Here is a 275,262-nt window from a genome sequence, read left to right as displayed (position 1 = left end):
AATGTCATAGAAACATAGGGGTGGGCTCATTTCACTCGGGCTACCAATCAGTCTTTAAGTATCATCTTGGAAATGGCATTAGCAACCAACCCCATTCCATTCAAAATGGCTCAGAAGGGTATCTTCAGAACAGAATTTTGTAGACACTTGGCGATTGAATCTTTTGAGTCAAGTTAGTAATCAGCCAATAAGAATCTCTCTGGTCACTGGCTAGCCATGCCTTAGCAGCCATTTAGAGCACCCTAGCAACCAGCCCTATTGATTTCCATTAAAAATGGCTGAGAGTGATATCTTTGGATCAGAATGTCCTAGAGAAATGACAGTTGGCTTATTTTACTTGGGTGAGCAATTAGACTTCAGGTATCATCATAGAAACTACTTAGCCATGCCATAGCAATCATTTATTTCCATTAAATTCCCATTGACTTCCATTAAAAATGCTTAGATGGGCATCTGAGGATCAGAATGTCGTAGAGACTTCTGGTTTCATTCATTGGACTCAGGGTATGCAAGGAGTCTTTTGAGTATCACCTTGGTAACTGCCAAGCAACCAGATGGGGTTACCCTACCAACGAAGTAACTAATCACATTTCTCTGCACCAGAACATCATTACAACAACCAGTTTCATTCGTCTCAGGGTAGCAAGTAGGCTTTTGTCTATCACCTTGGTAACTGCCTAGCAACCAGATGGGGTTACCTTAGCAACCAAGTAACAAATCACATATCTATGCACCAGAAAATCATAGAGACTTCCGGTTTCAAACATTTGTCTCAGGGTAACAAGGAGCCTTTTGATTATCACTTTGGTAACTGCCTAGCAACCAGATGGGGTACCCTACCAACAAAACACATTTTTCCCAATTTTCAACAAATGTACTTTAGGCAGGATCTATTCTATCATTTTGTATTATTTGTCATCCACTGAATCATTTCTGTCAATTCTGATTATTTTGGTTATTTCTTCACATGTGCTTTTACCCCGATGATTGCCACTTGTGGCTATATTCGAAATTATTTTTAGAACAGTCAAAAAAAAACAAAAAAACAAAAAAATATATATATATATATATATATATATATATAAAATTCCAAAGTAAAATGGTGATCTGATGACAAAATAAGGTAACAAAATATCTGTACCGGCCTATAGTTTTTTTGTTAAAATCGGTATTATACGTTTTCATATCGGTGCATCCCTAGTAACCATTGTTGAACTATGGTAGGCTAGTTGTAGTAAAAACACAGTAAATCATAAAATGTACCATGGTTTTAAAACATAGTAACCATGTTAGAAACATGTATAAACTCCATCTGAAGTCTCACTTAATTTGCTTGCTTTCTACGGTTGATCATGCATTATTTTGTTGTCCTGCATCTTTAACAATACTTAAACACAAACAAGAAAGCATGGCATAAATAAAACAGACTGAAATATAAAAGTACAGATGGTATAAATTAAATAAAATGAGCTTTTATTCATGTTAAAGGGAACATGCGACGCAAAAATTATGACAATGTACACAGTCTTAATTTCATGTTATCAAGTATGTTCCTATTAGGTTTTATTGTGACAGCAAATTCTGAGAGACATTAGCTTAAATGGCTGTACAAAAACACCTTCCATCTTTAACAGCTTTATTGTGTGTAACTTTCACTTCTGTAGATCAACAAAAAAGCCAATTTTGATAAATTAAAAATAAATATACACAGGAACATTCAAAATATTTCTCTTTTTTTTTTTTTTTAAACTACCGGTAATAAATGCTTTACACAAGCAATAACCTCTCAAGTGAACTGCAAGTTACTTTGGATTAAAATAAAAACATCTGCTAAATGACAAGTAGCCAAGTGCATTGCGTTATATAATCATATAAATATCAGATGGTTATATCTACTAAAAGCAATTAATGGATTATACTGTATTATTGCTTGATCTGACGATGAGTAAATAATGTTCATTTGCCCTCAGTTCTCACAAACATAAAAATTGTAATAGGAATATGGCAATATATATATATATATATATATATATATATATATATATATATATATATATATATATATATATATATATATATATACAGGTGCATCTCAATAAATTAGAATGTCGTGGAAAAGTTCATTTATTTCAGTAATTCAACTCAAACTGTGAAACTCGTGTATTAAATAAATTCAGTGCACACAGACTGAAGTAGTTTAAGTCTTTGGTTCTTTTAATTGTGATGATTTTGGCTCACATTTAACAAAAACCCACCAATTCACTATCTCAAAAAATTAGAATATGGTGACATGCCAATCAGCTAATCAACTCAAAACACCTGCAAAGGTTTCCTGAGCCTTCAAAATGGTCTCTCAGTTTGGTTCACTAGGCTACACAATCATGGGGAAGACTGCTGATCTGACAGTTTGTCCAGAAGACAATAATTGACACACTTCACAAGGAGGGTAAGCCACAAACATTCATTGCCAAAGAAGCTGGCTGTTCACAGAGTGCTGTATCCAAGCATGTTAACAGAAAGTTGAGTGGAAGGAAAAAGTGTGGAAGAAAAAGATGCACAACCAACCGAGAGAACCGCAGCCTTATGAGGATTGTCAAGCAAAATTGATTCAAGAATTTGGGTGAACTTCACAAGGAATGGACTGAGGCTGGGGTCAAGGCATCAAGAGCCACCACACACAGATGTGTCAAGGAATTTGGCTACAGTTGTCGTATTCCTCTTGTTAAGCCACTCCTGAACCACAGACAACGTCAGAGGCGTCTTACCTGGGCTAAGGAGAAGAAGAACTGGACTGTTGCCCAGTGGTCCAAAGTCCTCTTTTCAGATGAGAGCAAGTTTTGTATTTCATTTGGAAACCAAGGTCCTAGAGTCTGGAGAAAGGGTGAAGAAGCTCATAGCCCAAGTTACTTGAAGTCCAGTGTTAAGTTTCCACAGTCTGTGATGATTTGGGGTGCAATGTCATCTGCTGGTGTTGGTCCATTGTGTTTTTTGAAAACCAAAGTCACTGCACCCATTTACCAAGAAATGTTGGAGCACTTCATGCTTCCTTCTGCTGACCAGCTTTTTAAAGATGCTGATTTCATTTTCCAGCAGGATTTGGCACCTGCCCACACTGCCAAAAGCACCAAAAGTTGGTTAAATGACCATGGTGTTGGTGTGCTTGACTGGCCAGCAAACTCACCAGACCTGAACCCCATAGAGAATCTATGGGGTATTGTCAAGAGGAAAATGAGAAACAAGAGACCAAAAAATGCAGATGAGCTGAAGGTCACTGTCAAAGAAACCTGGGCTTCCATACCACCTCGGCAGTGCCACAAACTGATCACCTCCATGCCATGCCAAATTGAGGCAGTAATTAAAGCAAAAGGAGCCCCTACCAAGTATTGAGTACATATACAGTAAATGAACATACTTTCCAGAAGGCCAACAATTCACTAAAAATGTTTTTTTTTTATTGGTCTTATGATGTATTCTAATTTTTTGAGATAGTGAATTGGTGGGTTTTTGTTAAATGTGAGCCAAAATCATCACAATTAAAAGAACCAAAGACTTAAACTACTTCAGTCTGTGTGCACTGAATTTATTTAATACACAAGTTTCACAATTTGAGTTGAATTACTGAAATAAATGAACTTTTCCACGACATTCTAATTTATTGAGATGCACCTGTATATATATATATATATATATATATATATATATATATATATATATATATATATATATATATATATATATATATCACTACCGGTCAAAAGTTTTGAAACACTTACTCATTCTTTATTATAATTTTTTTTTTTTTTCACGTTTTAGAATAATAGTAAAGTCATCAAAACTATGGAATAACATAAATGGAACTATGGGAATTATGTTGTGACTAAACAAAATCCAAAATAAATCAAAACTGTGTTATATTTTAGCATCTTCAAAGTAGTCACCCTTTGCCTAGAATTTGCAGACATGTACTCTTGACATTTTCTCAACCAACTTCTTGAGGTATCACCCTGGGATGCTTTTTAAACAGTATTGAAGGAGTTCCCATCTATGTTGGGCACTTATTGGCTGCTTTTCTTTATTATTTGGTCCAAGTCATCAATTTCAAAAAAGTTTTTTTAAAATGTTTTTTTATTAAATTTTAGTTTTATAATTAAATAAATTAATATGGTGGCAGAATTATATTTCTGTCTACAAAACTAATTTCAAACATTTAAGCATATGCCTTCAGATCAAAAAAATGTTTGATCATGAGAAACATTTCAGTCAAGTGTTTCAAAACTTTTGACCGGTAGTGTGTGTATATATATGGGAGAATGTCACAAACAAATTGTCACATTTCACACTGAAATCAATATCAAGGCATATGGAAAAGAATACGGAATTATATTTTTGCAGAAAAAAGATTAAGCCTATTCCAGGAACATTAAAAACGGTTGCACTGTGACTAATTTTATGACAATTAAGCACATTTGAGTTTTTTTTATTCTCAATGGAGATTCTCATTACTGTAATACAGTATTTTGTTACTCTGTTACACTTTAATACAACGATTTCTTTGTACTGTTTACTATGATGTATACGATACTTTACAATGATATTTTTTTCTTGCATAACACTAATAAAATATGGGTTGGAAAATGTGCTTAAATTGTCACAAAAAGAATCTTAATGGTTCTTAAAAAAATAGGCTTCATTTTGTGTAATAAATCTAAAAAAAAAAAATAAATAAAATAAAAATAAAAAAACATTTCAAGCTATTTTGTCAAATTCAATGAAACTGACACACACACACACACACACACACACACACACACACACACACACACACACATACACACACGACTTGCCTGAAGAGCTTCAAATGACTGTGAGGTCAATTACAGTGTGTACACTGTTTTTAACATTACAGTATATAGTCAGATTTGTGCTCCGTGCCATAAGATCAATCACACAGTTAAGCAGTCAACACTGATGTAATACAGTGCATTCAGTAATGAGGCTGTATTCTCTTCAATCATTCATCATGGATGATGAAGGTCAGGACTGACCTCAGTGCAGCTCATGCAGAAACAGCAGTGTGAAGCTCTTCCAGTGTGTACATGTGGTCTTCATCTCGGTCATAGAGCTGGAGAAGGCTGGAATCTGGAGTATCTGATCCAAACACTTCCTTCAACTCCTCATACGTCACACCATGCCACAAACGACCCTGCAGAGCTTGATAGAGGACCTTCTCTAGATCTGAGAGAAAAAAAATTAGCAAAGCATATGAAACAAAATGTATGCCAATAAGTTGGGCAAAGATTTCTTTACAGAAATGTACAGACTGCAATGGTCAGCATATCTTAGCTTCAAATCTTTGTATTTATAGTGCTTCCTTTTGCTTCTGATGACCAGTGTTGGGTGTAATGTGATTACTAAGTAATTAGTTACTGTACTCCAAATACAGTATATGTATATTGAATATCTGTATTATATCAGCATAACGCTGAATTATGCTCAGCATATGCTGATTGAAAATTCTGGTATTGACAGAAAAATTACGGTTAATGAAATATGATGCTTTTTACTCATCACTTGATTTTGTATGTCATGTTTCTTGTCTCAAACTGTATTGTGTCTGAATTTCCTGCTATATTTCTTATAACAAAAAAAAAAAAAAGAAAAGAGAGAAAGAAAGCCATAAGCACAGATGTTTTATTTTGGGAACAAATTTTATAATTTTGTAGAACCGTTTTTATCTATTTGTAGATAAAGCAGATCGATGACAAAATATTCTAAATTGGCCCACATTCCCTGACAAATTTTTCCATTCAGCCCACTTGATGAATAGCCCTGTCATACATCCACTAAAAATCAACTTGACACCAGTTCAGTTAAAGTCAGTCTCGCTTCGCAAGAATTTAACTGCGGCAAAAAGTCTGAGGAAATTTTTCCAAGAACCACTCACTTCGAAAATAAGTGCCATCAAACTAACATACTGTAAAGTGAACAGTCACCTTTCGTATTGGTTTGATGTTTACTTGTGAAATGCAAAGATATTCTTTACATATTTAAGAGTGATGCTAATGTCCAAATATTGTACAAAAAGGGTTACAAAGTAAAAGAGCACCTTTGACAGAGTTAACCCCAGGAAACACCACTTTCTTCAGAGTGGAAAACTGCCCTCGTTTATAACGTTTCTGAGACAGAAATCTGGGATGGCGAGATGGTGATGAACCTGCAAATTATACGCAACATTACAAAGAGCTTCAGGGACATATATTATCAATCCAAACACAACCATAAGAGTGACATTAACTAGGTAGCTACTAGTTACCCACCAGTGTTAACTGGTTCTTCACCAGTCTGAAGTTCCTATAAGAGATGAACAGAAGTCAGTTACCTGAGAAATGACTGCATCGTTCTTATTAAGCCTGAGTAAAGTGTGAAATATACTTTATGAGAAGCAGCAGTGGTGCTAGCAGAGCTCTGTTCAAGAGAAGACACCCATCTGCTGAGGTTGGACAGCACAAAATGAACGCTCTGGAGCTGCTCATTGGACCAGGATTGATGAAGAACTTGAGTGCTGTTCAATTCATTCAAGCCCTCCTGAAGATACTGGATTTCCTGTAATATCAGCATGGGACAAATAAAGTATTATGCTTAAAGATAGCAGAGGCTTAACTTTATACAATAGATTCAGCGGTTCTCATTCCTAATCCTGGTGGACACCACCACGGATTCAACTCATCAGCTATCACGTCACTCTATGAGGATTATTTCAACATCCATCCCCTGTGTTCCGTTGTTTTGTGTCTGGCTTTAATCGGGATCATTTGCTGTAAGTAACGATATGCAATTTTCTATATTTTATGTTTCATGAAGTAAAGCTGGCTCTACACTAGCAGGCTCAAAACAACTCATTTTGGCCGAGGGTGTTTTGCAGAGATCTCGCTCTCTTCAGTCAGAGGTATGACACACGTGCCGATTAAAAATGGTGGTGGGTGACACACATAATGACTCACCGCAACTCTCTTTCTCTGACAAAATAACAACATGAGTAAAATTGCAATTGCAATAGAGTGATTTGGGGCGTTTTCAGACCTGTAGCTTGTTTGATTGTTCCGAAACAGGAGCTAAAATAGTTACAATGTTGCATTTTCTTCATGGTTCGGTTGGCTTTCACAAGATTATATTTAAAAATGCACCAAAACTATAAAATGTCCATCAAGGTTATTTTTATCTGTCATTAGTTGCTATTGCATTATTTCTGCAGAGTGACAGAATCACTATGGATTTTAATCAGCGTTTGTGATGATATGCAGCTGAGTGTGATAAAAAGTTCAGATCAGCTTGCCATCTTGTCAGTTCTTCTCAGTGATAGAATGATTTTTTCAAACAAAACATATGCGTTTTTTTCAGTGCTTGAAGCCATTAACTCAGCAGGGAGTCCCGACAGTCAAGTGATTAACACCTCCCGCTGAGAGGTGCTAATGGGCGCTCTGTCTCCCTCTGCCTGGCCGGTGTTAATGAAGCTAACACCTTAAAATGATTGGAAAAATCAGCTAGTGTAGAGCCAGCTTTAAGGTGTTTTTGCTTAATTCTTCATGAAACATAAACAGAATATGGAAAATGGTATATGGTTACTTACAGCAGGACACAAACTACAATCCCATGAAGCATTGCAAATGATGTAATCGAATGAAAAACTATGGAAAAATATAAAAGATGTTGATAATAAGTATAGAAATCATACATTTTATTTCTAAATATTCCGATTTAAACAAATAGTTTGAGTTTCGAATGCATCATTCACAGTACCTCATAGGAGTAGGCGGTCACTGCAAAGCTATTTTGGTGCACTTTGCTGGCCGTGATTATCTGATTTGTGAATATTTCTCTTCAGGATCATGGGTAGAGTAGTTCTTTACCAGAAATTGCACTATTAAACACGATTCTTAAAAAATTAAGTTGATGAGATGTGGAAGCACATACCATCGATTCACATCTTACCTCATTGAAGGTCTGTCTTTAAAGGTTGATAAATAATCGTTAAAAATCGATTTGTCAATTGAGAAAATGAATGGAACTTTTTTACTTCCGGAACCAGACGCTTGGGCTCTATTGTTTGAAACTGCTGCATTGTGTGGCAGCTCTCAGGTATTACCTGCTTAAGTGTAAAACAGGTATTGTTGTTTTCAGGTATGCTGTTTGCGGTTTTCCCTCCATTCTTTGGTCCCACATAAGAAATGAAAGAAAAATTCAAAATAAGCCTCACTGTATGCATCACACATCACTTCTGTTATAAACTCAGCAAAAAAAGAAACGTCCCTTTTTCAGGACACTATATTTTAAAGATAATTTTGTAAAAATCCAAATAACTTTACAGATCTTTATTGTAAAGGGTTTAAACAATGTTTTCCATGCTTGTTCAATGAACCATAAACAATTAATGAACATGCACCTGTGGAACGGTCATTAAGACACTAACAGTTTACAGACGGTAGGCAATAAAGGTCACAGTTAAAAAATTTAGGACACTAAGGGTAAGACCTTAGTGTCCTAAGGGTAAGACCTTTCTACTGACTCCAAAAGAAAGATGCCCAGGGTCCCTGCTCATCTGCGTGAATGTGCTTTAGGCATGCTGCATGGAGGCATGAGGACTGCAGATGTGGCCAGGACAATAAATTGCAATGTCCGTACTGTGAGACGCCTAAGACAGCGCTACAGGGAGACAGGAAGGCTAGCTGATCGTCCTCGTAGTGGCAGACCACGTGTAACAACACCTGCACAGGATCGGTACATCCGAATCTCACACCTGCGGGACAGGTACAGGATGGCAACAACAACTGCCCGAATTACACCAGGAATGCACATTCCCTCTATCAGTGCTCAGACTGTCCACAACAGGCTGAGAGAGGCTGGACTGAGGGCTTGTAGGCCTGTTATAAGGCAGGTCCTTACCAGACATCACTGGCAACAATGTCGCCTATGGGCACAAACCCACCTTCGTTGGTCCAGACAGGACTGGCAAAAAATGCTTTTCACTGACAAGTCGCAGTTTTGTCTCACCAGGGGTGATGGTCGGACTCGCATTTATCATCGAAGGAATGAGCGTTACACCGAGGCCTGTACTCTGCAGCAGGATCGATTTGGAGGTAGAGGGTCCGTCATGGTCTGGGGCAGTTTGTCACAGCATCATCGGACTGAGCTTGTTGTCATTGCAGGCAATCACAACGCTGTGCGTTACAGGGAAGACATCCTCCTCCCTCATGTGGTATCCTTCCTGCAGGCTCATCCTGACATGACCCTCCAGCATGACAATGCCACCAGCCATACTGCTCGTTCTGTGCGTGATTTCCTGCAAGACAGGAATGTCAGTGTTCTACCATGGCCAGCGAAGAGCCCGGATCTCAATCCCATTGATCACGTCTGGGACCTGTTGGATCGGAGGGTGAGGGCTAGGGCCATTCCCCCCAGAAATGTCTGGGAACTTGCAAGTGCCTTGATGGAAGAATGGGGTAACACCTCACAGCATGAAATGGCAAATCTGGTGCAGTCCATGAGAAGGAGATACACCGCAGTACTTAATGCAGCTGGTGGCCACACCAGATACTGACTGTTACTTTTGATTTTGACCCCCCCTTTGTTCAGGAACACATTATTCCATTTCTGTTAGTCACATGTCTGTGAAACTTGTTCAGTTTATGTCTTAGTTGTTGCATCTTTTTTTGTTCATACAAATATTTACACATGTTAAGTTGCTGAAAATAAAAGCAGTTGAAAGTGAGAGGACGTTTCTTTTTTTTGCTGAGTTCATAAGAATCAAGAGACAGAGTTGATCTTTTACTTAATTCACATAATAAGAACAACAGGCAAGTTTTAGGAAAAATCAAAAGCATGTTTAAATGTTTCACACATCAGGACTAAAGGCACTAAATTATGAAAAATAAAAAAATACCATGTTTTCTTTTTGTTGATCTCCTTTTCTTTTCTCTTCCACAGCAGACTGTATCATTGAGACGTCGTGCTGGACACTGGTGACAGTGCTGCCAATAGTGGCCACACTCTAAAGAGAGACACAGATCACTGGATATCAGTCAACAACATCAGGAGAACACTACGATTAATTTATATGTGTGAGACATCCGAACAAATCAAACCTTTTGGAGTTCCTCGACTGTTCTTGGAAGAGCGATAAGATCTGATGCTGATTTTATGTTCGCTTTCAAGTGATTGACAGCAGAGTCAAGTGTACTGAGCTACGAGAAGAGAGAAACAAAAGAAAAAAAATCATCATTACACTAACACAAAATATGCTGCTTCTTTAAGGTGAAGTGAATCACTTCTGCACCACTAATTGCAAAAATAACGTTTTCAAACAAGTTTCCTGAACACTCCCCCCTTATTCCAATGGTCAATAAAACAGACAGTCCTGCTCCAAACTAACACCATAGGTTGAGTAAATGTTTAGGTGATTTTCTACTGCAAAAACTTTCTAAAATAGTTCCAGGAATGTTGTTTTTCCAACACAAGAACCTTTTTAGTATCTGCTCCAGAGGTAGTACTTTTAGGTAGTTAAAGCCGTCTCAGTATCTCTGCTCTTGCTCTCCTGTTGTTTTCCACCTTCTCTCACAAATCCAAGCACATCTTGTCCACATGAAGTTTTGCACAATAAAACAGCTTGATAAAAATTACGTGAAAATGTTTAACGGAGTCAACCATTGTTTTTGATTTGAAGTGAGTCTATTTGGATGTCGCATTTTTAAGATCAGGCGTCACAGTTATAACAGCATCACATGGTTATGTCAAAGCTTATTTAAATAAAGTTCTTGCTTTCTATGTGCCTGATGGAAAAATGACGATGGAATTTTATCCAGACAGGTACAGTTCCACAAGGAATTGATTTTAGTTCAAACACTAGTTCCACAATTGTGTGGAAAAACACTTTTTTTGTGTCAGGCTTGTTGGGTACACCTTTTTAAAGGAATCAACCGATGAATGCTTACATTTGTTGCTGCATGTTAGGCTGGGATAGGAGGAAGTATTTTAACATCTAAAGAAGCACACACCTCAACTTTAAGTTAATAAAATGATTTTGGTAAGAGCTATAGAAGTGTTTGATTTAGGGGAACCAATAGTCATAACACTTCAGTTTTCATTTACAGTGAGTGACAGACGTTGCAAAAGGGGAAACTCTAATTTGCAATTCTGAAATTAGCATACTCTAAAATTCAAATTCTCATATTATCATTTATATACTGATCATAACAAGCTTTGCTTATACTGTAGATGTAATGATATTATGTGGCACTGAGTGCAGTTCTGAAGAATCAAGACCGTGAATCAAACAGTACTGGTAAACTCACCTTTTGGTTGATTTCTGTTAGATTGGACCATAATTTAGCCAGGCCTTTGTCACCATTTTCAACGTCATCCAGTTTTCTCTGTTTGGCCTTCAGATCTTCACCGAGTTTCACAATCTCATGTGATGACAGTTTTTGACTGCTTTCCACTGTTCAACATCAATGAAAATCATGCAATCAAATGAAAACTGTGAACAAGGTTTCCAGTGTTCTTGTGAGAAATTATGATGCCAAAAATAGAAAGAAGCCTCCGGGTCAAATCAACCACATTACAAATATTTCCTTGGCTGAAATTGTCAATTTTTCTGAAGAAAAATGAGAAAAGCCAAAATATTAAATGTAATATTTACCAAGTCAGCCCTCTACATTGCTACTAAATCACTCACATATGTGACAAAATTTTGCTTTATGTGAGAAAAACATTTCTGTTAGTAGCCACTAGCTAAATATTCAGATTTCACTCACCAGCGATTGAGTTGTCTAGTGGAGAAGAACTGTAGCACCAAGATCCTTTCACTGCATGCTGTGTCCCATAAGCGCGCACACTAAGGAAATCTACTTTATTTGGCTGCAGTGGGTCCTGAGTTGTCATGGTGTCACCATCGCTTTAGTTGAGGCAAGATATGCCATTGTTAAATTTACACTGCATCTAACCACATCTAGTGGTCGACCGATATATCGTCGAGGCCATTAAATCAGCAGATATTCGGAAATGTTTAATTATACCATGTAACACAATTTTTGTTCCTGGGTAGTAAGTGTTATTTCCTAATTGCTTATGCCTCAAAAGTATAGAAAATGGCTATTATTCCCCACAAACTTTGCTTTTGTAACCAGGACAGTGATATTTTGAAATTTACCTATTTCCAATGAGAAAACGGGCAAATTTGTGTCTTTTCGTTCACAAAGTCAGAAAAAAACAACATATGAATCCAAATTAACATGTATTTATACTAAAGTAATACAAAAATGACTACAAAAGACTTAGAAGTGAGTAGTTTTTCGAGATTTACGATTATACTGTAAATCACTTTCACGAATCAGCCCCCAAATGTAGTCTCCCATCATGTTCTCGATTTACTGTCCTTGGTAGCGGCGCTCAAAGTCCAGTACATCCTGATGGAAGTGCTCGCCTTGCTCCTCCGAGTACACTCCCATGTTCTCCTTGAATTTATCAAGATAAGCATCAAGGATATGGACTTTGAGGAACATCCTACAGCCCATTGTGCTGTAGTTCTTCACCATAGTTTTCGGCCTTGTGATTGCCCAGGAAGCCCTGAACCACTGTGACAAAGTTGTTCCAAGCTGCTTTCTCCTTACTAGTGAGCTTCTTGGGGAATTCATTGCACTCCAGGATCTTCTTTATCTCTGGTCCGACGAAGACACCGGCTTTGACCTTTGCCTCAGACAGCATAGGGAAGAAGTCTTGAAGGTACTTGAAGGCTGCCAACTCCTTATCTAGAGCTCTGACAAATTGTTTCATAAGGCCCAATTTTATGTGCAGTGGTGGCATCAGCACCTTCCGGGGGTCCACCAGTGGCTGCCACTTGACATTGTTCCTCCCCACAGAGAACTCGGTCCGCTGTGGCCAGTTCCGCCTGTGGTAGTGCACCTTGGTGTCTCTGCTGTCCCAAAGGCAAAGACAGCAGGGAAACTTGGTAAAACCACTTTGGAGACCCATCAGGAATGCCACCATTTTGAAATCTCCTATGAACTCCCAGCCGTACTCATCATACTTCAAGGCGTCCAGCAAGGTCTTGATGCTGTTGTAAACCTCTCTGAGGTGCACTGAGTGAGCCAGGGAAAAAGACGGGTACTTGTTACCATTATGGAGCAGCACAGCTTTGAGGCTCCTGGATGAGCTGTCAATGAAGAGGCACCACTTATTCTGGTTACAGGCAATTCCGATTGCCTCGAACAGACTGGTCACACTGTGGCAGAAACAGAGCCCATCTTGACGGGTGAAGAAGCTGGAAAAATGTTGGTGAGGCTTCCTCTGATCTAGGGCTGGGACGATTCATCGACGTAATTGATTACAGAAATACATCGATTTGCATAACATGCGTTGGCGCGTCGCAATGGGGTAATTAAAATGGCAGTGCCCGGTTTAAGCATGGATTCCCCCAAAGAACAAGCTGCAGCTAAAAAAACTCGCCCACGGTCACCTAAAGCGTGGGAGTATTTTAGCCAGAGACCCAACAATGTGGTGCTGTGTAAGCTATGCAAATTGGAAATGGCTTATCACAGCAGTACAACCGCCATGAATGAACACTTGAAGCGAAAGCATCCCGGAGCGCTTTGTCAAGATGACAGCTAATGTAACTTTACACCATGCGTCACCTAATTTTGTTATTTGGCCGTTATATAAGTCCTGTTTACTTTTTGTCCCCACCCAAGCATGACATATTAGTATTACAACACATGTTTCTGTTAGTAGTAGTCACTTAAAAAAACATTTCTAAATGTTTCCTCATCGCCCCCATGTTAAAAGTAATTTCTGCACCGCTGCTAATATAACTTTACACCATGCGTCACCTAATTTTGTTATTTGGCCGTTATATATTTTCTGTTTACTTTAACGGCCATGTATGAGTGAGAAAATGGCGTAAACTGTGTGACTGTTACAGTCTGTAAATCGTTTCAATTATTTTCCTTGCCCCACACTGATGAAAAATTACATTTGCCAGTGATTATCTTAACTGCATATTACTCCAGTGATGAAATAAATCAATGTCATAACCATTTTAAGTTTTAAGTCAAGTACTTAAGTAAAAATACTGATTTTCCAGTTCAGGGAAAGGGTTGACATACAGTGATTAAATTAATCTATGTGTCACAGCATCCTTTTGAATCTGAGGTCTAGTAGCCTATTTTTCTGATCAGGTATTAAGAATACACAAGTTTTAGTTATTAAACATTTAAGTGTTACTCAAATTGCACTAATTTTACTGTAAAATGATTTTATGTTGGACTGCTAAACTTGGTTGATATTCCTCCTGAAAGTGACTTGAATTTTACATTTGTTTAATTTATTTTGTTGTTGGATTGCTAAATGTAGATTGCACTTTCCTTTTACTTGAATTGAACAAGTTCTTACTTTAATTTTATTTTGGAGAGATTTTATGTTGGACTGTAAAACGGAGATCACCAGTTAAGACAGGGCTATTTTTGTTGCAGAATAATGCCCTGCAGTGCACACTTTGTTTCTTGTACATTTGTTTGTGTTTAAGAGAAGATGATTTAATAAAATATTGAAATATTAATGAGACAAGTTTTTTATATTTATTTTGTGTTAATTAATTGTTATATTAATCAAGTAATAATAATAAAAAATCTTTAGAATAATCTGCATATTAGTCTTTAGATTAATCATCTAATTGGAAAAAGAATCGTTAGGTGCAGCCCTACTCTGATCTACAACTTGCACACTTTCATCCAACAAGTTTCACTGCTTGAGCCTAGATGTCAAATGCATGGCATTGGACTTGGTGAGACCAAGATCTCCAATCAAGTCGTTGAGGTCTTTTTGGTTGGGGTAGTATGGGTTTCTCTCCTCAGCTCCACCTCTGAAATCCCTGAAAGTTCATATCCTTGATGCTTATCTTGATAAATTCAAGGAGAACATGGGAGCGTACTCAGAGGAGCAAGGCGAGCGCTTCCATCAGGATATACTGGACTTTGAACGCCGCTACTAAAGGACAGTATAACGAGAACATGATGGGAGACTACATTTGGGGGCTGATTCGTGAAAGTGATTCACAGTATAAATTGTAAATCTCGAAAAACTACTCACTTCTAAATCTTTTGTAATCATTTTTGTATTACTTTAGTATAAATACGTTAATTTGGATTCATATGTTGTTTTTTTTCTGACTTTATGTGAACGAAAAGACCCAAATTTGCCCGTTTTCTCATTGGAAATAGGTACATTTCAAAATATCACTGTCCTGGTCACAAAAGCTAATTTTATGGGGTATAATAGCCATTTTCTATACTTTTGAGGCATAAGCAATTAGAAAATAACACGTACTACCCAGGAACCCAAAAAAAAAAAAAAAAAAAAAAAAGATTGTTACACAGTGATCGCATCGGCCAATACATTTTCCCGTTTGGCCAATTTGTTTCTTAAGGCCATCGAAAATTGCATGTGAAGCATCTGAGACATGTAAACGACCAATCACAGTAAGTTTTTTTGTTACGTGCCATCTTGTTACTACAATAATAGACCGCCGTGCAATACAGACTCATTTAAAGTAAAAGCCCTTCATGTGCACTGAGTAAATGTCATATTCACTGTGCACGGTGTGTACAAATAGTTTGATTCTGTCTAACTATGCAATTGCAATTGCTAATGCGCATATGCCATTCATGGTCGCTGGACTACTGTGTGCACTGTTATTTACTTCTTCCTAATATATTAACAATTTATTTATGTGCAAATACCATTTAAAAAATAATCTTATATAAGATTCTTATATTTTGAAATTTGAATGAATATATTGCTAAATAAAGAGTTTATAAATTTTTTATTTATTTATTTTTTTTTGCAATTTTATATATAGTTTATATTAAACTGTGCAATATATCAGCATTATATCGGCCACACTGCTTTCTATATATTGGCTCGGCCATTAAAAAACCCAAAATCAGTTGACCACTACTTCTTGATATGCCAGAGCAGCATATTGTTCCATTTCAGTGTGTGTTTCTCTATTTGTTTGAATAATAATAAAAGGGGGTAAAAATAAAGGTTTTTGGAAACTTTATTGTTTTGTTGCTTAACTGTGTTGCTAAGGATGTAAAGGCTATGCTTTGATATTATGGTTGAAATGTGCTTGAATTTCATGTACACTTTTATACATTTGGGCTGGTTTTGAACAATTATTAGGCTGAAAAATACATTTCCACCTGAGTTTGTGATCGGATTGGATCAGGTAGACTTGACAGAGTCGGTTAGAGCATGATCCCCAGTCGTTTGGTGTGTGATGCCCAGTTTTTGTCTGTAGCGAAGTCGTTATATTTAATATTTCATATTTAATATTTTTAAATCTGTTCGGTGTAATCCAGCCTTTTTATATATATATATATATATATATATATATATATGTTGATTGAGATTTTCAGTATTTACAAGATAATTTTTTATTATTTTAAACCAGAAGTGCCACTTATTCTTAAAAATAGTGTATTTTTGGATTCAAAAATCATGATTTTGAAATTATTTATGTGAATGAACACAGGTAAATTTCTGGTTTCATCAGAATTTGTACTTCAGACTTTTGTTTTGTTGGATAAGAAAAACTATCTACATACCATGTCATAGGGATGTCCCGATACCATTTTTTGGAGAACAAGTACGTGTACCGATACTTCCTTTTCGATACTCACCGATACCTATACCTGTTTTTTTCTCTCTCTGAATTCCATATTTATTTACATTTTATCATCAAAATGGGGTCTAAATAGACAAATTCATTAAAACTGTAATCAAATGAAAATAGATCATTTAATTTTTCAAGGTAATATTGTGTTTTTTTTATCAAATGAAGAGCTTTTATATAGAACCTCACAGCACAATCCAAAATACAGTTATTTTTATAAAAAAAAAAAAAAAAAAAATACATTCTCTGTGCTACACTACAGAGAATTACAGATGTGCGATATTGCTTAAATATAATAAAATTACTAATAATTTATAATTATTATTATTAATAGTAGTAATATCACAGTGAATATTACATAATTATACAGTAGTGATATATTTCTGTCTTAATTTTTTCCATTAAATTGAGCTTTTATTTTGGCAGATGCTTTTATGTTGGAGTGAAGCCTTTTCTGTTTCTGTGTATTGTTGACAGTAGCTTCTCACCTCCAGAAAAGCAGATTGCTTTTTTAATTTATGCGCTGAATGTTTATGCAACGACATTCATACATCAGATGGAATCGGTTTTTGGAATTGGAAATTTTTTACAAGCACGAGTACAAGTACATGAGTGCAGTCTCGGTATCAGGACATCCCTACCATGTCACCCACATTTGGTTTTCGACTTGAAAATGTGTTACATTTAAAAATGTATGCATGGAACCACATTTCAATTCCCACATTTCTGGGATTTAACCATATAGTAAAATTAAGATACCAAAAGGAAAGTTTGCTCTGAACCAGATTCTAAAAGGATATTAAGATATATTTAATGCTTCTAGAGTTATAGGCAATACAACTTTGGAAAAACAACACAAAATATTTTTTTGTTATTTGGTTGCCATTTTTGTACTCACACCATTGGCATATAATGCAACAGAGGGTGCTGAAGTCAACTGAATTTAGTTATAGACCTACCACCTCTGTGTAAAAATAAAATTTTGACCTGTAGTTTGCTCCCAAATCATAAGTGAAAACTGTCATTTTGGCCCCCCTTCTACAAATAATGGATTACTCAGTAAATATTGATCGTTGGAATTTAATATTTTGGCTTTCATCATCATTTATGTATTTCTTTTACAAGTAAAAAGAATGATCAAAAACAAAATATCTGAGCCAGGGACCTCTGGTTGAGTTGACACGGAATGACCCCTTTACTATTTATGCTCAGGCATTTGAAATGACATGATCACTGTTAAAATCAACATGAAATGGCAGGCGTAATCAATTTTACTTCAGTAATGTGACATATTTACAAGTGAAACAGGATACACGAGAACAAAATGTAGGCCAGGACTTGATTTTATCTATTGGAAATTGATTTGGATGTTTAGAAGTGGTCTCTATATATTATAGTTAACCCAAAAATGAAAGTTCTGCCATCATTTACTCACACTTGTTGTTTGAAACCAGCAGGGTTGGGAGGGTTACTTTTGAAATGTATTCCACTACAGATTACATGCTTTAAAATGTAATTTGTAATGTATTCCATTAGATTACTCAAGGTCAGTAACGCATTCTAAATACTTTGGATAACTTCTTCAGCACTGGTAGATTTTTTTCACTTGTTTTGACTATAAAAACTCTGCCAGTACAGTAAGACAAAATACACGTTAAAAACACATTCTCTGAAAAACCTAAATATCTTATGCAGTGTTGTTTCTAAAACAAGATAAATCTAATTGATTGATTTAAGGATTTTAAGATATTTTTACAGAAAAACAATACAAAAATTATTATCAAAAATATGATTTTTGCCCTAATATCAAAGGTCTTACTAGAAAAAAAGAAATTATGATCCAACGTGAATTTTCTTCATAAAAAAATATGATCGTGCCTGGACTAAATATTAAATGAAACAAATGACAATAAAATCAATGTAACTGTATTCTACTTACCAATTATTTTAATTGTAACTGTAGTGGAATACAGTTACTTATATTTTGTATTTTAAATACGTAATCCCGTTACATGTATTCTATTACTCCCCAACCCTGCAAACCAGTATGACTGACTGTCTTCCATCAGACAGAAAGAATGTGATGTAAGGCAGTAAGTTAGTAAGTATGCTTTTTGTACATACAATGAAAGTGAATGGTGACAAATGTTGTCATCTCCACAATTGATGACAGAATTTGTATTATTCAGTGGTATGATATGGACTCACTAATGTGGATCTTCTCTTTCATGGAGTCCAGGTCCTCTTTGAGGGCAATCTGCATCCATATGAGCCCTGCACAGGCCATGACACATGCCGCCAGAATGATGAACACACAGAGTGGGTAACACAGGGAGCAGCACTGCACTGAACTCCTGTCATCATACAGGGACAAAACAACACATGATTTACACCGCAAACACACAAAAACTCACATCTAGTTACTTTTTTCATTATATTTACTGTAATGTATGTACAGTAGTGCTCGGCAGTTTTAATAAATGTAAACATAAGTAAAAAGGGAGGAAATGTGTTTTCTGAAATAGTTTTCTGGTCACTCGCAATGGTTTGCGTTGTCTTGCAATTAGTTTTGCGTTTCCTCAAATGCAATAAATGAACCATGGTTTTACTATAGTGATACTGTAGTAAACAAGACTGTTGTGACCATGGTTAATCTTGTGGTTACTATCGTTTTACTACAAATACCATGGTTTAACTAGGATTACTGTAGTAAAACCATGGTTAATTTTCATAAGTTTAACCATGGTTTTACTAAAGAAACCATAGTTGAACTTTGGTGTTTGTAGAAAAACGATTCTAAAAATTATGTTTTTATTCACTATTGTTTTCGTTATTCTGTATTATTACTATGGTTTCACAACAAATACCATGGTTAAAATATTATTACTGTAGTAAATACATGCTTCATTTATTGCGAGTGAAGGCAAAACTTATTTCAGAAAATAAATTCCCTCCCTGCCCTAAGGGTCCCGTTCAAATGTCAGTGAAATTTTGTATTATCTATTGACAGGGTAGATTTGGACCGACATAGATGCCGATCATCTCAAAATAATAAGCATCTATGTTGTCTTTAACTATTTCCACACACTCTTGCATCAGTGTGTAAATGACGAAACTCACTTTTCGAACAGTCCGGTTCTGCTGCTGCTGAAGTCCGGCTCCTCTGAACTCGACTCGGATTCGGAGTTGGGTGGCTCGGTTCGCAGCAATTTGTGTCCACACGTCTGTTTGCTTTTCTTCCTGCTGCTGTCACTCAATCCAATGAGAGCATTCAGTTCCTTTCTTTTCTTCATCTTCTTCTGAGAGGTCATTGCTTTATATCATACCAAACCCGAGTACTGATCCACCTTTACCGATGTACTAGTTTAAATGACCACCGATGTGGTCAAAGTCTGTGTTCATGAGTCACATTAACCGGGTTAGCTTTAGCATCTGTTAACAAGCTAAATAACAAAAAAAGAAAAAACAAATAAATTCTCGATTTAAACGCTGGTTTACCTATTTAGTCCCGGAAGGGTCGCTGTTTAACACCTTTAAACTGAATAACGAGAGTGTTTAATCCAGCAGTAGCTTTTGCTTGTGTCCAGTATTAAAATGGCGTTCCGGGAGAGTTTAAACCTCCGCATTAACGCAGTTCAACCGATTAAGGGCCAAAATCTACAACTTTTCTGTTTTATTATTTATTAATAAAAATTAATCACGAAATACCTACATTTATAATGCTGACGGTGGAAACACTATGGAAGTAATTTACTACTTTCACTAAGCCGTTACACTCCCGTTTTAATCTAATGTAATCAAATAAACATGCAGATGAAAACAGCATGTACCCTACTGACATACATTATAGTTATACACATAGAATCAAAGCGAAACTGTCTTTTGTACAGCATGAACACGATCAAGCTTATCTCTGCAGGAAGGTTTTCTCATTGGAGGAACACAAGAGGGTGTTCTTCTCTTCTTCTTCTTCTTCTTCTTCTTCTTCTTCTTCTTTTATTTTAATGGCGGACTGGTATCATGCCGCCACCTACTGTTCAGTTTAATGCATCGTATTCCATGCCTCTCTTAATCCCTTATAATAAAATAAAATTAATAAAATAAATAAATAAATAAATAAAAACTCGTTTAAGTCTAGATCCATCAGGACCCAGGTGTCAGCTGGCGCTGCATGTTCAGCTCCTCCAGCTTCCACACTGAGTCCCTCTGGATCCAGACTGACGTATTACAACACAAATCTGATCTTTGATATATTTAAATTCTATCACTCAAACCTGTACTGTACATGTATTGTATTAAAACCCTGTATCCTAACCTATCTCTATTAACCTCTATTCCTAATAGATACTCAAACTCCCTATCTTTATGTCCATTATTGTTTAAATATTGTATTAATTCCCTTCTCTCCTGTATATACCTTCTACAATCAAATATGACATTCTCTGCAGTTTCTTTTTCACTACAATATTTGCATAAATAATTTCCTTGGATTCCTATTAAAGCCAATGAAGTGTTCAATCCTGTATGACCAAGCCTTAATCTAGTTATTATAACCTCTTCCTTCCTGTTTCTGCCACATATATTTTTTTATCATTTCTACCTGTTTATTTTATTTTATATAAATGTCTTCCCCTCTTGTCCTTATCCCATATTTCTTGCCACTCTTTCTTAATATTTTTCTTAATAATAGATTTTATTCCCCCCTTACCTAGTGGTACTCTAATATCCTCTTCATTTCTTTTTAAAGCCTTCTTCGCTAACTCATCAGCAGCTTCATTTCCATGAATCCCTTTATGTGCTGTTACCCAACAGAATCCGACTGACCCTCCTTTCCTTTGAATATGATACAAGAGCATAAATATTTCATTTATCAAATCTTCTCTGGATGATCTTCGGATAGCTAATGATGTTAATATTGACGCTGAATCAGAACATATAACTACTCTGTCAGGTCTTATTTCCTCTACCCATGTTAAACCTATTATGATGGCAGTTATCTCTACAGAACATACAGATAAATTAGCTGTTAATCTTTTTGACATTTCTACTACTGGAATATACACTCCTATTCCTGTAATTCCTGTGGTTGGATCTTTTTGTAGACTTTCATAAAATTTTCCCTGAACATGCTTTTTTACATTAGATGTTATCATGCCAATTTCCTCCCAATCCCTTATCTTTTCTAACATCTCCAGATCAATTTCGACCTCAGGAAAAGTCCATGGTACCTCTCCCAATATAGGTGACATATTACACTCAGTCTCTGCAATCTGATATTTTTCTGTTAAGGGGCTTATGCTCCTTCCAAATCCCCTTTCTTTTTTTGTTTACATATTCCCAGCAGTTATTTAATACCTCAGTAGCAATGTGATTTCCATCATAACTCTTCATATAATTCCAGTCTATCAGTGATAATTTTACTCTACGCAAATTCAGTGGCATTTCATTTGCCTAAACCAGTAGAGCCAAGAGGGTGTTTCATTGGACAGCAAGTGTCATCAGCTTACAACCGTGATAGTTATATGATAGGTGTGGGTTAGAAACAGATCAATATTTAAAGTCGCTATGAATTCAAAATGGACAATTCTTATTTTCTTATTGGATGTTGCCGTTTTTATTATAAACGATTTATTCGTGCATGTTATTTTTTATTTTTTTTAAATGATCTGCCCTCTTAATCTTTAATCAGAAACAACAATCAGCAAACAAAATGGCACAGTAGGGGTCAAATCCCATGGAGACCTGCCACCGCCACAGGCAGCTCTCACTCCACCTGCCAACGTTATTTTCCCCCAAACCATATTCAGGTTGGTCCTGCCTCCTGCGTTCGGATTGGCTACTAAGAGCTACTTACAAGTGGTCTGCGATTGGCCAGTTGAGAAGTTGTTCATATCACCTTAGTAGGCTAACCATAGTAAACAGAGGAATATCATATATCATAGAAAAACAACCAGCCACTAAATTCGAAGTTCAGTGCGAATTAGCGCTGAAACCCTATTGCAATTGTTAAGATTTTTATTATTAGGGGTTCAAGCGCTTAGCGCTGAAACACTATTGTATTTGTTAAGATTTTTATTAGGGGTTCAAGCACTTAGCACTGAAACCCTATTGTAATTGTTAAGATTTTTTTCATTATTATTATTATTCTGCCATAAAACTGATCGGGCAGAGCAAACCGTAAGGCCTAGAGACTTGAAACTTGGTCAGATGGTAGTAGTGTTGCTCACTACTTAGAAACACGGACTTGGCCAAATCGGTCAATTGGGGGCGCTACAGCGATCAAAAACGCGAAACTGCTCATAACTCCTAGACTGTTTGTCGTAGACTCAAGTGCTTTATACCATTGGAATCCTTGAACTAAACAAAACGCATATCTCCGATTTAATTTCCACCTATAAAAATGTTCCGCCATCTTGGATTTTTCATAAAACCTACTTTTGCGAACTAGTCCTCAGGTTTTTCGTCCGATCGGGACCAAACCAGTGCCAAACGATTCTATGGTGTCTCAATATCAAAAGTTATCAAAAAAAGTTTGAACTTTCATCTCGCTAGTTACGGTATGCGAAAACATCGGAAGTAGGAGTGGCCAATTTTACGTAAATGGCTATAACTCTTGAAAGAAATGAGATATCTTCACCGAACTTGGCATGCTTATGTAAGAGGTCAATCTTTGGTCGCCCAGAAAAGTTGGTACAGTTTTGCCACATGGTGGCGCTATAATACCAAAAAAAACATGAAATTGGCTGTAACTATGAAACCGCTAATCCTATTGACTTCAAAATTTGCATACATTGTCTTTGTCTCAGCTGCCATCATTGTCTATATGGACATTCACATATGTTGAAAAATATGGCTGACATCGGCCAATCAAATTTCAGCAGCTATTACACAAGGTTAACAATGACCGATCGGAACGAATCTTGGTGGACCTATTTGACTCTTGGTCTGAGAGGGCTGTGCAAAGTTTTTAAAATATCGGCCACTAGGTGGTGCTATCACGACTTTAGTAGGTGTTAATGGTTGTAAATAATGCAGTGTTGTGAAAAAACACAAGTAATATATATATCACCTGATAGCTCTTCTCATTCTAAACAACTTTGCCTCAAGAAGCATTACTGTTTGGTAAATATTTCAGATGATGTTAAAAATCTACTTTTGTGAACTAGTCCTAGGTTTTTCGCCCGATCGGAACCAAACCAGTGCAGAAATATACTCTGGAGTCTGATTATCAGTAATTATGAAAAAAAAAAGTTGAAATTTTGACTCACGGTCGCTAAGGGGTGCCAAAACGTTCGAAAAGGGTGGGCCATTTTTACTAAAATGGCTATAACGCCCGAACGAAATGAGATATTTTCACCAAACTCGGTACACGTGTATGAGCTCAATCTGAGGTCACAGTACGTGGAGTTTGGCCACTTGGTAGCACTATAACAGGAATCACAAACTGTCTAAATATTTTCACCATGGTCCATTTCTGTATATAATAAAGAGTATAAACTATATATAATCGCATCTTAGTAAGATATAAGTCAACATTTGAACCACTTTAAAGTTTTTTTTATTTTTTTTTTTACATTTGTATCATTAGATATTTGCGTAAGTTGAAACCCAATATTTACGTTTAAAAGTGTAATTCGGCAATTGCTCTAAAAAAAAAATCCTGTCGTCACTGGCGCACAATGAATTCTGGGGTAGGCAAGGCCACAAAGGATCCATCTATTGTATCCTTCATTTCACGGGAAATGAAGGACGCATTTGGAGGCCGCATTTGAAGGAGCTTTCGAATTGGGACAGCCTTTGTCGTGCAGCAGTGACGCAATCGGCCTTCGAATGCGACCTTTGAAGGATCCCTTTGAATTGGGACACAGCTATAATTCATATCATTTGTTAGATCTCCTCATACTGAACAACTTTGCCTCAAGAACCACTGCTGTCAATCAAATCGTTAATTAAATATTCACGATTATGTAAAAAACCTACTTTTGTGAACTAGTCCTAGGTTTTTCGCTCAGCCTCAATAAAACCAATGCAGTACAATTTCTGGACTCTCTAGGTCAATAATTATATAAAAAAAATGTTGAACTTTACCCTTTGGGTAGCTATAACAGTGTCATTCAGAAAATGGGCGTGGTCAAGTGTACAAATAAGCCCATATTTCCTAAACAAAAACTCAGAACTTCACGAAATTAGGTGAGCACATGCCACATATGATTCTAAACAAGCATGCAGACTTTTTTGGAGATCGGACCATAGGTGGCGCTATGAGCTTTAAAAAGCTTTAAAACCATGTATTTCCTTAGTAAATTGCCTGTATTGGCTGTAAATGGTCTATTCCATCTATGATCTAGGTGGTTACATGCTTGCGAAATAAAACATAATACCTTTTTATGCATGTGCTTAAAGGCCTTAAACCGCTTGAACCCCGTTAATTGCTGCTTGCAGCTATATTTTTAAATGGTTAACATTAGATTAGACAAAACTATCACATGCATTTAAATAAGTTGTATACAGCTTTGTCGATTAATATTATAATGGGGGCGATGTAACGTCGCAGCTTCCAGTGTATGAACGTGTGTTTGTTTTTACTCTCTTCTGTTCTATACAACTGATAGATCTTTTTGCTATACTGTACAGTATATTCTATACAGCTCAATATACGATATTTAACATAATTTGTCACTTTTTTATTAATTCTGCAATGTGTTTTAAAAAATTTAGAATGTTTAACTATAGGTAAAGTGTTTAAACTTAAATTAAATTATCAAGATGTGTAGCAAATTATCAAGATGTTTGTTTGTGTAGCAAACTAAAGGGATAGTTCACCCAAAATTGAAAACATCATTTCCTCACCCTCGTGCCATTCTAGATGTGTATGTCTTTCTTTCTTCTGCAGAACACAAATGAAGGTTTTTAGAAGAATATCTCAGCTCTGTAGGTCCATACAATGCAAGTGAATGTTGACTAAAACTCAAAAGGTCCAAAAAGCACATAAAGCTAGCATAAAAGTAATCCACAAGACTCCAGTGGTTTAATCCATGTCTTCAAAAGTAATATGATAGATGTGGGTGAGAATCAAATCAATATTTAAGTCCTTTCTTTCCCACTAAAGTGAAAGTGAACAGTAGAAAAAGGACTAAATATCTCTCTGTTTCTAGGAATATGGTAAGAAATAATTGGAGTTTTTATATTTCTTAGCTTACAGAAAAGTGTGAAATACACTGTCCACTATGAATTACATTTTTTGTTTTCCAGCCTTGCTGTTTTAAAATAATGCATCTGTCTCAATATATTATTCAATAAATTTAAGTTCTGCTTTAAATTGAATAAAATTACCTTGAAATATTTTCAGTTCCAAGGGTGGCTATGTGCTTACCATCAATTCACTGTACTTAACAATATTGCAGTCAGAACTTTGACAAAAATAAAAATATTTTACATTACTGCTGCCTGGCTTTAAATTTAAGCTTCCTCCCCAATGGAAATGAACAACTGTTTTATTTCACTATTACAAATACTTTTGTTTTGTTTTTTGTTGTTGTTTTTTTGCAGATAAATGGGTGATTCTGTAACTACAGGCCTACTTTTATTTATTTATTTATTTATTTATTTATTTATTTCAGTATAAAACTGAATTTCTTCACATTCCATCTCTACGTAATAATGTATTTCTTTTCTGCAGCATTCTCAGATAAGTCTGAAATAGTTAATTACAAAAAACACACATTCTTTCATGGGAAGTGGTGGTTACTCTGATATTTTATATTCTTATATTTGTCATACAGTGAAATATGTCACATATAACTAACTGTTTTCTTTCCAGTACATTTATTCAGCCATTTACTTTTAATAAAAAGAAGAAAACAAATAGTTTTTCTGCTGTCGGAACAACAAAGTGTCAGAAGTTGTAGAATTGATAACCATCCAGGCATCGTCAAGCTGGTGACGTATTGACAACTTTCATCCAATAATTTTATGTCTAAATGTATCATTCGCGGAAGGTTGCCGGTGTCAGGATAAATTGAGTCCATCCGGTAAATCGAGTCCCTATGGGTGTAACCGTTTGTAATGCTGAGCAAAAATCTATCATGTTATCGTGATAGCATGTCACTGAAGTCTAGGTAACTGAAAAACACAAACAACGACACATCTTTAATTTCACAATTTATAACTTCAGTTATATACTATTATGTGTAACTTATGGTTTCAGAATCATTAAATTGGGATTTTTGTGCATGCGTCAGGTACTTCGGCCAAAAAGTCTTCCGCATAGGAAGCTCCTGTGTTCCCTATCTGTCACTCACTCGATGTTGTGTCGATGTAGTGACACTAGGGGTCACTCTTGGGAGCCTGAAACACCTCTGGTCTTTGATAAAAGGCCAATGACAATTGGCAAGTGGTATTTGCATGCCACTCCCCCAGACATACGGGTATAAAAGGAGCTGGTATGCAACCACTCATTCAGATTTTCTCTTCAGAGCAGAACGGTCATGCTCACTGAGCTGAATTTCTACTGTTCATTCATATCTGCTGGATCTGACGGCACATTTCAGTGGCTTCTCCCTCCTCTGCACTGGTGCACTGCAGAGAACACCCCTGGGCGCTTCGGCAGAAAAAAGAGAGTATATTTTCTGAAAGAGCGGCACACACGGAACGTCTTTTTAAAAATGCCTTTCCGATTGTGTGTTATTCCTGGTTGCGGTCGTTATCTCTCAACTTCGGATGGTCATGATCGCTGTCTTTCGTGTCTTGGCACGACCCACACAGAGGCAGCGTTCGTGGATGGCAACGTTGCAGTCGTGCTCCCTACTGCTCCCTGCCTCGGTCCTTCTACCTACGGGTATGAGGCCAGCATGGCTAGCACTGGGGGTCGATTTGGGGACCCCAATTGGATCGCCTCCGCCGGGTATCCCCCCGCGGACCTCCCATTCCCCATGCTCGTCTGCCCCAGTCGGGTTTCCGGATGAGTCCGCTGGCTCGTCTCACGGCGAGTCTGGCCTCTTGTTCGGAGCCCGCGAAAATGATGAGCGCAGCATCGGAGAGCGGGTTTGTCCAGTCGGACGCAGAAGCCTCAGCTGGGCTCCCCCCCTCGGGGACGATTGCCCAGTCACAGGTTGATGCAGAAATGACGGACATGCTTTACCGGGCGGCCGCGGGCGTCGGGTTAGAGTGGAACCCTCCGCTCTCCCCTGAACCCTCGCAAAACGATGATTGATTCCTGGGCTCGCGGCGCTGCTCAAAGCAGCCGCGCCCCGCTCCAGTGCCTTTCTTCCCGGAAGTGCACAAGGAGCTGACGAAATCGTGGGAGGCACCTTTTACTGCCCGGCCCCGATTCCGCAGTTCCCCCGCCCTCACTACACTTGATGGCGGGGCAGCCAGGGGATATACAGCAATTCCCCTGGTGGATAAGGCACTCGCAGTGCACCTATGCCCGCAGAGCACTGCCACCTGGCGCGGACGCCCAAAGCTCCCGTCCAAGCCCTGTAGGTTTACGTCGTCCCTGACGGCTAACGTCTACAGCGCTGCTGGACAAGCTGCCTCTGCCCTGCATGCCATGGCTCTCCTACAGGTCCACCAAGCCAAGGCGTTGAAAGAACTGCATGAGGGTAGTTCCGCCCCAGATTTGATGCAGGAACTGCGCTCTGCGACCGACCTCGCTCTCTGAGCGACGCAGGTCACGGCGCGGACTGTTGGGTGGACGACGGCCACATTAGTGGCCCAGGAGCGCCACCTTTGGCTCAACCTGGTCGAGATGGGTGAGGCCGACAAGACACGGTTCCTTGCTGCCCCCATTTCCCAGGCTGGCCTGTTCGGCGACACCGTCGAGGACTTTGCCCAGCAATTCTTAGCGGTGAAGCAGCAGACGGAGGCTATCGCGGCTCAAGATCCCGCACCCCGTCTGCTCGTCGCCAAGGGCGTCCCCCTGCGGTGACTGCACCGGTTCCGCCGCAGCCCGCCCCTTCGGCCCGGCCCCGGCGTGGAGCCCACCGCAGGAAGCAGACGCCTCCCGTCTCACAGTCGGCCGCTAAGAACCCACAGAGGTCATCAAAGCGCCCCTGAGACGGGCGACCCAGGGACGACAAAACCCACTCACCTGGAGCTGGTAAGAAGACCACTCCATCCCCCGGTGGAGGGCCAGGTGGTAAATATTTTGTTGCCTTTTTGTTTGATTTCGCTGCATGCCCAAGTGGCTGCGGTACCCAACAGTTCAGCAAAAGAGCGGTTTCCTTCCTCCCTGGGTCACATACCCAGTGTGCACGGTCGTCATCATGACTACCATCCACGGATTTTTCCTTGCAGGATTGGCGCTCCAACGGTGGTCTTCCCGCCCCTGAGCGCCCAGCTGTGGCACACAGCCAACCCCAATGTGGCAGTCTCCACAGGTTATGAGGACAGGCCTCTTCCTCCCCCGCCCCAGGCTGTTCCGGGGGTGGTCACAAGGAGCCAGGAAAGTGCTTCGATGTCCCTAGACTCAGCACGGCCATGACGTGGTGTGGCACCTCGAGCTCCGCCCCGCCGCGAGGCCCCACCTGCCAGTACGAACGACAACGTTGTCCCCTTGGTCCCCCTTGCACGGAACATGGATGCGTGGCTTGCGCTTTCCAATCCGTCGCGATGGCTGATCCGGACCATCCGACTCGGCTACGTGATTCAGTTCACCAGGCGCCCGCCCAGGTTCAGCGGTATCCACTTCACCTTGGTTAAGGACGAAAACGCTGCTACCTTGCGTGCGGACATCGCTACCCTCCTACGGAAGGGCGCGAAAGAACCTGTCCCTCCGGCCGAGATGAAGAAGGGGTTTTACAGCCCCTACTTCATCGTACCGAAAAAAGGCAGTGGGTTGCGGCCAATCTTGGACCTGCGAGTACTGAACCGGGCCTTACACAGACTCCCATTCAAGATGCTGATGCGAAACACATTCTGGCGAGCATCCGGCATCAAGATTGGTTCGTGGCGGTAAACCTGAAGGACGCGTACTTCCACGTCTCGATCCTTCCTCGACACAGACCCTTCCTGCGGTTTGCATTCGAGGGTCAGGCGTATCAGTACAAATTCCTCCCTTTCGGCCTGTCCCTGTCTCCTCACGTCTTCACGAAGGTCGCAGAGGCAGCCCTTGCCCCGTTAAGGGAGGTGGGCATTCACATTCTCAACCATCTCGACGACTGGCTAATCCTAGCTCACTCTCGGGACATGTTGTGCGCACACAGGGACTTGGTGCTCTCACACCTCAGCCGACTAGGGCTTTGTCAACTGGGAAAAGAGCAAGCTCCTCTCGGTTCAGAGCATCTCTTTCCTCGGTTTGGAGCTGGACTCAGTCTCTTTGACAGCGCGCCTTACGAACGAGCGTGCCCAGTTGGTGCTGGCCTGTTTGAAGGCGTTCAAACAGAAAACAGCGGTTCCACAGAAACTTTTTCAGAGGCTCCTGGGGCATATGGCATCCTCAGCGGTAGCCATCCCACTCGGGTTGATGTATATGAGACCGCTTCAGCACTGGCTTCAGACTCGAGTCCCAAGATGGGCATAGTGCCATGGGACACATCGCGTGGTCATCACGCCGCTCTGTCATCGTCTTTTCAGCCCTTGGACCGACCTCTCATTTCTACGGGCAGGTGTTCCCCTAGAACTTGTCTCCAGGCGCATCGTGGTCATGACAGATGCCTCCAAAATGGGCTGGGGCACTGTTTGCAATGGGCATGTGGATGGGACTGCATTGGCACATCAACTGCCTCGAGTTGTTGGCAATTCTGCTCGACCTGCGGAGGTTTCGGCCGTTGATCCAGGGCATGCACGTGTTAGTTTGGACAGACAACACGGCAATGGTAGCATATGTCAACCGCCAAGGCGGTCTGCGCTCTCGTTGTATGTCACAACTCGCCCGCCGTCTCCTCCTCTGGAGTCAGCAGCACTTCAAGTTGCTGTGAGCCACCCACATCCCGGGCAACCTCAACACTACAGCGGACGTGCTGTCATGGCAGGTTACCCTCAGGGGAGAGTGGAGACTCCACCCTCAGATGGTCCAGCTGATTTGTAGTCGATTCGGATGGGCACAGGTGGACCTGTTCGCCTCCCAAGAATCCTCAGGCCCCCCTCAGCATAGACGCGCTGGCACACAGCTAGCCCGCTGGCCTGCACAAATATGCATTTCCCCCAGTGAGCCTATTTGCACAGACCCTGTGCAAGGTCAGGGAGGACGAGGAGCAGGTCGTCCTGGTAGCACCCTACTGGCCCACCCAGACGTGGTTCTCGGACCTCACGCTCCTTGCGACAGCCTCCCCCTGGCAAATTCCTCTGAGGAAGGACCTTCTTTCTCAGGGACGGGGCACCATCTGGCACCCGTGACCAGACCTCTGGAATCTCCATGTCTGGCCCCTGGATGGGACGTGGAAGACCTAAGCGGTGGTAGACACGATCACTCAGGCTAGGGCCCCCTCTACGAGGCACCTGTATGCCTTTAAGTGGCATCAGTTTGCTAAGTGGTGTTCTTCCCGACGGGAAGACCCCTAGAGATGCGCAGTCGGATCAGTACTTTCCTTCCTGCAGGAGAGGTTGGAAGGGAGGCTGTCCCCTTCCACCTTGAAGGTGTACGTTGCTGCCATAGCAGCACACCACGACACAGTCGACGGTAAGTCCTTAGCGAAGCACGACCTGATCATCAGGTTCCTAAGAGGCGCCAGGAGGCTGAATCCCTCCAGACCGCGCCTCATTCCCTCATGGGACCTCTCTGTAGTTCTTCAGGGTTTACAGAGAGCCCCCTTTGAGCCTTTGCAGTCAGCTGAGCTTAAGGCACTCTCCTTGAAGACTGCCCTCCTGACTGCGCTCACTTCCATCAAGAGGGTAGGAGACCTGCAAGTGTTCTCTGTCAGCGAAACGTGCCTAGAGTTCAGTCCGGGCTACTCTCACGTGATCCTGAGACCCCGACCGGGATGGCCCACATAGGTGCCCAAGGTTCCCACGACCCCTTTTAGGGACCAGGTGATGAACCTGCAAGCGCTGCCCCAGGAGGAGGCAGACCCAGCCCTGTCGTTGCTGTGTCCGGTGCACGCTTTATGCATCTATTTGGATCGCACGCAAAGCTTTAGGATCTCTGAGCAGCTCTTTGTCTGCTTTGGTGCACAGCGGAAATGAAGCGCTGTCTCCAAGCAGAGGATCGCCCACTGGCTCATTGACGCCATAACTATGGCATATCACGCCCAGGACATGCCGCCCCCGGTAGGGCTACGAGCCCATTCTACCAGGGGTGTAGCGGCCTCCTGGGCCCTGGCCAGGGGTGCCTCTCTAACAGACATTTGCAGAGCAGCAGGCTGGGCAACACCCAACACCTTTGCAAGGTTCTACAACCTCCGGGTGGAACCGGTTTCGTCCCAGGTAGTGGCACACAATACAAGCGGATAAGCCCGGGATAGCCGGCTGGGTGTATCGCTTGCACATAGCGCCTTCCACCTCCTTTTGAGCTGAAGACGTGCGCCATTAATTCCCAGTAGTGTTCACAAACTTCGTTCCCTGGTTGATTTCCTCCGAGCCCTGTAGCAGTCAAGTTTTCAGAGAGACTCGCTGCCGGCCCAGTACACATGCTAACTAAGAGTCCTGTTCTGGGGTAGGTGCTCCCAGTAAGGCTAACCCCATGCGATGTATATCTTCCGCTAATTCGTTTCCCTGTTGGCAAACTGCGTCTTCCTTGGGCAGAGCCCCTCTGCCCCAGTCTCCATGTTTGTAGTAACTCCTCCCCGTTGGGTAGGATCTACCTTGAAGACTCTCCACATGGTCGGAAAGACCATGTGACGTATTTTTCCACTTAAATATCCCCCCTCTCTTTGGGCGAGGTGTGGTATCCGCGGTGTCTTCCCCTTGGGAGGGACAACCCCCGACTAGACCTGGCGGCCCAGTTGGATAATCCCCCTTCTTTTTTAGGGAGTGGAAAAAAAGAAGGGGAAAAGAGGCCACGACTGGGTTAGACTGTCTCTATCTTTTGGGTAGTCGACTTGTCCCCAAAAGGCCGTTCGACACTCATAACTATGTTGGGGGAGGTTACATGTCAACCTGGTGTGCTGGCTACGGGGCACACAGTGGTCTGCCCGCCACACACCACCAGTTCATGTAACACAGTTCAGCCAGTTGTGGCGTTTCGTATAGGGACCCCTTGTGTCACTACATCGACACAACGTCGAGTGAGTTACAGATAGGGAATGTCACGGTTACTTGTGTAACCTCTGTTCCCTGATGGAGGGAACGAGACGTTGTGTCCCTCCTTCCACAACGTTGAACTACCCGCTGAAATTGCCGGACCTTGTCTTGGCTCCTCAGCATAAAACCTGAATGAGTGGTTGCATACCAGCTCCTTTTATACCCGTATGTCTGGGGGAGTGGCATGCAAATACCACTCGGCAATTTTCATTGGCCTTTTATCGAAGACCAGAGGTGTCTCGGGCTCCCAAGAGTGACCCCTAGTGTCACTACATTGACACAACGTCTCGTTCTCTCCATCAGGGAATGGCGGTTACACAAATAACCATGACATTTCCTCACACAAGCATCCTCGGTAAGCTTCCTCGATCCTAGATCCTTTTTTTTAAATTATTATTATTATTTATTTATTTTTTATTGCAACAACAATACCAATTCACAACATACAACAATGGGGATATACAGACAGCGTGCAGCACAATCACAGTGCATTACACAGCAGTACCACTCTTTTTATGAATCATAATTGTATTTTCTTTATGACAGTCTTAAGAATATCATATGTTTTAAATGCCTTGGTATTAAGGGGTTTAGATATACTCTCAAATGAGGCAAAAAGGGACTTAACATCAGCAGAAAACATTCTGAAATTAGGTTTGGAATATATTATTCTGGCTTTGTGGAGATGAAATTTACCCAGAAGACAAAGCAACATTAAAGTGTAATTAAAATCAACATAATTTGAATGAATGTCTGAAAGGAAAATGATAGATTCTGTAATCTTTACCAGTTTGTTAAAACATAGAAGTAATAATATAGTAGTCCAAAAGGATTTAGAGAAGGAACAATGATAATACAAATGTAAAACTGTTTCTTCTTCAGCATTACAAAAGGAGCACAAAGGAGATTCATTCTCAAAGTACCTGCTTAAATGCGTATCGCAAGGGTAATAACTATGAGCAATTTTGAAATGAAGTTCTCTTATTTTACTTGGGATAAGGAGTTTGTGAGGAGAAATCCATAAATTACTCATATTAGAGTCTGGGTAAAGAACACTCCATTTAGAGCGCACTCTAGAGGAGCTTGTGTAACTTGAGAGAAGAGCATTTCTGATCAAAAAGATTGTTACATTTCTTGTCTAGAATATTAACACCATTAATAGAGGGTATGGAATGTGATTAGACAAGATGCCATAGCTTAAGTGTGCTCTAAGCAAAGATTTTAAACTAAATAGGATACTTTTAACAACCTTATTAATGTATTTTCTGGATACCGTTGCACCCTTCAAAGTAATAAAATCAGCAAATGAGAGAAATTCCCCTTGCTCATTGAAAAGATCAGAAATAAAAAGGATATTTTGAGCCACCCACTCTTTCAAATATAGTGATCTGTTGCCAGATAGTACATTCACATTATTCCAGATGATACATCTGTGGGGGGAGAAATTATGTTTGAACGCAATCTTCCAGGAATCAAGAGCTTGTCTATGAAAATTTGAGAGTTTGATGGGTAGTTTACTGCATTTAAAATTACAAGCCAATAAGAATTTAAGGTCACCACATTGCTCAAAAGTCAGGTTAGGGATCCAAAACCAGAATAAATCACTGCCAGAAATACATTTCTTAATCCAATTAATTTTGAACACCTGGTTGATTGTTTGAAAATCTAAAGCATTAAGACCACCCTCCTTATAACTTCTTATCAAAGTTTTCCTTTGAACATGTTCCGTTTTAATTTTCCAAATAAAACGGAACAGCAGTCAATAGACTTGATTTTTTTACAATTTTTTTTATCAATATATAGTGAGAGAGCAGGGTATACTAAACATGATATACCCTGAGTTTTAGATAAGAGAACTCTCCCATTGACTTTTAAGTCTCTCTGCAACCAGCAATTTAGTATGTATTTGGTGTTATCCAATTTTAGTTTAACATTTTTGAGAAGCCGATCAGAGCCTGATTTACATATATCAATCCCAAGATATCTAACACACTGATAGAGGTTTTTACTGAATCGTGCACATACATAATTTCACTTTTCTTAGGATTCACTACCAACCCAGAAGCCTTCGAAAAAAGGTTGAAATTGTGTAAGACAATAAGAACTTGTGACTCATCTCTTAGATAGAGACGTTTTCGTAGTGTTTTCTCCAATATTTATACCTTCAATGGCTGAGTTTTTAATGTATAAGCTAAGAAGTTCAGCAGCTAAAAGGAATAGAAAGGGAGAAATGGGACATCCCTGACAGATACCTCTACCAACAATAAAGCGGGGAGAGGTGCCAGTAGCTAAGGAGACAGCTATTAATACCATTATAAAGAGTACGTATCATAACTGCCAAAACCAAATTTATGTAAAGCTTCAAAAATAAAAGAATGCTCAACAGTGTCAAAGGCTTTGTAAAAGTCAGTAAATAAAACTATAGCCTCTTTATTTATCAATTCAGAATAGTCTAAGATATCTAAAATTAGTCTAATGTTGTTGGAGATATGCCTACCTTTTAAAAAACCAGATTGGGTGTTAGATATAATATTATCTAAACAAGGTTTGAGTTTATTTGAATATAGAGATGCTAATAATTTATAATCTGAGTTCAAAAGCGTGATCGAGCACCAATTGTCTAAGTACTTACAATCTTTATTAGGTTTGGGAAGAAGTGAAATGAGACCCTGCTTCATTGATTCTGCCAGTTCACCATTCACAGCACATTCTTTGAGTGCTTCATAAAGAAGTTCCTTAATAGAGTCCCAGAAGACTTTAAAGAATTCAAAAGGTAGGCCACCGGGCACTGGAGATTTGTTATTTGGTGTTCTTTTCACTACATTATAAAGATCTTCCATAGTAAATGGTTTCTCACAGAGCTCCCTGTTGTAATCACTAATCGTGGGAATCACAGATTGATTCTTATTAAAGAAAAGGGTAGAAGCTTGAGGGTCAAATTAAGAGGTATATAGTTTTTGATAAAACTCGAAAACATGAGATGATATCAGACAAGAGTCATGAGACAAATTATTATTAATATATAGAGATGCAATTTTCTTATTGTTTCCACGTTTCTTCTCTAGGCCAAAGGAATATGCAGAACTTTTCTCTCCGAACTCAAGCCATTTCGCTCTCGATCTGATAAACGCACCCCTTGCTTTTTCTCGATATATGTCATCCAGTTTATCTTGTAAAACATAAAGGGATTCCTTGTCAAAATCATTAAGAATAGGATTCTTCAAGATCTTATTCATATTTTTTATTTGATTAGAAAATTCCTTATTTTTTTCAGCCATTTTAATTTTTCAAAATTTAATGGAGAATTTTTTGCACTCATATTTAAATTGCTCCCATTTAGCGATAGCCAAGATATCTGCGATCTTCTTTATTTCCTGACAATATGCTTCAGATAGTAGAAAGGAGCAGTTTAGTTTCCAGTAGCCAGTGTTTATCTTTTTCCTTTGCCCTCTAATATCAGACAAAACATACAAGTCAATGACTGTATGATCTGTTAAAGGTGAGGGTGAACTATCTAAATAAGCCAGATAAGGTATTAGGCAGTCTGAAATCAGCCATAGGTCTATTCTTGACTTTTGAGAGAAATCTGATTTAAACCAGGTGTACATGGAACTACCAGGGTATAAATATCTATGCGAATTGATCAAGTTCAAGCTATGACAGAATTTTCCTATGAGGGGGTTTCCACTATCAGAAACATTTCTAGGTGGATATCTGTCAGCAACAAAATCTGGTGCCTCATTAAAATCACAACCAATTAATAAAAAAACAGAGGGATATTTAGCCTTAATATTAATTATGCTAGAAATTATTTCATCATATAAAGTTACATTTAGCGATGACCTGTTATACCCATATATGTTAACCATTATGAGAACATTACTATCAGTATGGACAACTATAATTATCCATCTCCCTATCCCTGAAGAGAATGTTTCAGTGACCTTTCCTTGAAATCCACTATTAAGTAAAACAGAGACCCCCACTTGAAGAGCTAGACACATGACAGAACAAAACGGTGCTCCCCCACTGGTTACACGAGAGCTTTTCATCACCAAAACATTAATGTATTTCTTGTAGAAAATATATGTCCCTTTTTTTGGATTTACAAAACAAAAACAAGGCTTTTCATTTGGTTATGTCACGTAGTCCCCTAACATTCAATGAAAAACAAGAAAGATTTAAAGAGAACATGAGAATAGAACAGTGCATGACTACAATTAGTCTAAATCAAATACTCAAACTTAACCCTTCTTAGAGGATATGCAAAACTTACAATCCAAATTCCCCACCCAAGAGTATTTTGGCAGATCAATACCTTATCTTGGACCCAAACTAAAAGATTAATTATAAAGACTAAATAAAATAAATAAATAAAACAGCAATAATAATAAATAAAACAATAAAAGTCAAAATAACTAATGACTAAATCATGAATGCCCAGTTAAATATGACCTGAGAAAACTGGAGGAAAATATAATAAAAAAAAATTAAAAAAATTCACCCGCAACAACAGCCTTTTTAGTAAGTTTGCAATGCCAGTCTAAATATTGTGTACAGAGATTCTTTTCCCGTTAATGAATGAAATGGGGCCATTAAACCCAGCTTTCTTCCCTTCCTTCCTTGCCTTTTCAACCAGTGGCCAAAGCCTATTTCTTGCCTCCTTCTTGTGTCAAATCTTCCATGATCCAAATTCTTTTTTGCTTCAAATGATCGGCCGCTGTCCATAATATCTCTCGACATGTACAGGACAAAAATTTGACTATGATGCGTCGAGACTTTGGACCGAGCCGATGTGCGAAGTTGATCATGTCCTGGAGCTTCTCCGTGATGTTCAACCCCCGATCCTCGATCCTCACCTCCTCGTGGTACATTTAGTAAATTGATACATCCTTCATGATGGCGGACTTTGATCGGTTTCTGGGTTACGGGCTCGAGGACAGAGGAGCGAGGAAACATAATTTAGGAAATGAGAAGCACCCTATTTCTCACAATACCGGAATACGGGTGAGGAAAAAAATAACGTGACCTGTCACTCACGCGGTCACAGTCATAAGTGTCTCCCTCGTGATCCATCACGGTTAATATATATATATATATATATATATATATATATATATATATATATACACACACACACGCACACACACACATACATATATACAATAGTTACAATTTCTTTTTTTTTTTCTTTTTTTTTCTCCCCTTTTTCAACCCAATTTGGGATGCCCAATTCCCAATGTGCTCTAAGTCCTCATGGTGGCGTAGTGACTTGCCTCAATCCGGGTGGCAGAGGATGAATCTCAGTTGTCTCGCATCTGAGACTGTCAATCCACGCATCTTATCACGTGGCTTGTTGAGCGCGTTACTGCGGAGACATAGTGCGTGTGGAGGCTTCATGCTATACTCCGCAGCATCCACGCACAACTCACCACATGCCCGACCGAGAGCCAACCACATTATAGTGACCACGAGGAGGTTACCCCATGTGACACCACCCTCCCTAGCAACCGGACCGGATTGGTTGCTGGAGTCACTCAACATGCCCTGGATTCGAACTTGCGACTCCAGGGGTGGTAGTCAGCGTCTTTACTCGCTGAGCTACCCAGGCCCCCCAATAGTTACAATTTCATAATATTTCCAAATGCGCATGTGTATAATGTCTATACACTACTACTTAAAGGTGCAGTATGTAAGATTCAGAAACCCTTGTTATTAATGACACCTGTGGCCGTTAAGTGAACTGCAGCCAGCTATCTGTTGCTCGTGCTCGTGCACACACTCCATAGGGACGCGAGCGAGCGAGCATCGACCAAAACAATGATGTAATGAACAAAGAGGCTAAACATGATTCACCGGCATCATGCTGATAGATGAGGTAGCATAATTAAAATTACAGTTATGATTGTTTTACTACAAACTTTGAGACTAAACTAAAACTACTTGTCAGCTAACATAGCATACTGATACACACATAGGGCTACATACTACCGAACTATACCAGACAGTTTGCTGTTGCACTGCAGTTATGTTGCACTATTGTATGTTTTGTATGTCATATGTTGTACTATGAATAAGAAACCAGCGTATTTGCTTAAATTTATCCTGTATACCTGATTTTTAGTATTAAGAGAAGATTGTTGAAATTATTTGAAAGTTACGAAGCAAGGTAGCTTGCAATTCGTCAGCGTTAGCAGGCAAGATCAAGTTAGCTAAAATTACACAGATCAATCCTTATGGCATTATATTTCACATGCTTTGCAGTTATGTAAGCTTGCCTGTCCAATAAGGAGAACGCCAATTCAGGGTCGGTTTTGATCCCCAAAACCGAACGAAGGTCCCTCCAGGAATCAAATGCCCTGCCGATGTTCACTCTAGTTTTCGCTCGACCACGATCATGTTCCCGCTTAGACAGATGGGATTCAGTAGATAAGTGTTTTTTTGTTTGTTTGTTTTTTGGCTTACTCAGAGTTTGTTTAGGAGTCAGTGTTGTTCTGGGAGCTGGCCGTTTGCTGGATTCCATCTCTAAGATAACATTACCTAGTGTTGCAGTTTGTTGTCACTGTTGAATAGCGGAAGCACTGAGGCAAGGCTCTCGGGAGCGCGCATAAACATCACATCCTTTGGATTTTCCCGGCAAAACCGACCTGCTCCCTTCGCATGAAAATCAGTCTACAGTCTTTAATAGGCAACCTAGGAAGTCCGGGAAGGTCTCATTTTTCAAATTGCACTACAAGACGTTCACACATTGGCAAAAAAATATTACATGAAAATTGTTACATATTGCACCTTTAATACATATACAGTACATATATGCACTTCTTTATATGCACTTCTCTTGCCTGTACAATCCATATTTATTCTGCCTGTCTTTTGTACAAGAGAGCTTGCTGCAACCTCACAATGTAAAGCCTGCGTCACTGCAATATTTGCAGATGTGCAACTTGCACAACAGTAAGAGTAAGATGTGGGTACCACTTTCCCATATGTCTAGCTCACTGTAAATTACCCATAATTGTAAATGTTCTGTATTTATTGATTGTATTGTTTTTCTGTGAAGAGTTCCATTGTTATTCGTACTAATGCATGGGCCTATTGGTCATGTTATATGTCATCTATGCCAAGTGTTGGTCTTGTAAGATATGTCATTTTTGTTACTTTTGGTTCAAGAGACACTGTGTTACGTTTCATCCCCTGCAATACAGGAGAGAAATAACCAGTCACCCCAGGATTTTGTGATCTCAAGAATTCAAGAATTCTTGCAAATTCAGCCAATCTTATTTGCGGTAGCTTGCAATTTTTTATAATTTCCGCAAACTTTCCCGAAAAAAAAAAAAAAAAAAAACGTAAATCTGAGGGAATCCCATCGCTTTCCTTCATGTTTAACAGCAGCAAAACAAATGCTTGAAAAGCCTGAAATAGCCGCAACATATCCAAATGCACAGCTGCCATTGTACTGTATCATCTCCATAGTAACAGACAGTAATGCTGCGTTCCATTCAAATCAGAAAGTCGGATTTTCCAACTTCCTACTGGGAAAAGTGCAATGGAACGCCACTTGAAGTCGTAATTCCAACTTGGAAAGTGTTGCGGAAATTTTAAACTCTTGAACTTTTAAATTCGCCGAGATGCAGGTGCGTGACGTCACACAAACATGTCGGCACCCAGGAAGATATACAAAATAAGTAATAGACATTCACTTGTATTAAATAATATCGATAAATGAGTCAAAGTTCCTACATTACATGATATTAAAGTGTGTTTAACAAACGTTACCAGAGTAGCAGGTGTTCAAAACATGGTAAATGATACTCTTTTTTAATAATGGCACACCTGTATCACAAATGCTATCATTGCAAATTGTTTATGAATTGGGTTGCTAGGAGACATCTTTGTGGTGACAGTCAAACACCTGCTAAGCTAACTGGAGCATTGCAGTTTTGTTTCCATAAACGTCATCTTCTGAGCATCTGGCAATGGAATGCATGTGGGAGATTGGAGATATCAAGTAGGAATATCCCAAATCCGGCTTGAATGGAGCGCAATAGTGATGGGTTATTCATGAATGATTCGTTAATTTTGAACGAATCTTTTATATGACTTGGAAGAACGAGTAGTCTCAGAGAGTGATTCGTTCATTTGATGCAAGGACAGCTGCAGAGGCTTTGTACAGGAAACAGAATTGATTAGTTCACCTCCCGAGTCTTCGGGTGTGAGTCTTTCCTTCATTTGACACGTGACAGCTTCATAGGTACCCATAGGATCTGTACAGGAAACAGAATTGATTAGTTCACCTCCCAAATCGGTCTTTGGGTACAAATTGTTAATTGACAGCCGCATAGGCTGTATATTGCAAACAGAAGTTACTTAATACCTCCCAACTTAATACTCCCAACAAGCGAATTGTGATGCTTTATTTTTGCCCTTACATTTTCACCAAGTGTTTCTGGTCTCTAATTTTAGCTTCATTATTTCTTGCAATTCATAACTTTGTGAATATTTCTGTCATTATGTTTTCCTCCCATAACATTGAATCTGGTAATTAAGAGTAATGTTTTTTTATTTTTTTAAGGGGAAAAGGGGGGGATACTTTTTATTAAGTTTAATTCAGTAAAAAAATTCACAGCAAAAAATCCTATTATTATCAAGTGTTTTTGTCGTTTTCCTTTTAAAATTGTCTAAAAATCCTTAAAACAAGATACATTTACTTGAGAAGTAACATATACGATATTTAGACTTGCTTTAAGAGAATGTATCTTTTTTGTTATTAACAATTTTTTATTGATTCCATGCAGCAAACTGAACAGACACTACAGAAAATGCAAAATTAAACCACATGAAATCACAACTTTTCCCCCCGAACATTAACCTCCCCCCACCCGACACAAACAAGCACTCCAGTGGTCAAAAGCCAACTGACAAAGACACACAAATACAGTGCATCCGGAAGCGCTTCACTTGTTCCACATTTTATGTTACGGCCTTATTCCAAAATGGATTAAATTCATTATTTTCCTCAAAATTCTACAAACAATACCCCATAATGGCAACGTGAAAGAAGTTTGTTTGAAATCTTTGCAAATTTATTAAAAATAAAAAACAGAAAAAAACCACATGTACATAAGTATTCACAGCCTTTGCCATGACACTCAAAATTGAACTCAGGTGCATCCTGTTTCCACTGATCATCCTTGAGATGTTTCTACAACTTGATTGGAGTCCACCTGTGGTAAATTCAGTTTATTGGACATGATTTGGAAAGGCACACACCTGTCTATATAAGGTCCCACAGTTAACAGTGCATGTCAGAGCACAAACCAAGCCATGAAGTCCAAGGAATTGTCTGTAGACCTCCGAGACAGGATTGTATCGAGGCACAGATCTGGGGATGGGTACAAAAACATTTCTGCAGCATTGAAGGTCCCAATGAGCACAGTGGCCTCCATCATCCATAAATGGAAGAAGTTTGGAACCACCAGGACTCTTCCTAGAGCTGGCCGCCTGGCCAAACTGAGCAATCGGGGGAGAAGGGCCTTAGTCAGGGAGGTGACCAAGAACCTGATGGTCACTCTGACAGAGCTCCAGCGTTTCTCTGTGGAGAGAGGATAACCTTCCAGAAGAACAACCATCTCTGCAGCACTCCACCAATCAGGCCTGTATGGTAGAGTGGCCAGACGGAAGCCACTCCTCAGTAAAAGGCACATGACAGCCCACCTGGAGTTTGCCAAAAGGCACCTGAAGGACTCTCAGACCATGAGAAACAAAATTCTCTGGTCTGATGAAACAAAGATTGAACTCTTTGGCCTGAATGGCAAGCATCATGTCTGGAGGAAACCAGGCACCGCTCATCAACTGGCCAATACCATCCCTACAGTGAAGCATGGTGGTGGCAGCATCATGCTGTGGGGATGTTTTTCAGTGGCAGGAACTGGGAGACTAGTCAGGATCGAGGGAAAGATGAATGTAGCAATGTACAGAGACATCCTTGATGAAAACCTGCTCCAGAGCGCTCTGGACCTCAGACTGGGGCTTCCAACAGGACAACGACCCTAAGCACACAGCCAAGATAACAAAGGAGTGGCTACGGGACAACTCTGTGAATGTCCTTGAGTGGCCCAGCCAGAGCCCAGACTTGAACCCGATTGAACATCTCTGGAGAGATCTGAAAATGGCTGAGCACTGACGCTCCCCATCCAACCTGATGGAGCTTGAGAGGTACTGCAAAGAAGAATGGGAGAAACTGCCCAAAAATAGGTGTGCCAAGCTTGTAGCATCATACTCAAAAAGACTTGAGGCTGTAATTGGTGCCAAAGGTGCTTCAACAAAGTATTGAGCAAAGGCTGTGAATACTTATGTACATGTGATTTTTTTTTTTCTGTGTTTTATTTTTAATAAATTTGCAAAGATTTCAAACAAACTTCTTTCTCGTTTTCATTATGGGGTATTGTTTGTAGAATTTTGAGGAAAATAATGAATTTAATCCATTTTGGAATAAGGCTGTAACATAACAAAATGTGGAAAAAGTGAAGCACTGTGAATACTTTCCGGATGCACTGTAGAAAATAAAACAGCAGAAAATATTTAGAAACATTAAAAAAAAAAACACTAGTCTCTCTCCGCTGCCCCTCCCGGAGAGCATTCCAAAAAGGCTAGATAGCTGCCCCATTTCTTGATGTGTATATATATATATATCCAGGTTGCCTAGCCTTCTATATACCATCTCCTCAAACGCCGCCACCCTGCCCAACTCGACGCATCACTCATGAAATGAGGGCGCATCAGTCGACCTCCATCCCCTGAGGATTACCCGCCTGCCAATCGTCACGCCGGTCAGGACCCAGCTCTCCATTTACCAATCACCCATATTCAGGACCGTCCCATCACCCAAAATACACAGTCTGGGGCAAAATGAAAATTGAGTGTCCACTATGTCACACATGAAGCTCTGAATCCTCAACCAAAATTCTTGGATCTTAACACATCCCCAAAAAACATGGGTTGTCTCCCCGTCTTCTGATTGGTATCGACAGCAGGTGGGTGTGTCTTTAAGACCAAGCCTATACAATCTAGAGGGGGTCAAATAGAATCAATGCAAAATCTTATATTGCATCAGATGCAACCTTGCATCTCCAGATACAGACTTGATGTTTTTCAGAATCCTAGCCCACATTCCCTCCTCCAATACCAAGTTTAAATCTTTCTACCATAATCTCTTGAGAGAAGTTGAAGCTCCGTCCCCCAGACTCTGAATTAACAGAGAGTAATACACTGATGCCTCATGACCTTTTCCAAAAGCAGTAATCACCACTCCAGAGTATCTGCCGCTTTAGGGGGGTGTATGCTACTCCCAAAAATAGTACAGAGCAGGTGGCGCAGCTGTAAATACCTAAAGAACTGAGATCTGGGAATCCTAAAATGTTGAATCATATTTTCAAAAGATCTTAACACTCCACTTTCATATAGGCCACCGAGCGTAATAACCTCCTTCACAATCCACTCTGACCAACAGCAAGGGGATTTATTAATACGTAATTTTAGGTTCAGCCATATGCTCGATGCAACATTTAAATAAATGTCTGAATTAAACACTGAGTCTGGACACCTTTGTCCATACCACGTGCAAATTTGAGATAACGGGTGTGACTTAACTTCTCCGGTTAGTTTAATAGAAAGGCTTTGCAATGGCAAAATAGGGGCAAGAACTTCCTGTTCGATACAAAACCAGGGAGGGGCTCTCTCAGGTGGAAGCGACCAATGAGCCAAATGTCTGAGACCAAATGCATAATAATAAAACAAAATCTTGGGTAGGCCTAGCCCACAATTGTCAGTCGACCTATGTAACTTACTGAAATGTAATCTAGGACGCTTACCATTCCAAATTAAGGACTTCCCTATACTATCAAATTGCTTGAAATAAGAGAGGGGGACATCTACAGGGAGAGACTGTAGCAGGTAGTTGAATTCTGGAATACAATTAATTTTAATAACATTAACCTTCCCAATCATAGATAAATGTAATGAAGCCCACCTGCCCACATCGCTCGAAAACCTTTTTATTAAGGGGTCCAAATGAACTCACACAGATTTGCTGGGAATAAAATGCCCAAATACTTAATGCCCTGTTTGGGCGCCCGGCTGAAAAGCCGTTACTGGGCAGTATGCTGTCAGAGCCAAAGCTTCAGATATAGACCAATTGACTCTGTATCCTGAGAACTTAGAAAAGGAATTAATAATTCTGTGGAGGCAAGGCATAGATCTAGTGGGGTCGGAGACGAATAATAAAATATAATCTGTGTAAAGCAAAAGCTTATGTGCAATTCCCCCCGCCACCACTCCTGGAAAATCATCTTCCTTTCTTATTGCGGTTGCTAATGGTTCCAAGGCAAGACAGAACAATAAGGGGGAAAGAGGGCAACCCTACCGGGTGCCCCTATCCAGAGTAAAATAATCTGAAATTAATCCATTCGTTTGTACCGCCGCTATCGGGTGTCTATAAAGTAACTTAATCCATCCAATAAAAGTATTCCCGAACCCATATATTTCCAAAACCTTAAAAAGATAATCCCATTCTATCATATCGAATGCCTTTTCGGCGTCAAGTGAGATGGCAGCGACCGGAGTCTGATCATTTGCCACTGACCACATGATATTGATGAAACGCCTAATGTTATCAGAAGAGCTACGGCCCTGAATAAACCCCACCTGATCTATATGTATAAGAGATGTCATAACTTTACTTAATCGGTTAGCTAACATTTTTGACAATATTTTTACGTCTAGCTGGATCAGGAAAATTGGACGGTAACTCTTACTCTCGCTTGGATCTATGTCCTTTATAAGAATCAGACTGATCCAGGTTTGTGCCATGGTTGGCGGAAGCTTTCCATTCTTTAATGATTCCATATAAACTTCTATCAAAAAGTGGAGCCAGTTCTGTAGCATAAGATCTAAAAAATTCAGCGGCAAAGCCATCTGGCCCCGGAGACTTGCCTGTAGGCAGGGCCTTAATTACCTCGCCAAGCTCCTCCAAGTTTATCTCAGAATCAAGAGAATTTTTTTGCTCAGTCGTCAGTTTAGGGAGATCTAATGGTTCCACAAAGTTTCTAATATCTTCATCAGTAGACGAAGATGTGGAACTATAGAGATCAAGATAGAATTCTTTAAAAGCATTATTAATATCAATGGCCAAGGTAAATATTTCACCACCAGCAGATTTCAATGAGGGAATGGTTGAAAAAGACTCTCTCTGCTTTATATATCTAGCCAAAAGCTTCCCTGCCTTATCCCCTGACTCAAAGTGTGACTTTCTTGCCCTGAATAGCCAAAACTCCACCTTCTGTGACAAAATAGTATTATATCTGTATTTAAATCGGGTAAGTTATCTGAGGCCATCAGACGACATTCGGCACTTCAGCTCTGCCTCGGCACCTTTAATATCCCCTTCCAGTTCCACGAGTTTCTTTGTGCTTTGGATTTTTTGGTGAATGTGGCATACGGTATGATCTGACCCCTAAGAACTGCCTTAAGTGCCTCCCAAGCCATGCCCACAGAGGATACTGAGGACCAATTGGTTTCCATATAAACTTTGATTTCAGCCTTTAACATTTTTGGAATTCAGGATTTTGCAAAAGGGACATATTAAAGCGCCAACTATATGAGTTCTTTTTCTCCGTATGTGGCAACACCTCTAAACTCACCAGGGTGTGATCTGAGATTAAGATGTTTCTAATTGAGCAATCAACCACAGATGAAATGAGGGACTTAGATATATGAAACAATGTATTGTCCCTACCATATATTTTAGTAAGACCAAGATTTTTACACATCCTGTGAAGCGTCAATGTTGCTCTAGAAGGCTTACACACATTTGCTTCACTATGATCAAGGACTGAGTCCATCAAAAGATTAAAGTCTTCTCACAATATTATATCATGAGGGGTGCCAACAGCTTGCAACACCCCTTCAAGATCTATAAAATAGTTAGGTGCGTAAATATTAGCCAAAATCAACATTTGCCCCTGAATTTCTGCTAAACCAATAATGACTCTTCCTAATTTATCATTAATCTGTTTGAGACATTTGAATTGTAGATGTTTACTTATCAATGTAATGACACCCCTGCTCTTACTTGAGCCAGCACTAAAGAAAACACATCCACCCCATATCTTCCCAAATTTTCCAGCTTCCTGCAAGGAAAGATGCATTTCTTGAAGAAACACAATATCATATTTCTTATGTTTAAGAAAAGAAATAACCTTCCTTCTTTTTATGGGGTGCCCCAACCCATTCACATTCCATGTGGAAGAGACAATCCACTCATATTAACATTTGACATTTTGACATATTAGAAAAAATAGATTGTGTGTCAAAAATAAAATTATAACGACCACATTCCAACATTAGTGCAACAGTCAAACCACGAACTTCCCCCCGAACAAAAAACACAGAAAAAAGAAAAACATGCACATTAACCACATGCACAACATCGCCAACCGGCATCCATCCCTCTAAACTGAAACAGTCCATGTACGCCTATGAGATCCCCCGCGACAACTTTGCCATCGGATTGCTCATGTCCGGTGTTTCTATACAAATTTTGTGAGACAGAATTACACAACAGAAAATAATCTATAAAACAAACTCCAGCCAATAGGAGGCATAAGCACAAAGAACGTGTAGATTCATCCACATAATTGTTCCAAAGGTGTGTTCCTCCACAAAACAAACTCCAGGCGCTAGGCGGAACCAGCACAAAAAGAAACAAAAAATGCGCCCAGTTTCCTTGGACAGTCAAGTGAATGTTCAGTGAGTCAGGCCCACTTGGCTGTTACATGAGTGTAACAGATGCCCTAATCACTCCAATATTTAGCAAGAAATATTCCACAGAACAAACTCCAACCAGTAGGAGGCATAAGCACAAAGAATGTGCAGATTCATCCACAAACTGTCCCGAAGGAGTGTTATCCCACAAAACAAACTCCAGCCCCTAGGCGGAACCAGCACATAAAGAAACAAAGAAGGTGCTCAGTTTCCTCGGACAGTCAAGTGAATGTTCAGTGAGTCAGGCCCACTCAGCTGCATGGAGAGTATCACACAATGACTAACTCATTCCATTGACTTTATGAAGGACATTGCTTGCTGTAGCCATGTAAATATTTTGCGGCCATCCTTAGTATCTATTCTCAATTTGGCCGGGAACATTAGTGCAAAAGCGACCTTCCGTTAATGTAAGAGTTTCTTGCATTCCTTGAATCGATCACATTTCTCTCTTGTCGAATTCGCAAAGTCTGGGAACAAGAAAATGTTGTGGTTCTTCCAAGAAAGTCTTCCTTTACTCTTCGCCTCGCGTAACACGAGATCTTTATCGGATAATCTCAGAAATTTGGCCAGAATTGATCGGGGCCTGTCTCCCTCCGTGGATCTCAGAGCCGGAAAGCGACTGACCTGACCTGTTATGTTGAGCAGACTCGAGAAGAGCCCGTCTAGGAACTTCACCATATCTTGGCCTCTTTCGTCCTCAGGAATTCCAACAATTCGGACGTTGTTTCACCAGTTACGATTCTCAAGGTCTTCCAACTTTTCCCAAACACGCTCCAAGTCTTACTTGGTTGCTAACAGATTAGCAGCTAATTCCCTCTCCGATGACTCCAGATAATCGATCTGTTCCTCAACATCTGCCACTGTTGTAACCATCTCAGAGAATTTCATCGCCATGGCAGTGATCGTTTGCCGTATGACAGCAAGATCATCCAAGTCAGAAACGACCTTCATCAGCATCACCAACATGCTTGACATTGGACGCATAATCTCTTTCACCGCACTGGCCAAATTGAGTCCCGGGCTTTCGGCCTGTTACTCAGAGGCTTCAGCTTGAGTACGTAAGTGTCTTTTAATGTCTTCAGAGCCCGAGGATTATGAATTCTTTGACATATTGTCTTCCTAGAACAGTTAAGCATCAGAGTGTATCAAATCTCACAGGTTTATGAGATAAACATTATTAAAACTAGTAAAGTGCGCAGAGCTTGCCTTTCACACATCCGACCCTCGCATGGTGCCACGTGACTCTCTCAAAGAGTAATGTTTTCAACTTTGTATGACTTTTATCTTCTCATCAGAAAATATCATAGACTACAAGAGCTGGAAAAAAAACCCATATTATTTACTTGTTTATTGAGTTGATTTTTAATAAACTGTAATTTATTTTTCCTTCATGATGCATCCCCTCGTTGTATTATTTAATTATTTCTTCTTATGTTCTTGTTGGGAACTGTAGACCCAAATCAAATATGCCTTACAGAATTTCCCTTTGAATTTACTGATAGTTATCTAAGACCATTTTACTTTAATTTTACACTTGGGAGAAAATATTGTGTCAACACTTCCTGCATTAAATAGGCTACATGAAAATAATTAATCGTGACAATTCTTATGATTTTAAAATGTCATTTATTGCCATACTGACATGAACTGATCATGATACAAACAACTGCAACACACTGACTGTGAGCTATAAAGAAGAAAAAAGACCAGTAATTGTCACTCGTGAGTGAGTGCTGAGCCTAGTAGTGGTCACGTGACAAATGCACGAAGACTCAGATCCGAAGACCCATTCGGGTGGTGAACTAATCAATTCTGTTTCCTGTAGAGCCTATGCGGCTGTCACATGACAAATGAACGAAATGACTTGAATACAATTTCTTTCATTTTGCAGAACGAGACTCAAAGATCCAAGTCAGTAAAAAGATACAATCTTCCCATCACTAAAACGCAGCATAAGTGTCTACGCCTCGTCTCCTCCACGTTTTGCGTTCACTATAAAAATCCTTGTCTAAATATTCGCAGGACCGCAGACAGCACACATAGACTACATCACAACTAGCATTTAATCTTCACGCTGCGTGCTTTGAACCCTAACTGTGATGCATCGAGAGGGAGAGGCAAAGAATGGTGTCGAATCGAGTGAGAGCTGCCTGTGGCGGTGGCAGGTCTAGAGCTGCCACGGAAAGATTTTACCCCCTCTCCAAAATAGCGATGAGGCAGGGGCGTTAGATTCCAGGGGGATTGGGGGGGAGGTAACCCCCCACCACCACCAATATTTATACCATTATCAATGGAAAAATTTAAATTCTTCACACTGTAACCCCCTCAATGTTCAAGCAAAATCTGTGCACTTGCGATAAGGTATATTTTATGTTGCTCCCCTCCACAAACCCTTTTCTCTATCCCCAAATCCCCTATCCCCTTGTTGTGCGCGCTGGCTTGAATTTTTAAATTTCGAAGAAGGAGGACATTTTTGAGAATTCGTGTTTGTGTTGTGAGGACAAGTGGCTGGAGTTTTTTTTTTTTTTTTTTTTTTTTTTTGTGCAGCCAGAGATTTCTTGGATGCACAGTTTGAGTGAGTGTTCTTTATTTATTTTGGTGTATTGTGATTAAAAAAACTGATAAATTGTTTTTTACCCCTTTGTTTCTCATTCATCGGTATTGGCACAACTGCTACCGTCTCAACGGGCTGGTTATGTAGTAATGATGATAGTTTGATAGGGATAGGTGATACCACTTATTTTCTTTTCGATCCGATACCAATAATATCAAGTCAAATATTGTCGATACTGATACCACTACCGATACCTCTATGAAGTAGATTTTTGCGACTTCTTGGGATAACATGGTTAATTTAAAATATTGTTTTAGTTATAATTCAAGTCATTATTATTATAATTTGTCACACTTCGGACTTTTGCCCTATCTGCCACCAGAGGTCGCTAGGTGTTTAAGAGACTTTTAGTTTGAAGTTTTGTTTACCTTTTTGTGTCTCTGTTCCTGGTTCCTGCCCTGATTGTTCCCAGCTGTTTCTCATTTACCTTGTTTGCCCCAATGTATTTAATGTACTTGTGTTTGCTTGTGTCTTTGTCAGTTGTTTCCTGTTACCCCCATGGATGTGGTGTTTGTTCTGTTCCCGAGTTTTTGTTTTTGTTTTGTTCCAGTGTTTTCCAAGTTTTTGTATCTGGACTCATTTTCTTATTAAAGCAAAGCTGCACTTAGATCCTGCTCTCTTCACTCTTCCTGCATTCGTTACAGTTTACCCTTACAAAAATGTACAATGGTTTTAGTACAGTAGCCATAGTTTAACCATGGTATTTAATTAACTACAAAATTAACCATGATTATTGCTACAATATTACTGTTACTTTTTTTTTTTTAAACATTGTTACAACAGCCATGGTTATTACAGTCATGGTTTCTACAATATTACTTAAGTGAAACCATGGTTAATTTTAGTTTATTAACTGTATTAACAATTACAGAACATTATCAAAGTTTTAACATTTTAATTTAAATAAACTTGTAACAAACGTCACACAAACACATAATAAATGTCACCTTTTGATATGTTTTTATTTAGTGTGAATTTACTCCAGAAGCAGTATCTCAGTTTTTTCTCATTACCTTAGCATAGCACTGCTCCCCCAAGCTTTAACGAGTCTTATGACAGTGCAAGTGCTTGTCTGCTTGAGTCTTTCAGCGTGCATGTTAAGATGAGCGAAATAAATAGCTTCCATTCTGCACAAGTATTTGGTAATATAGCATAATTATTTTTATTTAACTTTGAAGCATATAATATATGTTCATGGTAACCAAATAATATTCCTAGTTAAAAACGTTAGAATCGATATTTTTGTGTGAGGATCGATATTTTTGAGACAACATCAGTATCGGAAGTATCTATACTTTAGGATAGATCCGCCCATCCCTATTGATAATTCACTTCTCAAAACTTTAGAAAACTTGGCCGGTATTGAGATCGCTTCTCAAGTTTTCCCGGTAAGCGATGACAATACAAACTACCAACTTTCTCAAACGCAACGAAGAGAAACGTTCCTGTGAGAATACTGACAGTGCACTAATTATTGCAGACACAGAACCAGGAAACATCTAGGATGTGCACACAGGGGCGGTTCTAGGATCAGTGGATATTCAGGGCTTAGCCCAGACCTCCGTGAATACATATGGGCCATACATATTACTGAAACTAAAACAAACCACTAACTTCTGTCTAAGCTTCAGATACACTCGAAGATCAGAAATTAAGTGCTTTAAATCATAGTTCGACGCACATTGTGTGCAATTTACAGTTTTAGGTCATTAATTCGTAGGGGGTTGCCACCCGTCCCGTAAAATATGGAGTCGTCCCGTATTTAAAGATACGTCACGGTGAAATCGTTCCAGATCGCCAATTTAACATTGATATAAGTTGAAAATTTTGCCTACGGTGGGTAAGGGACCGTCTGAAAAGTCTACACATTGTGTCAAAACGTGCTAATACTGTGGAGGTTGTGGTAAGGGACCGTCTGAAAAGTCCACAAATGGTGCTAAAACTGTGTGTTTTTTTTTTTTTTCTATATAAATGTTCAATAAGATCAGACAATGTATGAATACAATCATAAAGACAAGTACAAGTGAAGGAAAAAAAAGAAACAAAATAAAATATATAAAATTTTTAAAAAATATGTATAAACCATCCAAAATGTATACATAAATAAGATAAAGAAGACAAATAATCGAAAAAATTAAAATAAATATATTTTTAATATATAAATTGTTTTTTTTTTAATAAGTCATGGGCCAGGAAAGTTCTAATTTTAGCATATAAGAAAGGATATATATATTTTTTATTAATAACGCATATTACCTCAACGCATTTATTGCTAAAACTGTGGAGGATGTGGTTAGGGGCTGTGATTCATTAGCCTAGGGGTTTACATACTTTTTCCAACCTATACTGTGAATGTTTGAATGATTTATTCAGTATGTACAAGAAAAAACAATAATTAGTGTGTTATTAGGTAAAACAAACAGCTTTGTTCATTATTGCAACTAAAATGAAGATCAAACCAGATTTTAAGACAAATTTATACATAAATCAGGTACCAGTAATTCCAAAGGGTTCACATGCTTTTTCTTGCCACTGTATGTTGTATCTTTCTAGGGAGTTTCTCCTTTCCAGTGTCACCTTTAGCATGCTTACTTTGGGTTGTAAGGCAATGTTCTCTGTAAAGATGCTTTGGATCCATTTTTATTGTGAAAAGTGTTAGAAAAATAAATTTGAATTGTACCGAAAATGTTTCTTTTAAAGTTTATACATCTAATCGTGGGTAGAACAAGATATGCTGTCAACTTAATAAAAAGTAAACATTTTCCAAATAATATTTTAATAATTTCTCTGGATTTAGTACAATGACAATATAAAAGCCAATTTTTTATTTTGCAAACAACATGCCGTCTTTAAAATATAAATGTTACTATTTTTCTCATAGAGTATATATGGGTCTTTATACATGGAAATATATAGTTGGCTTTATATTTTATGAAGGGGGTCCTTCACAAGGAGGTTATCATATTTGTGGGCCCTTGGCATCAAAAAGTTAGAAAAACGCCTGGTCTAACATATAGAACAGTATGTATGCTTTCTGTATGATCAGCCGTTGTTCATTTCCATGGGTCTGAAATTCATGTGTTTAACAGGATCGGCGTCTTTACACTCTTTTCCCTTCATGTTTACTAAAAACATGAGAACAGATATATTATCAAATATGCTGATGACACGTTGATATTGAGTCTTCTCCAGGGGCAGGATCAGGAGGCAGAACTGTGTGTCATGGTGTATTCAATCTTTCCTTCACTTAAATGTGACCAAAACAATAGATATAGTAATTGACCTGTGGAGGTTGCCAAGTGGTCCTTCATTGACTATTGTAGGTCAGAAATTGAATTAGTTGATAAATATAAATATTTACAGTAGGTAGGTACTGTGACTGACAACAAAGTAACTGTGTATGCTATAAATAAGATGACAGAACTGCAATAATTAGACTATTTATGTGTCATTTGTGATTGTTTAAAGGTCAGAAGCATGTTGACAATACAAAGTTTAAACTAAAAATAATCCAAAACATCATAAGCCTGAAAGAACAGCTAGAACAAATTCAAGGGAGTTCAGTTCAGTTATGATTTGCTTCCAGTGTCTAGCTGTTGTGCCTCCAAAAAGTGACAGCAGCTCTAACAATTATAGGAATTACAAGCAATTACAAAAGGTGTCATAAAGGCTCAAAGAGAATTCTTTCATGGGTTTAATGTGGATCCAGCTGGTGGGCTACTGCAGAGTGGATACAGATGTCCTGTTGTGGTTCCAGCAGGTGTGTTCTTTACTGTCCAGTGTTTTAGTACAAGCAACACCTCACAGATACAAGCACAGGTAGCAATACCACAGAACATGGTCTCATCAGACTGTGAGGAACCCTCAGAGCTGCCGTCTGAAATCACATCTCTGGTGACCAGATAAGCTCCTGTCTCATTACTAAAAACTTTCAAGTCCAAACCTTGAGGGCCAATTGTGCACTGTGGAATCCCATTAGCTACTGATGAACTGCTGAATGAAGTTGACGTTAGTTTTTCTGCACTCTTGCTCAATTTCAGTTTGGATTTTTTCTGCAAGAAATAAACTGAAAGTGAGTTTTTTTCCCTCACTGCCAAACATTTCCAGCATATGAATATACATGTAAAGGTAATTGCATTAAAGGGGCATTCAGTAGTTCTCTAGATAGCGTTAGCATTACGCTTCTTCATGTACTTTAAGTACTGATGTTACAGTGGTGTTAGACACTATACTGCCATCTTTCGACGTGGATCAGCATGATCGTTGTGGAATATCATTTGCATCTGGAAAATGTTGCCATTTGAGGTAATTTCTAAAGTTATTTATTACTCCTCTAATATAATTGCTTTGCCTAAAAACAAATGTCAGAGTTGGCCTGGGTAGCTCAGCAAGTATTGACGCTGACTACCACCCCTGGAGTCGCAAGTTCGAATCCAGGGCGTGTTGAGTGACTCCAGCCAAGTCTCCTAAGCAACCAAATTGGCCCAGTTGCTAGGGAAGGTAGAGTCACATGGGGTAACCTCCTCGTGGTCGCTATAATGTGGTTCTCGCTCTCAGTGGGGCACATGGTGAGTTGTGCGTGGATGCTGCAGAGAATAGCGTGAAGCCTCCACATGCGCTAGGTCTCCGTGGTAACGCGCTCAACAAGCCACGAGATAAGATAAATAAAACTCAATTATCTAGCGATACAGAATGTTATGGTAAAGGAAAGATTAGAATTGTTTTTGATTATCAAATTTAACATGTCCATGAAAACTGTATTTGAAGAACTCGTTTTATTTTCAAGCAACCAGCGTCACGGTTTACACAAAATCCACAACAATCGCTGTACCAAACTACTTTGCACAAAACGAATGAAGACATAGATGCCTTACCGTTACCGATGTTTACTCTAATCTTCTTGCTTGAAGCAAGTTGCTTCAGACCTTTTTTTGCTTCTTCGGCAGTACAGCTACTGGATCTCCTTTTGTCTCCGCTGCTAAAGCATGGTAAATAAGTATGTTCCATTGAGTTCTGTCACCATGACAAATTCCTTGTGTATGTAGGCATACTTGGCAATAAAGCTCATTCTGATTCTTTTCGCTCTTCGCGTCACCAAACACTGTTCTAAGCATAACCAAGAGAATCTACACAGGCGGCAGCCAATGAGCGCAAGGATTCTCTTCTTCGACCTGCACCATGCAGAATAAAACATTTTTTATAGAAAACTATTATGAGTACAGTCTTCACCTCATGTGAGTGTACACCATTCGGATCAAACTTCACAAAAACACAATTCATTTGTTAATGTGTAAAACTTTTTAAATTGCCTACAAACTATTGAATGCACCTTTAACCTGCTGCCTGCAATTTTCACACCCAAATGTAAAAGTTTGCGTGTGTAGTTTGGGTCACCTTGCACACAAACAGTGGACTAATTGCAAAATATTGGTCTCATTTACAAAAAACAAACAAAAACAAAAAACAACAACCCAGATTTAAAAAAACAAACAAACAAACAAACAAACCAAGAAAGATTCCAATAATTAATCAATAAAAGTGTATGTGTTTACAATCTTATGATAAACATACAATTATCCTGTCTTTGAAAGCCTCTAATTCAGGCTCTGTTTACTTTATGTCCCTGCAAAAAATAAAAAAATGTATTCTACTTGAAGGCAGCAAGTACTAGGAAAAAAAAAATTTCCTCCATCACCTTCTATCACAATATACAGATCTGAAACACGGCTGAGGACTCACCCTGTGCTCGTCCATAGACATTCAGTCTATTTTGTGATTGCAGACACCTTCCCCACTGTTTCATAGAATATTTCGGCCTCTGAGTGGACTAGAAGCTTAATTTAGGTGTTGTTGGAAATCTGAGATACATAGCTTTGCGATGATGTACAAAAATTCATCATAGTCAAGAACATATTTTGCTAATTATTTGTTTGTTTGTCATTATTTGTTTTTCTGCTGTACAGCATATTTTACATTATTCTACTTGTTCAACTCATTATTCAAACATAAATGTGCTGAAGCAATATATGGTGTCCTTGCATTTTTCCACCACAAGACGGCACTCTTAGAACATAATGTTGATTTTAATATTCTAAATAAGAATGCTTTGTATTAGAATGCTGACCTAAGAAGATCGAAATCTATATCAAATGTTATTTTATAATGTTAATTGTTGTTGAAGAACCCCAGGAAATGGAGAGAAGCAGAACTATCTACATGCCATTTACACATTTCCACAGTACTAAAAAACTAAATGATAATAATAATAATAATGTTTTAAATCACAGTAACTTTAAAACAGAAAGTTTCAAGAGCCAAGGCTTTTTGACATACAATTTTTCATCATACAAAACATACAATGTCTTATCACCTACCCTTATTTTTTGATTTCCAAACTATTTTTTATGTCTGGCTTGTCAGGACCAAGTTGTTTGATGGCCAGTTTGTCTTGAAATTGCAATAGAAATGACATGCTGTTACACACACATAAATCTGTAGTGCTCTCCATGTTCACAATCTTTTACACTGATGGTGCGCACTAATACTAAGTTACCTTTGGTTTATCATTATGTATGGTCAGATTAATTTCTGCCCAAATGGTTATCAATGAGGGCTTGTTGCAGTACCATATTTGACCACAGATTTCCACTGGAAAAACTGAGGGGCGCTCAGGAGTTCAGGAGAGCAGCAGATTCTCTGCCCCACATGCTTTAATGTCTATATCAAACACTGTGTAACGGAGCTTTCAGCTACTTTACAACTTAAAAATAGGATCATAACTTATTCTAGGCCTACTTTTAAATACCTACTGAATGTCAGCAATTTTTAATACATTAACGGACAAACATATTACATACTGGTAGTATGTATGGATCCATGTTTTCAAGTGGATGAATATTTAGGTGGGGCTCTGCCCTACCTGCCCATATAGATGAAACCACACATGTAACATTGGAATATTTACCCAGGAAAGCTCACAGACAAGTTGAAAATTTTGAAGAGAACAGCCTAAGGTATGAGCTGATATAGAGTGGCAACTTGGGGCTTACAGAACAGTGATCGGAGCAGACTTGAGACACTTGTCTTTGTTGTCTAACAATGATCCTATTTCACTTCATGATTCTTTTGATAATCATTCAAACTGTGGTGTTACAGCAACAAAATCAATACATAGTCATATTCCAGAGAACAAGAGCTTTCATTGGATATATGTATATTTGAAAATCATTTATTATCTCTCATCATCACCACAGGGTGGTGCTTATTTGCAACTTATTTGCAATTTTTTCTGTGTTCTCCAATGAGCGGCTCCAATTTTGGAGGTAATCCACCAATGCTGAATAAAAGTTTCTCACTGCACAAAAGAAATCATCCGCTCGCATGTCACCAGCTTCAACCAGGGCACCCAACTGCTTTTTAATGTCAGAGGGTACGAATGATTCCTCCAGTCTGGCCTGCAAGATTTTTTTATGTCATGAATTTACAAAAAACAACTTCTGTGGCTGATATGTGGTCTTGCTCTACTATCTCCAGTGCACGGTTAAAAGTGGCTGTTTGCTTGAGTGCGAAGACAATCCAAAGTTTAGTGCAAGGATCGCTGAAAATGTCTTCACCCAAAAATGAAAATTATCTCCATATGCCATACCAGATGTGTAGGCGTGGATGAGAAACAGATCAATATTTAAGTCCTTTTTTACCATAAATTCTCCACTTTCTCTTTCAAAATGAGAAGACTGTGTAAGTGAAAGTGGTACAAAAGGACTTTATTATTGATCTGTTTCTCACTCACACCTATCATATCAATTCTGAAGACATGGATATGGATTAAACCACAGGAGTCTTATGGATTACTTTTATTTAGCCTTTATGTGATTTTTGGACCTGCAAGGGTATGGTCACAATTTACTTGTCTACAGAGCTGAGATATTCTTCTAAAAATCTTCAGTTGTGTTCTGCAGAAGAAAGAAAGTCATACATATTCCAGCAGCCATATCACCCCGTAGCTCGAAAATGGATGCCCACTGAAGCTAAGCAGGGTTGAGCCTGATCAGTACCTGGATGAGAGACCTCCTGAGGAAAACTACAGTCGTTGCTGGAAGAGGTTTTAGGGAGGCCAGAAAGGATTGCTCACTCTGTGGTCTGTGTGGGTCCTAATGCCCCAGTATAGTGACAGGGACACTATACTGAAAAAAGATGAGACCTTAAGATGAGACATTAAACACAAGGTCATGACTTTCTGTGGTTATTAAAAAGTCTTGGCCAAATTCCCCCCATGGGCCCTTATTAATCATGGCATTCTAATAATCCCCATCCATAAAATGCCTATATCATTCTACTATATCCCCTCCACCAATAGCTGGTGTGTGGTAAGTGTTCGGGTGCAGTATGGCTGCTGTTGCATCATCCAAACATTCATTCATACACATCTGGGATGACATGAGGGTGAGTAAATGATGAGAGAATTTTCATTTTTGGGTGAACTATCCCTTTTACGTGTTGTTACTGAAATAAACATTGTTATTATTATTATTATTTTAGATTTAGATTAGTGCTTCATAGGAATTGGTTAATTGTACCACCTTCCCCCCCAAAAAAAATAAAAAAAATAACTTGATCAAAGTTAGGGTTCTGGCTAGGGCCGGCACTACAGACGGCAGTGAAGTCTCGTCATAAAAATAAACACATTTGATTAATCGCATCTACATAACCCCTTTAACTCTCACCCAGCATGAACCAGGGCTTCATCCACAAACTCTTTTTTTTTTTTTTTTTTCATCACCTTCTCTACAAATAACAACACGCACAGTTTGCTTATTGCAAGAATGACCTTTAATGCGTTCAGCTCCTGCCTATTGAAATAGTATGGTTGTAGCGCCACTTAGCAGATTGGAGCAGCAAGTGTATATCTACTGTAGCAACTGCAGCTGGACTGGTAACATCTGCATGAGCAAAAGAAATAGTGATGCTTGAGCAAACACCACTAACTAGCTTATGTTATCTAACCTGAATATATTTCAGATAATGATAGGCCTCTTCTCAAAGAAGAAAATACACTCACTAAACACTTTATTAGGGACACCTGTACCCCTACTTACTCATGCGATTATCTAATCAGCCAATCATGTGGTAGAATGCAATGCATAAAATCATTCAGATATGGATCAGGAGTATCAGTTAATGTTAACATCAACCATCAGAATGGGGGAAAAAAATGTGGTCTCAGTGATTTCAGTCGTGGTATGATTGTTGGTGCCAGACGGGCTGGTTTGAGTATTTCTGTAACTGCTGATCTCCTGGGATTTTCACACACAACAGTCTCTAGAATTTACTCAGAATGGTGCCAAAAACAAAAAACATCCAGTGAGCGGCAGTTCTGTGGACGGAAACGCCTTGTTGATAAGAGAGGAGAACTGAGAATGGCCAAACGGGTTTCGAGCTGCAGAAAGGCTCTGGTAACTCAGATAACCACTCTGTACAATTGTAGTGAGCAGAATAGCACCTCAGAATGTACAACAATCAGATCTTGAGGTGGATGATCTACAATAAATTTGCGTGAGCTAGAGATTAAGATCTGATCTGATGTGTGTCAAATTATTATATTGTGCCCCTTTAAAGTGTGTTGTGTATATCAAATGGTAATAATACTGAATAATATTTATAATAAAAAAAACTGTTCACTGCAAACCCATAAACTCACCTTCTTCTGCTGGGATCTGGAATGATAATTGTGAAAGTGGGTTAGAGGCTCTGCATCTCAGAAGCAAATCCTCATAATCAAAGACATCTCTGAAAACAACAATTCATTTATATTTATTTTGGCTTACCAGTTAACATCATATGTACTTATACATACAGTGGCAAGAAAAAGTATGTAAACCCTTACCTGCATTTATTTATAATTTTTGTCCTAAAATCTGGTTTGATCATCTAAGTTACAATAATGAACAAACACAATCTGTTTTAACTAATAACTCACAAATTATTGTATTGTTCTTGGACATATTGAATACATCATTCAAACATTCACAGTGTAGGATGTAAAACACCGGTGCCAGAACAAGTTTTGAAGTGGGAGCAAACTGGGCTGGTTGTGACGTCATCATAACAACATTCCGCAGTGCCATTTTATAAAAAACATGCATTAAAAGAAATTTATATGGTCAATTAATACCAGACCAGCTTCCAACATTGTCAAAATTACAGTGACTGACTAGTTATTTATCAACATACACAGTTTGAATGTTGACGTAATCTAATTAAAGAGATTAAAATCTGTTTCCACGCCACCGGCACAGAGAGAGACAGGCATATACACACAGCAAAATCCCCGGTGTTAAATGTACGCTCCTGGAGTTAATATAATTCTTACTCGCTGGTGTTAAAAACTAACATTGAAGTAGGATTGAATCTATCGCAGATAATTAATTAAAGTAGATACACTCTCTGAGTGATGATTGATCATTAGTGATCACGCCTGATATTAAAAAGCAGAGTCTACTGAAGGAAAGAGGAACAACAAGAACAGGAAAACAATAGAATAGACCAGCAAACACCACAACAATTGAATCTGTCTTACAGTCACACAACATTAGATGTACATCAACTGCAAATAAAATATGCTCTTGGACAACAAATTAAATGTCTCAACATCTCTCGAGAGAAAGCTTGAAAATGCTCAAAATACAACATTGCCATGTTCTAATATTATAAGTAACTTTTGGGATTTATTTTCATGTGTGCAAAAGATAAAGCTTTAGCTTAATTTAGTGTTGCTGATTTTGTTATTTTTTTGATTTGAAGTCAACATTACGGTGATTAGTGTTATCTTTGGTTAGGCACTTGGACCTTATTCCATATTAAGTTCTCTTCCAACAGAACAAAAAAAATTTCATCAAAACAAGTGTAATTGTGCTGTGATGAGAAAGAATACAATTAGCTGAAAGCAGGTTTTACTTATTTTTAAAAGGATCAGTTAAAAGTGTGATGCAATGATTCAATTCCATTGTGTTAGATTTGCACCACGTATGTGTACAATTATTTTTGTATTATCTATGTCTAGCTGCTGTTTTTGTTTTGTTGAACTCTGGAAGCTCCTGTCACAAAGACAAATTCCTTGTATGTGTAAGCATACTTGGCAATAAAGCTGATACTGATTTGATGGATGCTCACTGTAAATAAAATTAAAACTACAGTATTCATACCAATAAATACAAAAGAGTTACTGCAACAGATATTTGTCAAGTTGAGCAGATACTGCCAGTGAAGGATGGAACAGCCAACTATGAAAAGAAAAAAAAAAAGAACTTTTACGCGATTAGACACACAGACATGAACACTCGGCATACAAAACTCATCAATGGTGACAATCAACAAACTCATTTTTAGATCCATGCCGCAATGCATGCTGGGTGCCATTGTTGAGTTGTGTACTATGCAAACACCCATAATGCATTGTGGCATGAATCTGAAATTGAATTTGTTGATTGTCACCATTAATGGGTTTTGTATGCTGAGTCTTGATGTCTGTGTGTATCATTGACAACTCATAAATTATCTTTCATAAGAGACAGTTTCTGGTCACCGTATCAAAGCATTGAATTCACCCTTTTTGCTAATTATTTTTCTGAAATTCATAAGATTTAAATGATAATTTCAAATACACCAGATAACATCCAGGTGGATCCTCTTGATCACAGTGTTCTGTATATGAACAGCACAACACGGCCCTTCTTATAGTCAAGTTTCAGTTATCTAGAGAAAAATAATCACCATAATGGTGACTTCAAATTAAACAAAATGACATCAGCAACACTAAATAGAGACAACCCTCTATTAATTACAGTAAATAACTTTTGCAAACATATGAAAACATCCTCACTCAACATATTGAAAGATTGTTGTCTAATAACATATTTTATTTGCAGTTGATGTACATCTAATGTTGTGTGGCTGTAAGACAGATGTAATTTTTGTGGTGTTTGCTGGTTCGTTCTCTTGTTTTCCTGTTCTTGTTGTTCCTCTTTCCTTCAGTAGACACTGCTTGTTAACATCAGGTGTCATCACTAATGATCAATCATCACTCAGAGAGTGTACCTACTTTATTTAATTATCAGCTGTAGATTCAACACTGCTCCAGTGTTAGTTTTTAACACCAGTGAGTGAGAACTATATAAACACCAGGAGTGTACATTTAACAGCAGGGATTTTTGCTGTGCACTTGTCATTGCACAGTTCATGCATAACTTTGATGAGGCAGCTGTCTTTCGTGTCAGATAAAACTGGAACACTGTTGGTTCAGCTGCGTGTTCTTGTGTATAGGTCTGTTTATTTGTCTATTAAATCGTTTGACAGTCTTTTATTTTTTGTGTCTACATTCAACAACGTTACACAAGCACAGTATGCCCTGTGCATTTGAAACTGTGTGACTTGAAATGTTAAGAGTTCAAGTTATTTCCTGATCCCCAATAATAGGATACAAAACAATATTTGTTCATTATCCTACTTTGTTGAATTATGCTGACTTTGGTATAAATCTTGTCTTACTGTGAATTGTCAAATTTTCCTCTTGAAAGAGAATGACACAAAACCCACATAGGTTTTAAAACCCATTATTTTACTCGATAAGCTTGATAACATTGTACAAACAGTTTAGCTTGATAACATTAACTATTATATAAGTCATATAATGCAAGTTATAACTACTTACATAACATCTGTACTTGTGTATACCAGAACATCTCCTTATGGTTCAACATGAGTCTACAACAACATAGTGACAACAAGCCAGCACGCCCTCATCCACTTTCATTAATTTCTGTTTTTTTTTTATTCAGGTTCTGAGGCTTTTGTAGATCAGTGGTTAGATGGATCGATCAGATGTCTGCATTTTTTAACTTTTCTTAAAAAATAATGGGCACTCAGGGCAAAATGGCACGTTTACCTATTAAAATGAATATCAGATACTAAAACTACTTTGAATTATAGTCCTTACCAGGAATATACTTTAACGTCTGTTGTTGTTTATGCTTGAGGACTTGCTATTGGCTGTTGTCAGTGCATAATTAATGAGGTACATTTGTGCAGGTTTTGGGGAGTGTTTGGGGGTGTTATTAATTAATATTTAAAAGTTATTGGGAGTTATAGTTATGTTTTAAGTTCCGTTTAATGTTAATTATGTAGTTTTATGTTATGAAATGGGTTTCTCTTATAGTTACCCTGAGTGAGATTAGTGTTCCTTTGAGTTAGGTGCAATTATTTTGAGATAAGGACATCAATTGTTAAGGTTTTTATTGTGCTTTTAATTCAATTATCCAATTGCTTTGATAAATGGTTAATCAGTTTGTAAGGCTTAAACTGTCACACACTACTAATACCTGTAGTTGAAATCACATATCTTGCCAGTGTGATGTGTGTTTACATGTGCTAGTTCAAATTAAATGATTCATTAAGACTTCGATCCTTGACAAAGTATGTCTATTAAGGGCCCATCACTTGCTTAGGTTTGCTGAAGCCTAACCTATTGATTGCTTGAGTTGGTTATTAGTTTGATCATCATTATCTATCAAGATCAGGATAACAATGACTCACAGCGGTTAGTAGTCACTCCTTATCATTAAATTCCCATGCTATAGTAATATAACTATTAATGCTTGCGCTGGAAGTGTGCATATTTTTATGTCAGCAGAAGTTCAGTTGAGGCGTAGGCTAAAAGTGTGGGGGGATCACTGGAACTGGTTAACAGCTCTGTTCATGAGTCTACTATATGGAAAACATTAAACGGGCATGATGTCCATGGCAGGACACCACGAAGGAAGCAGCTGCTTTCCAACAAAAACATTGCTGCCTGCATGAAATTTGCCAAAGACCACCTTGACACTCCACAATGCTACTGGGAAAATGTTTTGTGGACTGATGAAACTAAGGTTGAATTTTTTAGGAAGAACACAGCACTACGTAAAACGTAAAAAGGGCACAGCATACCAACATGAAAACATCATCCCAATGGTGAAGAACGGTGAAGGGAGCATCATAATTTGGGGCTGCTTCCAGGCCTGGACCAATTGCCATCATCGAGGGAAAAATAAATTACCAAGTTTATCATGATATCTAACAGGATAATGTAGGGATGGCTGTGTACCAGCTGAAGCTCAATAGAAGCTGGGTGATGCTGCAGGACAATGGCCCTAAACATCGAAGTTAATCCATTACAGAATGACTTAAAAAAAAGAAAATCCACGTTTTGTAGTGGCCCAGTCATAGCCCAGACCATAACCCAATAGAGATGCTATGGAATGACCTCAAGAAAGCCATTCACACCAGACATCCTATGAATATGGCTGAACTGAAGCAGTTCTGTAAGGAAGAATGGTCCAGAATTCCTTCTGAATGTTGTGCAGGTCTAATCCGCAGCTTTCGAAAAAGGCTTGGTTGAGCTTATTGCTGCCAAAGGAGGATCCAAGGGTTTACTTACTTTTTCCACAGCACTGTGAATGTTAATTGGATGTGCTCCATAAAGACATGAAAGATTATAAATGTTTGTGTGTTGTTAGCATAAGCACATTGTGTTTGTCTATACTTAAAACTTTGATGACGATGAGATCACATTTTATGACCAATTAATGCAGAAAACCAGCTAATTCCAAAAGGTTCACATATTTTTTCATGCCACTGTATGCTGTAGCCTTGTATGGTGTAAATAAATGGTGATTCACAGATCAGTTATTACTTCAAAATGCTTCATACTCTTGATTTAACATGTTAAAAGTCTGTGTGATATGCTCGCATTAACTTTTATGGAATACGATTAAGGCAAACTCAAATAAGTTTTCCAAAACAGTTTAAGAAATTTCATTTCTGGCTTTATCAGGGTCACTACAGTTTCTGGTTGTTGTTCTTTTGGATTATTGTCACCTCGTACACAGTTAACATTTGAGAGTTGTTGAGGCCCTTTGTTAGGCTCCTGTTTCACATTTTCACATGGTTTTGAAAAATCATCAAAATCAAATTTCTCATCTCCTTTTGCTGAAGAATGTAAATATTGAACAATGTTCCAAATGCAAATTGTATTACAGCAACTAGATAGTAAAGTTTGAAGCCAAACTTTATGTTGGCTTGACAAAGCCTTGTCTGAAAGTTTAAAATAGTTTGAAGAGTTGGACGTTTGAAGGTCTTACAATCAGACAGAAAGAAGAAACATAATACAGATAGACAGCCAGCTGCAAGAAGTCCTATGCAACCCTACCCCTTGCTTGTGTTTCTGAATGGCAAACCCCATTTGGTTGCTAGGCAGTTACCAAATTGATACTGAAAAGGCTCTTTGCTACCCTGAGTCAAATGAATGAAACCAGAAGTCTCTACGATGTTCTGGTGCAGAGATATATGATTTGTTACATGGTTGGTAGGGTAACCCCATCTGGTTGCTAGGAAGTTACCAAGGTGATACTCAAAACGATCCTTGCTACCATTAGTCAAATGAACAAAACCAGAAGTCTCTTCAATGTTCTGGTGCAGAGATATATGATTTGTTACTTGGTTGCTAGGGTAACCCCATCTGGTTGCTAGGCAGTTACCAAGGTGATACTGAAAATGCTCCTTGCTACCCTGAGTTAAATGAAAGAAACCCAAAGTCTCTACAATGTTCTGGTTCAGAGATATGTGATTTCTTACTTGATTGCTCGGGTAAACCCATATGGTTTCTAGGCAGTTACCAAGGTGGTAATCACAATGCTCATTGCTACCCTGAGTCCAATAAATGAAACCAGAAGTCTCTATAATGTTCTGGTGCAGAGATATGTCATTTGTTACTTGGTTGCTAAGGTAACCCCATCTGGTTGCTCGGCAGTTACAAAGGTGATACTCAAAAGGCTCCTTGCTATCCTGAGTCAAATGAACTAAACCAGAAGTCTTTACGATGTTCTGGTGCAGAGATATGTCATTTGTTACTTGGTTGCTAGGGTAACCCCATCTGGTTACTAGGCAGTTACAAAGGTGATACTCAAAAGGCTCCTTGCTATCCTGAGTCAAATGAATGAAACCAGAAGTCTCTACGATGTTCTGGTGCAGAGATATGTGACTTATTACTTGGTTGCTAGAGTAACCTCATCTGGTTGCTAGGCAGTTACCAAGGTGATAATCACAATGCTCCTTTCTATTCTGAGTCAAATGAACGAAACCAGAAGTCTGTATGATGTTCTGGTGCAGAATGATACTTATCAAGGCTCCTTACCATCCTGAGTGAAATAAGTCAAACCGGAAGTCTCTAAGATGCTCTGATGCAGAGATATGTGATTTGTTACTTGGTTGCTAGGGTAACCCCATCTTGTTGCTAGGGTAACCCCATCTGGTTGTTATGCAGTTACCAGTGTGATACTTATCAAGCCTCCTTGCTACCCTGAGTGAAATAAGTCAACCCAGAAGTCTCTACGATGTTCTGGTGCAGAGATATGTGATTTGTTACTTGGTTGCTAAGGTAACCCCATCTGGTTGCTAAGCAGCTACCAGGGTGATATGTGACATAGCTCCTTGCAATCCTGAGTGAAATAAGTCAACCCGGAAGTCTCTACGATGTTCTGGTGATATATAGGATTTGTTATCTTGTCATAGTAGGAAAAATAAAATTGTTTTCATGGGCGAGACCCTCACCATAGTATGTCAATGGGACATTTTCGGGATGTTTTTTGCCCCCCAGGGGTGCACCGTACCCCCAACCCCTTAGAAAAATCATAGCACAGGTGTCGTCAATAGGCCGGTCGATTTGACACCTCATTTGTGGGTCTACGACAAATGGTGCGGGACGAGTTAGGTGCCGAAGTTTGTATGGAATAAGAAGAAGAATAACAACTAGATAGGTACATTTCCTGAAGAAAATGTGAGTGGTGCTTGCCGTGGCAAAAATTTTCACCACAATGTCCCTCCAACTGCCCCAAGTTGAAAGAGGCAACCCCCATCACAGTAGGATGTTCTGGTGTAGAGATACTGGTGTTGTTCTATGGTTGCTAGGGTGTTCCATCTGGTTGCTAGGCAGTTACCACGGTGATACTTAAGAAGGATCCTTGCTCTCCTGAGTGAAATAAGTCAACCCGGAAGTGTCTACGATATTCTGGTGCAGAGATATGTGTTTTGTTACTTGGTTGCTAAGGTAAGCCCACGTGGTTGCTAGGCAGTTACCAAGGTGATACTTAACATGGCTCCTTGCTATCCTGAGTGAAATAAGTCAACCCGGAAGTCACAACGGCATTCTGATCCTGAGATACTCATCTTTGTGATTTTGAATGGAAGTCAATGGTTTTTGATTGCTAGGGTGGTCTAAATGGTTGCTAGGGTGTGGCTAAGTAGTTCCCATGATGATAGTTGTAGACTGATTGCTCACCCAATTAAAACAAGCCAACTGTCATGTCTCTAGGACATTCTGATCCGAAGATATCACACTCTAAATGAAAGCAATACTGTTGGTTGCTAGGGTGCTCTAAATGGTTGCCAGGGCGTGGCTAGCCAGTTCGAACACGGCTTGCTAGCCCGAATCAAATGAGAGCACCCACATGTGTCTAGGACATTCTGATCAGAAGATATCACACACAGCCATTTTGAATGGAAGTCAGTGGGGATGGTTGCTAGGGTGGTCAAAATGGTTGTTAGGGTGTGGCTAAGTAGTTTTTTAAATGGATACATGAAGACTGATTGCTCACCCACGTGAAATAAGCCAACTGCCATGTCTGTAGTATGTTCTGATCCAAAGATATCCCTCTCAGCCATTTTTAAAGGAAGTCAATAGGGCTGATGGCTAGGGTGCTCTAAATTGTTGCTAGGGTGTGGCTAGCCAGTAACCAGAGAATTTCTTATTGGCTGATTACTAATCTGACTGAAAAGAGACAATCCCCAAGTGTCTACGACATTCTGTTCTGAAGATATCCTTCTGAGCCATTTTGAATGGAAGTCTATGGGGGCGGTTGCTAGGGTGCCGTAAATGGTTGCTAGGGCATGGCTACACCATTTCCAAGATGATCCTTAAAGACTGATTGGTAGCCCGATTGAAATGAGCCCGCCCCCATGTCTCTATGTCATTATGATTGGGAGATATGATCTGACAACTTTCTTGCATTGACTGCCATAGTAGGGGGAAAAAAATGTTTTCATGGGCAAGACCCTTGCCATAGTATGCCTATGGGAAATTTTTGGGATGTTTTTTGCCCCCCAGGGGTGCACTGTACCCCCAATCCCTTAGAAAAGCCATAGCACAGGTGTCGTTAATAGGCCAGTCGATTTGACACCTAATTCATGGGTGTACTACAAACGGTGCGGGACAAGTTAGGTGCCGAAGTTTGTACGGAATAAGAATAATAATAATAAGTATGTGAGATTACAATAGTGATGCTTTGCTTGCAAGCACCGCTAATAATAATAAGTTTAAATAGAATATCAGTATGTTGGCTTTCTCAAGCCAACATAATAATAATAATAAGTTTAAATAGGATTTCAGTATGTTGGCTTTCTCAAGCCAACCTAATAATAATAATAATAATAATAATAATAATAGTAAGCTTATATAGTAGATCAGTATGTTGGCTTTGACAAGCCAATATAATAAGTTTAAATAGAATTTCAGTATGTTGGCTTTCTCAAGCCAACCTAATAATAATAATAATAATAAGCTTATGTAGTAGATCAGTATGTTGGCTTTGTCAAGCCAACATAATAATAACAAGCTTAAATAGTAGATCAGTATGTTGGCTTTGCCAAGCCAACATAATTAGTATTTTTGGTTGACACCTTCATTTGTAAGTGGTCCATTGTACTATATAAAGTTATTGTGTGAAAATGATTTCTAGCAATTTTTTAAAAATTACGACATGTCTTGCAATTGTGCCGTCATTTCCACCAAAACCAAAATTTGCCCCAAATAAAGTTTTTTCAAAAGTTAGTGTACTTGTTAACCAAGTGTAAAAAAGTGTCAATGAAGAGCATACTTGAGATTAAATATGAGACGAGTGATGTTTGAAGAAAATAGAAAAATCAAGGTACATTTTTATTTGTGAGTGGAGTTTTTTTTATTGGGCGTCATTTCCAATAAAGCTCTTATGTTACCAAATTATGCAAAAGTGTGAATATATTATTTAATTTTGAGTATTTAGGACACATAAATTGTTAGTTATGCAATTAGCCTTAGCAAGACAAAGGAGTCTGCCCTTTTATTTCAAAAACATTAAAAATGTCATTTCCATCAATGTAATTTCCAGCCCAGAATTCTATTAAACACTATTCAGAATTTGATATGTGCTGGAAACGACACTGTGGTGGGAATTTTCATGACAAAAAATGACAAATCTCCTGTAATGCATGGACATACACTGTTGGACATTGTTAGTAGACAAATTAAATAAAGTAATGAGAGTGTGAAATATATTTTAACAAGACTTTATACTTTAAAAAGAATATAAAAAATCTAAAAGTGCCTGAAGTTGAAGAAACACCCAATAATGCAATTAATTATTTTCTTATTTAGTAAGTAGAATATGTACATTATGTGTATTTACCAAATTTGTATCTTGTAAAAAAGAAATACGATAAAATTATAGTTTCTGGTGAATTGGTGATATATACAATATCTCTCTTTGTAGCTGACTCACACTGACTGACAGATTGAGAACGAGTTGAGTGATATTCTCCTGCTGTGTCTGCAGCATATGAATGGATTCTGTCTGTCTCTGGTCCTAAAATACACATATACATGACATAAACAAGGGTGATAGAGGATGAGAGGTCAGTTTAAAGGCCAAAAGGCACTTTGTCTCAACTCAAATTAGCATGCAACAGAGCTGTTCAGCCTTGATGTCAATTTGTAGGCGAACACTGAAGTCTAATTCACCATGGGTTCCCTTGTTATTTTACTATGGGTTTTTATAATGGGGTTTTTGAACTTATGTGTAAAATAAGATCTGTGGTAAACATTACTTGATGAAACATGGACAATTTTTTCTACAACATAAATTCCTCAAACGTGAATTTGAAGCCAAAGTGTGTTTTTAAAAAAAAAAGTATGTAATTCAATATGGCTTCAAAATTCACGTTTGACGTATGAAAGTGTGTAATTATGTTGTAGGACAAAATGTTCATGTATCGTCAAGTAATGTTTACCACAGACTTTATTTTACTCATAAGTTCAAAACCCCCATTATAAAAACCCATAGGAAAATCCATAGGGAACCTGTCAAATTATATTCTGGGTTTTTTTACTAAAAGCTGAACAGCTATATTCAGTATATATTGACAAGCTTGATTCCTTTCCTTGCTGTCAGATGAACCCACTTGACTGAGTAAAATTAATGTCATCAAATGTGGAATAAATGTGGAATAAATAATCTTCATACCATGAAATATAAACAGTAGGGATGAGCGATTTGGACCAAAAAATCGATGAGCAATTATTTTGAAAAATATTTCGATTGTGATTTTAACTGCAATATGATAATTAACATAAAAAAAAAAAAAAAAAGAAATAATAAAAAAAAAAGGTCTTTTGGACTGAAATTAAGCCATGGGCAAACCAATAGAAATACTGTTCAAGAAAGTGTGTTCACAATTGAGACCTCTTAAAAAGAACCAGATTAAATAAAAGAAAAAATACAGTGAAATGTAGAGGGAGAAAAAAATGATTTTTTTCTAGTATTTTCTTAACCTGCATGTGGCATAGCTACAATATGTGTGCCTTTATTTTTAGCTGAAGCTTTTATTTTGGTGGTAAAGGAAGACATTTCTGTTTGTAGTTGAGTTGACAATGGCCTTTTAATGCAGAGAAATGCTCTCATCCACTCTTCTGTCCACAATGAGGTTACTTTATATTTTGATAGTAACTTTTAGTGGCCAAGCATATTTGAAATTACACAAATGTGCATTTAGTGAATCAAGAGTGCTTTAAATGTAACGTGCTCAGCTCGTTTGGTTCACGCATGCTTTGAGTATGTGTAAAGCCCAAAGTATGCTTCGGTTAGACGTGAACGCTAAGCGCCTGCGTACAGGACACGTGACACAAATTTCATCATCAGCAGATTGCTTGCACATTGAACATATGTGGCCCGATTTTTCTAACCACATGTATTCCGAATGCGCAGTATGCGCATGAAATTATTTGCACTAATTAGTGGGTTCACAAGGTGGCAACACTCACAGTTGAGCCGTTGCTGTAACAAAATGATAGAGGAAGATGTAATCGCCACTAAACAACAGGACACGAAGGTGGAAACAACAACAGTGGATGTGCATGTGTGATTAGGTGAGGAGATACCTGCATTTGTAGGAATGAAGGAATATAAAGACATCTTTATGGGTCTAAACTCCTGAAGAGAAATAGTTCAGTATCTCATAGCAGTCGTAGCGTGCAGGTGCCAACTGCATATGTATGCGCACACTTTGAAAGGCTGAGCGACGATAAAAGTTTGCATCAAAATCAAAGTATATTTTGGGTGTTGCACTACAGAGAACAGTGCTGCACACATACAGTATTTAATTAATTTGCATACTTTGTGGTTTGGTTATCGCACTACATTATTTCACGATTTAAATTTATTTCGATTAACTGTTCAGCCCTAATAAACAGTATGACCTAAAACACTATTTAACATTTTGTCTCAAGGACTGTTTGTGTAAAGATGTGTCAAGTAAGTTTCAGCAGATTTTAGTCAACAAATCATATTATAAGTGAAGCTTCCCATTTGAAACCAAATCTCCAAAAAGTAACAAGGTTTAATCAGGTATAGAGTATAGCACCTTTAAAATAAAGGACTGCACTATGTCTGCACTATGTAAGAATTTGGATTAAGAAATGTAAGAATATACAGCAGTTTTTAACAGCACATGAGGTAATTCATTGATTCCGACCTGTTCCTCAGCAATTCTTTAAGTATTTTGAAGTTTGATGATTGTTTTGTTAAAAGCCTTCTGTATCTCCTCCACCTGTTTCCTGTACCTGGACAGGAGAAAAATAAGTGAATCTGAACAAATCAAAGTAACAATTTCACTAAAGGGCTAAGTCCTAGCAGTTCTAGCAAAATGTTCTCATAAATACTGGTTCCTCATTAAGCAAATTCATTACATGTGTTTACATGCACAACAATATACGAGTAATCAAAAAGCAGCTCATTCTAAAAACCCAACAATGCAAGAAAACGTTGTGGTTACTTGTGTAACCTCCGTTCCCTGATGGAGAGAACGAGACGTTGTGTCGATGTAGTGACACTAGGGGTCACTCTTGGGAGCCGGAGACACCTCTGGTCTTTGATAAAAGGCCAATGAAAATTGGCGAGTGGTATTTGCATGCCACTCCCCCGGACATACGGGTATAAAAGAAGCTGGTATGCAACCACTCATTCAGGTTTTATGCTGAGGAGCCAATATAAGGTCCGGCCATTTCAGCTGGTAGTTCAGCATTGTGGCAGGAGGGACACAACGTTTCATTCCCTCCATCAGGGAACGGAGGTTACACAAGTAACCACGACATTCCCTATCTGTCACTCACTCGACGTTGTGTCGATGTAGTGACACTAGGGGTCCCTATATGAAATGCCACAATTGGCTGAACTGTGTTACGTGAACTGGCAGTGTGTGGTGGGCAGACTACTGTGTGCCTCATAGCCAGCACACCAGGTTGACACGTATCCTCCCCAAACATAGTTATGAGTGTCGAACGGCCCTTTGGGGACAAGCCAACTACCCAAGAGATAGAGACAGGCTTAACCCAGTCGTGGCCTCTTTTCCCCTTCTCTTTTTTCCACTCCCTAAAAAAGAAGGGGGATTATCCGACAGGGCCGCCAGGTCTAGTCGGGGGGTGTCCCTCCCAAGGGGAAGACACTGCAGAGACCACACCTCGCCCAAAGAGAGGGGGGATATTTAAGTGGAAGAATACGTCACATGGTCTTTCCAACCATGTGGAGAGTCTTCAAGGTAGATCCTACCCAATGGGGGAGGAGTTACTACAAACATGGAGACTGGGGCAGAGGGGTTCTGCCCAAGGAAGACGCAGTTTGCCAACAGGGAAACAAATTAGCGGAAGATATATATCGCATGGGGTTAGCCTTACAGGAGCACCTACCCCAGAACAGGACTCTTAGTTAGCACGTGTACTGGGCCGGCAGCGAGTCTCTCCGAAAACTCGACTGCCACAGGGCTCGGAGGAAGTCAATCAGGGAAAAAACTTGTGAACACTACTGGGAATTAATGGCGCACGTCTTCAGCTCAAAAGGAAGTGGAAGGTGCTATGTGCAAGCGATACACCCGGCCGGCTATCCCGGGCTTATCCGCTTGTGTTGCGTGCCACTACCTGGGACGAAACCGGTTCCACCCGGAGGTTGTAGAACCTTGCAAAGGTGTTGGAACCTAAAAAGGGTCGTGGGAACCTTGGGCACATAGCCCGGTTGGGGTCTCAGGATCACGTGAGAGTAACCCAGACCGAACTCCAGGCACGTTTTGCTGACAGAGAACGCTTGCAGGTCTCCTACCCTCTTGATGGAAGTGAGTGCAGTCAGGAGGGCAGTCTTCAAGGAGAGTGCCTTAAGCTCGGCTGACTGCAAAGGCTCAAAGGAGGCTCTCTGTAGACCCTGAAGAACTACAGAGAGGTCCCATGAGGGAACGAGGTGCAGTCTGGAGGGATTCAGCCTCCTGGCACCTCTTAGGAACCTGATGATCAGGTCGTGCTTCCCTAAGGACTTACGTCGACTGCGTCGTGGTGTGCTGCTATGGCGGCAACGTACACCTTCAAGGTGGAAGGGGACAACCTCCCTTCCAACCTCTCCTGCAGGCAGGAAAGCACTGATCCGACTGCGCATCTCTGGGGGTCTTCCCGTCGGGAAGAACACCACTTAGGGGGCCAGCTGTGTGCCAGCGCGTCTATGCCGAGGGGAGCCTTGGAGGGCGTAACAGAGCGGACAGTGGGAGTATTCTTGGGAGGCGAACAGGTCCACCTGTGCCTATCCGAATTGACTCCAAATCAGCTGGACCACCTGAGGGTGGAGTCTCCACTCTCCCCTGAGGTTAACCTGCCGTGACAGCGCGTCCGCTGTAGTGTTGAGGTTGCCCGGGATATGAGTGGCTCGCAACGACTTGAAGTGCTGCTGACTCCAGAGGAGGAGATGGCGGGCGAGTTGTGATATACAACGAGCAGTTGACATATGCTACCGTTGCCGTGTTGTCTGTCCGAACTAACACGTGCTTGCCCTGGATCAAAGGCTGAAACCTCCGCAGGGCGAACAGAATTGCCAACAACTCCAGCCAGTTGATGTGCCAATGCAGTCGCGGACCCGTCCAGAGGCCGGTGGCTGTGTGCCCATTGCAAACAGTGCCCCAGCCCGTTTTGGAGGTGTCTGTCTTGACCACGACGCACCTGGAGACCAGTCCTAGAGGAACACCTGCCCGTAGAAACAAGAGGTCGGTCCAAGGGCTGAAAAGACAGTGACAGACCGGTGTGATGACCACGCGATGTGTCCCGTGGTGCCATGCCCATCTCGGGACTCAAGTCTGGAGCCAGTGCTGAAGCGGCCTCATATGCATCAACCCGAGCGGGGTGGCCACCGCCGAGGATGCCATATGCTCCAGGAGCCTCTGAAAAGTTTCAGTGGAACCGCTGTTTTCTGTTTGAACGCCTTCAAACAGGCCAGCACCGACTGGGCGTGCTCGTTCATAAGGCGTGCCGTCAAGGAGACTGAGTCCAACTCCAAACCAAGAAAAGAGATGCTCTGAACCGGGAGGAGCTTGCTCTTTTCCCAGTTGACCCGAAGCCCTAATCAGCTGAGGTGTGAGAGCACCAGGTCCCTGTGTGCGCACAACATGTCTCGAGAGTGAGCTAGGATTAACCAGTCATCAAGGTAGTTGAGAATGCGAATGCCCACCTCCCTTAACGGGGCAAGGGCAGCCTCTGCGACATTCGTGAAGATGCGAGGAGACAGGGACAGGCCAAAAGGGAGGACTTTGTACTGATATGCCTGACCCTCGAATGCAAACCGCAGGAAGGGTCTGTGTCGAGGAAGGATCGAGACGTGGAAGTACGCATCCTTCAGGTCTACCGCCGCGAACCAATCTTGATGCCGGATGCTCACCAGAATGCGTTTTTGCGTCAGCATCTTGAACGGGAGTCTGTGTAAGGCCCGGTTCAGTACTCGCAGGACTTTTTTCGGTACGATGAAGTAGGGGCTGTAAATCCCCTTCTTCATCTCGGCTGGAGGGACAGGTTCTATCGCGCCCTTCCGTAGGAGGGTAGCGATCTCCGCGTGCAAGGTAGCAGCGTTTTTGCTCTTGACCAAGGTGAAGTGAATACCACTGAACCTGGGCGGGCGCCTGGCGAACTGAATCACGTAGCCGTGTCGGACGGTCCGGATCAGCCATCGTGACGGATTGGAAAGCGCAAGCCACGTGTCCAAGTTCCGTGCAAGGGGAACCAAGGGGACGTCGTCGGACATACCGGCAGGTGGGGCCTCGCGGCGGGGTGGAGCTCGAGGTGCCACACCACGTTGTGGCCATGCTGAATCTAGGGACATCGAAGCACTTACCTGGCTCCCTGTGACCACCCCCGGAACAGCCTGGGATGGGGGAGGAAGAGGCCTGTCCTCGTAACCCGTGGAGACTGCCACATCGGGGGCGGCTGTGTTCCACAGCTGGGCACTCAGGGGTGGAAAGACCACCACTGTAGCGCCAATCCTGCAAGAAAAAACCCGTGGACGGTAGTCGTGATGACGACCGTGCACACCGGGTATGTGACCCAGGGAGGAAGGAAGCCGCTCTTTTGCTGAACTGTTGGGTACCACAGCCACTTGGAAATGCGGCGAAATCATACAAAAAGGCAACAAAATATTTTCCACCTGGCCCTCCACCGGGGGATGGAGTGGTCTTCTTACCAGCTCCAGGTGTGTGGGTTCCCTCGTCCCTGGGTCGCCCATCTCAGGGGCACTTTGACAACCTCTGTGGGTTCTTAGGCGCCGACTGTGAGACGGGTGGCATCAGCTTCCTGCGGTGGGCTACACGAAAGCAAGCCACGACCACAACATTGCCATGGTCATGTTCTTGCAATAAGAACATGAACCATCCACAAACGCTGCCTCCATGTGGGTCGCGCCCAGACATGAAAGACAGCAATCATGACCATCCATAGTTGAGAGATAACGACCACAACCAGGAATAACACACAATCGGAAAGGCATTTTTAAAAAGACGCGTCTTTAAAAAGACGTTCCGTGTGTGCTGCTCTTTTAGAGAAATATATACTCTTTTAGAGGAAAAAAGCTCTTTCAGAAAATATACTCTCTTGTTTTCTGCCGAAGCGCCCAGGGGCATTATCTGCAGTGCACCAGTGCAGAGGAGGGAGAAGTCACTGAAATGCGCCGTCAGATCTAGCAGAGGTGAATGAACAGTAGAATTCAGCTCAATGAGCAGACCGTTCAGTTCCGAAGAGAAAATCTGAATGAGTGGTTGCATACCAGCTCCTTTTATACCCATATGTCCGAGGGAGTGGCATGCAAATACCACTCGCCAATTTTCATTGGCCTTTTATCAAAGACCAGAGGTGTCTCGGGCTCCCAAGAGTGACCCCTAGTGTCACTACATCGACACAACATTGAGTGAGTGACAGATAGGGAACCATGTTTACATGAGATCTGAAATTGTTATTATTTTCTCCAGTTTTTACATAAAAATGTAAATAGAATGCACACACTGAATAACTCTTTTCAAACAAATAGTTAGCAACACTACAAGTTACTTACAAAAAGTAGCTAACTATGATAAACCATTTAAAGATAAATAACAATATTATATTATTTAAATTCTGCAATCAGTTCTTACTGCATATATTTAAGTGACATTAAACCATAAGGGTGACAACATTAAATTGAACATAAATGTATACTTAATATACATCAATTAAACTAGAAAACTGAATCGAAATATAGTGATAAACAGCAGCAATACACTAAATATTTCTCTTTAAAAAAGTGAAGAAAAAAAAGTCAATTTAAGGCTGTGCGGGGCTCAAATTAATCAGTGAATCATTTATGTGAACTAGTTCATTCAGTTCATTACCGGCTGAAAGAACCAACTCACTAAAATGAAGTGGAGTTCCCAATGCTAAATATATTATTTTAACCTGTTCATTTACATAAACAGGCTGAAAGAAACCCATTTACTTCAATGTTTTGGTTTTCCCATCACTTTATGAGAGAAAGAGGACGGTTGTTTGATTACTCCATTACGGCATACGCAACATAATGTGACAAACGTAGCATTACTCGTTAGAAATTGTCGCTTGTTACTGGTATTGTTTTTTTTGTTTTGTTTTTTCTTTCTCCCCTTTTCTCCCAATTTGGAATGCCCAATTCCCAATGCGCTCTAAGTCCTCGTGGTGGCGTAGTGACTCCATGTCTGAGACAATCAATCTGCGCATCTTATCACGTGGCTTGTTGAGCACGTTACCGTGGAGACCTAGCGCATGTGGAGGCTTCACGCTATTCTCTGCAGCATCCACGCCCAACTCACCACACGCCCCACCGAGAGCGAGAACCACATTATAGCGACCATGACCGCGACCATGTGACTCTACCCTCCCTAGCAACCGGGCCAATTTGGTTGCTTAGGAGACCTGGCTGGAGTCACTCAGCACGCCCTGGATTCGAACTCGCGACTCCAGGGGTGGTAGTCAGCGTCAATACTCGCTGAGCTACCCAGGCCCCCCTCACTACTGTATTGTTAAAATAGCTGAGCTACAATCTCACACTGAAAAATGTAATTAAGTTAGTAGCGACCCTACTTTTAGCTAACTATTCCCTTAACACTGGTAAGATCATGCATCTAAACACACTCAATGGTAAAAACTGTGTTCTCACCTTTGGCTCAGCTGCTCTAGATAGCGTCCACTGAGAGACATGTTCATCTCCAGGACCTTAATGCGATTGTTGAGCCTCATTAAAACTGACTCTTTCTGACTAGAGCCATGGACCGGTACATCCAGGGAGTTTTGCATTTCCGCATAGATCTCAGAGGATGGTTGTTCAATGTTAGGGTTGGTCTCCAGAACAACATCATCCAAGATTTCCTTGCTTTTTAGGTTAATTAACTCTACTGACCCAACTGTAGGATGAACAGACTGAGGAGGTGTCAGCTCTCCACCTGTGACCATCTTGCTTTTGGATGGTTTAGGCATTGTGGGATCCACAAGAGTAGATGAGGAAGCATGCTGTGACTGATCTACTGTATCTTTTGAAACCCTAATAGTTGAAAGGTCATTGTCAAGGTTGGACTTTTCCGTTGTTACTGATATCTGGCCACAACCTACCTGGCTTATAACAGCAGGGCTGGATGTTAAATCCGAGAGGTTGGTATGAAAAGGTTTCTCAAGGCTCTGTTGGGGGAACTTTGCTTTAAGGCACTCAGTGACAGATGGACATGCCAGTTCAATGGGGTGGATTGCTTTGAAGGAAAGAGAGTCAGCAGAAACTGGTTTAAGCAGATCTGAAGTCAGACTAGGCTCAAGATCCAAAGATTCAAGCCTTGATTGGGTTTCTGGAACAAACAGGATTTCAGTGTTTTCTGAAGATATTGGCACTTCTGTGATTGGGGTGTGAATGTGATGAGTTTGAGATGGGACTGTCATGGCTGAAATAGAGGGTTTCTTGTGTGGTAATGCTGTGAGAGGTTGCAAACGTAAGTTTGGCTTTTTCCTCTTTGGGATAATCGTTCAAGAGGAGCAGCACTGCAGAAGATACTCTTGAAGCGAGAAACCATGTGAACAGGAGTAATTCTGCTGAGCTGTTTTTGATTCAAAAAGTTTTCCTTCAGAGGACTGATCTGATTCGTCCTCATCATCATCGGGCAGCAAAGTGACGATCTGCTCTGTTTCAGTTGTAGTTTGGACAGGAACATCCCCAACAGTAAGTTGTGTGGTGGGATCTTCTGGCAGTGACACTGCTGGTGTTGGTGCTACATGGTCAACTGTAGTCTCGAGTAAAGATGGTTGTTTCCATGATCTCGTTCAGATTGGGCTGATCAAGCACCATTGTCACTGGCCTGAATGGAAGAAGGTGAAGTGTAAGACTATGGCGATGGTCTTTATAATCTGTGAGAAATGAGAGGTAGTATTTTGCTGTGGTACATAAGCTATGATTCAGCCAGGGTCCAAAATGAACACAAGGCAAGCTCTAAATACGAACAAGAACTGACTTTGATGACTAAATAAAACAGCAGTTGCTGGACACGTTATTGGAAACTGTGGCATAATACATGGTTAAAGTCCAACTGTAAGAATGATAGTCCGACCCTCAATGATGTAAGTGATGTGAGCAATTCAAATCTGCCGCAACTTGTGCATCTTCTAACAACTTTTACCTCAGAGGAAAATTTATCTTCAGAAGTTTGTCAGGTTTCTTTTTTTTTTTTTTTTTTTTTTTTTTTTTTACTGGCGACACAGATGTGAAATAGTGGAATATCCCTCATGTTAATTCACCAAAATTAGTAATTAGTAATCCCTATATCCATGGAAAGCACTTTTTACATTTATTCCTTAAAGCTTACTAGTATTTATTTGGTCTCACTTTAAATGTATTTAACTACTATGTACTAACATTAAGTTTCTATGTACTAACATTAAGAAATATTTATGGCCTGTAAATTTCCTCAAACAGTAAATTTTGGACCCTGGACACAGCGGTGCAGGTCATTTCATAGAGAGGGCTTTGATTGCATTATGCACTACATACTTTCCTAACTGCTTAAACAACAAGAGCACAGTTACATACACAGTGGAAGAGGTGGTGCGGATCGCTTGAGGAAGTAAAGACATTTCTTCCATCTTTAAATCTACAGTGGAGTTTCCTGAAAAACACCATAAACATTCTCATTTATCCAACTACTGTACAAATAGTCACCATTCTTGGCATGACATTTATTTAAAATGTGTTTTCTCCTAAAAGTGATTTTAGAACTGATCTCCTCCTGCAGCATTGTCTGGATTTGCACCCAGCACATTGGCAGCAATGTTGTTCACCATAGTGAGAAGAGCATCTGAAACACAAAATTAAATTACGTTGTGTTCAAGTGTTCTGCTAAGTAACCCATAGTTGGGAAAGTAGTGGCACAACTTTATCTACTCACAAAAATAACAGGGATGAAGCAGAGGGATCCAGCAACACTTGTGGGAAAAACTTTATTTTAATTTAAACGTAACCAAAATAACCAACGCATTTCGGCACAAAGCTCCTCATTAGGGTCTCAAATTAAAGTGCAAATATAGATGTTTTGCACATTAATTTGAACCCTGATCATGGTCTATGTGCCGAAAAGCAGTTATTTTTGGTTACTTTTAAATTATGAGTAAACCAGGCCATGAAAAACTTTGGACATCTGTGTAGGCAAGTATTATACAATAGTAAAGGCCTCCCCATTAATTCCCCTTGACTAAAATCAAGAACATATTTTAAGTGTCAATATCAGGAGAAATTGTAATAAAAACTGTGTAAAGTGTGTAAAAATTGTGTTTATCATGTTCCTCTGACACTCAGTTTAATGCTTCATGAATATCTACAGCAGAGTCCTGCAGGGTCGTATTTTATAAACCCGCACCTGCCCCACACCTGCATTACTTAACAGAACACCCGACCCGTTATCTGACAGCAGCACTAATTTAATTATGTACCTGACCCATTTAACATAAAGACTCGCACCTGCATTAAATAAATGTACTACATCAGGTAGACAAAAATGGTTTCACACAAGCAATCAAACTAACATTAGGCACTCTGAGTTGGAGCACTTAAGAAAAATAGACACGTAGCCTAACGTTGTGGTGACAATTAACAGAAAGAATATAAGATTTAAAAAAAATAGCCTTGGCAATTTGACTTGCAGTCTGCCCATGCCTATTGATTCCCAATCTGCACCCAAACCTCAAAGACAATGTAAATATTTTTCCACCCGTTACATCAAATATTAGCGGTTCACCTGTCAGGTACCCGCCCATATGCAGGACCGTTTTAAAAAAAGTTATGCAACAGGCTCTTAACGTGAATAGTTATGTTCCTGGATGTTGAATGGTAAATACAGTGTTACAGTCACGCTTTAATAAACAACAACAGGGTTTATTAAAACCCTTCCCACCTTCTCCAAGCCATCTGTCCGTCCATCCTACCTACACTTACATACATAATTAACACATCTAGTAGAGACTTACAGGCACTTTTCCCACTGCATTTAAGTAGGCTTGAGTAACTCCACTGCTTGAAAAATCTGCGCTTAACCCCACACAAGTAGAAAATTACAGACCAGTCTCTCTCCTCCCATTCATGGTGAAAACACTCATAAGGGTAGTTTCTGGGTAGAGTCGCTGAGACAGGTGAGAGCTGGATCCAGATCATTTGTCCTTATTCTACTGGACTTATCTGCAGCCTTTGACACAGTCAACCATCAGATCCCCCTGTCCAACCTCTCTACTCTGGGCATCACAGGATGTCTTTCAAGGTAGCCTGGAGAGGTGAGGTGTCCAAGTCACATCAGCTAATTAATGGGGTACCTCAGGGCTTAGTGCTTGGACCACTTCTTTTCTCTGTATACACAACATCACTGGGACCCATCATTCAAGCACATGGGTTCTCTTACCACTGCAACTCCGATGAAAAACAGCTCTACTTGTCTTTCCAGCCTTCACAGTGATGGCTCGAATCTCTGCCTGATCTTGGCCTGGGAAAAACGGAGCTCCTTGCCTTTCCAGCCAAACCTGCTGTTGAGGACAACATCACCATTCAGCTGGGTTCATCTACGATCACACTTTCTAAAACGGTCAGAAATCTAGGGGTAACCATTGACCACCAACTCAATTTCACCGACTACATCTCAAAGACAGGACAATCATGTAGATTTACACTCTACAACATCAGGAAAATAAGAACCTTCCTGTCTGAACATGCCACACAACTCCTTGTTCAGTCACTTGATATATCTAGACTGGATTATTGTTATGCTCTCATTACCGGCTTTCCTGAATGCGCAATTAGACCTCTGCAAATGATACAGAATGCAGCAGCAGGTCTTCAACGAACCAAAGAGAGTGCATATTAAACCACTCCTTGTCTCTCTACACTGGCTGCCGGTTGCTGCACGTATCAAGTTCAAGGCTCTATGATGACATACAGAACAGTCACTGAATCTGCTCCAGCTTACCTAAAATCATACCTGCAGAGCTACATTCCCACCAGAAGCCTGCATTCGGCAAATGAGCGGCGCCTTGTACCAACACAAAGAGGCACCAAATCACTTTCCCAGACTTTCGGCGGAATGACCTTCCCAACTCCATCTGTGAAGCAGACTTCAAAATTCTGTCTTCAAAAAATGGCTAAAGACACATCTTTTCCATGAGCACTTGACCATCCACTCATAAAAAAATATGATAAAAAAAATTAAATTATTCATGTAGCACTCTAATCTGTCTTGGATAGTATTTTTCTGATGAAACTGAAACTTTGTAATGCAGCACTTTTCATACTACTGTCTCCTTAAGATGAATAACTTATGTTGTATTATTCCTCTTTTGTAAGTCGCTTTGGATAAAAGCATCTGCCAAATGAATAAATGTAAATGTAAATGAATGGTGTAATTTAGAAATGTACAGGTAAACCTAAATAGCATAAAATTACAAAATAAGTGCAGTGTATTGTTATTACTTCAGGGAAGAAGAAATTTTATAATTTCTTTAAAAAAAAAGAAAAAAGTTACACCCGTTCTGTTTCCGGTCAAAACGACCACGTACAGCCAAGGCGTCAACCTTTATTGAACAGCCTAGGAGGGTTAACCTTAGTTTTTCTTTTGTAGTTACCGCTTTATAAAAGCAACAAGGCTCTCGAGGGCTAACAACACCCTTTAGCCATGAATATACACATAATATAGCATGACCTTATTGCTGAAATACAATCTTAGTCACTGTTCACCACACAACTTATAATCATGACTAATCTACACAAAACTGCGCATTTTAATACTGTATGTTACCTCTGAAAATTCAAACTGAACTATTGCCTTTGACAAATGACATTCCTCTCTAAATGTCCGCACTCCTTCATATCTAAATAACATAGGTGTATCTGATAATACTTACCTTTGGCAGATCCAATCAGATTTTTGGAGGATTTCTCACCTAATGGCACAAAGTCAGGAGGCTGATCTAAACATTTACAAAGACAAAAAAACCCAAAAAAAACAAGCTATTGTTTTTATATAATTTGTATGTAATTATTGTTGTTATAAACAGTCACATTTATTCCACTGTATTCAGATGCCAAACAGTATTCTGATATGTGTGTAAAAAACACCAGACACCAATAAACTGATGATAAACAGTCTGCAACATCACTGGAATTTTTTACTTTACACATATAAATGAGACTATGAATTTACCATAGTCATGGTCATCTTGTTGTCTGTCCGCTGGCTCTGAATTCATATCATACTCCTCCATCATACTGGTGCCAAAAACCCTTGAGAAACAGAACAAGAAAGTGACAAAAAGAGAGAGAGAGAGCTACTGAATGACTATAATAGCAATACAATTACTGTCAATGAATCAGACAAAAGCAAACAGCAAAGAGTAACTTAAAGTCGAAGTCTAGAAAGGCTCATTTCAATATTTGTTGAATTATTTTCAGCCGAGGGTACGTAAAACTGTGGCATAAGTTTCATATAATACCTGACTAGACTGAGAGGACAGAAATGTTCAGAGCCTAACTTAGACAGTAGCTCCACCTGCAAAAAAAAGGAAAAATGCCTGAAACTGGGAACAAACAAGATAAATATCTAAGAGAGAGATAGAGAGAGAGAGAGAGAGAGAGAATGAGAGAAATAAACACCTGAAAACTTCAATGGTTATAAAGTGTTTAAGAATCATTTGAAACTATCTGGATTTAGACCATGTTTAAACACATTTCGTTTCACCATTTTTAAATAGTTTTCTGTACTGTCTCTTTACTGTAAATCCAAGTGCAGTTAGATGGCAACAGTGATGCGTTAATTCACTAACGTGTACATACAAACACACTGAACCTTCAACAGATGATGCAATTCTCATTTGGTGTGGGTGTGGCCTAGTGGTTAATAATCTGCTGGGATAACCAAAACATTGTAAGTTCAGATCCTGACACCATAGTGCCCTTGATGAAATGCTGCTTAAATATTAGCATGAGGACTCAACTGCAGTTTGAAAACTACAAATCTCAAGAGATTTTTGAGTTTTTAGCTAAATGTTGAAGTGATGCCTTGAGAAAGGCAATTTTTTATGTTTCTCACAGGAGATCAGTTGAAGAGGATAAATATGATTTTAAACATGATCAACTGGTTTTGCTTCAGGACAAAGATTATGCAAGAGCAACACAGCAGATCTGAGAATTATACAAAATTAGGGATTCACCGACATGAAGATTTGTGGCCAATACCCATACTGATTTTAACAAAAAACAATAGCCCAATACCAACATTTTGCCACTTACCTTATTTTCTCATCAGATCATCAGATTTTGGTCAATAATTGTTTTTAAACATGTACAAAGTGGTACAAAAGCAATTTTATTGTTCTAACGATAAATAATTTCCATTGAACATGGACTGGATATGTTGAACACGTGACACCATTTTAATCAGCATTTTCATGCTTATGACCAATATGCCGATGGTTTCAGAACTGGAGAAAGAATCGCCATTGGCTGGTAATTTTTTGTTTTTAATCGCCAGACTTTTGACGACATGTAAGCGTAATGCAACTGAAAAAGCAAACTGGGAAGGGAGCATCTTCACATATAATATTCATGTACTCTATCTGAATTTACGTTCTATATAAATAACTATAACACACGCTATAGTATGTAAGTATATATTTTTATTTCATTTTTCAAATTTAGATATTTACACATTTATTATACTTAATACATTACTACATTTTGTTTCACATTTTTTTACGTTGATATGTATAACAAGCGCTACAATGGTAATGTCTCTTTAAGAGTACCGGCAGTAACACGAGCAAGTGTTTACCTGGAGAGAGAACTTGCACGGTTGTTTTTACCTCAGCCGTATACGTACAGTAGGTATAAGCTTTCTACCACCGCAATCACTGCTTGAATGAGTCATTGGCAGCTATAAACCACTAAGGAGCGTTTTTGACTTTGGATGTCAATAAGATATGGGAAGCATTTTTTCATCCCTTTAAAAAGTATTATTTTTCTCTCTGCCATCCACAACCCTATCAGGACAGACACATGATCCCAACCTTCCAGTTGAGAACTACTGCTATGTATAAACAGCAAACCCAACCAAACACTCAAGCCATTCATCCAAACTCAGCGTTAAGAAAGAAAAGCAAACCTTAATGTATTTGGTGAACATCTGATGCAGAAGAAATAGAAAAGAGATAAAGAATTCAAAAAACCACAGATGACAATATGACTCACTGTTTACTTGTCTATGGCAGGTGTGAAGATTCAGCTGACCAGTTAATATGGCTAATTCTTACTTACCTTGATGTATTTAGCAAACAAATGTTCATCCAATGGAAAACTCTGTACGGTCCGCTCGTCACACACATGAAATGTGCCGAGCTTTACCCATTTGTTGGTTGGATATCTGAAAAACAAAAACAGATAATAAAGTAAGCTAATAAAATCATTTAAACTCAAATCAATATTTTGTGTCAATTTATTTATTTATTTGTTAAGCAGCCATGTAAAGTGGGATAATATGCAGTCAGCTGGTTATTATCACAAAATAAACCCCTTCAGGATGATAAAAGAGTCTTTCATTCCAATTCAGGTCTGTAATTACCCTTTCAGAGTTTATTTTGCAATAATGATGTCTGACTGTACATTATCCCTCACATATCTACACGCTTGCACACGTGTACAGATTAAATATTTGTTAAACTAAAAAAGCCATTATAAATACTTTATATAAAGATATAAACAGGAAATATTAACACCATGGCAAGATTTCTCCAACATATGCATTAGTTGGTTAAGAGGACATTTGACCCAAAAATTAAAATACTGCCATCATTTTCTCACCCTCAATACGCTTCTGCATATTGAAGCTTGTCACATCGCGATTCTGAGACATGCAAGAACCAATGGCATTTGGCATCAATGACATGAAACCTGCAATGATGCATATGAGATTTGACTTTACTTATATTTCGGTCTGTTCCTCACATAAAGCTATCCTATGAAGACTTGCATTGCAGAAGACTTGGCATATAGCACATTAATCATAAGAACTAGCTTTATGGATTTTTTTCTCCCTCTTTTGAGTTTGATAGCCCTTGGTCACTATATTCTTTCATTGAAAGATTGTTCTTTTCTCACTGCGAGAACATGACCATGGCAACGTTGCGGTCGCGGCTTGCTTTTGTAAGCAAGATTCCGCCTCTTCGTAAGAAAGCACACCACCCCAGCAGCTCCCCGCCTCGGTCCTTCTACCTACGGGTTTGAGGCCAGCGCGGCTAGCACTGGGGGCGATTTGGGGACTCCAATGGGATCGCCTCCGCCGGGTATCCCCCCGTGGACCTCCCATTCCCCAGCGCGCTCGTCTGCCCCGATCGGGCTTCCGGATGAGTCCGCTGGCTCGTCTCATGGCGAGTTCGACCTCTTGTTTGGAGCACGCAAAGCTGATGAGCTCTCGAGCACAGCATCGGAGAGCGGGCTTGTCCAGTCAGATGCAGAAGCCTCAGCTGGACTCCCCCTTCGGGGTCAATTACACAGTCACAGGCTGATGCAGAGATGACGGACATGCTTTCCTGGGCGGCCGCGAGCGTCGGGCTAGAGTGGAACCCTCCGCTCTCCCCTGAACTCTCGCGATTCTCCCCACCCCTGCGTGCCCAGCTGTGGCACACATCCGCCCCCGATGTGATAGTCTCCACAGGTTGCGAGGACAGGCCTCTTCCTCCCCCATCCCAGGCTGTTCCGGGGTGGTCACAAGGAGCCAGATAAGTGCTTCGATGTCCCTAGACTCAGGACGGCCACGACATTGTGTGGCACCTCGAGCTCCGCCCCACCGCAAGGCCCCACCTGCCAGTACATCCGACGACGTTGTCCCTTTGGTCCCCCTTCCGCGGAACTTGGATGCGTGGCTTGCGCTTTCCAATCCGTCGCAATGGCTGGTCCAGACAATCCGACATGGCTATGCGATTCAGTTTGCCAGGCGTCCGCCCAGGTTCAGCAGTATCCACTTCACCTTGGTGAAGGACGAAAACGCTGCTACCTTGCGCGTGGAGATCGCTACCCTCCTACGGAAGGGTGCGATAGAACCTGTCCCTCCGGCTGAGATGAAGAAGGGGTTTTACAGCCTCTACTTCATCTTACCGAAAAAAGGCGGTGGGTTGCGCCCAATCTTGGACCTGCGAGTACTGAACCGGGCTTTACACAGACTCCCGTTCAAGATGCTGACGCATCAAGGCATCAAGATTGGTTCACGGCGGTAGACCTGAAGGACGCGTACTTTCACGTCTCGATTCTACCTCGACACAGACCCTTCCTGCGGTTTGCATTCGAGGGTCAGGCGTATCAGTACAAGGTCCTCCATTTCGGCCTTTTCTTGTCCCCTCGCTGTCTTCACGAAGGTCGCAGAGGCAGCCCTTGCCCCGTTAAGGGAAGTGGGCATTCGCATTCTCAACTATCTCGACAATTGGGTAATCCTAGCTCACTCTCGGGACATGTTGTGTGCACACAGGGACTTAGTGCTCTCGCACATCAGCAGATTAGGGCTTCGGGTCAACTGGGAAAAGAGCAAGCTCCTCCCGGTTCACAGCATCTCTTTTCTCGGTTTGGAGTTGGAGTCAGCCTCTTTGACAACGCGTGCAAGGTCGTTGTTGGCCTGTTTGCAGGCGTTCAAACAGAAAACAGCGGTTCCACTAAAACACTTTCAGAGGCTCCTGGGGCATATGGCATCCTCAGCGGTGGCCACCCCGCTCGGGTTGATGCATATGAGACCGCTTCAGCATGGGCTTCAGACTCGAGTCCCAAGATGGGCATGGTGCTGCGGGACACATCGCGTGGTCTTCACACCGGTCTGTCACCGTCTTTTCAGCCCTTGGACCGACCTCTCGTTTCTACGGGCAGGTGTTCCGCTACAGCAGGTCTCCAAGCACATCGTGGTCACGACAGACGCCTCCAAAACGGGCTGGGGCGCTGTTTGCAATAGGCACGCAGCCGCTGGCTTATGGACGGGCCCGCGACTGCATTGGCACATCAACTGCCTCGAGTTGTTGGCAATTCTGCTCGCCCTGCGGAGGTTTCGGCCATTGATCCAGGGCAAGCACGTGTTAGTTTGGACAGACAGCACGGCAACGGTAGCATATGTCAACCGGCAAGGCGGTCTGCGCTCTCGTTGTATGTCACAACTCGCCTGCCGTCTCCTCTGGAGTCAGCAGCACTTCAAGTCGCTGCGAGCCACTCACATCCCGGGCGACCTCAACACTACAGCGGACGCACTGTCACGGCAGGTTACCCTCAGGGGAGAGTGGAGACTCCACTCTCAGGTGGTCCAGCTGATTTGGAGTCGATTCGGATGGGCACAGGTGGACCTGTTCACCTCCCAAGAATCCTCCCACTGCCCGCTCTGGTACACCCTGACCGAGGCTCCCCTCGGCATAGATGCGCTGGCACACAGCTGGCCCCCTGGCCTGTGCAAATATGCGTTTCCCCTAGTGAGCTTACTTGCACAGACCCTGTGCAAGGTCAAGGAGGACGAGGAGCAGGTCGTCCTGGTAGCACCCTACTAGCCCACCCAGACGTGGTTCTCGGACCTCACGCTCCTCTCGACAGCCCCCCCAGTGAATTCCCCTGAGGAAGGACCTTCTTTCTCAGGGATGGGGCACCATCTGGCACCCGTGACCAGACCTCTGGAATCTCCATTTCTGGCCCCTGGATGGGACGCGGAAGACCTAAGCGGTCTACCACCCGCGGTCACTCAGGCTTGGGCCCCCTCTAAAGCCTGTATGCTTTTAAGTGGTGTCTGTTCACTAAGTGGTGTTCTTCCCGACGGGAAGACCCCCAGAGATGTGCAGTCAGATCAGTGCTTTCCTTCCTGCAGGAGAGGTTGGAAGGGAGGCTGTCCCCTTCCACCTTGAAGGTGTACGTTTCCGCCATAGCAGCACACCAAAACACAGTCCTTAGGGAAGCACGACCTGATCATCAGTTTCCTGAGAGGCGCCAGGAGGCTGAATCCCTCCAGACTGCGCCTCGTTCCCTCATGGGACCTCTCTGTAGTTCTTCGGGGTCTACAGAGAGCCCCCTTTGAGCCTTTGCAGTCAGCTGAGCTTAAAGCACTCTCCTTGAAGTCTGCCCTCCTGACTGCGCTCACTTCCATCAAGAGGGTAGGAGACCTGCAAGCGTTCTCTGTCAGCAAAACATGCCTGGAGTTCGGTCCGGGCTACTCTCATGTGATCCTGAGACCCCGACCGGGCTGTGTGCGCAAGGTTCCCACGACCCCTTTTAGGGACCAGATGGTGAACCTGCAAGCGCTGCCCCAGGAGGAGGCAGACCCAGCCCTGTCATTGCTGTGTCTGGTGCGCGCTTTACGCATCTATTTGGATCACACGCAGAGCTTTAGGATCTCTGAGCAGCTCTTTGTCAGCTTTGGTGCACAGCGGAAAGGAAGCACTGTCTCCAAGCAGAGGATCACCCACTGGCTCATTGACGCCATAACTATGGCATATCACGCCCAGGACGTGCCGCTCCCGGTAGGGCTACGAGCCCATTCTACCAGGGGTGAAACAGCCTCCTGGGCCCTGGCCAGGGGTGATTCTCTAACAGATATTTAAAGAGCAGCAGGCTGGGCAACACCCAACACAATTGCAAGGTTCTACAACCTCCGGGTGGAACCGGATTCGTCCCAGGTAGTGGCACACAATACAAGCAGATAAGCCCGGGATAGCCGGCCGGGTGTATCGCTTGCACATAGCGCCTTCCACCTCCTTTTGAGCTGAAGACGTGCGCCATTAATTCCCTGTAGTGTTCACAAACTTTGTTCCCTGGTTGACTTCCTCCGAGCCCTGTGGCAGCCGAGTTTTCGGAGAGACTCACTGCCGGCCCAGTACACATGCTAACTAAGAGTCCTGTTCTGGGGTAGGTGCTCCGCATGTGGCGGTTCCCTGTAAGGCTAACCCCATGCGATGTATATCTTCCGCTAATTCGTTTCCCTGTTGGCAAACTGCGTCTTCCTTGGGCAGAACCCCTCTGCCCCAGTCTCCATGTTTGTAATAATTCCTCCCCCGTTGGGTAGGATCTACCTTGAAGACTCTCCACATGGTTGGAAAGACCATGTGACGTATTTTTCCACTTAAATATCCCCCCCCCTCTCTTTGGGCGAGGTGTGGTCTCCACAGTGTCCTCTCCTTGGGAGGGACACCCCCCGACTAGACCTGGCGGCCCTGTCAGATAATCCCCCTTCTTTTTTAGAGAGTGGAAAAAGAGAAGGGGAAAAGAGGCCACGACTGGGTTAGACTGTCTCTATCTTTTGGGTAGTCGACTTGTCCCCAATGGGCCGTTCGACACTCATAACTATGTTGGGGGAGGTTACATGTCAACCTGGTGTGCTGGCTATGAGGCACACAGTTGTCTGCCCGCCACACACCGCCAGTTCACGTAACACAGTTCAGCCAGTTGTGGAGTTTCGTATAGGGACCCCTAGTGTCACTATATCGACACAACGTCGAGTGAGTGACAGACAGGGAACGTCATGGTTACTTGAGTAACCTCCGTTCCCTGATGGAAGGAACGAGATGTTGTGTCCCTCCTGCCACAACGCTGAACTACCCGCTGAAATGGCTGGACCTTGTCTCGGCTCCTCAGCATAAAACCTGAATGAGTGGCAGCTCCTTTTATACCTGTATGTCCGGGGGAGTGGCATGCAAATACCACTCGCCAATTTTCATTGGCCTTTTATCAAAGACCAGAGGTGTCTAGGGCTCCCAAGAGTGACCCCTAGTGTCACTACATCGACACAATGTCTCGTTCCCTCCATCTGGGAACGGAGGTTACACAAGTAACCATGACGTTATTTTGTGGTACTCATGTTGCAGCCGAGTGGGCCTGACTCACTGAACATTCACTTGACCGTCCGAGGAAACTGGGCACTTTTTTGTTTCTTTTTGTACTGGTTCAGCCTAGTGGCTGGAGTTTGTTTTGTGGAATAGCACGCTTTCAGGACAGTGTTGTGGATGAATCTGCACGTTCTTTGTGCTGATGCCTCCTATTGGTTGGAGTTTGTTTTGTGGAGTATTTCTTGCAGGACATTGGAGTGACTGGGTCATTTGTTGCTCTCGTAGCAGTCGAATAGACCGGCTCACTGAACATTCATTTGACTGCCCGAGGAAACTGAACGGCTTTTTTTTTTTTTTTTTTTTTTTTTATGTGCTGTTTCCGCTAGCGGTTGGAGCTTGATTTGTGGAGGAACACACCTTCGGGACAGTTATGTGGATGAATCTACACATTCTGTGTGTTTATTATGAAGTTAATTAACAGAAGTTCGGAAGGAGCATGTTAATTTTAATCTAACAAATCACAGCCCGCGAGCAGGAGTATATAAGCTGCTGCTTACCTGCTTCCTGTGACAACTCTTCTGACATCCCACCTCCACCTATTCTCTAGATTTATTATCTAAATAAGTAAAGTCCGGGGAGGGGGGGGGTAATCAGGACTTGAGTCGAGTCTTGAGCTCTGAGCCCTCCAGTATACGGACAGCAAGCCGTTTACTGCTTCAACAAATTAGATTACATTAATATACAAACTACTGAACCACCTACTGGCTGGAGTTTGTTTTATTATGTTATCTTCTGTTGTGTAATTCTGTCTCACAAAATTTGTATAGACACACTGGACTTGAGCAATCCGACGGCAAAGTTGTCCTCTCTCATAGGCGTACATGGACTGTTTGAGTTTAGAGGGATGGACGCCAGTTGGCGCTGTCGTGCGCGGGGATAATGCGCACGTTTTTCTTTTTTCTGTTTGTTTGGTTCGGGGGTACGTTTGTGGTTTGATTGTTGCACTAATGTTGGAATGTGGTCTTTATAATTTTATTTTTGACACACAATCTATTTTTTTCTAATATGTCAAAATGTCAAATGTAAATATGAGTGGATTGTTTCTTCCACATGGAATGTGAATGGGTTGGGGCACCCCATAAAAAGAAGGAAGGTTATTTCTTTTCTTAAACATAAGAAATATGATATAGTGTTTCTTCAAGAAATGCATCTTTCCCTGCAGGAAACTGAAAAATTTGGGAAAATATGGGGTGGACGTGTTTTCTTTAGTGCTGGCTCAAGTAAGAGCAGGGGAGTCATAACACTGATAAGTAAGCATCTACAATTCAAATGTCTCAAACAGATTAAAGATAAATTAGGAAGAGTCATTACTGTTTTATCAAAAAGGTTGATTTTGGCTAATATTTATGCACCTAACGCTGCTGATCAGGGCTTTTTTATAGATCTTGAAGGGATGTTGCAAGCCACTGACACCCCTCATGACATAATATTGGGAGGAGATTTAATCTATTGATGGACTCAATCCTTGATCATAGTGAAGCAAAAGTGTGTAAGCCCCCTAGAGCAACATTGACGCTTCACAGGATGTGTAACAATCTTGGTCTTACAGATATTTGGAGACTTTTGAACCCATCAGGTTGGGACTATACATTCTTTTCATCAGTCCATAAGATTTATTCTAGAATATATATGTCCCTCATTTCATCTGTTGTTGATTGCTCAATTGGAAACATCTTAGTCTCAGATCTATCCTTGTGAGTTTAGAGATGTTGCCACATACAGAGAAAAAGAAACCATATAGTTGGTGCTTTAATATATCCCTTTTGCAAAATCCTGAATTCCAACAAATGTTAAAGGCTGAAATCAATGTTTAAATGAAGACCAACTGGTCCTCAGTATACTCTGTGGGCGTGGCTTGGGAGGCACTTAAGGTGGTTCTTAAGGGTCGGATCATACAGTATGCCTCATTCACCAAAAAATCCAAAGCACGAGAACTCATGGAATTGGAAGGGAACATTAAAAGTGCTGAGGCAGAGCAACTGACCTGATTGAAATACAGATATAATACTATTTTGTCATGGAAGGTGGAGATTTGGCTGTTCAGGGCAAGACAGTCAGGGGACAAAGCAGGGAAGCTTTTGGCTAGATATATAAAGCAGAGAGAGTCTTTTTCTACCATTCCCTCAGTGAAATCTGCTGGAGGTAAAATATTTACCTCGGCCACTGATATTAATAATGCTTTTAAAGAATTCTATCTTGATCTCTATAGTTCCACATCTTCATCTACTGATGAAGATATTAGAAACTTTGTGGAACCATTAGACCTCCCTAAACTGACGACTGAGCAAAAAAAAAAAATTCTTGATTCTGAGAAAACCTTGGAAGAGGTTGGTGAGGTAATTAAGGCCTTGCCTACAGGCAAGACTCCGGGGCCAGACAGCTTTGCTGCTGAATTTTTTAGATCTTATGCTACAGAATTGGCTCCACTTTTGTTAGAAGTTTATAAGGAATCATTAAAGAATGGAAAGCTTCCGCCAACCATGACATAAACCCGGATCAGTCTGATTTTTAAAAAGGACAAAGATCCAAGCGAGTGTAAGAGTTACCGTCCAATTTCCCTGATCCAGCTAGATGTAAAAATATTGTCAAAGATTCTGGCTAACCGATTAAGTAAAATTATGACATCTCTTATACATATAGATCAGGTGGGGTTTATTTGGGGCCATAGCTCTTCTGATAACATTAGGCTTTTCATCAATATCATGTGGTCAGTGGCGAATGATCAGACTTCGGTCGCTGCCATCTCACTTGACGCCGAAAAGGCGTTTGATATGGTAGAATGGGATTATCTTTAAGATTTTGGAAATATACGGGTTTGGGAATACTTTTATTGGAAGGATTAAGTTACTTTATAGACACCGGATAGCAGCGGTACAAACAAATGGATTAATTTCAGATTATTTCACTCTAGATAGGGGCACCCGGCAGGGTTGCCCTCTTTCCCCATTAATGTTCTGTCTTGCCCTGGAACCATTAACAGCCACGATGAGAAAGGACGATGATTTTTCAGGGGTGGTGGCAGGAGGTATGGCGCATAAGATTTTGCTTTACACAGATTATATTTTATTATTCATCTCCAACCCCATTATCTCGCATTTGCACTCTGTATGGACAAAAGTGTCAAGAGTGTTTAATTTGGACATTTATTTAAATGTTGCCTCAAGCATATGGCTGAACTCAAAATTATGTATTAATAAGTCCCCTTTCTGCTGGTCAGAGTGGATTGTGAGGGAGGTTAATATGCTCAGAGACCAATATGAGAGTGGAGTGTTGAGATCCTTTGAAAATTTGGTTCAACATTTTGGGATCCCCAGATCTCTGTTCTTTAGGTATTTACAGCTGCGCCATCTGCTCTGTACTATTTTTGGGAGTAGCATACACCCCCCTAAAGTGGCAGATACTCTGGGAGTGGTGATTACTGCTTTTGGAAAAGGTCATGAAGCATTAGTGTACTACTCCCTGCTAATTCAGAGTCTGGGAGATGGAACTTTAACTACTATCGAGATTATGGTAGAAAGATTTAAACTTGGTATTGGAGGAGGGAGTGTGGGCTAGGATTCTAAAAAATGTCAAATCTGTATCTAGAGATGCAAGGGTGCACCTTATGCAATTCAAGATTTTACATAGATTCTATTGGACCCCCTCTAGATTGTATAGGCTTGGTCTTAAAGACACACCCACCTGCTGGCGATGCCAATCAGAAGATGGAGACACAACCCATGTTTTTTGTGGGTGTGTTAAGATCCAAGAATTTTAGTTGAACATCAGAGTTTTGTGTGTGACGTGTTGGGCACTCGGGTTTCGTTTTGCCTCAGACTCTGTATTTTAGGCGATGGGGCGGTCATCAAAATAGGGGATAAACACATAAAAAATTGGGTTCTGACCAGTGTTATGACAGGCAGACAGATTGTTTTAGCTGCATCTGGGTACATCATGTACCCTCAGAAAGTTCTGTTGTACCAAGTTTTGTTATGTTTGGATATCGTACTCACAAGATACAGGCCAATAAGTCATTATGGGCCACACCCACATACTGGCTCATATCTTTTTAATGACAAAATTAACTTTATTAACTTTTAGTTAGGAGCCTCTCTAGATGATCCATCTAATACATCTAGCAAATCATACAAACAGGCTAACGAGTTCGAAAAGGTAGGTTTTACAAAAAATCTAAGTGATAGAAAAGTGCTTGCGGAAATGGAAATCCACATGACCAGTTGATTTGGGGGCACTCTTCAGTGCGTGGACCCCTAACAACGTATAACAATAACAACAGAACATCACAACAGGTATAATTATCACAGTTAACCAATATTGACTAAAATATTAAAGTCATTTATTCCTTGGCCTTTGTAAGTCAGCTATATATTAGTCTAGAATTTAAAAACATTCTCGATTTTATTTTGATACTAAACCAGCTGCATGTTTGTTCAAGTGGTATGAGCTATTGAGTGTGTACTCATGGTGACCTTCACACTGAAAATGTTGCTTCTAGAAAGTTAAGATAAACAAATCTGTGCTTCAAAACCATCTAGAAATGTCTTGCCTCAAGTTATCCAAACTGACATTCAACTTCCTGTTGAAAAACTGTTGCTTTAACAATATATAAGAAACAATTTAAATACACACTCACCACATCTTGTTATTGCAGGGATTCAGCATGTACATATCCATGTTCTCCATCAGAATAGCTGAAGCACTCTGAAGAAAAATATAGAACAAATCTTTATAGAAGTGCCTTTACCAGACGCTTCACTTGTTTCACTGAACTACAGTGTTTTCTTAAGTATTTATGTCTGTGTGCTGAAACTCACAATTATTATTACAATTATTTTACTTGAAAATATCACAGATAACAAAATTTCAGTATAGAATCTATAATTCAGTAAAATATGGCTACATTCATACAGCTGAATGTGGCCCAAATCAGATTTTTCATTTATTTTTTTATTTTATTTTACTTTGCTCAAATCCTATTTTTTGTAAGGTTGTTACAGTAAAGAAATGGAGGCGATGGTAGCGCACCTGTTATGCGAAGAGATGAAAACATGTCTAAGTGCCATTCTATGGTGTCATACATACTGTATATTATAGTAATAAACATAATATCATTGGATAGGCCCCAACAACACTAATCATATTAAAAATGAACAGATTTCAATATTATTGAATTTGAAAAATATTAAATAATATTAAAAATAATTATGATTAACATGAATAAATATGAATAATATGAATATTATTATATATAAAATATGGTGGAACTTAATCATCAATGATGCTCAAAAATGTAACATGTATAACAAGTGAAACACAATCAAATTAAAGGGCAGCAGGTAAAAACAGCATTGTAGCATACATGTAAGGTAAGAGTTGTTTTTTATTTCAGATTTGATTTTTGCACATTTTATGTGAGTGCAATCCACATAAATTGCTGAACCTAACTCATAAACCACTTAACCCAACAGCCAATTCTTTTCTTTTCTTTAATGAATTCTTTAACTAGAAAAACAAGATAGAAATGTTTGAATGAATATAGGCCTAAATGGGTGACTCTTTCAAAACCTGTCAAGACAATGTCCTGGTCATATCAAACCATAAATCAATGCAAGAAAAAAAAAAAGCATGAAGAAAATGAAGCCCACATTTAGGACCATTGAATTTTTTTCTGTTGTGACATTATTTGGAGGACACTTTTTACCCCCCATTCTCACTAGGTACTGCATCTGGACTTTTACTATTCCCATTGTTTTCAATGATGATTCTCATAACCGTAAGAGTCATTGTTTTAATGTATTACAGTAAAAAAAAAAAAAAAAAAAAAAAAGATTCTGTTGTACAATGATTTTTTAAACTGAAATCAAAACAAAAGAAAGGCAGTACCAAGGGAGTACTAATATGATGTCTAAATACTTTACAATTTAAATAATAAAAAAATCACACTATGGAAATTAGAATATTATGATCTTTTTTCCATTGTGGTAATGAAAACTGGGGGGTAAAATGTGTGCAACTGTCATGAAAATTATTTTATTTCATTTCTTAATAGCCTAAAAATAGGTGTGACAAATGCTGAGTTAGACTGATGTAAAAATCCCATTAAATCCAACCGTGCTGTTCACACTGTAGGCAAAAGATTGGACTTATTTCCACATATGAAAGTGGCCCAGATCGGATTTGAAAAAGGCAGATTCAATGTGATTTTTGCTGATCACAGTTGTTTAAAAAACAAATAAACAAAAGCAGACTTGGGTTACATTCAGCTGCGGTGTGAATGTAGCCTATGTGAACTGGATAATGATGGTAGTAAATTATCTTGACATGGTTGTTAAAGCACCTTTGCCTCGGGGTTGGAGGATAGTATCTTTGCTCCACAATCCACTGAGGCGTAGTTGGTGAATGTCTGCTGAAGCTTCTTAACAGCAGCATGAAGACCATTAGAAACATGAGTGTGACCTGATGCACAAAAACAATCGTTATTGACAGTCTCCTGAAGAATAGGACCACTTTTCATAGTTGGATAAAATGACTTACTCTTTTCATTCTCCACCTCCATTATGATTTTTGTCCATTCATCAAAGGTGGGAATTTCTTCCTGGTCTTTGGAGGGCATAGATGGATCACTTTCTGGGGTGATATTAGCGCCCTTTTATAAGTAAACATTAAGAAGTCAAATTATCAAAAGATGTTGTTTGGATTCCCAAAACTGATAGGCTACACCTTCAGATTATTTTGAAGTTCTTTCGCTATCGTCAGTTTAACTCAATCCTCCCATGTTCATACTACTCAAAAAATTTATGTAAACAAGGGAACTTAAATTAACTGAGCTGATTCAACTAAAAAAGTGTCTTGTCAGCTTCACTTAATCCATTTGCTTTGGGACAACATGAATACTTTTTGTTTGGTTAACTGAAACTGGGCAGAGGATTTCTAGTTCCTAGCATGGTTTGCATGGAACTCGACAGGGAGAGTAACTGTTAAAATTAAGTGTTATTTTATGTGTCTTTGTGCAAGATGAATATAAAGGGGGAGACTTGCTAGTGTTTCATTTTTTGTTTTGTTGAGATTTAGAAGAATTTATATTTTGTAGTTTTGGGGGTTACCGTCATGTTGAAGAGTAGAGCTTATGCCTAAATTAAGGACCGATACAATTTGTGTTTTCTACATATTGCTTTATCCATTGAGCGAGTGTTATGTTAACCATAGTACAGTGACAAAGTTGCACTCAGTGATAAGAAGCGGTTGTCAAAAACAACAGCAGCTATATAGCACCCTTTTCTAATCTTTAACTTACCTTGAAATATCACTGATCACTGCTACTGGGCGGGCTACAGAAAGAAGTAATATTAGGCTTTGATGTGTTGTTGTGACATCACAATTTGGAGGAAATAGAGAAAGAGTCATTTTGGCAGCTTGGTTTCAACAAATAATTTTTTTGCAGTGGGGAGAAAATTTTGAGTTCTGAAACATACAGTATTTTTTTTATAGTAGAATGACCTCTTATATATCAAAATATTAAAGAAAATTGTATTCCTCATGTAATGACCCATTTAAAACAAACAGGTTCCAAAAGATTATTGGAGATTTGGACATCTTTACTTTCCATCAGGATTGGTGGATCAGGACAAACAATCATTGTGATCGCCTCTGATCTATTAGACCCAATTACCCCACAGTTGCTGTTGGTTGACTTGAACTAAGGAATCACACAAGCTCAGATTGCAAGCATTTTTTTTTAACTTCCAAAGTGCAACTGTTGTGACAGATATGAGGGCACATAAGATCTAACGATGATCGTTTATGGAAAAGACCACCATGTAAGATCAGACGGGATGAATGGCACCCCGTCATCACCACTGCAGTGTGTACTTGGTGTTTGTGAATGGATATGCGAATAAAAATAATGTACTATTTTCGAAAATTCTAAAATGTCTTTGCAATTTTTTTTTTTAATGCAGTAAGTAACTTGTTCAATCTAAATCAGCGGTTATTAAGTTTAAATAGCCTATTGAATAAGTCAAATATTATTATTTATTATTTATTATTTATTACTGCATGTGGGCTAATAATTTAAGCACTAAAGATGTATTTTTATATGCCACATTTGTCAGGCTTTAGAAGTGTGTTATACATGTGAGGAATATGGTAATATTTCCAGTTTTCCATGACCATCGGAACTCCGCCTCCAAAGTTCACTGCAGTTATCACAACACATACCCTATATTGCCAAAAGTATACGCTCACCCATCCAAATAATTGAATTCATGTTTTCCAATCACTTCCATGGCCACAGGTGTATAAAATGAAGCACCTTGGCATGCAGACTGCTTCTACAAACATTTGTGAAAGAATGGGCCGCTCTCAGGAGCTCAGTGAATTCCAGCATGGTACTGTGATAGGATGCCACCTGTGCAACAAGTCCAGTCGTGAAATTTCCTCGCTACTAAATATTCCACAGTCAACTGTCAGTGGTATTATAACAAAGTGGAAGCGATTGGGGATGACAGCAACTCAGCCACGAAGTGGTAGGCCACGTAAAATGACAGAGCGGGGTCAACGGATGCTGAGGCGCATAGTGCGCAGAGGTCGCCAACTTTCTGCAGAGTCAATCGCTACAGACCTCCAAAGTTCATGTGGCCTTCAGATTAGCTCAAGAACAGTGCGTAGAGAGCTTCATGGAATGGGTTTCCATGGCCGAGCAGCTGCATCCAAGCCATACATCACCAAGTGCAATGCAAAGCGTCGGATGCAGTGGTGTAAAGCACGCCGCCACTGGACTCTAGAGCAGTGGAGACGCGTTCTCTGGAGTGACGAATCACGCTTCTCCATCTGGCAATCTGATGGATGAGTCTGGGTTTGGCGGTTGCCAGGAGAACGGTACTTGTCTGACTGCATTGTGCCAACTGTGAAGTTTGGTGGAGGGGGGATTATGGTGTGGGGTTGTTTTTCAGGAGCTGGGCATGGCCCCTTAGTTCCAGTGAAAGGAACTCTGAATGCTTCAGCATACCAAGAGATTTTGGACAATTCCATGCTCCCAACTTTGTGGGAACAGTTTGGGGATGGCCCCTTCCTGTTCCAACATGACTGCGCACCAGTGCACAAAGCAAGGTCCATAAAGACATGGATGAGCGAGTTTGGTGTGGAAGAACTTGACTGGCCTGCACAGAGTCCTGACCTCAACCCGATAGAGCACCTTTGGGATGAATTAGAGCAAAGACTGTGAGCCAGGCCTTCTCGTCCAACATCAGTGTCTGACCTCACAAATGTGCTTCTGGAAGAATGGTCAAAAATTCCCATAAACACACTCCTAAACCTTGTGGAAAGCCTTCCCAGAAGAGTTGAAGCTGTTATAGCTGCAAAGGGTGGGCCGACATCATATTAAACCCTATGGATTAAGAATGGGATGTCACTTAAGTTCATATGCGTCTAAAGGCAGATGAGCGAATACTTTTGGCAATATAGTGTATATCTATGTTTAATCATATAGTTGTTAGTCTTTGCTTTGTACAGGAACATTGTGTGCATGCTCACCTTGTCTTTCAGGCTGTGGGAGATGTTGGTCCCTTTTCCAGTCTGATCTTTTTTGGTCTTAGTGTTTTTTCCTGCCTCACGCACACTGATGTTTTCTTGGACTCCAGGAAAACTTTCAGGACAAAAAGACAAAATATTGTTCATAACCTTTATCTTAATATATAAGAAATATAAGTCTATATGTACTGTATTAGTCATCATAGACTGTCAATCTTACTAGATTCAGTATCACTATTAATGACAACATTTTATCATTTTGAAAATGTTGTTCCAATAAAATTCACAGATATTTGATGCGTGATTTCAGCTGTTGAGATGAGTGTCATATTGCAAGATTTCTGCAGCGCCACATGCAGTTGCATCAGTGATGATGGTTTCAGCAGAGTAGGATTCAACGGCTGCACAATCACTGAAGAAACATCACACATCACATCTCTTGTCAGTACAACAGTACAGTTTCCAAGTACACAAATTAATTGAAAGCTTTCCTTTCATGTTAAAAACATCCAAACTGAAGCATTTGTTGAAAACATGAACATTCTGGATTGACTTCAAACTGATTTTAATATTAAAAACTAATTTGATATGTTTGATATGGAGTGGCAGCTTCCATAAAGGGTCCTTAATGTCAAGATATAAAAAGAATGTAACAAGTCTTGATTTAATGGACACCTGTCTGGTGAGTGAGAATGCAGTCAGTGATGAGTGTTACCACAGACTTGCACATTAGATGAAGGAAACCAGTCTAGCTCAGGAGAGATATGGTGCTGGATTTAGAACCACAATGACAGAGCAAAATAAGCATCAGATGTTCTTCAAGGACTGTGCCAAGTGCCCTGTTTTGTTAGAACAGCCTGGACCTTTTTACATTTACTGTCTGATGCACGCTGTCCATAGCTCAAGTATATGTGACTCTAGCTTTTATTTCAGGAGATCCATACTGGTTTAAAAAATATATATATAATATTATACAACAGTTAGTTCCAGTCCTCGAATCTGATTGGATGAGAGGCATGTCAAGAGTGCTGATAGCTCACACCATCAGCACTGGTTTACTGTTACAACACTTTACTGTTTGTATCACTCCGCTTGTGTTTGTGGCGTTTCAAACTAAAGTATAAAAGCAGTAAAAGCAGCTAGATGTGTGTCTTTTCATTTATCCCTGTGGCATTAAAGGTGACAAAAAAAGAAAAATGTTATGTCTTATGAGCCAGTTTTAGTCGTAGAGTCAGCGAGCAGGTTTCTTTTAAGTCATCTGCATTTTCTCTCAATCTATGATCGCTCGGATTACTACTAATCTACAGATGGGAAACAGAGTTAAATTTACAGCTTCAGCATTAAGGCTTATCACAGCTGAAAGACACAACAGATGGAGTAATCAAACACGCTCAGGGCGCTTAACTGATAGCTGACATAACATTCAACATGGCGGAGGAGAGAATGGTTTCTATAGAGAATGACTTCTGCGAACTGGCTACTACAAAATACTTTGCTCAGACGGCTATTTTTTCACAGAGAAAATAGGATATTTTTGACCAAAATTCCATTATCTTCAGCAAGTTGACTAACACTACACTACAGCTGAGTAATAGAATTAAAACTTTTTACAGTGGCGTACCTCTCCAAAGATTCAAAATACTTTTGTGTACCCCCTCTCTAACACATAGGTAACATTCACACAAGGTGTTTTGAAAATATGTATAATTAACACAGTAATTTTTGTTTATTTTATTTTTTTTCTCCCCTTTTTCTCCCCAACTTGGAATGCCCAATTCCCATTGCGCTCTAATTTTTTATGTTCTATACAGTACTGAGAACATACATGTAAAATGTGAGTTCTGTTGTTTTGAACTGCAAAAACAGAAGTGCAAAAATGTTTTAGATTTTTTTATTTTTTTCATATCAATCATCATGTTATCATAATTATTTCTTTTTTGTAGCTTTTTCATCTTTTATTTAACTTCCATTGTGGCTCTCTTTAAAATCTTAAATTGGTATCGGCCAAAAATTTTCATATCAGTGCATCCCTAAAAGAAACTTTATGATATTTTTATCTTTGGTGATTTCATAATTCTTGCATCAGAGGGTTACACTTGAAAACCATCTATGGAGAGCAACACTTACCACTAATGAATAACTAATGAGTAATATAAAGGAATCTGACTGACCTGCAGGAATCAGATTCATGTATATCAGAGGCATCAGACACCTGAACATCAGCTGTTACAGGAACGACATCAGAGAGCTGTGAGGAAACTTGCAGCCTCTGAGAGGAGGAGGACAAAGCAACATCACTGATGAATATATTCTGCTCCACCTGACGACAACAACACCACACACACAAGAGCAAAAGAAACATATCAGCTCTCATTCACTGATAACTACAAACCAAAAAAACACTGAACCAACAAAACACAACAACCATGCCTTTGGCCTAAATACAGATCTTCAGCTGAATAAAACAAATTTTCATATTTTAGGAGTGAATTTCTCATGAAACCTCTTTATTTCCTCTTGTCTTTAAGGGATACTCATGATGTTCCTGTATGTGTGCTCTAGACTTCTGCTCTGAACAACAGCCATACTGAACAGGGTACCTGCCCAGAGAAAACACTGAAACTCACAAAAAGAACATGTTTGCCTGGTATGTCACAATAAAATCAAAAGAAAGAATAAATAATAATAATATAAAAAACTTACTTGCATCAAGAAAATTCCAATTTTAGACCAGCATTTTACTTGTGCTAGATTTCCGTTAAAATGTCTATGTTCAGTATGAAGATATCAGGATTGTAATATAACCACAGTTTATAAACCCAATATACAGGGCATTCAGAAAGTATTCAGACCCCTTAAATTTTTTCACATTTTGTTATGTTGCAGCCTTGTGCTAAAATGCTTTAAATTATATATATTGCTATGACACTTGAAATTTAGATCAGGTGCATCCCATTTCTCTGGATCATCTTTGAGATGTTTCTTCACTTTGATTGGAGTCCACCTGTGGCAAATTCAATTGATTGGACATGATTTGGAAAGGCACACACCTGTCTGTATAAGGTCTCACAGATGAAAATGCATATCAGAGCAAAAACCAAGCCATGAGGTCAAAGGAACTGCCTGCAGAGCTCAGAGACAGGACTGTGTCAAGGCACAGATCTGGGGAAGGCTACAAAAACATTCCTCCTGCATTGAAGGTTCCCAAAAGCACAGTGGCCTCCATAATTCTTAAATGGAAGAAGTTTGGAACAACCAGGGTTCTTCCTAGAGCTGGCAGCCTGGCCAAACTGAGCAATTGGGGGAGAAGGGCCTTGGTAAGAGAGATGACCAATAACCTGATGGTCAACTTTGGTTGAGCTCCAGAGATCATGTGTGGAGATGGGAGAAACTTGCAGAAGGACAACCATCACTGCAACACTCCACTGATCTGGGCTTTATGGCAGAGTGGCCAGACAGAAGCCTCTCCTTAGTACAAGACACACAAAAAAGCACCTAAAGGACTTCTCAGACTGTGATGAAATGAAGATTGACCTCATTGTTTGGCCTCAATTCGAAGCATCATGTCTAGAGGAAACCAGGTACCGCTCATCACCTGCGCAATCCTATCCCGACAGTGAAGCATGGTAGTGGTAGCATCATGCTGTGGGGGTGTTTTTCAGTGGCAGGGACTGGGGACTGGTCAGGGTTGAAGAAAAGCTGAACACAGCAAAATACAGAGATATCCTTAATGAAAACCTGGTCCAGAGCACTCAGGACCTCAGACTGGGCTGAAGATTCACTTTCCAATAGGACAATGACCCCAAGCACACAGCCAAGACAATGCAACAGTGGCTTAGGGACAACTCTGTGAATCTTCTTGAGTGCCCCAGCCAGAGCCCAGACTTGAACCCAACTGAACATCTCTGGAGAGACCTGAAAATAGCTATCCACTGATGGTCCCCATCCAACATAACAGAACTTGAGAGTATCTGCAGAGAAGAATGGCAGAAAATCCCAAGTAGGTATAGCTGCAGGATGGAGATCTACAAATGGTGGCGGAATCTCCAAAAGAGGTCGGGTTACTCCAAAATAGGGCGGGGTTACTCCAAAGGGGGTTGCTGCAACTCCAAAAGAGGGCCTTCCACTCATGGTTAAGGTTAGTGAAAGGGTTAGGTTTGGGGCTCCCTATATCTTCAATGGCAATTTGGAGCTCACACCCCTTTTTGAAGCAATGCCTGCAGGTATACCCTTCTAGAAAACCTCAAATACAGGTGTGTAAAGCTTGTCACATCATACCCAAAAAGATTCGAGGCTGTAATAGCTGCCAAAGGTGCTTCAATTAAGTACTGAGTTAAGGATCTAAACACTTATGTCAATGTGAATTTTGTATTTTTTTTTTTTTTTTATACATTTGCAAAGTTATCAAAAATCTGGGTTTTGCTTTGTCATTATGGGGTATGGAGTGTAGGCTGATATGAAAAAATATATATAATTTAAAGCATTTTAGCATAAGGCTGCAACATAACAAAATGTGAAAAACATGAAGGGGTCTGAATACTTTCTGAATGCACTGCAATTCACTTCAGAACCAGATAAGATATTTATTTTGGTGGGACTCAAAAGTCTAAAACTGCCACAGATCACAATGTCTTCTGATATGATATCACCTCATGTATACTTTTATAAATATGCAAATATACTACAACGTTACATGTGGCTACAATGATGCATTAGAAGGCAATACCATGGTACTTTGATATATATTGTAGTACTGAATGATAACTATATTCATATACAGTATACCATAGTATTTATGTGGTATTCCAATGTACCTCAAAGAATACCATGGTACTAACATGGTACATGTCCAAATAAGCATGGCATTACCACGGTACGTTTTGATAACTTTCGTTAGTGAAATAGAATCATATAGACCTGTTATTATACACTTATTATGCTATACTGTTTGTTTAGGTGTGATGCTTTAAAATAAACATGCTGTTTATTAACAATAACAGGTTTATATAACTAGCAATGAAACTAGTCTCACGTGACCAGTTAAAGCGATCAATTCATAATAGACCACAGAATATAGACTCTTTAGAATTACAAATCAATATGAATTCGGAGTGACGCACCAATAACAGAGTCCAAACATTGAACAACGCAGCAATAATTCGAGCTTCTGCTTCATCATCCACCGGCAGCCGAAAGAAACATTATTACGTCTTAATCTGAACGGCATTTACATATTGAAACTGTTAGGAAAGATAAATAATCGCGATTCCAGCGGCGTGTTGTTCAATAGCGTTTGTGACAGTAGTAAGGAACTTTACACAGACAGCGCAACACTGACGGATGGTCGAGAGGCTAAACGCATTCATGTAGTTCCATAATATCATCGCTCGAGGTCGCTACTTTTCACAGGAACAAATGCACAACAACCATAGAAATACAATAAGCGCAAACCTTTTTCACACCCCGGGTTTTGGAACGCGGAAGTAAACGTTTACAGGGTAAAACTTCGACAGCAGTGAATGGGAGATCACAGCAAATATTATTTTCACTTATCCAGTTGCTCCAAGACCAAAAGAAAAAATCCACTATTACGTTTTAATGACTTTCCAGAAGAGTTAAAAATAGAGAGCGGTGGATTAAGACAGTAAAGTGGGAGAAGATGCCAAATTTACTGTCACTCTCGGCAGCTGCAATAGAAACCCTCTTACAGCTGTAGTAATTCAGTTTTAAAAACTAATTCCAGGGTAATATAACAATAAGCATAATGTTATACATTTACACTCAATATATATATATATATATATATATATATATATATATATATATATATATATATATATATATATATATATTGAGTATATATATATCATATAAAAAGTTTAATGCTGAATAATGCGGAAAACGCGTCATCACAGTCTGAAAAAGGTCGCAGTATAAATTGTCCGACCTCGGAATAGCTATAAACAAAAATCAGAAAATTAGATGTGATTTAAAATTTTTGCCAATTATAGAAAAAACAAAACAAAACAAAACAAACAACAACAAAAAAAAAAAAAAAAAAAAAACAGTAAAAAACTCAATCAATTGCTTCAAAGGGATTTGACTTTAAAGAGAAGGATTCTCCTTTCAAAAGCGGAGGGAATTTCAAGACGTGCATATGCTGCCATCTCTTTAGACCTTGATAAAACAATCTGTAAGGAAATCGACAAATTACTTTATAATTTTGTTTGAAAAAATAAGACGCATTATATACGAAAATCTGTATTAGCAAATAGCTACTGTAATTGAGGTCTTAACTTTGTAGATTTCACAACATTGAACTACATTTAAAATGAACTGGGTAAGAACAAGAAATTCATCATCTATTTGGAACATCATACCAGAACATATCTTTTCCAAGCTGGGAGGATTAAAATTACTGATGTTATGTAATTTCGACATAGACAAAATTCCCATTGCTCCTTCTAATTTTCACAAGCATTATTATTATTATCATTAGCATTATCTATTGTTTTCAAGCACAATTATTCTCTGACTAGTTATTTTATCTGGAATAATAAGGATATTTGTCACATTCGTAAGTCCTTGTTTTTTGAAAAGTGGTTTAGAAATGGTATTAATCTTGTGAGCCAATTATTCAATAAGGATAGTCATCTGTTCACATATCAAGAATTTCTATTTCAGTATAAAATCTCTATTACCCCCAAAGAGTATTCTATTGTGTTTGATGCTATTCCGACTGTGGTCATTATGTTATGTAAAGGTCATACGCCCTTTTATTCATCTTGTTCATATATAACTCCACCAGATCCCGCTGACACACCAGTAGGTAAAATTTGTTTTAAACCTCCTAATATGAAAAATAATAAACATATTCAAGATTTTTTTCCCAAAATGATTGTGTTTCCAGGCCACATGTAATTGTAACTTGGAACAGATCTGTAAAAAATATTGTGTGGAAAAAGGTTTGGACACTTCCTAACAAATATCTGTTAGTAAAGTAAAGTGAAAGAGGTTCTTTTTAAACTTCTTCATCGATAATATCCAGTTAAATCTTTTATTGTGTCAAGATTTTCAATGAACATTGATGTGAACTGCACTTTTTGTGATACACAACCTAAGACTCTTTTCTATCTCTTTTGGTACTGTGATGACACAAATAAATTTTGGCAAGGTGTATCTCAATTCATTATAGATTCTATCCATAAAGACTTTCAACTTTCTTTTTTTTTTTTTTTTTTTGAGAATGTATTGTTTGGGTTTATTATTTTTTGATAAACAATATGAAGAGGTCTGTTTTTTTATGTAACTTAATTATTTTTCTTGCTAAGTACTTCATTGTAAAAGTGTAAAGTATTGAAAATTAAACCTATTTTTTTCTCATTCCCAAAAAACATTTTACATTAAAACCCTGTCCACTTCTTCCAACAAAAAAGCCATCAAAATGTGGAATGTATGCTTGAATTTATGTATGTTTTCTTTTCTCTCTCCTCATGTAATCTTTTGCCATTTTCCCTCGGCGTTGTATGTTTCTTGTGTTTTTGTAATGTACATCCTTGTAAGCAATAAAAAATAAATAAAAAAACAGATTTAAAAAAAAAGAGAGAGAGAGAGAGAGAAAGCACATATCTTCCGTAAACTGACAACCTCCGCTCTTTTACCATAGGACAGAGCGGAATGGTCAACTTTTTTATTTCTTTTTTATGGGTTAATAACATGTTCAAATACAGAGCATAAAATAATCAATTACATTGTTTAACAGATCAGAGAGTGTGAAATACAATAAAGAACAAAAATAACAATAATAATACAAAACACATAAATAAAAATGAATGTTTGGGCAGTTAGAATTTGTTTCGTTTTCATAAGTGTCTGGTTTTGTGTTCTCATGTTTAAAAGTGTTTCAAAATACATCTAAAGATCAGTGTTACTGAAGGTAATATATGAGGGTTTTTTCTGAGTTACTCTTATATTGTGAATGTAAAACTTTGCTAAAATAATTAAAAGATTAATGATGTAATTTTGTTTTTCAGAAAAATTTGGGTTTTGTAAATTAATTCAAATATCATATGGTTTTAAATTAAAGATTTGTTACAGTTTATTGTCATGTCTATTTTAAAGTCAATCCAAAACGAAATAGAGAAAGGGCAATAAAAAAATAATGTTCAACATCTTCAACTGATGTGTTGCAAAAAGTAAATTTTTCACATACATTATGGATATATCTACTAATAGCTGCATTTACGGGATAACATCGATGAATAATTTTGTAAATCATTTCCTTTATTTTTTGAGAAATAACATATTTATAAGCTAATGTCCAAATGCTGTGCCATGATAGGTTTGGTCGTGAGGTTTAAGCCATTTGGATTTACATAGAATGGTCAACTAGCATGTTAGGATAAAGTTAAGGAAGTATAATTTAAACTTGGACACAGGATTTACCCAGCAAAACAATATCTTATCAAATTTAAAGATAATATTAATATAAGCTGTACCTTTTCTAACAGCTGCTCTGAAACTGTGGTTCATTTATTTTGGCACTGCACATTTGTAAAAAAAAATTTTGCCAAATTTATGTGATTTTATTGCCAGTGTACTGATATGCAGTTTGTTTTATTGTGGAAACATATATTGTTTGGTCTTCTAGAGAACCAAAAAGACAAACATAAGTCATGCATATATTATAAGCCTTATTCTTTTATTGGCAAATTTTCATATTCACAAATTGAAATTTTCCTGCAAAAACCCCTGATTTAAAGTTTTCAGAAAGGAAATGGAACACTATATTGACTAAATCTGATATTCTATTAAACAAAAGGCCATAAAACTGTTAAAATCTGTAACTTCTTTAACATTTTATGTAGATTTGTATTAAGCTCCCCCTAGTGTGTAAATGCTGTATTGTACTCATTTTATTGAATGTATCTGTAATCAGAATCAGAAACAGAATAATTTTATTGCCAGGTATGCTTACACATACAAGGAATTTGTCTTGGTGACAGGAGCTTCCAGTGTACAACAATACAAAAACAGCAGCAAGACATAGATAATAATAAAAAACAGTTATACACATACATACATACACACACAGACACACACATACATACATACACACATACACATACAGAGTGCAATCTAATACAAATCTGTTATGTACAGTGCAAATGTTTTTTTGTTTTTTTTTTTTCAGAGGAATGAAATGGCAGAAGAGGTTGGATGTGTTGGATAAATATAAAAAAAAAAAATCTGTGTATTGCACATAGTTATTGATCAATGGGGCAATTTAACTGTTCATGAGATGGATAGCCTGAGGGAAAAAACTGTTCCTGTGCCTGACGGTTCTGGTGTTCAGAGCTCTGAAGCGTCGGCCAGAAGGCAACAGTTCAAAAAGGTAGTGGGCAGGGTGAGTGGGATCCAGAGTGATTTTTCCAGCCTTTTTCCTCACTCTGGAAGTGTATAGTTCTTGAAGGGGGGGCAGGGGGCAACCAATAATCCTCTCAGCAGTCCGAACTGTCCTTTGTACTCTTCTGATGTCTGATTTCATAGCTGAACCAAACCAGAAGTCCACTTATTGAAGTGCAGAGGACAGACTTAATGACTGCTGAGTAGAACTGTATCAGCACCGCTTGACAATGGAGTCAATGTGTGTCTCCCACTTCAGGTCCTGTGAGTTGGTAGTGCCCAGGAACCTGAATGACTCCACTGCTGCCACAGTGCTGTTTAGAATACTGAGGGGGGTCAGTGTTGGGATGTTCCTCCTAAAGTCCACATTCATCTCCACCATTTTGAGTGTGTTCAGCTCAAGGTTGTTTTGACTGCACCAGATAGCCAGCTGTTTAACCTCACTTCTGTATGCAGACTCAATGTCATCTCGGATGAGGCCGATGACAGTGGTGTCGTCTGCAAACTTCAGGAGCTTGACAGAGGGGTCCTTGGCGATGCAGTCATTGGTGTAGAGGGAGAAGAGTAGTGGGGAGAGCACACATCCCTGGGGGGCACCAGTGCTGATTGTACAGGTGCTGGAAGTGAGTTTCCCCTGTCTCACAAGCTGCTGCCTGTCTGTCAGAAAGCTGGTAATCCACTGACAGATTGACATGGGAACAGAGAGTTGGTGTAATTTATTCTGGAGTATAGCTGGGATGATGGTGTTGAAAGCTGAACTGAAGTCCACAAAAAGGATCCTTGCATATGTCCCTGGTCTGTCTAGATGTTGCAGGATATGATGCAATCCCATGTTGACTGTATCATCCACAGACCCGTTTGCTCGATAAGCAAACTGAAGGGGATCTAGAAAGGGTCCAGTGATGTTCTTCAGGTGGACCAACACCAGTCTCTCAAATGATTTCATGACCACAGACGTCAGGGCGACAGGTCTGTAGTCATTAAGTCCTGTGATTTTTGGTTTCTGCACCGCACACTGATCCAGTGATCTATTGAAGATCTGTGTGAAGATGGGGGCCAGCTGGTTAGCACAGGATCGAAGACACGCTAGTGAGATGCCATCTGGGCCTGAAGCTTTCCTCATCTTTTGTTTCTGAAAGACACGGCTCACATAATCTTTACAGATCTTAAGTGCAGGTTGAGTAGCAGGAGGGCGAGGAGGGGGGTTGCAGGAGGTGTTGGTGTTTGTGTGAAGTGAAGGTCAGAGTGGGGTGTGAGATTGGGCCTTTCAAATCTGCAGTAGAACACATTCAGGTCGTCAGCCAGTTGTTGGTCCACCACAGGGTTGGGAGTAGGAGTCCTGTAATTTGTGCCACTCCACACCGATGCAGGGTCGTTAGCTGAAAACTTGTTTTTCAGCTTCTCAGAGTATCTTCTTTTAGCCACTCTGATTTCCTTGTTCAGTGTGTTCCTGGCCTGATTGTACAAGACTTTATCCCCACCTCTGTAAGCATCCTCTTTGGCCTGACGAAGCTGCCAGAGCTCTGCTGTAAACCACAGTTTGTCATTGTTGAACTTTAAATAAGTCCAAGTAGGAACGCACATATCCTCACAGAAACTGATATATGATGTAACAGTATCTGTGAGCTCGTCCAGGTCTGTGGCTGCAGCCTCAAAAACACTCCAATCCGTGCAATCGAAGCAGGCTTGTAGTTCCTGCTCTGCTTCATTGGTCCATCTCTTTACAGTCCTTATTACTGGCTTTGTTTATTTTAATTTCTGCCTGTAGGTTGGAAGAAGATGAACCAGACTGTGATCAGAGAGTCCCAAAGCTGCTCTAGGGACAGAGCGATATGCATCCTTTATTGTTGTGTAGCAATGATCCAGTATGTTCCTGTCTCTGGTGGGGCATGTAATGTGCTGTTTGTATTTGGGCAGTTCACGTGTGAGATTTGCTTTGTTAAAATCCACGAGCATTATAATAACTGAGTCCGGGTATTGTTGTTCCGTGTCTGTGATTTGATCAGCCAGCTGTTGCAGCGCTGTGTTCACACACGCGCTTGGCGTGATATACACACTCACCAGAATAAACGAGGAAAACTCCTGCAGCGAGTAGAAAGGCTTACAATTAATAAAGAGCACTTCCAAATTAGGACAGCACATCCTCTTTAACCAACTTTCATTGATGTAAAAGCATGTTCCACCACCTCTCATTTTCCCCATTAACTCCGCGATGCGATCCGCTCTGAACAGCTGAAAGCCCGGCAGATGTAACGCGCTGTCCGGAATGGCTTCACTCAGCCAGGTTTCTGTGAAGCTCAAGGCAGCAGAGGTTGAAAAGTCCTTGTTTGTGCGGGTGAGGAGATGTAGTTCGTCCGTTTTGTTAGGAAGAGAGCGGAGATTCGCAAGATGAATGGCTGTTCGAAAGCCACGCCGACGGAGTTTGACCAGCGCACCGGCTCGTCTCCCTCGCCTGCGTCTCCCGAACAACAAAGCCGCGCCTCCAACTAAAATGTCCAGCAAAACGTCTGAATATTCAAAAACTGGGAAAAGACTGTCTGGTATAAGCTGTCGAATGTTCAGCAGTTCGTCTCTGGTAAAACTGACTGGAAAAAGATTACTAAACACAGGACAAACAAACAAAAACAACAAAACAATAGGAGCGCTCCACACCGAGGCAGCCATCCGCGGCGCCATCATGATGAAATATAACGTTTTGATTGATTTTGGATTTTATTTAGTCACAACATAATTCCCATAGTTCCATTTATGTTATTCCATAGTTTTGATGACTTTACTATTATTCTAAAATGTGAAGAAAAAAAATTATAATAAACAAGAGTGTGTTTCAAAACTGTTGACCGGTAATGTGTGTGTGTGTGTGTGTATGTGTGTGTGTGTATATACACTATATTGCCAAAAGTATTCGCTCATCTGCCTTTAGACGCATATGAACTTAAGTGACATCCCATTCCTAATCCATAGGGTTTAGTATGACGTCGGCCCACCCTTTGCAGCTATAACAGCTTCAACTCTTCTGGGAAGGCTTTCCACAAGGTTTAGGAGTGTGTTTATGGGAATTTTTTACCATTCTTCCAGAAGCGCATTTGTGAGGTCAGACACTGATTTTGGACGAGAAGGCCTGGCTCGCAGTCTTCGCTCTAATTCATCCCAAAGGTGCTCTATCGGGTTGAGGTCAGGACTCTGTGCAGGCCAGTCAAGTTCTTCCACACCAAACTCGCTCATCCATGTCTTTATGGACCTTGCTTTGTGCACTGGTGCGCAGTCATGTTGGAACAGGAAGGGGCCATCCCCAAACTGTTCCCACAAAGTTGGGAGCATGGAATTGTCCAAAATCTCTTGGTATGCTGAAGCATTCAGAGTTCCTTTCACTGGAACTAAGGGGCCAAGCCCAGCTCCTGAAAAACAACCCCACACCATAATCCCCCCTCCACCAAACTTCACAGTTGGCACAATGCAGTCAGACAAGTACCGTTCTCCTGGCAACCGCCAAACCCAGACTCATCCAACAGATTGCCAGATGGAGAAGCGTGATTCGTCACTCCAGAGAACGCGTCTCCACAGCTCTAGAGTCCAGTGGCGGCGTGCTTTACACCACTGCATCCGACGCTTTGCATTGCACTTGGTGTATGGCTTGGATGCAGCTGCTCGGCCATGGAAACCCATTCCATGAAGCTCTCTACGCACTGTTCTTGAGCTAATCTGAAGGCCACATGAACTTTGGAGGTCTGTAGCGATTGACTCTGCAGAAAGTTGGCGACCTCTGCGCACTATGCGCCTCAGCATCCGCTGACCCCGCTCTGTCATTTTACGTGGCCTACCACTTCGTGGCTGAGTTGCTGTCATTCCCAATCGCTTCCACTTTGTTATAATACCACTGACAGTTGACTGTGGAATATTTAGTAGCGAGGAAATTTCACGACTGGACTTGTTGCACAGGTGGCATCCTATCACAGTACCACGCTGGAATTCACTGAGCTCCTGAGAGCGGCCCATTCTTTCACAAATGTTTGTAGAAGCAGTCTGCATGCCTAGGTGCTTCATTTTATACACCTGTGGCCATGGAAGTGATTGGAACACCTGAATTCAATTATTTGGATGGGTGAGCGAATACTTTTGGCAATATAGTGTATATATATATATATATATATATATATATATATATATATATATATATATATATATATATATATTGTCTTATTGTGTATTCTATATATACTTTATTTTCTATTCAGTTTTTATTTTGTTCAATTTTTATTTTATTTTTTTATTATTATTTTATTAATTAATTAATTAATTATTATTATTTATTAATGTGTTTTTGATAAGTGGATTTAATTAATAAAAAAAATATAATAAAACAAAAAACAATATCAGACATCGGTTGAAAACAGGGGGAAAAAACTAACACGTTACGACAGTAAGTGACCGTTTGCGGATACTACACAAAATTAATGGGGAGATAAAATAGTCCGTGTCTTGTCTTTTAAAATAGCGATTTTATCGTAGTAAACTCCACACATAGTTCATTACAAAAGGACTGTTTAGTGTAAAACATGTTTAAGATTAGTGGACAGGAGTTCGGTTCATCAAGTTATGAGCTGTTTCCTCACAAAAGCAGTTTCTCAGCACACTGAAGCATCTCCTCCATAGATATCCATTAAAAACAGCGTCTCGTCTCCTCTTCAGAGATTGTCTATTCTATGCATAGCTTTGCTTGCTTTATGGCAAAAGGGGTCTGGCATAAGGATGATTTCTGTGTAACTGTAGGCATTTGTAGGCAAGAAATTATAATATTTTTAATCTATAATTTCATATTAGTCTCTGACACTAATGGAAATCCAGCAGTCGCTCTATTATTTTTTATGATTAACTTAAAATCCTTATCCAGTAATCACAAACGGCTGTGATTGGTCCCTTCTTACCATCGCTGAGAAAAATCACAGATATCATGTGACAGCAATGACACGTCACGTTTATGAGCAACCTGGACAATACTTTACATCTGAATAATGACACTAACAAACTTGAATAGACATTGGCTTGAAAACACACAGTAAAGAGTTAAAATATGAGTATTATTTTAGACTGATTGACCGTAACCACCAGAGACAACGTCCGGGCCAATAAGCCACTCCCATTTTCACATTTTCAATCGTGATTTTCTGTTCTTTTTTTATTATAATTTTAAATTTTAAAGTACTTTATTGGCATGATTGTGTAAATAATAATGATTAAAAAAAATGGCGAAAGGCAATGATGTGGTCGATCAATCAGAACGAAAGGTCTGTGGTCACATGACTCGTACATAAAACAAATGCAAAAGAGGACAAAGGGAATTTTGTTTAAATAAATGTGGAATATCCTTTATTGTATATAAGCCAAACTGGAACATTTCGACTAAGTCTTTAAATTTAGAAATATAAAACTTAAAGAAATATTATTATATATACTGTAGCTCTGTTGGATACTATAGAAGATGGTTGCCAGAAAAGGTAGCCTACCAGAAAAATACACAGAAAAGACGACGACTACTATTCCTTTGTCATGACCTAAATATATAAAAATATTTATTTACTTTTAAATGTCTTTTTTATTGTTTATTCTTTATTAAACACTTGCATGATGTATATTTTTACACCTGAATGTTTTAGATTCCCAATTCGAAAATTAGTTGCATTGCTTCTTTGTAAAAACTGACCAATTTGATGAAATTCTGTCAACATGTATTTTGCTTTTAAAAGGAAAATTTATATCACCATCCACTTAAACATGAAAGTAATTAGACACTGCAGATGATGTTCTTTAGTTTTCTTTAATACATTTCATTTCATACACATGGAGGTACAGTACATCAAGCCATACTTAAACATACAAAGAGTGAAACATTGTTATCACTTCCTACTGTAAACACTCTCCAGTACAGACTCATCCCTCAATCACTTTCTTCAGGTGGTTTTTCAACAGTAAAAATATGCAATGTTTGTATGTCTGTTTAATTGGTGTTTATCTAAGAACACGAGGGCACATGTCTGAAGAGTAAGAGTGAGCTAAAGCATATTTTCCAGCATTCATTTTCAAATATTAAAGAATGATTTGACTGTAGACACTGACAAAGCATCAGCTCTGTTCCAAACATACATACTCTGTGCATAGAAACAGTCTCACTTAGAAAAATGATAAACATCCCTGTCTGTGCCACTGAACAAAAACTGGTGATTAGATAGAAAGATAGATAGATAGATAGATAGATAGATAGATAGATAGATAGATAGATAGATAGATAAAGACAGACAGACAGACAGACAGAGAATATTCAATTAAATACTGAGTGGAAATACTGTTACAACCCTTTGGAACAAGTACACACTTCAGTTGCTGAGTCACAAGCCTAGAGATAACATATCCATATATACAGGTTTTAAATAATTACCTTAATAAATAACCAGCTTTTCCCATGGGTTTCCCACATGTTTGTCTTACTTAAACTAGTCCTTTCTGTAAATGACATGAAATGTGAAATACTGTATAATGAATTATTATGATGTTTGCGTCATCGTTACTTAACATGAACATAGTAGCAAATAAAAAGCACATCAATGCTTAAATATCTTATGGACAGACCCACAAAGACATCAAATCTTACACTAACACTTACAAAACTATTTGGTACACAAATCGCTAGAGTTTTTTGCAAAGTTATAGAATACCTGTGTCGGATATTGAATAATTGTCTCTCATTTACGTTTTCTGAAACATACACTGTAGATATAATTGATTAACTCCATAGTAGAATAGGCATATAATTCAAGGGATTTTGTTTGTATGCTTTGATAAACTGAACTAGTATTGCAAGGCATGTGGCACTATCAAAGAAGAAGAGAGTTATATGTTCTGTTGCTGATTTAAGTATTTGCACATTATAACATCTAAATGTGACTACAGTATATTCTCTGTATTTGCTGTAAGCAAGACTGCAACAACAAAACAGGTGAATGGTCACAACTAAGTGAAATAAAGGTCTTGTTTAAGCATCTGTAATGATTGACAACATAAAAAAATGGGAAAAATCATCTCACAGTCAAAACAATAACTGCTATCAGACAAAATTCACACATATCACAATACCATTTTACACATTAATGTTTCGTACAGGCTTACTAAGATATATCACTCACACACTATTGTACAATGTTACACAAGCATGTTGAAACACATCTCAACACCCTAGAAAAACAAACAAACATGCATTGCAAGAAACTTCAATACTGTGCAGTGTGATTTAAGGAATGGATAGCACAGCACTGCCACAAATGATTTTACAATGGCAGAACAGAAGCTAAGAGCCTGCTGAGGTTAGGGTTAAGGTTAGGCAGATGAATAGTTGAGCATAGGATGGATAGACTCAAAAGTCTCAGTGGTAGTTCAACTGTACTAGACTGAATCACAGGCACTGACAAACACAAAACAAGCACTGCTATCAAAGACGCCACCACACTGCAGCATGAATATGTGTAATGAGACATCACAAGGATAGGTGAAGACTAGGACATGCAGGAGTTGGGCTGGGACCTCTGGGATAAGAAGTTAGTCTCACTTTGGTACTGGACAGATGTTGGTGTATTGTTCAAACAAGGATGATCTGCAATATCTTGTTCCAGTAGGAAAGGAAAAAGCCCCTTTAGCCACTTAAGGAGGGACTTGTCTGGTTGGGGAAGGTGGTGGCCGACGGCTACGTTATAAAAATGGGGAATAAGAAAATGTTGAGAAAGTGTTAAGAAAGAATGGAAGATTCGTTGGAATGGATGATGGGGTAAGAGTAAAAAAACAACAAAAAAGAATTAGTATCTGTAACAAATGTAGTACTTAGTTGTTAAAGTACAACAGATTTGTAAGGTAATGCTAGATTATCTTTGCATACAGTATATTAGTTACACTACAACAAAGCCAGTATGATTTTTACATTCAGTGAAAGGCCCGAAACATACACTACATATGTAAATGAACAGATGCCTCTAGCCATCCAAGCTTATTTTCATGCATCGTTGCATGTAGCAGTTTGACAGAATTTAATTTACACTGCCTGGCCAAATAATTGTTGCTGTTAGGATTTAAATAAGCAGATACTTAAGAGTCTATGATTGGATCATTATTGCAGTGATTAATATGTTTCAACTGGCAACAATTCTTTTAACCCTAACTGATGCAGAGGAGGACGTGATGCCATGCAAGGAGCAGACGTTTGAGCGACAAGCTCTGTGCACTTTGCTAAATTTTTAATTATTTTCATGTTATAATCTGGTGAATTTGATACACCCAGTTACACATTTGCTTTTTGATGCAAAACATGGCAAAGAAGTCAAAATCATCGGGCTCTGGAGACATTAAAAGACACTTACGTGTTCAGGATGAAAGCCCGACAGGCCTACAGACTGTGGACTTGATTTGGATGGCGCGGCGGGAGAGGTGATCCAGCGTCAGTTGTCCAACATGTCGGTGATGTTGACGAAGGTTCTTGCTGACTTGGAGGATCTCGCTGTAATACGTCGATCGATAACGGCGATGGAAATAAAATTCTCTGAGCTAGTCACAAGAGTGACTGATGTTGAAAAACGAATCGATTTTCTGGAATCTTCGGAGAGGGAATTAACCGCTAATCCACCTGCGACCAAAGTTGATTTGGAACATCTCCTTGAAAAGCTTGAAGATCTTGAGAATAGAAGCCGCAGGAATAATGTTTGAATTGTTGGAATTCCTGAGCATGAGGAGGGCAGAGATATGGTGAAATTCCTAGAGGAGCTTTTCCCGAGTCTGCTCGACATAACAGGCCACAAGTTGGAAATCAAGTGAGCTCACAGATCTGCTGAGGGAGACAGGCCCCGATCGATTCTGGCCAGATTTCTGAGATCATCCGATAAAGATCTTGTGTTGCGCCAGGCGAGGAGCAAAGGGAAGCTTTCTTGGAAGAACCATACTATTTTCTTGTTCCCGGACTTTGCGAGTTCGACGGGAGAAATGCAATCGGTTCAAGGAATGTAAGAAACTCTTACATCAGAAAAAGATCTCGTTTGCTCTGATGTTTCCTGCCAAACTGAGAATAGAAACGAAGGTCGTCGCAAAGTATTTACATGTCCAAAACAGGCAATGTCTTTTATTGAATCATTGTCTGAGTAAACCAGTGGATAGTACTCGCTGTACTTACTCTGAGGAAGCTGGGCGACATTTATTTTTTTTTTGTTGCGTTGGCTCCGCCTAGCGGCTGGAGCTTGTTTTGTGAATTACACTTTTCCTTAAAGAAACTTTTGCATTGAAGTTCCCGGACAGATTGAGGATAGACACTACGGATGACCGCAAAATATCTACATGCTCACACAACGGATGTCTTTTATAAAGTTGACAGATTGGAATATACTTTTATGCAGCCTCCGAGTGAATTGACTCGATCACCAGGGGAACCGGGATGCCGGTTTTGTTTCTTTTTGTATTGGTTCCGCCTAGCGGCTGGAGCTTGTTCTATTGAATAACACTCCTTTGGAACGGCTGTGGATTAATCTGTTCATTCTTCGTGCTTATTCCTCCTGCTGGCTGTAGTTTGTTTTGAGTTTTTTTACGGGACATTGAATGATTACGTCATCCGCTGAACTCATAACAGCTGGCTCACTGAACATTCCTTTGTCTGTCCGAGGAATCTGAACGGTTTTATATCAGCTGGAATTTGTTTTGTGCAAGATCACATCCTTGAGACAGTTCTGTGAATGAATCTACACGTTCTTTGTGTTCATTCTTCCTATTGACTGGGTTTATTTCACAAAGTATTTTCTGTTATGTAATTTTACCTCACAAATTTGTGAGGCAAAATTGAGCAAAACTGATGGCAAAGTTGTCGTGGGGACTCGTGGGCGTTCATGGACCTTTTGAGTTTAGAGGGATTGTCGCCGGTTGGCGCTGTTGTGCGCGGGGTTAATGCGCACGTTTTTCTTTTTTCTGTTTGTTTTGTTCGGGGGGAAGTTCGGGGTTTGATTGTTTCACTAATGGGGAATGTGGTCTGTATAATTTTGTTTTTAACACACAGTTAATTTTTTTTATTATATCAATATTTCAGTTGTTAATATGAGTGTACTATCTCTCTCCACATGGAATGTAAATGGGTTGGGGCACCCCATAAAAAGAAGGAAAGTTATTACTTTTCTTAAACGTAAGAAATACGATATTGTGTTTCTTCAAGAAACATATCTCTCCCCGCAGGAAGCTGAAAAATTTGGGAAGATATGGGGTGGACGTTTTTTTTAGTGCTGGCTCAAGTAAGAGCAAGGGAGTCATTATATTGGTAAATAAACATCTACAATTAAAATGTCTCAAACAGACTAAAGATAAATTAGGTCATTATTGTTTTAACTGAAATTCAAGGGCAAAGGTTGATTTTGGCTAATATTTACGCACCTAACGCTGATGATCAGGGCTTTTTTGTAGATCTTGAAGGGATGTTGCAAGCTGCTGGCACCCCTCATGATATAATGTTGGGAGGAGGCTTTAATCTTTTGATGGAAGCAGTCATTGATCACAGTGAAGCAAAAGTGTGTACCACTAGAGCAACAGTGACGCTTCACAGGATGTGTAAAAATCTTGGTCTTACAGATATTTGGAGACTTCTGGACCCATCTGGTAGGGACTATACATTTTTTTCATCAGTCCATAAGATTTATTCTAGAATAGATTTCTTTTTTATATCCTAATCCCTCATTTCATCTATTGTCGATTGCTCAATTGGAAACATTTTAGTCTCAGATCACGCCCTGGTGAGTTTAGCGGTGTTGCCATATACAGAGAGAAAGAAATCATATAGTTGGCACCTTAATGTGTCCCTTTTGCAAAATCCTGATTTCCAACAAATGTTAAAGACTGAAATCAATGTTTATATGGAGACCAACTGGGCCTCTGTATCCTCTGTGGGCGTGGCTTGGGAGGCACTTAAGGCGGTTCTTAGGGGTCGGATCATACAGTATGACTCATTCATCAAAAAATCCAAAGCACGAGAACTCGTGGAGTTGGAAGGGAATATTAAAAGTGCCGAGACAGAGCTGAAGCGCCGTATGTCATCTGATGGCCTCAGAGAATTGACCCGATTGAAATATAGGTATAATACTATTTTGTCACGGAAAGTGGAGTTTTGGTTATTCAGGGCAAGACAGTCATACTTTGAGTCGGGTGACAAAGCAGGGAAGCTTTTGGCTAGATATATAAAGCAGAGAGAGTCTCTTTCTATCATTCCCTCAGTGAAATCTGCTGGTGGTGAAATTTTTACCTCAGCCATTGATATTAATATTGCGTTTAAAGAATTCTATCTTGATCTTTATAGTTCCATGTCTTCGTCTACTGATGAAGATATTAGAAACTTTATGGAACCATTAGATCTTCCTAAATTGACGATTGAGCACAAAAACTCTCTTGATTCTGAGATAACCTTGGAGGAGCTTGACGAGGTAATTAAGTCCCTACCTACTGGCAAAGCTCCGAGGCCAGACGGTTTTGCCACAGAATTTTTCAGATCCTATGCTACAGAACTGGCTCCACTTTTGCTAGAAGTTTATACGGAATCATTAAAGAACGGAAAGCTTCCTCCAACCATGACGAAAGCCCGGATCAGTCTGATTCTTAAAAAGGACAAAGATCCAAGCGAGTGTAAAAGTTACCGTCCAATCTCCCTGATCCAACTAGATGTAAAAATATTGTCAAAAATTTTGGCTAACTGATTAAGTAAAGTTATGACATCTCTTATACATATAGATCAGGTGGGATTTATTCGGGGCCGTAGCTCTTCTGATAACATCAGGCATCTCATCAATATCATGTGGTCAGTGGCGAATGATCAGTCTCCGGTCGCTGCCATCTCACTTGACGCCGAAAAGGCGTTTGATATGGTAGAATGGGATTATCTTTTTAAGATTTTGGAAATGTATGGGTTCGGGAGTACATTTATTGGTTGGATTAAGTTACTTTATAAACACCCTGTAGCAGCGGTACAAACAAATGGATTAATTTCAATTTATTTTACTCTGAATAGGGGCACTCGGCAGGGCTGCCCTCTTTCCCCATTATTGTTCTGTCTTGCCCTGGAACCATTAGCAGCCACGATAAGAAAGGAGGATGATTTCCCAGGGGTGGTGGCGGGAGGTGTGGCGCATAAGCTTCTGCTTTATGCAGATGATATTTTATTATTTGTCTCTGAACCTACTAGATCTATGCCTTGCCTCCACAGAATTATTAATTCCTTTTCCAAATTCTCAGGATACAAAGTCAATTGGTCTAAATCCGAAGCTTTGGCTTTGACAGCGTACTGTCCAGTAACGGCTTTTCAGCCGGGCGCCTTCCAATGGCCCAAACAGGGCATTAAATATTTGGGGATTTTATTCCCAGCAAAATTGTCTGATTTAATTAGAGTTCATTTTGACCCTTTAATAAAAAGATTTTCGAGCGATGTGGGCAGGTGGGCTTCATTACATTTATCTATGATTGGGAAGGTTAATGTTATTAAAATGAACTGTATTCCAAAATTTAACTACCTGCTACAATCTCTCCCTGTAGATGTCCCTCTCTCTTATTTCAAGGAATTTCATAGCATAGCAAAGTCCTTCATTTGGAATGGTAAATGTCCCAGATTGCATTTTAATAAGTTACATAGGCCAATAGACAAAGGAGGGCTAGGCCTACCCAAGATTATTTTTTTTTTTTTGGGAGTAGCACACATCCCCCTATGGAGGCAGATGCTTTGGGTGAGGTGATTGCGGCTTTTGGAAAAGGTCATGAGGCATCAGTGTACTACTCCCTGTTAATTCAGAGTATGGGGACGGAGCCTTAACTTCTATTAAGAGATTATGGGAGAAAGATTTGGATTTGGTATTGGAGGATGGAGTGTGGACTAAGATTCTGAAAAATGTCAAGTCTGTATCTAGAGATGCAAGAGTTCGCCTTATTCAGTTCAAGATTTTACATAGGTTCTATTGGACCCCCTCTAAACTGTATAGGCTTGGTCTTAAAGAAACACCTACCTGCTGGCGATGCCAATCGGAGGATGGAGATATAACCCAAGTTTTTTGGAGGTGCGTTGAGATCCAGGGGTTTTGGTTGAGAGTTCAGAATTTTGTATGTAAGGTCTTGGGCACTCAGGTTTCATTTTGCCCCAGACTCTGTATTTTGGGAGATGGGGCAGAAATTAATGTGGAGAATAAACATGTGGAGGATTGGGTCCTGACCTGTGTTATGGTCGCCAGGCGGGTGATTTTGAGGGGTTGGAAGTCGGTTGGAGCACCCCCGTTTCAGGAATGGTGCTCGGAGATGGGGAGAGTGGCGGCCTTAGAGGAGGGGTCTTATAGAAGACTGGGGAATCCGGATCTGTTTGTGGGAAAATGGGGTGGATATTTAGCATTCTTGGAGGGTTCTCGGGTGGAATAGTGGAGAGAGAGGGGTAATTGTCAGTGTGTGTGATTTTTATATTTGTATATATATGTATTTTTATTATTATTTTTATTATTATTATTATTATTATCTTTTTTCCTCTTTTAGTTGTTTGGTTTTTGTTTTTGTATTCTTCTATATGTGTTCATCTAAGACCACAGAGATGTTTGTTGAGGTTTGGGGTGGGGTTGGGGAGGAGGAGGGGTGGTAGTGGATGTTAAAGTTGATTTTGTGTATTTATAATTATGTTTTGTTTTCCTGTGTTTAATAAATAAAAATGTTAATCGTAAAAAAACCCTAACTGATGCAGTGTGTAGCTTCTCATTTCTTAAACAACCATGTCAGAAGACATATCCCTTGGTCGTGGAAAAGATGTTACTGTATTTCAGAAGGGGCAAATTATTGGCCTGCATCAAGCAAAGGAGATTGCTGAAATAACTGGAATTGGGTTAAGAAATGTCCAATGCATTAAAACCTGGAAGGATAGTGGTGAACCGTCAGCTTTGTGGAAGAAATGTGGTCAGAAAAAAAATCTTGAATGATCATGAACGGAGATCACTAAAGCGCTTGAAGTCACATCGTAAAAATCGACAGTAGAACTCACGGCTATGCTTAATAGTGAAAGTAAGATCATTTCCAAGCGCACAATGTGACGAGAATTTACAGGATTGGGAATAAACAGCTGTGTGGCCACAAGAAAGCCAATTGTTAGTGAGGCTAATCGGAAAAAACGACTTCAAATATAAAGACTGGTCTATGGAGCAATGGAAAAAGGTCATGTGGTCTGACGAGTCCCGATTTACCCTATTCCAAAGCGATGGGCACGTCAGGGTAAGAAGGGAAGCGCATGAAGCGATGCACCCGTCATGCATAGTGCCCACTGAACAACCCTCTAGAGGCAGTGTTATGATCAGGGGTTGTTCAATTGGTCAGGTCTAGGCTCAGCAATGTTATGGGCAATAAAATGAAGTCAGCTGACTACCTGAATGTACTGAATGACCAGGTTATTCCATCAATGGATTTTTTCTTCCCTGATGGCACGGGCATATTCTAGGACGAAAATGCTAAGATTCATTGGGCTCAAATTGTGAAAGAGCGGTTCAGGGAGTATGAGGGATCATTTTCACACATGAATTGGCCACCACAGATTCCTAATCTTAATCCCACCGAAAGTCTTTGGGATGTGCTGGAGAAGACTTTACGGAGTGGTTCGACTCTCCTGTCATCAATACAAGATCTCATCCAAATTTTAATGTAACTCTGGACGGAAATAAATGTTGTGACGTTGCATAAGGTTGATGAATGCGTGCCATAATCAAAGATAAATGTGTTCTAACGAAATATTAGAGTATGCTACTTTTAGTTTTTGGCCAGACAGTGTATAAAGCAATGTAAATACAAACTGCATTATCAGCATTGCCACAGTGGGGGGGTCTTCTTCTACAGTAACTTTTCTCTTTTACGTCAACTGCTGTCATGGTGCGTACCTGCCTAGAGTATGTTTTTGGCCTAAAACAATACCATGGCATATAGAAAGAATACCTAATTCAACTTTGAAATATTTTTTCATAATGTAATGTAATTTTATTAAGAGACAGAAAGAATGTAGACAGTAAAGGGATCACTAGCTGGAGACAAAAGCACAAAAAAGGGCTTATCTAATAGAGCTGGTGGGTAAGGTCTCACCTGGGAATGCTAGGAGGCGCCCTGTTGGGCCGACTGGGAACTTGTGGACTGTCAGCATTGTTATTTAAGGGTCCTAACGGTCCTGGGCGAGATGGAGGTGGTGGGGCCCCCCTACCGGCAGGTCTCTGGCCAGCAGACATCCTGCGTGGAGCAGTAGGACTAGGCGGAGGAGACCTGCAAAGACAAGAAGAGATGCTCACAGCAAAGAATACAGAGGGGGAAAAACTGCAAAATGTAACTTTATAAAAAAAAAAATTAGATTATATTATTATGAGTTAGTATCAGTAATATATATACTGTATATATTTTATTTTGAGTTTTTTACGTTTTTTTAATATACAGTATATTGTATTAGTTATATTTTTGTAATATGTCCTTTTATGATGAGGCATTAAGAAACTGAAGAATAAGAACTTGAATATGAATTTGAACTTGAATAAAGTAAAGAACAATGAACCGTTAAAAAAAGAACAATAAATCAATTAAGGTGAATAATTATTTTGTATATGCTTAATTATATGCGTCTAGAAAGAAATGCAGTCAAATGTGGCCTATCAGTGAAGTATGAGCTTGCACTGTTCTGAAAAGAAGCACTGGCAAGGGACAGTCTGAAATTGTCTTCGAATTGCACGACTACCATATTTATTGTTCAGCACAGTCAACTTTGTAAATCCTGCTTCACACAACTATGTGGAGGTGAAAGGCAGAAGCAATTTTATAGCTGCGTCACAGCTGAGGATCCTTGCCCATTAATGACTACATTAACATGGACTCCAGAAAGAGGCTTATTGTGAGAAAGCAGCGTTCTGGTTTACATGCACTGTATAAGCAGCATACTCTTTAGTCTCGTATACATGCGGCACAGTCAGTAAGCAGCTTTCTCCACAGTAATGGAATTTCCCCGTAATGCTTGTGTAAAGAAAAAACATCCGAGGAAGACTTTGCAATATCTGTAAATAAAGAAAGCAATGGATAATAAAATAACAGATTTATTGCTGTTTTTGTTTACTTAGGTTTGCATGGGGACCTACAGCGGAACTGCGCTGCAATAGTGGGGTTTCCTTCTTACGTAAAACTCCGGGATTCCCCCAAGGTACGAGCGCATATACACCGATCAGCGATAACATTAAAACCATCTGCCTAATGGTCCCCTTCGTGCCGCCAAAGCACCGTAGACTTTGTCAGTTCGAACCAGTCTGGCTAATCTCTAGAATTTACTCAGAATTGTGCCAAAAACAAAATCCAGTGAGTGGCAGTTCTGAGGATGGAAATGCCTTGTTGATGAGAGAGATCAACAGAGAATGGCCAGACTGGTTTGAACTGACAAAATATACAGATAACCGCTCTGTACAATTGTGGTGAGAAAAACAGCATCTCAGAATGCTTTTCTGAGAAGCGGGTTAGCACTGTTTTGGCAGCACGAGGGGGACCTACACAATATTAGGCAGGTGGTTTTAATGTTGTGGCTGATCGGTGTATGCAAACGCGAGTGACAGTTGGTATTTTACAAAGCCATCAAGCTTTGTTTAAAAAAGTCAAGGGATCTATCTTTTAAGGCTATTATTAAATTATCAGCTAATCACTGGGGTGCCTCATAGAAATTGCCCTGCTATCTGTCACTCAAACCCAGATTCCGTACACATCTTGCTAGACCTCTCTTATCTGGGCATCACAGAAACTGCACTCCAATGACTTGAGTCCTACCTCATGGGCAGATCTTTCAAGGTACTTTTTAAAGAGGAAGAGTGTCTAAGTTATCAGTTAACCACTGGGGTGCCTCATAGAAATCGCCCTGCTGTCTTTCGCTGAAACCTTGCAAACGCTGAAAGCTACTTTCAAATCATCTGTCCTCATCTTGCTAGACCTGTCTACTGTCTTTGAAACAGTGAATCATCAGATCCTCCTGCCTACGCTCTCTGATCAGAATCAGCTTTATTGCCAAGTATGCTTACACATACAAGGAATTTGTCTTGGTGACAGGAGCTTCCAGTGTACAACAATACAAAAACAATACAAAAACAGCAGCAAGATATAGATAATAATAAAAAATAGAAAATAGTTATACACATACGTACATACACACACAGACACACACATATATACATACACACATACACATACGTAGTACAATCTAATACAAATCTGTTATCTGTTATGTACAGTACACAATTTTTTTTTCCCTCTCAGAGGAATGAAATGGCAGAAGAGGTTGGATGTGTTGGATAAATATAAAAAAAAGACTAAACTGTGTATTGCACATAGTTATTGCTCAATGGGGCAATTTATCAAATTTATCATGAGATGGATAGCCTGAGGGAAAAAAACTGTTCCTGTGCCTGACGGTTCTAGTTCTCAGAGCTCTGAAGCGTCGGCCAGAAGGCAACAGTTCAAAAAGGTAATGGGCAGGGTGAGTGGGGTCCAGAGTGATTTTTCCAGCCTTTTTCCTCACTCTGGAAGTGTATAGTTCTTGAAGGGGGGGCAGGGGGCAACCAATAATCCTCTCAGCAGTCCGAACTGTCCTTTGTAGTCTTCTGATGTCTGATTTCGTAGCTGAACCAGACCAGACAGTTATTGAAGTGCAGAGGACAGACTCAATGACTGCTGAGTGGAACTGTATCAGCAGCGCCTGTGGCAGGTTGAACTTCCTCAGCTGGCAAAGGAAGTACAACCTCTGCTGGGCCTTTTTCACAATGGAGTCAATGTGTGTCTCCCACTTCAGGTCCTGTGAGATGGTAGTGCCAGGAACCTGAATGACTCCACTGCTGCCACAGTGCTGTTTAGAATGGTGAGGGGGGTCAGTGTTGGAGTGTTCCTCCTAAAGTCCACAATCATCTCCACTGTTTTCAGCGTGTCCAGCTCAAGGTTGTTTTGACTGCACCAGACAGCCAGCTGTTCAACCTCCCTTCTGTATGCAGACTCATCGTAATCTCGGTTGAGGCCGATGACAGTGGTGTCATCTGCAAACTTCAGGAGCTTGACAGAGGGGTCCTTGTTGATGCAGTCATTGGTGTAGAGGGAGAAGAGTAGTGGGGAGAGCACACATCCCTGGGGGGCACCAGTGCTGAAAATCAGATCCGTACTAAATATGCTGCACAGCTACTGGTACATGCTCTTGTAGGAGAATGGGAGACTGATCTCTTGTAAAAGTGACACACTGTTTTTTTTATAGCAGTAGTGATGCTTTGCTTTTACAAAAATGTCAGATGTTCCTTAACTGAGCTTTGGTTGTGAGTTTGGCTCAGAGACAGGACAGGGAGAGTTGTGATATTCTATATTTTCTAGTTTTCTTTCATTACTTATTTGCTGCAGTTAAGAGGTGAAGGAGCATGAAAGGCACCAAAACATGCTGTATGTGAGTGTGACGCAGTGTATGTTAGAGGAGTGGCGAATCAACAATTTCTCCACTCTCTCAAAGCATTCTGAAATGAATTTGCTCCAACTCCACACAGAGTTTTCCATTTCCGGCTCCTCACTCACTCCCCGCTCACTGGTAAGAAAAACCTTACTCTGAGTTCTCTCCAATTCTAAACTTAGGTGCAGTCTGAGTATTAATGTCACTAGGAGCAAGTTGTTGTCTTGGTACCTTACAGTGTTTTTTTTTTCTTGATACCTAACAGCAATTATTATTATTATATATATTTTTTTTGGCATCTACTAGGTTGGAGCCATATACAATCACTGAAAAAGCAGTCCCTTTGATCTACTTAAAGACGGCAATGGAGTATTTCTGAACAAGTGAGCAGAGCCCACTCCACAGCACAATATATTGATATCTCAAGCCCTATCAAGTGGCCCTATTGAGGCTTGCCAACAGGCTATTGGGGAAACAGTACAATGGATGAATCAGAGTTATGGTTCAGTAGAACTGCAATGGTTTTGAAACCAGAAGCAGCCTACAGTTCTGTAATGACTTGGCACAATGTTTCCTGGCATAACAGGACTTCCACTTTATCATTCAACACCTTTTCAACATCACTACTTATTGGTGGTGGGAACTAAAGAAATGGTATGATCTCTAGTGAATAAACTGTCCTCTCTGTTCTAGGAAGTGACTGACTAGGAATGAAAATATTGCTGATCCGCTTAGCATACAGAACTGTGAACCCCAACACACCTTCTATCCTCCCTTTTTTCAATAGTAATACTTTGAGTAACCACCCTCTGGTATGAGTGATTTTGTTTTCACCCTATTCCATAAGTCCCCCAGTATAAAGGTCACACTTGAAGAGTTACCTGCGAGAGCCACCAGAGCCAGCATGTAGCCATGAGTTGTCTACAGGGGGAGGCAGTGGAGTTGAGATAGTGGTGGTGGAAATATCTCCAATGATAGCTAGCGCCTCCTTCAGGGCATGATGAGTGCGCAGAACTTCTTCCCTGCGTTGTACCTGATCCTGAGACTCATCCATCAGAGCATTCTGATCTCCAGCTGAATAAAGCTGAGCCAGAAGCTCCGCATTAATGAAGTCTTTAACCTTCAGAAAAAGAGCAGGATGTTTATTAGGTCATACTATCATGCAGATTATACTCAAATATACAGTATAATAACAGAGATGCAACAATTCGGTAGTCCTCGTATCAGGCCGATACTGGTGGGTAAATACTCGTACTTGGTATCAGTGTCATCATTTTATGTTTCTGAGTATGATTACATTTTCATAAGGATGTGGTTGCACATGTTGTGTATGGTGCTTCTTAGACCAGTTTGAAAACATAAACATTTTATCAGTTTATATCAGTTGCTATCAGAATATCTGTTTTCATTTTATCCATCTTTACCTGATATATAAGCAGCTTTTCTCACAAATGCACATACTCTCTTTCTCTCTCAGCACATGCTTGTGTGTGTGAGTGAGAGATCGCTTTCAAAAGCGCTTGTCAGTCATCCATTAATATTTTCCTGTCATTTTGACAGATAAAAAAAAAGAAAGAAAACCATTTGAAACCAGCACTTAATTAATGAATACCAGTGGCATACCTACAGGTAGTGCAGGGTGGGCAGCCAGTATTAGTTTGATCTATTGACATCCCTTAGGGCTGGGTATTGATAAAGATTTCCCGATTCGATTTTGAATCGCAAGCTCTCAGTTCGATTCTATTTGGATTGAATTTGATTAATTTGGGTGAATTTCAGTTATAATGACCATTTTGCTTACACATGAAAGAAATTGTCTTTCAGCTTATGTTGTTAAAGGGATAATAACAGCACAATGCGGTTTTTCAAATTTTACTCTTTTGACCACGAGTGAATATGAACGGATTCGACGCATGTGCACCACGACTGATTTGTGATACTCTTTTAGTACAGTCAAGGCAGGCTTATGTGTGCCTGCCTTGATGACACACACAGATGAGGTCTGTCCGTGTGTCCAGAAAATCAGACTGTGCTGATGACAAAATTTGCTTCACGTATACTGTGCGCAGAGCGATCAGCACTGCATACAACCCAAGTAGCCTTTGGCCTTTAGTGGTAGCCTTATTGGTAGCCTTGGTATGTAAAAAAACAATGCGATCAGATTACTGATTGTACATGATTCTCAGAGTGTACCAGTCATGCCAAGAAAAGGTTGTTTGTTATTGCTCTATTTCATTTCATTTTTATTTTCCCTCCTTCTCTACCAATTTAACAGTTCAGTTACATGTGTGACTGTTAAAGAGCTTGAAATATTGTTTCCTTCAACTATTGATCACAAATATCATCAGAGAAACTCAATGCATGTAGAGACCATGTGAGCCAGAACATACAGGGAACTGCTTAGACAACCTCCTTTTCATGGACAGCCTAAAGTATATGTTGTATTGGCAGACATGATTTTGGGTCTTACATTGTTGATCATGAGGTGCATAATGCTTTTGGGCATAAGGTCACGGATGCATTTGCTGACGATGGCCATGTAGGAGTCCACCAGGTTACGGATGGTCTCCACCTTCCTCTCCAGCTGAGGATCCATAGAGAAGTTCTCTGATGGACCAGAACTATCACTCTCCACCTGACGAAGGGTAGAGGAAAGAGTGAAGGAACAGAACTAGAAGTTGAAGTAGTAAGTTAAAAAGATGGTAAGTGGTGAAAGTTGTAAGGGAATCTGATGTATAGTAAGTGATATAAAAGGAGGATAAACAAAAAGATATTATATGATCACATCAGGGAGAACTTTTGAAAGGTAATATCTACAGGTTTCTTTAGGTTACAAAAAGTAACATTAGCAGTCACTTACTGCAGCCTTTTCGGGATACACCCCTGCACGCAGGAGCGATGCTCTCCAGCTGTCAACCTCCTCCAGAGTGTCACAGGCCAGCTCCAAAAAACGATTGTCCTTAAAGACGTTTCTGGGTGGCAGAGAAACCAGCAACATGCAATCACTCAAATTCAAATCACTTTGAAGTATGTAAAGAAACCTTCAATTCTTGTAACCCTCTTGGTACACTATTTGCAACTACCTCTTAAAATTTACATTTATGCATTTAGCAGATGCTTTTATCCAAAGTGACTTACAGTGCACTTATTACAGAGACAATCCCCCAGAGCAACATGGAATTAAGTGCCTTGTTCAAGGACATAATAGAGGTGGCTGTGGGGATTGAACAGTCAACCTTCTGCTTACCAGTTCTGTGCTTTGGCCCACTACACCACCACCACTAATGTGAAGTGTTTCTGAAAAATTTGGTGTTGAGAAAGAAACGCTTCAAATCTTCCTAGGAGAAAAACATTTATTTACTCTTATGTCACACACGCGCACGTATTTTTCCCATTTATTTTTTTGCATAGACTTTTTATAAAATCCTTACTAAAAGTGTTCTAAGACATGAACCACACCAACCAGCTCCACAGTGAATCATAACATTACAAACTTTGATTTGGAGAAAAAATAATACAAAAAATATAATAAAAAAAATAATCGGACAAAAGACAAAAGGTACAAGACTGTGTACTTCTTTTAATAAGGGAATAAACTACAATCCCATAGAGCAACACAAATGATGTAATCGAATTAAAAACTATGGAAAAATATAAAACTAATCCTTTAAAGTTGTTGATTATAAGTATAGAAACAATACATTTAAATTTTATTCCCAAAATAATCAGATATATACAAACAGACCAATCCACTGGCAACGTCACTGCTTATGTCACACACAGAAGTGGGGGCAAAAACCATGCACAAACCATACACTTTTATCAAATTCCGTTGTTGAAAAATGATTTCGAGGGTTCTCGTAGATGGCTGTGGCTTCAAGACATCAACAGAGCTGACTGAACTGAGGAGATCATTTCAACTCACGGCTTTGCAGCAAACATTTATATTGAACATTATTACAGGTATGTTATTAAATCATATCATTATAATAATTGTATAGCTAAGAATATGTCTGTATTTATGATTGTTTGTGTTGCACTTTCATCTAATCTGTCATATCTAACTACAACAGTTTGCCGGCTTTCTGTCACCATTTACTGCACATGCACTGAAATTCTCATCCTCCTTGACTTGTCGGCTGCATTCGTCACAGTGAACCACAAGATCCTCCTGTCCATGATCTATGACCTGGGCATCACAGGAACTGTGCTTGGATTGTTTGAGTTATACCTCATTGGCAGATCTTTCAAGGTCTCGTGGAGAGGAGAGGTGTCCAAGTTACACCTGCTGACCACTGGTGTTCTTCAAGGATCATTGCTTGGACCCCTCCTCTTCTCGATGAACACAACATCACTCGGACCGATCAATGAGGCACATGGCTTTTCCGACCACTGCTATGCAGATGATATGCAGCACTACCTGTCGTTCCAACCTGAAGACTCTACTGTCTCAGCTCGTATCTCTGCCTGCCTCTCGGACATTCCGGCCTGGATGAAGGAACGCCGCCTTCAGCTCAACCTTGCCAAGAAAGAACTCCTTGTGATCCCAGCCAACCCATCTGTTGACCACAACCTCACTATACATCTTGGTACAGCTACACTCACACAAACCTTGACAACTCCGAGACTGGGATTGGTGGTAGATGACCAGCTTAACTTTACCACCCACATCTCATCTACTGCCCGGTCTTGTCAATTCAAAAATTTTGACCTTTTATGTCTGAATACGCTGCACAGCTCCTGGTCCAAGTTCTGGTCATTTCAAGACTAAACTACTGTAATGCTTTATTGGCTGGCCTACCAACTAACACAAATAAGCCACTGCAGATGGTCCAGAATGCAGCAGTATGGTCTGGTCTTCAATCAGCCAAAAAGGGCTCATGTCACTCCACTCTTGATTTCACTTCACTGGCTACCTGTAGCTGCCAGCATCAAATTCAAGGCTTTGACTCTGGCATTCAGGACAGCCAATGGAACCGCAAACACTTATTCAGTTCACTTCTACAGGTCTACTGTATGCTTCAACTCGCTCTCTGTGGTCCATGAACTAATTCGTGGACCACCACAAAGAAGTGCAAAGTCTATTTCACGATTGTTCACTTTCTCTGTTCCTTTGTAGTTGAATGAGCTTCCAACATCCACACGAACTGCTGATACCAACTCAACATTCAGAACCAGCTGAAAACACATCTGTTCTGCGAGCACTTAACCAATCCACAATAATTGCACTTACTATTGAACTTGCACTTACTGTTCCACTCTTTCTTCTGGCTAGCACCTATACTACTTCAGCCACCTTGAAAACCTGGCAGTACAAACACTGCAGATGTTGTTGACCTTTGTATGACAAATTGCTTACTATGTTCCTCATTTATAAGTCGCTTTGGATAAAAGCACTAAATTTAAATGTAGTGTAGTTCTTCAACAGGAATTGCGCTATTAAACATGATTTCTGAAAATTTAAGTTGAAATAACAGACTGATAGCTTCAACTGAAGCATGTACCATCAATTTAACAACCTCAAAGCTCATGGTAGGTCTGTCTTCAAAGGTTTTAAAGTAATCGTTAGAAATTAATTTGCCTATGGAAAAAATAATTTATTTTTCTTGCAGAACCCAACTGTTGAGCTCTATAGTGCTAAAAAGTTTCTATCATACACATCTCTAACTTATTCACATTGTGTAGCTTACCACTTACCGTTGCTCTGTGTTGAAGATAGCAAACATGTGTTTGCTGGACATGAAGCTTTTCTCTACATCTCTGACCTTCAGGTTATCCAAGGGCAGCATGTACTTCTTCTCTTTCTCCTGCGAGATCGTGAATGCACAGAATAAGCAATAGTATATTAAGCAATAGCAGGGGCGTAGAGGGGGAGTCGCACTGACAGAGATTAAATTCAGCAGGCACTAGGACTAACAGCCGCCAGAGTCCCGACTTCCCTTCATCCGCTCAAAAGTCAGACATGCTCCTTTATGAAGTTTACTTCAGCAAATACACATCTCTATGCCTTGTGCCTCTATGCTGTATACAAATAAACAGCTTTTAGTCTGTGAGTAAAACAGTTTGCCTGTAGTATTCTATTCAGTCATGTTGGGCCTCATGTATTCAGATAGAAGACAAAGGCAGGCCTAACACAGTCGTAAAACCTAACTCAGGCCCCCACATAAGTCATAAATTATACTGATAAAAATCGCGCCAAAATCAAACAAAGGGAGTCCAAAACAGACTACAAATCCCATGAAGCCTTGCTCACTAAAGGATCGAACTCTCAACTCCTGTTGGATGAGGCACACAACAGAACGCACCTCAACCATGACATCATCAGGAGTCTAAATACCTCTGAAATGCTTCCGGAATTTGCTTCCAGCAACTTTGCTCGCCGTGTGTAGACACAGCTCATCGCTGCTCTCAGGTGCAGCCTCGTGGCACAAGGAAGTAACGTCCGACTTGAAACTGTGGCCATACAAACTCCATCTCGCTGGACGAGTTGAGATTACTCTGTGTTCCACCAAACACTCTAACGGATCCGAAGGAGACCGCCGAGCAATCCGCATCTTCATCCGTTTGCTTGCAGAAGTGAAGAGAAAAGATTTCTCTTCAGTCTTCAATCAAGTCAAAGTCGCTGATTTCTCCGCCAGCCCGCTGAGAATCAGCAGCCATACCGCCCGCCAACAGAGCGAGAAAATGGCCTCCCGTCATCACCTGAGCCTCGAGGAACCGAGTCTGAGTTAAAGGACGGATGAACACACATTCTGCATTCTCATGCGATTCAAGTAAGAGGTTTACGTCTGGGCAGAGATAGAATATTATAGTGTGTTATTCTTGTGTACCAAGGTTATTGCTTGTACAGTTTACAGACCGCCATGTCCGCTCATTATTAATACACAGGGTATTAATTATCACAAATTTGATTTGCTGTATTGTGGTCCAACCACATTGGGCTGTTGTGCATTTCCGCCATCGCGGGTGAGACCGGCAAACTGAGTTTATCCATTAAAGAATCAAAGAACGCGGGACGGTTTACGAGCCGTCCACCACATCTCTGAGTGATAAACTAACAGCTGCTTTCTCTCCCACGATCGCGAAATCGGCTTTGGGGGTGTCACTTAGTTCTCTCTCTCTTGTACTAACCACACACACGCGCGCGCGCGATCCCTCACAAACATTCTCGGACACATTTTTGGCTAGTAGATAAAGCTCAGCTTTGTCCCTAAGCTATTGTACAAGCGGATACACGTGGTAACTGGTAGACGCCATTGACTGGTTTCTCTCCGCCCACATTCACGGCCATATTCTCTGGCCGGAAATCTCGCGTGACATACTCTCCACGAGAGTCACGTCCGCCATTTTGTGCGCGTCCCTCCTTACGCACACACACACACACACACACCCTCATGTGTTATAGGATTATTTTGATTTCCATATCTAATCATATCACTGTTTAGTTTGTAGTTGTAAGTCGGAAGTTTATTGACTGCATTGTATTAATTATTAATTGATATTACTGCATAAATACTTTGTTATATTACAAAGAGAAGTGTTTTGGTTTGATTTGCATACACCTGTGTCATGCTGACGGGATGTCAGTGCTCGGATTCAAGCCTTCATTCATTGTTTTTTTCCCCCCGAAAATCGATATTCTTCGGATATCGATTTTCCTAAGAAAACAATCTAATATTGAGACTGTTATACTATCTGGTTATTAGTCCCTGATTCCAGGGTGGTGCCCCGTCAGTGTTAATCCTTATTAATATTCTATTGATTTTTGATAATTGATAATTATCTTTGACGATTGTTGATTTTGAAGGATCAATAAGCTAGTGTTAATATTAATGTATCATAGATGTTAATGATTGGTGATTATCTTTGATAATTGTTGATTTAAAGGATTAAAAAAGATAACATTGATTCTCATCAATTTTCTATTGATTTTATTAATTAATAATTATCTTTGATAATTATTAATTATTGCTAATAACCAAACCCGCTCCTAAACATAGCGCACTACATTTACTGGAGCCCCATATGAGGGTCTAATGAGTTAGATTCAATTAATTAATTTAAATATTAATTAATAACTTAAGAAATAATTATTAATTATTTCTGATAGTAACACTGATCTAAACAATCAGTAAAGCACTACAGTCATTAACGTTAGAGAATGTCTATCTGTGGATATTTCTGATATTAGCAAACTTTGCTCTGCACCAACAATCTTGGAGATGGCGCCGAGTATGGCTGCTGTGTTGCGAGCTCCAACACAACATTGTAGTGTTTTGTTTGTTTTGTTTACAATTCTTATGTTTTTTGTATTGGATGTTGTCTGCCTTATTGTCTACGACAGACAAACACTTTTGGACATTGGTTCAGCAATTACACACCATAAACCGGACTTCAAATTCCTCAATGCCGACCCGCTGTTTACAAACACACCAGTGGAGCCCTTTGTCTGGGCTGCCCGGCCGCGGAAACGCAGGAGGAAAAGGGGTAATAGAGCTGGCGTTCTCATCAGAGTAAGACGTCGCGCAAATTGACCCCTGCTACCCAGTATTCTACTGGCAAATGTTCAGTCTCTGGATAACAAGCTCTGCGAGCTGAAAGCGCGGATCTCTTTCCAACAAGAGACGAGGGACTGCTGCATTATCTGCCTAACAGAAACTTGGATGTCTGCTGAGATTCCAGATTCAGCCATTGAACCCGCAGGGTTCTCCGTGCACCGAGCGGACAGAGCGAAAGACCTCTCAGGTAAAAGCAGAGGTGGTGGTGTATGTTTTATGATCAACAAATCCTGGTGTGATCAAAGGAACGTACATTCTATCAAGCCTTTCTGCTCTCCTGATCTGGAATTTCTCATGCTTCTGTGTCGACCATTCTGGCTACCGAGGGAATTCACAGCGGTCATTATCACTGCTGTGTACATCCCACCACGAGCCGACACAGACCGGGCACTCAAGGAACTGTACGGGATTATAAGCAAGCAGGAAACCGCGCACCCTGTGACCGGGGACTTTAATAAAGCCAGTTTCAAATCAGTTGCACCAAAATACCACCAACACATTAGTTTTAACACGCGAGGGGACCGGGTTTTGGACCATTGCTACTCTCCCTTCCGGGACGGCTACAAATCCCTCCCCCACCCACCATTTGGCAAATCGGACCACTCTTCCATTCTGCTTCGGAACAGGCAGAAACTGAAACAGGAAGCACCCACCCTCAGAATGATCCAGAGCTGGTTGGACCAATCAGACTCTACGCTACAAGACTGTTTTGATCACGTGGACTGGGAGAATTTCCGGTCTGCCTCTGATGACGACATCGAGCTTTACGCTGATAGTGGAACGTGTTTCATCAGAAAGTGCGTAGAGGATGTTGTTCCGACCAGAACAATACGGATCTATCTGAACCAGAAACCTTGGATTAATAGCGATGTTCACGCGGCACTTGATGCGCGGACCTCCGCTTTTAATTCCGGGAATGCGGAGGAGCATAAACAAGCCAGTTATGCCCTCCAAAAAAATCAGATCAGCAAAACATCAGTACAGGAACAAGACTGAAGGACAGTTTAACACCACCAACTCTAGAAGCATGTGGCAGGGAATAAACATTATCGCGGACTTTAAAGGGAATAAAAACTCCGCCGTGAACACCACTGCCTCGCTCCCAGATGAGCTAAATACTTTTTATGCTTGTTTTGAGGGAAATAACACCGCCCTCGCGGAGAGAGCTCTTGTGGCCGAAGCTACAGAGGTTAGTTCACTCTCCGTCTCTGTAGCGGATGTAACCCGATCCTTCCGACGGGTGAATATCCACAAAGCCGAGGGTCCAGACGGCATTCCAGGCCGTGTCATCAGAGCGTGCGCAAACCAATTGGCTGGTGTTCTTATGGACATTTTCAACCTTTCCCTCTCTTTATCTGTAGTCCCCACATGCTTTAAAACATCCACCATTGTGCCTGTTCCAAAGCGATCCAAAGCGATCCAAAATAACTTGCTTAAATGACTGGCGTCCTGATGCTCTGACCCCCATCATCAGTAAATGCTTTGAGAGATTACATCTGCTCTCCATCACTAGACCCATTGCAGTTTGCTTACCGCAACAACCGCACCACTGATGATGCCATTGCATCTACAATACACACTGCTCTCTCCCACCTGGAAAAAAAGAACACTTATATGAGAATGTTATTTGTAGACTACAGCTCAGCTTTCAACACCATAGTGCCCTCCAAGCTTGATAAGAAGCTCTGGGCTTAAACAGCTCACTGTGCAGCTGGATCCTGGACTTCCTGTCAAGCAGACGCCAGGTGGTTAGAATAGGCAGTAACATCTCCTCATCACTGACCCTCAACACTGGAGCCCCGCAGGGCTGTGTTCTCAGCCCACTCCTGTATTCCCTGTACACACATGACTGTGTGGCAACACACAGCTCCAATGCCATCATTAAGTTTGCTGATGATATGATGGTGGTAGGTCTGATCACTGACAATGATGAAACAGCCTACAGAGAGGAGGTGCACACTCTGACACACTGGTGTCAGGAGCACAACCTCTCCCGCAATGTCAGTAAGACAAAGGAGCTTGTGGTGGACTTCAGGAGAAGAGATAGAGAACACAGTCCCATCACCATCAATGGAGCACCAGTGGAGAGAGTCAGCAGCTTCAAGTTCCTGGGTGTCCACATCACTGAGGAACTCACATGGTCCATCTACACTGAAGTCGTTGTGAAGAAGGCTCATCAGCGCCTCTTCTTCCTGAGACGGCTGAGGAAGTTTGGAATGAACAGCCACATCCTCACACGGTTCTACACCTGCACTGTAGGGAGCATCCTGACTGGCTGCATCTCCGCCTGGTACGGCAATAGCACCGCTCACAATCCATGGTAGCGCTGATCATTCCAGCTTGCTGCGAACAGCGGTACCTGATCGCTATTAGGTCCCTGGCTATATCTACCTCACTCTGTTTTGTGTTCATCGCTCGATTGTTTGTTTGAGTCCTGTATCGTACCACTCTCTCCCTCTGCCATAGTATCGTGTTCTGTTTATTGGTTACCAGTCTGCGCTGTGTGTGCCGGGATTGTGGTTACCATCCTACCCATTGCCTCGCCTCCTTTGACGCTTCTCCTAAGTTTCTCCTTAGCGATACCTCACTGCACACAAGCCGACTAACATACTACTCTCTCTGGATTCTTCGAGGATCTACACTACACGACCATTACGAACACACCATCCTTCTCCACGCTGCAGTCGGTGTCGTTGTTCCCCCATCGAAGCTTTACCTGCATTGCTGTCTTTGTTAAATAAATATCAGATCGTTGTCTCAGCACTTGGATCTTTTGTCTCATCCTTCCTGACAAATATGCATATGGTAATTATATGCAGATGAGGTTATGCATAGTAAAAACAAGCATTGTAAGCTCCATGTATGGTTATTTCGGAGTGAGGAATAAAGCATGTGCATGCATGCACAATCTCTCGCTAAATGGGATTTATAATTGGGAACTTTGCGCAGGTTCTGGCATACCAAGGTTTTATACATTTGAAAACTTTCAATCATACGCAATTTCATTCATCTGACTGTTGTGCCTACGCACACTTGTACACCAAGTTTTATATATAAAGCCTCAGGAAACAAGTATAGATTTGGATGCCATACTGTAAATTATCAAAAAAAAATAAGGGTTTAAATAGTTTTTTATTAATGACTGGGTAAATCTTATTAAGAAAATTCACCTCAAAATTAAAAAGAAAAAGAAAATAACATTTTTCATAAAGAAAATTAAACTGTAATACAATAATGAAAATCATCCTGTCTGGACACAATGATTTTTGTATTTAATTTGTTTTATTATTATTTAAATAAGCATAAATTCAGTACAACAAATACTACCATTATATATGTACACAGTACATTTAAATTATACTTTTTTTTTTTTTTTTTTTTTTTTTGGTGATATGTCCTGCAGTGGGACGTGCTGACCTCATGTACTTCAAACATCATTTGTCACTACATGATCTTTTACAATAAACCAGTGAAGGCAAAGACATGATAAAAATTTATGAAAAACTTGACCTGTTACAAGACCTAAGATATAAAGTACACTTTTCCTTATAAATTCATAAAATTTTACCCTCAAATCTTGATGTTGTTTAAAAAAAAAAAAAAAAAAAACGTCCAAGGGCATGTTCTACATCAACTATCCTTTAAAAAAATGTAATGCTCCTAAAATAGGCTTCCTTTTCTTCATGCAAAAATGTAATTTCTTATTTATTTATTTATTCAGTTTTGGAGTGAAATATGATCTGTACATGTTCTTAAAAATCTTTGTGAAATCACCATATAAAAACAGTATGTTTCAGTACGTGAAATATTGTGAACCTAAAAGGGATGGTGAAACGTTCTTCCTCTCTGTATTTCTTTCATAAATATTTTCCCCACATTGCAGAGGGGCCCATTTCCTGCCTCAGTTTAGCATAGGGAGAGCGAGAGCGAGATTAAATGGCAGTCTGGCATTCAGTCTAAACATCTGGTTGTACTTAACAGCACAGAAAGAGAGAGACTTAAAAAAAAGTAAAGGAAACTTCATGAGAGGACTTCTGGAAAACAGCGAAGACAAAATATGTTCATCGTGGTGGACGAAGGAACAACAATAAGCAGGAATCTGACTTCATCAAACATCAATCCGGCAGAACTGGGTTACTGGTGAAATGTAGCGGCATTGCAAAGACTGCTTTAGACGTCCTGTACCCCAATGGACCCTGAGAGTCCATCCCATGTACAGCTGCAGATGCCCCACCCCTATGACTTCTACTAGTTTAGAGCTTTTTTCTAGTCTTCCAGATTCCCTCGACTGTCTGAGCAAATGTGCCACGTCAAGACTGGATAGCGCGCGCTCGGCCTGCACAGTGACACAGGACTGCAAAATGAGGAAAACAACATTTATATGTTGAACAAACAAACGGGGCAGGAAAGTTGGGATGCAACTCCAAATATGTCTTCTTGAACTAAACTATGGGACTAATTACCTCTTCCTGCTCTTCAAAAGTGCGGAACAGTCGTGGACATAGAAGAAGAGGTGTCTACCAGTTTCACGCTCCGTCTGCCCAGTGTTCAGACTACCTGTTCATGATTATGCTAGTGTACAGTAGTCTGCACATTGGTTAGACTGGGTGAGAAAATACAACGCAAATTTGAGAATCTAAAATGTGTTCTTGGGTTCATTCAGGTTTTTCAGTACTGTATGCCAGTCAGTTTCTTTTTAAGTATCTTACATAATCTTTTTATTTATTTCTCTTTATCCTTTCATTTAAGATGGATTTCATTTCTATGCTTACAAACAAGATTTTAAGCCACTGAATCAATGTATACACAAGTCAAGTTCCAACACTAAACACTGAACAAGGTCCATCAAGACAAGCATTATTGTGACATATTTAATCCGAAATGCTTTGAAATAAAGGTAATAAAGAAACCCAACATCAAGCTTTTAACTTAATTACAAACTGACTTAGAAACAAGGCGCTCAAATGTTCATGCGAGCTCTGGAATGTTGTGGTTTTGACATGAGAGCAAATGCTTCATCTAACTTTAACAGAAGTGATTCAAGAAAAAAATGTAAGGCCCATATTTAATTGATGGTTGTGTAACAACTTACTATTAGTTTTAGGACATTAATGGCCTAATTTAAACAATTTAAATGATTCAAATTAAAATAAAATTGACCATTTCATCAGACGTTTAAAATAATATTAGTAAGTTTCTTTAATGTTTGACATACAAACAAAAAAAGGAGACAGTATTGGATAAGTTCTGGTTAGTATTTATTTTAAGAAACCTCACTTTAGCATTACAGGAACAATAGTACATCAATCAAATCTTAGCAAATAACAATTGCTACATCAATACCTTTAAACCATTTCAATCATTTATTTAAGATGTACACACATTCAGGCTTGTGTGCCTTTTTTACGTTTCTGCCTGTGGATGGCATCAGTTATGCATTTATTTATGGATAATTGTACTATTTTGGTATGATATCTGTGGTCAGTGTTTCATCTGCATAGAGATTGTGTATGCCTTTGTACATTTTAAAAGGATAGTTCACCCAACAATAAAAATTCTCTCATAATTTACTCACCATCATGCAATCCCAGATGTCTATGACTTTCTTTCTTCTGCTGAACACAAGTGAAGATTTTTAGAAGAATATCTCAGCTCTGTAGGTCCATATAATGCAAGTTAATGGTGACCAACATTTTGAAGGTCAAAAAAAGCATATAAAGGCAGAATAAATGTAATCCATATGACTCCAATATTTAAACCCATATTTTCAGTAGCGATATGATAGGTTTGGGTGAGGAACAGATCAATATTTAAGTCCTTTTTACTATAAATTCTCCTCCCTGCCCAGTAGATGGCGATATGCACAAAGAATGCGAATCACTAAAAACAAAAGAAGAAGTTTGTAAAGGTGAAGTGGAGATTTATAGTAAAGAAGGACTTTGTGCATATCTCCACCTACTGGGTAGGGTGGAGAATTTATAGTAAAAAGGACTTAAATATTGATCTGTTTCTCATCCACACCTATCATATCACTTCTGAAGACATGGATGTAACCACTGGAGTCTTATGGATTACTTTTATGCTGCCTTTATGTGCTTTTTGAGCTTCAAAGTTCTGGCAACCATTCACTTGCACTGTGAGGACCCACAGAGCTGAGATATTCTTCTAAAAAACTTAATTTGTGTTCAGAAGAAATAAAGTCATACAAATCTGGGATGGGATGAGGGTGAGTAAATGATTGGAGAATTTTCATATTTGGGTGAACTATCCCTTTAATTTCACACTTTGCAAATTACAGACTAAAACATCATGAGGATTTTGGTTCTTAATCTTCTTCATGTGTTGATGGATACTGTATGTCATTTTTACAGTTAGAAAGAAATTTGAAATTAGGATGTTCACTGTTTTTTTCAAACAATAAAATATAGCCGCAACCAGCAATTATCAGGGTCCAAGCAGTTTGGAAAAGTGTAGAAAATGACCAAAACTGCCAAATATGAAACAACACATCTGTCAGGGGCAAAGTCATTTCCTTACTAAGTACTCTAGTTACTGTAGATATGGTACATTTCCATCTGCTATTTAGAATTTTCTGAAAAAGCTTTGATTTGTCAAATAATTTAGAAGTAGGGATGTCCCGATACTGATACTGGTATCGGGTCCGATACTACACTAATGTACCCGTACTCGTGCTCATAAAATGCTCAGATACCAAAAACCTATATCATCTGATAAATTAATGTCATTACGTAAACAATCAGCGAAAATATTCTAATCATGTTATGTCCTAGTGAGAATATTTAACCGCAAAAGCTGCAATTTAATGAGATAAATATATATAGTTTACTTTGCATGTGCACTTCAAATGTGAGCAGCGTGTTAGTGAATGTGTGGAGACAGTGTTGTGCCGACGCCTGCTGCACCTCGAGTTCCTTTAAAACTCCTCCTTGGCTCAACACCATCATGAGCATTGGGCGCTCTGTTTGTTGCAGATGACAGAAATAGAGCGCAAATACTTTGTAGCATGAGGCACATAAAGAGTACATATTTAATTAAATAGCAGGCTTTTGCAGTTTAATAATCACTTTGAGTCACATAGCTCCTGGCTTTTTCAGACTGAAAAGCTACCATCATCACACAGAAACACTTCAAAATAAAAGCTCAGTCAAAAATAAAAGCTCAATTTAAATGAAACATAAAGTATGACAGAAATATATCACTATTGTAAGTTATTTAATATTTACTGTATTACTACTACTACTACTAATAATAATAATAAATCAGCGGTAATTGTATTATATTTAAGCAATAACTCACATCAGTGATGCTCTGTTATATAGCACTTTATTTGACAAAATATAACTCCACTGCTGTATTTTGGATTGTGCTGTGAGGTTCTATATATAAGCACTTCATTTGATAACAAAAAATAATACAACATTATGTAGAAAATGAATTGTTATATTTTCATTTGATTAAAGTTTTAATTAATTAATTTATTTAAACACCATTTTGATGATAAAATTGAAATAATCTTTTGATATGGAGTTCAGAAAAAAAAAAACAGGTATCGGACTCTGTGTTGGCGAGTATTAGAAAGAAAGCATCTGTACTTGTCCTCGAACTCGTTCTCAAAAAAATTGTATCAGGACATCCCAATTTAGAAGATATAAGCCCATACATTTTTGGTCGTGGCCCAAAATCACTTATCAAAACATATCTTCTGAATGATTTAACAAATTAAAATTATTTTGATAACTTTTTTGTCACAAGGGTCTCTAGATCATACATGCTAAATTTTGGGTGAATCGGACCGTCTGTCTAGAACGAGTTCTAAAAAGTAGGGTACAACGGGGCTAAAAGCACACCTTAAGGAAAAATTAGCTTTTTTCTGGTCACAAAATGTATCAAGATCAAATAAATGTATTTCTTTTTATTTAATATTGATGGAGCTACATAAATTGTGTAAAAAAATATATAATAGCAGAAGGTTGTTTTGATTAAAATTCAGTTAAAAAAAAAAGGTGGGGTAAAAGGCCCCAAGGGGGGGTTATAGTGATATAGTGTAGATACAGGGGCAATAGTTATAATGCAACATTGTTCAACTAATGCAAATAATTTTGAGACAGCAAGATGCTTTTTTGAGTAACAAATTAAGATAATGCTTACTCAAAATAACCAAAACAGAAAAGGGTGCACGATTTCCTGTTAATTTCAATCACATTTGACAAATCAATTCACCCCACGTAAGAAAAATAAAATGTTTTATGGGAACCTTTAGCCCTTTGGGGCTTTTTACCCCAAATACTATCCTTTCACTTATTGTACATTTATTAAAAAAGTTTTGATTTAATGACCTTGGACAAAACTGAAAATGATGAATAAGTATTTTGTCTCAAAATAAATGTGTTAATTTCAGCTTTATATATTAGCTACACTGTTAAACAATTTTTTAAAAAATGTTTTTTAAAAATTAATTTTTTTTCACAGATTTTCCCTTTTTTGAAGGGATGAAATGCCTGTTGTTTACATATATTTGCCATAATTTAAAGTTTTACCCTTTAAAATTACAGGTAATTAACCATAATTTGAGATTACATAAATATTATTTTTTAAATGGCAATTTATGGTTCTTTTAGATTCAAAAATGTAATTTTACATAAAATGTGAAGTAATATTTTACAGATGTTTCCTGGTCGTGATAACAAAGAAATTAATGTAAAATTACAGAAACTTGACTGTATGGATTTATGTAATATGTGGAAGGGGAACTAGCTGTCATGGTACCCTGTAAAAAAAATAGCACTTTGTTTTTTCATAACTTATTTTCTTAAATATTTGAATTATTTAATACAGTGACAAATTGTGAGAATTACCACAGACAGGGTTGTGCTGTGAATCAAAGGCTAATTCACAAATTTAGCTCTACAAATCTGCTTTGTAAAGGCCACAGATTGATGGAATAGTAATTAAGGTCATTTCATTTGATGTGCTGCATATATTTTGTGCATGCTGTAGGCTCTGTATTGATAAATATGGGAAGTTCCCTGGTTTCTATGTGCTAGATATTGGTTATTATGGAAGATCTTATGGTTATGGGATCTGCATTGTAATTATGGTCTATCACAGGATTGTTATGGGCAAGGTATTGCTTATTATGGTCTGCCCCCGATTGCCATAAACCTAAAAACCACTTACAAACACATTAGCAACCACTTGAAGTCATAGAGCAACCACTAAGTAACACCAAAACCACTAAATGATTAGCAATCACCTTGTAACAGCTTAGCAACCACTTCTACTTATAGCAAGCTTAAAATATTTCAGTGTCATTCAGCCCATTGCGTTATATAGTAAACTATGGTGTCCACTCAGTCATCACAGCTATACCCATTGGGACAAACACCCAAAAGAATCTTTACATGCAGTATTTTGCTAATTTTAACACATACACAGAAAAACAACAACAAATGCATGTAAAGCAGAATTAGGCAGATACCACTGATAATCAACATTCAAAAGAGAGCACTCAAATTTTGTAATCATCTTAAATCCAGCCCTCTAGACACCCTCCATTCCAAAGCTCTCCAAACCCAAGTGCTGAGCCCAGAAAAGAGTCCCTATGTCAGTGGGTCCTGAGACTAACTGCCCCCTCTCAGACACACTATGACCAGTCTCACAACAACATTGCTTTCCAAACCCTAATCTGAGTAACCAAATTATAATGCAATGTAAAGAAACCTATTTGGAACATTGGAAAGAAGAAATTAAAAGCCAAAGTAGATTAGAATGTTATCTGGCCCTAAAAACAGATTATGAATTGGCAGAATATATATCTACTGTCAGAGTTAAAAAGCAGAGACAGATCCTAACCATAGTTAGGGTTATTGGATCTCAATTTTGTTAAATAAAATTGCACTTGGGTTCTTCACGTCTTTGTCATTGCCAGCAGCCACTCATTACAATATCAAACACAGTTGAAAGCTATTTGGTTCATTAAATGAAGCTTAACAATGTCTTTGTGTTTGTTTTTTAGTTGCCACAGTATGCAATAGACTGGCATGTCTTCATTGAATTCTACCCGCTAAACACCAGTTTCATGTACAACAGTAAAGAGAAGACTCAGGGGTGCAGGCCTTTTGGGAAGAATTGCAAAGAAAAAGCCGCTTTTGAGACAGAAAAACAAAAAGAAAAGGTTAGAGTGGGCAAAGAAACACAGATATTGGACAATAGATAATTGGAAAAGAGTGTTATGGATCTTAACCCCATTGAGCTTTTGTGGGATCAGCTAGACTGTAAGGTGTGTGAGAAGTGCCCGACAAGACAGCCACATCTATGGCAAGTGCTACAGGAAGCGTGGGGTGAAATTTCACCTGAGTATCTGGATAAACTGACAGCTGGAATGCCAAGGATCTGCAAAGCTGTCATTGCTGCACGTGAAGGATTGTTTGATAAGAACTCTTTGAAGTAGTTTACGAAGTTCTGATTTTTTTTTTAAAATTGTAATGTCCTGACTGTACAATGTGATCAGTTGAATGCCACTTTAGTGAATAAAAGTACTAATTTCTTTCCATAAGAGCAAAATCTGTACATTATTCCAAACTTTTGGCCACCAGTGTATAACCGTAGTGCAAAGACAGTCCAACTGAACTTGCACTAGGCCACATAAAGGTTTGTCATCTTACAAAGTTTTATGGGGGTTTGCAACTTTATGGTGCAATACTGCCTTCTTCTGGACTAGAGTGCTGGCTGGGATATCTATTACCTACATGAACTAATTATTAATATTTGTCATTAAAAATATGGATATAACACATTTTGTAAAAGTGAAATACAGTATGAGCTTAAAGGAGCAATTAGCTATTTTTAGACAATATATAACAAACAATTATAAATGTTCTCCAATATGCTGACATGGGGATTCAAAGTGTTTTGTATGTTTGGAATGAGCTTTTTTATTCTATCTATTCTATTCTACTCTATTTAATTTTATTCTTTGTTCTAGTGTGTTAGAATACATTTGACTAGAAACCAACTAAATGCAGGGGCCGAAGGCTCATTGCATTATAAACATATAAAGAGATCATTTACAAAAAAAGAGATGACATAGTTGTTATTAACTGATATTTCTAATAATGTGTTTAGTGTTTTTCCAAGATTATTTTTCAGCAACGGTGCTGTTGTGACCGCCGTATGTCCACGAGCATGCAACGCCAGCCCGTATTCACGTGCGTAGGAATAGCTTAAAATGAATAAAACGACCTCATGGTCATTATAGATAAGATTATTCATGTTTGCCTTTTCTGTCTTAATTTACTTAATTTAGAGCTTTGTCTGTAGAAATTTATATCAAAGAATGAAATGCCACAACACAGAACATTATTTACACCATTTAATTAAAATGAAGTAAAATATTAACAATGACTTCTGCACTGAGATACAAATACTTTCTCAAGCTAAAACTTGGTGACATAGGCTACATCAAAATGACTCTTATTGCGCATAAACGGCAAAAGGCAGATTCTGCTAGTATATGTTACAAAGACTCATATAATCATGTCAAATTAGGCCACTTTTTGAATTGTGACATGCCCCCTGCTAGAGCAAAGACATTACTGACTCAGTACACAGACAGTAAAAAGGAAATGGTAGGCTAATCTTACCATTTATAGGTGAAAACGTTTGCAATGGGATACTTTTAACATAATCCACTCGGTCTGAGTGGATTTGAACAGAATCCAATCGGTTTCTGTTTCCAGTTTCGCCATGCAATGAATGTGTATGGAGGGCTATTCAAAGTAATCTACTTGTGGAGCACAGGAGCAGCTGCTGGAGAAGATCAATATTTTGGATTTACAGCATGGACAGTACAACGCAAAGTTCTACCAAGATTCAATATCACTTTAAAGGATAAAGCCGGTGTAATTTTGTATTTTACTTCTTGTAAACATGGCCTGTGAAAAGAGCAAAAACTGCATTGCTTTTCTGGTACTAACAACTATGGTCCATCTCGCCACCACCAGAAATACTTCATATCATGTAACTAATTGAACTCCATCGTATTCTAAAATTAAATCAAGTCATAAACTTGCAATTTTGCTTGGTCTGCATAATTTATTGTTACGATGACACTTCATGAAGTTGTTTCCCAGAAAGTGTAATGATGAATTATACTGATCAAAGAAAAAATATAGGTCTGTGACTTGTTTTCACAGGTTTTTGGAATACAGTGGAGTTCAATTAGTTACATAATATAAGGTGTTTCTGATGGTGGCTATATGGGCCATAGCTGAAATGCACTGTAGGTTTTGCTCTTTTCATAGGCCATGGTGACAATAAGTATAAACGTACAAACCCCATTTCCAGAAAAGTTGGGATATTGTGTAAAATGCAATAAAAACAAGAATCTGTGATTTGTTAATTCTCTTGAACCTTTATTTAACTGACAAAAGTACAAAGATTTCCAATGTTTTCACTGACCAACTTAACCGTATTTTGTAAATATAATTTTTTTTTTATTTGATGCCTGCAACACAATCAGTGGTGTGTTTACCACTGTGTTACATCACCTTTCCTTTTAATTACACTGTTTAATCTTTTGGGAACTGAGGATACTAATTGTTGAAGTTTTGCAAGTGGAATTTTTGCCCATTCTTGCTTGATACAAGACTTCAACTGCTCAACAGTCCGTGGTTGTCATTGTCTGATTCTCCTCTTCATGATGCACCATACATTTTCAATAGGAGACAGATCTGGACTACAGGCAGGCCAGTCAAGCACAAGCACTCTGTGTCTATGAAGCCATGCTTTTGTAGCACGTGCAGAATGAGGCCTGGCATTGTCTTGCTGTAATAACCATTGACTTCCTGGGAAAAGACGTCATCTTGATGGCAGCATATGTCTCTCTAAAATCCCAATATACACCTCCGCGTCAATGATACCTTCACACATATGCAAGTCACCCATGCCATGGGCACTGATGCACTCCCATACCATGACAGATGTTGGCTTTTGCATCTTTCGCTGATAAAAGTCAGGTTGTTCCCTTTCGTCTTCGGCACGGAGAACTCAATGTCCGTTTTTCCCAAAAACAAGCTGAAACGTGGACTCATCTGACCACAGCACACATTTCCACTGTCTTTCGGACCATATGAGATGACCTCAGGCCCAGAAAACTCGGCGGCGTTTCTGCATAGAATTGATGTATAGCTTTCTCCTTGCGTAATCGAGTTTCAAGTTGCATTTCTTAATGCAGTGGCGGACTGTGTTAAGTGACAACTGTTTTTTGAAGTACTCCCGAGCCCATGTGGTTATATTTAACACAGTAGCGTGATGATTTCTCATGCAGTGCTGTCTGAGGGCTCGAAGGTCACCCACATTCAACAGTGGTTTCCGGCTTTGCCCTACACGGACTGAGATCTCTCTAGATTCCCTGAATCTTTTCACAATATTATGTACGGTAGATGGTGAAAGACCTAAATTCTTTGTAGTCTTGCATTGAGAAATTACTGTTTAATGCCTTAAATTAAAAGTACATATTCTATGTTTATACATTGTGTTGTAGTTTTTTTACTAGGAGAAACAAAAATCTAACAGGAAATAACTGTAGGTAAATGGGGCAGTAGCATAAAGTAACTACTAAATACTCTTAATTTACAGCGATTGGCCTTAAATGTAGCTATTTTGATGTACTATGCTTGTTTTTCCATAGTCCAATCAACTTGCAAATATAATAGTTCTGTAAAATGACTGATTAATACTGTAAATGTGCAGACATTTGTCATTGGTTTTATGTACTTACAGCGTTTTTATACATTAGTTCTTAGTTATTGTACATGAAAAAACTATATTTTAATAGGAAATCACTGTAGATAGACTGGGCAGTTTCATAAAGTAACCAATAAAGCCCTAAATTTACAGAAATTAACCTGAAAGTTAGTTGTTTTTAATGTATTTTGACATAACCTACCTGTTTTTTCACTGTTTAATGAACATTTATCAACAAAAATATACTGTAATTTAATTAATGTTGACTGTAAAATCTGCTCTGTATTTTTACAGTTTATTGCATGTAATTTTGTGGTAAGGTTATTTGCTGTAATTTGACGGAATCCATCTGGAAAATTTGCTGCCAGACTTTTTACCACTTTTTTATTTATTTATTTTTTTAAGTGTACATATATTTGCAACATTTGAAAAATTATTAAATATTAGATTAAATGATCTCAAAATCAAACTTTAGACACCACAGGCAAAGATCTCATGGATCAGGAATATTTTACATTGTGAAGTTACAAACAGGTATTAAGGAAAGCGCTATGGCAGTTTTTGTTGCTATTTAGTGTTTTGGGAGAAAATACAATCAAAGAAGCCTTTTACATCGCAGGGCCTTTAGCCCCGTAATACCCTGTACTTGGAGCCGTAATTACACTACGCTGCAAGGCCACTACGCAGTACACAATTTGAGTTCCCTATCTGTCACTCACTCGACGTTGTGTCGATGTAGTGACACTAGGGGTCACTCTTGGGAGCCCCAAAACCTCTGCTTCTTGAAAAAAGGCCAATGGAAATTGGCGAGTGGAATTTGCATGCCACTCCCCCAGACATACGGGTATAAAAGGAGATTTTAGATTTCGATTTTTAGATTTCGATTTTCTCTTCGGAGCCGATCGATTCTATTCATTGAGCTGAATTCATTCAGCTCATCTGCTCATCTGCTGGATTTACGGCACATTTCAGCGGCTTCTCCCCCTCTGCACCGTGGACTGCAGAGAACGCCCCTGGGTGCTTCGGCAGAACAGCAAAAAGAGAGTATATTCTAAAAGAGTATATTTTCAACTCTAAAAGAACGGCACACACGGTACGTCTTTTTAAAGATGACTTTCCGTTTGTGTGTTATTCCTGGTTGCGGTCGTTATCTCTATAGCTTCTGACGGCCACGATCGCTGTCTTATGTGTCTGGGCACTGCCCACGTGGAGACTTCAATCGTGGATGGATCTTGTCCTCATTGCAAGAACATGACCATGGCAACGTTGCGGTCTCGGCTTGCCTTCGTAAGAAAGCAAGCCACCCCAGCGGCTCCCTGCCTCGGTCCTTCTACCTACGGGTATGAGGCCACGTCAGTTAGCACTGGGGGCGATTTGGGGACTCCAATGGGACCACCTCTGCCGGGTAACCCCCCATGGTCCTCCCATTCCTCAGCATGCTCGCTTGCCCCGATCGGGCTCTCGGATGAGAACGCCGGCTCGTCTCAGGGCGAGTTTGACCTCTTATTCGGGGCCGGGAAGACGATAAGTTATCGAGGGCAGCATTGGAGAGCGGGCTCGTCCATTCGGCTGGGCTTCCCCCTTTGGGCATGGTCGCCCAGTCTCAGGCCGATGAGGAGATGACGGACATGCTTTCCCGGGCAGCTGCGAGTCGAACCCTCCACTCTCCCCTGAACCCTCGCGGCTCGATAATTGGTTCCTGGGCCCAGAGTGCCCCTCATGGCCGCGCCCCGCCCCATTTACTTTCTTCCCGGAAGTGCATGAGGAACTGACAAGATCATGGGGGGCACCTTTTACCACCCGGTCCCGATCTTTCAGCTCCCCCGCTCTCACTACCCTCGATGGTGGGGCGGCCAAGGGGTATTCGGTGATCCCCCAGGTGGATAAGGTGCTTGCGGTGCACTTGTGTGGGTGCCCGAAGCTCCCGTCCAGGGCCTGTAGGTTTACGTAATCTCTGACGGCTAAGGCCTACGGTGCCGCTGGACAAGCATCATCCGCCCTGCACGGCATGGCTCTCCTGCAGGTACACCAAGCTAAGGCGCTAAAAGAGCTGCACAAGGGTAGTTCTAACCCGGGATTGATGCAGGAATTGCGCTCGGCGACCGAACTCGCTCTCTGGGCGATGAAGGTCACAGTGCGGTCTCTCGGGCAGGCGATGTCCACCATGGTGGTCCAGGAACGCCACCTTTGGCTCAACCTGGTCGACATGAGAGAGGCTGACAAGGCATGGTTCCTTGACGCCCCCATCTCCCAGGTTGGCCTGTTCGGAGACACCGTCGAGGATTTTTCCCAGCAGTTCTCTGCGGTGAAGCAGCAGACGGAGGCCATTCAACACATCCTGTGCCTCAAGACCCCGCACCCCATCTGCTCGTCGCCAAGGGCATCCTCCTTCAGCAACAGCACCGACTCCACCGCAGCCTGTCCCCGCGGCCAGGCCCGTGGAGCCCACCGCAGGAAGCAGATGCCACCCGTCTCACGGCCGGCCGCCAAGAACCCTAGGAAGGCTTCTTGAGACGGGCGACCCAGGGGCGAGGAGACCCACTTCCACGGAGCTGGTAGACAGACCACTCCATCCCCTGGTGGAGGGCCGGGAAGAGAATCTTTTGTTTAATTTTTCGCCGTATGCCCAAGAGGCTGCGGTACCCAAAACTTCAACAAAAGAGTGGTTTCCTTGTTCTCTGGGTCACATGTCAGGTGTGCACGGCCATCGTCATGACCACTGTCCACTGTCCCATTTTGGCAGGTTCGGCGCTCCAGCGGCAGACACCCCGCCCCTGCGCGCCCAGCTGTGGCACAAACATGCCCACACCGGGTTGGTTCCGATGGACTGCGGGGACGATATTCCTCCTCCCCCCCTCCCCGGCCAATCTTATGGTGGGTATAAGGAGCCAGGTCAGAGCCACTTCAGCACTGGCTTCACACTCAAGTCCCGAGATGGGCATGGCACCATGGGACACATCGCGTGGTCATCACGCCGATCTGTCGCCACCTCTTCAGCCCTTGTAACGACCTTGCATTTCTATGGGCAGGAGTTCCCCTAGAGCAGGTCTCCAGGTGCGTCATGGTTATGACAGATGCCTCCAAGACAGGCTGGGGTGCCGTATGCAATGGGCACACAGCCGCCGGCTCCTGGATTGGCCCGCGGCTGCGTTGGCACATCAACTGCCTCGAGTTATTGGCAGTACTGCTCACCCTGCGGAGGTTCCGGCCATTGATCCAGGGCAAGCACGTGTTGATCCGAACAGCCAACATGGCGACGGAAGCGTACATCAACTGCCAAGGCGGTCTACGCTCCTGTTGCATGTCACAACTCGCCCGCCATCTCCTCCTCTGGAGTCACCAGCGCCTCAAGACGCTACGAGCCACTCACATCCCAGGCGACCTCAACACCGCAGTGGATGCAATGTCACGACAAGTTATGCTCAGGGGAGAGTGGAGACTCAACTCGCAGGTGGTCCAGCTGATTTGAAGTCGATTCGGTCGAGCACAGGTAGACATGTTTGCTTCCCGGGAATCCTCCCACTGCCCGCATTGGTACGCCCTGACCGAGGCACCCCTCAGTATAGATGCGCTGGTACACAGCTGGCCCCCTGGACTACGCAAATACATGTTTCCCCCAGTGAGCCTAATTACACAGACCCTGTGCAAGGTCAGGGAGGACGAGGAGCAGATCGTCCTAGTAGCACCCTACTGGCCCACCCAGACGTGGTTCTCGGACCTCACGCTCCTCGCGACAGCCCCCCCCCCCCGGAAGGAAGGACCTTCTTTCTCAGGGACGGGGCACCATCTGGCACCCGCGACCAGACCTCTGGAATCTCCACGTCTGGCCCTTGGATGGGACGCAGAAGACCTAAGTGGCCTACCACCCGCGGTGGTAGACACGATCACTCAGGCTAGGGCTCCCTCTACGAGGCGCCTGTATGCCTTGAAGTGGCGTCTGTTCACTAAGTGGTGTTCTTCCTGACGCGAAGACCCCCAGAGATGTGCAGTCGGATCGGTGCTCTCCTTACTGCAGGAGAGGCTGGAGGGGTGGCTGTCCCCCTCCACCTTGAAGGCGTATGTAGCCGCCATTTCGGCGCATCACGAGGCAGTGGATGTTAAGTATTTGGGGAAGCACGACTTGGTCATCAGGTTCTTGAGAGGCGCTAGGAGGTGTGCTTTACACATCTATTTGGATCGCACACAGAGCTTTAGAAGCTCCAAGCAGCTCTTTGTCTGCTTTATTGGACAGTGGAAAGGAAATGCTGTCTCCAAACAGAGGATCGCCCACTGGATCGTTGACGCCATCGTGATGGCATATCACGCCCAGGACATGCCACCCCCCGTGGGACTTCAAGCCCACTCTACGAGGAGTGTAGGGGCCTCCTGGGCCCTGACCAGTGGTGCCTCTTTAGCAGACATCTGCAGAGCAGCGGGCTAGGCAACACCCGACACCTTTGCGAGGTTCTATAATCTCCAGGTTGAGCCGGTTTCGTCCCGTGTGTTGTCAGGTCCGAACAGGTAAATTCCGGGACAGCTGGCCGGGTGTACCACTTGCGCATAGCGCCCTTCCCCTCCCATGATGTGAAGACGTGCGCTTTTGACTCCCAGTCATGTTCACAAGTTGTGATCCCTGGATGGCTTTCCTCCTTAGCCCTGTGGCAGATGAGTTTGCGGAGAAACTCGCTGCTGGCCCAGTACGTGTGCTAACTAGGCCCTGTACTGAGGTAGGTGCTCCACATGTGGTGGTTCCCCGTAGGTGACCCCATGTGATATCTTCCGCTAAATCGTTTCACTGTCGGTAAACTGCGTCTTCCTTGGGCAGAGGCCCCTCTGCCCCCGGTCACCATGTTTGTAGAAACTCCTCCCCCTCGGGTAGGACCTACCATGAGACTTCCCCTCTCTGGGTGGGGTGTGGTCTTCGTGGTGTCTTCCCCTTCGGAGTGAGACCCCCCCCGATGTAGACATTTATGGCTGGGCTAGTCTGTCCCTATTTTTTGGGCAGTTGACTTGTTCCCGAAGGACCGTTCGACGCTCATAAGAGTGTTGGGGGAGGTTATGAGATGGCCTGGTGCGCTGGCTACGAGGCACACAGCAGTCTGTCTGTCTTGCAACGCCAGTCCACGTAACACAGTTCAGCTAGTTGTGGTGTTTTGTATAGGGACCCCTAGTGTCACTACATCGACACAACATTGAGTGAGTGACAGATAGGGAACGTCCTGGTTACTTTCGTAACCTCTGTTCCCTGATGGAGGGAATGAGACGTTGTGTCCCTCTTGCCACAACGCTGAACTACCCGCTGAAATGTCCGGGACCTTGTCTCGGCTCTTCAGCACAAAACCTGAATGAGTGGTTGCATACCAGCTCCTTTTATACCCATATGTCCGGGGGAGTGGCATGCAAATTCCACTCGCCAATTACCATTGGCCTTTTTACAAAAAGCAGAGGTGTTTGGGGCTCCCAAGTGTGACCTCTAGTGTCACTACATCAACACAATGTCTTGTTCCCTCCATCAGAGAACGGAGTTTACGAAAGTAACCAGGACGTTGTAACCAAAATCTGCCCTGTGTCAGATGGGTTTTGCTCAACTAATCTGAGATTCAGAGAAAATGGAGTAAGACTGTTTATTAATCCACAATTGTGGGCATTTACAAAACTCTGAAGCCATTTTTCTAAGTTTCAGGTTGGCAAAGTTACTGTGGTTCTGCTTTGTAGGAAAGTATAGTAAAAAATCCAAATGTTTAATAAGTTGGAGATCCTGTGAGGCATGCTGGTCATGCTGTTTTTTGTGTGTTATTTCAAAGTCTGTAGCTCATTTACAAAGAGTAACAGTAATGAGTGTCACAGCTGTTGTTAGGCATGTGTGACTGTTAGAAGAGTTTAAGCTCTTTTGGGTTACAGGCAAAGAGCAGTATACTTCAGTATGACTCCCTTCATGTTTCAAAGACAGCCTACCAACCCAATATTGTAAAAAATGATCACAAAATTGTATGAGTAAATGTCTGACAGGGGTATTAGTGTATATGCAGCTCACATTTACATGTCAGTGAACAATTATAACTGTGCAGAACTGAGAGTTCATTGGCTGCTTGTGTTTTTATTAAAAAGTTCTCCAGCCAAGAATGTGTACCAGCAATTGCTAGTTACACAAAGATTATTTGTTTAACTGTGTGCTGTCTTTGTGAATGTGTGTATGTATCTTCAGCAATATGAAAGGATAATTTTGTGCAAAGATAATGAATTATGTCTTTTTCAGATTAAAACGTCTCGGTTACGTATGTAACCTCGGTTCCCTGAGAAGAAGGGAATGAGACATTGTGTTTATTAATGCATATGTGGAGTGCCTTCTTACACGACCTAGTTGAAACCTCTCTTCAATAACGCTAATATTCTAATATTGGCTATGGTGTTTGAGCCCCGCCTGTTTTGGCACGAAGCTGTCTGTTATAAAAGCAGGTGCACAAACACCATTTCTTCAGAATTTCAGACTAAGAACAAGGAGTGCATAGCTCATACCTCAAGAACTCTGAGTCTTGTAGTGTTGTGGCTAGCGTTCGCAATGTCTCGTTCCCTACGTCTCAGGGAACCGAGGTTACGTACGTAACCGAGACGTTCCCTTATGACTCAGTACACTTGACTTTGCGTTTATTAATGCATACAGGGAACAGAATCCCATCACACCGCACTACACGACATAACCTCCCAGAAAGGAAACATGATGCCGCAGTCTCGTGGGACAGCGACCGACATGAGTATGCTGCAGTGAGTGGACCTCGTGTTGGGCCAGGAGGGGAGCACTCAGAATGAATATATGAACTATAGACATATAGTATGATTTAACTCCTTCACAAACTCAGTCGGGGAGGGCATTTATTTATAATGTAAGTGCTTGTGACTTATGGTAAATTACAATGGCCTGAATGCAGGTGGTTGTGTAAAAAGATGGGGAGCTTTTCCTTAAAGGGAGGAGCATAAGTATATATATTTGGCCAATGAAATAGCAAGTGCTCTAAACAGAGAGGATTGTGAAGAGAGAGACGTTGCGTCTGGGTTGTAAAACCATGCAAATGTGTTTTGAGAAGACCATCCTGCTGCAAAACATATGTCTTGTAAGGACACACCATTTGTCCATGCCCATGAGGAAGCCATGCTTCTAGTTGAGTGTGCTTTAACACCAATTGGGCAAATCTTACACTGAGACTCAAACCAGGGCAACTGCATCAACAATGCAGTGAGAAAGTCTTTGCTTGGAGACGGACATTCCTTTCGTGTGTCCTCCATAGCATACAAAGAGATGATCAGACAGTCTGAACTGGCATGTACGCTCAATGTATGTGTGTAGCGCCCACACATGGCATAACAAATGCAATGATTGTTCCTCATCCGAATTAAATGGAGGAGGGAAGAAGGTGAACCACCTGAGCTCTGATGGGCGTGGTTAGGACCTTAGGCACATAGCCTTTTCTGGGTTTGACAGTGGCTTTTGAAAGACCAGGGCCAAACTCCAGACATGAATTTTCAATTGATAGTGCATGCAGGTCACTGACCCATTTTACTGAGGCCAGAGCCAGCAGTAGTGCAATCTTAAGTCCAAAGGCTCGAAGGGGGGCCTTGCGAGAGCTTTTAGGACTAAAGTTAAGTTCCAAGTCGGGACTGTAGTCGGTCAAGGTGGGTTTAATCGTCTTGCTCCTGTCGATGCAAACCAATCATGTGGGTATATATGCGATAAGATCTGTTTCTGAGTAATCATTTTGAACTGTGAGTGCGCAATTTAAATGTCTCAGATCCAGGATCGGCCGAAGCCCACCGTCTTTCGTTGGGACAAGAAAATAATGGCAGTAAAACCATTTTTGGGCTTGACAATTTGGCACAATCTCTATTGCGCCTTTCATGAGGAGATTGTGTACTTTGTAACACTGGCGCGTCTTCGGACGAAACCGTGGAAGACAGAACGGCATTGAAACGGGGTGGCTGGCATGCAAATTGGATCGTATAACCATGTTCGATCGTTTTTTGCACCCATTCAGGCCACATGTCAGCATAAGGCAGAGGGCAATTTGGTTTGCTCACCGTATGATATTATGCGTCGCTCACTATAGGGAAGCGGTTGCGCATAATGTGTGTACTTTGAAGAGGAAAACGGCTCTTTATGGAGAATGTGTGAGCATCTCGTGCATTTCCAATGAGTGCTGTATTCTTTTTTGCATTTATTGAATTTTTTTATTGCATTTAATTGAGTGCAAGACACAGAAACAACATTTTGAATAACATTGTGAACAACAATATTCCTTTCCCGACAAACAGCATTGGGGAGATGGGGAACAATGTTCTGTGTCTCCAATCGAGCCTTCTTAAGAAAAGACCCAGAGGGAACCACGGGCTCTGCTTTCCACTTCAAAGGGTTGTGCCCATCAGGAGCGCTTTTGCTGCGCGGGGGTGTTTCTCCCATCGGTGCGGGGCGTGCACTGATATGGCTGCTTCCATTTGGGCCACGGCTTGCATGGTCTCACCGGTGGCTCATTGGCGGCAGGTTGCGGTGCTGAGGTAGCAGGCATGGGGCTTTTAGCTGGGCATTGGCTCAAAACAGAGCGAGGGCAAGCTGGCTGTGATGTACTCCATTTGGGCATGAAGTGTCTCATAGCTTGTGACTGCTGCTGAGTCGCGACGTAACACTCGATTTCAAATGTATTCACCGAGCCGCCAAAGAGGCCGGCTGGAGACACTGGAGCATCCAACAGAATGTCTTTTTCCCTATCACTCATTTCTGTGATGGTCAGCCATACATGTCGACCCAGAACGACCAGGTTGCCTATGGACTTGACGACAGCCTGAGCAGTCTGTAACGGTGCGGAGCGGAGCTCTTTGAAAGTCTCTGGATCGAAGCCTTGCTTATCCATTTGCTTGAGGAGCTTGGCTTGAAATACCTTTAGCACCGCCATTGCGTGGAGTGCTGATCCAGCTTGTCCTGCCACTGAGTAAGCTTTTCTAGCCAGTGCGGACGTTTGTCGACATGGCTTGGAATTGATTTCCACACCCTGCTACTCATTGGGCAGAGGTGTGGCGCTACTGCCTCCTCCACAGGGGGTAGTTTGGCACAGCCGTTCTCTTCCCTGTGATCCACATTAGAGAGGATTGCGTCACTGCGCGAGCGTGCTGAGAAGGGCACGCGCCAAGACTTCGTTATGAACTTCAGGGAAGAATGAGGCAGATTTGTGGGACGTGGCTGTTTGACGGCGTCCGGACTGCAGGAACCATTCATCGAAGCGAGACTGTTCATGTTCCTCTGGGGAAGACCATTCGAGGATGAGCTCTTTGACCACCCTTGTAAGGACGCAAAGCATCTTCCTCTCAGTGGCGCATGCATGTTCCTCGCCCTCACCGGGGGGGAGGGGTGGGAGAGCGCGTGAGGCTAAATCGTCCCTAAGAATGAGGGTGATTCGCAAGCAAAGCATCTTGAGACTCATGCCCTCGCAGTGAGGACAGTCTGTCTCCAAGACAGCTGACTCTGCATGGGCGTGGCCCAGACAGTGAATGCAGCTCTCATGCTGATCTGATGGTGGGATGTGTATCTCGCACAAGGAACACTTACGGAACGATATCTATAAAAAGACGCGAACACGTAAGCGACTCTTTTAGATATATATATATATATAAATAAATAAATATATATATATATATATATATATATATATATATATATATATATCACACAATATGCAATACACAATATGCAATTGCTTTGTAAGGATACACAACACCTGCCGAAGCGCTGCGGGGAATCAGGATGCTGAGGCCCGTTCACCAGTGAAGCATCAAGCGGCAAGGTGGAGTGATGTTCACCGAAGCACTGCAGGGCAGCGGAGAGTCTTCTCGTAGCCGTAAAGATTCCGTCCGCTGACTTGTGTTTATAGACGGCGAAGGTAGAGGGCTTCTAGACAAGAGGAAATGGTGTTTGTGCACCTGCTTTTATAGCAGACAGCTTCACGCCAAAACAGGCGGGGCTCAAACACCATAGCCAATATTAGAATATTGGTTTCAACTAGGTTGTGTAAGAAGGCACTCCCCATATGTGTTAATAAATGCAATGTCAAGTATACAGAGTCGTAAGGGAACTGATGTCATCAATATAGGAGATTAATTTCATTTTCATAATTTGATGTCTACATTTGTGATTTTACATTGACAACATTGATAGTATTAAGACAAACTAGATTTTTCCACTTTCTGAGGAAAATGTGGGTGGTGTTCATCCCTGAAAACCATGATGCTAGGATCTTGTGGTTGCCAGGGCATTGCTATGCAGATGCTAAGGTGTTTTGAGTAGTTTTTAGCACATTGCTACACTCAAAAAAGCTTGTTCAATTTACTTAATTTAAATGATTTGATGCAACACAATTACTAAACATTCTGCCACAACTTAATTTCATAGCATGCAATCAACAATTTGTTAAATGGAAGTTTACTTAATCCATTTGTGTTGGGACAACATAAATAATTTTTGTTCACCAAACTATGTGTACATTTGCTGTCCGTTTCCCAGCATGCATTGCAGCATGAGTAAAAATTGTGAATTAATGTTTTAATATTTACTATTTATTGTGGTATTTGTACTGGTGGTGTTGTGTTCTTGCTCCTTTGAGTTGTGTCATGACATATTTGCTTAAAGTTCATCTCCTTCGTTTATTGAGTGTCAACCAGGGTTGGAAAGTAATGGAGGCTTGGGGCAAAAATGCCACAGAAATGGACAAAAATGCAGCAGAAATTCAAAATAAGGGGGCAAAAAAATGCCCACGCAATGAGTTCCTGTTGTTTTATTAATAACATCTGATATAGTTACAAATACATACATCGCGATCTTCATTAAAATTTTTGCTGAACAGTATTTGCAGCTCACCTGTCCGTTGTGCAGATGTTGCGGAGTCTAGCGACAGATCATCGCACCATCGACCTGCACAGACAAGCACTCCCTTCTCTTGCTCCACATCAGTATGTTGTCAAGCTCCCGCACTAAATTCCGTGACCGTTCGCTCCTCTCATTCAAAATAAACTGTGCTAGTGAATAACACTAATAAGAGAATAAGCTCCTGTGTCATACTTCCATGTTCATCTCACTCATTCTGCTGTCTGTCTGTCTAACAAAATGTCGTCAAGCGCATGTTCTGCATGTTTAAGAGATGATCCAGGTATCTGAATTAAAGTGATGTTGAGTGAGACAGGGTGGGTCAAATACAGTGGTCTGCGGCATCCTTGGCAATATTGCGCTCAGAATCTAACAGCAAGATCAGAATTTGCGCGTGCAAATTACATTCAGCAGCAATTTGTTTGGGCGCGCTTGTGCCATTGCCTGATCAGCATAATTCCTTTACTGAATCGGGCGCTAAGCGAGCGCATGCATAAAACTGGTTTTTAGCGTGTGCAATTCATTTTTAGTGAATCTGCCCAGGTTGGGTTTCCCAAAGCACTAAGCAGAACATTAGCAGCACTTAAGTAGTACTTAATCTCGCCGCTTTTCCCAAAAGCAACGTTATCTAAGTAGCACGTAAGATTAACGAGAGCTTTGAACCACACTTACGTCCATGTCATGAGGAATCAAATCATTTCCTTGATATTTTGTCATATATGGAGGTCTTTCTACTATAAAATCATACTTAAAATTTCAGAACTCCAAACTTAATCCCCAATGCAATAAAAGCATTCATTGAAACCAAGCTGCAAAAACACATTGTTCTCTACTTTCACGACTACCCTAAGTTACTAGGGGTATATTAATTAATGACCGTCTCTACAGCTCAAAAACATCAACACCTACTTTTACATCAACACACTCTTGGCCCCACTGGTGCTTCAGTTCATAAACTGTGAGAGAAGGACAAACAAGGCCTACTGTGGCCTAACTATTCCTGAACACCAGTGGAGATCCAACTGTATCAAGTATATAAGTATCACTTATAAGATGGTGGCGCCCACAGTCGCAGCGTCTTTTGTCTCTCGTGGCGTTGCAAATTATTTATTATTTTTATTCTATTTCTCAGTTTAGTTACCTGCAAAAGTAAGGCGAACATATCTATGAGCAAAGAGCTCATAGACATCAGTTCGAAACACTTTCGGCTCGGTTTTAGCGAGTTTATCTTCACAAACGACACTTGTCTGACATCCCAGACAAGATCGCCAGAGCACCGGGACTAGAGTGTTTCACAGCGCCGAGTGGAAGTCAACACAGGAGGAGGAGCGAACGTAAACAAAAGAGGGGCAAGGGGGCTGGCGTGCGCAATAGGCTAAAGGCCTCTCCTTACAAAACTCCTCTGCCAAGTGTCTTCCTTGCAAATGTGCGATCACTGATTAATAAAGTGGACGATTTCAGACTACGATTCACTGCAGTGAAGGATTTAAAGAACTTCTGCGTCACTATTTTAACAGAAACTTGGCTAAACAGCACCATCCCCGATTCTGCCATCCAGCTATCAGGCCACTCCGTCTCTCACTCAGACAGAACAGCAGACTCTGGTAAGAGCAAAGGTGGCGGATTGTGCATTTATGTGAATGAAACATGTACAAACAAAGACACTGTTCATAAACACTGTTCTGTTGACTTGGAATGGTGTAGTGCAGACCCTTCCATCTATCAATGGAATTCACTGTAGTGGTGATCACTGCTGTGTTCCACCAGATGGTAATCTTAAGCAAGCACTTAAAGAGCCCTACTTGACCATTAGCAAACAACAATCTGCACACCCAGAGGGAGCTTTCGTTGTGGCAGGAGACTTCAACCAGTCAAACCTCAGGACTATTCTCCCCAAATTTGATCAGAACGTGTTCTGTCCCACCAAGGGTAAAAACAGGCTGGATCATGTCTACACCAACATAAAGAATGCATACAAAACCACCCCCTGCCCCCACCTCGGGTCTGACCACCTCTCTCTTCTCCTCTCCCCCTCATACAGACTACTAGTTAAAAAGACTATACCATCTATCAAAACTGTGAAAGTGTGGCCTGTAACAGCTACACAAGAACTCCAGGATTGTTTTAAAAACACAGATTGGAGCTTGTTTGCACATAAGGCTACTACAGACTTCCATACAAACATCGAAGAGTACACATCAGCTGTTCTGTCCTACATCAGCTGGTGTGTGGAAAATGCTACAGTCAATATTCGTGTCTTTCCAAATCAAAAATCATGGATGAACAAAGATGTCTGTCTCTTACTGAGAGCATGAGACACAGCTTTCAAATCAGGGGACAAAGAGGCCTACATTACTGCCAGATCCAACCTCAAGAAAGGCATTAAGGAAGTCACACATGCACATAAACTTGGCTTAACGCCATCCACCACGGCATCCGCGCTCAACTCACCACGCGCCCCACCAAGAACGAACCACATTATAGCAACCACGAGGAGGTTACCCCATGTGACTCTACCCTCCCTAGCAACCAGGCCAATTTGGTTGCTTAGGAGACCTGGCTGGAGTCACTCAGCATGCCCTGGGATTCGAACTAGCGAGCTCCAGGGGTGGTAGCCAGCGTATTTTATCACTGAGCTACCCAGGCCCCTGGATGGTATGTTTTGTTACGTTAACTCTATATTCTGCTTGAAGGCTTCACTTTATTTAGTTGACCAGCTACTGGAAAGCTTGCTTCTAAAACAACCAGGCCAATTGAACTGTTAAACTTGTGTAAAATCACCATGCAACAACTGCTTTATGCAGCAAAATGAGCTAGTAGCTAACAGCTAGCGGTCGTGTTATTGTTTATGGTCAGTAATGTTTGTGTTGTGTTTAAGATGATGTCACGGCAGTAGAGGCGGTGCAACTATGACGATCACCCTATAATCCCACCCACATTGAGGTGGCACTAAACTGCAGTGGAAAAGCAAGCTCAGAAAAGTAAAGCGAGCAGAGTCGAGTCGAGTCGAACCGTAACATGCAGTGGAAAATTGCCATATCACTGATCCATGGAGTATGTGCCAGGGCATTTAAACCCTAACTGACTACAAACACAGAAATACCAGCGACCCAACAAGTGATGCCTTTCAACCAGATGAACTCAACCAATTCTTTGCTCGCTTTGACACAGCAAGCAAAGAGCTAACGTACACTATCCTTACCAACAATAACAATGTCAGCGACAACGAACAGCCTCTCACACTCTCCACTCATGACGTAAGGCTTGCATTGCGTAGGATTAATGTCCGTAAAGCTGCAGGACCTGAAGGAATACCCGGGCATGCACTCAAGGCCTGTGCCGACAAGCTGGCAGAGAGCCTCACCAACATCTTCAACCTGTCCCAGGCACAAGCAGTAGTCCCCACATGCCTTAAATCTGCCACCATCATCCCAGTGCCAAAACAGTCTGCTGTGACCAGCCCTAACGACTACCACCCAGTAGCACTCACCGCCATTATTATGAAGTGCTTTGAGAGACTGGTGCTGGCTAACATCAAAACCAAGAACCCTGCCAGTCTTGACTACCACCAGTTTGCATATCATGCAAACAGGTCTATAGATGACGCTATTTCCACTGCCCTTCACACGACTCTGACTCACTTAGAAGGCAGAGACACATTTGTCAGAATGCTGTTCATTGACTACAGCTCTGCCTTCAACACCATTCTCCCCACCAAACTCTACTCAAAACTACAAGACATAGGTCTCAACAATGCACTATGCAAATGGACTCTAAATTTCCTCACCGGCAGACCACAGACTACAGGGAAGAGGTGCAAAATATCATGCAATGGCACGCTGAGAACAACCTGACCCTCAACATGAAGAAAACAAAAGAGCTCATTGTGGACTTCAGAAAGCTCAGAGCCACAGACCACTCCCCCATACATATCAGTGGGGCCGAATTGGAAAGGGTCAGAAGTTTCAAGTTCCTTAGCATCCACATCACAGAGGACCTTGCATGGACCCTCAACACCTCTACACTGGTTAAAAAGGCACATCAGCGCCTTTATTTTCTTAGAAGACTCAAAAAAACTCCACCTCCTTTGTCAACTGTTGGAAAACTTCTACAGGTGTACCATTGAAAACATCCTGACATACTGCATCACTGTCTGGTATGACAGTTGCACCTCAGTAGACCACAAAGCCCTTCAGCGTGTTGTCAAGACTGCACAACATATCATACGCACCCAGCTACCAGCAGCTGAAGACCTAAGCAACATGCGCTGCCAGACCAGAGCGCTGCGCATCATCAAAGACCCCACCCATCCAGGCTATGGTCTGTTCACCCTCTGCCTTCTGGAGGCTGGTACAGACTCATCCAGGCACACATAACCAGGCTAAGGAACAGCTTTTCCCCCAAAACTGTCTCCCAGTTGAACTGCATTCCTATAAATTTAGATATTTCCTAGATTCTATATTTTTCTATATTTTTATTTATGTCTTATTTATCTCTACTCTCTTTTCTAAATTTATGCAACAGCCAGTAGAACACAATAATTTCATTGTACTTGTACAATGACAATAAAGAGCTTGAACTTGAACTTCATCTGGACTATTTTTAAATTATTTTTATATTTAAACATGCACAGACAGACATCCTTGACCGCTTGATACATATCTCAGCCCGCTTTTAAAAGACGCAGTGTAAAGTACAACTCTGAAGAGGAGAAGACATTCTCTGTCATTCAGCTGCTACCTCTTGCTGTTTTGAACACAAACGCATCATGGACATGCTCTTTCACCCATCTGCGCTATTTTTAATTGTTGGTGTATGAAAATATGCACTGGATAGACGTCTTTGACTGCATCCGGCGATGTGCATTTCAGTGCTGGATGATACTGGAAACTGGATGTGGATATGTCTTCAGCGTATTTCAGCATGGACTGCATGTTTTTTCGGCTTTCAGTGTGGATTGCTTGTGAACTAGTCATAAAATGATTCAAGCTTTGCAAAGGAACGGTTATTGAAGGATGGGGCAGTTAAAAACACTTGGACCAGGGGGCCTGGGTAGCTCAACAAGTAGATGCTGACTACCACACCTGGAGTCACAAGTTGAATCCAGGGCGTGCTGAGTGACTCCAGTCAGGCTTCCTAAGCAACCAGTTGGTCCAGTTGCTAGGGTGGGTAGAGTCACGTTGGGTTAACGTCATTGTGGTCACTATAATGTGGTTCTCGCTCTCGGTGGGGCGCGTGAGTTGTGCGTGGATGCCGCAGATAATAGCGTGAAGCCTCCACATGCGCTAGGTTTCCGCGGTAAAGCGATCAACAAGCCACGTGATAATATGCCCGGATTGACTGTCTCAGACGTGGAGGCAACTGAGATTCGTCCTCCGCCACCCGGATAGAAGTGAGTCACTACGCCACCACGAGGACCTAGAGCGTATTGGGAATTGGTCATGCCAAATTGGGGAGAAAAGGGGATAAAATAAAATAAAATAAAAAACACTTGGACCTGATGTAAAACAGTAAGTAAACATTTTTTTTTTCATTCCATTCATGAATATTTCAAATGTCATAACCATTTGATAGTTTATGGCGCTGACACCGTTTACACCAGGTGCGTCCGCTGACACGACACAATGGCTTGAGGCTGTCTACATGGGCGCGTCGACACAAACCTTCTTTTTTTTTCTTTTTTTTTTCCTCCCTTTTTCTCCCCAATTTGTAATGCCCAATTCCCTATGCACTCTAGGTCTTCGTGGTGCTATAGTGACTTGCCTCAATCCGTGTGGCGGAGGACGAATCTCAGTTGCCTCCGCGTCTGAGACCGTCAACCCGTGCATCTTATCACTTGGCTTGTTGAGTGCGTTATCACGTAGACAACACGTGTGGAGGCTTCACGTTATCCTCCACGGCATCCACACACAACTCACCACGCGCCCCACCGAGAACGAACCACATTATAGTGACCACGAGGCGGTTAACCCATGTGACTCTACCCTCCCTAGCAACCGGGCCAATTCGGTTGCTTAGGAGACCTTACTGGAGTCATGACACAAACTTTCTAAAACGTTTGTGTTGTTGGCAGTAGCAGCACCAGCGCATGCAGTGCAAAATGTAACGGGACATCTGTTTACTGTCGGCGCAACAGGACGCACTGCAACAGACACTTCCATGGTAGACAGCATCATTGATTATAATGGGTTCTTTTGCTTTTGACACGATGCGACTCTCATGTCCGGTGTAGACAGTGTGTGAGTGTGAGATGAAAAGTTTCATATATTCAGCTACAATGTGATGGATGTGCGTTATGTGTAACCCTTGAAATTGACTTTTGTAATGTTGTGCAGCTTGTTCATTCTCTTCCATCTGAGTTTCAAACATGGCTGATTTCGAGGAGCTGCACGATGTTAGTCAGAGGGCCAAAGACAGGATGAAAAATGTTGAAATTTTCATGTTGAAAAGACAAACTCCTGGATATACTGGCCAAAGGGATAAGCACCTTTTGGACCAGACAGCTCCCTTAATGAAGCACTTAAGTTCTATATTATAACGAGCGATCTATGTGCTGGTTTGGGTGTTATTCCATCATAAAATAACGCACGTAAGATGCTCGTAAAAGCTTAAGTTGCAACGTTATCTGGAAACCCAGCCCCAGAGTTATTTTATTAGGTTAGAAAAAGTAGCCCTTACAAAGGAAAAAATACCCATGAAAATCAATCCCAGGGGAGCAAATAATGACCCTTAATGGAAAAGTTAATTTCTAACCCTGGTGTCAACGTCACTGTGGTTTGTGGGTTGAATGTTAAGGAACCTGTATGCCTGTAAAAACGCTTGGTTTAAATCTCTTGTGCAACATGTTGTAACTGATTGAGACTATGGGATCTGTGCACTCTTAGTGATTGGTCAAAAGCTAAGAACGGTAAAAGTTACATCGCCTCAACATAATTAAAATAATGACTTTCTACACACCATTCTACAAATGGCAGATATGACAAAATAAATGTACGTTCATTCAACAAGACTAGATAAAATCCATTCAAACTAATAATTTAAACTAATGCAATAATGTCATTTAATTGCGTGGAAAAGTTTTCCTCAATTTTATTAAGTTCATTCAACTTTTTATTTTTTATTTTTTACATTTTTTAATTTTTATTTAAACAATTTTCTCCCAATTTGGAATGCCCAATTCCCACTACTTAGTAGGTCCTCGTGGTGGCACGGTTACTCACCTCAATCCGGGAGGCGGAGGACAAGTCTCAGTTGCCTCTGCTTCTGAGACCACCAATCCGCGCATCTTATCACATGGCTCATTGTGCATGACACCGCGGAGACTCCGCATGTGGAGGCACATGCTACCCTCCGTGATCCACGCACAACTTACCACGTGCCCCACTGAGAGCGAGAACCACTAATCGCGACCACAAGGAGGTTACCCCATGTGACTCTACTCTCCCTAGCAAACGGGCCTATTTTGTTCCTTAGGAGACCTGGCTGGAGTCACTTAGCATGCCCTGGATTAGAACTCGTGACTCCAGGGGTGGAAGTCAGCATCAATATTCGCTGAGCTACCCAGGCACCCCCATTAAATTTTTTTTTTTTTGAGTGTATGCAGTTGCTAGGGTGTTGCTTGGTGGTTGCTTACTGGCCCAAGTCAAAAGAGTCCACCCTCAAGTCTCTATGATATTCTGGTCTCAAGATATGTCTGGAGTCCCTTTTTCAATGCAAGTCTATGGAATATTTTTGCAGTCTGATCACTTATAAAAGTAGTAACAACTCTCCTTAACAAGCTGCATGATTTGAGGTATTATTCATATCCACAGCACAAATGCAGGACAAGTAACACACTAAACACATTAACACTTCAATACTTTCTTACACTGCAAAAATCATTTTCTTAATCAGTATTTTTTGTCTTTTTTTCAATATAAATATCTAAACATCCTTAAAACAAGATACTTTTACCTGAGAAGCAAAATTACATACTGTAAGTAATCTTTCAGAGAAATCTAACAAAATTTAGTGAGCTTTAAGTTAGTTAAAAAAAAAAATTGCCAAAGGGGTAAGAAAAATATACTTAAAGTTAAAGTCATATTAACTCTCAATATGACGTAAAAACTGTCATATAATCACCCCCATGTTGTTCCAAATCCGTATGACTTTCTTCTGTGAAACACTAAAGGAGATATTAGGCAGAATGTGGCCTCATTCCCATTTACTTTCAATGAATGGAAAAAGATGCAACAAAAGTGAATGGTGGTTGAGACTAACATCCTGCCTAACATCTCCTTTAGTGTCCCACAGAAGAAAGAAAGTCATACAGCAACAGGAGGGTGAGTAAATGATGATCAAATTTGTATCAACCGTCAGACATGGAATACTTCACTGGACACTGCCTGAAACTTGGACTTAAGATAGACTTCACCGGAAATTAATCTGCCACAAGCTTACAGTCGAACTGCAGTGCACCTCACTGACCTCTGCCTGCATCACCTTTGTCAAAGGATGGACTACACTCTTAAAATGGAATACATAGATAATAAATTAATTGCAGCCATCATCAGACAAATAACAAAGGACAGAGCATCTGTGTGCACTTCTGCAGTTAATTCAGAATGTTAATTCTAAGACTTTAGCCTATTAAGACTATTAATCTTACAGTTAATACAAAATCTTAATACAAAATACACTTACTTAGTTTACTAATTTTAAATCATGACGTGCACTACACATAAATAACTAATATTGACATTATATACATGCTGTTTAGCCAGAGGGGAACTGGTTTCCCCCAAGGTTATTTTTTTCCATAAACCAACATCTTACGGAGGGTTGTGTTCCTTGCTACAGTCACCTTAAGCTTACTCACTAGGGGTCTAAATATAAATACAATTTACTTTTTTTTTTTCATTTATTTTAAGGCGCAATTTATAATCATGTTTTTTTTTTTATTAAACCGCACTATTATGACTCTAAGACATTACTATTTTACAGCTTTTTCTGTTAAAGCATAATTCTGTAAAGCTGCTTTGAAATGATGTGTTGTGAAAACCACTATACAAATAAAAATGACTTGACTTTTATTTTTGAACTATCCCTTTATTGCAAGATAACAAGTCTTGTTATCTTTTACAATTTTGCTTCCCAAGTAAATCTAACTTTATATATTTAATTTTTTTACTGTAATTTCAATGGAAAGGCAAACAAAACTATACATTTTTTGTTGGCAGGATTTCAAAAAGCCTGTTTGATTGAGGTTGTTCAGAATCCTTTTTTAAACGTCTATGTTATGCATAATTACAAAGACATTACTTGTATTGTCTTTGAAACAATGATAATCAAAGAACGTCTCTCAGGTTACTTTCAAGCAAGTTACATTTTATGAAATATTATGAAGACAAACTTGGAATAATGTGCACTGATAAATCATTTACAGTAAGACCAGAAACACATGGATTAGTTTGATTTCAACATTTTAAGTGTTGAATTTAAGGCTTTGTTCACACAGCCAGAAAATAAATATGATTTTTTTGGCCTATCTGACAGAAATCTGTTTAGGTTTTTGTAGTCTGAACAGGAAAAAAACACATGAAATCTTATTTTTATTTGAATTTAGCAAGCCAGCTGTCCTTATAAAAGTCTTGATCACCACTCGTTCCCTCATCTAACTGTGGCCCTGCAGTGACAGCAGCAACAAACTGTTGAGATTTGGAAACAGCACCTATGAAAACATAATCAATGGCGAAACATCCACTGCTAAAGTTTCAAGCACAGTGAATCTACACGAGTTTGCGACGTTACCATGACAACCAATGCGGACCTGCTATTAAAAAGCGATAACTTGCGGCTTAAACAGTCGGATTTAAGGAAAAATCTGATTTCTCCTGCTGTGTGAGCAAAGCTTAAGTGAATCTGATGTAAAATATAATACAAGCACATCTCACCTCATCATCTTTAAACCAAGAGAGACTCTCAGCGGTCAGAACAAACCAGTACTCCTTCGCTCCACCCTTCATGATACTGATGTTATTGATGGTCAACCAGCCCTTACGAATCACCTAAAAGACAAAATACAACAGAGGACATTGCTGTGGACAACAGTGACTCAAACAACACTGTAAATCCAAACTTGTAACAAAAAAACTGTGAATTTGGCACAAATTGATGCAGAATGTGGATAAACTCAAGGTGAAAAATCAAGGTAATGCACTGTGTGTTTAAAGGAATAGTTCACCCAAAAATGAAAATTCTCACAGCCATCACAGATGTGTACGACTTTCCTTCTTCAGCAGAACCGAAGTGAAGATGTTTATAAGCACATTTCAGCTCTTTTTGTCCATACAATTTAAGATAATGGGTGCCATTAGACTGCTGGCTATTTGACGGTTCAAAAGGCATATTTAGGCAGCGTAAAAGTAATCCACACAACTCCAGTCGATCAGTTAATGTCTTCTGAAGCAAATCGATAGGTTGGTGTAAGAAACCATTATTAATTCAAACGATGCTTCAGGCCAGCGCTGTTTTGCCGTTTGAGATGACCTAACTCTCGCGTGAAGTTCGTTCCTCTGTTGTACGCAAAGCACGCACTTCCGACTTCTCGCGTGAACATGCCATTGCGCTTACGTCACGCGACAGCTCAGGGATGGGTCGACTGGTAGCAGGAAGCATTTTTTAAAAGTTAATAAAGTTTTAATTATTAATTTATTATTTACACAAACCTATCAAATACATTAATTGATCGAGTGGAGTGGATTACTTTTATGCTGCCTAAATATGCCTTTTGGACCGCCAAACAGCCAGCAGCATCATGGCACCCATTCGCATTCATTGTATGGACAAACAGAGCTGAAATGTGCTTAGAAAAATCTTTACTTCAGTTCTGCTGAAGAAGGAAAGACATACACATCTGGGATGGCTTAAAGGTGAGAAACTCATGAGAGAATTATCATTTTTGGGTGAACTAATCCTTTAACTAACAGTAATTGTCCAGATGTCAACAGGACGTTGTCAAGTCTAAAGTTTAGTCAAGTCTAAACCTTTAACTAACAGTAATTGTCTAGATGTCAACAGGACGTTGTCAAGTCTAAAGTTTAGTCAAGTCTAAACCTTTGCGTTGCAAGTATAAAATCGAATTAGTTTTTTGGTCTGAAAGTAGTGTAACACATTATATTTTAAATTCTTGTAATATGATAGCAGCAACTGACTTTCAGTTAAGTTAATTACTTTTAAGTAGATTGCTTGGGTTACACATATTTCCAAAATAATATTATTTATGTTGAATATACGACAACGGTCCTATAATATGTCTAAAATAGACATTATTTTACATTTGTTCAGTGAAAAAACAAAAAGACTTCTGTAAGTGGTTTTTAGAAAGTAATTAAAAGTGTGATTGCTTTTTAGATGTAATAATCAGTAATGCAATCTGGTTACAATTTTATAAGAGTAATTAGTCATTTGTAAAGGATTTTAATAAATCAATCATATACACAGTGTATTTATTCAGTTTATTGAGTTGAAAGACTAAAAGAAACCTTAAATGTTAAAACAGAATAGTAAATATAATGACGAAATATCCATATACAGCAGTTCAAATGTTTAATGTATATATCAATCTAAAACTATAATTTCTCATTGTATATATTTCATCAGACTTGTACATTATGTAATTCCTATTATCTTAATAAAGTAACAGGGTTAATCCATACATGCCATACAATTAACATATTTATTTTGGAATATCCCTGGATTTACAAGGGCCCCAGCTTAGCAGCTTGCTACCTGCAAAAACTGTGAAAAAGTTGTGTTTGGCAGTTTCTAGCTAACATTAGTTAATGTTATAAGATTTCCCTCAGCTACCAGTCTTTTAATTTTTTTATAAACAAAGCTGACTATTATACAAATCAACATACTGCTCCATACATTACATCATTAACCCCATAAGCTCTGCTGCATATTTTGGCTGCTACCTGCATTTTTCACACACAAATTTAAAAGCGCACCATACACACATACAGTGGACTAAATGCAAAATATTGGTCTCATTTTATAGACAAAAATAAATAAATAAAAATAAATACATTCCAATAATTCATAAATAATATTGTAACTGTTTACAATCTTATGATGAACTCACTTTTTGTCTTGTCTTTAAAAGTCTGTAATTCAGGCTCTGTTTGCTCTATGTCCATGCTAACAGTATTATCCGAAAGATACATTTTCCTCTCACCGTCCATCACAATATACTGATCTGAAATGCAGGTGGCGCTCTAATGCAGCAGAGAACTGCCATGTGCTCATCCATAGATTTTTAATCTATTTTGTGATCCCAAACACCTTCCCCACTGTTTCGTCATATACTGCATCTCGGCCTCTGAGTGGACTAGAAGTCGACATGCTGACATATCAGCATGTCGTTGGAATGTTGATATCCTCAGCATTGCGATGAGGCATAATATTTCATCATCTATATAGTGGAACATATTTTGCAGATGATTTCTTTATCATGCTTTTTCTGCTTGACTGCATATATTTTTCTGGACATCAGAGACATAACATTGGATTATTTTACCAAGCAAGCTCACAGACAAGTAGAAAATGGCTAATTTTGAAGAAAACAGTCTAAGGCTGATATAGAGTGTCTTACTCTGGGCTTACAGAACAGTGATCGGAGCAGACATGAGACATTTGCCTTTGATGTCTTACAAAAATCATATTTCACTTTTTCTTGTTATTTTATGTAACATAAATGCAAAAGTGATGGAGTTCACTGAAAAGTTTGCCTTTAAATGGTACCACATGACGATTTATGTATTCAAGGACTTTAACATTTTAAGTGTAAACATTTTACACACTTTTGGCTCCGTTTGCAGAGTTTAAGGTGTTAAATCTTCTAGGGATACAGCATGTAAACTTTGCACACAATAGATGATAAACTATTTATAATTTTTCAATGAGTCAAAGTCAAGTCTGAGTATTTATTAGTATTCTAATATTTGCCAAGTAAAGTTATTTAACTTAGTGGTGTCTATCTTAAAGTCTCAAACGTTTGTCTCAGGTGGTGAGACACATTAGACATTACAAAAATACACAACTAAACACAAATCAATGTAGTGCTCTGTGTTCGTTATCAAAAAAAGTATTGAGACATAAAGCCTTAATTAAACTGCAGTCGAGACACATGCAGTGCAACTGTACTAGTTCATCCAAACTCAAATATGTTAAATGATCAAAGTGACCTCCAGTGCATTTAGATACAAGAACCTGAACGTCTTACAATTATACCAGAGGCTGGAGGAGATGACACCTGAGAGACAAAGAGACACAGACAGATACAGTAGATGCAGACTTTTTATGTTCAATGTCTCTTTTATCGAATTAAGGCAATAATAGTACTGAAGTATATAAACTGAGACTGGATTTTCCAACCTTATTGTTCCAAGGTTACATTTGCAACCACACCAAAACCACTCTAATTCAATTCTCCAGGTGCACAAAATCACCAACTTTGCCAAACTATACAAAAAGTACACCAACATCTGCCTGTCTTTTACTAAGAATATAAAACCACAAATAAACAGTACATGATTAAAATACCCTGTAAACTTCAGGCCTCATTACTTCACTTGTGTTCCAAGCAAAAACTCTCTGAATGACCTGAAAAAAATAAAAAAAATAAAAAAAAAAACAAGCGTACAGACGTTCAGATTTTACCATTCCATATTGTCCATATAAACAGCTGTGATAATAATCCAACTGTGGCCTGTTCACCTCCTGCCCTGGCAGGTAGAAGTCAGGATCTCTTCACCAATAAAAGGGTCCCACTTTATATTAGGTGACATTAACTACTATGTACTAACATTAAAATACATACAACACAATGTACTTATTATGTAACTACATCTTGTTCTGCAAAATTCTCACAAGACTTACATTTGCTGCTATTGCGGTATAGGTAGGTTTAGAGGTAGGGTTAGGGTTTACGGTAAGGATTGGGGTAGGGTTAGGTTTAGTTTCAGGGGTAATGGTAAGTGTAACTAAAGATGCAATTAAGTACTTTAAATGTAAGTACAATGCAAGAACATGTACATAATAAATAGACTGTATCAAATGCTTAAGTACATAGTAGTTAAAAACACCTAATATAAAGTGGGTCCAATAAAACATTCATAAAGAGTCCTCTGGTTTCCTCTGCGGGTGAATCTAATACATCTACATCTTATATACTAACGACCAAAACAGTAACTTATTCTAAATCGTGAAAGGCGATAAAATGGTTGCCAATCAGGACTTTCAATGGTTACTGTGCTAGAAACCTTTTCAACTGAGACAACCGAACACAAACTGTGTCCAACAGACCTATCAAATTCAAAATATTTTAGCTTTCCTTCCCATTTAAAGTTGCTGTAATGTGACAGCGCTAAACTCTGTGAACAACAAAAAAGCTCTGCACACTTTGCTAGTTTTAATACTTTTTATGATATAAACCAGTGAGATTCGATACACTCTGTTCCATAACTGTTCTAGGAGGACAATATGTCAAAGAATTCAAAATCCTCTGGCTTTGGAGACATTAAAAGACACTTACGTGCTCAGGCTTATATCCCTGAGAAGGACGTGGACCAGGGAGCCGATTAGGTTGGAGAGTTTCAGGAAATGTGGCGAGAAATGTTGAATATGTCGGCAATGCTGATGAAGGTCGTTGCTGGCTTGGAGGATCATGCTGTGATACGTCGATCAATCACTGTCATGGAGGCGAAATTTACTAATGTGGCCACAAGAGAGGGAAATGTCGAGAAACGGATTGATTATCTGGAGTCATCAGAGAGGGAATTATCTGCTAATCCGCTAGCAACCAAGGTGGATTTGAAGCGTGTCTGGGAGAAGTTGGAGGACATGGAAAACCGTAGCTGGTGGAATAACGTCTGTATCGTGGGAGTCCCGGAGGGTGTAGAGGGACAGAATATGGAGGAATTCCTAGATGGGCTCTTTCCGAGTCTGCTCGACATAGCAGGCCATAAGCTGGAAATCGAGGGAGCTCACAGGGTTCCGGCTCGGCGATCCGCTGAGGGAGACAGGCCCGATCAATTCTGGCCAAATTTCTGAGATCATCTGATAAAGATCGTGTGTTGCGTGAGGCGAGGAGTAAAAAAAGACTTTCTTGGAAGAACCACAGCATTTTCTTGTTTTCAGACTTTGCGATCTCGACAAGAGAGAAACGTGATTGATTCAAGAAATGCAAGAAACATATACATCAATGGAAGATCGCTTTTGCACTGATATTCCCGGCCAAATTGAGAATAGATGCTAACGATGGCCGTAAAACATTCACATGCCCACAGCAAGCGATGTCCTTCATAAAGTCAATGGAGTGAATGAGTCGTGTTGTTGTACTCACGTTGCCACCGGGTGGACCGACTCACTGAACATTCGCTTGACTGTTTGAAGATTCTGTCTGCTCTTTTTGTGCTGGTTCCACCAAGCAGCTGGAGTTTATTTTGTAGAACAACACCGTGTGGGCCAGCTCACTGAACATCCATTTGACAGTTTGAGGAACCTGCAAATTTTTTTTGTGCTGGTGCCGCCACCGATCGGCGGAGTTTATTTTGTGGAGTATTTCTTGCAAAGTCATCGGAGTATGTCATTTGCTTGTACTCATGTTGCAGCCAAATGGACCGGCTCACTGAACATTCATTTGACTGTCTGAAGAAACTGCGTGCTCTTTTTGTGCTGGTTCTGCCTATCGGCTGGAGTTTATTTTGTAGAATAATACACCTTTAGGACAGTTTTATGGATGAAGCTACATGTTCTTTGTGTTTATTCTACCTATTGGCTGGAGTTTGTTTTATAGATTATATTTGCTGTGTAATTCTGTCTCACAAAATTTGCATAGAATCACCGGATTTGAGCAATCTGATGGCAATGTTGTCACGGAGGTTCTCTTAGGCGTGCATGGACTGTTTGAGTTTGCAGGGATGGACGCCAGTTGGCGCTCTCGTGCATGGGGTTAATGCGCCCTTTTTTTCTGTTTGTTTGATTCTGGGGAATGTTCGGGGTTTGACTGTGGCACTAATGTTGGAATGTGGTCTTTATAATCCTGTTTTTGACACACAATTTATTTTTTCTTAAGTGTCAGAATGTCAAATGTTAATATGAGTGGATTGTCTCTCACCATGTGGAATGTGAATGGGTTGGGGCACCCCATAAAAAGAAGGAAGGTTATTTCTCTTCTTAACCATAAGAAATATGATAATAGTGTTTCTTCAAGAAATGCACCTTTCCCCGCAGGAAGCTGAAAAATTTAGAAAGATATGGGGTGGGTATTTTTTTTATAGTGCTGGCTCGAGTAAGAGCAGGGGAGTCATTACACTGATAAGTAAACATCTACAATTCAAATGTCTCAAACAGAGTAAAGATACATTAGGTAAGTCATTATTGTTTTAGCTGAAATTCAGGGACAAAGTCTTATTTTGTTGAATATTTATGCACCTAACGTTGATGATCAGGGCTTTTTTATAGATCTTGACGGGATGTCGCAAGCTGCTGGCACCCCTCATGATATAATATTGGGAGGAGATTTTAATCTCCTATAATTATTAATTTGGATGGACTCAGTCCTTGATCACAGTGAAGCAAAAGTGTGCAAGCCCCCAATAGCAACAGTGATGCTTCACAGGATGTGTAAAAATCTTGGTCTTACAGATATTTGGAGACTTTTGAACCCATCTGGTAAGGACTATAAATTTTTTTCATCAGTCTATAAGATTTACACTAGAATATATTTTTTTATATCTAAGTCCCTCATTTCATCAGAAATATTTTAGTCTCAGATCACGCCCTGGTGTGTTTAGAGGTGTTGCCAGATACGGAGAAAAATAAATCATATAATTGGCACTTTAATGTATTCCTTTTGCAAAATCCTGAATTCCAACTTATGCTAAAGGCTGAAATCAATCTCTATATGGAGACCAACTGGTCCTCAGTATCCTCTGTGGGTGTGGTTTGGGAAGCACTTAAGGTGGTTCTTAGGGACCGGATTATCCAGTATGCCTCATTCACCAAAAAAATCCAAAGCACAAGAACTCGTGGAACTGGAAGGGAATATTAAAAGTGCCGAGGCAGAGCTGAAGCACTGAATGTCGTCTAATGGTCTCAAAGAATTGACCCAATTGAAATACAGATATAATACAATTTTGTCACGGAAGGTGGAGTTTTGGCTATTCAGGGTAAGAAAGTCATACTTTAAGTCGGGGGACAAAGCAGGGAAGCTTTTGGCTAGATATATAAAACAGAGAGAGTCTTTTTCTACCACTCCCTCAGTGAAATCTGCTGGTGGTGAAATATTTACCTCGGCCATTGATATTAATAATGCTTTTAAAGAATTCTATCTTGATTTCTATAGTTCCATGTCTTCGTCTACTGATGAAGATATCAGAAACTTTGTGGAACCATAGAACTTCCTAAACTGACGACTGAGCAAAAAATTCCCTTGATTATGAGATAACCTTGGAGGAGCTTGGTGAGGTAATTAAGGCCTTGCCTACAGGCAAATCTCCGGGTCCAGATGGCTTTGCCGCTGAAATTTTTAGATCTTATGCTACAGAATTGGCTCCACTTTTGCTAGAAGATTATACAGAATTATTAAAGAATGGAAAGCTTTGCCAACCATGACACAAGCCCGGATCAGTCTGATTCTTAAAAAGGACAAAGATCCAAATGAGTGTAAGAGTTACCGTCCAATTTCCCTGATCCAGCTAGATGTTAAAATATTGTCAAAAATTTTGGCTAACTGATTAAGTAAAGTTATGACATCTCTTATACATATAGATCAGGTGGGGTTTATTTGGGGCCGTAGCTCTTCTGATAACACTAGGCGTTTCATCAATATCATGTGGTCAGTGGCGAATGATCAGACTCCGGTCGCTGCCATCTCACTTGACGGCGAAAAGGCATTTGATATGGTAGAATGGGATTATCTTTTTAAGATTTTGAAAATATATGGGTGTGTATACTTTTATTGGATGGATTAAGTTACTTTATAGACACCCGGTAGTGGTGGTACAAACAAATGGATTAATTTCAGATTATTTTACTCTGGATAGGGGCATCCAACAGGGATGCCCTCTTTCCCCATTAATGTTCTGTCTTACCCTGGAACCATTAGCAGCCGCGATAAGAGAGGAGGATGATTTTCCAGGGGTGACGGCGGGAGGTATGGCGCATAAGCTTTTGCTTTAGGTAGATGATATTTTATTATTCCTCTCTGACCCTACTAGATCTATGCCTTGCCTCCACAGAATTATTCATTCCTTTTCTAAGTTCTCAGAATACAGAGTCAATTGGTCTAAATCCAAAGCTTTGGCTCTGACAGCGTACTGCCCGGTAACGGCTTTTCAGTCAGGTGCATTCCAGTGGCCCAAACAGGGCATTAAGTATTTGGGTATTTTATTCCCAGCAAATTTGTGTGATTTAGTTAGAGTTAATTTTGACCCTTTAATAAAAAGATTTTCGAGCAATGTGAGCAGGTGGGCTTCATTACATTTATCTATGATTGGGAAGGTTAATGTTATTAAAATGAACTGAATTCCAAAATTCAACTACCTGCTACAATCTCTCCCTGTAGATATCCCCCTCTCTTATTTCAAGCAATCTGATAGCATAGCGAAGTCCTTCATTTGGAATGATAAAAGTCCCAGATTACATTTCAGTAAGTTGCATAGGCCGATTGACAGCCCCTATTTTGCCACTGCAAAGCATTTGTATCAAACTAATCGGAGAAGTTAAGTTACACCCCGTTATCTCGACCTTGTGAGGACAAAAATGTCCAAAGTGTTTAATTCAGACATTTATTTAAATGTTGCTTTGAGCATATGGCTGAACCCAAAGTTATGTATTAATAAGTCCCCTTTCTGTTGGACAGAGTGGATTGTGAGGGAGGTTAATACGCTCGGTGATATATATGAGAGTGGAGTGTTGATATCCTTTGAAAATATGGTTCCACATTTTGGGATTCCCAGGTCTCTATTCTTTAGGTATTTACAGCTGTGCCACCTGCTTTGTACTATTTTTGGGAATAGCATACACACCCCTAAAGCAGCAGATACTCTGGAAGTGATGATTACTGCTAATTCAGAGTCTGGGGGACGGAGCTTCGTCTTCTCTCAAGAGATTATGGGAGAAAGATCTAAACTTGGTATTGGAGGAGGGAGTGTGGGCTAGGATTTTAAAAAACATCAAGTCTACATCTAGAGATGCAAGGGTGCGCCTTATGCAATTTAAGATTTTACATCAATTCTATTGGACCCCCTCTAGATTGTATAGGCTTGGTCTTAAAGACACACCCACCTACTGGCAATGCCAATCAGAAGATGGGGACACAACCCATGTTTTTTGGTGGTGTGTTAAGAACCAAGAATTTTGGTTGAGGGTTCAGAGTTTTATTAGTGACGTATTGGGCACTCAAATTTAATTTTGCCCCAGACTCTGTATTTTAGGCGATGGGGCGGTCATTAATATAGGGATAAGCACATAAAAAATTGGGTCCTAGCCGGTGTTATGATTGGCAGACAGGTCATCCTTAGGGGATGGAAGTCAGCTGGTGCGCCCTCATTTCAGGAGTGGTGCACAGAGATGGGCAGGGTGGCGGCATTTGAAGAGGTGTCGCATAGAAGGCTAGGCAACCGGGAGTTGTTTGAAAAAAGTGGGGCAGTTATTGGTATTTTTGGAGGGCCCTCGGGGAGGGGCTGTGGAGAGGGACTTATAGTTTTAAATGTGTGTATTTATTTTATTTATATATATATATATATATATATATATATATATATATATATATATATATATATGTAATTTTATTTTATTTTTTTATCTTGGGCTTGGCCACAGGGAAGTTTGTTGGGGGTTGGGGTGGGGTCGGGGATTGGGAGGGGGAAGGGAAATAATGGGGTTTAAGGGGGATAAAGGTTGACTCTGTACATTAATGTTTTGTTGTGTTATGTGTCATGCTGAAGGAGCAACCAGTAAAAATGTTAATCTGGAAAAAATGTCTTTCTCAATCACTCTCTAGATCTAATGACTAATCAGAGATCAAATCTCTTTACACATGCAGATGGTTGAAGATCTCAACATACATTCACCTTTCTTCTCAGCAGCAAGCCACTGTCTCTCCATGCAGTCTGAGATGTCTGTTCCATTAGGTTTACAGATGGAGCACGGACATTAGTCTCATTACAAAACAAACTTGTGGGTGCATCAATATAAAAAATGCCAGGCAGATGCCCTCTATATAACCAATTCCTGCCTCTCAAAACTTAAATATGTCTGCAAATCTGTATTGTGATGCTTTCTAACAGCCTTGCTAATATGTGGTATCAGATGGGGAAAAGGGAGGTGTAACACAGATAGAATAAAGTCAGTTATGTCAGTTATGTTAAATAACATATATTAATATGAACAAGTGCAAACCTGATTTACCCTTAAATTCATATCTTGGGACTTTAGTTCCCTATCTGTCACTCACTCGACGTTGTGTCGATGTAGTGACACTAGGGGTCATTCTTGGGAGCCCAAGATACCTCTGGTCTTTGATAAAAGGCCTATGAAAATTGGTGAGTGGTATTTGCATGCCACTCCCCCGGACATACGGGTATAAAAGGAGCTGGTATGCAACCGCTCATTCAGATTTTGTCTTCGGAGCCGAACGGTCATGCTCACTGAGCTGAATTCCCACGACTGTTCATTCACCTCTGCTGGATCTGACGCCGCACTACCCTCGATGGTGGGGCGGCCAAGGGCTATTCGGCAATCCCCCCAGTGGATAAAGGCGCTCGTGGTTCACCTATGCCCGCAGAGCACTGCCACCTGGCGCGGGCGCCCAAAGCTCCCATCCAAGGCCTGTAGGTTAACGTCATCTCTGACGGCCAAGGCTTACGGTGCAGCTGGAAAAGCCGCCTCCGCCCTGCAAGCCATGGCTCTCCTGCAAGTCTGCCAAGGCGCTAAAGGAACTGCACGAGGGTAGTTCCGCCCCGGGATTGATGCAGGAGCTGCGCTCGGCGACTGACCTCACTCTCTGGGCGACAAAGGTCACGGCGCGGTCTCTCAGGTGGGCGATGTCCACTTTGGTGGTCCAGGAGCGCCACCTTTGGCTCAACCTGGTTGAGATGGGAGAGGCCACAAGGCACGGTTCCTTGCTGCCCCCATTTCCCAAGTTGGCCAGTCCGGCGACACTGAGGACTTTTCCCAGCAGTTCTCGGCGGTGAAGCAGCAGACGGAGGTTATCCGGCACATCCTGCCCCGGCGCAGCTAAAGATCCCACACCCGTCTGCTCGTCGCCATGGGCATCCCCCTGCGGTGACTGCACCGGCTCCGCCGCAGCCCGCCCCTGCGGCCCGGCCCCGGTGTGGAGCCCAACGCAGCAAGCAGACGCCACCCGTCTCACGGCCGCCAAGAACCCGCAAAAGGCTTCAAAGCACCCCTGAGACAGGCGACCCAGGGACAACGAAACCTGCTGCTCTGAGCTGGAAAGCATACCACTCCATCTCCCGGTGGAGGGCCGGGAGGAGAATCTTTTGTTACCTTTGCATTTAATTGCGCTGCATGCCCAAGTGGCTGCAGTACCCAAGAGTTCAGCAAGAGTGGTTTCCTTGTTCCCTGGGTCACATATCCGGTGTGCATGGCCGTCATCACGACCAACGTCCACCACTATATTTGGCAGGTTTGGTGCTCCAACGGCGGTCTCTCTGCCCCTGAGCACCCAGCTGTGGCACAAATCTGCCCCCGATATAACAGTCTCCATGGGTCACGAGAACAGGCCTCTTCCTCCCCTGTCCCAGGCTGTTCCAGGGGTAGTCACAAGGAGCCAGGTAAGTACTTCGATGTCCCTGAACTCACTACAGCCACGACACGGTGTGGCACCTTAGGCTCTGCCCTGCCGCGAGGCCCCACCCACCGGTACATCTGACAAGATTGTCCCTCCGGCTGAGATGAAGAAGGGGTTTTACAGCCCCTACTTCATTGTACTGAGAAATGGCGGTGGGTTGCGGCCAATCTTGGACCTGCGAGTATTGAACCGGGCTTTACACAGACTCCCGTCCTAGATGCTGACGCAAAGACACACTCAAGCGAGCGTCCGGCATCAAGATTGGTTCGCGGCGGTAGACCTGAAGGACGCGTACTTCCACATCTCGATTCTACCTCGACACACACCCTTCCTGCGGTTTGCATTCGAGGGTCGGGCATATCAGTACAAGGTCCTCCCTTTCAGTCTGTCCTTGTTCCCTCGCGTTTTCACGAAGGTCGCAGAGGCAGCCCTTGCCCCGCTAAGGGAAGTGGGCATTCGCATCCTCAACTATCCCGATGGTTGGCTAATCCTAGCTCACTCTCGGGATGTGTTGTGTGCACTCAGGGACCTGGTGCTCTCGCACCTCAGCCGACTAGGGCTTCGGATCAACTGGGAAAAGAACAACATCCTCCCAGTTCAGAGCATCTCTTTTCTCGGTTTGGAGTTGGACTCATCTCGTTGACGGTGCACCTCACGAACGAGCGTGCACAGTTGGTGCTGACCTGTTTGAAGGCGTTCTAACAGAAAACAGCGGTTCCACTGAAATTTTTTCAGAGGCTTCTGGGGCATATGGCATCCTCAGCAGTGGCCACTCTGCTCGGGTTGATGCCTATGAGATCGCTTCAGCACTGGCTTCAGACTCGAGTCCTGAGATGGGCATGGCCCCGCGGGACACATCTCGTGGCCATCACGCCGATCTGTCACCATCTCTTCAGCCCTTGGACCAACCTCACGTTCCTACGGGCAGGCGTTCCCCTAGAGCAGGTCTCCAGGCGCGTCGTGGTCATGACAGACGCCTCCAAAACGGGCTGGGGTGCCGTCTGCAAGGGGCACGCAGCTGCCGGCTTATGGACGGGCCCGCGGCTGCGTTGGCACATCAACTGCCTTGAGTTGCTGGCAATTCTGCTCGCCCTGTGGAGGTTCCAGCCATTGATCCAGGTCAAGCACGTGTTACCTCGGACAGACAACGCGGCAATGGTAGCATATGTCAACCGTCAAGGCTACTCTCACGTGATCTTGAGACCCCGACCGGGCTATGTGCCCAAGGTTCCCACGACCCCTTTTTGGGACCAGGTGGTGAACCTGCGAGTGCTGCCCCAGGAGGAGGCAGACCCAGCCCTGTCGTTGCTGTGTCCGGTGCACGCTTTCCGCTTCTATTTGGTTCGCATGCAGAGCTTTAGGATCTCTGAGCAGCTCTTTGTCTACTTTGGTGCACAGCGGAAAGAAAGTGCTGTCTCCAAGCAGAGGATCGCCCACTGGCTCATTGACGCCATAGCTATGACATATCACGCCCAGGACGTGTCACCCCCGGGCGTATATTCTACGAGCCCATTCTACCAGGGGTGTAGCGGCCTCCTGGGCCCTGGCCAGGGGTGCCTCTCTAACAGACATTTGCATGAGCAGCGGGCTGGGCAACACCCAACACCTTGTGAGGTTCTACAACCTCCGGGTGGAACCGGTTTCATCCCGGGTAGTGGCATGCAATACAAGCGGATAAGCCCGGGATAGCCGGCCGGGTGTATTGCTTGCACATAGCGCCTTTCACCTTCTCTGAGCTGAAGACGTGCGCCATTAACTCCCAGTAGTGTTCACAAACTATGTTCCCTGGTTGACTTCCTCCGAGCCCTGTGGCAGTCGAGTTTTTGGAGAGACTCGCTGACGGCCCAGTACACATGCTAACTAAAAGCCCTGTTCTGGGGTAGGTGCTCCGTATGTGGCAGTTCCCTGTAGGCAACCTTATGCGATGTATATCTTCCGCTAATTAATTTCTCTGTTGGCAAACTGCATCTTCCTTGGGCAGAGGCCCCTCTGCCACAGTCTCCATGTTTGTATTAACTCCTCCCCCGTTGGGTAGGACCTACCATGAGACTTCTCCACATGACATACTTCCGACATAGTTCAGCAAGACCATGTGACGTATTTTCCACTTAAATATCCCCCCTCTCTCTGGGCGAGGTGTGGTCTCCGTGGTATCCTCCCCTTGGGAGGGACATCCCCCGACTAGACCTGGTCGGCCCAGTCGGATATTCCCCCTTTCTTTTAGGGAGTGGAAAAAAGAAGGGGAAAAGAGGCCACGACTGGGCTAGCCTGTCTCTATCTTTTGGGTAGTCGACTTGTCCCCAAAGGGCCATTCAACACTCATAACTATGTTGGGGAAGGTTACATGTCGGCCTGGTGCGCTGGCTACGAGGCACACAGTTGTCCGCCCATCACACACCGCCAGTTCATGTAACACAGTTCAGCAAGTTGCAGTGTTTTGTATAGGGACCCCTAGTGTCACTACATCGACACAACGTCGAGTGAGTGACAGACAGGGAACGTCATGGTTACTTGTGTAACCTCCGTTCCCTGATGGAGGGAACGAGAGGTTGTGTCCCTCCTGCCACAACGCTGAACTGCCCGCTGGCCGGGACCTCGTCTCGGCTCCTCAGCATAAAACCTGAATGAGTGGTTGCATACCAGCTCCTTTTATACCCGTATGTCTGGGGGAGTGGCATGCAAATACCACTCGGCAATTTTCATTGGCCTTTTATCAAAGACCAGAGGTGTCTTGGGCTCCCAAGAGTGACCCCTAGTGTCACTACATCAACACAACGTCTCGTTCCCTCCATCAGGGAATGGAGGTTACACAAGTAACCATGACGTTACCCGGGAACCTCATTTCACTTCATTTACCTCAACCATTTTGTGGATTTATGCCCCCTCTTCTTTAGTATTCCTCAAGCATTTTCTTATGAATCGTCTTACAATAAAACAATGCCAAAATATATAGTTTTTCTACTTGCTTAATAACCAAAAGTGTATAGGGTCATTAATGTCCCGAGATATGAAATAGTGTCGCAATATACACTGATAAGCCAAAACATTATGACCACTCACAGGTGAAGCAAATAATGTTGATCATCTCCTTACAAGACCACATGTCAAGGTCTGGGTAGATTAGATGGTAAGGGAACAATCAGTTCTCATAGTCAACATGTTGAATGCAGGAGAAATGAGCGGGAGTAAAGACATAAGTGACTTTGACAAGTCATCAAGTTTCCCGGTCAGCAGTGGTGAGTACCTATCGACAGTGGTCCGAGGAGGGACAAACCACAAACCGGCATTCAGAGTGTCCATAATGACACCTGTCCACCGTCAAAAGCGCTTACAATAGGCATGCAAGGGAATGGTTTGAGGAACACGATGAAGAGTTCAACGTGTTGCCCTGGCCTCCAAATTCCCCAGATCTCAATCCGATTGAGCATCTGTGGGATGTGCTGGACCAACAAGTCCAATCCACGGGGTGCGCCACCTTGCAACTTACAGGATCTGAAGGATCTGCTGCTAATGTTTTGGCTCCAGATACCACAGGACACTTCAGGGGTCTTGTAGAGTCCATGCCTTGGTGGGTTGGTGCAGTTCATGCAGAGGACAAACTGCATATAATGAAGGTGCATATACTATTTTGGCTCATCAGTGTACATTTGCACTTGCATAAATCATATTTTTAAGTTTAATATTACAGGATATCTATTTATTTGTTTATTCCAAGACAAATGAGTACTATATTCATTCAAATTACTACTATATCAAGTCAACGATTGTAAATTATCAGTATCCCATATACTTGTACATATACATTATACATGCTATTTGTTCCTCAAGGTGGTACTGTTATTTTAGCGATTCATTTGAGTTACATCTGACATTGCCATTGGACGAAGAAGCAACTTGGAAGTAAACTATATCTATACAGTATGTGTAGTTTATGTGTTATGTGCAGCTCAATATGTGTGTTTGACAGCCAGTTGCATCTCATAAAATTTCAGCATGGAAGTAATGAATCCTGCACTATCATTGGTTAAGTGAAAAATAAAACATAAAAATATAATATATATTCTATTATTTTCCAATTGTCTTGAAAATGTAATGACATTTTTACACTATCTGGGATTTTGTAGATCCATTTGTGATAGATATACAGTATGTGTCGGGTCGCTAAAGACCCGAGGTATGTAATAATGATTAGCATGCATTTAGAGTTAAATAATTTTGTAATCTTGCTCTGTTATTTCTAATAAGGTATACAATTTACATTTACAGTCAGGGTTGGGAGGGTTACTTTTAAAAAGTATTCCGCTACAGATTACAGAATACATGCTGTAAAATTTGTAATGTATTTCGTTAGATTACTCAAGGTCAGTAACATAATCTAAATACTTTGGACTACTTCAGCACTGAAAGATTTTTTTACTTGTTTTGACTATAAACAAGTAAATAAAGTAAGAAAACAAACTTTAAATAAATGTAAAATAAATAAAAAAACTGTAAAAAGAAATTTTCTAAAAAAATAAAATAATAAAAAAGACTAAATATCTTATGAAGTTTAGCTACTCAAGTAACTTTTTCTTGTTTTAAGGATTTTTTTATTTGTATTTTTTTTTTACAGGAAAACAATATTTAAATTCTCATTAAGAATAACATTTTTGCAGTACATCTTTACCCTGATATCAAAGGTCTTACTAGAGAAAACAAAGTTATGCTCTAACATGAATTTTCTTCATAGAATTCATTATAAAATATAATCATATATAAAGCCTATAAAATTGCAATAAAAGGCAAAGTAAACTCTTCAGTAATAAAAACACTTTTTGAATGTAACCGAATTCTGATTACCATTGATTTAAATTGTAACTGTAGTAGAATACAGTTACTAATATTTCGTATTTTAAATACTGTAAGTAATCCCGTTTCATGTATTCCGTTACTCCACATCCCTGTTTACAGTGTATTTCATTACAGTGTATATCATGTTCTTCAGTCTTCAGAAATGTTCTGCTCCAATATAGAAATGCTTTTAGAAGTTTTGTTATTATGCGTGATGAAAACTGTTGGCAATCTCAAGGAAATTTCCACACTCTCTGTTTTTACGGCTGCTCTAACTAGAGCAGTTTACATGTCCCACAAATGTGACTGCATTGTGTATGTCTATTTGAGATGGAGATGGAGAACACAACACATTCAACACACTCAATCAACAGGACACAACTGCCTGATGACACCAGAAATGAGTCCTACATATGACACAGGACAGAGAGTGAGCACAGTCTTACCTGAAGCTCCTGACAGAGCAACACAACAGCACAGCATCATGAATGAGGTCCATCACTCACTCAGAGAGAAAACATGACACAAACATAATGATTCAAAATAAAAAAAGACACTGAAAAAAAGTATAAAGTGAATGCTACAATTCTAAAATGAAGGCAAAAGATAACAAAGAAAGTCAAAGCCACATAAAATGACAACAAAATAAGGTTATTTTAAAGCCATTGTGTTAATGTCTGGTGTGTCACAAGCATAGATTGCCTACACAAATACAGAAACACACAAACACAAACACACACAAACAGGAGTGACTGACCTGGTTTCCAGCAGAACTCTTCTTGTTTGCTTGGCTACTGCGTTGTTGAGCACTGACAGAGAGAGAGACATGAGAAATGAGACATACATATTCATTAGGCAAATGTCATATTTTTGATTATTCACTCCAAATAATAACAATTTAAACAACTCAATTTAATCTCTTTTTATTACAATTATATAAATTGTTATTGTTGACTAATGCAATATCAAAAGTAGAGTCAGTTATATATTTTTCTCCCACTGTTGCACCTACTTTGCAAAGCCGATAAAATCTTCATGGTTTGTGTTGATGTACGCGAGCTGGACATCAATAAGCAGCAAAACCTGCAGAAACACATGTACTAATGCATCTATGGTGTGTATAATGTACATAGGGCCTGTATATCTCAATCAATCTACTATTATTATTTAGGTAACTACAAGCTTCATATAAAAATGTTTTACATATAAAGAACAATGTTGTTTAAAATAAATGTATCCTTAAATGTATCAAATAATTAATGTTTATATCCATCTATAAGTTTGCATGTACACGGATGAGCCAAAATATTACAACCACCAATATGCTGTTGGTCCTCCGTGTGCCACCAAACCAGCACCAACCCACCGAGGCATGTACTCTACAAAACCCCTGAAGTTGTCCTGCGGTATCTGGCACCAAGGCATTAGTAGCAGATCCTTCAAGTCCTGAATGTTGCAAGGTGGAGCCGCTGTGAATCAGACTTGTTGGTCCAGCACATCCCACATTTGCTCAATCGGATTGAGATCTGGGGAATTTGGAGGCCAGGACAACACATTGAACTCTTCATCATGTTCTTCAAACCATTTCCGAACAATGTGTGCAGTGTGGCAGGGCGCATTATCCTGCTGAAATAGGCCACTGCCATCAGGGAATACCATTGCCATGAAGGGCTGCATCTGGTCTGCAACAATGTTTAGGTAGGTGGCATGTGTCAAACTGACATCCACATGAATGGCTGGACCCAGGGTTTCCCAGCAGAACATTGACCAGAGCATCACACTCCCTCCACCATCTTGTTGTCTTCCCACAGTGCATCCTGGTGCCATCACTTCCCCAGGTCAAAGGTGCACACGTACACGGCCGTTAACGTGATCTAAAAAAAAAACAGGACTCATCGAACCAGGTGACCTTCTTCCACTACTCCAAGGTCCAGTTCCGACGCTCGCGTGCCCATTGTTGGCACTTTCGACAGTGGATAGGGGTCATCATGGGCACTCTGACCGGTCTGCGGCTGAGCAGCCCCATACGCAGCAGGGTGTGATCCACAGTGTGTTGTGAGACATTCCTCCCATAACCATCATTAACATTTTCTGTGACTTGTGCCAGAGTAGACCTTCTGTCAGTTCGGACCAGATGGGATAGCCTTCGTTGCCCTCACGCATCGATGAGCCTTGGGCGCCCAACATCTTGTCACTGGTTTGTGGTTTGTCCCTCCTTGGACCACTGTCATTTACATATACATTTATTCATTTGGCAGACACTTTTATCCAAAGCGGCTAACAAAAGAGGACCACTGTCGGTAGGTTCTCACCACTGCTAGCTGGGAGCACCCCACAAGCCTTGCAGTTTCAGAGATGCTCTGGCCCAGTCGTCTGGCCATAACAATTTGGCCCTTGTCAAAGTCGCTCAGGTCTTTACTCCTGCACATTTCTCCTGCATTCAACACGTTGACTACAAGAAATGTAAGCGCAGCGTAGTTCTAGCGTGAAGACTAGCAGCTGTACATCTTCGCACCATTAGCTAGGTAACTCCTAGCCAATCACATGTAAGCCAATGCCTTATAAGTCTGCTCACAATCTATCACATTGCGTTTCAGTGTGCTAACACTGCAACATCATTCTATAGCACTGTCTGACTTCGAATCCATTTCGCTTTCTGACTAGCTAACATCCAGCTATGGACACAGACTTATTCACTGCTTCTTACCTTTTATCCAGAATCAGCAGTCCTCGTGCAACACATCTGCAAATTTCCGGATTCTCAGTGGGACTGCGCCCTCTCGGAATCATAATAGACATGTTCTGACCTCTCCAGGCCACAGGCGAACCAGTGTACAGAACATCTCTGGAAGCCCGCCTTCCCTTCCCAACGACGCCATCTCTACATCTCAACTTCTGCCTGCATCAAACCCATGGGGAGCAAACAATCAGCAAACCCGGATCTTCATCCATATCTCATTCACTTAGGAGAGCCACCACATCCTCAATCGGAATGCACAACCCAGCGCGGAAGGAGTGCGCTCCTCGCCAAGTCTGTCAAAATCATCGGCTCAGGCAGCAGCTAATTTCCATCAGAAATAAGCTAAGTTCTTATCATATCCATCAAATGCATTCAGATTTAGTCATGGGTCTAGGCCTTCTGTTGCCTATGCTGTCTGTTCATCATAACACATCTGCATAAATATCAAAAGGCAATATTTCATGTCAACAGCTCATTCTCTCTCATAGTAACGGCAGGCAACCACCCGTTCACAGCGTGATCACATGAGGGTAACTCGGTCAGGTTCACTCGCATGTCATTCACCATGTTGTATGCCCGAGTGTTCCCCATCGGGGAATTAAGATCATTATTCAGGCAGAGCTCATGATGTGGGCACTCTGAGGGAGCATGGCATCACAGTTTAATATACGTAGCCTTCACTAAAGTCTTGTGAAAGGGTCCTTAGTGAAATAATTAACTCATTTTGTTCAGTTCAACATCTTGAGCGGTGTTCCCTACCCGAGCGCCTTCAAGGGCGCATTAATGCCGCTTCGGAAAACGCAGTGTTTTCTTACTCTATACATACTTCCACATTCCCATCGGAAGCACCACTGTTGTGGCGCACCTCTGACACCTAGCGGTAGGCTCCGCACTGCATTCCTTATTCATCAGATAATTTCATTACCAGCATAATGCATTTTGCACCTTATATGATCAGGTCATCAGGGGGTAATTCCTATTTCACGGCATATATACGGGTTTTTTTTTAATCATTCAGGCATCATTAAAGTACACAAATTGGTATCGTATGTCTTCATAAATCATTCACTTTCATCTCTGTTTGGACCATGTTTCAATCTATGGGGATCTTCAAGCATTGGGGCTTTATCAATGTTCCAAATTTCAAAGCTCATGAGTTTAACAGCCTAACTACATTACTTTTAATTTAAGTATCAACGCATTTCAGTATGATGCTGTTCACTTTTAATGCGCGTGGTCGTGGACGTTATATTTAGTAGCAGGTAAGTAGGTTTGGCAATCACTGGATAAAACCTGTGCCGAATCAAGCTCATTAATTTAATCTTGCTGCTATTAATTTCTGTTCCTGCTGGTAAGTCATAGCTCCCTCCTAATGCTTTTGTTATTTCTTCAAGTATGCTGCCAAATGCCTTATTGATTTTAAAGTTATCAATGTTTTCATTTTTGCTCCACTCAATGTATGTATATATTTATAAAAAAAATAAAATAAAGAAAAAGCCTTTTTGCATTCAGGGCAGCTCTTGTCAGCAGCAGGCAGTAAGGATTCATTCCTCTGGACATCACAGTGCCGGATAGGTGTTCTCGGAGCAGATACTGAAATTCAGTCCACTGGAGCTGCATGTCATGGACCATGCATGGTCTGCTGGTTTTATGGGCTAATATATATATATATATATATATATATATATATATATGTATATATACTGTATATATATATATATATATATATATATATATATATATATATATAAAAATAAAAAAAAGGCAGATATCAAAGACGCTTTCAAATCATGCCCATTCATCCCGCCGACTGGCCCCTCTCCGGTATCACATGGCAGTCAGAATTTTACTTTGCTGTCCGACTCCCTTTTGGGTGCAGAAGTAGCCCTCACATTTTAATTCTCTATCAGAAGGCCTATGCTGGATCCTTCTCACTCACTTTAAGCTCCTCTTCGTACTACACCTGCTTGACGATTTCCTGCTCATTGATCACCCCGCTGCCCACACCCCAATTTTTGGACATTCTATCACGCTTTTTCACAAGTTGGGTGTTCCCCTTTCAAGTGAAAAAACCACGGGCCCCACCACATCTCTCGAATTTCTCGGCATCACGCTTGATTCTCTAAACATGCAAGCTTCCCTGCCTAAAGATAAACTCGGCAGGATCAGGTCTATTTGCATGTCATTCTCCGGTCAGTTTGGGTCTCATAACGCAATCTCCCATCCCTATTAGGCCACCTCAATTTTGCCATGTGCATCATTCCTCAAGGCCGCTCCTTCGTTTCCCGCCTCCTCACACTAGCCCATTCCGTAGACAACCTCTCCGACATCATATCAAATCGATGCCAGCTGCCGCTCGGACCTCCTCTTCTGGTCACAACTATTAAATCACTGGAATGGCATTTCCTATTTTCACAATAAAAAACCCGAATCTCCGGACGACACGTCCCTTTTCATGTACGCGGCTCCCTCCGTAGGATTCGGGGGATATTTCCTAGAATCATGGTTCACAGGGAAATGGCCAGACAAATTTTTCAATACAGCTTCCTACGCTCCCTCATCCGCTGTCTTTGAAATTTATCCCATCGGCTTGGCCAGCGTTATAAGGGGTTCCCATAGTTTTGCGACAATTCCGCAGTCGTCACTATAATCAATAAAGGCTGGTCCTCCTCTAGCCTCATGACCCTTATGAGATGTCTGACACGGCAGAGCATTTCCTGCAACTTCATTATCTCAGCCAGACACATTCCTGGGTTTTTCAATGTAATCGCTGACTCCCTCTCTATGCCCCCCCCCCCCAGCAAAAAAACATTCTCTGCCTACCCCTCTCAGACCTCCTGCTGGATTAAGCCCCTCCTTACTAGCCCATTTAAATTTGCCCAGTCCACACTCACTTCCTACAACTCCACCTGAGCCCACTATTCCTCCTTCTGCCAATCACACAGTACTACTCTATTTTCAGTTCTGATCTCCCAGTGTGTGCGTTCATTTCCTTTTGCTTTCACACTAGACATCTCAAATTTCCTCCCCCTATTCATCACTCCATCCCTAGCCCCCCATGTCGCGCTACTGGTTCAGAAACCACCTCACCGCACCCTAAAACATTGTGGTCTCTCCCCTCATGTCTTCTCGTGGCACTCTTTTTGCATCAGAGCAGCTACTACTGCCGCTCTTCGAGGTATACTGGAGTCCACCGTCAAGATGCTCGGTCATTGGTCTTCCTCATCCCACTTGAAATATTGGACTCAAGATGGCGCCGAGTATGGCTGCTGCGTTGCGAGCTCCGACACAACATAGCAATGGTTTGTTTGTTTTGTTTACAATTCTTATGTTTTTTGTCTTGGATGTTGTCTGCCTTATTGTCTACGACAGACAAACACTTTTGGACATTGGTTCAGCAATCTCACACCGAAAACCGGACTTCACATTCCTCAATGCCGACCCGCTGTTTACAAACACGCAAGCGGAGCCCTTTGTCTGGGCAGCACGGCCGCGGAAACGCAGGAGGAAAAGGGGAAACAGAGCCGGCGTTCTCATCAGAGTAAGACGCCGCGCAAATCGACCCCCGCTACCCACTATTCTACTGGCAAATGTTCAGTCTCTGGATAACAAGCTCTGCGAGCTGAAAGCGCGGATCTCTTTCCAACGAGAGACGAGGGACTGCTGCATTATCTGCCTTACGGAAACTTGGATGTCTGCGGAGATTCCAGACTCAGCCATTGAACCCGCGGGGTTCTCCATGCTCCGAGCGGACAGAGCGAAAGACCTCTCAGGTAAAACTAGAGGAGGTGGTGTATGTTTTATGATCAACAAATCCTGGTGTGATCAGAGGAACGTACATTCCATCAAGTCTTTCTGTTCTCCTGATCTGGAATTTCTTATGCTTCTGTGTCGACCATTCTGGCTACCGAGGGAATTCACAGCGGTCATTATCACTGCTGTGTACATTCCCCCACAAGCCGACACAGACCGGGCACTCAAGGAACTGTATGGGAGTATAAATGAGCAGGAAACCGCGCACCCTGAGGCCGCGTTCATTGTGATTTAATAAAGCCAGTTTAAAATCAGTCGCACCAAAATATCACCAGCACATTAGTTTCAACACACGAGGGGACCGGGTTTTGGACCATTGCTACTCTCCGTTCCGGGATGGCTACAAATCCCTCCCCCGCCCACCATTTGGCAAATCGGACCACTCTTCCATTCTGCTTCTGCCCGCTTACAGGCAGAAATTGAAACAGGAAGCACCCACCCTCAGAACGATCCAGTGCTGGTCGGACCAATCAGACTCTACGCTGTTTTGATCGCACGGACTGGGAGATGTTCCGGTCCGCCTCTGATGACGACATCGAGCTTTACGCTGATAGCGTAATGTGTTTCATCAGAACGTGCGTAGAGGAAGTGATTCCGACCAGAACTGTATGAATCTATCCGAATCAGAAGCCGTGGATCAATAGCGATGTTCGCGCGGCACTTAATGTGCGGACCTCCGCTTTTAATTCCGGGAACGCGGAGGAGCATAAACAAGCCAGTTATGCCCTCCGAAAAACTATCAAAACAGCAAAACGCCAGTACAGGAGCAAGATTGAAGGACAGTTTAACACCACCAACTCTAGAAGCATGTGGCAGGGAATTAACATCATCACGGACTTTAAAGGGAATAAAAACTCCGCCATGAACACCGCTGCCTCTCTACCGGATGAGCTAAATACTTTTTATGCTCGTTTCGAGGGAAATAACACCGCCCTCGCGGAGAGAGCTCTCACGGCCGAAGCTACAGAGGTTAGTTCACTCTCCGTCTCTGTAGCGGATGTAACCCGATCCTTCCGACGGGTGAATATCCGCAAAGCCGCGGGTCCAGACGGCATTCCGGGCCGCGTCATCAGAGCGTGCGCGAACCAGCTGGCTGGTGTTTTTACGGACATTTTCAACCTTTCCCTCTCTTTGTCTGTAGTCCCCACATGCTTTAAAACATCCACCATTGTGCCTGTTCCAAAACAATCAAAAATAACTTGTTTAAATGACTGGCGTCCTGTTGCTCTGACCCCCATCATCAGCATGTTTTGAGAGACTAATCAGAGATTACATCTGCTCTGTATTACCACTCAATCTTGACCCGCTGCAGTTTGCATACCGCAACAACCGCTCCACTGATGATGCCATTGCATCTACAATACACACTGCTCTCTCCCACCTGGAAAAAAAGAACACTTATGTGAGAATGTTGTTTGTAGACTACAGCTCAGCATTCAACACCATAGTGCCCTCCAAGCTAGATGAGAAACTCCGGGCTCTGGGCTTAAACAGCTCGCTGTGCAGCTGGATCCTGGACTTCCTGTCAAGCAGACGCCAGGTGGTTAGAATAGGCAGCAACATCTCCTCATCACTGACCCTCAACACTGGAGCCCCGCAGGGCTGTGTTCTCAGCCCACTACTGTATTCCCTGTACACACATGACTGTGTGGCAACACATAACTCCAATGCCATCATTAAGTTTGCTGATGACACGACGGTGGTAGGTCTGATCACTGACAATGATAAAACAGCCTACAGAGAGGAGGTGCACACTCTGACACACTGGTGTCAGGAGCACAACCTCTCCCTCAACGTCAGTAAGACAAAGGAGCTTGTGGTGGACTTCAGAAGAAAAGACAGAGAACACAGTCCAATCACCATCAATGGAGCACCAGTGGAGAGAGTCAGCAGCTTCAAGTTCCTGGGTGTCCACATCACTGAGGAACTCACATGGTCCGTCCACACTGAAGTCGTTGTGAAGAAGGCTCATCAGCGCCTCTTCTTCCTGAGACGGCTGAGGAAGTTTGGAATGAACCGCCACATCCTCACACGGTTCTACACCTGCACTGTGGAGAGCATCCTGACTGGCTGTATCTCCACCTGGTACGGCAATAGCACCGCCCACAACCGCAAAGCACTGCAAAGGGTGGTGCGAACTGCCAAACACATCATCGGAGGTGAGCTTCCCTCCCTCCAGGAAATATATACAAGGCGGTGTGTGAAAAAAGCTCGGAGGATCATCAGAGACTCCAGCCACCCGAGCCATGGGCTGTTCTCACTGCTACCATCAGGTAGGCGGTATCACAGCATCAGGACCCGCACCAGCCGACTCCATGATAGCTTCTCCCCCAAGCAATCAGACTTCTGAACTCTTGATCTCCCACGATCAAAATACATCAGCCCTGCACTTTATTACTCTTTTATCTCACACCGGACTGTCATAAATTATATTACTGTTATTATATTATGTCTCTCTTAACAACTGACTATCAACCGACAGCCTGAATGTCAATACAGTACAATACTGTACATTCTATATATATATATATATATATATATATATATATATATATATATACTTTTTTTATATATATTTTAATTTTTAATTTTTATTGAATAATGTGTATCTATATAGTAAAAAACAAAAAAACAAAAAAAACAAAAAACAAAAACAAAAACAGCATATTGTATACTGTACAGTGTATGTTATTATTTGTATATTGTTGAGTGTAATTATGTGTATAACAGATGTTTAAATTGTGTTGTGTTAATTTGATGTTTTAAGTTGTGTAATTATGTATAACAGATGTTTAAATTGTGTTGTGTTAATTTGATGTTTTAAGTTGAGTGTAATTATGTGTATAACAGATGCTTAAATTGTGTTGTGTTAATTTGATGTTTTAAGTTGAGTTTAATTATGTATAACAGATGTTTAAATTGTGTTGTGTTAATTTGATGTTGTTGTAAATTGGTATATGTCTCATCACTGTCACGACTGCTATGTTGATCGGAACTGCACCCAAGAATTTCACACACCATTGCACTTGTGTATATGGCTATGTGACAATAAAGTGATTTGATTTGATTTGATTTGATATAGTCGACCTAACCCAAATCATCAAACAAGCTCAACTCTCCAACACCCATAAGTTTTCATACCTATCTGGTGGTGGTTGGTGGCTCTCTCTCATCACATCTTTCCCCACACAATGATTCAATTCAAGCACGTCCATCGTTTCACAAGGATAACCCATAACTTTGTCTACCCTCCTCGCCAGGGCTTCCATAATCTCAAGCATGGTTTCCTTTGCATTGATATTGCACAAGTCAGCTTGACCTCGCCAGAAAGCTCACACTATCATGGGATATCTTTAAACATCGCCATTACCGTATGGCTTTATGTATGATGTTCACCTTGGCAAAGATAACCATCAAACAATGTCCGCCCTCATCAGAGGGTTCATAATCAAATGTTTTCTTTCAACGAAAGGTATTGCACGCAACGTCGCCATTATAGTATGGCTTTACGCTACGTTGTTCATCTTTCGGCAAAGATATTCAAATGATTCTTCCCTCGTTGGAGGGTTTTCATAATCAAACATTGTTTTCTTTTAACGAAGGGTATTGCATGCAATGTCGCCATTATCATATGGCTTTACGCTACGTTGTTCACTTTTGGCAAAGATATTCAAACAACTCTTCCCTCGTCGGAGGGTTTTCATAATCAAATGTTGTTTATCTTTCAACAAAGATACTGCACAACAACACTGGCATAACATAGGGCCTCATACCACGTTGTTCATCTTTGGCAAAGATTCTGCACAACCAGGGGCTCCTCGACGGAGGGCCCAAAATCGCACTCAAGAACAAGGATAAAAATAAACTAAAAAAACCGGGACAAGGACAAAATCAAACTCAAGAAAACAAAACAAAACACCAAAGACAAGATAAAGGAGGGGAAAAAAAAACCGCATGGCTTTTCCTATTGCAAAGGTATTGCACAACCATGCCAGAGATATTGCGCATTTCATGTCAAATGTAGGTGTTCACATCTCTTTTTATTTTTCCCCTCTTCTCCAGAATGAACGCCTAACACAAGACCTGGTTTGTACCTGATTGGATCTTCTCTTTGGGGATAGTATTCTACTTTCTCTCTCTTTTGGGGTAGGCTCCTCGCCCCTGCCTCCTATCTCTGGCAGGATATGACGGTTCCGAGTACAACTTCTTCGGACCGCCAGGCGGGGCTTAAGCCAAAGAGAGACATTACATTTCTGTTTTATATTCATCAAATAAATGTCATCTTAAATTTCACTCAAGTCTGCGAGTCTTCCTGATAGAAAAGTGAGCGCAGCATAGTTCTAGCGGGAAGACTAGCAGCTGTACGTCATCGCACCATTAGCTAGGTAACTCCTAGCCAATCACATGTAAGCCAATGCTTTATAAGTCTGCTCACAATCTATCACATTGTGTTTCAGTGTGCTAACACGGCAACCTCCACCACCCCACCAGCACCAGTTGAGTCCCATCCTGCATGGGGTTAGGCTCCTCGCCCCGGCCTCCTATCTCCAGCAGGATATGACGATTCCGAGTACAACTTCTTCGGACTGCCAGACGGGGCTTACGCCAAAGAGAGTCATTACATTTCTGTTTTATATTCATCAAATAAATGTCATCTTAAATTTCACTCATGTCTGCGAGTCTTCCTGATAGAACTGATTTTTCGCTTACCATCTAATCTGCACAGACCTTGACATGTGGCCTTGTTAGGAGATGATCAACATTATTCGCTTCACCTGTGAGTGGCCATAATGTTTTGGCTCATCTGTGTATATTGTACCTGTACTTTGGCGCAACTCTCTCGATCACGGATGTGGGAAGTAACAATGCGTTCTGTTTCCTCCCGAAGATGAGGGAAAGAATCCAGCTGAGAATGAAATAAATAAATCATATTCACAGTTTTTGGATAATGCAGATCCAGATGTAGCACACGTATATCTCCGAGATATCTGTTTTAGGTCTTTTCATCTGGAAAGCATCGCATTCTAATCAACATCTGCTAAACATCTTAAAAAGATCAGATTTACAAAAATTCTAAATCATAAATGTCTCAAAGATATCTGCTGAATCCGACATCCTGCTTACACCTGAGGGAAAATGTCTTATATACATATTGCAGATGAGCAAACAACCTAAAAAATATGTCTTCCAGATGTAAAAACACACATCAAATAGATGTCTGGGTGATCAAGGCATCATGAAATGTATTTCTTTAAGATAAAAAATGGATAGTATTGTTTACAATGTTTACAGCATAGTCTGGTACCATGTCTTTTTCTGACAAAGATCTTACAACATCTCTAGTTCAAGGGACCCTTTACCTAAGAAAAACCAGCAACCCTTGGTATTTCAACATATGGATCATACCACTCCTGACCTCCTACACTGTAATATATATATATATATATATATATATATATATATATATATATATATATATTTTTTTTTTTTTTTTTTTTTTTTTAATCAGGTACCCTAAAAATGGGTTTACTATGGTAACATCTTAATAAACTTGTTTTATTTAAGACAAAACATTTAATATAACTAAATCAACCTGACTAAATTGGGTTACACCAACAAAAGACATTTTTAAGGGTTAGCTCAAGTAGAAATAGATCCTTTAATGTAACAAATTCACATTAGCACTTTTTACAGTGTACAGTGTTATATTGGTCATGGAGAGGGTTAGGTCTATGAGTTCTTGTCTAGTACAGGACCATTGAAAACATAATGAAAGCAAAGTGTATTGAGAAAAACACATAACAAATAAACTAGAGCTGTCAGAAATAATGACATGCAAAATTAACGTATGCGATTAATTAAAAAAGTTAATTTTTCTTAATCGCGATTAACACATTTACCGTTAATACAACATACTCCAGCATAAACTCTTGTTGAAATGGCAGAACCTACGTAATGTGTCTGCCTGGAGTCATTACTCAGATGCACATGCCACAAACACACACACACCAGAGCCCTTCTACCAAGGGGAGCCTAAAAGCTTAGCATAAAATTGCATAATGCAGCGGTCTCATTGACATTCTATGAGTGGTAGTCGTAACACGGTAGTTGACCGTTATGCTCTCTCTTATGACAGAGCCGCAGAGGTTGTTATCTAAGTAAACAAAAGAATCTCTGCACACACACACAACAGCGCTTCTGTGATAAAATTATGGAGAAAGGACTTCTTACAAGCCCAGATGAAACTTGTGATAGAAATCAAGTATTGTTCCACCTATGTAAGACGCATTTTAATTACCACAGAAGCACGTCAAGTCTTAATTATCGGCAAAACGCAGAATGAGACGTTTGGTGTTGTGGTGTTGATGCCCTTATGTGAATCATGAACGTGGCTTTGTAACTGCTGTAACAAAGCGGATAGTCATAGTCTACCAGCAGATTAATATTGTGGAGGATGAGAGTTTAAGAGATTTAATGCCCACTGCATGGAAAAGGCAACCTGTGTGGGTACTAGTTCTTTAAGTTTGTCAACCTCCCAATTAGACTTTGTGAAATATTTAATGTTACTTGAATTGGTGCTGTTTTAGAGCATTTCTATCTTTATATTGTGGAAAGCTTTGTTTGGAAAATGCTAATAAAGCATTATATTGTTACATATTGTTTTTGTTTTTCTTTCCTAAATTGGAAATAAACACATTTTGACAGGAAAAGAAGTATATATATTTCAGCAATTTAAAAATCTGCGATTAATCGTTATTAATGGCGAAAAATTATGCGATTAATCACACTTAAACATTTTAATCGACTGACAGCATTAACATAAACATATACAGTAACATATAATGAACTGCAATACTTTAGTTTACATCATTTTATGATGGTCATGTACAGTGTTCAATTATTAAAGATATTCCTCTTTATTCTGTTAATTCTCCTTCACGGTAACAGACATTGTACATAACTCTTCCTGCTAATCAGGTAGAACAACTGGGGCACTACTTTTATCTTACACCTTTTTATTTCATTATTAATGAACTGTCTTTAATCTTTTCTAAACCAGTGTTAAATGGTTCACTAGCTCAATAATCGTTCAAAATCAGAAGTTAATAATTCCAAAAACAATTATAGACCAATAATTTGGCAACGTCACTGCCTACGCCACAGACAGATGTGGTGGCAAAAAGACAGGTGCAAACAGTAAACCAAACCTGTAGTTAGAACCTAGCTTTGAACCTGAAGGCTAATTTTATTCTAAATTATCTTTTAGAGATATTTAGGGGAGCTAGCTAGCGCTAGCTGTGTAATTTGTAAAATCTAACAAAACAGTTTGCTGGCAACTACTTTCTGCGCATGCTCTGCAATGTTTGTAAACAATGGGATTGGCCTATACCTGCACTGAATTAAAGAATCTTCAGTATAGTTATTGTGGCATGGTAAACTAAATGTTTCTGTGTAAAGAGCACCTTATTGGAGCACTGACGAACTGTGTTGATGAGCTCCTGAACCACCAGATCAATACACTTGATACACGGCTCTTTCAACTTCACTATCTGCTTCTTCACTATCGCCTCAAAGGCCATGTCTGGAGTGAACAAACCCGTCCTGTGTTAGAAAGACACAGAGCAAACATTTTTACATGTTATGTAAATGTCTCTGCATCACCACTCATAAAAAACAACTGATGCCACATTTATAAAACACACATTCAGTACATACAGAATGTTCAACTTTGGGCCATTTCATGTCCCAGGGGTTGATAAGATTTTGACTTTCTTTTTTTATATGTAAGGTGACATTAAAACTGACTTGGAAACATTTTACCAGGCCTTCATCATTTATTTTTGGTACTTATTTAATACCTTATTTATAGATTTTTCTGTTTTAGCCTGGTCCCAGACCCAGACTTTCAATATTAAACTATAAAAACCATTAATAAAAATACAAATTACTACATTTTTTAAACTATAATAATCTAAACAAAGAGTCAAATACTGTAAACATACTGTAAACAATTTAAATATTTATTGTGTGAAAATAATTTCTATAAATTTTTCAAGTCTCACAGCGTCATTTCCATCACACCAAACTATTTTGCCCCAAATCACATTTTTTTTTTTTTTTTTTTTTTTACGTTAGTGTACTTGTAAACCAAGTGGACAAAATTGTCAGTGTAGTGCATGCTTGAGATGAAATATGTGACAAGTGATGTTGGACAGAGTAAACAGAGTATTTTTATTGCCTGTCATTCTCTCAATCAAACTGTAATTTTGGCAAACAAAATAAAATGGAGATGGAAATGACAATGTGTTGGGAATTTTCATTACAAAAATGACATAAATCTCCTGTGATGCATGTTGTACATACACTGTTGGACACTGATAGATTGAAAAGCATGCATACTTGATTTTTTAAAGACTTTTGTTTTCTCTTTTGCATGACTTTTAGATGATATGAGATTAATAAAAGCAGGGTGGATTTAGAAACATAATTTGTGCACAGACATGTTATACATTGCTTGTAGTTTATATCAGGCAAATGATTGTACACTCACATTCTACACAAATCTTTGTAAATGAGGCACCTGATGCATCTGGATTTATCCAATGTGTGCAATTACAAATCCCTGCTTCATACTAAAACTGAACGATAATGATACAGGGGTAAAATCTGTTCCAAAATACTTATATGTTATAAGTGATAATATAAACACATCATTCTCAATCAATATATCAACTCTCACCTGATACCATGGATGTTCTTGATGGCGTAGCTGATTTCACGGCGCATTTCTTTCTCATCACACTCCATCTGTGCAGCACAAAACAAACACAGTTTTAAGACTATTAATTGTTCAAAAGAGTGGCGCCTGCAGCGATGAGTTCATCGCTCTTTTTTAAGCACTTTGAATTTATTAAGTGATGAAGTTGGAACTCATAAAATCCAGTGGACTTCTTAAACATTACTGACACCTTCAACAGATGGAAACAAAGATATTGTTACAATGATATAATGCAGAGAAACAATAAATGCCTAATGGAGGAATGGACACTAAATGAAAATGTTTTGACAAGTTATCCCAACACTTGCCTTGACCAGCTCGAAAGGGAAGCGCTCATGGAAGATGCGGTTGATTTTGGCTCCTCCTGATAGTTCGACCGTGTCCACCTGATCACCAGAACCTTCAATACGTTTCTCAAAGTCTACCGAGAACTGCTGCACCATCCTGTCACATACGCAAAGAGGTTAACAGATGTATGCAATATTTAATGGCACATCATAAAAGTCAACAGGAAACAGCATTCGCAACCAATTCTACTTCTGTAATAAGTCATATTTCCAGCCTGATCTCGTGAAAATTACATGACTGTGGCGACACTTTTGCAAAATTACATTACAAGGTTCATTATACATATCGCGGCAATTCCGATTTGAAATGTCCACGGTGTGTCACTGAAGTGAGTTAAAAGTTCTCCTAAACAGATGACGTTTTTAAGGTTAAAGCTCTATCTAGTTGAGCTACTGCACACTTTTGAGTTTGCAGTGGATTGTGGAGGACTGCTTGGATTGCTTTTTTTCCAAATCTATCATTATTTGCTATTATTGCCGAAACTAAAGCATGGGAAACTGGCAGCCCGCGGGCCGTATTGAAGATTGGATTTTGTACATTGAAAATGTGTTAATGTGAAGATTGCATTCAGGCTAGTGTGAAATTACCACTATCTACCAGTAGAGGTCGCTTGTTCCAAACAGTTCATGTTTGCCAAAATTAGTCATAAAACAAGACAATTGACTATGAAAACCAGTCGAATTGGGAAACAGTTTTTCTGTTTAGCAAGTTCACAGGGAAACCCATGTATTTGGAGACTAAATCTGTCAAGAAAGTTTTCGATTTGAATCACCATTACACAGGGCCGTAGCTAGTGGGGTGAATGGTGGTAATGATTCTACAGGCCCAAAGGTCCAGGGGGGGCCACAACAAATTTGAAACTGTATTATTAATAGGTAAGGGGCCCAGAGCAATATATATTCACAGGGCCCAGAATTCCTTGCTACGGCCCTGCCATTACACCAATGCTCACAAAGAGAAGTATGAGAGATACACACCGGTGACACCAAAGCTGCTCTCATCACATTTAATAGACAGTGCAAGAATCACTAAAGGCATCTTATGCTGTTTCGCTTGGACATTAAAGAAATGCGTGAATGAGATGGCCTGTCAGATTACTGAAAAGTCTTGTGAACAGTGAGAATGTGTTTTGCATTGGAACAGATCAGTGCATGTGTGTGTGTGTGTTGCGGGGGTGGTGTGGTGCAGAAATGTTTTGTATTTGGGCACTGAAATGTTAGGTTCTTGTATTCAACATTGTTATTGATGATTATGTTTGAATTTTGGTGATAATATTTGGATTTAAATTTTAAATTGTTTTTTTTATTTTTTTTATATATGTTAGGTTCCTTTTCGGAAATGTACAGACAATACAAATGAGACATTAAATTTTCTTGATAATATGTATTATTGAAGTAGTATTGCCCGTCAATTTTATATATATATATATATATATATATATATATATATACAGTTACAATCAAATTATTCAACCCCCCTGACCAGCAATATGTTCTGTTGATGTGAATTAAAACACACCAACTAAAACCTCAGTAAACAGTCAAAGTACATTTTTAATACACTTTTGGGTGATTTTACATTTCTCATGAGCAAAAGCTTCCAGCTCATTGACATTCTTTGGTTTCTGTACTGCCACTGCTTCCTTGAAATCCCAACAAAAATTTTCAATGGGATTTTAATGATGGACTGAAAGGGCCATTTAAGGACATTCCTCAACCCATCCCTGAACCAGATTTTGGACAACTTGAATGTATCCTTGGTGTTATTGTCTTGGTGGAAAGTCCAGTGATCACAGAGCTTCAATTTAAACACTGAAGGCATCACAATACCCACAGAACTGCCGCTCGCTGAATGTTTTTTGTTTTTCACATCATTCTCTTTACACTGTAGAGACTATTGCTCGTGAAAATCCCAGGAGATCAGCAGTTACAGAAATACTCAAACCAGCCCAGCTGGCACCAAAAATCATGCCACGGTCGAAATCTGATCATATTTGTTTTCCCCATTCTGATGGTTTATGTAAACATTAACTGAAGCTCCTGAAAATCCTGTCGATTAAATTAAATTTAGTGTGATTAATTATACAAAAATTAACATGTTCAAAAAATTAAAGCAATTAATCATTCCCACTGATGTGTATGTAAATTCCTTTATAAAAGAACGTATTTTCCAACCATACGAGCAATTTAAGCTCGAAGTGCATCTGTTTTTACGAGCCGTGTCAATAGTTGGCAGTGTGCATTAACAAACCTCACTAGCAGCGCAGCAATAGAATGAGAACCATTCACGGTGGAAGCACAACAAGTGGGCAAAACCCAACAGAATACAGGAATCTTGAGGCACAATTTTCAAAGTTTCCAATTCTTTTAACTTGACAAAGCGTACTAAAAATGCAGCATTTATGATGCTGAATACCAGTGAGAGTTCCAAACGCGTCCGTCTGAGGACGCGTCTGAGGATACACACATGTACGTGTGTCTGAGGATACACACATGTACATGGAGCAACAATTAAAAATAGTGCAGACGGAACGCAAGAACACATATTGTGAGAACTGGAACTCAATGCAAGACAGGCTTGTTCAATGATATGAGAATAAATCAAACAATATATTGAGTTCTTAAGCCACTTTGTATATAATCAATGTATTATTCATCTGCCACAACAATGCAGTTTATTTCAAACTGAATTTCAATCCGTATTATATATTTATTATAGGTCCTAAATATTATATTTATAAATATTTAAATTATTATGCAATATTTATATGAATTATCTTTATATGGGTGCTTTCTCAGCTAATAATGATGTATGTAATTAATTGCGATTGTAATTAAATCCATTATCGATCGACAGCAATAATATATATATATATCAAGTATATTACCTATTATAATTAACAAAATCTTTAAAACAATGCATTTGTCATTCATAGATTACCCAGTATAATGAGGAAATTGAGTAAGGGGGTGAACAATGTGAGAGTGCAGATTTGTAATCCGGTCCTTTGGTAGAAAGCAGAAAAAGTTTGGCCCTCGTCACCTTCAAAGTTGCCCATCCCTGCCGTAACCATTAACCGGCATTAATTATGGCTGCATTACCTACAACATTGTCTAAATACCTATCTGGCTATACTGTATATTAACATTAACCAATAGCCCATGTGACCTTGATGATGTCAGCCAAAAACAGTTATTTCTGAGGTGGCACAAGTTTCTTTGCAATAACACGCACTGATGAAATGTTCACAATAAGACCAAGAAATGTATTAAATTAAGTAAAAAGAGTCAATGTAGATTTCATGATGACTGTATAGCTGTGAGTATGGCATAAAAAGAATAACTAACTGCAGAAGGGCTTTGGTCTTGCGTGAGGGGTCGTCAGGCCGGTAGTGCCGGTATTCTTCCGCCTCTTTGTCCAGCGCCAACAGCTGTGACTGCAGTTTACTGCGGAAGGCAGGGAGCGTATCCCGGATGTGGTTGGTCAGTTGCTATAAAAACACAAACACAGAGATATATAATACCATGCAGTATATATATAATATAATACCATACCAGAACTTACACAAAACCTCAGCAGACACATTTTGTAAATGCTCGATAAAAGGTTTAGCATTTTTTGTTTTATACAAAATTTTATAATTATCATAATAGTTAAGATGTTATACTAAATTAAAACACAAAACTAGCTAAACACTTAATTATTATAAAGAACAAAATCAAGTTACAAGTAATTTATCTGACAATTTAGTTTGCACAGTGTCTAATTAGTTCAGTGTCTAATATTACAATAATTGCTTATTGTAGTTTTACAGTTCTCTGGAATATTTGACTGTGATTGGTCAATGACAGCTACCCAGATCTCTGAGATGTCTGTTTTAGATCTTTTAATCTGGAAAGCATCACAATTTAATTAACATCTGCTAAACATCTTAAAAAGATCATATTTACAATCATTCTAAATCAAATGTTTCAAAGACATTTGCTGAATGTTTTATTGACATGCGTCTTATAGACGTATTGCAGATGAGCAAACAATGTTAAAAAAAAACATCTTCCAGATGTAAACACACACATCAAATAGATGTCTGGGTGATGTATGTGTGCTATCAGGGTAAAATGTATATTTGACCGTTATCACAGGCAAACAATTTCCTACATAGCTGTGCTAGTTTCAAATCAAATCCCTTTATTGTCACTCAACCATATACACAAGTGCAACAGAGGGTGAAAGTCTTGGGTGCAGTTCCAAGCAACATAGCAGTCATGACAGTGATGAGACATATACGAATTTACAATAAAAATCAGATTTGCACAACACAATTTACATATCTAATATACACATAATTACACACAATATACAAATAATAATACACATACACACAATATAGGATACACAGTATACAATAAAAATAATATATATAAAATATACAGTAGGTTGTATTGTGCTGTATTGACATTCAGGTTGTCGGTTGATAGTCAGCTGCCAGTGTGTTGTAAGAGAGAATATAATTTATGACAGTCCAGTGTGAGATTAATAAAAAGCAGTGCTGATGTATACTGATTGTGAGAGATCAAGAGTTCAAAAGTCTGATTGCTTGGGGGAAGAAGCTGTCATGAAGTCGGCTGGTGCGGGTCCTGATGCTGCGATACCGCCTACCTGATGGTAGCAGTGAGAGCAGCCCATGGCTCGGGTGGCTGGAGTCTCTGATGATCCTCCGAGCTTTTTTCACACACCACCTGGTATATATGTCCTGGAGGGAGGGAAGCTCACCTCTGATGATGTGTCTGGCAGTTTGCACCACCCTTTGCAGGGCTTTGCGGTTGAAGGCAGTGCTGTTGTTGTACCAGACAGTGATGCAGCCAGTCAGGATGCTCTCTACAGTGCTGGTGTAGAACAATGTGAGGATGTGGTGGTTCATTCCAAACTTGCTCAGCCATCTCAGGAAGAAGAGGCGCTGGTGAGCCTTTTTCACAAAGACCTCAGTGTGGACGGACCATGTGAGTTCCTCTGTGATGTGGATACCGAGGAACTTGAAGCTGCTGACTCTCTCCACCGGTGCTCCATTGATGATGATAGGGCTGTGTTCTCTGTCTTTTCTACTGAAGTCCACCACAAGCTCCTTGGTCATACTGACGTTGAGGGAGAGGTTGTGCTCCTGACACCAGCATGTCAGAGTTTCATCATTGTCAGTGATCAGACCTACCACCATCGTATCATCAGCAAACTTAATGATGCCATTGGAGCTATGTGTTGCCACACAGTCATGTGTGTACAGGGAATACAGGAGTGGGCTGAGAACACAGCCCTGTGGGGCTCCAGTGTTGAGGATCAATGATGAGGAGATGTTGCTGCCTATTCTAACCACCTGGTGTCTGCTTGACAGGAAGTCCAGGATCCAACTGCACAGCGAGCTGTTTAAGCCCAGAGCCCGGAGTTTCACATCAAGATTGGAGGGCACTCTGGTGTTGAATGCTGAGCTGTAGTCTACAAACAGCATTCTCACATATGTGTTCCTTTTTTCCAGGTGGGAGAGAGGTGTGTAATGTAGATGCAATGGCATCACCAGTGGAGTTTGTTGTCCAGAGACTGAACATTTGCCAGTAGAATACTGGGTAGCGGGGGTCGATTTGCATGACGTCTTAGTCTGATGAGAACGTCAGCTCTCCTTCCCCTTTTCCGGCTGCGTTTCCACGGCTGGGCTGCCCAGACAAAGGGCTCCGCTGGCGTGTTTGAAAACAGCGGGTCGGCATTGAAGTATTTAAAGTCAGGTTTTCGGTGTGCTATTGCAGAACCAATGTCCAAAAATGTTTGTCTATCGTATACAAAAAGGCAGACAACATCCAAGACAAAAACATAAGAATTGTAGACAAAACAAACAAAAAACTGCAATATTGGGTTGGAGCTCGCAACGCAGCAGCCATACTCGGAGCCATCTTGAACTACTCATGCCTCTTATATCACTCCACACTCTCTTTCTTCTCACATAATAAAATCATTTACACTCAAATCAATTGTTCATGTACATTCTATGTATTTGCACATTACTGTATTGTGCATCATCTCTTATATAACAGATCAGATGAATTTAAAGCATTTATCTAAAGGTGTTTGTACCTGATTGAGGACTTTCTGCAGGTGAGGGGTGCCCATGTTGTCTCCAATGTGTCTGTATGCTGGATGAGAGAGAAAGAACTTCCTCTCTGCTGCCAGAGCAGCTTTAATGTCCTTCTTCCCATCAATGTCCTTCTGACTGCGGTTCACCACTCCAATGTAACCTGAGAGACAGAGAGAAAAAAATCATGCATGGTGGAGGCGGGAGAAAGAGAATCAGCTGTCACTCTTAATTTTAAATAACCATATAAAAGATCCTAAGAGGTCTAATTTGCCACTACATTTGATAAATCACTTTTAACTAAAATGTTAAAACATGTTGTGAATGCACAACATTGTGGGTGTTCATAAAAGAAATGGTACACAGAAATAGAAAAAAGAAAGCAGTAAACACACCACTGTCAGGTGCCAGAATTCAAAATTGATCACAACTGCTATGTTGTTATTTGTACTTTTAAAATACATTTATTTTTTTCTACATTTTCTAAATTTTTGTGTTGTACATAATTTCCTTAGTGTTCGTATCTGTTCATTTTTTTAATTTGTTTGTATGTCTTTCGTGTTGTGAAAAATCAATAGATTATTCGCAAAAAGAAAGCAGACAACATGGGTTGTAATAAACTGTAGATATTTTGTAATAAAGAAAACAACTGATAAATATGATAAAAAGAAGATGGCGTCCTCCATGACAGATGCTTTTGCATGCCCCTCTCGGTTGAAAAAAATGCTAAAATTGCAAAAACAGCGTGAATTGTTCACCTCGGCGTAGTGGGAGGAGCTTGTTCTCCAAAACCTCTCTGGCATCTGTACCTTCATCCATCAGGTCAAGTTTAGTGATCACACCAATAGTCCTCTGGCCTGTAAGATGTACATAATGAGATCACTTTAATGATGCCTTTAAAGCAATGATTCCAGGAAATGTTTATTGCAGAAAATCACGCTATAAAGTCAAAAAGAAAAACATACATACTTTATACTATGCATTTACGGCTCCTTTTTATGTGATTGTACAGTAGAGACAGAACATTGCTGGACAGAGAGGGAGAGGAATGGATTGGCATATGACACAGGCTGTAATCGAACCTGCAGCCCAACTGGAGCATGTGCTTTACGTAATAGTTTGAACAATGATGCTATAATCTTGTACAATATCCACTCTGCAGGTGGTGCCAGATAGTTTACTGTGAGATTACACTTAAAATTTTGAAGTCTGTTTTCAGATCATCTATATAATGTCATGCCATTTAATGGTCGAAAAGATGACATTTGCCTCGAAGCTTCTCAATGCTTAATCGCAGCTCAACAGTTAGCATACAATGTGTATATTACTAATATGTTTACATTTTAAAGTACTTTTTTAAAAAGTTTAAAAAGTGCTTTAGGCATACAGAAAAAAAAAAAGAAAGAAAAACACAAACAAACAAATCGGCAAATGAACTGCCTAATAATTTTTTTATTGTAATGTTAATGTCTGAAGAAAGAAACGCATAATTTTACCTTGTCACTGTAGTTCGTCTTCTTTATTTTTAGGAAGGTAGGTGTTTAGAATCAAACTAATTACAAACGCGATTACTTAATCGATACTCAATTATGTAAGGGCAATATCATTGAAAATTATTATAAAATATATAATATTTCTATTATTTTAGATTAATAATATTGCAAAGCACCTTGATTCCATGATTTATTTATTTATTTGACGGTTATCACTTTTAATCTTTTCTTTGGGAGGCATTTCATTTAGTAGACAGCAGCCAATAACACAAAAACAGTTAACATCGAACAATACAAAAATGAGCTTATGAGCTATTTATTAAAGTAGGCCTAACTGCCGGATTTAAAAAAAAAAAAAAAAAAAGGGGTATCATGCAAATCTCATACAGGGACCTGGGAGATCCTCGCCATCCACGCAGACGATGCAATTAACCGTCAGTTTTGTGCTACCATATGCAATTTATTTGTTTACAAGAGGATGAAAGAGAGGGCTTCTCGAAAGAAAAGACGCGGTTGTCAGTCAACTCATTACGCTGTACATTATACGCCACATCGTGATTTTACATTTGTCTTTACGGGATTGTCCCGGGATGTGTGTGATTGCAAGCACAGATTACTGGGAAGCTCGGGCAGTGTGAATGATCAAAATGTTGCCGTCCCAGCAGTGGCAGTTCTAGCTTGTATGGCTCCCTGGGCGAAACCCGCTTCAACACACCCCCAAAGTTGTTGACAAAGTTGTTGGCAGTTGTATAAAAGTTGTTGATGGGGGGGTGCTTCTATGGTGCCTTGGGCAAAACCCGCTTCAAGGTGCCTCGTGCCGCCCCCAACAAGATGACGCCCTGGGCAACTGCACATGTCGCCCATGCCTAAATCCTCTACTGAGTCCCAGAACATTTGCTGGAATGACTTGTGAAAGGGGCTTTAGTGGAATCAACTAACACTTTTTGTATTGGGGGGGTCTGTAAAGTGAAAAAACAATATTATGCAATTAGTCCACTGTATGTGTGTAAGGTGAGCTTTTACATTTGGGTGTGAAAAAATTCCAAAATATACAGCAGCTGAAAAAGTTAACATTGAATGTGGACAATTTTTGGAGGGTTTAAATGCAGATATGTGAAGCTAATAATTACTTACTTTGGAGATGGGGGCGTGGTCGAGTGATGTTCTGTGGAGAGCGAGGCTGGGAGAGGAAGAGCGGTAAGGATTGACACCTGTGGAAAATTATCTCTAACAGCTGTTTTGTGTTGCAGTGAGAGCTGAAGAGAGATATAAGGGCAGTACAGACTGCCGGAATGGGGAGAGACCAACCTTAGTGTGTGTGTGTGCCCTGCTGAAAGAAAATCATGTGTGTTAACCTAAATGAATAAAACCTTACGTGGATTGTTTATCCGGCTCCCGCTTCCTCCTTCCTACCTGAACAAATTACTTGTCACAGTTGTGCCGAAACCCGGGACTGGGAGGAAGATACGTCGTCATGGAGTCCTCACCCTTTGCCGAACTTATCAAGACCCTTGCCATCATCCTACAAACTCAACATCAGGCTCTGCTTAATCTGCGCCAGGAACAGGAGCAGCGCTTCCAGGCCCTCCTACAAGCTCAAGTGGATGATTGACAGTTGCTTCATAGCTTGATACCCCAGGGAGATTCTACCAACGCAACACCAGCCGCCACCCCGTCATGTCCCACTTCACACTCGCGAAGATGGGACCAGAGGATGACCCGGAGGCGTTCGTGGAGTTATTTGAGCATGCGGCGGAAGCATTGGGATGGCCAGAGTCCCAGTGGGCTGTTCGGCTGCTGCCGCTGCAGTCGGAAGGCTGCTGGCTGAAGAATGCAGCCGAGGAGGTGCTCGATCTGGTGGTACTGGAACAGTTCATTGCCCGGCTATCGAAAGGAACAGCAGAGTGGGTCCAGTGCCACCGACCGGCATCGCTGGATGAGGTGGTCAAGCTGGCTGAGGACCATATGGCGGCATATCCGGGGGCCGGCGAGCCTTCTCCTTCTGTCTCTCTCTCTCTCCCTCTCCTTCCTCCCCCTGTCCTGTTCCTGTTCCCCGGAAATGGGGAATTATGACCCCAAAGCCGGTTCCCCCATCTCTTTCCGCTCTCTCCCACAGGCTGGTAAATCAGGTACCACGGATAAGGGCGTGAAATCTGGGCAGGTCAGCTGGAGCTGCGGGGAACCTGGGCACTTCCAGGACCGATGCCCCACCATGGAGGTGGGGGATCTCCGATGCGCCACAGGCCGCCCCCGATCAAGCAGGAATGTACCAGATACCTGTGAGTATTAAGGGGGTACATACCAATCCTTGGTGGATTCAGGTTGTAACCAAACCTCCATTCACCAAGGCTTGGTTCAATTAGAGGCTTTGGGTTTAAGCAGGCAGGTGAAGGTTCAAAGTTACCCTTTAGTGACAGTCATCATTCAATTTCGATGTTGAGGCTGCAGTTAGTGCGGTTATTGAGGGGAATATGTGTGGATGGGTCCTGCAACAAAGTGTCTCAGTGTGTGGTTTGCAGTTCGCTGGCTGGGGATGCGATGCCAGGGCTATCTACATCAGCTCCACGTCAGGAGGACGCAAGGGAGGGGGAAGTCTCGGCTTCCCCAGCCTTTAGAGGATTCCCTGTAGGGGAGTTCCCTCTGGAGCAGATGCGAGACAAAACCCTTAGGCACACCTTCGACCTGGTGAAGGTGATTGATTGGATCGGTTGTATTGAGTGACACAGGACACTCAGACAAAGGAAGATACAACCCAACTTTTAGAACCAAATAGCCATCGGGAAATGCTATTCCAGACAGCTCATCATAATTCCTGAGGGCATGAAAAAACACTGAACCGTCTGATGGCCCGTTTCTATTGGCCGGGCATTCGAGAGAATGTTTGCAGGTGGTGTGCAGCATGCCATGAATGTCAGCTGGTGAATCCGGCAGCCACCCCGAAAGCACCATTGTGCCCCCTTCCATTGATCGAGGTCCCCTTTGAAAGAATTGTCATGAGCCTCGTCGGGCCATTGGAATGGACGTCATGAGTGCATCGCTTTGTGTTGGTTCTGGTGGACTACACAATGCGATATCCATAAGCAGTGCCTCTGCGCAACATCTCAGCATGAAGTGTTGCGGAGGCACTGTTCAGAGTTATCTCCCAAGTGGGTATTCCGAAAGAAATCTTCACAGATCAGGGCACTACGTTTATGTCACGCACCCTACACGAACAGTACAAATGATTGGAGATTAAATCGATTCGTACCAGCGTCTACCACCCCCAAACATACGGCTTGGTCAAATGATTTAATCAAACTCTAAAGAACACGATTCATAAGTTCATGCACAATGATGCTCGGAATTGGGACAAGTGGCTCAAGCCCCTATTATTTGCAGTTCGAGAGGTCCCGCAAGCCTCCACAGGGATTTCCCCATTCAAATTACTGTATGGGCATCTGCCTTGCGGCGTGTTCGACGTTCGAGGAGGGACCTTCAAATAGCAAAAACAAAATTCAATATGTTCTTGATCTGAGAGCAAAACTCCACACACTGGGGCAACTAACACAGGAGAATTTGCTCCAGCTCAAGAGCGTCAATTCCGTGAGTCACGTGACACCATGCAAGGAGCGGACGTGTGAATGGCGAGCTCTGTGCAATTTACTAGTTTTATTACTATTTGTGTCATAAACCGGTGAGATTCGATACACCCTGATTCTTAACTGTTCTAGGAAGACAATATGTAAAAAAATTCAAAATCCTCGGGCTCTGGAGATATTAAAACACACTTTTAGAGGCTACCACCCCTGGAGTTCGCTAGTTTGAATCCCAGGGTGTGCTGAGTGACTCCAGCCAGGTCTCCTAAGCAACCAAATTGGCCCGGTTGCTAGGGAGGGTAGAGTCACATGGGGTAACCTCCTCGTGATCGCTATAATGTGGTTAGTTCTCGGTGGGGCATGTGGTGAGTTGAGCGTGATTGCTGCGGTGGATGGCGTGAAGCCTCCACATGCACTATGTCTCCGTGACAACACGCTCAACAAGCCACGTGATAAGATGCACGGGTTGACGATCTCAGACGCGGAGGCAACTGGGATTCGTCCTCCGCCACCAGGACTGAGGTGAATCACTACGCGACCACGAGGACTTAAAAGCACATTGGGAATTGGGCATGCCAAAATTGGGAGAAAAAGGGGAAAAAAGACACTTTTAGTATCAGGCCGAAACAGGCCAAAAGCCCCGGACTCAATTCGGATGGTGAACTGAAAGAAATCCGGCGTGAATTGATGAATGTGTCGGCAATGCTGACAAAGGTCGTTGCAGATTTGGAGGATCTTGCAGTGATACGTTGATCAATCACTTCCATGGAGGCAAAATTCTCTGAGTTGGTTACAAGAACTTTGGATGTTGAGAAACGGATCGATTATCTGGAGTCATCAGAGAGGGAATTAGCTGCTAACCCGCTAGCGACCAAGATAGATTTGGAATGCGTTTGGGACTTTGAGAATCGTAATCGATGAAACAATGTCCAAATTGTTGGAATTCCTGAGCATGAGGAAGGCTGAGATATGGTGAAGTTCCTAGACAAGCTCTTCCCGAGTCTGCTCGACATAACAGGCCATAAGCTGGAAACAGAACAAGCTCACAGAGTTACGGCTCGGAGATCCGCTAAGGGAGACAGGCCCCGTTCAATTCTGGCCAAATTTCTGAGATCATCCGATCTTGTGTTACGCGAGGCGAGGGTAAAGGAAGGCTTTTTTGGAAGAACCATGACACTTTCTTGTTCCCAGATTTTGCAAATTCGACAAGAGATCGATTCAAGTAATGCAAGAAACTCTTTCATCAACGGAAGATCGCTTTTGCACTGTTTCCGGCCAAACTGAGAACTGATACTAAGGATGGCCGTAGAGAATTTACATGCCCACAGCAAGCATTATCCTACATAAAGACATTGGAGTAAGCCATTTGGTGATTTTTATGTTGCCGCTTAGTGGACTGAACATACACTCGACTGTCTGAGGAAGCTGGGCACCTTTTTCGTTTCTTTTTGTGCTTGTTCCGCCTAGCGGGTGGAGTTTGTTTAGAGTAGAATCATTTTTTCGGGACAGCTTGTGGATGAATCTGCTTGTTTTGGGTGCTTATGCCTCCTGTTGACTGGAGTTGGTTTTGTGGAATATTTCTTGCAGGACATTGGAGTGAGTTTGACTGCTCGAAGAACTGAACGGCCCGTTTTTTGTTTTATTTTTGTTTTTTGTGCTGGTTCCACTAGTGGCTGGAGCTTATTTTGTGGAGGTACACACCTTCAAGACAGTTAAGTGAATGAATCTACATGTTTTTTGTGTCTGTTTATTTCGCTTATTGGCTGGAGTTTGTTTTATAGATTATCTTCTGTTGTGTAATTCTGTTTTACAAATTTTTGTATAGAAACACCGGACTTGAGCAATCCGATGGCAAAGTTGTCGCTGGGACTCTCGTAGGCGTGCAGGGACTGTTTGAGTTTAGAGGGATGGACACCGGTTGGCGCTGTCGTGCTCGGGGTTAATGCGCACGTTTTTCTTTTTTCTGGTTTTTTTTTTTTTTCTGGGGAAAGTTCGGGGGTTGATTGTTGCACCAATGTGGAATGTGGTCTTTATAATTTTACTTTTGACACAATCTATTTTTTCTTATAGGTCAAAATGTCAAATGTTAATATGAATAGATTTTCTCTCTCCATGTGGAATGTGAATGGGTTGGGGCACTCAATAAAAAGAAGGAAGGTTATTTCTTTCCTTAAACGTAAAAAATATGATATAGTGTTTCTTCAAGAAATGCATCTTTCCCTGCAGGAAGCTGAAAAATTTGGGAAGATATGGGGTGGACATGTTTTCTTCAGTGCTAGCTCAAGTAAAAGCAGGGGGGTCATTACATTGACAAGTAAACATCTAAAATTCAAATGTCTCAAACAGATTAAAGATAAATTAGGAAGAGTCATTATTATTTTAGCAGAAATTCAGGGGCAAAGGTTGATTTTGGCTAACATTTTGGCTAATTGGTGAGTTCAGAAGTGTTGCCACATATGGAGAAAAATAAATCATATAGTTGGCGCTTTAATGTATCCCTTTTGCAAAATCCTGAATTTCAACAAATGTTAAAGGCTGAAATCAATGTTTATATGGAGACCAACTGGTCCTCAGTACCCTCTGTGGGCGTGGCTTGGGAGGCACTTAAGGCAGTTCTTAGGGGTCGGATCATACAGTATGCCTCATTCATAAAAAAATCCAAAGCACGAGAACTCATGGAGTTGGAAGGGAATATTAAAAGTGCTGAGGCAGAGCTGAAGCACCGAATGTCGTCTGACAGCCTCAGAGAATTGACCCGATTGAAATACAGATATAATACTATTTTGTCGCAGAAGGTGGAGTTTTGGCTATTCAGAGCAAGACAGTCATACTTTGAGTCAGGGGACAAAGCAGAGAAGCTTTCGGCTAGATACATAAACAGAGAGAGTCTTCCCTCAGTGAAATCTGCTGGTGGTAAAATATTTACCTCAGCCATTGATATTATTCATGCTTTTAAAGAATCTTGATCTCTATAGTTCCACGTCTTCGTCTACTGATGAAGATATTAGAAACTTTGTGGAACCATTAGAACTTCCTAAACTGACGACTGAGCAAAAAAATTCTCTTGATTTTGAGATAAACTTAGAGGAGCATTGGTGAGGTAATTAAGGCCTTGCCTACAGGCAAGGCTCCGGGGCCAGATGGCTTTGCCGCTGAATTTTTTAGATCTTATGCTACAGAACTGGCTCCACTTTTGTTAGAAGTTTATATGGAATCATTAAAGAATGGGAAGCTTCCGCCAACCATGACACAAGCCCGGATCAGTCTGATTCTTAAAAAGGACAAAGGGTGGGTGGAAGTATGGTATATGGGCTTGAGAAGGAGCGCCCCGTGCTGTACATTAGTTGAAAGCTCTCGCTGAGGGAGACTAGGTACATAATGATTGAGAAGGAGTGTTTGCCCATCAAGTGGGCGGTCCTCACCCTCCGGTACTATCTGTTGGGGCATGCTTTCACCCTCTGTTCAGACCACGCCCTGCTCCAGTGGCTCCATCGCATGAAGGATGCCAATGCGCGGATCACCAGTTGGTATCTGGCACTCCAGCCTTTTAAGTTTGAGGTGGTCCACAGGCCATTTCCTCTCTAGAAATGGGGGGGAGTGGGTGACAGGCCGGATGGCTCCCCGGCCTGAGTTGGACGATGGGGGTATGTGGAGATGGGGGCATGGTCGAGTGATGTTCTGTGGAGAGCGAGGCTGGGCGAGGAAGAGCGATAAGGATTGACACCTGTGGGAAATTATCTCTAACATCTGTTTAGTGTTGCAGTGAGAGCTGGAGAGAGATATAAGGGCAGTCCAGACCGCTGGAAGGGAGAGAGACCAACCTGAGTGTGTGTGTGTACCCTGCTGAAAAGCAAACCGTGTGTTAACCTAAGTGAATAAAACCTTTTACAAAAACCATTGTTTATCAGGCTCCCGCTTCCTCCTTCCTAACTGAACAAGTGATTTGTTACACTTATATTAATTCTTGTTAAAACTTGTGTATTATTTGAGCTGTAAAGTTGTTCAAAACATTATTTTTACTGTCATTTTAGGGTTTTAGGGTTTGTTGACATTACATCGTCATGGCAACAAAGCTGTAAACTTGGCTAACTTTACACAGAAAAGGTTATTAAGTGATTTTATCACACTAAAATCATGTTAACACATATATTGTTTACATTTTGTGGCTATACTTTTGAAACAGTGAGTATTTTAATGTTTACGGATTGGCCCCATTCACTTCCATAATAGATGCCACACTGTACCACAGATATTTGCTTTTTTTAAGAAAAGGAGGGACAAGTCAAAATAAATGTTTGTGGTAATAAATATTATGCCACAAATGCTGTCAATTGAGCTTAACTTGTATTGAACCCGGAATATTCCTTTAAGAATGTCTTGTATGATTAGGCTGCTTTCGTATCACCTGACCCTGACAAGACGCGGTCCTTAAGGACGTTTACATAAGAAGTATTCTTGAGTTCAAAAACTGCTAGCAATGGAATTGAACAGATTGCAGTGGTTTTACAGTGCAAACTGTCTAAAAGCTATAGCCCAGCACACTGTCAGCACACCAATCAAAACTTTAAAACTAAAAATAAACTACAACATCTAAATTAGATAAACTATAAATCTTAAGGAATTCTTTTGTAATTTTTCAGACAAACTATTTCTAAAACCTACAGCTGAAAAGAGCCGCCGTTCATTTTTTTTAATTCAGCATTTTTAATATGATGAATCCTCAGCTCCCGAGGCAATTTGGGATAGTACAGTGTTCAGTGGATGCGCACTTCAGAATCTCGCCGGATGTAGTAGGTCACCTGGGTATTTCTCTCCTTCTCTTTTATGAATACTGAGGATTCGAACATACTACTCTACTGACTGCTTTTGGCATACTAAACTCAGCAAAAAAAGAAACGTCCCTTTTTCAGGACACTGTATTTTAAAGATAATTTTGTAAAAATCCAAATAACTTTACAGATCTTTATTGTAAAGGGTTTAAACAATGTTTTCCATGCTTGTTCAATGAACCATAAACAATTAATGAACATGCACCTGCGGAATGGTCGTTAAGACACTAACAGCTTACAGACGGTAGGCAATTAAGGTCACAGTTATAAAAACTTAGGACACTAAAGAGACCTTTCTACTGACTCTGAAAAACACCAAAAGAAAGAAGCCCAGGGTCCCTGCTCATCTGCGTGAACGTGCCTTAGGCATGCTGCATAGAGGCCTGAGGACTGCAGATGTGGCCAGGGCAATAAATTGCAATGTCCGTTCTATGAGATGCCTAAGACAGTGCTACAAGGAGACAGGAAGGACAGCTGATCATCCTCGCAGTGGCAGACCACGTGTAACAACACCTGCACAGGATCGGTACATCCTAATATCACATCTGCGGGACAGGTACAGGATAGCAACAACTGCCTGAGTTACACCAGGAATGCACAATCCCTCCATCAGTGCTCAGACTGTCCACAACAGGCTGAAAGAGGCTGGATTGAGGGCTTCTAGGCCTGTTGTAAGGCAGGTCCTTACCAGACATCACTGGCAACAACGTCGCCTATGGGCACAAACCCACCTTCGCTGGACCAGACAGGACTGGCAAAACGTGCTCTTCACTGACGAGTCGCGGTTTTGTCTCACCAGCAGTGATGGTCAGACTCGTGTTTATCATCGAATGAATGAGTGTTACACCGAGGCCTGTACTCTGGAGTGGGATTGATTTGGAGGTGGAGGGTCCGTCATGGTCTGGGGCGGTGTGTCACAGCATCATCGGACTGAGCTTGTTGTCATTGCCTGCAATCTCAATGCTGTGTGTTACAGGGTAGATATCCTCCTCCCTCATGTGGTACGCTTCCTGCATGCTCATCCTGACATGACCCTCCAACATGACAATGCCACCAGCCATACTGCTCGTTCTGTGCATGATTTCCTGCAAGACAGGAATGTCAGTGTTCTGCCATGGCCAGCGAAGAGCCCGGATCTCAATCCCACTGAGCACGTCTTGGACCTGTTGGATCGGAGGGTGAGGGCTAGGGCCATTCCCCCCAGAAATGTCTGGGAACTTGCAAGTGCCTTGGTGGAAGAGTGGGGTAACATCTCACAGCAAGAACTGGCAAATCTGGTGCAGTCCATGCAGAGGAGATGCACTGAAGTACTTAATGCAGCTGGTGGCCACACCAGATACTGACTGTTACTTTTGATTTTGACCCCCACTTTGTTCAGGGACACATTATTCAATTTCTGTTAGTCACATGTCTGTGAAACTTGTTCAGTTTATGTCTTAGTTGTTGAATCTTTTTATGTTCATACAAATATTTACACGTTAAGTTTGCTGGAAATAAAAGCAGTTGAAAGTGAGAGGACGTTTCTTTTTTTGCTGAGTTTATATAGCATGTACGTATGCATATTTGGACACAGCATGAGTTTCCCAATCGTAATTACTACTTGAGGTTCATGTGTTATTTCCAAGTAGGAAACGCATATTTATGATAATTCAGATATCACAAAAAGGCAGCATAAGCAGGCCCAGACGGAACCTGTGGACTTTTTTTTTAGCATTTTCTGCAAAGATTTTGAGGGAAAATTTGCGGAATTCTGCGAATGGGTTTTTTAAATTATTATTTAAACATAGTAAAATGTGTTAAATGGAGCTAAGAGTACTATACTGTTAAAGACCTTATTTACAGTAGCACCATCTTTGTCTCTTCAATAACATGCATGTATAACGCTATCAAAAAACTTCATGATCACATCTAATTTTTCACAACTCATGTTGTCAAGAGTTTTTTGTCCACTGAACTTTCTTAGACATTTTTTCAATGTTTCCTCAGCGGAACAATCCAAAAACATTTTAAACAACTGTACAACCCATTTAAGAGACCGTATGTCTATCCCTCACAGCCTTGTTGTCATTCCCATCAAAAATCAAAGATGGCACTGCTGTGAATAAGTTCATTTGGTAGCTGAAAGCATCATGCAATTAGCCAAAGTTGAGTTGGGGAATGCGTAGATCTTGATACTAAATAACATGTTGCAAATCTGAAAATCAACAGAGTTTTCTGCTGAGTTCTGAATGCACAGATTCCATCAGGGCCTGAGCATAAGATACAACAGCATGTGTAACACTAGCTCTCATATGAAGTTTAGTCACCCTGAGGGTCGACATCTTTGGCCAGTTTCAGCGCATCAGAGTTGGCCAGGTCAGTATTAGCAGGTGTAACAGCCAGTATAAGGCAGCTCTCTCGACAGATGAACTGCATGATCATGTCTCGGATTTGTTGCTCGATGTCTGCTGGCTGATCCCCCACTGGCACTTTAGTGATGCCAGGCAAGTCAATCAGAGTCAAATTCAGCACTGCACACAGTGAACAGGACAACAATTAAGACATTCATTAAGGCAAATACCAGGGAATAAACAAAATGAATGATGCTGGTAAGTTTAAAAAGATGTCTGTGTTTGTACAGTTGTTTGTGCCAGAACCTTCACATTTTTTACACTGCACTTAACCCAGAGCTAACGTCTGTTTAAACCCTGGGTTAAGGCCACTATTAACCATGGGTAAAGCGACAATTCACACTTATTTTGAAATGGGGTTAGCACCGCTTTCAAGCCTGGGTTATGAAATCCTGCTCCGGATTAGGGTTAGCACTGCTTTTTGATCCTGAATTGTGGCGCTAAATGTATACCGTGTGAAACGATGTGGTGTTAGACAACCAGTCATAAACTGCCTCGGTGCTTAACACACTAAATGTTCAAGAAACTTCACATGAAACAGACACACAGGAAATGTCTCTGTTACTTGATATCACTGAATTATGTTTACTGAAAAACATAACTGTCTCAGTGACAGTGCGTGTCTCTGTAAATAGAGTGCAACAGTCTGGTTCTGGAAGTAAAAATCCCATTAATTTTCTCCTTAATTGATTTTTAACGATTATTTATAATCCTTTAAAGATGGACCTACTGTTAGCGCCGAGATTGTTAATTTATGGATATATGTCATCAATCCGCATTATTTCAACTTAATTTGTACAAAATCATGTTTAATAACAGAATTTCTGGTGAAGAACTACACTACCCATGATCCTGAAGAGAGATCCACCAATCAAAGAATCACGGAGAATAAAGCGTGTCAAACAAGTTCTGCAGCAACCGCCCACTCCCATTATGCATTGTGAATGACGCAATCAAGTCACTCTCCCAATACTCTCAAATTACTTATATATTTGTTGCATACACTGATGAGCCAAAACATTAAGACCATTTACAGGTGAAGCGAATAACGTTGATCATCTCCTAACAAGGTCTGGGTAGATTAGATGGTAAGCAAACAATCAATTCTCATAGTCAACGTGTTGAATGCAGGAGAAATGGGCAGGAGTAAAGAACTGATTGACTTTGACAAGGGCCAAATTGTTATGGCCAGACGACTGGGTTCTGTCCACGTGATGTTAAAGAAAATGGGACTTATTGGACTAGGCAATCTTTTTCCACTGCTCCGAGGTCCAGTTCTGACACTCGTGTGCCCATTGTAGGCATTTTTGACAGTGAACAGGGGTCATCATGGGCACTCTGACCGGTTTGCCGCTACACAGCCCCATACGCAGCAGGGTGCGATGCACTGTGTGTTGTGACACATTCCTCCCGTAACCATCATTAAAGTTTTCTGTGACTTGTGCCACAATAGACCTTCTCTCTGTTCGCACCAGACGGAATATCCTTCATTGCCCTGGTGCATCGATGAGCCTTGGACGCCCAACACCCTGTCGACAGTTTGTGGTTTGTCCCTTCTCGGACCACTGTCGGTAGGTATTCACCACTGCTGAATGGAAGCACCCCACAAGCCTTGCAGTTTCAGAGATGCTCTGACCCAGTCATTTGGCCATAACAATTTGGCCCATGTCAAAGTCGAGTAGGTCTTTACTCCTGCCCATTTCTCCTGCATTCAACACGTTGACTACGAGAACTGATTGTTTGCTTACCATCTAATCTACCCAGACCTTGACACGTGGCCTTGTTAGGAGATGATCAACGTTATTCGCTTTACTTATGAGTGGTCATAATGTTTTGGCTCACCAGTGTATATTCCCATCTTTTTTAATTCGAATACATCATTGAAGGTGCTTCATGGAATTGTAGTTTATGCCCTACTTGAAAGACGGTAAGTACACCGGTAAGTCTTGTACCTTTGACTTTTTGTCTGATATTCAAATATTTTTTTGCCTCACAACAAAGTTTGTAATGTTGTGATTCACCTCGGAGCTGGTAACTTTGGTTCATGGCTAACAACTCTTTTAAGGAGGATTTTATTACACAAAAAAATAAATGGGGAAAATACTTCCGAAACACAGACGACTAAAAAGTGGGTGAGCACTGTTGCACTCTATTAAGACAGGTTTGCATGCTGTATATATCCAATCAATTGACCTCATAAATATACAAATATGAAAGTTAACCAGGGGTTTACAAATGTACAGTGAAAACCTCTGAAAACATGAATACATAAAATAATTAATAAGCCAGTGTTAAGTTTGAACAAGATAATGCAGGATTATTGCGATTTTCTAGTGGTAAGAATGAGCCTGGGTTAACAATTTCAAGTGTAAAAAGCCCTTTTGTTGTATTATACATCTTGCCAACTGTGGCCCTGTATTAACTGATTAGGTCTGAATAACCTAATATTCAAGAGCATGAACATTCATGCTCTTGAATATTAGGTTATTCAGACCTAATCAGTATTCATCAATATTCACAATATACACAATTCACGATTTTCTGTATTAAATTTGTTTTGTGAGTTTTGTGTAAAATAAATATTTCACCAGTACCATGTGGGGAGAAAACTCTCAGGTTGATGGGAATAGGGGAGATGCCTTTATTTGCCCCAGTGACACGGTCTGTCTCTGCCTCAATCTCCTGACGGACCTCATCAAAATCAGTAAACTTCTTCCCTTTGCAGTGGAGAAACTCGGCCCACTCTGAAGAAAGAAAATGAGACATCAAAGTAAAACAAAAATATAGAGAGACTGACAGAGAAACAGACAAACAGATATGATTGTACCTGTGTTGGCACTGATGAGCTGCAGAACAAGAGGTCTGCGGGTGACAATGCCAGATCCGCGAGGCAGAAAATCCCTAGGAGAAAAAAGCTCATCACTGCATGTAACTCACTAGCTCAAAATAACAAGGCTACATAAAAACTTAACTACATGCATTGCAGTCCACTTTTGAATTCAGAAAGACTACTACATCTGGCATTTCACTTCCATTATAGAAATGTCTTTGCATAAATCTTGTCAAAATACCAGGCCTGATGTGTTGAAAGGTAACTTGCCAGTCATTAGAAAGGGTGGTCCATTGTTGTGTATACTAAAAATTACTTTATACTATTACATATAGCATTCTATGTCTGAGCCACAGTGTTTCCTACAGATTTCTGTTTTCGCAGTACAACAGTATATTTTAACCAAAATGTAACTTATTTAAAAAATGTTTAAACTACACGTTGTTATATGTAGAACCTGTCAGTAAGGTTACAAATTTGTGTTTCATGAATTTTAAGTATAAAAAAAAGCTCTTGCCTCATTTCTGAAGGTAATCATATCTTTAGTTCAGCAAGTAACTGAACAATAAGTCATTCAGACATCCAGTGAAGATTTCATCAGACTGAATCAAACTGGAAACTTGTGAGTTCACGAGTCTTTTAAAATACTCCTTTAAAGCCAAAGTGTGTAATTTCTGCTCCACTGGCGTCACCAAACAGAATTGCAAAAATAAGCATTGTTTTCAAACAGTTTTTTCGAACACTGGCCATTACAGATCGAACAAACAAATAGTCCCATTTCAAACTCACAGCATTAGGTCAGGCCACTGTTGTTGGGTCATGCTGGACAGGTCGCTCTAAACAGAGCAATTTTTATAGTGCCAATTGTGTCAAAGTACTGTATACTGTATAAGGAGCCACCAAAAACAGCCTAGTCCTTCAAGAGCAAGGATTGTTCAAGACTTGTCAATTTGCCAACAGATGCTTCAGCAAATAATCCAGCACTTTGAGAACAATGTTCCCCAAATACAAATTGGAAGGATTTTGGGCATTTCACACTCTACAGTGCACAATATAGTTAAAAGATTCAAGGAATCTGGTCAAATCTCAGTGCGTAAAGGGCAAGACGAAAACCACTTCTGAATGCGTGTGATCTCTGATACCTCAGACGTCACTGTCTTAAAAAACGACATTCATCTGTAATGGATATCATGAACATGGGCATGGGATAATTTATTAAACCTTTCTTAGTCAACACCCATTCGCCGTTGCATCCACAGAGGCAAGTTAAGACTTTACAAAGCAGAAGCCATACATCAACACTGTCCAGAAGTGCTGCCGACTTCTCTGGGCTCGGTCTCATCTTAGATGGAAAGTAGAACAGTGGAACTGTATTTTTTGGTCTGAAGAGTCCACATTTCAAAACGTTTTTGAAAAACACAGCCATCATGTTATTGAGGCCAAAGAGGAAAAGGACCATCCAAGCTGTTATTAGCGTCAGGTCCAAAAGCCAGTGTCTGTATGGGCCAGGGGTGTGTCAGTGCCCATGGCATGGGTAACACGCACATCTGTGCGAACACCATGAATGCAGACAGATATGTTCAAATTTTGGAGCAACATATACTACCATCCAGCACCGTCTTTTCCAGGGACGTCCCTGCTTTTTCCAGCAGGACAACTTCAAACCACATACTGCCCGGATTACAAGTGCATGGCTGTGTAAGCGGAGAGTGTGGGTGCTAGACTGGCCTGCCTGTAGTTCTGACCTGTCTCCAATTGAGAATGTGTGGTGCATTATTAAGCACACCATCCAGCAACGAAGGCCCCGCACAATTGTCCAGTTAAAGACCTAAATAATGGATGAATTGGGGAAAATTCCACTTTCTAAATTTAACAAACTTGTGTCTTCAGTGCCCAAATGCTTAATAAGTGTAATTAGAAGACATGGTGATTTTTCACAGTGGTAAACACTCGACTGTCCCAACTTTTTTGGAGCGTGTTGCAATCATCTGATTTGAAATTACTGTACATAAAATAAAAAATAAAAAGGAAATTCACAGGGTAAAACATCATATAATGTGTAGTTGTAGAGCTTTCAATATAGCAAAGGATGATAATAATTTACAAATCACTCGTTGTATTTATTAGCGTTTTTCATACTGTCCCAACTTTTTCGGAATTGGGGTTGTATCTAATTGCATTCATTTAAGACTTCTAGATCACAACTCAGGTCAAATTTCTTAACAAAATCATTTATTTTGCTGTGGATTGTTGAAAAGCGGTGCACAAACACTGCTGAGGCAATATGTTGTTTTACCACTAATAGTATAATAGTATATGTAAAAGCATAAAATTATACTATGTATAAAAGTGTGATAATTGAGTTATCTCAGCATGTTGCATGCATCTCATTTGCTATTGTTGTATTTTATCATATAGCCTGAGTATGAACTGGAGGTAGTCCATTAAAAACCCATGTCGTTCGACAATTAATATAGCTGTATCATATTTATATCAGCATTACATTGGCAAAACCTTGCTCTCTAAATCTCTCCACATTGGCCATATCGGCTGACCAATAAACATAACAGTGCTACACAGGCCTATCAATTGGGTTTGTAGATGCCAGTCGACATCTAATAAAGCTTTATTAGACAGCTCTCTGGAATATTTGATTCTGATAGGTCAATCACACCATCCATCGTTCTATTATTTCTGAATAACAGCGGCACATCAGGGGATAAAGTGATATCCGACCAGTCATCCGGGTATTGGAGTCATCTTCTTTACTTCTCGTATGACTCTGTCATCTCTGCACGTAACCTAATGAAATAATTTAAGTCAAATCAATGTTTCATGTAATAATCCACGGCTAGGTGTGCGTTAAATGATTTTAAATACACGACGTGGAGGCGAAGAACCACCTGACATTTTTTTAAATCGTTTAACACACACCTAGCTGTGGATTATCCTGCTTACACCATGGTCACTTGCCAGAACTGATTAGTTACAGCTGTCCTAAATTTTTTGCAGAACAAATTTTGACTGGAAAAAACAAAACATAACAGTTAATTTTAACCAAGAGTCGTAAGATCTACAACTCTACCTATTGAGACACAGAGAAAAAGTAGTGCGACCACACACTTGGTCAAAAATATGAATTTAAATGCACAATCCATGCAATAATATCCACAGAATGTAGAGGGGTTGGCACTCCAGAGAAAATGTATTATTTATTTTTTATTAATTGTCATTTTCACATAAATGTGGAAAAACCAATGTTACAAACGTGGCAGTGACAGTATAAGTAGCACTTACTGTATGATAAGGGGGAAACCATTCAAAACACTCTAATCCTGCATTTTTGACCTCTGAGACATTGTTATGGTATCCATCAAGGCTGCACGATTGACTGAATTGAGGTTTAAATTTTGCACTTGATTTCCTTCTCTCACCCTCCGTGCAAAACAAGCTGAATTCCATTATATTAGCTATGCTTTTGAAAGTGTACAAACAGTTGTTTTAGGGATGTATGTTACCTGTGCTGTTTGTGTATGTTTTTTGTAATACAAGGGTCCAAGAAGAATTTCCCAGTGACAGGACAAATAAAGTATAATCTAATCAAATAATAACAACTTCAACCCTAATCATTTCATTTCATGTCAATTAATTTCATATTTCTATATCAGCATCACATTTGCGAAACCCTGCTCTAGATATCAGCATTGGCCATATCGGTTGACCAATAAATATAACAGCTCTAGATAAGACTATCAATTGGTTTCATAAATGTCAGTGAACAACTAATACAGCTGTATCATATTTATATCAGCATTACATTGGCGAAACCCTGCTCTCTCGATATCAACATCGGCCATATCGGCTGACCAATACGCATAACTGCGCTAGATAAGCCTATCAGTTGGGTTCGTAAACGTTGGTCGAAAACTAATACAGCTATATCATATTTACTGTATAACATTACATTGGCGAAACACTGCTCTCTCGATATCAACATCGGCCATATCGGTCGACCAATAAACGTAAACGCTCTACAAGGGGCCAATGAATCCAGTTCGTAGATGGAAACTATGGGCTTTGGATCAAATCATGTCATCGTCGGTGTCATTTAATGTCATAATTCATGTTCATCACAGTGCTGCTGGTAAAATGAAAGTACTTCACTCACCTCCCCACGAAGTTCTCAAGCACGGAGCTTTTGCCTGCGCTCTGGCCGCCCACCACGGCGATCTGCGGCAGATCGAGGTTACAGCTCTGACCGATGGAGCTGAACGCGTCCTGCAGCCGGTTTACCAGCGGGATGAGGTCTTCCATGCCCCGGTTCCCCATGATGATGATGATGCGGCAGTGTCTGGACTAGAGAGCTAGAGATGAGGAGGAGGACGCATCTAGCTACAGACACACACACACACAACATTGCACGAATGATTTTCTTTCTGCAGCAATGATTTTCAAGGGCACTGCTAAATGACAGGTCCTGCGCATTACTTACTTCTTAATATTAGTCGTCGTTGCTATACATTTTGGTGGTTTAGAGCTTTAAGGATTTATGTTTTTAAAAGATGCATTTATTAGGGGTGATATAAAGGAAGTAGGTGTATTCATACGGGATGATATAAAGGATATGGGTGCATTTATAAAGGATTGCAAAAGGGATGTTAAAGCATTTATATGGGATGAAATAAGGGATGTAGATGCATACGCCATCGCCACGGCCCGTCGCCTGCGCTGTCCTGCCGTCTCCATAAACTGACATTATTCGTAGAGGGAAAGACTTACCGTTATCCTACTCCACCTGAACCCGTCTTAAAGCAGCGACAGCCTTAAATCTCAATGCCTAATCCAGTTATTAATGCTTAAAACAACCCGAGCACGAGAGACTTGTTATTGTAGGCAGATCAGAAAGGACACATCTGTGTGTCAGGCTATTTCATCCAAGAGTTTTTCTCGCCAATGACAAATTAATCGCCCCGCAACGCAGCCGCACACATTACGATCAAAGGTCCTTTTTAAGGTAAGTCAGTCCACTCAGCGGCCATCTGTGGAACGCGCCCGGGCAGCTATTTTCTATGGATATTAGTGGCATTACAACTCCTATTTACTTGAATGGGGAAAGACAGAAATCTCCAAAACGTTTGGTCAAGATTACGATCAAAGAACATATTTCAAATAAGCAGTTGAATCTGACAACAACTGTAACATACATTCTGCTTCATTAGCTCAGATCACACTAAAAAAACGCTATTTTTCAGACTGGTCCAGGTATTACGCACGCGCGTTCTCGAGTTGATTGACAGGCGATGTCAGTCTCTTAAAAGTGATTGGCTCTTTAACCGTAAGGCGGGACTTTCTTTTCTACATCAGCCATATTGGGCGTTCCAATTTCTCTCATTCGTTTTAAAACAAGTGGACCTTCTTGGGCTAAACAGTCTTTGGTAGGATGCAAGCAACCAATGAATAAGAGGCCGAGTTCGGAATGGCATATGCTACCATACCAACCTTACTATTATTGCCATAGACAGACATGACAGAAGTAGTAAGAGTAGTATGGGTAGTCATTTCGAACTCTTCTCAGCGGTCTAGCGCCTAGTTTAAGAATTCAACTATCGCGAAAGCGTAGCTCATAAATATTCATTAAAAATATTCCTGCAGCGTCCAGTAGGAAATCTATTTAATATTCATGACACAATGCTTATCCTTGTCTAGAAGGATTCGCTTATTGGCCAACAGGCCAATCACTTAGGACTTCTGGGAGAACGTCTAGCTACGTAATGAATATTCATGTACAAAGCATTTCTCATTGGAGGATTCGCGCAGGCTGGCCCTGACCACATTCAAATCCGCTCGCTGCTTTTTCCGTATATCATTCAGAGAAACCCCTGTCTGCTGTTGTTCAGTTGTGAATCTCACAATGTACTTGAAGAAAATCTCATTCTCTTATATTCATTTTATTTATATTTATTCTTATTTGCTCACTATTAAGTGGTTGAAAACCTTTCGCTTGTAAATCAGATTTCCACCATTATCGATTAGACAGAATAAGTCTAAGGAAACAGGCTTTACATCTTATTGTAGTGAATAAAACAGCAAGGATAAATGTAGCTATATTTGTATCTGCTGACGTACATAGGTATATAGTTGACGAAATAATAATTGCGTTGTCGTGACTGATGTGTTTGGACGAGTTAACGTGTCTTTCCTCATTGAAGGTAGATTACCACGGGTGACTCTTTCCCCTCAAAACATTTCATGTTTATTGATCTTGGGAAAAAATAAAAATAAATAAATAAAAAGTGATAGAAGGAATTTGTGTTATTGCAAATATATTTTCTAAATTTCTATCTCAATGTTTTGTCTCACAGAACAGTTTCAAATAAAAATGTTTTAAAAAACAAGCTAGTTCTAAAATATAATTACTTTTTCTTATTTTTAAGTGTTTAGTGGAACGACTCCCAAAAACCAGATGACTTTTTGATTGTTGTCTGGCACCAACAATCATGCCACGGTCCAAATCACTGAGATCACATTTTTCCCATTCTGATGGTTGATGTGAACATTAACTGAAGCTCCTGACCCGTATCTGCTTGATTTTATGCACTGCTGCCACACGATTGGCTGATTAGATAATCACATGGATGATTGTTGGTGCCAGACGGGCTGGTTTGAATATTTCTGTAACTGCTGATCTCCTGGGATTTTCACACACAACAGTCTCTAGAATTTACTACGAATGGTGCCAAAAACAAAAAACACCCAGCGAGCGTCAGTTCTGTGGACGGAAATGCCTTGTTGATGAGAGAGGTCAACAGAGAATGGCCAGACCGGTTTGAACTGACAAAGTCTATGGTAACTCAGATAACCGCACTCTACAATTGTGGTGAGAAGAATATAATCTCAGAATGCTATACTGAGATGCGGGTTGGCATTGTTTTGTCAGCAAGAGAGGACCTACACAATATTAGGCAGGTGGTCTTAATGTTGTGGCTGATCAGTGTATATATATATATATATATATATATATATATATATATATATATATATATATATATATATTGGTTCTTCAACTCTACACATTTCAAGAAATTGACCCCTTGATTACACTTTAATCCATAGGATGCATTTTAATATTTATTTATTTTCAAAAAGAAAGAAAGAACACTGCGTGTATCTTCTCTAGGTACCTCGGGTCACTATTACAAGTGACCCCGCAACAACGTTTTTTACATTTTTGGATCATGTCAATAAAATCCCGTTTAAAACTGCTCGAACACGTCACGCATTACTCCCATAGGCTGTTATTGTAAAAGCAAGCGCTTGTCAGAGAAATGGTGGCGGGGCAACAGTTGCTAAAACAGGATTGGTCAGAAACGCTTTTAAGGCGGGGCTTAGCGCCGCAGCTCTTTAGAATGGGTTTTTTCAAATCTGTGGGCGTTTCTAAACTATCCAATGAAAGAAGGGAATTCCTTTACTTATGTGAATTTGACGTCTTACGTAAGAGCTATTTTTAGCGACATTTCAGCAAGCCTTTTCTGCGACTTCCCATGAGAAATAGTTGGCAACACTGAGCCCTCTACATTGCGAGTAAACCACTGACCAAATTTCGCACTATGCGAATAAACAAATGTCTGTTATTAGCCGCTTGCTAAATATTTCGAGTTCACTTGTCTGTTATTAAATCGTGAATCGTGTCGAAGAAGAAATTTAGCACATTAATCTTTCACTGCATGCTGTGTCTCATGAGCGCATATTCTGAAGGAGATTTACTTTATTTGTCCTAAGTTGTCGTGGGTCGCTGTGTGTCACCATCGCTTTAGCTGAGGCATGATATAGGTACATTTAACGACATCAACTCTGATCTTGGTTCAACCTTTTCACTGTTTTCAGAACATTCTCCATTTTACAGCATGACAACAGACCAATATAACACACCTGTTAGATGTCTGTTGGAATATAAAAAGTGTTGCAAAACTCGAGAGCTTTTAGATTTGAATTTGAGATAATTGAATTTGTACAATAAATGTTTGTTCCGAATGTGTCTAGAGAATGTCGAGACCCACGCACTCCATTTTCATTTCATTATGTACTTTTTAACATAATTTCTGTTATTTACAGTCAGTTGTTGATCAAAAAGTATTCTAATCACACACTGCATGGGTGAGGTAAAAACAGCTGTGCAACTTCTTTCTCGTTAATGTGCAATGATAAAGTCATAAGGGGTGGTCACAACTGTGAACCAAAAAAAAAAAAAAAAAAAAAAAAAAACGTTTTAAAATGTATATTTTATTTATAAAGATGAGGAGTGTTATTTAGCCATTAAGCTAAATAATTATTACTTCACTAAATAATTAACTGAGGTGATATTATTGTAAATCAGGAGACTGCACACAGAGGCAATGATAATTTAGTGTATTATTCAAATATTCGGTTTTCACATGATACATGATAACTTCAGTGCCGTTTTATAGTAGCATGAGGGCGCTATGTTCCCATGGTTATCTCATCTACCCATGATCGGAGTTAAAAGATAGTAAAACAAATATAATATTGTACCCATTATGTTTTTTATTAAACTGATGTAGTTTTAATTAAATCATCATGAACATATATATATATATATATATATATATATATATATATATATATATATATATATATATATATAAATGACAAAAATAATGGAGATTTATTGTATTGATATACTGTCTTATTTAAGAATAACAAGTATTATTATTATTATTATTATTATTATTATTATTATTATTATTATTCAAAGTAATATGTAATATACCGTAGGCCAGTGTTTCCCAACCACTGTGCCGCGGCACACTAGTAAGATTGTCAGGTGTGCCGTAGAAAATGATCAGATTCCACAAAATAAATCAGGGCTCTAATTTTTCAAACATTTTTCCTAACAATTCGATTAAACTTTGCAAGAGGTCGCATTGGTGCGACTTCAAAGTTGGCTGACTCTCTGATAGTGCTCTGTCGTTTTTTGTTCCGTATGAGAAATATCAAACAACAAATGTTCCAAACGCGAAAGGAAACAGCTTTACCCGGATCAGTCAGCGCTGCTCAATGGACAGATCAGCGCACAGATGTGCATTTACACGTGGACCGGGCTCAGCCGCGCAGATTATCATAAACAGAACTGCGAGAAGCACGGGCTGGGTCACGAATTCGGCATTGATTATTTGTTTAAAACCTCTATGAAAGCCCATAATGTGTCGATGATTAAACCAGTTTAAAATTGTATTAAACTGCCCCAACATTCTAAACAGCAATGAAAAGGAATAAAGGAGAAATCTGCACAATGAACAGACAGAAATTGTAAGGTTTCAATCCACACATCACAGATATTAAAATATATATATATTTACCATGAACTTATATCAATATAGTAGTGAGAGAATACAATTATAATTCAGAATGTGTTTTTCTTACAAAAAATGCCATAATTTGTTTTATGGTTACTGCTAATAATAGTTTTACTTATACTTTTGGTTACTATGATCTTATTGCAAATGCCACAGTTAAAACTATGGATAAAATGGAACTTTCCTTCTGTGTAAAATCTTTTCTAATGCCCTCTGATTGTAGAAAAAGGCTTTGTTTGTCTTCAGATGACTGTATTTTAATCATCAAGATCCTGGTAAAAGAAAGAAACTGTGAAAGAATTTTTTTTTTTCTTTCAGTTGGACCGGTGCGACCAACTCAAGTGCTGGTGCGACCATTTGTAGAATTTAACACCGGTGCTACCACTCTTTAATGTTAGTCTGGAGCCATGTAAATAAACAGATAAATAAAAAATTATTTGCTGTGGCATTGCGAGAACAAATCTAAAAATAAGAAAAGATGCAAATTTGTTGTTTTATTCATTACCCAGTACCTACGTGACTTGCGTTTTTTGTATAGCCGAATTTCAAACATTACGAGTAAACACGCAACTAAAATGGACAGAAAACATGGAAGTTCTTGAAAAGGAAAATTATCAATGATGGTTGGTATGTGGGACAGTGGGATAGAGGCGTGCCATGGGATTTGTTTAATTGTAAAAAGTGTGCCGTGGCAGAAAAAATGTTGGGAAACACTGCTGTAGGCTATGTGATGAGGTCATTTCTGCATCAGCTTTGTCACTCTCTCCGACACTCAGTGTAAACGTCAGCATCCGAATTCACTCACTCATTTCATTCACTCCTTGCTGATATAGAGCACTCGCTGCCATTCACTATAAAGGAAATAGTGAATGAGTGAATGAGTAAACAATTTAGGACACAGCCAATGTTATTTTAATCTAGTAATATTGTTCAAAAAGTAAAACAATACAGTAAGCATGAAATAAAACATTACAGGACTGAAAGAAGCTGTAAACTGGTGTCTCTTGCTTGTATAGCTTTGCCATTTTTAGCGACGTACCTGATCCGATCATCTAGATGTAGAACATAGGCTAAATATAGAAAACTACTCTATTTGTCATTGATATCATTTTTTTTTTCTCGATAACTATCGATATCGTTTTATCGCCCAGCCCTACTGAAAGGTGATAACGGTCAGTCAGAACTCACTTTTTAAATGATTCTTACTGGAAAATCTGTTTGGAACGACCCTACAGCATGGATGGTGCTACCTTTGAAGTACTCTGCGAAGGCATGATCAGCGGCAGTTAGAAGACAGTCAGACACGCTGAACAGTTGTAGGGGGAGGGTGTGTACTCGTTTTAGATATCATTTGATTGGACATTGTTTCTCATCCTCTATGTGACCTGAAGGATGTAAAATCACAAGTATCTGAAACACTTCAAATAAATATGCTTCAGAATTTTTTTCCCATCAAAGTGGCTCTGTTGCCTTCGGCCATTAAATTGAGGTTTATTATTTCACCTTTATTTCCCTTTAATTGATTTTACAATTTCATTTTGCTTCATATGTCAGATCTGATGGATGTGAAAGAGAAACATCAAGAACTGAATGAAGTGGAGAGGAGAATCAATATCAGAAACCTCAAGATTTCATCACTGGAGAAAAATATTTTATTTGACCTCATTGCGGAAAGAGTTTCAAACAAAACAGAAGCCTTAAAGATCATACACTTTAAAAGTTCACACTGGAGAGAGCCCTTTTCCTTGCCTTTAATGTGGAAAGATTTTCACACAAAAAACACACATCAAGGACTCACAGAAGAATTTACAATGGAGAGAAACTTTACAAATTCCCTCAGTGTGGAAAGAGTTTCTCATGTTTATCAAATCTCAAAAGTCATCAGCAGCACACTCACTCTGTCTGAAGTAAAGCCATTTAACTGTGATCAGTGTCTGAAAAAAAAAAAAAAGACTAAAAAGATCACCAGAAATATCATGTGAAATCTTGTGTTCTTTCTGTTTAAAGAGTTTTTTAGTGCTGAGCAATTTGAAAGCGCATCAGAAAATTCACATTGGATGAAAAGATCATTTGTGATCTAAATGTGGGAAGGCTTTTACTGTAGCCAGCCACTAGAAAGAGCACCAAAGAAGTAATAATGGAGAAAAAACTTTCAAATGTTTACATTGTGGAAAAGTTTTACTCAATCAAGAAATCGTCCAGGTTACTTTCATAACCTCCGTTCCCTCGATGTAGTGACACTAGGGTTTTGGGAGCCCCAAACACCTCTGCTTTTTTAAAAAAAGGCCAATGAGAATTGGCGAGGTTTATTATTTCACATTTATTTCCCTTTAATTGATTTTACATGATGTTCATTTTGCTTCAGGTCCCGGCCATTTCAGTGTGTTGTTCAGCGTTGTGGCAAGAGGGACACAAAGTCTCGTTCCCACCATCAGGGAATGGAGGTTACGAAAGTAACCATGACATTCCCTATCTGTCACTCACTCGACGTTGTGTCGATGTAGTGACACTAGGGGTCCCTACAAAAAACGCCACAACTATCTGAACTGTGTTACGTGAACTGGTGGTGTGTGACGGGCAGACCGCTGTGTGCCTCGTAGCCAGTGCACCGGGCCGTCACGTAACCTCCCCCAATGGTCCTACAGGAACAAGTCGACTGCCCAACAATAGGGACAGGCTAGAGCAGCCGAGGCCTCTTTTCCTCTCTTTTCTCCCCAAAAAGAGTGGAATTTGTTAACCGACTGGGAGCCATAAGTGTCTACGTCGGGGGGTGTCCCTCCCAAGGGGAAGACACCAAGGAGACCACACCCCACCCAAGAAGGGGGGGGGGGGTATTTTGAGTGGAATACATCACATGGTCTTACCGAGTCTCGTCGGAAGTATGTCATGTGGAGAAGGTCCTAACCGAGGGGGGAGGAGTTTCTACAAGCATGGTGACCAGGGGCAGAGGGGCCTCTGCCCAAGAAAGATGCAGTTTACCGACAGGGAAACGATTTAGCGGAATATATATCACATGGGGTCACTTATGGGGAACCAGCACATGTGGAGCACCTACCCTTGCACAGGGTCTGTGCAAGTAGGCTCACTGGGGGAAATGCGTATTTGCGTAGTCCAGAGGGCCAGCTGTGTGCCAGCGCGTCTGTACCGAGGGGTGCCTTGGTCAGGGCGTACCAAATCGGGCAGTGGGAGGATTCCCGGGAAGCAAACAGGTCAACCTGTGCTCGACCGAATTGACTCCAAATCAGCTGGACCACCTGGGGGTGGAGTCTCCACTCTCCCCTGAGCATAACCTGTCGTGACAACGCATCCGCTGCGGTGTTGAGGTCACCCGGGATGTGAGTGGCTTATAGTGACTTGAGGCGCTGGTGACTCCAGGGGACGAGACGGCAGGCGAATTGTGACATGCAACAGGAGCATAGACCGCCTTGGTGGTTGATGTACGCTACCATCGCCATGCTGTCTGTTCGGACCAACATGTGCTTGCCCTGGATCAAAGGCCGGAACCTCTGCAGGGCAAGCAGTACTGCCAACAACTCGAGGCAGTTGATATGCTAACGCAACCACGGGCCAGTCCAGGAGCCGGCGGCTGTGTGCCCATTGCATACGGTGCCCCAGCCCATCTTGGAGGTGCCCGTCATAACCACGACACGCCTGGAGACCTGCTCTAGGGGAACCCCTGCCCGTAGAAATGCAAGGCCGGTCCAAGGGCTGAAGAGGCGGCAACAGATCGATGTGATGACCACGCGATGTGTCCCGCAGCGCCATGCCCATCTCGGGACTCAAGTCTGAAGCCAGTGCTGAAGAGGTCTCATATGCATCAACCCGAGCGGTGTGGCAACCGCTGAGGATGCCATATGCCCTAGGAGCTTTTGAAAAAGTTTCAGTGGAACCACTGTCTTCTGTTTGAATGCCTTCAGACAGTTCAGCACCGACTGAGGCGCGCCGTCATTGAGACTGAGTCCAACTCCAAGCCGAGAAAAGAGATGCTCTGAACCGGGGAGAGCTTGCTCTTTTCCCAGCTGACCCAAAGCCCTAGTCAGCTGAGGTGCCTGAGCACCAGGTCCCTGTGTGCGCACAGTAACTCTCGAGAGTGAGCTAGGATCAGCCAGTCATCGAGGTAGTTGAGTATGCGGATGCCCACTTCCCTTAGCGGGGCAAGGGCTGCCTCTGTGACCTTCGTGAAGATGCGAGGGGACAAGGACAGGCCTAAGGGGAGGACCTTGTACTGGTAAGCCCGGCCCTCGAAAGCAAACCGCAGGAAGGGTCTGTGTCGAGGTACAACCGAGACATGGAAGTACGCATCCTTCAGGTCTACCGCCGCGAACAAATCTTGATGCCGGACGCTCGCTAAAATGCGTTTTTGCATCAGCATCTTGAACGGGAGTCTGTGTAAGGCCCGGTTCAGTACTCGCAGGTCCAAGATTGGCCAAAACCCACCGCCTTTCTTTGGTACAATGAAGTAGGGGCTGTAAAACCCTTTCTTCATCTCGGCTGGAGGGACAGTCTCTATCGCACCCTTCCGTAGAAGGGTAGCGATCTCTGCACGCAAGGTAGCGGCATTCTCGCCCTTCACTGAGGCCACTGAACCTGGGCGGGCTCCTGGCGAACTGAATCACGTAGCCGAGTCGGACGGTCCGGGTCAGCCATCGCGACAGGTAGGAAAGCACAAGCCATGCGTCCAAACTCCGGGTGAGGGGGACCAAGGGATAATCACATTGGACATACCAGTGGGTGGGGCGGAGCCTGAGGCGCCACGTCAAGGGGGCTCGAGCCCCGTGGCCGTGCTGAGTCCAGGGACATCGAAGCACTTACCTGGCTCCTTATACCCACCATAAGATTGGCCGGGGAGAGGAATATCGTCCCCGCAGTCCATCGGAACCAACCCGGTGTGGGCATGTTTGTGCCACAGCTGGGCGCGCAGGGGTGGGGGGTCCGCCACTGGAGCGCCGAACCTGCCAAAATGAACCTGACATGTGACCCAGAGAAAACAAGGAAAAAAAAAGTTTTGGGTACCGCAGCCTCTTGGGCATGCAGCGAAAAATGAAACAAAAGATTCTCCTCCCGGCCCTCCACCGGGGGATGGAGTGGTCTGTCTACCAGTTCCGTGGAAGCGGGTCTCCTCGCCCCTGGGTCACCTGTCTCAGAGGCATTTCGAAGCCTTCCTAGGGTTCTTGGCGGCTGGCCATGAGACGGGTGGCATCTGCTTCCTGCAGTGGGCTCCACGCCTGGGCCGGGCCTTGTGGGCGGGCTGCGGCGGGGCCAGTGCTGTTGCTGCAGGAGGACACCCTTGGCAATGAGCAGACAGGGTGCAGGGTCTTGAGCCGCGCCGGGGCATGATGTGTTGAATGGTCTCCCTTTGCTGCTTCACCGCCGAGAACTGTTGGGCAAAGTCCTCGATGGTGTCACCGAACAGGCCAACCTGGGAGATGGGGGCGTCAAGGAACCATGCCTTGTCAGCCTTTCTCATGTCGACCAGGTTGAGCCAATGGTGGTGTTCCTGGACCACCAGGGTGGACACAGCCTGCCCGAGAGACCACACCATGACCTTCGTTGCCCGGAAAGCGAGGTCGGTTGCCGAGCGCAGTTCCTGCATCAATCCCGGGTCAGAACTACCCTCGTGCAGCTCTTTTAGCATCTTGGCTTGGTGTACCTGCAGGAGAGCCATTGTGTGCAGGGCGGAGGTGGCTTGTCCAGCGGCACCGTAGGCCTTAGCTGTCAGAGACTACATAAACCTACAGGCCCTGGATGGGAGCTTCGGGCGCCCATGCCAGGTGGTGGCACTCTGCGGGCACAAGTGCACCGCGATTGCCTTATCCACCTGGGGGATCACCGAATACCCCTTGGCCGCCCCACCATCGAGGGTAGTGAGAGCGGGGGAGCTGAAAGATTGGGACCGGGTGGTAAAAGGTGCCCCCCACGATCTTGTCAGTTCCTCATGCACTTCCGGGAAGAAAGGAACCGGGGCGGGGCGTGGCCGTGAGCTGCGCTCTGGGCCCAGGAAGCAAACATCGAGCTGCGAGGGTTCAGGGGAGAGTGGAGGGTTCCACTCTAGCCCGATGCTTGTGGCTGCCCGGGAAAACAAGTCCATCATCTTCACGTCGACCTGAGACTGGGCAACCACGCCGAAGGGGGAAGCCCAGCCGAAGCCTCCGCGTCAGAATGGACGAGCCCGCTCTCCGATGCTGCGCTCAATAACTCATTGTCTTCCCGGGCCCCGAATAAGAGGTCGAACTCGCCCTGAGACGAGCCGGCGTTCTCATCCGAGAGCCCGACCGTGGCAAGCAAGTATGCTGAGGAATGGGAGGTCCGTGGGGGTTTACCCGGCAGAGGTGGTCCCATTGGTTCCCCAAATCACCCCCAGTGCTAACCGACGCGGGCTCATACCCGTAGGTAGAAGGACCGAGGCGGGGAGCCGCTGGGGTGGCTTGCTTTCTTACGAAGGCAAGCCACGACCGCAACATTGCCATGGTCATGTTCTCGCAATGAGGACAAGACCCATCCACGAACGAAGTCTCCGCATGGGCAGCGCCCAGACATGTAAGACAGCGATCATGGCCGTCAGAAGCGAAGAGATAACGACCGCAACCAGAAATAACACATAAACGGAAAGGCATCTTTAAAAAGATGTTCCATGTGTGCCGCTCTTTTAGAGTTGAATATATACTCTTTTAGAATATACTCTCTTTTTGCTGTTCTGCTGAAGCGCCCAGGGGCGTTCTCTGCAGTCCACGGGTGCAGAGGGGGAGAAGCCACTGAAATGCGGCGTAAATCCGGCAGACGAGGTGAATGAACTCGGTGAATTCAGCTCAATGAATAGAACCGATCGGCTCTGAAGAGAAAATCTGAATGAGCTGTTGCATGCCAGCTCCTCTTATACCCGTATGTCCGGGGGAGTGGCATGCAAATTCCACTCACCAATTTCCATTGGCCATTTTTCAAAAAGCAGAGGTGTTTGGGGCTCCCAAGAGTGACCCCTAGTGTCACAACATCGACACAACGTCAAGTGAGTGACAGATAGGGAACTGAAACACATGAGTGAGTTTACACTGGAGAGCAGCAGTACCACTGCCCTCTATCGGAGAAGTTTCAGACAATCTAGTAGTCTACTGAGTTATAGATAAAAGTGTTGCCCAAAGCTAAATGAAAACTGACATTTAAATAAACCTTTAGATTACATTTCCAAATGTGGAGGGTAATTGTGTCTCAGGACAATGTCTGTAAAAGAACATTTGCATGGTTCCTCATGTTGAATCTTGTGCTTTCAGACAGGATTGATCTTACAAACCTAGAAGTGTGAATTCCTAGTTGTCAGTCTTATGACCATATTCCAACATTCTGGCGATGATGTCATCCAATGTTATGCATTTACATGGGATGTGAAATAATTGTGTACTCTCTGCTTTTGACGTGAAAAGGTAAATTGGCATGCGTTAACACAGTACGCATTGGATATGCCGTTAAGAATGCCGGTAAAGGTGTTTACCTGCAAAGCCAAATCAGGGTAATCAGGGGTCAATCAGTTTTTGCTTAACCATTTATGGCCTTACCCCTACTGCTTGAAGTCAAGGAAAAATCCAAATTAAATAATTAAAAGTCTTGCAAAAGGGAATTGTGGATGACATTAAAGGCCTATTCACACCAAGCTTGAATTTTCAGTGCGAGTATTTGTTTTTGAAAAGGAACAATGGATTTCCATGGCACTATTCACACCGGGTTCAACGGACTGTGAAGAAAACTGACTGACCAATATGATATAAGCTTTTTCTAATTTTTCCAGAGTCGCTGCTACTATGCAATCCAGTGCATTGATTATGCTAATCAACTAGCAAACACGGGTGCAATGCAGTAAATAAATAATATAGGTGTAAACATATTCTTTCTTTTTATAATATTTATGTAATGTGCTGATACCTCATATTATAATATACCTGATGTTTTGTCCAAATTTACATTTATTTAATACTCAGAAAATAATAAAAAGATTTTAAGATTTCAATTTCATAATAAAATTCAGTTTAAATCTAATTGAGTAATCTTTATTCAAATAAAATTTTAAAAATTACATATTTTAAGTTTTATGAATTAACTTTTCTTTAACCCTCCTATTCTGTTCAAAATCTGCATACACCTTTTGCATTCGCAGATCAGTTTTGACCCAGTGGAGTTTTAAGCTTATAAAACATTCATAATCTAATTGTTTTCATCAAAAACCATATTGTAGCTCATTGTTAACTTCTTAGCTGTTCATACATGTATAAAGATCTTTATTTTTGGCAGGTTAACTGAAAAATGTAAATGTTATTATGTATGATGTCAGTTTTTATTATTATTAAACATTTTAGAAATTCTTTAACATTTCAAAATATACATTAACTACAGCTAAACCAGTGTGATAAATGTGAATATATATAAGATATTTATCAAGGTTATATGAAATTTCATTTGAATATAACATTGCATTAAATTTATATAAATATTTTAAGTGAGAATTTCTAGTAATTCTCCTATTAACTCCATACTAATTAATTACTCATTACTGCTGAAAATCAACTCAGTAGTCAAAATCTATTTTTAGATGTAAAAAATTTTTTTCCAACCAAACAACATCAAAACAACTATACAACACAACTACACAACATCTGTACTTGTGCACAATATTTTAAAACAAAATGTATTGTTTCTTGCATGAATTGCTGAATGTTAATGTTATAAAACGCAATAGGAGGGTAAACATTACACAATTGAATTTTGAAACTGAATTGCATAAATTTTAAAAGTAGGCTACATTTTCTTTGGTAAATGCACTTACAAGTTTGTGAACCGCCATTAATGAAAAGAGGGGTGAGAAGAATCTTAAGGATAATTTCATGCCTAATTGTCTTCTCCTTGCTCCCTGCTCCAGGCAGCAACTGGGAACGGTTCACCCCTGGACCCACTGGCAGCTCTCTCTCTCTAGCCGAAGCCTGAAAGGGAATTCACACCAGACCCCCTAATTCTTGCACCACACCTGGCACAGAATGCATGGGCACAAGAAGACACGACTGGGCACCTCACCTCCTCTTTTCTTCTCCACTTACCTTAATTTTCAATAAATTGACCACCAGGGTCTTCATTGAACTGCACTCTCCTGTTCTGTGCCTACTTTCATCAGCTCACATTCCACTACACCGTGATACAATCACAGATTAAAACTTTCAGATCAGCTTGACATTTTGTCAATTCTTCAGCAAAAGAAGCTCATTGGTCAGTTAAGGCGAACACAAGAGCCCACACCGGCATCAGAAATTTTTTGTCATGTTGAAGCCTTTTTTCGCTTTGCTGTAACCATTAACTCAGCGGGCAGTGCTGACGATCAAGTGATTAATGCCCTCCAGCTGGCAGATGCTAATGCATGCCTTGTCTCTCACCTACTGGCCGGCGATTATATAAATGAAGCTCACAGCTGAAAGCACTGGAAAAAGCAGCTAGTGTGGCACCGGCCTGGATAATGATGACGAGTACTACAACTACATACAGGGGTGGACTGGGAAGAGAAATTGGCCCAAAAGTTGTTGAGCGTTGGGGAGGGTGGTGTCGCTGTCCTTCTCTGCATAACGCTGCCCCCTTCGGCATATCGCGGCACCGTTTTGTGGCCCGTTCTGCATAATGCTGCAGCTCATTTCAGCTTATCACATCCCATTTGGACCATTTCGCGGCTGGCCCGGTTCTCCTGATGGCCGATAGTAAACTAAGTGTTAAGGGTCAGTGTTTAAACTAAGATTTTGTAAGAACTGTAAGACTAATGACTAATGTCTTTTGAAGTTCATCCTGGATTAACTGCAGAAGTTCATATAGATGCATTGTCCTTTGTTAGTTGACTGATGAAGGCTTTTGTTGGCAAATAATTGATAGTCTATGTATTCCATTATTTTCAAGAGTGTAGTCCATCATTAGACCAAGGTGATGCTGGCCAAGATCAGTGAGGTGCTTCGCAGTTCAACTGGCCTGTAATTTCGGTGAGGTCTATCCTAAATCCAAGGTTCAGGCAATGGTATATGAAGTATCCCATGTCTTATGGTTGAAGTTGGCATCAGTTCATCCTCTGAGGTCCATCGTAATAGAGTGAAGTGATATCTGGCTGGCACCGGCTACATTTAAGAGACACGTAGCAGTGGAGTCTGATACCAGGCAGGAATGGAGCTGGATCCGGCTGGTTCTGGTGACAGGAGTCCCGAGGTTGAGACAGGGAAACAAATAGAATAATATTAGCATAGATGCCATTACATTTTTTGCAGAGTTATAGATTATTATGGATAAATGTTTCAGGTTCCTGCAGACCTAACTAAAGCAGCCTAATTGTGTGGTGAAGAATAAATTAGGTGTATGCCTGTGCCCACCAAACAAAATATGTCGTCAAGGCAATAAAAAAATGAGGAAGAATCTGGAGAAGGATGGATCCCACACCATGCTTGAATATTCACATCAGGTTAGTGCAATGTTGTAGATTCTGTTTATGTTGGCGAATCAAGTGATATATGTGTATTCATTAGTAAACATGTCATGTCCCACACATATCATAAAGCCATACTGTATAATTTCACGTTATGTCAATGTTATGTTAAATTAATTAATTTTTTTTGTAGATAATTACAATGAAGCAAGGTTAAAGCTACCAGAAGATGTTAAACACACAGACTCTGGGACAGAGGATTCTCCAATAGAAGTCAAATGAAGAAGAATGTAAGTTATCTTTATTTTTTTCTGTGTGAGAAAATGTATGATATTCAACCAAAATTTAATAAAGTGCTTCATTAGACCGAAGAACATCCTTTTTCCTGGGGAAGATGAAGACGAAAATTACTTCTCAAAAGCTAATCAAAGTAAAATGTAGGTTTCTGTAGCTTTTCTGGGTTAAATTTTCTGTAAACAATATACGTAAAAACATTGATATTATATTTGCTCATCTCTCTCTCTCTGTATACAGATAACAAGAACTGCCTAGTGCATCAAACATCTTTTACTCATTTATTCCTCAGTCCCAAGGGTATTTGTTCACCCTTGAAATCTGTCTTGGCAAAAATGAAGCCAAAGAAAATGTAAGTGTTGGTTACGTTTGTTTTTTTTTCTTTTTTTTTTTCTATAAGCAATTTATGAAATGTCTATTATATTTGCCTCTCATTCTCTTACTGTACAGACCAGAAAACCTGTCTAGTGCACCGAAGATCTAACACGCATTGGTTCCTGACTTCCACGTGATTTCTTCGCTAAGAAGAAACCAAAGCCAAGCAAAGCATAAGTTTCAGTTGCTATAAGTTTGTTTTTCAATAATCAGTTTATAAACTGTCAGTTAGATTTCTCTCTCCCTCTCTTTTAGTGTGCGGACTAGAAGAACTGTCTAGTGGACAGCAGATTTTTCACTCTTCTCTTCCTAACTCACCACTGAGAAGAACATCTTGGCAAGACCAAGGAAAATGTAAGGATTTGTTAATTTGCTATTTAATTATTTATTCAACCTGTAAAATGTCCAATCACATTTATTTATTAGAGTGAAATAACTTAAGATAATGTCGAGTTTTCAGGGTGCGTCACCCGGTATCAAGTTTCAACACATTCAAAATATATTTAGGATATTAAAATGAATAAATATCTATTTTTCCAGCCTGTTGTATTATTATTTATCACCCCTTATTTTAGATACAATTCCTATATATTGTTATTTACACAGGGCAAATATATGATTTATTAAATCTACTTTTACGTATCATATTTTAATGGGGATATAATTTATTACAGCTAACAGTTACGTAAGCAAACAAGGTTTGAACATCAACCGTAACAAGTTCAAATTGAAGTTCACTGCTTTTTAACACTTCTGTGTACAAATTTGAAGGCTGTTTATTGGATCAATACAGGTAAACGTCATATTATGCGACTATGCATTACTTTATGGAAAGCTTACAACCTACTAGTTAAGTCTTGCCTCAAGAACAGGTGGTGCAACCAAATTAAGCACTGACTTAGTTACAAACTAACTAGTAGTTACTAAGCCCTTAATGTGAAATTTACGTCCTAACTTACTTGAGAACTTACGCACAGCTGGTGCAACCCTACCCAGAACCGTCAGGCACAGGAACAGTTTTTTCCCTCAGGCTATCCATCTCATGAACAGTTAAAACTGCCCCATTGAGCAACAATTATGTGCAATTCACAGTTTAGTCTTTTTATATTTATCCAACACATCCTACCTCTTCTGCATTACATTCCCTTGCACTGTATATAACTGTAAATGTTCCGTGGAAATGAGGAGGCGGAAGGCAGGTTGCTCTACTCACAGGTTGGTTTCTTTAATGACCACACTGCTCTCAACTTTACAATAATAAGTTCTTCCGTGATAGAATTTATTATGCAACTTAACTATAATAAACTCTTAGCTTCACAGTCATAACTCTGGGGACCCAGTCTCTCTCTCCTTGTCTGCTGGCAGTGTGGCTCTTTTATGCCGCTCTCCCCGTGCTCACTGAAATTAAAGACAGGTATTAGACATAATCTAGCTCAGGTGCAAGCGCCCTTAGTGCTTTCTCTCCGGAGAGACGCTTGACCACGCCCCCGCTGCCACATATCACCACCACCCGATTCAGGCCGGGGAGGCATCCAGCCTGCCTACCACTCTCTCAACCCCCCACCCCACCCCCCACCCCCCGTTTCTGGAGAGGAAATCGGCGGCAGCCATCTGCGATCCCGGTCTGTGGACCACCTTGAATTTAAATGGTCGAAGAGCCAGATACCACTGGGTGATCCACGCGTTGGTGTCCTTCATGCGGTGGAGCCATTGGAGTGGGGCATGATCCGAGTAGAGGGTGAAGGCCCGCCCCAACAGGTAGTATCGGAGAGTGAGGACCGCCCACTTGATGGCAAGACATTCGTTTTCTACGGTGCTGGACTTAGTTTCCCTCAATGAGAGTTGCGGCTAATGTACAGCACCGGCCGCTCCTCCCCCTCCACAACCTGCGAGAGCACGGCCCCCAGTCCCCTGTCTGAAGCATCTGTCTGTAAAACAAAAGGGAGAGAGAAATCGGGTGAGTGTAAAAGCGGCCCCCCGCAAAGTGTGGCCTTAACTTGCGTAAACGCCTGCTGACACTGCTCCGTCCACTGGACCGGGTCTTGAGCTCCCTTTTTAGTGAGATCAGTCAGCAGGCTGGTGACTTCCGAATAGTTAGGTACGAACCTTCTATAATAGCCGGCCAGCCCCAAGAACTGTCTCACCCCCTTTTTGGTCTTGGGCCTCGGGCAAGTCGCAATCGCTGCTGTCTTATCAATTTGGGGACGCACCTGCCCATGGCCCAAGTGGAACCCCAGATACTGTACCTCCACCCGCCCAATCGTGCACTTCTTTGGGTTTGCTGTGAGTCCCACTCGGCACAGTGATCTCAGAACCGCCCTCAGATGTTGCATGTGCCGCTGCCAATCATTGCTGTAAATGATGATGTCATCTAAATAGGCAGCGGCGTAAGCTGAATGCGGTCTGAGAATTCGGTCCATGAGACGCTGAAACGTAGCCGGGGCCCTGAACAAACCGAATGGAAGTGTCACAAACTGGTGTAATCCAAACAGTGTGGAGAAGGCTGTTTTTTCCTGGGAAATTGGTGTCAAGGGGATCTGCCAATAACCCTTCTTCAAATCCAATGTCGAATAAAATCGAGCAGTGCCCAACTGATCAAGCAACTTATCAACGCGAGGCATTGGATACGTGTCAAATTTAGACACCACGTTGACTTTCCTATAATCCACACAGAACCGTACAGACCCGTCACTCTTAGGCACTAGAACCACTGGGCTGGACCAGTCACTGTGGGATTCTTCTATTACCCCCATATCAAGCATTGCATCCAATTCTTCCCGAACGATTTTCTTTTTGTGTTCGGGTAATTGGTAGGGTCGGCTACGTACCACGACCCCCGGCTTGGTCTCGATGTGGTGGTGACTGAGGTTCGTACGACCTGGAAGAGGAGAGAACACATCTGCAAATTCCTGTTGCAACCTGGCAACCTCCGCGAGTTGACTCGGTGAGAGGTGGTCTCTGCAAGTGACTGGGGTGAACTGTTTATGTTTTAAATTCACCTCGGGCCCGAGCTCTGCCTTCACTGGAACTACCATAGCCAACGTCACAGGGACTGCCTCCCTCCACAATTTCAGGAGGTTGAGGTGGTATATTTGACGTGTGCTCTCTCTATCGGTTCGTTTAACCTCATAATCGAGATCCCCCCACTCTTCGTGTGACCTCAAATGGTCCTTGCCACTTGGCGAGTAATTTAGAGCTCGATGTGGGAAGTAATACCCACCCAGTGCAAATTCCCTTAGCTTAGTTCCCCTGTCATACAGTCGGCGCTGTCATTCTTGAGCTTGGAGCAAATTCTCCTGTGTTAGTTGTCCCAAAGTTTGGAGTTTGTCTCTAAGATCAAGAAAGTATTGAATTTCATTCTTACTATTTGAAGGTCCCTCCTCCCAGGCCTCTCGCAATACATCAAGCACACCGCGTGGGCATCGCCCATACAGCAGCTCAAATGGGGAGAAGCTCACGGAGGCTTGCGGGACCTCTCGTACTGCAAATAACAGGGTGTCGAGCCATTTATCCCAATTTCTAGCATCATCGTGCACGAACTTACGAATCTTGTTTTTGAGGGTTTTATTAAATAGTTCCACCAGGCCATCTGTTTGAGGATGGTACATGCTGGTGCGAATCGATTTAATGCTCAATAATTTGTACAGCTCGCGTTATGTCCGTGACATAAACATTGTGCCTTGATCGGTGAGGATTTCTTTCGGAATCCCCACCCGGGAGATTATTTTGAAGAGTGCCTCCACAACACTGCGTGCTGAGATGATGTGAAGAGGCACTGCTTCCGGATATCGCGTTGCATAGTCCACTAGGACCAATACAAAGCGATGTCTGTATGCCGACCATTCTAATGGCCTGACCTCGATCAACGGAAGAGGGTGCAACCCCCTTTGGGGTGGCCGGTGGGTTAACCAGCTGACATTCGCACACCACCTGCGGACATCGCCGCCAATGCCTGGCCAATAGAAGTGGGCTATTAGACGGTTTAGTGTTTTCCTTTCTCCTTAGTGACCCGCCATGGGATTATAATGAGCTGCCTGGAATACCATTTCCCGACGGCTCCGTGGTATCAAAAGTTGGGTTGTATCTTCTTTAGTCTGAGCGTCCTGTGTCACTCTATACAACCGCTCATTTATAATTGCAAAATAGGGGTAGGAAAGGGCGATGTCTGGCTGGAGTCATTGACCATCGATGACTCTCACTTGGTCGAAGGCGTGTTTGAGGGTTTCGTCTCGTGACTGCTCCAAAGGGAAATCTCCCTCAGGAAATTCCCTGAGAAGGGGAGGGGCTGCAGCCTCTCCCCCTCTCTCGTCATTATGACGTGGAGCTGTCGAGGATGGCCCCAGCTCCGCTTCCCCTACCAAAGCATCGCACATTGCACATCTCCCTAATTTAGTACAGGACCCATCCGCACAAATTCCCTTCAATAAATCTCTAAAGTCAGGCCAATCCATCCCCAAAATCAGCAGATGGGTGAGGCCGGAACTAACCGCGGCCTCAACTCTATGCTTTTTCCCCCGGAATTTAATCGTCAGAGTCACCACAGGATACTTGTGAATATCCCCGTGCACACATTTCACCCTCACCGTTTTAGCTGTACCCAAAGCCTCAGGTTGAACCAAGCGTTGGTGGATAGTGGTTTGATTACACCCGGTGTCCACCAACGCTTGGTGAGTACCCCCCTTGACACTTACCGGTATCCGGTATGCTCCGGCCTGGTTGGGGGCAGCCTGCGGGAGGTCGGAGACCCGCACCACCGTCCTCAGCTCCATCAGAGGGCACTGATCCCGGAAGTGGTCCGGGTCCCCGCACCTCCAGCAGGCTGGAGTCTGCACCTGCGTCGGCGGACGCCCCCACCTGAGAGGGAGAGTGGCAGGGCAATGGGGTAGGGGGAGGTGTCGCCTCCCATGCCCGGGGAGCTGGTCTCGGTGGCTGAAGTCCTCCTCGTCTGCGTGGGGCAGGAACAGGCCCTGGGGAGAGAGCAGAACGAGAGGAGAGAGGGGAGGGGGATGAGACAGGGGAAAACACAGGGGGAGGGGAGAGAGAGTAGGAGGGCTTTTCTGCCATCGGGATCGCCACCATGTGGTCCTCTGCAAGCCGGACGGCTTCCTCCAGCGATGCCGGGCGGTGGCACTGGACTCACTCCGCCATCCCTCTTGGCAGTTGATGTATTAATTGCTCCAGTACCACCTGGTCGATGATCCCGTTGACGCCGCAGTCCCCCGCTAGCAGCCATCTTCGTAAGGTGTTGCGGAGCCGCTGGGCAAAGGCAAACGGCGGTCGGAGTTCTCCAGCTTCAGGCTCCGGAAGAGTTGACAATTCTTTTCCGGAATCCGACCAACCCGTTGCAAGATGGCTTTCTTTGGGTCACCATAAGCCAGGAGGCTCGTCGCCGGCAGTTGTTGAGCCACGAGCTGGGCTTCCCTGCACAACAGCGGAATAAGTCGCTTCACAATCATAACTCTGGGGACCCAGTCTCTCTCTCCTCGTCTGCTGGCAGTGTGGCTCTTTTATGCTGCTCTCCCCGTGCTCACTGAAATTAGAGACAGGTGTTAGACATAATCTAGCTCAGGTGCAAGCGCCCTTACCACTTTCTCTCTCTCCGGAGAGACGCTTGACCACGCCCCCGCTGCCACAATAACAGATTTGTATTTAAATTGTGTGTGTGCATGTGTGTGTGCGTGCATGGTATTCTATATACTTTATTTTCTATTAAATTTTTATTTGATTATTATCTCAGCAATTATTGTTGCTGTATTGTATTGTTGTGCTCTGGAAGCTCCTGTCACCAAGACAAATTCCTTCTATGTGTAAGCATACCTAGCAATACAGCTGATTCTGAAAAGATTGATTCACTGATTCGTTAAGTGTCTGTTTTTATAAAAAAGAGTCTTTAAAGAAATGGTTACCCAAAAATGAAAGTTCTCTCATTATTTACTCCTGCTCATGCCATCCCAGATGTGTATGTCTTTCTGTAGGTCCATACAATGCAAGAGAATGGTGATGAGAACCTTGAAGGTCCAATAAGGACACAGAAGCAGCATAAAAGTAATCCATATGACTCTAGTGGTTAAATCCATGTCTTCAGATGTGATATGATAAGTGTGGGTGAGAAACAGATCAATATTTAAGTCCATTTTTAATGTAAATCTACACTTTCACATTCTGGTGTGGAAGTGACTTCCACACATTCAGCTACATACTGGTCGGGGCTGGTCAAAGGTGGAGATTTATTGTAAAAAAAAGACTTAAATGTTGATCTTTCTCACCCACATGTATCATATCGCTTCTGAAGACATAGATTTAACCACTGGAGTCATATGGATTACTTTTATGCTGCCTCTGTATCCTTTTTGGACCTTCTGAATGGTCACCATTCACTTGCATTGTATGAACCTACATAGATTAAATATTCTTCCAAAAACCTTCAATTGTGTTCTGCAGAAGAAAGAAAGTCATACACATCTGGGATGGCATGAGGGTGAGTAAATGAGTTTTTATTTTTCTAACTGTAGGGCTTTACTGGTTGTTTAGATCAGTGTTACTATCAGAAATAATTAATAATTATTTATTTAGTTATTAATTAATATTTAAACTAATTAATTGAATCTAACTCATTAAAACCTCATATGGGGCTCCAGTAAATGTAGTGTGCTACATTTAGGAGCAAGTTTGGTTATTAGCAATAATTAATAATTATAATTATTAATTATTAAAATCAATAGAACTTTGATTAGAATCAATGTTGGCTTATTTAATCCTTTAAATCAACAATTATCAAAGATAGTCACCAATCATTAACATCTACGATACATTAATTAAAATGAACACTAGCTTATTGATCCTTCAGAATCAACAATCATCAAAGATAATTATCAATTATCAAAAATCAACAGAATATTAATAAGGATTAACATTGATGGGGCACCACCCTGGAATCAGGGACTAATAACCAGATAGTATAACAGTCTCAACATTAGATTGTTTTCTTAGGAAAATCGACATCCGAAGAATATCGATTTTCAGGGAAAAAAGCAATGAATGAAGGCTTGAATCCAAGCACTGACATCCTGTCAGCATGACACAGGTGTATGCAAAACAAACCAAAACACTTCTCTTTGTAATATAACAAAGTTTATTTATGCAGTAATATCAATTAATAACTAATACAATGCAGTCAATAAACCTCCGACTTACAACTACAAACTAAACAGTGATATGATTAGATATGGAAACTAAAATAATCCTATAACACATAAGGTGTGTGTGTGTGAGAGTGTGTGTGTGTGTGTGTGTGTAAGGAGGGACGTGCACAAAATGGTGGACGTGACTCTCGTGGAGAGTATGTCACGCGAGACTTCCGGCCAGGGAATATGGCCACGAATGTGGGCAGAGAGAAACCAGTCAATGGTAGCTTAGGGACAAAGCTGAGTTTTATCACGAAGCTATCTACTAGCCAAAAATGTGTGCCAGAATGTTTGTGAGGGGTTGCGTGTGTGTGTGTGTGTGTGTTCATACGAGAGAGAGAGAGAGAATTAAGTGACGGCCCCAAAGCCGATTTCACGATCGTGGGAGAGAAAGCAGCTGTTTGTTTATCACTCCGTTCCACGGTCTTTGATTCTTTAATGGATAAACTCAGTTTGCCGGTCTCACCCGTGATGGCGGAAATGCACAACAGCCCAGTGTGGTTGGACAACAATACAGCAAATCAAATTCATGATAATTAATACCCTGAGTATTAATAATGAGCAGACATTGTGGTCCGTAAACTGTACAAGCAATAACCTTGATACACAAGAATAACACACTATAATATTCTATCTCTGCCCAGACGTAAACCTCTTACTTGAATCGCATGAGGATGCAGAATGTGTGTTCATCCATCCTTTAACTCCGACTTGGTTCCTCGAGGCTTGGGTGATGATGGGAGGCCGTTTCCTCGCTCTGTCGGCGGGCGGTACGGCTGCTGATTCTCGGCGGGCTGGCGGAGAAATCAGCGACGTTGACTTGATTGAAGAGGGAAGAGAAATCTTTTCTCTTCACTTCTGCAGGCAAACAGATGAAGATGCAGATTGCTCGGCGGTCTCCTTCGGATCCGTTCGGTGGAACACAGAGTAATCTCAACTTGTCCAGCGAGATGGAGATTGTATGGCCACAGTTTCAAGTTGGACATTACTTTCTTGTGCCACGAGGCTGCACCTGAGAGCAGCGATGAGCTGCATCTACACACGGCGAGCAAAGTTGCTGGAAGCAAATCCCGAAAGCATTTCAGAGGTATTTCTACTCCTGATGATGTCATGGTTGAGGTGCGTTCTGTCATGTGCCTCATCCAATAGGAGTTGAGAGTTCGATCCTTTAGTGAGCAAGGCTTCATGGGATTTGTAGTCTGTTTTGGACTCCCTTTGTTTGATTTTGGTGCGATTTTTATCAGTAAGATTTATGACCTGGTATGTGGGGGCCTGAGTTAGGTTTTACAACTGTGTTAGGCCTGCCTTTGTCTTCTATCTGAATACATGTGGCCCAAAATTCCCCCTTTTGGTCTGAAGAATTGGTTGTTGTCCAGCATCTTTAGAGCAACTGAAGGGCCGAACAGTTCTTGTCGGTTCACAGTAACCTGTGGGTTACGCCATCCATGTATTCCTGATAGGAAAGAAAATGGTTGCACAGTCCATACAGTTCATTAGAGTTCACAGAGGCTTTATCATCTGGACAGAGATTGAGGCACATCTGGGCATAGAACTTCTAGCTATATCTAAAACTACATTCATCACACATAAACATTTCAAGTTATTGGTAGGCACAGCATTAACCGTAACACAATCCTTTGTTGTTCTTTGGTCATAACACAAAATCAAAGGTTAAAGGTTAAAAGGCTTATCCTTGGAAATGATTGGGGTTAACCTGTGGGATGGGCTCAGACTGGTGTGTAAAATGCAGCTGTATGAGGAGGGAGTCCAGTCTGGCCTGTAGGTGTTGAATGTACCTGTACATGGCGTGTGCAATAATTGCGATGAGCCAGCCACTAAGGAGGAGCCAGAGGCCAACCAAACTGATAGGGTGCTCTTGGTAAGATGATGATCTGCTTATGTGACTTGGAAATATAGTGGTCAAGCCAGTCGGTTTGAGACTGAACTTCACTAATTTCGTCCCTTCAGTCTGAAGCTGCTGTTGAAGGGTGTCATCAATGGTGAGGTTGTGACCTCTAAATGCGTCCATGATCTCAATTTCTGTGTCATGTTTGTCGACGTTGAAATGATGGAGGACAATATCGTCAATATGCACGGTGGCTCCTTGGGGAACCGTTAAGAACACCGTTTGGTTTGGTAGCCTTAGTTTAGTGGCTGTATCATGGCGGTTGTATGACATTGGGATTTCGGTGGCTGGTGTGTTAACGAGCCAGCGCTTGCCTGCTCGCTCTACCCTTGTCTCTGTTCCTTCATCTTTGATGGACATGCTACCTTGACACTTGTTCAGGGAATTCGGCTCTTAGGCCGCAGAGGTAGTTAGTCACCTCTGTAACAAAGGGGTTGCGTTTGGACAAACCCAATGAATGTCCTTTGTCTTGGTACACATTAAGGTTAGGGATAAGGTAGAGCGAGGGGTCCTCATCATGGTAGGTGAGTGTTGGTGGTGTTTTGAGGTGAATGTGTGCATTACCTCTCTGAAAACCAACATTAAATACAGACTTTAGTCTGTATATATTCTGCCTATGATGGTAGATTGAGGATAAATCCTATTTCGAGATTCTGAGGATTTACATAGCTTGGAATTTCAATGTCAAATGCCAGGTGTATCTGTGAAGGTTGAACAATGGAGATAGTAGCAGATCTAAGGATTTGTTCAACAAGGTCTAGGGAGACCAGGTAAGCTGGAATCCTTCCACCACTCAGACTGTTGACTGAGGAGCTAAATGGGGGCAGTGGTGGCTCAGCAGTTAAGGCTCTGGGTTACTGATCAGAAGGTCAGGGGTTCAAGCCCCAGCACCACCAAGATGCCACTGTTGGGCCCTTGAGCAAGGCCCTTGACCCTATCTGCTCCAGGGGTGCCGTATCATGGCTGACCCTGCACTCTGACCCCAGCCTAGCAGGGATATGTGAAAAAGAAGAATTTCACTGTATATGTGCAAATGTATAATGTGTGATAAATAAATAAAGAAAATTATTATTATAATTATAATTTCCCTGAAGAGGTCATGCATTAGATCTCTAACGATACACACATAAGTTGTCTTCTCTGACAAATTCCCTAAAGCATGCAAAGTGTTATTGATAAGAACGGAGTGCAAATTTACAGTGACTATAGTACCCTGAAGGGTTTTATTCAGGCCCTGTAATTGCTCTTATTGGAGTCGTCGTCTCTGCTGGATTTTTGGACGATGGCGACTTGTCCATCTGAAGCTGGTGAACTATTTTCTGGACCAAGTGGTCTCGGTATATCAACCTGAGCCCACGTGTCCACGACGGCAGTCAATGAGCGGAGCCAATCGGTTCAGTAGGTCCTGGCCAACTAACAGTGGTTCCGTATTAATGGGACATATATAAACAGGGTCTATTAGCATCATCCCTTGAAAGGTGTCAATCCAGGCCCGTTTTGTGATTGATGACCTATCTTGCGTGTAGCTTGTGATGCTTACGTTGCAGGTCTCTGTCTATAATGGTTTGCCAAGGGAGAGCTTTGCTCTAGCCACCTCTGTGAAGGTGTTGGAACCCATTAGATTTATTTCGAACCATGTCGAGTAGTGCGTGGGAGCTGAATGATCCATGTGTCAGGCGTTGCCCTTACGGTACAGATTGCCCAAGAAAGTTAGAAAAGGAGGGTGTGGCATGTTAGGAGTGACTGTTTTGGGGAGCAACTTGGACCCTGTTCCCCTTTTCCCGACCTACAAAGTAAACTTTGGCGTTAACGGGAGGGGGTACATCGTCTAGTCATTACTAACTCAGTCAAGCGTCTCCTTATATCCTCCATTTCTTTTCTCAAATCTTGATCTCTGAGGGGATTTGAAACCTTTTCTACCCATCCACCTTCTTGTTTGGGTTTTCGTTCGAACCGCACCTTTCCTTTCGGCCGGCGAATGCTTTGTTGTTTAGGCCTGCTGTGACCCTGGGGGTGTGTCTGGTAACCACCCCCCTGGTTTTGTTGCCTACCCTGCTGGCGGGGTGATCGGCGCCTCTGGGGTCCTGTTCTAGCATTCACCTTAACGCGAGGCATTTTGTTGCCTACAAGCGCTAGGTCTGCATATTCTGAGGCTTGGATCCCCAGGACTCTGGCATCACCTTCGTGCCCTCGGGCAGGGCACATACATGTCTCCCATGCCAGTTGCGCGTATCTTCTGATTTCCTGCATGGTGGGGTTGCCCATTCTGCAGTGCATCGTGACATCATATCGCACACACTCGTGGAGGTTGTGAAGGAAAAGAGACTTGAAAGCTCGTTCCTCCTCCAGACCTGGTTCATTACTTCCTTGGAAGTATGCGATTCTCAGGCGTCTGTAATACTCACACGGAGGCTCGTGCCTCTTCTTGGTGATGGCAAAAGCAGCTATGGTAGCGGCGGCTTCGTCGATATAGAGCGAATACTCCTCGCGTAGGGCTTTACACAGAGTTGAGTAGCAGTTTCGTGTACCAGTCAGTTGCGTTTCCATGAACGCATGGACACTCCTTACCGTGGTCTTCCATTTAAGCTTGAGTTTTTCACGCGATGAAGCATAAGGCAAGTCAACCAGGCAGTGCTCAATTTCCCTAAGATAACTGTCGATGTTTGAATCTCGATTACTTGGGTCAAAGCGTTCTATGTCCCCTGCGAGGGACTTGAGTTGTCGGATGCGCAAGCATTGGTGGCGGTATGACCACGGGTTGTCCGAGTCATCCGAAACACCATAGTCACTCAGATCGCTATAGCGATGAGGACGACTTCCTCCCCTTCATGGTGGGGAAGGAGTCCAGTCGACGCGTGGGGGTGGACCCTGGGTTGCGTACAGCTCCCTGGCTAATGGGATCTTTGAGCTGCTTACACCACTCTGGGCTTGAAAATAATTGTCCCCCCTCCGTGGTGTGGAATCATTCGGTTTGAAACGCAAGGTGGCGTGACTGAAAACTGACTGAGAGGGGCAACTGTAAGGAGGGGCACCTGCATCCAACCAGCGGGCCGCTGGAGGAGCTTGAAAGGTGTCTTGGAGGATGAAGTCAGAGACTGTACCACTAGGGGCAGCTCGGCTCCTAGCGTGTGTCCCTGGGGTTCCTCTTCTATGTCAGATGTTGTGCTGTGCGTTTCAGCTGCACTTACCTGATCTGACTCTACTCTTAGCTGGGCAGCTTGAAGCTGCCTGCGCAGGGTTTCGTTTTCCTCCTGCATCCGGACATTATCTTCCTGTGCCTGGACTTTCTCAGCTTGGGTGCACCTAATGTCTTGGTGCAGGCTGAGATTTTCCTTCTGCACCACTTGGTAGCTGCTCTGCAGCTGGGCGAGCTGGGCCTGGTGCTCTGCGGTTTGCAGTTGGGTTCTGCGGTGATGAAGAAGGAACATTTGACCCACTAGGTCCAGGATTGTGCTCTTTGGCTTCCTGACCGGGTTGTTGACATAATCAACTAGTTCCTGCAATGCTTCATCACAACGACTAATATTGTAGCCGTTAAGGTTATCTCTCTCTTCTACGGAGAGATGGAGGACAGCAGCGACCACATCTTGCAGCGCTGGGTCGACTGGCCTCTGTGGAGCTTCAGCTCCAGTCACGCAGGGTGATTGGTGACTCATTTTACTGGGGCAGTAAAAATTCTTGCGACACAGTGGCTCTGATAGCTTGTTGTTTTACTGTTTCTATAATGCTGACATGAATGCACAGGTGAGAGGCTTCGACCTGTGGCTTACGGGCTACTGTTATGTAATGTGCGAATTTCACTGCATTCTCTCTTTGGTGGACGTCAATGAAGTGACTTGGCACCTCTCTGTAACATCTAGATGAAAGCGTTAGGAGTTAAATAACAACAACAGCAGGTTTTAAGCAGACTATTGTAAATTTACCAACCCCTAATTCACTCTTAAGAGCACTTTCACACCACACTGGCTTATGTTTGGCAAGTTGTGAGAAGTCAATTGTCAAACAGAACCAAACTTTGAAGTAATGATTCAAACTATTACTTTGGATTCCCATGCATACACACTGTGACAAAGTAGGATGCCTCACACGGGGCACCAATCATTATGTAGGGATTTACTGGTTGTTTAGATCAGTTTTACTATCAGAAATAATTAATAATGATTTATTTAGTTATTAATTAATATTTAAACTAATTAATTGAATCTAACTCATTAAAACCTCATATGGGGCTCCAGTAAATGTAGTGCGCTACGTTTAGGAGCATGTTTGGTTATTAGCAATAATTAATCATTATCAAAGATAATTATTAATTATTAAAATCAATAGAACATTGATTAGAATCAATGTTAGCTTATTTAATCCTTTAAATCAACAATTATCAAAGATAATCACCAATCATTAACATCTATGATACATTAATTAAAATTAACACTAGCTTATTGATCCTTCAAAATCAACAATCATCAAAGATAATTATCAATTATCAAAAATCAATAGAGTATTAATAAGGATTAACATTGATGGGGCACCACCCTGGAATCAGGGACTAATAACCAGATAGTATAACAGTCTCAATATTAGATTGTTTTCTTAAGAAAATCGACATCCGAAGAATATCGATTTTCGGGAAAAAAAACAATGAATGAAGGCTTGAATCCGAGCACTGACATCCTGTCAGCATGACACAGGTGTATGCAAAACAAACCAAAACACTTCTCTTTGTAATATAACAAAGTTTATTTATGCAGTAATATCAATTAATAACTAATACAATGCAGTCAATAAACTTCCGACTTAGAACTACAAACTAAACAGTGATATGATTAGATATGGAAACTAAAATAATCCTATAACACATAAGGTGTGTGTGTGAGAGTGTGTGTGTGTGTGTAAGGAGGGACGTGCACAAAATGGCGGACGTGACTCTCGTGGAGAGTATCTCACGCGAGACTTCCGGCCAGGGAATATGGCTGCGAATGTGGGCAGAGAGAATGGTAGCTTAGAGACAAAGCTGAGCTTTATCATGAAGCTATCTACTAGCCAAAAATGTGTGCCAGAATGTTTGTGAGGGGTCGTGTGTGTGTGTGTGGTTAGTACGAGAGAGAGAGAGAGAATTAAGTGACAGCCCCAAAGCTGATTTTGCGATCGTGGGAGAGAAAGCAGCTGTTAGTTTATCACTCAGAGACGCAGTGGACGGCTCGTAAACCGTTCCGCCGTCTTTGATTCTTTAATGGATAATCTCAGTTTGCCGGTCTCACCCACGATGGCGGAAATGCACAACAGCCCAATGTGGTTGGACTACAATACAGCAAATCAAATTCGTGATAATTAATACCCTGAGTATTAATAATGAGCAGACATGGCGGTCCGTAAACTGTACAAACAATAACCTTGATACACAAGAATAACACACTATGATATTCTATCTCTGCCCAGACGTAAACCTCTTACTTGAATCGCATGAGGATGCAGAATGTGTGTTCATCCGTCCTTTAACTCCGACTCGGTTCCTCGATGCTTGGGTGTTGACGTGAGGCCGTTTCCTCGCTCTGTCGGCGGGCGGTACAGCTGCTGATTCTCGGTGGGCTGGCGGAGAAATCAGCGATGTTGACTTGATTGAAGAGGGAAGAGAAATCTTTTCTCTTCACTTCTGCAGGCAAACGGATGAAGATGTGGATTGCTTGGCGGTCTCCTTCAGATCCGTTAGATTGTTCTGTGGAACACAGAGTAATCTCAACTTGTCCAGCGAGATGGAGATAGTATGGCCACAGTTTCAAGTCGAACGTTACTTCCTTGTGCCACGAGGCTGCACCTGAGAGCAGTGATGAGCTGCATTTACACACGGCGAGCAAAGTTGCTGGAAGCAAATCCCGGAAGCATTTCAGAGGTATTTCCATTCCTGATGATGTCATGGTTGAGGTGCATTCTGTCGTGTGCCTCATCCAATAGGAGTTGAGAGTTCGATCCTTTAGTGAGCAAGGCTTCATGGGATTTGTAGTCTGTTTTGGACTCCCTTTGTTTGATTTTGGCAGGTTTTTATCAGTAAGATTTATGAGCTGGTATGTGGGGGCCTGAGTTAGGTTTTACGGCTGTGTTAGGCCTGCCTTTGTCTTCTATCTGAATACATGAGGCCCAACATAACCAACTATCCATTTAAACCATTGACAACGTACTGAGTTGTTCATGACTGAAACAAGTGTAATTATACTTTTAATATTTGAGTGTCTACAAATCTACCAAGATAATTTAGCAGTTTTTAGGCATTACAAAATGTTCCCCACAAATCAAAACAAAGTATATTCCATTTTGTGAACTGCTGTGCATGACTATACAAAAAAGACAACAATATGGCCCAAAAATGATTTGAAGTTCAATTATGTGCTGATGTCATTATAATATAATGTCATAAGTTACTTTTACTCATAATTTATCCAGCCTCTTTCTCTTGTTAAACAAGATTGCTGAACTAAAAGACGACAAGCCGTCTCCTCTTGTTCAGTCGGTCAGCAGATCCTGATCTTTGCTCATCCTGCACTCGACCCTGCTGAAACACCCCTAAATAAATTCAGCAAAAAAAGAAACATCCCTTTTTCAGGACACTGTATTATAAAGATTGTTTTGTAAAAATCCAAATAACTGATCTTTATTGTAAAGGGTTTAAACAATGTTTTCCATGCTTCTTCAATGAACCATAAACAATTAATGAACATGCACCTGCACTTTTGTCGATGTAGTGACAATAGGGGTCCCTCTTGAGAGCCTCGATCACCTCAGATCTTTGAAAAAAGGCCAATGAGAATTGGCGAGAGGAATTTGCATGCCGCTCCCCCGGACATACGGGTATAAAAGGAGCTGGTATGCAACCACTCATTCAGGTTTTGTGCTGAGGAGCCGAGACCAGGTCCTGGCCATTTCAGCAGGTAGTTCAGCATTGTAGCAAGTGGGACACAACGTCTCATTCCCTCCATCAGGGAACAGAGGTTACGAAAGTAACCAGGACGTTCCCTATCTGTCACTCACTCGACGTTGTCGATGTAGTGACACTAGGGGTCCCTATACGAAACGCCACCACTGGCTGAACTGTGTTACGTGAACTGGCGGTGTGTGACAGGTAGACCACTGTGTGCCTCGTAGCCAGCGCACCCGGCCGACACGCAACCTCCCCCAACGCTGTATTGAGTGTCAAACGGCCCTTCGGGGACAAGTCGACTGCCCAAAAAGACAGGCTAGCCCAGTCGTGGCCTCTTATCCTCTTTTTTTTCCTCTCCCCCCCAAAAAAGGAATTAACCAACTGGGGCCACCAGGACTACATCGGGGGGGTGTCCCTCCCAAGGGGAAGACACCGCAGAGACCACACCCCGCCCAGAGGGGGGGGGGGGTATTTTGAGTGGAAATACGTCATATGGTCTTATCGATCTTCGTCGGAAGTATGTCATGTGGAAAAGTCCCATGGTAGGTCCTAAACTACGGGGAGGAGTTTCTACAAGCATGGTGACTGGGGCAGAGGGGCCTCTGCCCAAGGAAGACGCAGTTTACCAACAGGGAAATGAAGTAGCGGAAGATATACGTCGCATGAGGTTACCTATGGGGAACCAACACATGCGGAGCACCTACCCCAGTACAGGGCTTAGTTAGCACATGTACTGAGCCGGCAGCGAGTTTCTCCGCGAACTCGTCTGCCACAGGGCTCAGAAGAAATCATCCAGGGAACACAGTTTGTGAACACTACTGGGAGTCAACAGCGCACATCTTCAGCTCAGGGGAGGTGAAAGGCACTATGCGCAAGCAATACATCCGGCCAGCTGTCCCGGACTTACCTGCTTGTGCCTGCCACTACACGGGACGAAACCGGTTCCACCTGGAGATTGTAGAACCTCGCAAAGGTGTTGGGTGTTGCCCAGCCCGCTGCTCTGCAAATGTCTGTTAGAGAGGCGCCACTGGTCAAGGCCCAGGAGGCCGCTACACCCCTGGTAGAATGGGCTCATAGCCCTGCCGGGGGCGGCATGTCCTGGGTGTGATATGCCATTGTTATGGCATCAATGAGCCAGTGGGCGATCCTCTGCTTAAAGACAGCGCTTCCTTTCCGCTGTCCACCAAAGCAGACAAAGAGCTGCTCAGAGACTCTAAAGCTCTGCGTGCGATCCAAATAGACGCTGTCGCGAGGAGCGTGAGGTCCGAGAACCATGTCTGGGTGGGCCAGTAGAGTACTACCAGGACGACCTGCTCCTTGTCCTCCCTGACCTTGCACAGGGTCTGTGCGAGTAGGCTCACTGGGAGAAACGCATATTTGCGGAGTCTAGGGGGCCAGCTGTGTACCAGCGTGTCTATACCGAGAGGTGCCTCGGTCAGGGCGTACCAGAGTGGGCAGTGGGAGGATTCTTGGGAAGTGAACAGGTCTACCTGTGTCTGCCCGAATCGACTCCAAATCAGCTGGACCACCTGAGGGTGGAGTCTCCACTCTCCCCTGAGGGTAACCTTCCATGACAGCGCATCCGCTGCAGTGTTGAGGTCGCCCGGGATGTGTGAGTGGCTCGCAGCGACTTGAGGTGCTGCTGACTCCAGAGGAGGAGACGTCGGGCGAGTTGTGACGTACAACGGGAGCGTAGACCGCCTTGATGGTTGATATATGCTACCGTTGCCGTGTTGTCTGTCCGAACTAACACATGCTTGCCCTGGATCAACGGTGACCATCGTGACCATCTGAAGGCGAGAGATAACGACCGACCGCAACCAGGAATAACACACAAACGGAAAGGCATCTTTTCTTAAAAAGACGCGTCTTTAAAAATACGTTCCATGTGTGCCGAAACCTCCACAGGATGAGCAGAATTGCCAGCAACTCGAGGCAGTTGATGTGCCAACGTAGCCGCGGGCCCGTCCAGGAGCCAGCGGTTTCGTGACTGTTGCATACACCGCCCCAGCCCGTTTTGGAGGTGTCTGTCATAACCATGACATGCTTGGAGACCTGCCCTAGGGTAATGCCTGCCCATAGAAATATGAGGTCGGTCCAAGGGCTGAAGAGGCGGTGACAGACCGGCGTGATGGCCACGCAATGTGTCCCGTGGCACCATGCCCATCTCGGGACTCGAGTCTGGAGCCAGTGCTGAAGTGGTCTCATGTGCATCAACTCGAGCGGAGTGGCCACCGTTGAGGATGCCTTATGCCCCAGGAGCCTCTGAAAAAATTTCAGTGGAACCGCTGTCTTCTGTCTGAACGCCTTCAAACAGGTCAGCACTGACTGTGCGCGCTCATTCATGAGGCGCGCCGTCAACGAGACTGAGTCCAACTCCAAGCCAAGAATGACTTAGTATCTCGTAATAATGAGTTAGTATCTCGTAATAATGACTTAGTATCTCGTAATAATGACTTAGTATCTCATAATAATGTGAAACTTTCTCATAATAATGACTTAGTATCTCGTAATAATGACTTAGTATCATAATAATGAGAAACTTTCTCATAATAATGACTTAGTATCTCGTAATGACTTAGTTTCTCATAATAATGACTTAGTATCTCGTAATAATTAGTTTCTCATAATAATGACTTAGTATCTCAGAATAATGCAAAACTTTCTCATAATAATCACTTAGTATCTCATAATAATGAGAAACTTTCTCATAATAATGACTTAGTATCTCGTAATAATGACTTAGTATCATAATAATGAGAAACTTTCTCATAATAATGACTTAGTTTCTCATAATAATGACTTAGTATCTCGTAATAATTAATTAGTTTCTCATAATAATGACTTAGTATCTCAGAATAATGCAAAACTTTCTCATAATAATCACTTAGTATCTCATAATAATGAGAAACTTTCTCATAATAATGACTTAGTATCTCACAATAATGACTTCGTTTCTCGTAATAATGACTTAGTATCTCATAATAATCACTTAGTACCTCGTAATAATGACTTAGTATCTCATAATAATGACTTATTATCTCATAATAATGACTTAGTATCTTATCAGTACACTCAACCACACACTCACAGCCTGATCTCACACACATGCAGCATAGCACATTGCAGCCAGCATAAGCAAGCACAATACAGTCATCATCAACACATCAACCAACGCAACCAACATACAACAGCAATGAAATTACCTTTGTAAACAAATGAACACAACCAAAATACTTATTTACATCAACTTATTCAACATATCATCATATTTACACTATTCAGCACATAATTCTCAATATCAAAACATCTTAACTATCACTATGCCCCTCTTGGGCGACCATGCCTCTTGCGTGCCTGCCAATTCAACCCAAAATAAAATGCTATTTTGAGAACAAGGCCAACCATCCAATGTGGGCTCCTTGTTTCTCTGCCAGTTCAAAGGCCAACCATCCAATGTGGGCTCCTAATCCTCACTGGTGTCGCTGCACCTTGCGGTATCCGCAGGATTTCAAAACACTGCCAATTCAGCCCACCCATACCTAGGAGTGCGGTATCAGCAGGACCAGCCAATTCAGCCCACCCCTACTTAGGAGTGCGGTATCCGCTGGATTTTGTGCACTTCAACATATTTACAAGACATATTTACATTTGCATGCATTGTTTTTTTGTTGTTGTTGTTTTTTTGTTTTTGTTATTTTAAACCTGGAAACCAGTTCTCTATTTCATCCAATTAGTCATTTTAATTCAGTTCAAGACTGGAAAGGCCTTTTTTAGAGTTACCACCTGCAACAGACTTCACAAAAACACAATTTAAGCAAAAATTGCTCACCTCAGTTTTTTGGCACCAGTGAGTTTGTGCAGTCAGTGCAAATAAGCCCACAGCAGCTCCCCTTGGCCCTGTGCCAGTCCCTTCATGGTCGCCAATTTATGTTATGGAGCGTGGAAGACTTTTCTCCCCTCTCTGTAAGAAAACTCTCGAAGTCAGTAGTTCCAGGTGTCAAAGGTTAGTTTATTGAGCAAAACAACAAACCTGAGATGTCAGCTGAGATCTGACTGTCTCGGTCAAAACCCTCATTCTTTATACAGTTTGTTATCTAGCATTACCTCATGTCTATGCCCTCTTAATATTTTTGTATCAAGTGAATTCTGTTTGACACCATTATTTCACTGAGCCTCTGACTTATTTTTTCTGGTGGAAACCTGGCTTTTAGTCCATTTAAAAAAAAAAAAAAACCTTTTAAATTCATTTATTATGAAAGTATACATTCTGAGTGAATAATATATCACAATCTGAGCATAATATATAGTTATTCTGATTATTGGTTGTGTTAATCTGTGCTTCCCAGAGTTTTCTCATGTCTCAGTACCATTGTCTCTGCTACAGCTGAGTGCACAGAGTAATTCTTGCAATAGCAGCATGTTCAGTAATCTCACATAGGGCATAAATATATATATATTTGGCTAATGAATTGCAAGTGCTCTAAACAGAGAGGACTTGTGAAGAAAGAGATGTTATGTCTAGGTTGTAAAACCTTGCAAATGTGTTTTGAGAGGACCATCCTGCTGCAAAACATATGTCTTGTAAGGACACACCATTTGTCCATGCCCATGAGGATGAACCATGAACCAGGCCTGAAGGTGAACCACCTGTGCTTTGACGGGCGTGGTTAGGACCTTGGGTACATAGCCTTTCCTGGGTTTGACTGTGGCTCTTGAAAGACCGGAGCCAAATTCCAGACATGAATAAATGAATTGTCGACAGACAGTGAATGTAGGTCACAGACCCATTTTACTGAGGCCAGAGCCAGCAGTAGTGCAGCCTTAACGGAGAGCATGCGCAGTTCAACAGAGTCCAAAGGCTTGAAGGGGGGCCCTGCGAGAGCTTTAAGGGCTAAAGTTAAGTCCCAAGTCGGGACTGTAGCCAGCCAAAGTGGGTTTAATTGTCTTGCTCCTTTAAGGAACTTTATGATTAATTCATGCTTGCCTATAGAGGTGCCTGCTTCATGTGCGTGATACGCAGATATAGTTGCCATATACACTTTGAGCGTTTGAGTCCTGCGTCTAATTGCTCTTGAAGAAATATTAGAATTTCATGTATGGGGCAGTTTATCGGGTCTTTGCCATGTAAGAGACACCAATCAGTGAACACCTTCCATTTTAGTGCGTAGAGGTGTCTCATGGATGGTGCTGTGGCCTGTAAAATGGTGTTCATGAATGAACGCGTCAGTTCTGGCACGTGTAGTGCGCCCGTTCAGGGGCCACACATGCAGGTTCTACAGCTGGGGCTGGGGATGCCAGATTGTGCCTCGGGCCTGAGAGAGGAGATCCCTCCTCAGTGGTATTTCCCATGGTGAGCTGTACAGCATCTCCATCATTTCCGTAAACCATGGCTGGTTGGCCCATTTTGGCACAACTAATATAACCATTTCCTTGTCCTCTCAGACTTTGCATATGACGGAGTGAATAAGGCATACCGGGGGAAATGCATTTTTGCGTTTCGAAGGCCATGTATGTGCCATTGCATCTGTTCCCAGCGGGGCTTTGGACTTTGAATACCAGAGGGGACAGTGGGCATTCTCCACTGAGGCAAATAGTTTTATTTCTGCTTTGCCGAATATTTCCCAAATCCTCAGTACAGTTTGAGGGTGAAGTCTCCATTCAACCGGTATCACCCCTTAGTGTGACAGTAGGCCCGCGCCGTAATTCAGGCGGCCTGGGACATATGTCACTCTCAGGGAGAGGAGATGATGCTCGCTCCATAGGAGGAGGCGACACGTCAGTCTCAACAGTGGCGGTGAATGCATTCTGCCTTGGCGGTTTATAAAACTGTCATGTTGTCTGAGCGAACCAGGACATGACAGCTCACTATTTCTGGCTGAAAGCCTTTAAGGCTAGAATTACAGCCGATAGCTCTAAGCGGTTGATGTGCCACACCCTCCTCACACCTGTGCAGATGCCGAAAGTCAGGCTTCCATCACACATCACCCCCCAATCTGTGTTGGAAGCATCCGTGGTCACCACTTTCCACCTGGCAACTTGGGACTTCGAGTACCAGAGGGCAAATAGATCGATTTCTGCTTTGCCAGATATTTCCCAAATCCTCAATACAGTTTGAAGTTGAAGTCTCCTGAATTACGCCTTGGCGGTTTATATATGCCACAACTGTCATGTTGTCTGAGCGAACCAGTACATGACTTTTTTTGCTGTTTCGGACTGAAAAGCCTTTGAGGCTAGAAATACAGCCAATAGCTTTAGGCACGGCGTGACAACTTGCCCCAGGGTGACACCTCACTGGTAAAATGCAGGAGCTGTCTATGGTGCTAAAGCAGCTATACAGCAGTGGGATATAGTGATGCGGATACCACCACAATAAATCCCATTGCTTTCTGAAACAGCTTCAGTGGAAGTGTTCTCAGTTTGAACTGAGACAGACACTGTAGAATGGCTGAAGCAGTAAGTCTCTGTGCTGGCATAACAAAGTCTCTGATTGCGCCAGTAACAGCCAATCATTGAGGTAGTTCAAGATGCATATGCTGCTCAGTCTCAGAGGGGCGAGAACTGCATCGATGCACTTTGCGAATGTGTGAGGAGCCAGAGACAGTTCGAAGGGCAGGACTTTGAATTGATACGCTGTTCCCTCAAACGCGAATCTCAAAAACATCCTGTGATGTCGTACAATTTGGATATGAAAGTACGCATCCTTCAGATCTATCAACGCAAACCAATAGTGTGGAAATGCGATAAGATCTGCTTCTGAGTAATCATTTTGAATGGGTGCTTTGTGAGTGCGCGATTTAAATGTCTCACATCCAGGATTGGCCAAAATCCACCGTCTTTCTTTGGAACAAGAAAATAATGCGACAGAGGGCAATTTGGTTTGCTCACTGTATGATATGATGTGACACTCACTATAAGGAAGCGGTTGTGCATAATGTGTGTGCTTTGAAGAGGAAAAAGGGGCTCTTTATTGAGAATGTGTGAGCATCTTGTGCATTTGCAACAAATGCTGTATTCTTTTTAGCACTTATTGCATTTTTTATTGCATTTATTTGAGTGCAAGACACAGAAACAACATTTTGAACAATATTGTGATCAACAATATTCTTTTCCCAACAAACAGTAGTGGGGAGATGGGGAACAGTGTTTTGTGTCTCCAATCGAGCCTTTTTTGGAGCAGACCCGGAGTGAACCGCGGGCTCTGCTTTCCGCTTCAAAAGGTTGTGCCCGTCAGGAGCGCTTTTCTGTGCATGCTGATACGCAGGTGCTGGTGAGGCAGCAGGTATGGGGCTTTTAGTCTGGCGCTGCCTCGAAACAGAGCAAGTGATATACTCCGTTTGGGCATAAAGTGTCTCATAGCCTGTGACTGCTGCTGAATTGCGACATAACGCTCAGCAAACTTATTCACAGAGCCGCCAAAGAGGCCGGCTGGAGACATTGGATCATCCAAAAGAGTGGCTTTTTCCTTATCACTCATTTCTGTGAGGGTCAGCCATATATGTCGATCCAGAACTGCCAGGTTGCCCATGGACTTGCCGATGGCCTGCGCAGTGACTTTTGTGGTATGCAGCAATAAATCTGTGGTGGTGCGGAGCTCTTTGAATGTCTCTGGATCAAAGCCATGCTCGTCCATTTGCCTGTGGAGCTTGGCTTGAAATTCCTAGAGCACCGCCATTGTAATAAAAAATAGTGCTGATCCAGCTTGTCCTGCCGCTGAGTAAGCTTTTCCCACCAGTGTGGACATTTGTCGACACGGTTTGGAAGGATATATGGGCCGTGATTTCCACACCCTGTTACTTGTCAGACATACCAGCGGGTGGGGCCTCACGGCGGGGCGGAGCCTGAGGTGCCACACCGTGTCGTGGCCGTGCTGAGTTCAGGGACATCGAAGTACTTACCTGGATCCTTGTGACCACCCCCAGAACAGCCTGGGACAGGGGAGGAAGAGGCCTGTCCTCGTGACCCGTGGAGACTGTCACATCGGGGGCGGATTTGTGCCACAGCTGGGCACTCAGGGACGGGGAGACCGCCGTTGGAGCGTGAAACCTGCCAAATAGAGTGGTGGACAGTGGTTGTGATGACGGCAGTGCACACCGGATACGTGACCCAGTGAACAAGGAAACCACTCTTGCTGAACTCTTGGGTACTTTAGCCACTTGGGTATGCAGCGCAATTAAATTCAAAGGTAACAAAAGATTCTCCTCCCGGCCCTCGACCAGATTGAGCCAAAGGTGGCTCTCCTGGACCACCAAGGTGGACATCGCCCACCCAAGAGACCGCACCGTGACCTTCATTACCCAAAGAGTGAGGTTGGTCGCCGAGCGCAGCTCCTGCATCAATCCCGGGGCAGAACTACCCTCGTGCAGTTCCTTTAGTGCCTTGGCGGACTTGCAGGATAGCCATGGCATGCAGGGCGGAGGCGGCTTGTCCCGCGGCACCGTAGGCCTTGGCCGTCACTGACGACATAAACCTACAGGCCTTGGACGGGAGCTTTGGGCGCCCGTGCCAGGTGGCAGCGCTCTGTGGGCATATGTGCACCGCGAGCGCCTTTATCCACCGGGGGACTGCCAAATAGCCCTTGGCCACCTGGGAAGAAAGGAATGGGGGCGGGGCGTGGCTTTGAGCGGTGCCGTGAGCCCAGCAACCAATCATCGGGAGGGTTCAGGGGAGAGCGGAGGGTTCCACTCTAGCCCGACGCTCGCGGCTGCCCGGGAAAGCATGTCGTCATCTCCACGTCAGCCTGTGACTGGGCGACCGCACCTGAAGGGTGGGTAGAAGGACCGAGGCGGTGAGCCTCTGGGGTGGCTTGCTTTCTTACAAAGGTAAGCCGCGACCGCATCGTTGCCATGGACATGTTTTCACAATGAGTTCATGACCCATCCACGAACGCTGTCTCCGCGTGAGCAGTGCCCAGACACGAAAGACAGTGATCGTGACCGTCAGAAGGCGAGAGATAACAAGCGCAACCAGGAATAACACACAAAGGAAAGGCATCTTTAAAAAGACGCGTTTTTAAAAAGACGTTCCGTGTGTGCCGCTCTTTTAGAGAAATATACTCTTTTATTTCTGCCGAAGCGCCCAGGGGCATTCTCTGCAGTGCACCAGTGCAGAGGAGGGAGAAGCCACTGAAATGCATCGTCAGATCCAGCAGAGGTGAATGAACAGTCATGGGAATTCAGCTCAGTGAGCATGACCGTTTGGTCTGAATGAGTGGTTGCATACCAGCTCCTTTTATACCCGTATGTCTGGGGGAGTGGCATGCAAATACCACTCGCCAAATTTCATTGGCCTTTTATCAAAGACCAGAGGTGTTTCGGGCTCCCAAGAGTGACCCCTAGTGTCACTACATCGACACATCGTCGAGTGAGTGACAGATAGGGAACAGTGATACAGCAGTTGAGAATAAAACAGAGACTAGGGTGTGTTTACAATCCACAGTCCCAAGGAATGGTAGAAAGAGTGAATGGAATGCTTAAAGCTAAGATCAATAAAATTTGCATTGACACCAAGTTCAATTGGGTAGATGTTCTACCCCTTGCATTGATGAAATATCACATGCAGACCAATATAATCACTAATCTATCACCACATGAAATGCTAATGGGCAGACCCATACCAGTACGGTATTTGAGAGGTCCTTATGAAGGCCCACCTTTAGAACAATTACAGATGGAGCTAAGGGCCTACATGAGAAAATTAACTCCTATACATTAAGCTATTCATTCACAGGAACAGAACAGGGGACCCAGGCAGGAAGAAGAAGGGCCGTGTCCCGTAGTTCCTGGAGACCAAGTTTATTTGAGAGTTTTTAGAAGAAGATGGAATGAACCCAGAAGGCAAGGACCGTACAAAGTAGTGAGAGCAACCCCGACAGCAGTACATTGTAGGGCTTTACTGGTTGTTTAGATCAGTGTTACTATCAGAAATAATTAATAATTATTTCTTTAGTTATTAATTAATATTTAAATTAATTAATTGAATCTAACTCATTAAAACCTCATATGGGGCTCCAGTAAATGTAGTGTACTACGTTTAGGAGTGGGTTTGGTTATTAGCAATAATTAATAATTATCAAATATAATTATTAATTATTAAAATCAATAGAACATTGATGAGAATCAATGTTAGCCTTTTTTAATCCTTTAAATCAACAATTATCAAAGATAATTGTTAATTGTTAACACTGATGAAACATTCATTAAAATTAACACTAGCTTATTGATCATTCAAATTCAACAATCATCAAAGATAATTATCAATTATCAAAAATCAACAGAATATTAATAAGGATTAACATTGACGGGGCACCACCCTGGAATCAGGGACTAATAACCAGATAGTATAACAGTCTCAATATTAGATTGTCTTCTTAGGAAAATCGACATCCGAACAATATCGATTTTCGGGAAAAAAAACAATGAATGAAGGCTTGAAACCGAGCACTGACATCCTGTCAGCATGACACAGGCGTATGCAAAATAAACCAAAACACTTCTCTTTGTAATATAAACAAAGTTTATTTATGCAGTAATATCAATTAATAATTAATACAATGCAATAAACTTCCGACTTACAACTACAAACTAAACAGTGATATGATTAGATATGGAAATAAAAATAATTCTATAACACATGAGGGTGTGTGTGTGTGAGAGAGCGTGTGTGTGTGTGTCTGTGTGTGTGTGTGGTTAGTATGAGAGAGAGAGAGAATAAAGTGACGGCCCTAAAGCCGATTTCGCGATCGTGGGAGAGAAAGCTGTTAGTTTATCGCTCAGAGACGCGGTGGACAGCTCGTACAAGTCCCGCATTCTTTGACTCTTTAGTGGATAACTCAGTTTGCCGGTCTCACCCGCGATGGAGAAAATGCACAACAGTCCAATTTGGTTGGACCACACAGCAAAACAGATTCGTGATAATTAATACCTTGAGTATTAATAATGAGCGGACATGGCGGTCCGTAAACTGTACAAGCAAAAACCTTGAAACACAAGAATAGCACACTATAATATTCTATCTCTGCCCAGACGTAAACCTCTTACTTGAATCGCATGAGGACACAGGTAGAATGTGTGTAACTCCGTCCTTTAACTCCGACCCGGTTCCTTGAGGCTCGTGTGATGACGGGAGGCCGTTTCCTCGCTCTGTTGGCGGGCACAGTTGTTGATTCTCGGCGGGCTGGCGGAGAACTTCAGAAATGTAGACTTGATTGAAGATGGAAGAGAAATCTTTAATCTCTTCACTTCTGCAGGCAAATGGATGAAGATGCGGATTGCTCGGCGGTCTCGTTCGGATCCATTAGAGTGTTCGGTTGAACAGAGTAATCTCAACTATGGCCACAGTTTCAAGTCGGACGTTACTTCCTTGTGCCACGAGGTTGCACCTGAGAGCAGTGATGAGCTACGTCTATACTCGGTGAACAAAGTTGCTGGAAGCAAATCCCGGAAGCATTTCAGAGGTATTTCTACTCCTGATGATGTCATGGTTTGAGGGACGTTCTGTTGTGTGCCTCATCCAATAGGATTTGAGAGTTCGATCCTTTAGTGAGCAAGGCTTCTTGGGATTTGTAGTCTGTTTTGGACTCCCTTTGTTTGATTTTGGCGTGATTTTTATCAGTATAATTTATGACTTGGTGTGTGGGGGCTGAGTTAGGTTTTATGACTGTGTAAGGCCTGCCTTTGTCTTCTATCTGAATACATGAGGCCCAACATCAGGTAGAAGGTAGTACAATGTGGTATCATTTAAATCACTGCACTAGGGTCCCTCATCTGAGGTTACCATGACCAGCAGAGCAAAGAGATAGAGAAGAAGATCAGGAAAATTTAGATGCAGAGTCTCCTGAAACTGAAGGAGAACCTGAAACCCATGACCAAGAAAGAGCTCAACAAGAGGAAAGCCCAGAGCAGGAGGGAGAAAGTAGTGACACTGTCACACCTCATTCTAGGGCAGCTGAACATGCTGAAGCTAGAGATGAAGTACAGCTGCAGGAGGATGTATGGAAACCAGTGGGGTCAGAACTGGAAGGTGAGGAAGGTTCTGATATGGATCTTGATGTTGGTGTACCTGCTGCAACGGATGCCCCAGACTCAGGGTCTCCCAGCCTCCAATCCCCAACACTTCCCAATGACCACTCCCCAGACTCAGAACAGGCAGGGCCTTCCCAACTCTTCTCCTCACCAGGGCCAGGAGAGTTTTGAACAATCGACTTCTCAGAGCTTGGTGATATCCACTTCCATTAAGTCAACGCAAGGCACTCAAGTAAATAAATCTATTAACAGAAGGTCTTATTGTTATGAAGACTATCAGGATCCATATGGAGGAATAGATTATCAATCTATAAAACTGCCACTACACTATAGTGAGGAAACACAAAATCAGACTGCAGAATTACTAGTAGTAATGCCCAATAATGACACAGAATATGAAGCTGACCTGATATTGAAAAGAGAGGAATTATTAGAAAGTGCACATCATAATGATTGGTTCAAATGGGCTGACTATACAGCACAACAATCAGGAATGTCTAACTGCCTGTTATGTTCACCATCACCTTTGAAAGAACTTATGGTAGTGCCCAACCACCATGATTATACACAATGTGCACAACATTATATACAAAATTGTAATAAAAAAGACAGAATACCTTTCTGCCCAGCTGAGTGTTTGGCTATATTAAGCAATCCTTAATTCTACTTATTATTACTTATCCACTTATATTATGAAACGAATGGGTGGGGAGATGAATGTAAAAGCCTAGATGTTCGAGTGACTGCAAGCAAAAAAGACAAACCGTTAGCATATGTAATAGACCCCGGACTTCAATATGAGTGTTTTAATAAATCAAAAGGACAGGTCAATGTGGGAAGATTTAGAGGCAACTGTACTGTAACCTGGCATTTGGACGAAAAACTGCATGACCCAACAACCAGCACCTATTATACAATGTATGCAAAAGTTACACTACAAGAAGCAATAACAGCAGGATTATTACAATGCCCAAAGACAACCTGGTGGGAGGATGTAGGAACTGTAAACCAAACTTTGATCTCTCCTGTGATAAAATTTCATGAGGAACAAACAGTAGCCATAGCAGATCTGTGGTGGGGGAAAAATTGCGGGCTACATTATCAAAGA

General features: G+C 41.3%; 4 protein-coding genes across 4 annotated transcripts; all 4 read right to left on the bottom strand.

The window, feature by feature from the left end:
* Positions 1–3,699: 3,699 nt before the first annotated feature.
* Positions 3,700–20,692, bottom strand: LOC127442907 (EF-hand calcium-binding domain-containing protein 14-like). Its single transcript, XM_051701283.1, has 10 exons — positions 19,844–20,692; positions 18,932–19,077; positions 11,346–11,491; positions 10,140–10,238; positions 9,938–10,045; positions 8,144–8,206; positions 6,433–6,603; positions 6,318–6,351; positions 6,107–6,214; positions 3,700–5,235 (listed from the first exon to the last, which is right to left on the bottom strand). The coding sequence occupies exons 1-10, from the start codon at positions 20,032–20,034 to the stop codon at positions 5,057–5,059; spliced, it is 1,245 nt and encodes a 414-aa protein (XP_051557243.1). The 5' UTR covers positions 20,035–20,692; the 3' UTR covers positions 3,700–5,056.
* Positions 20,693–69,343: 48,651 nt separating this feature from the next.
* LOC127442118 (SUN domain-containing ossification factor-like) lies at positions 69,344–105,785 on the bottom strand. The gene is given in 16 exon segments (XM_051699921.1): positions 69,344–70,042; positions 72,207–72,294; positions 78,191–79,042; positions 80,285–80,363; positions 83,446–83,511; positions 83,745–83,824; positions 84,034–84,089; positions 85,701–85,721; positions 85,853–85,958; positions 86,405–86,485; positions 96,062–96,129; positions 97,766–97,884; positions 97,963–98,074; positions 100,960–101,071; positions 103,128–103,276; positions 105,771–105,785. Coding segments are annotated over 16 exon segments (2,145 nt in total). The 3' UTR covers positions 69,344–69,901.
* LOC127442927 (uncharacterized) lies at positions 72,317–76,558 on the bottom strand. The gene is made up of 2 exons (XM_051701324.1): positions 72,818–76,558; positions 72,317–72,515 (listed from the first exon to the last, which is right to left on the bottom strand). Exon 1 carries the CDS (start codon positions 76,250–76,252, stop codon positions 75,104–75,106), a length of 1,149 nt encoding a protein of 382 aa, XP_051557284.1. The 5' UTR covers positions 76,253–76,558; the 3' UTR covers positions 72,317–72,515; positions 72,818–75,103.
* Positions 105,786–116,157: 10,372 nt separating the features above from the next.
* LOC127442862 (dynamin-3-like) lies at positions 116,158–230,821 on the bottom strand. Its single transcript, XM_051701137.1, has 21 exons — positions 230,439–230,821; positions 229,828–230,051; positions 225,657–225,730; positions 225,424–225,573; positions 222,746–222,949; positions 211,301–211,399; positions 210,545–210,705; positions 207,775–207,917; positions 204,388–204,523; positions 204,041–204,108; positions 202,764–202,902; positions 200,120–200,206; positions 189,760–189,830; positions 189,505–189,556; positions 171,988–172,101; positions 134,549–134,658; positions 131,712–131,823; positions 131,322–131,486; positions 129,733–129,971; positions 125,500–125,673; positions 116,158–118,093 (listed from the first exon to the last, which is right to left on the bottom strand). Exons 2-21 carry the CDS (start codon positions 229,986–229,988, stop codon positions 118,051–118,053), a joined length of 2,502 nt encoding a protein of 833 aa, XP_051557097.1. The 5' UTR covers positions 229,989–230,051; positions 230,439–230,821; the 3' UTR covers positions 116,158–118,050.
* Between the last annotated feature and the right edge of the window lie 44,441 nt (positions 230,822–275,262).

Source organism: Myxocyprinus asiaticus, chromosome 6 (genome assembly GCF_019703515.2).
Source record: "Myxocyprinus asiaticus isolate MX2 ecotype Aquarium Trade chromosome 6, UBuf_Myxa_2, whole genome shotgun sequence".
NCBI lineage: Eukaryota > Metazoa > Chordata > Actinopteri > Cypriniformes > Catostomidae > Myxocyprinus > Myxocyprinus asiaticus.
This window is presented reverse-complemented; position numbering and strand designations above follow the sequence as displayed.

Coding starts and splice junctions, on each gene's coding strand:
- LOC127442862 (XM_051701137.1), bottom strand. CDS start 229,988: ATGGGGAACCGGGGCATGGAAGACCTCATCCCGCTGGTAAACCGGCTG. Junction 225,574..225,656: donor GCTCATCAGTGCCAACACAG/GTACAATCATAT, acceptor TTCTTTCTTCAG/AGTGGGCCGAGTTTCTCCAC. Junction 210,706..211,300: donor GCTCCTCCCACTACGCCGAG/GTGAACAATTCA, acceptor TCTGTCTCTCAG/GTTACATTGGAGTGGTGAAC.
- LOC127442907 (XM_051701283.1), bottom strand. CDS start 20,034: ATGACCTCTCAGAAGAAGATGAAGAAAAGAAAGGAACTGAATGCTCTC. Junction 8,207..9,937: donor ATCAACAAAAAGAAAACATG/GTATTTTTTTAT, acceptor GTGGGACCAAAG/AATGGAGGGAAAACCGCAAA. Junction 6,215..6,317: donor TGAAGAACCAGTTAACACTG/GTGGGTAACTAG, acceptor TATAATTTGCAG/GTTCATCACCATCTCGCCAT.
- LOC127442927 (XM_051701324.1), bottom strand. CDS start 76,252: ATGGGCGACCCAGGGACGAGGGAACCCACACACCTGGAGCTGGTAAGA.